Source organism: Staurois parvus, unplaced genomic scaffold (assembly GCF_062004578.1).
Source record: "Staurois parvus isolate SC_StPar_1 unplaced genomic scaffold, SC_StPar_1.0 ptg000454l, whole genome shotgun sequence".
In the NCBI taxonomy this organism is placed as follows: domain Eukaryota; kingdom Metazoa; phylum Chordata; class Amphibia; order Anura; family Ranidae; genus Staurois; species Staurois parvus.
Window position 1 is genome coordinate 1 of NW_028318250.1, and position 204,787 is coordinate 204,787.

Genomic DNA, 204,787 nt, shown 5'->3' on the forward strand with positions numbered 1-204,787 from the left:
TCATGCAATGCTGAACTCAAACAAAATTTATGTTTTTCACACAAATAAAGCTTTCTTTTGGTGGTATTTGATCACCTCTGGGTTTTTATTTTTTGCGCTATAAACAAAAAAGGACCGAAATGTTTTACAAAAAAGGATATTTTGTATATTTCTGGGATTTATTTATAAAAATAAATAAATAAAATTTCTGTTATAAAAAATATCTAATAAACTCAAATTTTGTCATACATTTCACAGTTTCGGAGACTCTGAAATGCCAGGATAGCACCAACTCCACCCCCCCCCCCCAAACGACCCCTTTTTGAAAAGTAGAAACCCCAAGGAATTTAATAAGAGGCATAAGTATTTTGCAGATCTCATTCTTTCTTACAAGGTTTTGAAAAAAAAAGGAAAGAAAAAATATGTTCTTTTTGTTTTCTTTCTTCATTTTCAAAAAATTTGTGGCAACAAACAAGATGTGCAAAAACTCACCATGCTTATTGGATTTTGGGGTCCTGCACGCGGCTAGACTAACAAAAAGTCTTTCACATGTGGTACCCCCATACTTGGGAGAAGTAGAAAAATGTATTTGGAGGAATAATTCCACATATACCCATGGCATGTGTGAGCAATATACCATTTAAGTGACAATTTTGTGTAAAAATGTTTTTTGGGTTTTTTTTGTCATTTTTAAAAAAAAAACTCTTCTGACTCAGCATACCTCTTGGCAAAAAGTTTGGGGTGTCCACTTTTCAAAAAGGAGTCATTTTGGGGGACGGGATATTTTATGCCCATCATTAGAAGTTTAGCCACACACAGGGGCGGACTGACAACTCATGGGACCCCCAGGCAATAGGAGATCATGGGGCCCCTGTGTCCTTGCCCAAACTCAAAAAAGCCTATGAAAAAGGTACCAGAGGCATCTCATGGGGCCCCCTACTGATCCCGGGCCCTCAGGCAGTGCCTGAGTTTCCAAATGGTCAGTCCGCCCCTGGCCACACATCACTCTCTCTTCTAACCACCTGAAGACCAAGTTTTTTCTGACATTTTTTGTTCAAATGAGAAAATCAGTATTTTTTGCTAGGAAATTACTTTAAACCCCCAGACATTATATATTTTGTTAAAGCAGACACCCAAGTGAATAAAATGGTGGGTGCTGCAATTTATTATGTCCCATACTACTCGCGCATCGATTTTTAAAACGCAATTTTTTTTTTTTAAAAACCCAATTTTAACTTTTAATGCATACAAACAGAATATAGGTTATCTGGCATTCGTGGATTTACAGGTGAAACTCAAAAAATTAGAATATTGTGCAAAAGTTCATTTATTTCAGTAATGCAACTTAAAAGGTGAAACTAATATATGAGATGGACTCATTACATGCAAAGCAAGATAGTTCAAGGCGTGATTTGTCATAATTGTGATGATTATGGCGTACAGCTCATGAAAACCCCAAATCCACAATCTCAGAAAATTAGAATATTGTGAAAAGGTGCAATATTTTAGGCTCAAAGTGCCCCACTCTAACCAGCTAATTAATCCATAACACCTGCAAAGGGTTCCTGAGCCTTTAAATGGTCTCTCAGTCTGGTTCAGTAGGAATCACAATCATGGGAAAGACTGCTGACCTGACAGTTGTGCAGAAAACCATCATTGACACCCTCCATAAGGAGGGAAAGCCTCAAAAGGTAATTGCAAAAGAAGTTGGATGTTCCCAAAGTGCTGTATAAAAGCACATTAATAGAAAGTTATGTGGAAGGGAAAAGTGTGGAAGAAAAAGGTGCACAAGCAGTAGGGATGACCCCAGCTTGGAGAGGATTGTCAGGAAAAGGCCATTCAAAAGTGTTGGGGACTTTCACAAGGAGTGGACTGAGGCTGGAGTCAGTGCATCAAGAGCCACCACACACATACGGATCCTGGACATGGACTTCAAATGTCAAGCCGCTCCTGAACAACAAACAAAGTCAGAAGTGTCTTACCTTGGCTAAAGAAAAACAGACCTGGTCTGTTTCTCAGTGGTCCAAAGTCCTCTTTTCTGATGAGAGCAACTTTTGCATCTCATTTGGAAACCAAAGACCCAGAGTATGGAGGAAGAATGGAGAGGCACACACTGCAAGATGCTTGAAGTCCAGTGTGAAGTTTCCACAGTCTGTGTTGATATGGGAAGCCATGTCATCTGCTGGTGTTGGTCCACTGTGCTTCATTAAGTCCAGGGTCAACGCAGACGTCTACCAGGAGATTTTGGAGCACTTCATGCTTCCTTCCGCAGACGATCTTTATGGGGATGCTGACTTCATTTTCCAGCAGGACTTGGCACCTGCCCACACTGCCAAAAGCACCAAAACCTGGTTCAATGACCGTGGGATTACTGTGCTTGATTGGCCAGCAAACTCGCCTGACCTTAACCCCATAGAGAATCTATGGGGCATTGCCAAGAGAAAGATGAGAGACATGAGACTGAACAATGCAGAAGAGCTGAAGGCTGCTATTGAAGCATCCTGGTCTTCCATAATACCACAGCAGTGCCACAGGCTGATAGCTTCCATGCCACACTGCATTGAGGCAGTAATTGCTGCAAAAGGGGCCCAAACCAAGTACTCAGTACATATGTATGCTTATACTTTTCAGAGGTCCGATATTGTTCTATGTGCAATCCTTGTTTTATTGATTGCATGTAATATTCTAATTTTCTGAGACTGTGGATTTGGGGTTTTCATGAGCTGTAAGCCATAATCATCACAATTATGACAAATCACGGCTTGAACTATCTTGCTTTGCATGTAATGACTCTATCTCATATATTAGTTTCACCTTTTAAGTTGCATTACTGAAATAAATGAACTTTTGCACGATATTCTAATTTTTTGAGTTTCACCTGTATATATGATTCTCTCTCTCTCCCTTTCTTTCTCTTCTCTCTCTCCCTTCTCTCTTTCTCCCCCTCTCTCTCTCTCCCCTCTCTCTCTCCCTCTCTTCTATCATGTACATGGTGATGGAGGCCAATGGAGAGAGGGCTTCCCTTGCGGCTAAGTTCCCGGACTCCCCTGAGAGTGGGACAGCGGGAGTCAGGCCCAAAGTTGCACAGGTCACCTGTAGGAGTGCTGGTTGTTGGTCCACTCAGAAGCACAGCTGGTGCACGGAGATAGGTCTGCAGACAGGAGGTGCCTGTGCGTGGTATGCAAGCCCTTCCGGGATTTAGATGTTTACTGGGTAGTCGGTTCAAGCCAAGATCAGGTATCAGGTGGGAATCAGAGCAGACGTAGTCAGATGGGATAGCCAAGGTCATACACAGAGGAGCGAGAGAGAGAGTATCCGTAAGGCAGGCTGAGGTCAAATCGGGTAAATCAGAGTATACAGGTCCAGGAGCAAGCCGAGTCGGTATCAGGAAATCACAGGTCACAATCACACAAAACAGGAACAGGGCACGGGGAGCTAGAGATCATCCAGCAACTTCAGGAAGTGATGAGCCTCCTTATAAAGGCCATCCATCTGGCACCAAACTGAGGCTAATGCGTGCTTCTGCAGCCATGCAGGGTACTGGCAGAAATGCCAGATCTTCCAGAACTTCTGCCGTGGACAGGACCCTGACATCTTCCCTCTTTCTCTCCCCCCTCTCTTCCCCCTCTCTCTCTTCTCCCTCTCTCTCTTCCCCCTCTCTCTCTTCTCCTTCTCTCTCTTCCCCCTCTCTCTCTCCCCCCTCTTCCCTCTTTCGTCCTCCTCTCTCTCTTCCCCCCTCTCTTTCTTCCCCCCTCTCTCTTTTTCCTCTCTCTCTTCCCCCCTCTCTTCCCTCTCCCTCTCTCTTCCCTATCTCTTCCCCCCCTCTCTCTTCCCCCTCTCTCCCTCCTCCCCTCTGTCATCCCTCTCCCCTCTCTCTCTTCCCTCTCTCCCCTCTCTCTCTCTTCCCTCTCTCCCCTCTCTCTCTTCCCTCTCTTCCTTTCTCAGATCATATGGGACTGTACCACACACACACCTCCTCCAAGGGCTGCTGATGTCCAGGCAGCAGGAGGCGGGGGGGAGGTGTGTGCAGTCCCATACAATCTGTCAGTGTAGGTAGGGAGGCAGGGAGATCCCACAGAACACAACAAAGCTCACCTCCTCTGGGCTCTTTCATCTCCGTCACTTCTCCTCTCCCTGCTCCAGGCTGTCCCCTGGTCCTGGCACATCAGCTGCTGGAGGGAGAGCCTTCCCCCACATCGATCCTCCTGCTGTCCGCGCCACTGCAAGAGTACAGAAGGTACCCCTCTGATGGCGGCCGCTGCTCAAAAGATCCCTTCTTCCGGGGGGCGGTGCCACCCCCCTAAAAATTGCCACCCTAGGCAAACGCCTTGTTTGCCTCACGGTAGATACATCCCTGGGTAGGGCAACACGCGCGCCCCCTACCCGGAAATGCAAATCACGTATATATGTGATTCTGCGCAGCCCTGCCGCCCCGTAGCAGCATTTCTGCTAAAGGGCGGTGGGGAAGTGGTTAAATATAAAAGACCTACTAGTCAGGGCTGGAATTACAGCTCAGGAGGCTATAGGCTCTCAAATGTAAAGGGGAACTCTGATGTAAGGGGGGGCACTGCGGACCATGATGTAAAGTGGTTTCTGGTCACCAAAGCCCTCCCCCCTACTTACATCACAGTCAGCAGCATTCCCCTTCAGGGTTCGTAGTGAGTCCTCTTACATCAGAGTTCCCCTTTACATCAGAGTCCACAGAGGTCCCCTTGCACTGTGGGGCACTAATGTGACATGGGCCTAATTCATCATGGGCAACAACCAGGGCATTGCACTGGGGCAAGGCACATACACTTTGCTGTGTATCTCTTTTACTGACTGTACTTTTTCTGAGAATTCTCTGCAGAATTGATGGATGGAGGATCTTTCACTCAGTGTACACATGTGCATGGGGGTTCACTTCACACTGACAGCTGCCTGCTGCACTGATGATGTGATGCCTGCCATATGCCACCTTCCAACCAGGCAGGCAGTGAAGAAGTAGATGTAAGTGATATCACTCTGCCAACAGGGAATGTGATCCGGAACTATAAATTATCAGCAAATGCGGCACTGGCAGCTTGTGCAAATCTGCCTGCGAGCCGATGTAGAAAAAAAAGTTCTTCCATGTTACAGGTCCTGGGCCCTTGTGAATATACTGAAGTGGCCATTCAGACCACCTGGGAGCCACCGAAACCAGTTGCAGTAGCATAACTAAACTGCCTGCTGCTGCTTGCACCCCCAACCTCTCTCCCCTCACAGGCCCCCCTCTAAGAAGGGCTCCTGCAGGCATGTGCCTACAGTGCCTATTGCGAAATCCAGGCCTACTACTAGGACCTAATGTGGAAGAAGAACATATAGGGCAAAACAAATTTACTTTAAGAGCCTTTTCAGACATTTGTGGTGCCTTTTGGTGAGTTACCACGTGCACATTACCAAGCCATATTTCTTGCATTAACATGCATTGCATAAGGCCCCTTTCACATGGGCCAGGTCCGGTTTTGCTCAGTAGGGGATCCATCCGCAGATCCCCTGCTGTGCTGCGCTGTTCTGAGCTGCTGGATGACAGCACACAGCCCGCTCTCTTCTATGGGCAGTCGGATGTAAATGAACTAGCTGTCTGTTTACACCCAACTGCCCTCCAATCCGGGCAGATGGAGGGGAATGGATCCCCTTTCCATTTGCTTTTGCTGGATCGAATCTGTAAATGGGCACAAGTCCGTTTACATCCGACTACCCATAGAGTAGAATGGAGGGTCCAGTCGGGTTAGTCTGAAAAACGGACAGGCGGACCCGACCATTCGTGTGAAAGGGGCCTAAAGCAAGCTGTTGATGTTAAATGGGTGAAAAGCTGAACATTGAACATTTTTTGAACAGCCTGCAACGCAAGGCATTTGTGTTGTAGAGTACTGCAACATGGGTTTGTTGGTGCTTACTGTACTTGTATGTGTTGGGGTGGCATTCTAAATGAATAATATTTTGAATCACATTGCAAAGCACAGTGCCATGTGATACTGAGCATTGCGGTGACCATTGTCCAATAGGGAGACTTGGGAGGCTGGGACGGCAAAGCCAAGCACTATATTTAACCTCTTCACAACCGCGTTCTAGCCGAAAGATAGCTACAGCACGGTTGTCCAGTTCTGGGAGGGCATCATATGACATCCTCCCAGAACACACCCTCAGCGGCACACACCCGGCGCTGTCCATGAACCCTTGTGTCCTACAGACACAATTGATCACATGATGAGGTAAAAGGCCAATCACAGCACCCTTTTGCCACACGATCAGCTGTGTCCAATGACACAGCAGATCACCAAGTAAATACAGTTGCCAGTTATGGGCAGCACTTTCCTCACACTGTCACAGTGTAAGGAAAGTACTGACGATAACTGGCAAATGTCACAGAGGACATCTTCACTGATCAGTGCCCCGCAGCCCAGCAGTGCAGATCATCAGTGCCCAGCAGTGTCACCCATCAGTGCTGCCCAGCAGTTGCACCAATCGGTGCCCATCAGTGCCGTCAGTTAGTGCCATTAGTGGCGCCAGTCAATGCTGTGAGTCAGTGCCGTCTATCATCGCTGCATCAGTGCCCATCATCGCTGCATATCAGTGCAGCATCATCAGTGCCTTCTCATGAATGCCCACCAGTGCCCCCTCTTCAGTGCCACTTCATCAGCGTAGTCTATCAGTGCCCATCAGTGCTGCCTATTAGTGCCCCCTCATCAGTGCCCATCATTGCTCCCTAGCAGAGCCCATCAGTGCTGTCTCTCAGTGCAGCCTCATCAACACACTTCAGTGAAGGAGAAAAATTACCTGTTTGCAAAATGTTATCAAAAAGAAAAACTTTTTTTTTTTAAATTTTTTGCTCTTTTTTTGTTTATATAAAAAATAAAAAACCCAGTGGCAATTAAATACCACCAAAAGAAAGTTCTATTTGTGTGAAAAAAATTATAAAAATTTCATATGGGTACAATGTTGCATGACTGCACAATTATCATTCAAAGTGCAACAGCGCTGAAAGCTGAAAATTGGCCTGGGCAGAAAGGGGGTAAAAGTGCCCAGTAGGCAAGTGGTTAAAGACAAAAAGAACTGAATACAACGTAAGCTGTCTATATATTTCTGCTTTTACTAATTGATTTAAAATTCACTTTTGTCCTCTGCTTTTTGCATCTTTATGTGTTTAGCTTGAATTGCTAAGGTTTTTGAATGTATACTAATTAGCCCCTGCTCTTTATATGCCTGTTTAAGTGCAATGCTTAAAAGACACAAAAAACAATCCAGGTGCCATTTGCATGACAAGATTGTGCGGAGGTCACTGATATCACAATAAGGAGCATGCAGGAACAATAAATATATGCTCACAGAGAACTTTGAGCTTGCGAGCAAATCTCTGAGCAACCAGCTAAGAGCTAAGATGAATCTCTTTACCAGTATAATTCTTTTGCTGCATTTAGGCTGAATAAACATATGTGAGATGAGATACTGTAGATATGTGGCAGTTGGTACAAACTGATACAGATCCCACCTCCCAAAGCGAATGACAAATCTGCTATGTTTAGCATATGATGATTTTATAGACCACATTATGATTACTTAATTTATTAATGGCTGTCCAGCAATGAAAGTGTAAAGCTCTCAGTTTCCATTCATGTCTGAAGTTGCCTTTATCCTACTCAGTAGTGCAACATGAGCGGAAAGGGTGTGAGCTGCCACAGGCCACAAAGTCAGCTATGGCATTGTCATATTCTTTAAAATAGAACATGATCAGGGTCTGGTTCATTGCAGCTGTCACTCAAAATTGGCATCTTACATTAAGCCTTTCAAGTGCATTTAAAGAGCAACAATGCAGAGCTCTTTGCCATCAACTGGAATGTAATATAATTCCTTAAAGGGCAGGGGCGGACTGACAACTCATGGGGCCCCCGGGCAATAGGGGATCATGGGGCCCCTGTTTCCTTGCCCACACTCAAAAAAAGCCTATAAAAAGGTACCAGTGGCATTTCATGGGGTCCCCTACTGACCCGGGCCCTCGGGCAGTGCCCGAGTGCTTGAATGGTCAGTCCGCCCCTGTTAAAGGGTTGTAACTGCATATAAAATGGAAGTAGAAGAAACACAGCAGTGTCCAATTTACTGTATGTCATCTAAACGTGCATCTATTGGAAATACATTTTTTTAGTTATGGATGGAGTGGGAAAGGGTAGAGTCCCATTAATGTTTTACTGCTGTCTGTGTCCATGCTGGGTAGATCTCCCTATTTACAGTATTTGTTCTGGAGACTATTGTCACCAAGACAAAGTGAATAGAAATCCAAATTCAAGCATTGTCATCAGAACAATGAGACCAGGGTAAATCTTCGAATGGGGACACGTGTTCTGGTTACAGATTTCTAAAAGAAGAATCCCTCTCACCTTTTAGATATTTCCCCTTACTTCATGTTATGTCCCTGTCCCAATGAATCATTGGCTGAATAGATAAAATAAACTTATATATAAATATATATATAAAATCGAGCGCAGTATGAGGATGTAGATAGGGTAGCTGCTGGCACAAAAGGCACCTCGTGAACCTCCAGAGTAATGGTAAAATATGAAAGTGCAGCGCTAACTTAAACAATGATTACACATAAGATAGATCCCATTTGAATGTGGATCGGCAAAAAAGACGGCGTCAGTTCATCAGATGTGCTAAATACGTATACAGTCTCCAACACTTGAAGAGCCAGGGATAGTAGATATCAGAAATGATAAAGAAAAGCCAAGTAATGCACTGACCAGATAGCGCAAGTTAAAGCGCATGGGACATTTAAGACCTGTCCCTGGTACTCAGCCACTGTATCACTGGAGCAAGGCGGTGTCATCTATAGGGTGACCACTAGATGTCATCTGTCCGGATGGAAGCTGTGTCCAGCCACTGTGTTGATGGATCAGGTGGGTGTTGTCTGTAGGGTGACCACTAGATGTCATCGGTTCCAGGAGAAACTGTATCACGGATCCAGGGACGTCACTGCAGATGTGTTCTTGTTAGGCACAATCCCAGGACCTACTGGATTTACAGGCTCCCCAGAAATAAAGAGCCCGTGGAAAAAGGCCTCAAATAGTGTGATAACGTTTATTTAAAATTGAACAATCAGAAAAGAACTTACTTAGCAAAGGTACAGCTGCTTATAAACGGCCAGACCGGAGGTACATGTACATAAGATAAACATAGCTTGGCACTTCCCTAACGCGTATCGTGTAAGTACACATCATCAGAGGGGACTGTGCCAGTGTTAAGTGTGGTGTTTTAAACCTAAAAAGGCGCCAAAAACACCGCAATGCGGCGGCACCGTTATTGCCGGTTCGCGCATGCGCAGTAGCGATCGGCCGTTCGCGCATGCGCAGTAGCGTCCGCGGCGGCCATTTTAAGGAAGACCGACATGAATGTATGGACATAAAGGTGTTGGTTCTGCAGTGATCTTACTGGGAATAAGATACTGCAATCCTAAAAACGCACGGGGCAAGTATAGTAATGCGTGGACCATACTGTGTGCCCCCTTGTAGCAAAAAACGGCCTGGTGAAAGGCAAGGTTATAAAAATATAAATGAGTGGGATCTCATATATGAAGTGATTCTGGCACTGAATAAAAACCAAATACATCAAATATGACAAACATGTGGATTAAAAAACATCTGGTTAAAAGCAATACCCATGAAATATACAATTATAAAACCAAATGTACTGAGATTATGGTGCATCGAATATGTTAAAGCGATCAAGAGATAAAGGTGCATCGACTTTTTTAAAAACGATCTAAACACTCAAATGGAAATACAGATAAAGGCAAAGTAAAAGTAATCTGATTAAGAAGTGAGATCATGAAAAATGCTTAAAGATCGATCAGCTGGTATCGATAAAACAATTGATATCTAATTCTACATTTAGTCCTTGTGGAGCTTGGGACTGTAGAAGATAAATCCACTTGGTCTCAAGCATAGAGACCGCGCGTTTTTTGTGGGTACCTCTCCAGTTACTTTTGATGATATCTATACCCGCAAATCGCAGGGAGTGTGGATTCTTATTGTGTCGCTGGCGGTAATGCATAGACAAGGAGTGCTCCTTGTAACCTTTCTTAATATTGACCAGGTGTTCCCTCAGCCTGTCTCGCAGTCTCCTTGTCGTTCTACCGACATATTGCTTCCCGCAACTACATTCCAGAAGGTAGACAACATAGGAGCTGTAGCACGTAATAGTAGACTGAATGTCAAATGATCTACCGGTAGCATTTGAACAAAAGCTTTTTATCGGGTTCTTGTGAATGCCATTACAAATGCATATCATACATCTGTTGCAAGGAAAAAACCCTTTTCTATTCAGAAAATCAAACGTCAATTGCTTAGGAGGATTGACAACGTTGGGGGCTAGTCTGTTTCTTAATGCTGGTGCTTTTTTATAGATGATTTCTGGGTGTTCCGGTAGGGCTTTACACATCACCGGATCGTTCTTAAGAATGTTCCAGTTCTTCCTAATGATAGTGGCAACTTCTTTATATTGCATCGAGAAGGCAGTTGTAAAAGGACAGAAAATCTCTTTATTGGTCTTATGTTGGGTAGTTAACAGATTGGCCCTGTCCAGACTAGCCACTCGGTCAATCTCCATATCCAATAGTTGGCTGTCATAGCCCTTTTCTATGAATCTAGTTCTAAGAATGTTGGATTGTGCAATGTAATCTTGCATAGCACCACAGTTCCGCCTTATCCGAAGGAATTGTCCCCTAGGAATGTTATCCAGCCACCTAGGCAAGTGGCAACTGTCTTTTGGGATGTACCCATTCCTGTCTGTACCTTTAAAAAAGGTTTTGGTGGTAATTCTAGTACCGTCATTAATGAGGGTGAGATCCAGAAAATCAATACTACTGTAACTATAATTGAAAGTGAGCTTAATATTTAGGTTGTTATAGTTTAGAGTGGTAAAAAAATTGAGTAGTGAAGAGTCATCGCCATCCCATAGCAACACTATATCGTCTATGTAGCGTCGGTAAAAACGCAAATGTGGCCACTCCATGGAATATATCACCTCCTCCTCCCATCTTGCCATAAAGATGTTTGCTAGGCTAGGAGCGAATTTCGCGCCCATTGCTACGCCTGTGGTCTGCAGGTAATACTTATTATCAAACCAAAAGTAATTGTGCTTCATTGCGAAGCTTAATAGTTCCAATAAATATTGCTTCTGAATGTGTGGTATGTCTATGGCCTCATTCAGATAATATTCTGCCGCTTCTAAACCATCTGCATGCTTGATATTACTGTAGAGAGAAGCAACGTCCGCCGTTACCAGAAAAGTAGGCTTCTCTATTTTAATGTCCATGATCTCAACCAGGATTTGTTTTGAATCCCTCAGGAAAGATGGTGTGTTGCGCACTATTGGCTGTAGGAAACAGTCAATATATTCACCAACCCGGGAGCACAAGGACCCTATGCCACTCACAATGGGGCGACCTGGAGGGTTAATTGGGTCCTTGTGGATCTTGGGCAGGCAGTACAAGACCGGAAGTCTGGGTACCGTAGGGCACAAAAAGTCACGCTCTTTTTTATTCAGGATTCCCGAATCGGATCCCCTTTTTATCAGAACCTTCAAAGCTTTTTTGTATGACAAAAGAGGGTTACTCGGAAGTTCTAAATAGGTGTCTTTATCCTGGAGGATATTCTGCACTTGCATTAAATAGTCTGATTTATTCATGACCACAACTCCTCCCCCTTTGTCCGCTGGTCTGATTACCAACTCCTTTTCCTTTAATAATACATTGGTCATCATGTTAATCTTGTCTTGGTTAAATGACTTATTGTACCGTTTTTTTACCCGTATATTATCAAGATCTTTAAGGACCATATTTTTAAATACATTGATATATGATTGTGCCCGGGGGTTAAACAAGGACGCATTCTTGAGATTGGTGTTCTTGAAATTAGGGTTACTCACATTGGATGTTACACTTGTGATAGGTTTATTTAGAAAATGTCTCTTCATCGCAAGTCTCCTTACAAACTTGTGGATGTCTATAAAAGTATTAAATTTGTTTAGTTTAGCCGGTGGAGCAAATTTTAGTCCTTTGTTCAGAAGATTTAGTTCTTCATTAGTGAGGATCTTATTGCTGAGGTTAAAAATGCCTGAGCTATTTAGGTTTTCCTTCTTTTGTCGGTTAACCCTTGCTCCTCCTCGGTGGTGAGGCGGGCATCAGAGAGGATCTTGGAGACTTCCTCGATGGTAGTAAGGTCAAAGGTGTGGAGTGTTGGGGGAGCTTCAGTATGAGGAATGTAGGGTGGGGTGGAAGAGGAGGTCAGAGCAGTGGTGGGGCTGTGGGAGAGGGGTGATGAGGGGGTAGCTGAGTGAGGGTGAAGGGGGTTGGAGAGAGTTTGAGCAGCGACGAAGTCCCTGCGGGTTATGTCGAGGGGGAGGGGGGATAAGGGGGTAGCTGTGTGAGAGGGGACGGGTTGAGAGGGTGTGTGAGTTGCGGCAATGTCCTTGCGAATTGTGTCAATTTTGTTTTTGAAGTGATTGGCAATCTCAAGGGCAGTGAGTGAGGTGCTGGGTGGAGGTGGGGGTGGAGAGAGTAGAGAGTTGAAGGCAGAGAAGAGTCGGCGAGGATTGGAGGAGAGGGCCTTGGTGAGGGTCAAGAAGTAGGCCTGTTTGGCAGCATGGAGGGAGGAGGTGTAGGTGTGGAAGGCAGATTTGTAGCGGGTGAAGGCTTGTTTGGATTTGGTTTTGCGCCATAGTCGCTCCAGGGCACGACTTTGTCGTTTGAGGGTTTTGGTGTGATCAGTCTGCCAGGGCTGGAGCGGTCGGGGTCTGATGTTGCGTGTGGTTAAAGGCGCTAGTGAGTCAAGGGCTGTTGAGAGCGCATTGTTGTAGGCGGTCAAAGCCAAGTCGGGGCAGGACAGGGGGAGGATGCGGTCGTGGAGTTGATCAGCTGCAGAGTGGAGGGAGGCAGGGTTAAGGTTGCGGAGGTTACGGCTGGTAGTAGTGTGACATTTGGAGGGGTAGGCGTTGGAGGACGAGGAGATAGAGAAGGTGATCAGGTTGTGGTCAGAGAGAGGGAAGGGGGTGTTAGTGAGGTTGTGGGGAGCGCAGCGGTTGGAGAAGACGAGGTCCAGGATATTTCCGTCGGAGTGGGTGGTGGATTGTATGCACTGTGCAAGTGCAAAGGAGGAGGTTAAGTGGAGGAGACGGGCTGTGTCCGGGTTGTCGAGGTTGACAGGGATGTTGAAATCCCCAAGAATTATGGTGGGTAGCTCAGAGGAGAGGAAGAAGGGTAGCCAGGAGGAGAAGTCATCCAGGAAGCGGGGTATGGATCCAGGAGGCCGGTATATCACAGCAATCTTCAGGGGGGTTGGGTAGAATAGTCGGAGGCAGTGGGCCTCGAAGGAGGAGAAGGATAGGGAGGGGGGGTTTGGGAGGACTCGGAAGGTGCTCTGCGGTGACAGGAGCAGACCAACCCCACCACCTTTACGACCTTTAGGCCTGGGTGAGTGGGTCCAGGTGAGACCTCCGTAGGAGAGTGCAGCAGGGGAGGTAGAATCAGTGGGCTGGATCCAGGTTTCCGTGATCGCTAGGAGGTTGAGGGAGCGGGAAACAAATAGGTCGTGGATGGCGGTAAGCTTGTTGCACACCGAACGGGCGTTCAGCCCTGCAACGTGCATGCCCTGAACCTGTTGCCAGCAGCCAACGCAGCTACAATTTGGGAAGGTGGTTTGCAAGAGGATAAAATATATATATATATAAGGAAGCTGTCCCAGTATGGAGTGAGGCTCGGAGGCCAGTAGCTATATCAGTAGAGAGGCACCCACCAACCAGCTGGATAAGTGCAGAAGCAGATCACCCTGGCAGATAACACAGGCTCACCAGTGTTCACCAGAGCTCCTGATGATGGAGAAATGATGGGTTATGCTTCATTTTAGTACCACGTCAAGGTCCTCAGGATTGCTCCACCAGGAGATGAGCAAGCCTGTAAGCAGGTGCTTAAAGGGTGTCTGTGTGCATTTTAATGAAGAAAATATAGATGCCGCGCTCTATCAATACCTATTACCTGTATATAGTATAAGTTAACCACTTGCCTACCAGGCACTTATACCCCCTTCCTTACCAGGCCAATTTTCAGCTTTCAGCGCTGCCGCACTTTGATAGACAATTGCGCGGTCATGCAACATTGTACCCATATGAAATTTTGATCATTTTTTTCTCACCAATAGAGATTTCTTTTGGTGGTATTTAATCGCCACTGGGCGCTTTACTTTTTGCGCTATAAATAAAAAAAGTTCAAAAAATTTGAAAAAAAAAAAGTTTATTTGTTTCTTTTATAAAATTTTTCAAACAGGTATTTTTTCTCCTTCACTGATGTGCGTTGATGAGGCAGCACTGATGGGCACTGATAGGCGGCACTGATGGGCACTGATAGGCGGCACTGATGGGCACTGATAGGCAGCACTAAAGGGCACTGAAGGCAGTACTAATGAGGTGGCACGGATAGGCGGCACTGATAGACAGCACTAATTAGGGGTCACGGATAGGCGGCACTGATATGCAGCACTGATAGGCGGCACTGATAGGTGACACTGATTATGGTACTGATAGACGGCACTGACTGGCATCACTGCTGGGCACTGACTGGCGGCACTGACTGGCACAACCCCTGGGCACTGACTGGTGGCACTGACTGGCAGCACTGCTGGGCTGCACTGGTGGGTGGCACTGGTGGGCAGCACTGGTGGGTGGGCACAGGTGGGTGGCACTGGTGGGCACAGGTGGGTGGCACTGGTGGGCACAGGTGGGTGGGCACAGGTGGGTGGCACTGCTGGGCACATGTAGGTGGCACTTCTGGGCACAGGTAGGTGGCACTGCAGAGTGGCACAGGTGGGTGCACTGCTGGGCACAGGTGGGGGCACTGCTGGGCACAGGTGGGTGCACGGGTGGGCGGAGCTAGTGGGCGCACTGCTGGGCGGAACTTGCGGGTGTCACTGCTGGGCACCGATCATCAGGGCACTGATCATCAGTGCCCTGATGATCGGTGCCGATCCCCGCTCTGACAACTGCCGGTTCTCGGCAGTACTTTCCTCACGATCTGACAGCGTGAGGAAAGTGCAGCCGAGAACCGGCACTTGCATTTCCCTGTGATCAGCGTGTCATTGGACACAGCGATCACGGAGATCGCCGGGTGCGCGCCCCCTGGGGCGCGCAGGAGAGCACGTTCTGGGAGGACGTCATATGACGTCCACTCAGAACTGGCTGGCCGCGGTGAAGCCGTCGGCAAGAGGTTAATGAGGTTACTCTTAATAATAGCTTTATATATATTTAGTTATTTTGGGTATTTTATAATATATTTTCATTGAATTTTTATTTTATGTTACAATAAATTTTCTGCATATGTATAATTTCATATAGCTATGAATGGTATATGATAACATCATCCATGGATTATTTACAATGGATTTGTAATTTTAATTATGTTTGTATTTTCATATGTATTTTATAGTGTTAATATAGACCATCTCGAGAGTGCATGCTACGTGCACTAGTAGGCTAGCCATAGGATACTGGGACATACACTGTATTTGATATATAATACACTCTGATAAATTTATATGTAATTGCTACAAAAGAGTTATATTGTCATTAATAGCTCTCAGGAGAGAGAAACACAGTTATGACCCCAAAAAGATGGTGGAACTAGTTAGAACTACAAGAAAATGGCGCCGTAACACTATATAAGGAGTTGGGTATTGTGATTGTCATACTACATCCCCCGGACGAAGCCACGAATCCCTGTGGAGATACGCGTTGGGGAGAGGCAGTGACATCACCACGCATCCTTACACGGTGAGCACTGGTAGTGTATGCAAGCACACCCGAGAGGCTGGTCTTCACCGCTTTAAGCGGCTATTATACAAAGTGCAGATTGTTTTTAATCAATGTGAGTGCATATTGAGCACAAATTAAAGTGTTTATTTTTATCAACGATAAAGCACTATGTACTTTTCTCTATTTACATGATCTGTATGAGGAATGTCTAAAGGGCTGGATCAAGGAAAGATCTGAGGAGGGAGAGATCCATATGACCATCCAGGCTTACATAGTAGCCCTCTATCTGCAACCTTCACCTGCATCACCTCAGGCTGATTGGAAGGAGAGCACACAGATATTTCATCCCTGCTGAACTCTGCACCAAGTTTGTTTTGTGTTTTTGCACAATATTTATGGAATCTCACCTTTTATTCATTTTTTATATATTTCAATTTATTAATTGGATTATTTATTTAATCATCGAAGGACACAAATTTGAATAATTTTGTACAGACTTTTATTATATTATATTTTTTTTTCTTTTATATCACCAATTTTGATATATATTTTCCTAATTCATTTATTCACTATTAACACGTTTGGGTATTGATTGGCATTACAATCATGTATGGTTGCACATAAGAGATCATGCAGCTATTAGAGATTTAATGTAAATACAGTTCTTATACTATATACAGGTAATAGGTATTGATAGAGCGCGGCATCTATATTTTCTTCATTTGTATGCACTGATAACTCACATTTATGAGGGTGAGCAAGATAACCTGCGATCTTATTGATAGAAGCTGTTTATTATACACCTTTTTGGCTCACAAGTAAATTTTTAATATTGTGTGTATTTTAAGCCCTGCTTGCACTGCAAAATTCCTGTTTTAATGTTACTACTGTGATTGCACTAAGCAGTTAGTTAGACTGCCCAGGTGGGAAGGGGTTAGGCCACATTCTGCATTCTCCCAGGCTTTCTGGCCTCTGCACTCCTCCCTGTGTTGCTAATAAAAAGGGGAAGGGCTCTGCTCAGATCCCTAAGCTGTGGTCTGCATACGAAAAAGAGGAGAGGCAGAGCAGAAAGATGTATCCATCAGCAACATTCTGAGCACCTTTTGGGGAGATACCCTGGAACTAGGACTCTTTCACACTATGGACTCTTACCCTAGAAGGTATGCAGTGGGCAGCCTGTGTTTAGTTAGTTAGTGGAAGACTGTTATTGCACTGTTGGACTGTACTATTGAGTAAAATTCGCCCCGTAATTAATTATTTTTCTAGAATGTTTTCTGACCTTTATGTCCCTGACCAAAATATCTGTGTGGACGAATCTCTTGTCCACTTTACTGGCCGGCTGGGATTCAAGCAATGTATTCCCAATAAAAGGGCCAGGTATGGACTGAAGTTCAACAAGCTGTGTGAAATTGCCACGGGTTATGTGCATGCCTTTCGCATGTATGAAGGCAAAGACTCCCACCTCCAGCCCCCTGGGTGCCCAACCTACATTGGCACAAGTGGCAAAATTGTCTGGGAGCTGGCCTTTCCACTCTTCCAAAAGGGGTATCACATCTACCTAGACAATTATTATACAAGCCTACCCCTTTTCCGCCACCTGTACCTTGAAAAAACGATGGCCTGCGCTACTGCACGAACAAACAGTAAGGGCTTCCCACTAAGTTTAGCTAGCACAATTCTACAAAGAGGGGAATCTGCAAGTCTTAGGAACGAGGAAGTGCTGGCCGTGAAATGGAGAGATGTTTACGTCCTGTCCACTATCCATAATGACATCATGGTGGAAATTCATAGAAGACGAGGGGACGTCCAAAAGCCAGAGTGTATCCACAATTATAATCAATTCATGGGGGGGGGTGGATTTAAACGATCGCATGCTGCAGCCATACTTCTCAACAATGAAGTCCCTCTACTGGTACAAAAAAGTTGCAATATACTTTTTCCACATGGCCATTTATAATTCATACATCAGCTATCAAAAATCAACTGAAAGACCTAGCCCCTTCCTCAAATTCATAGAAGATGTCATCACTGCCCTAATCTATCAGCAAGGATCTCCACCACAAACCATTTGCTCCGATTGTGTCAGCAGACTGCATGAACGCCATTTCCCTGAGAGAATTCCACCATTAGAAACAGGAAAAAAAATTAAGGTATACAGAAGTAGGGGAATTAGGAGAGACACCAGTGTTCATTGTCCCCAATGTCCCTCCCAACCAGGCCTATGCATCGGAGACTGCTTCAGACATTATCACACTTTAATAAGATATTAGTTCCCCGTATTTTCAACAGCCTGCAATTTCCCCATTTTTATTATCTGTGCTGATCTTTTGCCTACTGCCTTGATTTACCATGCCTCTGCCTTCCACCTTAACTGACCCTGGCCTGTTTACCGACAATGCCTCTGCTTGCCGTCTGAATCACTTCTAAACCACATTTCTGCCTTCCACCGAAACTGACCATGGCTTGTTTATTGACTATGCTTCTGCCTGCCGTCTGGATTATCAACCACGTTTATGCCTTCTTCCTGGACTGACCTTGGCCTGTTAAATCAACAATGTTTTTTGCCTGCTGTTTTGATTGATCTTTTGCTCTGCTACTGCAGTAGTGGGATTCAAGATAACACAGGTGTCTCGCATATGTGAGGGGCTTCAGAATAGAGAAAAAACAGTTTTTGGTTTTCTCCGGGTTTTGGAATTCCCGGAATAGGGTCTGTTTGTCCGGAGGCTTCGAAGAGATTGGGTGGGACGAAGCCTCTACCCTTGTGCCCCAGTCCTACCTGACCAAGGCCTTAAGCCTGATGTTCCTGTCTGCTGCCTGGTCCAATACTTTGGCTGTGCTGACCAAATCTCCTCTTGCTACCTGTACTGGCCCAAAACTTTTTCGGACCATGTTCCTGCCTGCTGCCTGGACCAATAGTTTGGCTGTGCTAATCATATCTCTGCTTGCTGCCTGTACGGACCTAGGACTTTTTATGGACCATGTTCCTGCCTGTTGCCTGGACCAATACTTTGGCTGTGCTGACCATATCTCTGCCTGCTGCCTGTACTGACCCAGGACTTTTTATGGACCATGTTTCTTCCTTCTGCCTGGATCTCAGCCTGGTGCCTGTTCTGACCCTGGCTTGTTTATCCACCATATTCCTGCCTGCTGCCTGGTCGAAACCTGTTGATGTTGCCTGTTCCTGGTCCAATGCTCTCCTAAAACCATAGGTAATCTTTTGCTTATCCTTTCTTTAGCTGTGAAAAAGTCTCACATGTGGTATTGTCATGTTCAGGAGGAGTAGTAAAATTTATTTTCGAGTATAGAAGAAATATCCTATAAATTGACAACTTTGTGGAAAAAAAACACTTTTTCATTTTCTTTCCACATTTTCTAAAAACTTGTGGAAAAAAATGACATGTTCAAAATGCCTTAAAGAATATATTTTTTCTTTGCAAAATGTGGTAATTTTGTTTGTTTTTCCATTGTCTTGGTGCCTGGGACCTTCAAAACTGTGATAGGTAGTCAGGAAATTAGATGTGTAATTTATGCCCCTTTTATGCTCCTAGAATGCATGAAGGTGCTACTTGGATGTTGGGTCTCTGTATGTGGCCAAGCTGCGGAAAAGTCTCACACATGTGGTATCACCATACTCAGAAGGAGTAGAAGAATGCATTTTGGGGCATAATTCTTGGTATGTACATGCTGTGTGTTAGAAATATCTCAGAAATTGACAACTTTGTGTGAAAAAAATTTTTTCATTTTTCTTTCCACATTTTCTAAAAACTTTTGGAAAAAAATAACATGTTCAAAAGACTCATTATGCCTGATAGAATATACCTTAGGATGTTTGCTTTCCAAAATTGGGTCATTTTGTGGGTGTTTCCACCGTCCTGATGCTCCAGGGCCTTCAAAGCTGTGATAGGTAGTCAGAAAATTAGATGTGTGATTTATGCCACTTCTATGCTCCTACAACATGTGAAGGTATTACTTGGATGTTGGGTCTCTGTATGTGGCCAGGTTGTGGAAATATCTCACACATGTGGTATCACAATACTCAGGAGGTGTGGCAGAATGTGTTTTGGGGTGCAATTGCAAGTATGTCTATGACAGGTGTGAGAAATAACTTGTTATTTTGACAATTGTGTGAAAAAAAAAATAATTTATTCATTTTCCAAAGAATTGAGGGAAAAAAATTACAACTTCAAATAACTCACCATGTCTTTTACTAAATACTTTGGACAGTCTATTTTCCAAATAGGCCATCCGTGCTTCATGTGTGATCAATTTGCAATGATTGGTGCCATAGCTTGTAGACTTTATAACTTTCACACAGACTAAATAATATACACTGATTTGGGTTTTTTTTTTACCAAAATTAGGTAGCAGTATAAATTTTTGCCTAAATTTATGAAAAAAATTACTTATTTGCAAAATTTTATAATTGAAACAAAGAAAACCTTATTTTTTTTCAATATTTTGGTCTTTTTTCATTTATAGTGCAAAAAATAAAAAACCAGGGGTGATTAATTGCCATCAAAAGAAAGCTCTATTTGTGGGGAAAAAATTATAAAAATTTCACATGGGTACAATGTTGCATGACCGCGCAATTGTCAAAGTGCGACAGCACTAAAAGCTGAAAATTGGCCTGGGCAGGAAGGGGGTAAAAGTGCCCTGTATGGAAATGGTTAATCAAGCCAAAAGGTCAGTAATGAGCGGTTGCAGGTTAGGATCAAGCAGAAGCGTATTCAGTATACAAGCCAAAGGTCGGTAAGGAGTGGTTGCAAGTTGGGATCAAGCAGAAGCATAGTCGAGGAACAAGAATGTAGATAACGACTGGTAGTGAAGGTACAGATGGCAGCAGAAGTGAAATATTGTCTGGAGAGAGCACAGTAATCTGGATAAGAGAAAGTGCAGAGACATGGCTAAAATAAGAAGTTCATGAGAGGAGGAGCAACAAGTTCATGGTTCAATAAAGACAAGGTTCAAGGCTAGATCATTCAAGGAATTCTCCAGGGAGCTGTCCAGCAAGCATAGACAATGCCAGACACAGCAGAGTTAGCAGGTTCAGACCCTGTCCTGCCAGAAGATGTTTTTGACAGATTTACACTGCATTCCTGTCTGGAAAGAGACAGTCAGGCAACTAGCACTTTTGTAAGGAGGTCAGAAATTGCAGCCTCTGTATTTCTAGCTCACTGGCTCTTTGTGACTTTATTACTTTTGATTCACAGGCCCATAAGCATAGTATGGGGAGCATTGGAAAACCTTTGAAATCCCTTATCCCTATACTGATTCTGGAATTAGGGAAACATTAAAGCCAATGCATCAGCATGACAGCAAGGGAACTAACATTCCTAAAAGAAGATGTCAACCTCTACAATTTAGATGTATAGCCAGGGGATAATGTCCTCTAACCACTCCTCTTGCACACCTCCATCTTTGGATATGTTGCATATGTGCAAATATGCTGCAAAGTGTCTTGAAGAACTGTCATAGACCTGCGGCACATGTGTGCACATGCAGGAGGTACTCCAGTGCATGCCCACGCTGCTGATTTATGGTATCGGACCTTGTACAGAGCTTCCGTGTGTGCGCATACACAGAAATAACCCCACATGTACACAGATGTACCACGGGCCCCAAAGATCTGTGGACTTCTTAGGTCTCTTACACAGCCTTTATACAATTTGGAATTGTATAAAGTCTGAGGAAGACACTTAAAGTATGGGCAAAAACATAATTGGATCATTGGCAGTAAGGTGCATCTAATGATATGTGCCCCACTGGTGACTATTTTTCCTTGAAAAATGTTACTTACATGCAGCATCTGACAGTGATGTCACGCTGAACTTCTGGCATTAAAGCTAACAGTCAGGACTAGAGCACAGCAATCACAGCAAGTCACTTGCTGTGCAGCTCCTCTATTTAAAAAACGTCTTGTATTCTTTTCAAAGCATACAAGGTGCTCTATGATTGGGCAAAGAACCTCTGTCCAACTGTTAAGCATGGGTTTGGATCAATCATGCTTTGGGGTTGTGTTGCAGCCAGTGGCACAGGGAACATCTCATGAGTAGAAGGAAAAATGGATTCAAAAAAATTTCAGCAAATTTTGGATGGTAACTTGATGCCATCTGTGAAAAAGCTGAAGTTAAAGAGAGGATGGCTTCTACAAATGGATAATGATCCTAAACACACCTCAAAATCCACGGGGGATTACATCAAGAGGCGTAAACTGAAGGTTTTGCCATGGCCTTCACAATCTCCTGACCTCAACATAATTGAAAATCTATGGATAGACCTTAAAAGAGCAGTGCGTGACAGACAGCCCAGAAATCTCAAAGAACTGGAAGACTTTTGTAAGGAAGAATGGGCAAAGATACCTCAAACAAGAATTGAAAGACTCTTGGCTGGCTACAAAAAGCGTTTACAAGCTGTGATAGTTGCCAAAGGGGGCAGTACAAGATATTAACTCTGCAGGGTGCCCAAACTTTTGCAGACGCCATTTTTTTGTTTTCTGTTATTTTGAAAATGTAAATGATGGAAATAAAATCTAAATTTTGTTGACATATTATAAGAATGTCTAATCTGTAATTTGATGCCTTTTGGAGATTTTTCCATCTTTCCTTGGCTTCTTTATGCACATTAATACAAATTTTTAGCTGGGGTGCCCAAACTTTCGATCCCCACTGTAAATGTCACAATATCCTTATGTCCAGTCAAAGAACACCTTGTGTTCATGGACATATTTAATTCATCTGGAGGATTTTGAATAAATACACAAAGCATATCAAGATTCAAGTAAAAAGACGCATGCCTGAGGGCAGGGCTAGCCATAAAGGACCTTCCCCAAACTCTGGGTCATCACAGGAATATAACTGGACTGGAAACACTAACTCTCCAGCGCCTCAAAGGGGTCAATGCCAGGAGGAAACCAGGGAATCAGAAGTATTGATAGCCTTGGAATAGAATCTTTGTGATGCAGCCCTCCTCAGACTGGGAGATCAAACCAAAACTGTAAAAGAAGCACACAGGTGCCACAAACACCTAGTGCATTATCCAAGGTTTATTCAAATTGTTAAAAACAGAAAACATTTTATTCAAATTGTTAAAAACAGAAAACATACTGACAAAATAAGATGCATAAAAAAAGCCTGTAAAGCCACAGGGATGTCCCAACATGATGGCAGAGTGTCCGACTGGTGGCGAGGTCGCCCCGCCGACGCATTTCGGGGACATGTCCCTTTCCTCAGAGCTGGAGCCTGAGGATACTCTGCCATCACGTTGGGCCGTCCCTGTGGCTTTACAGGGTTTTTATGCATCTTAGTTTGTGAGTATGTTTTCTGTTTTTAACAATTTTAATAAACATAATGTGCTAGGTGTTTGTGCACCTGTGTGCTTCTTTTCCATCACAGTTCCAGAGTACAGCTTTATATATTCTTGGGGGTTAAAGTGATTCTAAAGCCTGAAGGTTTTTAACCTTAATGCATTCTGCATAAAGGTAAAAAACCTTTGGTATGCTGCTCCCCCACAGCCCGCACTTATGCTTGCCTGAGCCTGATCTTGATCCAGCAATGAGCATGAGACCAGCGGCTCTACTGCTGTCAAACACAGCCAGTGAGGAGGGAGTCGGAAGCGGGGCTGATCCATGCTCTGTATGTAAATGGACACAGAACTGGCTCAGAAGTGAGCATGCACGAGTGCGCCCATAGCAAGCGGCTTGCTGTGCGGGCATTCAGCAGGGCGGAAGAGTGGACAGTGCCAGCGGGGGACCCGAGAAGAGTATAACAAGCTTGTCATTATGAAAAAAAAATAAAACCTATTCTATACAACCACTTTAAGAGCTAAAGCAGGAAAAAACAAGATTAGCATATATTTTCAGCTGAATGTATGTCTGGATCTATTGAGTTCTTTGACATATGGTTTCCACAGAAGGTAACATCTGCTTAAACTTTTTTTCATCACATAAAACCGATGTAATATCTTCGTGTCTACAGGTTTAATAGAAGGCAGCTTGGTATTGGTATCTCACATTTGACATTTTTATATCCATATTCTAAGAAAGATGCTTTGGTTTACCAATGATTTAATCATGAAATGAATATATCATGTTGGACAGACAAACATGCAAAAAAAAACAGAAACACTAAGAGGATAAGAAAGCAATGTATTGTGGCGCAAACCTTAGGTTATCTGAATAAACACTTCCATAGACCCCTACACATAGTCCAAGGTGAACTGTACTCGTAAATAGATGGCTTGCTGGAACTTAAAGTGTTACTAAACCCACAACAGTAAAATCAGTCTGTGTATGCAGTAAAGCATGCTTGTTATGCTCACTGTGGAACCCAAGGGGTTAATCCTCTGCATTCTGTAAACAGGCCATGTGATCCTGTCTTCTCTGCTCCTCCTTTTGTCCAAATGTACACGTCTTATCTCTTATATTGCTAGAGAGGTTTTTTTTTCTTGGGAGAGTGCATGTGATCAGCAAAGGGCCAGTCAGCACTGTCCAGACAGAGGTCAGGGGTTTTGTATCCTCCTAGAGCAGAAAGAAAACTTCTTCTACAAGCTTTAACCACTTGCTCTCCAGAGGATTCACCCCCCTTAATGACCAGGCCTCTTTTTGCTATTTCACGGCGATAATTGCGCGGTCATGCAATGTTGTCCTTTTTTTTCAAACAAATAGAGCTTTCTTTTGGTGGTATTTGATCACCTATGCGCTTTTTTATTTTTCAAGCTATAAAAAAAAAAGACCGAAAAGATTGAAGAAAAACTATATTTTTTACTTTCAGCTACAAAAAATATATAGTAAACTCATAGTTAGTCATAAATTTAGGCCAAAGTGTATTCTGCTACATGTTTTTGGTAAAAAAAAATCCCAATAGGTGCATATTGATTGCTTTGTGTGAAAGTTATAGCGTCTACAAACTATGGTATAGATACTGCAATTTACGCCATTTTTTGCTATGCAGCACTGCAGTAGTTTAACTGAGAATTGCACGGTCATGCAATATGGTACATAAATTAAATTTTTTCACACAAATAGAGCTTTCCTTTTGGTGGTATTTTATCACATGTGCGCTTTTTATTTTTGGCGCTATAAACAAAAACATTTAAAAAAAAAAAATATGAAAAAACAATATCTTCTCATTTCTGTCATAGAAAATATCCAAAAAACTCAAATTTTGTCAAATGTAGGCCAAAATGTATTCAGCTACATGTTTTTGGTTAAAAAAATCCGAGTAAGTGTATATTGATTGCTTTGTGTGAAAGTTATAGCATCTACAAACTATGGTATAGATAATGGAATTTACACAGCTTTTACTTTCTGACTGCCTATCACATTTCTTGAGGTGCTAATATACCAGGACAGTACAAACACCCCCAAATAATCCCTTTTCGGAAAGTAGACAACCTAAGCTATCTGCTGAGAGTCATGTTGAGTCCATGGAAGATTTATTTTTTTTCTACATGTTTTTGGAAAATGACTAAAACATTTTTATTTTTTTTTACACAAAGTTGTCATTTAAATTATATATTTCTCACACAAGTCATGGGTATATGTGTAATTACACTCCAAAATACATTCTGCTACTTCTACAGAGTATGGGGATACCACATGTGTGAGACTTTTTGGAAGCCTAGCCACATACAGGAGCCTGAAATCCAATGACCACTTTGAAAGCCTGAAGGAGCGTAACTTCCTCATTTCACTTCCTCACTACCTATCACAGTTTCGGAGGCCCTGAAATTCCAGGATAGCACCAAACTACCCCAAATGACCTTTTTTGGAAAATAGAAACCCCAAGGCATTTAAAAAGAGGCATGGCGAGTATTTTGCAGATCTATTTTTCTCTCACAAGGTTTTGAAATATAAAAAAATAAAAGAATAAATATGTTTTTGTTTTCTTTCTTCATTTTCCAAAAACTTGTGGCAACAAACGAAATCTGCAAAATACTCACCATGCTTCTTATCAAATTCCTTGGGGTGTCTACTTTCCAAAAAGGGGTCATTTGGGGGGGGGGGGGGGTTAGTGCTATCCTGGCATTTCAGGACCTCCGAAACTGTGACAGCTAGTCAAAAAGTGTAATGAGGAAATAAAGCACTTTAAAAGCCTAAAGGTGCTTATTGAATTTTGGGGTCCTGTACTTCGCTAAACTGCCAAAAAGTCTCTCACAAGCGGTACCCCCATACTCGAGAGAAGTAGCAGAATGTATTTTGGGGAGTAATTCCTCATTAACCCATGGCATGTGTGAGCAATAATTTATTTAAATGACAATTTTGTGTAAAAAAAAAATATTATTTTTCTGATGTCTTAGACTATAGCAATGTTTGGCACCATTCCGGTCTCCAATCAGCTCTATGGTAAGCTGGCAAAACACCGGCTGCATTCTCAGGTTCACCCGATTGCACGGGACTGCCTTAGAAGGCCGTGGAAGGCAGCGGGGAAGGGGGGTCATCGTCTCCTGCTGCTTGTAAAAGCAATCCTGCAGCTAATTAGCCACTAGGATTGCTTTTACATGAAAGCCGATGATCGGCTGAAAAAAATGATACCAGGATGATGCCTTCAGGTGTAGGCATCATCCTGGTATAACCAAAGTCCAGTGATGTACAAGTACATTTTTTTCAGTTTAACTCATGGATGGCATTGTGTGTCAGGGCTCTTTTGATCACTGAAAACAATCCCGGACACCTGTGATAATTAGATTGGCCGGTGAGCCCAATTTAAGGAAAAACTTCTAAAGGAGGGCGTTCCACATTATTAAGCAGAGCACCATTTTCAAGCAATATGGGGAAGAAAAAGGATCTCTCTGCTGCCGAAAAGAGTGAAATAGTTCAATGCTTTGGATGAGGTATGAAAACATTAGATATTTCACGAAAACTTAAGCGTGATCATTGCACTATTAAGAGATTTGTGGCTGATTCAGAGCACAGACGGGTTGGTGCAGATAAAGGCACATTGAGGAAGATTTCTGCCAGATCCATGCATCGGATCAAGAGAGCAGCTGCTAAAATACCATTACATAGCAGCAAACAGATATTTGAAGCTGCTGGTGCCTCTGGAGTCCCACGGAAATCAAGGTGTAGAGTCCTCCAGAGTCTTGCAACTGTGCATAAACCTTCTATTCGGCCACCAATAACCAATGCTCACAAGCAGAAACGGCTGCATTTGGCAGAAAAATACATGAAGACTAATTTTCAGACAGTCCTGTTCACTGATGAGTGCCGTGCAACCCTGGATGGTCCAGATGGATAGAGTAGTGGATGGTTGGTGGACAGCCACCCTGTTCCAACAAGGCTGCGAAGTCAGCAAGGCGGTGGTGGAGTCATGTTTTGGGCCGGAATCATGGGAACAGAGCTGGTCAGCCCCTTTAGGGGCCCTGAAGGTGTAAAGATGACCTCTGCAAAGTATGTGGAGTTTATGACTGACCACTTTCTTCCCTGGTACAGAAGGAAGAACTATGCTTTCCGTAATAAAATCATCTTCATGCATGACAATGCACCATCTCATGCTGCAAATAATACCTCTGCATCAATGGCTGTTATGGGGATAAAAGGAGAGAAAGTCATGGTGTGGCCTCCATCCTCCCCTGACCTCAATCCTATTGAGAAGCTTTGGAGCATCCTCAAGCAAAAGATCTATGAGGTTGGGAGGCAGTTTACATCCAAACAGCAGCTCTGGGAGGCTATTCTGACATCTTGCAAACAAATTCAAGCAGAAACTGTCTAAAAACTCACAAGTTCAATGGATACAAGACTTGTGAAGCTGCTATCAAATAAGGGGTCCTATGTTAAAATGTAACGTGACCTGTTAAAATGCTTAAAAAGTTACAATGTTGTTAAAAGTTTGATTGAAATAGCTTTTGATTTCAGTAAATATGCTGCAAACACAACAAATGCCAATTTTCAGTTCTTTACAACCTATGAAGTGTTTTGAAACTTACTGTGCGTAATAATTTGGAACAGTGCATTGTAAGTTTTTTATGTTTAACAAAAATACTGTTATCATTAGGAGGTTTGTTCAATAAAATGTGAATTGTACTCTTAATAGTTGATAACATGAGAATTATGCTGACTATTATTTACATCAATTATTTAGGTAAATGAGAAAAATATAATTTGCATAATAATTTGGAACACGGTGTAGATCATGGAAAGGTTGACATTATATCATGGTGAACAGTTTTCAATCATAAAAATAAAATAAAAAAAAATATAAAAACAAAAAATGTTCTGCATTCTCCACTTAGCTGCATGATTGAGCCAGATATGATAAGCAAAGACTACTTCTGTATTCATCAATGGAAAGTCCATGTAGAAAATCCAGGTATAAGTAAATCTTCCATCCTTTTCAATTCCTCTAATAAGGTAGTGAAGGCTTGTACAATAAAACTCCTGGAGAATAAATGAATAAACAATGAGTACATGAAGTCCCTGAAATGACTATATATCTGTCATAAACCTCCTGTTTCAAAATGATTCCTAAATAACAACAAAGTGGCTTCAAAAATACATAAATATATTTATCTGTTCAGACACTGTACTAGCAATAGAGGTTTATTGTGTATGAGCGTGTTCCTGACAATCAAGGGGTTAAATGTGATTACTGGTGTACTGACAGGCAATCTGACGCTATTTGGGAAGGGCGTGAAAACCAAGAGAGTACAAATCACATATATATATATATACACATGATATAGCTCACCCGTGCCACCCTGTAGCAGTATTTCTGCTATAGGGTGGTCAGGAAGCAGTTAAAGAAGCGGTTTGCGTTACGGCACTGCATTACTTTAACTGGCAATTGTGCGGTCATGCAACACCGCACCTAAATGCAATTTATGTCCTTTTTTCCCCATACATTGAGATTTATTTCGGTGGTATTTGATCGTCTGTGCGTTTTTTATTTTTTTTGCACTATAAAAAAAAAAGACCAACAATTATGAGAAAAAACAATATTATGGACTTTTTGCTAAACATGTCCAGTAAAAAAATTTAAAAATCTAATTTTGTCATAAATTTAGGCCAAAATGTATTCTGCAACATATCTTTGCTAAATAAAAATCCCAATACGTGTAAATTAATTGGTCTAAGTAAAAGTTATAGTGTTTACAAATGGCGCTATAGATACTGGAATTTTTTTTTTATATTAATAAAGGCGGCTATCAACGACTTATGGCGGGACTGCGGTGGGCTTTTTGACACTGGGGGGAATTGACTTGGTGTCCCTGACATCCCCAATGACATCAATACAGTGATCAGTCGTAAAAAAAAAATCACTGACACTGTACTAATGGCACTGGGCAGGAATGGGTTAACTTTGTGATGGGAGTGGTTTACTAGGGGGTGAGGGGTGTGTTCTCTACTGTAAGCACACTGTTCTGGATGGCTCTGCTCAGCCATCCAGAGCAGTGTGCCCAAACTGACAGGGAGGAGGACTGTTGGTAAACAAAGCAGCCCTCCTCCCTGTCGGTGATCGCCGGGTAATCACCAGCCGTGACCCAGTGATTGACACCCGCAGCCACAAATGGCGGTATTTCCTACCCAGAAATGCAAAATGACATTTATATATGTGATTTTGCGCACAGTGGCTGCCCTGTACCAGTATATGTGCTGTAGGGCGGTCCTTAACCAGTGCTCGGCTGGTTCGGCTGCTAGAAGTCACAAGACTGCTCTATATTTATATAATCCTCCCGCGCTCAGAATGTTAACCTCTAAATATAGCCACTAACACCCTACCACATGCCACAATGGAAAATATTGAAATATAGTAACTTGGTGCTGCACTAATAATTAATCCTTTGGAATAAAATAATCAGAAAAATATCACAAAAAGAGCATATAAATCTCAAAAATAAATATAGAATAGAATACATATGAAAATAATATATAACCGTAGAACCCCCAAAGTACTAGATCTAGAGTGTTACCTACATGCACATTAAATAGGTGACTAATGGATATAAAATTATATATATATAGAATAGAATACACATGAATGTGCAAAATCATATATGACGGTGAAACCCCCAAAATCTATCTAAGGTATAACCTAACTACACCCTAAATCGGTGATTTATAAGTGACAATCCTTAATAAGTGACAAATGAGTGATAAAATAAAATCCCACCACTACTGTGCTAAATTGCACAAATAGTGATGTAGAAAATATTATTATATTATTATACAGGACTTATATAGCGCCGACAGTTTGCTCAGCGCTTTACAATATGGAGGGAGACAGTACAGTAACAATACAGTTCAATGCAAGAGGGATTAGAGGGCCCTGCTTCTTGGAGTTTACAATCTAGGAGATACCTATAGGTATATTCCGTGCCAAACTGGTAATTGTCAATAAATCTACCTGAAAAAACACTTATAGTGCTCATAAGTGAAGAAAAAAGTGGTTAATCGTGAAAACAAAAAAATCGTGGTAAACAAGGTTTACCTTGATGAAGTCACGTGTTAGCGTGATGTAACGCGTGGGACGTGGTGAAGCAATTTCCTGTCATGCTGACGTAATTTCCGGCATGGACGCCATCTTGGGACTCCAATAGACATCAATGTAAAGTACACCCACAGAATGTGGTTACACACAGGGCCTATGTAAAGCCAGTTACATGTGAGTGGGACTTGTATTACCTTAGTATTTAATAATAAAACGTTATTACACTATGGGAGCATCTTCTTTTCTTTCTCTGGCTGTATGAGGATTGGCTATTTCCCGGATATCTCTGCGGAGGCTGCTTGCGGTGCCTTTTTCCACCAGTGAAGGGGATTGACTCTGCATTGGACCTTGTGCCTGTGGGAAGGACCCAGGTTCCAGAACGGTGCGGCACTATTTGAAAAAGCTCTTTGACCCTGTGGAGTCGTTTCAAGGAGGTGAGGGGACATTTCACTCAGTGCGGGATTTCCTATGTCTAACAGTTCATATACGTATATACAATAAGGACTACAAAACACCTCCACCATTTAGGTGGTTTTGGACTTTAAGTTTATTTTGGATGAGATTCACTACAAATTGGATATAATTTTAGTTTTTTTTATGTCACGGAATCACGTATATATCACTTATTTCCAATTTTTATCCCCTCATTTGGGGTCACATTAAGCAGTTTGTCTTTCCTGTTTTTTTATGTTTATAGGCTTCACTACGTACAAAGAATCTATTAGTGTCACTTAGCCACTCATTTTCACTTTATCCCCAATTAGGGGTCACTGCTATATAATTCTCATTTTTTCTTTTATTAGTCATTTATCTGCAGAATTTGGATGTTCCATTTTCAATTATGACAGAAAAAATCCTCTTGCGCTAAAATGGAGCCCTAACCCTCAAGCAGCTGACACTAACCTCTTACCAATAGAGTAAAGTGAATAAATATATATTAAACAGTGCAGCGCTATAAATGTGAATAAATAAATATACATAAATATATATATCTCCCAACCAATACAACAAACCAGTGTACAAAAGGGTTAAACTATTAAAAGTGCAACATGTATATTCCCATCGGGGAATATGTGAATGTGATCCGTGTCGTATCAACACTCAAAAATCAAAAACATCAAATGATCACTCTGCGGTGAATACATTTAGCACAATAATACAACACGTCAAATGTCCATAAAAGGTGCTCAAACGATAATATCCATGGAAGTGCTGCTAAGTGCTCACTCCGTGCAATTCCTCAAATAGCCGAAGTGCCCCCTCACCTCCTTAAATCGATAACACAGGGTCAGCTCGCTCTGAAAATCAGAACCCCTCTGAATGGCCACAGGATCCTGTTCACATCCACTCCCAGGTCCCCCGATATGCACAGCTTTGTCAGCAGCAACCCCTCCGGATCATATACAAACAAAAAACCTCCATAGTGTAAAACCGCATATTTTTTATTTGGTAAACAGTAAGGAATAATATGCCCACTCACATGCTGTTTCTCCTTTGACACAGCTCTTTACCTCATGCTATGGATGTATTGCATGGGTAATAATACAGGGATTTCAAATATGGCCCCCACGCCGGAAGTGACGTCACCGCGCTCCCGGAAATGCCTCCTCGTGTACCGACGCGTTGCGTCACACTGCCATGTGACTTCCTCAGGGTAAACGCCCACGGAGGCAGAGACTCAATAAATAGGTCCCTAACACCAATCACAAGCAGGAGGCAGACCCAAGTGGCCATTTTCTCGAAGTCCGCTCACATATTCCCCGGCTCTCAACCTAGAATACCATGGTGGTACTTATAAAATTACACTAAACGGATAAAACATGGAACTTACTCCCGGAATATATCCCTCTTGTATCCCCTAAATACCACACAATAGGCCATACCAAATACCTACTGTATATATTAGTGGAACCAAGTACTCAGTGTATATATATATAAATACATATATACACAGGTTGGGTCACTCAAATCTAAATATTAGGATATTAAAATCACATATACCCCCCTTTTTATATATAACAACTTTATTAACCCCCCTCAATAACAACCTCCCTCAATTCTTTAATAATACATAAAATGACAGCCCATCATAACAACTCGATAAAATATAATATAATAGAGGGAAATAAAATTAATATTAATATTGCAATTAATCACGGTGCAGAAACATACCCATAAAAACCTCCATAGCATGAGTTTACAATAAAATATAATAATACATAGATAATACAACCTAAACAGATCACTCCATAAAATCAATCTAAGATAGGGTGTGACCATCTAAGTGTACAATTTTTATTGCACTAAGAGTTAAAAGAGTAAAATACACTTGCATGTAACAGTATGGTTATGGGCAGATCATCCTAAGCATTGCCAGGGCAATCCAAGATTGTAATGCATAGCATGATGATCTGCCCATAACCATACTTTTAAACGTGAGTACATTTTATTCTTTTAACCCTTTGTGCAATAAACATTCTATACTTAGATGGTCCTGCCCTCTGTACTCTTCATTCAAAAACAAAAAATAATGTCAATGTGATACCTTTTAGCAAATAAAAATATTATTAATAAAATACAAGCTTTAGAACTTTTGATTTAATTGTTAATAACAATCTATTGTATTTGGTTCATGTCAATTTGTAAGTTAAAGTGATCCTGTCAAGTTTATAAAATGAATCTTGAGGCCAGTACCCTTCAACAGAAGAAGTATACAGTATATTATACTCATCTCTGCAATGTCCTATGTCTCCTTTTCTCAATTCCAGTGCTGCAACCTTTATCAAACTATTTGGCATTCAACACTTTGAGGTGTTGAATGCCTGTGCACTCTGTGGTTACATCCTCTGACCCCTATGTCACTGCTGTGTCTCCTAATGACATGAGGAAGATGGAAGTGTCAAGTGCCGAAGAGTGACAGAGAAACAAGCCACCGGTTAGGTGAATATAACTCTTCTTCTATTGCAGGAAACTGGCATTAGGGTTTTGTTTTATTTTTTTTGAGACATAACAGGTTCACTTTAATGCAGGGATCATACCATCCATGATTCTTATTATATATTATCTGTATTCAATGCATTTGTTCAGAGAGTGTACACATTTTGTACTCTACCACTCTGGTACCTGTCAATAGTCCTAAGTAGCAAACTCTACATGAGTTCCAGAAACCTGCACTTTTATTTTTTACAGGTACTTATATAGTGCTGTCAATTTACCAAGTGCTTTATATATATATATATATATATATATATATATATATATATATATTGTACATTCACCTAACCCTCAAGGGGTGTACAATCAAAGGTCCCTAACTCACATTCATACATACACATATTAGGGCCAATTTAGACAGGAGCCAATTAACCTACCAGCATGTCTTTGGAGTGTGGTAGGACACTGGGGCACGTGGAGGAAGCCCACGCAGGCACAGGGAGAACATGCACACTCCAGGCAGGTGGTGCCATGGTTGGGATTCGAACCAATGACCCTAGAGCTGCCAGGCGGAAGTGCTAACTATTTAGCCACTGTGCTGCCACACTTTAAATTTTAATTAGTACTAAAAGGTATTACGTTCACAATTTTCTGTTGCCTTTTCTACCAGAACATTAAACATTTTTCTATTTTTCTTTATCTTGGCTTCCTGGTTTGTTTGTTTTTTTTACCTTTCAGTTATCTTGTTTTGACACTTTCACTTGATTCTATTTATAATATTGTTTAAGCAAACAAGTTCTGGAGGAAGAGAACTGAACATGTTCTGGCTACACTCTCTGTTTTATGCAAACTGTATTGTCTGATATGATGTGTCCTCCTTTTTCATGTAAACACATGGTCTCACAATATCCTCACGAGGAAAAATAAATGATTGACAGCATTGGAGAGAGGGAGACAGGTGTAGGGTCAGTGACCTAAGCTTCTGTCCCCAGCTGAATAACAGGAAGCTCTGTTTCATTGATGATATGATGATCCCATGAGAGCTTAGCTAACGGATGTACACAGTAACTTGCTTTTTTATTAAAAAATTTGTTTATTATCAGCAATGCCTTGTGTGGACTCCTACAGGTTTCTTTCATACTTATAAGTTCTTATACAGCAGTAGATAAAATGTGTACTTCTGGCCATTTAGGTTCTTCCAAAAAATGCAACCTTGTCTGTTCCTATTTCAATACTGTTTTGTTTCTGAATTAAGGCTGACCTTCAGGGGTCTCCTGGTAGATTTGAAGACATACATGTGTCCTATGTGTCTTTAGCCAATAACATTGTTAAATTTCTACTACCAAATGATACTTTCTTTGCTAATGTCAGGAATATATCCCTGACAGTCAAACAAAGATGGCACAGTCAGTATGTGGTTCTAATATTGCTTATACATATACAGTTGTGGCCAAAATTATTCAACCCCCAATGCTGTAAAGGGGTTTAGGGACTATAGTGTACATTTGGAATTGTATTCAGAATCAAATCCTACAAGGACGTTGTAACTACCCAAATGCAACTAAAATGACATCAATTGTTTATGTAATACAGTAGTAAATGGTTCTTATGTGGTTTCTTCATTGCCACAATTATTCAACCCCTTAAAGACTACCACTCTGAAGAACAGAGGTTCATACAGGTGCTTTCCATCAGGTATTGAAAACACCTGTGGATGTCACCGAGCAGCAATCAAGCATAATAAGCACCAATTAGGCAGCTTTAAAATGACTGTGATACTCAGCTCCTTCTAGACATTTACTGGTGTGGTTACAAACATGGTGAAGGCAAGAGAATGGTCCAGGAAGACAAGAGAAGAGGTGATTTCTCTTCACAGGAAGGGCAATGGCTATAAGAAGATTGCAAAGATGTTAAACATACCAAGAGACACCTTAGGAAGCATCATTCGCAAATTCAAGGCAAAGGGCACTGTTGAAACGCTACCTGGTCGTGGCAGAAAGAAGATGCTGACTTCGACTGCTGTGCGCTACCTGAAGCGTAGAGTGGAGAGAAGTCCCCGTGTGACTGCTGAGGAACTGAGAAAAGATTTGTCAGATGTGGGTACAGAAGTTTCAGCCCAGACAATAAGACGCACACTGCGTAATGAAGGCCTCCGTGCCAGAACTCCCAGGCGTACCCCCTTGCTGTCTCCAAAGAATAAGAAGAGTCGACTGCAGTATGCCAAAAGCCATGTGGACAAACCACAAAAGTTGTGGGATAGTGTTCTGTGGACTGATGAAACAAAATTAGAACTGTTTGGGCCCATGGATCAACGCTATGTTTGGAGGAGGAAGAACAAGGCCTATGATGAAAAGAACACCTTGCCTACTGTGAAGCATGGTGGAGGGTCAATCATGCTTTGGGGCTGTTTTGCTTCTGCAGGTACAGGGAAGCTTCAGCGTGTGCAAGGTACCATGAATTCTCTTCAGTACCAGGAGATATTGGATGGAAACGTGATGCAGTCCGTCACACACCTGAGGCTTGGGAGACGTTGGACCTTTCAACAGGACAATGATCCCAAGCATACCTCCAAGTCCACTAGAGCATGGTTGCAGAGGAAAGGCTGGAACATTTTGGAGTGGCCATCGCAGTCACCAGACTTAAATCCGATTGAGAACCTCTGGTGGGACTTAAAGAAAGCAGTTGCAGTGCGCAAGCCTAAGAATGTGACTGAACTGGAGGCCTTTGCCCATGAAGAATGGGCGAAGATACCCGTAGATCGCTGCAAGACACTTGTGTCAAGCTATGCTTCACGTTTAAAAGCTGTTATAACTGTAAAAGGATGCTGTACTAAGTACTAAGATTGAATGTCACTTGGGGGTTGAATAAAACTGATAATGCTGTGAGCACAGAAAAGACATTTGTGGTTATTTCATTATAACTGTTATGTTATATTTGTCTGACCTACAAGTGCCTCTTTAATGTAAATGTAAGCAAGATGACTGAATGATCAAAAGCAATGTCAAACTGGCCAAAACACTCAATTTCAGTGGGGGTTGAATAATTTTGGCCACAACTGTAGTTCTCATTTTGTTGAGCTAGTCTCATGAATAGCATTCTTCATAAAGCATTCTTTCCATCCTTAAAATGTACGGCTATCTTTAGTAATATGTAATAACTGATTTCAGATGTTATTTTTTTTGGAATAGGATACATATTACTGTTTCTACTATTGTATTACTTTTAAGGACATATTCACTTATGGTCGCCCTACTCCAGATTCAGAACTGAGTAAAAATAAATGTAACGATCTAACGTGTATTTTGTGTAAATTGTCAATGCAATTTATAAAGGCACCCCAACAAATAGGCAGTTTTCCTTTTTGTTATTAAACAGGAAAATGTTCACTTTCAAGTATGTCTTGTGACCAGTTGTTCTCTATTTTTAGGCACTGTGCCTAAAATGTAGAGGTTGATTTGCTGACAGCCTAAAGATTTACTGCTGCTCAGAGGCTCTGGACTTCTGCAGAATGGCAGCCTCCAGCAAGAAAAAAACAGGAGCAATCGTGGAGGCAACTTACAGCACACACTAATTTTGGTAGCATGGTTATTAATGTGGAATGTACAGTATGTTCCTTGCTAAAGAACATTCATTTTTATCAGGTTGTTACGGGTAAAGTTCTGCTTTAACAATGTAAGCCAGAACAACAAAACAAAGCCTGGATATAAACTTGTAAACAAGTTATATTTTGAAACAGACCCAAACTTACTAGAATGGAATCTGCTATTCAATGCATGAAAACATGAAAATGAATAGCTCCCAAATGTTCCTCATTTGGAGGGACACTCTATTTTTGAACCAAATCCGTGTCTGACTTTCCTCATCATTTGTCTCTCTTGGCCTGATATATGGACCTCTATTAAAAAAAAACTACTGAAAGTGTTAAATTACACAAAACATTTTTATTCCAACATTTAAATGACTGCATTTGTTAATATAAAAAAGTTTGTATAAAGTAAAAATTGGGATGAAAAATAGCATTCGTGTTTTAAACCAATTATATTTTGCATACTAATTCTTCATGATCTATGTAATTAGGGCCATGGCAGGGGTGCATCCATTGCTTCCATACAAGGTGTCCCTCTTTGCCATCTCAGAAAATTGAGAAGTATGAAAATGTTTTTGACGTATCACAATACATATGGGATGATACTCTGTATAGGAATAAATAAATATATACCAATGGGAAACAGTACTAAAAATACAGTAATAATCTAATGGTTAATTTTGAAACATCACAAGAAAATGTTCCGGAAATTCTAGAGATAGTGAACGTTTTCCATGATAAAGTTATTTTATGTCTACAGAAAAAAAATGACAGATAACTCTAAATTAAAAAACCACATATGATGTCATTTTTTCATGGAAATGTAGAATCATATACTATCCACATTCAGCTGGATTATAATAGGTTACTTACATACCTTAACTGTGAAGACTAAAGCAAAGAAAGAATATTATGGGGTTCTATTGCACCACTTAATGCTAATTAAAATAAGTGTGTTACTAGGCTCTGGTATAAGCAAATGCATAGTATTAACATCTACTATAAGAAAGGACATAATGCCACACTATAAATAAAATAGGTGAAGGGTGAAGCCAATGTTTGACAAGAACTTGCTAGTTTTTGGTTCTAAGTTGACTGCTTTGGTCATCTTTCCTTTTTTATTGTTTTTATTTTTCTATAGATTGTGGAAGGTTTAAAACCTCCTTCTGTGTTTTACTGCTGCCTGTGTTCCACTGAGGAGAGTCACCCTGGTCCTGGTGACCATTGTTTCTGGTGCTTGAAGCACCTACTAAATAAAGTTTTAACTTTACATACATTTCAAGGAAATTTTTAAAAGAAGTATGGCCAAAGCTTTTTGGCCACACTTCTCCTGTGGGTCACAGAAGTGCACTTATTTGAGCTTTCCTGTGACCAGAATCAGCTGACAGTGGGCTAAAGTCCACCACCAGATGACATCACAGGGCCACTTTAGGCTCTGGAGGGATCCCAACCATATTGTCATCTACCCAGATGCCTGATTGACGGTCAGTCACAGACCGAGAACTGAACGATCAGCAGTTATGTCAGTGCTCAGTTTCTGGGGGACAACAGCAACAGTAGCATAAGACCAATTCTGCAGCATCGAGGCAAATATAAAGGTTTACTTTTTAACAACCTCAAACTTATCCTTTGATGAGTAAAATGTAAGCCACCATTACCGACATAAAATTCCAAAATTGTCAGTTATCTCACCTGCTAAAACAGAGGCTTCAAAGACACAAACCAGAAATGTGCACATTAACCAAACCACACTCTGCTTGCATTTTACATTTTATTTGTAAATCACAGGGAAATAATGTGGACCATGTGCTGTCTTTTGGTGTGTTTTCTGTATAATGTTGCAGAGGACAGGAGAAAGCCCTGTCACATGTGCTGTCAAAATTATGTGAAAGGTTTCCTCCTGCTCCTAATATATTTTTCTTTATTTCCCCTTCATTTTAAGATCCTGAATCAAATGAAGCAAAATTGCATTTGCTAAGTTTATCACTGTGCTTTATTAATGTAGTAGAGTGTTTTTTATATAATGCAGCAATGTTGCTTCAGTTAGGCTATACTGTTGATTTATAAAGGAGCCCCTAAGTACTGACTTTACTACAACTTTATTTGCAGACTACCTGTTTCAGTCAAAGACATCAGAAGCCTAAGGTGCTTTATAATGCAAATACTGATTTATACTGACGGCAATGAGGTTCAGTGAGTCCCAAATTGAGCTGTGATGAACCTTGTTATTCTAAAATTCTTCATTCAGTGACAAAAATCATCAGATTTTTTAACTCATCTTTAGACAAATCTCATATCACCCCTTCCTAACAACAACTTAGCTCAGCAGATTCAGTTGAATAAACAAGTGTTGAGGAAGGGGGTTGGAGTAAGCTACAAACTACTTCCAACTAGACCCCTCTTAAAACTACCATCTCATAAGTCCTCTATCAGAAAACACCACAAGCTATAATATACCCTGACTAGACCTGGGGGTCATTACATCTCCAGAGTCAATGCTTCTGAATAGTTATTGTTAAAGAAAGTTAAAAGATTCTTTGGTGTGGTATTTTTGTAAATGTAGTTGGCCAACGTAAAGCCATTAGAAGCAATCCACATTTGGAGACAGGCATCATCTGACCTGAAAATGCCCAGTTCATACAACTCAGCTTTCCAAAACCAGTTTTTTTTATAAATGCTGAACTTATGAAATGATATTAACAACAAGTGATTGCATAAATGTATAAAAAATACAGAACCATTTAATATCAAACATGACTACACCAGTCAATACAGGATGCTAATTAGTCAAAAATAAATGTCATAAGAGATCTGTACATTGGATGTTTATCAGTATTTAGTCTTTTCCAAATAATAATTTAATTCTGTTCAATGATTTGATGGTTGTTGGAATGAAAAACCTAGCCATTTGAAGATATAGAGGCATCTTAAAATCTGGCCAGGTGAAGGGTCTGCTGAAATTTTATATAGGCTTTAGTCCTCCCACCCCACACCCCTCACCTCTTTTGATTAGATGAGTTGGGGCTCAATGACACCCTCTAGAAGGTCCACCAAAAGCAGATGAATTGACAATTGGATATCTCAGTTTTTCACAAACGTCGAGGGGGAGATTTACTAAAACTGGAGAGCACAAAATCTTATTGTCAAAACTTAACTGAACAAGCTGAAGTTAGAAGCTGATTGGCTACCATGCACAGCTGCACCAGATTCTAAGTGTACCATTTTTAGTAAATATTCACCTGAGAGTCATTCCGAGGGCTAGATTGGACTCTGCTGGAACTAAAAACTAGGAAAACCTTTTGAAATACCGATACTACTTTTTGCTTTTATTCCCATTTATTTTACTTTAGCCTATTTATTTTTGTAATATCTTTTTTTGTAAATATTTTTATTGCACTGTTTTTGTCTTTTCATTAAATATTATCTAAAAATTGTTAAGCTTTATCCCCAAATGCTCTAAACCAAAACTTACCACTTGTCAGAATTCTTGCCACCTGAAAAAGCTACAATATGTTGAACTCTGTTTCATCCTTGGCCGGCTTGTCAGTAGATGTCGCAACATTTCTTAAAAGTCAGGAATGCTATAACAGGTACTGTAAATTGTGCATATATCCATTAAAACACATGGCGGTCACTATTTTTTATGTGTGTAAAAGGCAACTGTAGAGTTAGCCAACTCCAGTGAAAGGGGGGGGGGGGGCTTGGGAGAAAAAAAGCAGTTGGCTGTACACATGCTGCGGCCATGGAATTTTTTACCCGGGCTGCAGAATTTGGAAGGTGGCAATTTATATACTGTATATACAGGGCCACTGTTAGAAATCATGGGGCCCCATACAGCCTACCTGACAGGGCCACGGCTTGAGCCAGACCACCCCTCTCCCTAACCTGCAGGCAGCAAGCGGAGAAGGAGGAGATGACGTGGGCTGTGTGCCATGGAGTAATGTGGGTGTGGCAAACGTTTGCTAACAGTAGATGAATAGGCAACAGATGTATGTATATCATTTACAAAGTGCACGTCAACAACATGAAATGTACTGAGTGAAGGGGTCAGGACTATGTAACTTACACAGCATAGTTTCAGGAGTATGTACCATACAGTTTGCAGAAGTCAGGGATACCGTATGTACATAGTACAAGGGTCGCTAGTGTTTAATATACAGAGCACAAGAGTTGGGAGTGTTTGATATACAGTGTACAGGGGTCTGGAGTTGGTAATGTACATAGTTCAGTGGTCAGGATTGAGTCTAGAATTTATCCTGCAACCAGGATGAATAACCCCTCCAGTGGGTAGCCATCAGGGGTGCTGTTTAGGGAAGCCAAGCAACAAGCCCAATTGCAAAATTTCCAATGTACACCTTAGTTAAGATGGCTGTTCAGTGTTGGTGGGTTTTGCAGTAACCACTAGCTAGGAACCATAGACACTCAATATGAAGAAATGTCACCAGCACAGCAGCTCTCTAGACAATCACATTGAAGCCCGACCTCTTCCCGGTCAATACATCGGGGCAGACCGAGACTTAATTGTTGGGAGAAAATTAATGTACCTAAACCCAAAAGTGAATAAATAGTCCCCTTTCTTCCCCTGGCCCTCAGCTGCAGAGCAGGGATTACCACATTGGCATATTTGGGAGTGCCTGCTCTACCTTCGGGCCCCCCCTGCTGAGTTGGCAGAGCAGGGTCCAGTACAGGAGGGCTGGTGATACCCCCTTATCAGCAGCCATGTGTTTATACATATATATATACTGTGTATATACATATTGTAGATAACATGTTTGTATGGTTTGTTCCAGAATGGGAATATTTCTAGTTTTTAGGCTCTTACATGACCTCTTAACCTACAAACATAATGTTGTATAAATTTTCATTTTTGGAAAATATAACCCATGTTTGAGGCTAGGTGAAGTCATAATGAAATGTAACTATAGGTGGGGGCTGTAGTTAATCTAAGACAACACAAGATCTGTGAAAATGTTGTTGTATCCTCATTTCCCCTGCTTATGGCCTTAATGCAGATTGTAAACTTCACAGCTCTCCTGCCTACTGAGACATCTGGATACAATGTAAGCACCAGGGACCTCTACATTACAGTCTTTTCTTGTGATATATAAGGGGCTTGTGTTCCTGGGATGTATGAAATAAACTCACAAACATCACTGGTAACAGGAAAATGTCCAAACTGCATATATTGCTTCTTTATTGTATCATCAGAATTGGCTCTAAAGCAGTCCACGTTACTTTTAATCATATTTCATGTACTTATCTTCATTTCTTTCATGCCACTGCAAATAGTTTTTTTTTTTTGTGATGTAAATCATGTCAGTTTTCTAGCCTTCAATAAATATCCAAATGTCAATAAAGTGCCCAAAGGGGGGTCTATTTATAGGGTCTTTACCCCTTTTCAACTAATTTCTCACTTATTCACTAGGTCAATTATGATTTATTATCAAATCACACAAGATTCTTGCACTTGCCACTCTTTACTAGGTAAATCCTGTTATTTAAAACAGATACAATCATGTGAAAAAAGTAAGTATACCCCATGCAAATTGTTGATTTTTTTTTTTTATATCATATTTGAACAGGCAAACATTAGCTCTTCATTCATACAGTGCCTAAAGTTGATAGATGTGAAAAAAATGACAAATGACAAAAGTGGAGATTTGTCATGTGTAAAAAGGTTTTCCAGTTAGAATCTCTTTAGGGAGTATGCAGTTGAGTCCTGGCTTATTTAAGGAATAAGTTCACCTTTCGTAACATGTTACACCCATATTCAGAGTATAACATGAGTATAACTGTGTGAGCACTCTCCCCCCCCCCCAATCTCCCATTGAGACAGCTAGCAGGCTATCTTTTCCCTCTGCTAGCCAGCACAATTTTGTGAATCATTCCTTCATAGAGTTTTGGGAAACTACAAGTCCCAACAGCCTTTGCAGCTGTCGGCTTGTAGTTCTCAATGAATTACCACAGCGCTATTGATTGCTGTGGTAGATCATTGATTCTTCTTGCCAGTGTAAAACTGCCTGCTTGTATGAGGTATTTTCCACAAAAAAATAGTAAATGCACATTTTTTTTACCTGCAAATGTGCATTCATTATTTCTTTGTTAAAAGGTATCCTTTAAACCTCAGATATCTAGGGCCTAGTGTTCTCTTTGCTATTTACATTTGTGGTGTCATCATGCCAAGGTCAAAATGCTGTCTAAGGCCCTTAGAAAGAAGGTTGTGAATGCCTATGATTCTGGCAAGGGATTTAAAAATATTGCCAAATTCTTTGAAGTCAACCATTGCACTGTAAAGAAAATAATCTACAAATGGTGTAACTATAAAGAAAAAAAAAAAAACACTAATTTGTCCAATACTGGCTAGCCCATCAAATTCAGTCCAAGAGCTGACTGTCGAATGCTAAAAGGAGTCTCCAATATTCCCAAACTTTCATCATGGGATTTCCAGGTAATTCTTGCAAAGTTTCAAAGTGCATGGACCCAAAGTCAGAAAAAAAGACTGTTCTGATTTAACCTGCATTGGGGTTCTGCCAGGAAAAAATTATAATGATCTACAGTAAACCAGCAAATCCACCATGGATTGTCCCAAAAAAAGAAATGGAGTGCCCCGGTTAAAGCCCTATTTTGAATCCCATTGAAATGTGGAGTAGGATTTAAAAAAAGCAGTGCATGCAAGGAAACCCACAAATTGTAACTGAAGGAATTTTGCATTGAGGAGAATTAGTCCATGTCTGAAAATCTTGGGCAGGTATGAAAAAAACCTACAAGAAGCAATTTCTGCTAAAGGGTGCAATACCAGTATCTGGGGCCAAAAGGTACAGTACACTTACTTTTTCAATGTACATCATTACATCTATTGATATTTTTGTTGAAAAAATTATTATAAAAGCAGTATTTCCTTGTGTTTTTAAATATCACCTTTATCTGCAGGCACTGTTTGAGTAAAGATTTATTCTTTGCCTTTTCAAATATGTTAAAAAATTCAACAGTTTCTATGGTGGGTACTTACTTTTTCACTCACTTGTAACTGCCGCTTTGAAGCAATAGGGATTTATTCAACAAGATCCCATTGTCATTTTCATTGACAGCATTTCCGATTTGAATACTGAGAATGCTGTTCTCCTGTGGAGCTCCCTGGGCCGCCAATAACCCAAGTTTCTATGATATCAAAAAATATCCAGCTTCTGTTTGTGCTGGTTCTGTCCCACCCCTCCTACTTCTTGCCCTTTGCTTGTGTTTAGGGATAATAGCATCATGCTCATGGGCCACAATAAACGCATAAAAGGCTGAAGAGGAAAGACCTGAGTCTGTGACCACAGAACCTGGTCTAAATAAGACCATATTTCTAGGGTCCCTGGTGCACTGCACTTGGGATCCAAAACAAAAGTTTAGGTACCAGAAAAAGTGTCTCTTTAAAGTGGATTTTAAACTCTCTGAAAACAAAAAGAGCTGACAGGTAGGATTTTTATGACAGAAGAGACCCTATTGTCATATTACTACATTGTGGCATAAAATTTCCAGGGCCATTTTTTAATTTTTGTTTCAATCAGGTTTTACCTGCATTTAAAACTTATCAGCAAGAGTCACTATGCTCTTTGGCATGTGCCCACATGTATGCTTTAAATATTATTTCTAACAGTTAAATGGAAACACACTATGAAAACCCTATTCCAAGAATGTCATAATAGTGTTATGCTTTTTTTATGACTTTACCAAGACTCAACGTATTTGCCTTAAATGTGTTGTTAAAGGTAGATATACTGTATGCCCTTTTCTTATTATGGATTACTTTTAATATACAAAATAAAACAACTCTGAGCTTGAATAAAACTCTCATGGGTTACAAAATTACAGAGATTCTCAAATGGATTTTGTACATCAATTTGCTCAATTGCATTTGGATAGAGTCAGGAACATCCTTTTCCTGATAGTGAAGATGTCTCCAGAAGGTTGCCATTAAAAATCAGACAGTGTTTTGTCTATAATCTCCTGAGAGATAATTAATTCACGTACACATATACTAAGTATACTCTCTTATTCATACTACAATTAAACTTGTATTCTTAATACAGCGAAACAGCTCCAATCAGGAACACACTATTATGCTAATTCAGTTATTAACAGAGGGGTGCATCTGCAGGTTTTGGCAGAGAGGAACTGCCTCTTCCTCTCTGCCAATGTGTCCACAATATAAAAAAGCAACCCTTCTTTCCTTTTTTGATAGTCTGAAACAATATAAGGCACGTTAAATAAGTATAAAAGGCAAAAACACCATCAAATTCTATATTAAACGAGCAGTTTATTCGGGAAGCCACAGTCACAGCTTTTGCGGATGACCTGATCTTGTTTGTCACGAATCCTCTTACATCATTGCCAAACATTTTACAGGCGCTTTGGATGTATGGCCCCCTATTCAACTTCAAGGTCAGCTTGTTGAAGTCTTCCATTCTTAACACTATCCATGGCCTCAGACCATCCTTTCCCTTCAGATGGGCTTCAGAAGCTATTAGGTATCTTGGCAGGAACATCACCACTGATGCCTCTAAATTGTATCTGGTTGACTATGAACCACTTCTCCTCAAAATGAAGGAAGATCTCTTACATTAGCATTCGTTAACATTGACATGGTTTGGACGATGCACCACCCTCCAGATGACATTACTCCCTAGATTTCTCTATCTACTGCAAGTCCTTCCAATACGCCTTCCCTCAATGTCCTTTCCCTCTTCCGGAATTTTGTCTGGTCACATGGGAAGCCCCATCTAGCTCTACACCGCTTGACCCTACCCAAGATGTCTGGGGGCGTTGGCTATTCAGGCCTATTACAGGGCAACTCATCTTACCAGATTGGTGGACTGGCACTGTCATGGGGGGTGCCAAACACTGGGTTGACATTGGAGGACTCTGGGGGTACTATCATGAGTTGGCCGTGGATCTCCTCTCCGTTACCCAAGGAACTCTGTGCACATCCTACCCTTGTCAGCACTTTACTGGTTTCAAGGGAGATGTTTCATACCACCCCAGTCTCTCCCAGTCACCCCAGTCTCTCCCAGCCTTCCCCTATGATCCCCATCATAGGTAACCCAGAATTTAGCCCGGGCCTTCCCCACCCTCAATTTCTCCACCTTAAATCCTCTGGCCACATTCACCTGACTTATTTTCTGACCTCGGTGGGCACGCTCATTTCCATGGACCTTACTTGACTCGTTGACCCTCCCTTGGACTTTTGGGGCGGGTTTCTGCTGAGCTTTTTTCTCTGCCAACACTCTGTCACTCCGGGTATCTCCAGATCTCTTACAGGTTTTAAGTCCAAATGTCATAAGGGGTATGCCATTTCCTCTCCCAGATATATGCGTCCCTGTTCCACTCTGGAGCTGACTATGTACCACCTTTTCTGGCCAAATGGGAGGCAGACCTGGTCCTACACCTCACTGCACAGCACAGGAAGAAAATTCTCTACTGCTCCCACAAATCCTCTATTGCCTCGAGGGTTCAGCAAACTACAAAATACTCACCAGGTGGTATAAGGTCCCCACTATGCTCCAGCGCATTTCCCCTCAGATATCTGGCTCCTGCTGGTGCTGTGGGGTGGGTGAGGGATCCATGGTCTACATCTTGTGGCAATGCCCACTAATCCAGCCTTTCTGGCAGGCAGTGATCACTATCATTAAGCAACTCACTGCGGTTGACCTACACGATAACCCCGCGGCCTGCCTGCTGCACCTGACAGGGAGACCTACTAAAAAGTATAAGCACTCCCGTACTATACAACTCTTGAATGCTGCTAAACCTTGCATCACTCTCCACTGAGATGTCAACCCGCTGATGCATGCTCTATGGCTTACAAAAGTCAGTGAACTCCGGGACATGGAAGACTTTACGGCCACGCTGCACAATACAGAGGAAGTGTTTACTGAAACTTGGAGTCCTGGCACTCTCATGTACACAGATGCCTACCTCAGTGAATTAGCCACAACCCAGTGACTCTAATCCCATGTCTTCCAGCATTCAACCCAGGAGAGGGATGCCTCCCTCGTCTTTTTCTCCCTTACCAGGAGCCCCGGTCTGTTTCCTCCTCCCTCACTGTTCCCCCCTGCTCCTGGAAGCACCTCTCACACTGTTTTTACACTTAAAAATTTGGTAATTGCTTATTAACCTCCCTGGCGGTATTCCCGAGTGTAGCTCGGGGTAACATTTCAGTACCAAAAGCGGTAACCCCGAGCTACACTCGGGCTTACCCTGCGGCACTGCTCCGGCATGTGTTCTTCACTTACCTTACCCTGCGCTCCCACGATGTGTCCCCTGCAGAGTCCCCGGCCATCTCCTCCGGCCGATGCCGGCATCCGGCTTCTGTGTCCTGTCCCTGTGACGTCGGGACGTACGGGCGCCGCCGCCTCCGGCGGCGGGAAATTTAAAAATTTTAAAAAATTTCATTTTTTTTTTTTTACATTTTACATAGTAAAACATTGCTGTCTCAACCAATTTCACATACATATTGTCCCTAGTGCTTTGTCCTGCGCCCTGCCTGCATTTTGTCTGTTCTTTCTGCCTGGAAACTGAGAATTGTCCATGGCGTCCAAAAAGTGTCCCTTTAGGTCAAAAGCGGTTTAGATCAGCTAGAGAACAGCGATAGTAAATCAGAACCACTTGCAGAATTGAGTGATAATGATTCGTGGGGGAAATTCGTCATCAGACACTGAAAACGATTTTGCGACTGAGCTCAGCAATGTGCGAACTTGGCGCTCTATTTCACATTTCAGTGTTTTTGGTTTGATTATATTATTGAATTAAATTTTTTATTATTTTTATATTATTTTTATGATTATTTATTAAATTATAATTTATGATTTTGTGTTTCAAATTTTATCATACCCGGGATGTTTACTAGACTCTTGTTCGGACAGATTTCAGTGAGTTTTTCCTAAAAATTACAGCCTACAATAAAAAAAATACATATTTCCATGCAAAAAAATGGTACCGCTTTCAGCACCAAAAATCTGAAATAATCATACCGCCAGGGAGGTTAAATACCATATCTGGGATTAGACTATTGCAAGTGTCCATGTTTTCCCTAGACCCCCTTTCTGTGATCAGTGTAATATCTTTTATTGTATGCCTCCGGACTACGCTCCGGTATCATATTGTTCTTTGGAATTAAGTTTTCTCAGTGTTACTTTGACAATTAACGCCATTATCCATGACATGGCATTTTTCTAATGTACGACACTCTGTTGTGTTTCTTTTGAACCCATATCTGTAAACTGTTTAACGTTTGTTAAAATAAAGGAATTACAAAAAAAGTGAGCAGTTTACTAGCCAAGCCTCAAAGATTCTTAATGGGACATGGAAACATAATTTTGGAGTGGGGCTCAGTGACTTTTTATAATAAACATGAATGATTTTCTTCTGGGCCTTGTGACTTAGAGCAGACAACGCTCTAATTCCAATAAGGCAAAACATATGCCCAAGCAGGGGCTATCAATGGCACATAGGTTACAATAACATCAATAAGACTCTGACTATCGCAACTAAAGACAGTTGTCCACTGTCACATCAAAACAAACAGAAAAGGAGAGAAGAAGAGCAGATAAGAAAGGGAAAAAAAACAAAACAAAAACCAAAGAGCAGGGGTCCACGAGCGCCAATACCAAACTCCATTACCTCCCCACACTGGCCGGGGGGAGCGTGGGAAAGGCGTATTGCAACCACAGCTCCCATACTTTCAAAAATTTATGTTGACAGTCGTTGCATATACTCGACATCTGTTCGTTCAGCATCATAGTAGTCATACGATCCCGCACCCCTGGAAAAGTACAAATGGACTCTTCCAGGCCTGAGCAATTGTCCTAGTAGCCGATAAAAACAAATAGGAAGCCAACCGCTGCTGACGAGCCAAGAGTCCCGGTATGGGGCAATGAAGCAAAGCATACCGAGCATCCCGGCGTATGGAGAGATGGAACAAAGTGAAAAGGAGGCCAAACACACAAGACCAAAAACAAACCAACCTCGGGCATGACCACCAGATATGCAGTACATTGCCACGATGGCCACAACCCCGAAAACATCGATCACTACAGGCAGGGTTAGCCTGGGCCAGACGAGCCGGAACCCAGTACCAACGGAATAATACCTTGTAGGCTGCTTCCAGCGTGGTCGTATTAAATGAACATTTAGCTATGAGTGACCAGGCCCTACTCCAGTCCTCCGGATCCACAGCCACTCCCAGGTCGCGTTCCCACTGAACAACATATGAAAGAGAAGTGTGAGATGAGTGTCTGTTCAAAGCTGCGTAAAGAAGGGAGATAAGGCCCGGGGCGCCCGGGTGCTGCTGGTAAAGCCGTTCAAAGGCAGATTTCTGATATGGGAAAGCAGAAGTGGATATTAAGTATATATTTGAATGGGGAATATCATCCCGAACAAATCAAGGCCATACATGACTACGATAGCACATACGACAGACCCATCTGAATTACTTACTGCACTACCTTTTTAATGCCCCCATAATCTATCCTCCCCTAACAGATCTAAGAAAACAAAACAAATATATTTATCAAAGAGACATCACAATCCAACATAGGCATCCCCATATATTCAGCAAAGAAACATCCCCAAATATTCAGCAAAAAGGCATTGCAATCCAGCAAAGAGACAGCCCCATCCACCAAAGACATCCCCATATATTCAGCAGCGTGAGATCCCAATCTAGTAAATAGACATCCCTAAATAGCAGTCATCGCCATGCAACAAAGAGACAGTCACAGCACAGGCCCACATTCAGCAACATTGTCAATCAATTTACTATTGTGATGTCTTAACTTGTTTCCAAACCAGTCCACAGTGAGCAGTCCTGAAGGCTACATGCAGCGCAGCTCTTCCACACAGCTGAGTTGTAACTCGCATGGCGCCCAAACCCAGAAGCGGAGTGCAGATGATATCACTGCACTTTCCCCCTGTGAGCTGCATCGGCATCATGGCCACCCTGCTTTAACAATTGCTAGTTACAACAACAGCAACAACTCTGGTCTTTCAGCTCCCCTCACAACTGCCCTCAGTCTCCTCCTGTATGCACTCAGCCCCCCACATACTACTACTTGTAAAGATCTTCCTAGTGCACATGCAGGAAGTAGCCAGAGATATCAGTAATGAGCTCGATGTGTGAGCTCAAGGACACAGCAGGAGCAGCGGCTGCCAACATCTCTTTTGTAATGCATGTGGCTTCCCTGCCCCCACCCCTGCCATCTCCTTGCATGCCGGGCAGCTGGGCCCCCTACATTTGTATCTGCTGTCCACCCCTTTGATATGACAGAGGAAGTTTCAGATTCCTTTGACAGCTCTCTTAACATCAGCCAAGGAACACCTAACTGGACCTGAGAGCCAGGGCACTGTTTTGCTTGACCAATTGGACTCTGCTAAAACCATTTTATCTCCTTTTTTTATTTCTCTGTTGCTTTGTTTTTTTTTATTTCTTTGTAACACCTTTGTCTGTAAATATTTTATTTGCACCATGTTGACCTTTGTATCATTAAAGCAGAGTTTCAGCTGGAAAAAAAAAAAAGTTGGCAGGTTCAAAAACTAGCTGCTGACTTTTAAAATACAGCCACTTGTCCTCACCATCGTTGGTTTCACTGGCCGCCTTGTGTCCCTGGCGCCTGCACCTTTAGTGTGGGCACCCGGCTGTGACAGCTTGTGGCTTCACAGCCCGGTGCCCACTGCGCATTGGCGAGAAGCGTGCTTTGTGAATGGCCCCGTAGTCTTCTGGGACCTGTCACGTGTAGGTGATGGCAGCGGAAGTGGGAGCAGGTACCTGTCAACTTCGGGTACCCGCTCCCCAAAGGTACCAATCCTTAATGGGGAGCGGGGGACAAATCATTAAAGGGGAACTTCCCCTGTTGGGTGGCACTCTGCTTTAAACCCCATTTTGAAAGGTGTTAAACTGTGCCTAAGGCTTTTAATGCAAACTAAAGGATCCCTGTCTCTTGAAGAGTGCTACTGCACATGACAAATCCTCTGAATATACCTGTGTGTGGTGACAGTGTGTGTGTGCAGAAGTTTTTTCTATCAATATTGATAAGATGATGAGGATCCTCTTCAGTCAAAGGAAGGTGGTGGTAGCTTACAGAGTTGATTGCTTAGTAACTTAACCCCGTGACAATCACTTTCAGGCTGCGGCACATAGATTGTAGTTGAAATTACAACAATGAGTACAGCTATATAAAGAAGCATAAAATGGTATTAAACCCAAATTCAAACATTTATTATATTGTTTACCAATTCTTAGATGTGATGGCCGCATTATTTTTCTTTTAGGCTTTCTTTCTTTTATTTTTATCTGGTCATCAGCCAGTAAGTTTGTTTTTCAACAAAAGAGCTGTCCCCTAAATGTATCTGTTAAAGCGGAGTTCCACCTGAAAAAAAATAAAAATAAAAGTCAGCAGCTACAAAAACTGTATGTTGGACCACAGACTGGTAGAAGATATCTGTCTCTCAGCTCCATAAAAATTAGGGTAACCAATTCAGTGGAGCATTATAAACAATGCCACTAGCCTCAGTGTGGAAATAGAGTTTTAGGGAAAAGGATGGGCTACGTCTGCTTGTAGAGGGGGTTAAGAGGACGAGGAATGGTGTGAAAGTTTCCAATTCTTTTGGATCCTCTGCTGTTTACTATAGATCAATGTATTCATTAAGAATTGTGTTGGTTTCTATGTTTTTCAGTCCTGGGTATTTTCAGCACCAAGTCTTTTCCTTCTCATAGCCCAAAAGATTTATTATTATTATTAATATTATACAGTATTTATAAAGCGCCAATAGTTCGCTCAGCGCTGTACATTACAAAGGGGGACAGGACATGTGACAGAACAATACCAATACAATGTGATACACGAGGGGTTCGAGGGCCCTGCTCTTTCGAGTTTACAATCTAGGATGGAGGGGGTGGTGGCACAGGAGGAGATAGCTGTGGGGGATGGAGTGGTAGGAAGAGTGGAGGAGGTCGGCAAGTTAGCAGGGGGTGGGGTAGGCTTCCCTGAAGAGATTTGTTTTCAGGGTGCGCCTAAAGGAGAGGAGAGTAGGTGATAATCTGATGGGTTGGGGCAGGGAGTTCCAGAGGATGGGTGACACCCTGGAGAAGTCCTGGAGGCGGGCATGGGAGGAGGAGACCAGGGAACTAGAGAGAAGGAGGTCTTGTGAGGAGCGGAGTGTGCGTGCTGGGCGGTACTTGGATATTAGGTCAGTGATGTAGTTCGGGGCAGTATGGTGGACAGCTTTGTACGTCAGCGTTAGGATTTTGAATTTGATCCGTTGCGCAATCGGAAGCCAGTGGAGGGATTGGCAGAGGGGGGTGGCGGAGACAGAGCGGTTGGAAAGGTGAATGAGTCTGGCAGCCGTATTCAGGATCGACTGAAGCGGGGATAGCCAGCGGCGAGGCAGGCCAGTGAGGAGGGAGTTGCAGTAGTCGAGTCGTGATATGATGAGGGAGTGGATGAGCTGTTTAGTGGTTTCTGGGGTTAGGAACGTGCGGATTTTGGCGATGTTGCGGAGGTGGAGTCTGCACGAGTTTGTTAAAGATTGGAATTGGGGCTGGAAGGATAGGTTGGAGTCCAGAATGACACCCAGTACTTTGGCCTGCAGGGCGGGTTTGATGGTAGCGTTGTTGGATGTGACGGAGAAATCAATGGGGGGTGGGGTCCGGGCTGGGGGGAAGACAAGAAACTCGGTTTTGGAGAGGTTCAATTTAAGGAAGTGGAGCGACATCCAGTCTGATATGTCGCTCAGTAGGTGTGTGATTCGGGCTGAGACCAAGGGGGTGAGGTGGGGGGTTGAGAGATAGATTTGTGTGTCGTCGGCATAGAGGTGGTAGTTGAAGCCGTGAGAGTGTATGAGTTGGCCAAGGGAGGAGGTATAGATGGAGAAGAGAAGGGGCCCAAGGACAGAGCCTTGAGGGACCCCAACAGAGAGGGGGAGTGAGGGGGAGGTGGTAGCATTATAGGTAATGCTGAAGGAGCGTTGTGACAGGTAGGATGAGAGCCAGGAGAGAGCAGAATCTCTGAGGCCGAGGGAGTGTAGTTTTTTGAGGAGGAGGGGGTGGTCGACTGTGTCGAAGGCCGCAGAGAGGTCAAGGAGTAGGAGCACTGAATAGTGGCCATTAGCTTTGGCGGTTAGCAGGTCGTTGGAGAGTTTGAGTAAGGCAGTTTCGGTGGAGTGTAGGGGACGGAAGCCGGACTGTAGGGGATCGAGGAGGTTGTTGTCGTTGAGGTGAGAGCATAGGTGGGTGTAGACTAGGTGCTCGAGGAGTTTAGATGTAAATGGGAGCAGGGAGATGGGTCTGAGGTTGTTCGGGTCATTGGGGTCCAGGGAGGGCTTTTTAAGTATGGGGGTGATGTGTGCATGTTTCAGAGGGGAGGGGAAAGTGCCTGAGGAGAGGGAGAGATTGAAGATGTGGGTGAGGGAGCGTAGGATGGAGGAGGAGGAAGGTCGTAGGAGTTGTGAGGGGATAGGGTCGAGCGGGCAGGTGGTGAGGTGGGCATCAGAGAGGATCTTGGAGACTTCCTCGATGGTAGTAAGGTCAAAGGTGTGGAGTGTGGGGGGAGATTCCTGATGCCATAACATTTACTTTTTTTTGGGGGGGGGGATTTACAGTCCTTGTATATTCATGTATTAATTTCTGCATTGTATTTGAATTATTTATCTACACATTTTACTTCCTTGAATTCTGAGACATGTATTTACTATACCCCATCGATAGGTACTGCCGTGTCACAGATATCACAGAATCTGCCTTCTGAACAACAGAGATGCTAAGAGGGAGAGTTTCAGGAGGTGGAGTCAGTACAGGAATCACTGATTACAGGCAGCAAGGTACCATGGGATATGTAGTCCTCGGAAATTTAAAGTAAACAGCAGAGGAGAAGCTGCAAAGAATCCAGGAAGTTGTGGAAAGAGATGGCCAAGCAGACAGGCAACACTTGCAAAATTAAAGGAGATTTTTAAAATACGCTGATATTGAATTTTCAATCATATTTGTATTGTTATTACAAGCTGCTATTATCAAATGAAAGTGTATGCTGTGATTATAGAACTCCTTTAAAGATAACCATGCAGGAAACATCAATTATATTTGCAGCTTGCTAGCCCTTGATAATGGCTTGAGACACTTCTGACATCCTTCTCAGTCCACTGAAAAGTGTACCGGTATTTAACCTGCAGTCGATCTGCTTCTAAGCAGCATGAACCTGCTTGAAGCTGTTTTGCATTCCCATTGATGTGTAGAGGGAGAGAAGTAGTTGGGATGTGTAAAAAAGCCCACTGACACAAGCCCTAAGGCTAGGTTCATATTTGTGCATTGTGAGACTGCATGCAAAATTGTGCATCTTCTTGCAATGCACAAAAAACATGCATTCCGTTTGCAGGCTTGTGACTGTTCTATTAATTCTTATTGGCACACCAAAATGCATGGTAACGAAATACTATATGTTTTGGTGCTACATTGTTTAAAAAAAAAAAGTGTCATGCATAAGAGTGGACAGCTGATGGAAGGGGGACACTCTGATGGAGATACTTGATGGAAGGGGAGCTCTGATGGGGACACCTAATGTACAGTGCCTTGAAAAAGTATTCATATCCCTTTTCCACATTTTGTCATGTTACAACCAAAAATGTAAATGTATTTATTGGGATTTTATGTGATACACCAACACAAAGTTGCACATAATTGTGAAGTGGAAGGAAAATTATAAATGGTTTTCAAATTTTTTTTTACAAATATCTGAAAAGTGTGGCGTGCATTTGTATTCAGCGCCCCTGAGTCAATACTTTGTAGAACCACCTTTCTCTGCAATTACAGCAGCAAGTCTTTTTGGGTATGTCTACCAGCTTTGCACAGCTAGAGAGTGAAATTTTTGCCCATTCTTCTTTGAAAGTCCGTGTTGCCCAGCGACAGCCCCAAAATATCACTGCTCTAGAGGACATCTGCATGGAGGAATGGGCCAACATACCAGCAACAGTGTGTGCCAACCTTGTGAAGACTTACAGGAAACGTTTGACCTCTGTCATTGCCAACAAAGGATATATAACAAAGTATTGAGATGAACTTTTGATATTGACCAAATACTTCTTTTCCACCATAATTTGCAAATAAATTCTTTCCAAATCAACCAATGTGATTGTCTGGATTTTGTTTTCTCATTTTGTCTCTCATAGTTGGGGTTTACCTATGATGCCAATTACAGGCCTCTCTCATCTTTTTAAGTGGGAGAACTTGCACAATTGGTGGCTGACAATACTTTTTTGCCCCACTGTATAATTTTCCTTCCACTTCTTAATTATGTGCCACTTTCTGTTGGTCTATCGCTTAAAATTCCAATAACATACAGTTATGTTTTTGGTTGTAATATGACAAAATGAAGAAAATTTCATGGGGTATGAATACTTTTACATGGCACTGTAAGAGGGCAGTCTGATGGGGACACCTGATGTAAGGAACACTCTAATGGGGACACCTGATGGAAGGGAGCACTCTGATGGGGACACCTGATGGAAGGAGGAACTGTGATCCGGACACTTGATGGAAGGGGGCACTCTGATGGGGACACCTGATAAAAGGGGAAATTCTGATGGGGAAATCTGAGGGAAGGGGGAACTCTGATGGGGACACCTGTTGGAAGGGGGCACTCTGGTGGGTACACTTGATAAAAAGGGGAAACTCTGATGGGGAAATCTGAAGGAAGGGGGAACTCTGATGGGGACACTTGAAGTGACAGTCACTCAATACACTAAAATCACATAGTAAAACATTACTGTATCAAACCATTTCACATACATTTTGTCCCGAGTGCTTTCTCCTGTGCCCTGCCTGCATTTTTACCGTTTACTGAGAAATGTCCATGGCATCCAAAAAGCGTCCCTTTAGGTCAAAATCGGTTTTAGACCAGCTAGAGAACAGTGATAGTAAATTAGAACCACTTGCAGAATTGAGTGATAATGATTCGTGGGGAAATTCGTCATCAGACACTGAATACGATTCTATGACAGCTCAGTGATGTGCGAACTTGGTGCTCTATTTCAAATTTCAGTGTTTTTGGTTTGATTTCATTATTTAATACAATTTATTATTATTTTTACGATTATTTATTATATTTTATAATTTTGTGCTTCAAATCTTTTCATGCCCGGGATGTTTACTAGACTCTTGTTCGGACAGATTTCAGTGAGTTATTCCTAAAAATTACAGGCCTACAATAAAAAAACAACATATTTCCATTGAAAACAATGTACCGCTTTGAGCAGAAATCCTGACATAATGTCCCTGATTTACTATTGTGCCTAGGCGCATTTTCGTGGGCGAACGTCTAATTTTTACTAGCGACCGTCTACTTTTACCCCGCTAAGAGATTTACTAAAGAGAAGCGTCAAAAAGTAGACGCCAAATCGAATTTACTTATGAGACACAGATCAGGAATCAGATTCAAAAAGCAGACTTGCTAAGAGGCACGTCTGACATCATGAAAAATCACTGCAGAAACATGTTCACATCGAAATTTGCTTTGCCAAATATCAGGACTTCACTTTAAACAATATCTGACATTTACAAAAAATTTTTAAATGTGTTAAAAAGTTTTTTTTTTAAACAAGTCGACACAGTGAAGAACTAGACGCTCATGCAGCGTATTTGTCCGATATAAATGCGCATGTGCAGAACACATTTTAGACGTCCTCTGTGAGCGCTTGCTTTTTAGCCGCTGTTCACTAGTAAATCTCTGTGTGGAGTCCTCTGACAGCCGACACTCGGTCGCGTCTACTGTGTTTAACAAACAGCACTAGACATATCTTTATGTATTCTAATTTGATTTCCTTAGTTCTATTGATTCTATTTTTGTTTCTTATCCTTTATAATTATTTCTGTAATGATTTTACTTATTTTGAAGGTCTAGATAATATTTATTTTGACAGCTGAATGTAAAAATAAAGGTCTGCAATTAAAAAAAAAAAAAAAAAAAAAAAAACAGTGTGGGGTCCCCCCTCTCATCCATACCAAGCCCTTCAGGTCTGGTATGCATATTAAGGGGTAACTCCACGCCGAAATAAAGAAAAAACAGCGTGGGGTCCCCCCCAATATTCATACCAAACCCTTATCCGAGCATGCAGCCTGGCAGGTCAGGAAAGGGGGGGGGGGAGGAGCGAGCGCCCCCCTCCTAAACCATACCAGGCCACATGCCCTCAACATGGGGGGGTGCTTTGGGGCAGGGGGGCTCCCCCCCAAAGCACCTTGTCCCCCTGTTGATGGGGACAAGAGCCTCTTCCCCACAACCCTGGCCGGTGGTTGTGGGGGTCTGCGGGCCCGGCCCCCCCCCACGTGAATGAATATACGGTACATGGTTCCGCTACTAATTCACAAAAAAAGCAAAAGTGTAGTGTAAAAAAAAACACAGTACATGGTCTTTGACAAGTCCTTTAATAAAACAATGTCCCCCGAAGTAAATCCAACGTCAATCACGGCGACCCGAAAAAAGAAGAAAAAAAAAAGCTCCTCTCTAGACAGAGGCTACCAGCCTTATGCAGTGAGTCTCTCTCTGACAGTTCTTAAATAGGTAAGGGGCGGGGCCAGCCGGGGACATCAGCCGAGTGACCCCACCCCATGTCGCATGCTTGATGTCCCTGGCTGGCCCTGCCCCTTACCTATTTAAAAACTGTCAGCCTGTCTCCTGCATAAAGCTGGTTAGCCTCTGTGGAGAGACAGGGTGACAGTTCTTAAATAGGTAAGGGGCGGGGCCAGCCGGGGACATCATCCGAGTGACCCTGCCCCATGTGACATCATTGATGTCACATGGGGTGGGATCACATGCTTGATGTCCCCGGCTGGCCCCGCCCCTTACCTATTTAAGAACTGTCAGAGACAGACTCTGACACGGCGACCTTTCTTTTTTCGGGTCGCCGTGATTGACGTTGGATCTAATTCGGGAGACATTGTTTTATTAAAGGACTTGTCAAAGACCCTGTACTGTGTTTTTTTACACTACACTTTTGCTTTTTTTGTGAATTAGTAGCGGGACCATGTACCGCAGACTCATTCATGTGGGGGAGGGGTGGGATCTGGGGGCCCCCTTGTTAAAGGGGGCTTCCAGATTCTGATAAGCCCCCTGCCCACAGACTTCCACAACCACCGGCCAGGGTTGTGGGGAAGAGGCCCTTGTCCCCATCAGCATGGGGACAAGGTGCTTTGGGGGGGAGCCCCCCCTGCCTCAAAGCACCCCCCTTTGTTGAGGACATGTGGCCTGGTATGGTTCAGGAGGGGGGGGCGCTCGCTCGTCCCCCCCCTTTCCTGACCTGCCGGGCTGCATGCTCGGATAAGGGTCTGGTATGGATTTTAGGGGAAACCCCACGCAGTTTTTTCTTTAATTTCGGCGTGGAGTTAGCCCTTAATGTCCATACCAGACCCGAAGGGCTTGGTATGGATGGGAGGGGGGACCCCACGCAGTTTTTTAAAATATTTATTTAATTGACGGAAATTATTTAAAATTCAGCTGTCAGTGGGGAACCCCGCTGACAGCTGAAACATTAATGCAGGCCATAGACGAGTCAAAAACCGTCCGTTTAAAAAAAAAAAATGAAAAATCGGTCGTTCAATACGTTACCACCAACGGTAAAAATAATCGGTCAATTTTTGTCCTGTCTATGGCCTGCATTTTTCTTTTTTTTAATTCTTTTTCTTTTTGTACTATTTCTTCTTTTTCTTGCAGATCATGGCTCATGCACAGATTTTTTTATCGGTAAAAAGATTGGCCGATTTGACGATAATTGCTGCGAAAATCGGCCGATTTTTTCAAAATTTCCCGATAAATATAATGTGCCAAAATCCCGAAAAATGGCTAACCAATTAACCCACTAACAGCCTGAAAATCTTTTTTTCCCGGCTGAAAAATCGGCCGATTTTAGAACCATCTATGGCCTGCTTTAGATGGGTCTAAAATCAGCCAATTTTTTGGCCGAAAAAAAAGGCCGATTTTCGGGCCATTAGTGGGTTAATTGGTCGGCCGTTTTTCGGGATTTTGACCCTTTTTTTTTTATCAGTAAATTTGGAAAAAAATCGGCTGATTTTGCCGATCACTGCCGCGAAAATTGGCCGATCGGCAAAATTGGATGATTTTTTTCCAAATTTACTGATAAACAAAATGTGCCAAAATAACGAAAAACAGCCGACCAATTATCCCACTAACGGAAGAGGCCCTTGTCCCCATCCTTTTTTTTATTCTTTTTCATTTTCTTCTTCTTGCAGGTCATGGCTCATGTGCAACCAATTTGCCCATCATTCCCGCTAAAATCGGCCGATTTTTATCCAAATTTACCGATTAAAAAAAGTGGCAAAATGGCCGACCAATTAACCCACTAACGGCCTAAAAATCAGCCGATTTTGTTTTGTTTTTTTTTTTTTCTTTTTGGACGATTTTAGACCCATCTAAAGCAGGCCATAGATGGGTCTAAAATTGGACGATTTTTATGCAGAAAAAAAAATCGGACAACTTTCGGGCCGTTAGTGGGTTAATTGGTCAGCCATTTTTCGGGATTTTGGCAGATTTTTTTTTATCTGTAAATTTGGAAAAAAAAATTTCCAACTTTACTGATAAACAAAATGTGCCAAAATCCCGAAAAACGGCCGACCAATTATCCCACTAATGGAAGAGGCCCTTGTCCCCATTAACATGGGGACAAGGTGCTTTGGGGGGGAGCCCCCCTGCCCCAAAGCACCCCCCATGTTGAGGGCATGTGGCCTGGTATGGTTTAAGGGGGGGGCGCTCGCTCGCCCCCCCCCCCTTTTCTGACCTGCCAGGCTGCATGCTCGGATAAGGATCTGGTATGGATTTTGGGGGGGACCACATGCATTTTTTTTTAATTTCGGCATGGAGTTACCCCTTAATATCCATGCCAGACCCGAAGGGCTTGGTGTGGATGGGACCCCACGCTGTTTTTTTTTTTTACATTTTGGTGTGGAGTTACCCCTTAAGATACATACCAGACCCGAAGGGCTTAGTATGGATGGGAGAGGGGACCCCATGCCATTTTTTATTTATTATGGTGCTGGTTTTTAAATGTAATTCTCCCTTTTTTTTCCTTAACTATAGGTCAGAAATTCACCTGTCACTTCCCCCAGCTAAAAGAGAAAGTTTTCTTGGAATTTATATCCCTAAAGGAAACAATGTTTACTTTGAGTTTATTAAAAGATACAAAGTTTTCTGTAACTTCGGGGAAAGTGACTTCTAAGCTTGTGAACTATAGTGAAGAAAAAAAAAAGGCTGCCATTTGCATTTGAAAATCAGCGCCGACCAGCGGCGGACTGACAACTCATGGGGCCCTCGGGCAATAGAGGATCATGGGGCCCCTGTGTCCTTGCCCAAACTCAAAAAAGCCTATGAAAAAGGTACCAGGGGCATCTCATGGGGCCCCCTACTGACCCCGAGCCCTCGGGCAGTGCCCAAGTTTTCAAATGGTCAGTCCACCCCTGGCGCCGACATACACTTTGTGTTGCGAAAAAAAATTATTAACAATTGTGTAAACCGAGGCATTATTTTCAATGGATTTTCATTCATAAACCGAAAATTACCTTAACCGAGGCGTTGGGAAACCAAGGTACGCCTGTATTAGTATTGCAATTCTTTGTATTGGGATACATAGAACCAACATACATCTGAATTGGCAACATAGCACAACATTTGTGTCACATTTGAGATATCTGGCTAGTTACACTGACTTTGCCCAGGGACCTAGGATTGATTCACAACACAGAAATACAGGCAGGATTAGTGTTCAACAGCTCTGTGGATTAGTGGTTAGCAGTACTGCCTCACAACGCTAGGGTTGTTGATTTGAATCCCGACCACAGCAATGAATTTGCATGATCTCTGTGTGACTACCCTAACATGCATGTGCTGGTGGCAGCATCTTTGCTTTCTGTTTAAATGATCCCTAGAATGTGAATTATAATGAGGCCTTGTCTATTCAAACACCTTTAAAGTTGCACCTTATGTGAATGTCAAAGGATGGGATGAGATAAGGGCCTGGACTAATGATTGATTTGATAATGCTGGTTTGCACTCCACCTCCTTTTGGGAAGGTTTGTCAAACCATGAGAAGAGTGAGTGAGAGAGAAAAGGATTTAAAAAAAAATTAAATAATGGCATGGTGTCCCCCCCCCCCCCCCCCAAATCCATAACAGACCCTTATTCGGGCATGCAGATACTTTATTTCCTTTGTTGAATTGCCTGCTTGGTTCAGACTAGATGCGATTTAAAATTATGCTTTTTGTTGGCAATTTCACCGTATTTTCTGTAGATTTACCGATGAGTTATTGCGTTTTCAATTGTGTTTTAAACAGTGGTTTCTATTGTAGTCTATGTATGAAATGCTGAAAAAGTTAGACAAGAACGACTTTTGAAATTGTGCTGCAGCAAATCGCTTACGTTAGGACACTCACATCCACATTTATTAGATGTGATATCAGGTACAATTTCAATTCCCAAATCGCACCTGAAATCGTGCACCCTGGATGCGACTTGGCATGCGATTTCCATGACATGCGACTTGCAAATCGTATGCCAAGTCGCACCCTATTGTCTGCTATTAGAGCAGTCACATGGGTGAGTTTTCGACACTGATTTCTAAAGTAGTACATGTACTACTTTTGTGGCGATTTGCATAGATATCTGTGTCAGATATCTTGCAAATCGCAAGAAAATCAGCATCTTCACTGTACGTCGCACAATTTCTAAATCGGCTTTGATGTGACCGGGGTGTAAGACCTTTTTATGTTTGATTTCCTGAGTGTTTTTCTGATTTATGGGAAATGCCGCATACTAGCAAAAGTGAATTGACATTTTCAGTATTACATGCGAGATGTGGTCATGTGACTGCCTTAACTCTGTTCAATGTTCTGTTGTATGCTGCACAGGTACACTTCACTGTGGCTTTCTTTCTGACTCTGATTTGTGGGGCCTGTGTAGCAAGGGTTAACGCAGGTGGGAATAGAATTAATCAGGTGCAAACACTTTCTCTGACAAAATGAATGACAGTGGTGGGTGTGGCCTACCTTTATATAAAGAGATGCAGTAGTGGGTGATTTTGCCTTGTACAGGCACATTATTTTCTGCAAGTCCTTGTCTGTGGTGGTTTGGGGGAGGAAGAGATATTGTGGTGAATTGCCCCAGGCCACACTCATGCTGTGTTTTGATGTGGGCTGTAAATGTTTTGCATGTTCTTCCTTCTAAGGTGTGTTTGTGTGTTATTGCACAATGATTGTGTGTTTATTATCTTTGCATTGTAATCCTAACACATGTCAATTGCTCTGCTCTTCCAAGTTTGCTTTATTTAGAATTAAATGCAGTTTTCAGACAAACATGATGAGAAATGTATGTATGAAGGATTTGGGGAGGTGGGAGGTGTTTTATTTTGGCATGTATGTATTTTTATATTGATATTTTGATCTGCAACTTGTTTTGTGGATAAGCCTAAGTGATTCATATTAACCGTTTGTTTCCTGCTGTAACCTGTGAAAACACAGTTTATTAGAAGTATAGTCTTTTAGATTGTAAGCTCTTATGAGCAGGACCGTTCTATTTTAGCAACATCAATCCTGCTTTTTATTTTTTTTTTTATTTTCACCAAGATATTGAATATACCTACTTGTTGTTGTCCAAATAAATGTGGAATGTGTATTTGATCAATAAACATTTGGACTATTTATTTTTTGGGGGGATTATTTTATGTTCTAGTTGAATGTAGCACAGTGGCTAAATGGTTAGCACTTCCACCTGGCACTACTAGGGTTTTTGGTTTGAATCCCAACCATGGTACCTCCTGCCTGGAGTTTGCATGTTCTCCATGTGCCTGTTTTCTCCAGGTATTCCGGTTTCCTCCCACACTCTAAAGGCATGCTGGTAGGTTAATTGGATCCTGTCAAAATTGGCTCTAGTATATGAATGAATGTAAGTTAGGGAAATTAGATAGTATGCCCCTTGAGGGTTAGGGACTGATGTGAATTTACCACATATATATGTAAAGCACTGTGTAGATTGACAGCGCTATATAAGTATCTGAAATAAATAAATGTACTAGCACCCCTAACACTTACTTTTTTGCTAGCTATATAATATGCCCAAATCTTCCATGTTAGAGTGCACATATGCAAGTATTTCCAAACTAACAAACCAAAAGCCCCCTATTGCACCACAAGACCATGTTATGTACCAATGAATAGGTCGTGTTCAATGTGCAGCTAGCTATTCTTTTCTACAATCCTCATAACAGTAATAAATTGGGCCCCCCAATTTATATTGACTTTGGGCCTTTACCGGCAAATATATATTTGCCAATGTCATATACACAGTAGAGCTGCAAGCATATTTTCACCAATGCCAAATCCACAATAGAACTGCAAACATATATTTGTGAATGTTATATACACAATGGAGCCGCATGTAAAATTGGTGCACAAATAAATGCCAAGACGGCTGTTGGAGGAGGTGCTAGAGCAGCTGTCATACCGGAAATACACCATGATGTTTGCGGAAGGACGTTTGCACACACCCGGAAGTGGTAGTGGGGAGTGTTAGTGGATGGGAGTGTAGTTAGGAGAGTTTCGTGGTAATTTGCAAGTCTATTTTTTAGTTTTGTGAATTGTTCTTTTGTGGAATTCCAGACCACATCCTGGACATGGCGAGATCGCTGTTCTCCACTGAGGAGCTGATCCTCATTTGCCGGGGAAACCTTACTAATAATTGTATTTTCAGTTGAAAACATGTCCAATTCCTAGATCCATTGAGGTACATAGCAGAGGTTCAAGGTTCTTCCTAACTATACAGGTGGCACAGACACAAGCATACACCCAGGGCCACTGTTAGATATCACGGGGCCCCGTACAGCATACCTGATAGCCCCCCACCACCAGAGAAAATATCCAAATTATATTTATGGTTTAAATACACTAAAAACATTAATTGACATAATCCCAACCATATTCCTGTGAAATCTAAATGATAAAACTGTACTGAGTTCATAAAGCTGTGTGTGTAATTGAGGTCTTGGGGTTCATTCACATGGGTGCTGTGGCCTGTAGAGTGGGAATCAGTGGTTTGTTTTTGTGGCTGCCACCGTTTGCAGGCAACCTATGTTACACTATGGAAATGCTGCAGGTTACAATTTGACAAGCATATGGGTGCAGGTGTACAGCCCTGAACACTGACAGTGAGCATTCAGGGCCACTTCCCCACACCTTCACACCTGTCAGATGACAACCTGTGTTCATACAGCTGCTGTGTCCCCAAAGTGTAACAGGTGGCTCCAGCCACATGAACAACTCCCTCATTCATGCTGTACAGGACAGAGGACCTGTGTGAATGGGGCATTTTTTACCTTTTTTTCCTCAGCTCATTAATTTCAATGGGCTGCCTAATGTGTGGGAACATGCAAAAATACTGCAGGCATGTTATTGTAAGTGTGTTGCACCTAACCGCACAGTAGTAACGTGGTGCCATGCGTTTTGGTGGCTGTGAATGCATCTGTGTTTACGAGACATGTGGAGGTGCAATTAAATTTTCATCATGGTACGTGCGCACCTCTGCAGAGGGCATTGCATTTCTTTGCTGTGCTGGACAATGCGTGCTCTTGCATGCGTTTCTGTACCACAAATGGTGTGAACAAGTCCTAAGGGCCAGTTCACACTATAGAAACAGTCTAGATGTGTTCCACTTTTTTGATGCATGTTTAGCGTGTTCCAGAGCATTTTGGATGCGTTTTTGATGTGTTTCACTGCATTTTGGATGCTTTTTTTGTGTGTTCCAGTGCATTTTGGATGTATTTTTGGTGTGTTCCAGTGCAGTTTGGATGAGTTTTTGACGTGTTCCAGTGCATGTTTTAATGCATTCCAGTTAATTTTTTTCTCCTTTTTCTAAAATTTAATTAGGGACATGTGCATTTTAGTGTGTTCCAGGGCGTTTTACCACGTTCCAGTACAGTTCTATGCATAAACAATGCAGCCTGTTTGACTTTTTTGGCAGCACCTGCAACGCACTGGAACTGCAAGCGCTGATGTGAACTATGACATTGACAACCATATAACCTTCTTTCTGTGCATTTTGGATGCAAAAAAAGCAACTGAAACACATGTAGTGTGAACTGGCCCTAAAGGTTATTATAGGTCAGGGAACGGGACTGACCAGGAATTGTGAATTCAATCAGATTAGTGGTGAGATACAATCAGGGATCATATAATAATGTGAGATCTGAGCTGGAGGTGATAGGAAATTAGACACATTAACAAGATCAATAAATAGTTAAATAAAAAGAGTGGGGCAGGGATACATAGATTTGCAGATGGAACAGGTGATGACAGGGGAGGTGGGGGAGGGGGTCAAATTGTATAAGGAGAGAGGTTTAGGAGCTCATTCACACTTGACTTTATTTCTAATGCTTGCCAAACGCCCCTATAGTGTTTGACAGGCGTTTGGGAAGCGATTTTAACGCTCCTCAAATGCTCCCCAAACGCCCTATGCTCAGTTTTGAGGCATGTAATAAGCATTTACCAAGCATTAAAACTGCACCACAAATGCCTATAATGAAGTTAAATGGTATTGATGCTCTGAAAATGCCTCACAACCACACTGCAAACATCTGCCAGGCATTTGAGGAGCGGCACCATAGACTTGAATGGGAGTCTTCAACTCCTCCTTACTTGACAGGAGGCGCTAATTTTGCCGTGATGCAATGCTAACATGCTAATTTTCATAGGCGTTTGAGAAGCGTAAAAAAACGCTTCCCAAATGCCTGTCTGATGCCTGCTGACAAAGCTAGTGTGAACGCAGCCTTAGGGAAGATAAAGTTGTAATGAAATATAAACAGAAGGAAAATTGAAAATTTCAAACTTGTCAGAAGAACAGGACGCAAGTAAGATTCACTCTCTTTCCACTTTCTAGTCAGTAGCCAAAATCTTAATTAATTGATCTATATTCCTGACACTGACAGAACCCTGGAAATTGATCTCCATATTTTGGGCATTCACAAATGTCAAGTTGCTTACAATCTAATGCAGGCCATAGATGGGTCGAAAATCAGCCGAAAAAAAAATTGGCCAATTTTTGCACCGTTAGTGGGTTAATTGGTCGGCTGTTTTTCGGGGTTTTGGCACATTTTTTTTTTCTATTGGGAAGAAGAAGAAGAAGAGGAAGAGGAAGAAGAAGTTTTCATTGGAGTCAGTTAGATGATTGAAGAGATCCTTGATGGAATCTGGAATACTTGGCAAAAATATGCATGTTAGTGCATCCTCCACCCATAAAGCATGGCATAAAAGGACCGAAAATCGACTGGTTTAGCAGGATTTCTGAATTGCGCTGTGTACTGCGCTCTGTTAAACAGAGGTCAGTCTAATGACCAGCTTCTTTCAAAAGGTCCTGCTGGAAAACTAGCATTCAATGACCCACAGCCAATGGCTGCAGAGCTGATCTATGTATTCTGGGAGGGGGGAATCCCAGCTGTCAAAATACAATAGCACAGCAGGGTAAATTCCTGCATCCATATCACTGTGTGGATATGAAGATCTGTCAGTCTTTTTTCCTTCGACCAGCTGGTTGAATAAAAAAAAAAAAAAAAAAAGTCAAGGTGTATTACCTGCTTTTTTCTTGCTGTTGTCACCAAAGATTTTGGGAAGCAGAAAAAGAAGAAGGAAGAGGAGAAGAAGAAGAATTCCAGTCCACTATTATATTTTATAGTCAAAGTCTTGCGGTTGCATCAATGTATCTATTTGTATCCGAATAAAACCATCTGTGTCCGAAATGGATACAATGTTGCAGCCGCAATACTTTTCATGTAAAATATAATAGCGGAGCTCTCTGCAAGGAACAGAAGTAAAAATGCCGGCCGTAGACAGGACAAAAATTGGCCAATTTTTTTGCCGTTGGTGGTAACGTCGGCCGATTGAATGACCGATTTTTTAAAAAATGGCTCTTTTTTCACATATACTAGGCCCAATTAACCTAACAGCATGTCTTTGGAGTGTTGGCAGAAACACACCCGTACAGAGAAAGCATGCAAACTGAGATGCAGCCATGACTGGGATTAGAACTCATGACCCACATGCTATAAGTTCTGAGTTCTAACCACTAAGCCACTGTAGGAGACAGAGTTTGAGCTGCAATGTAGAATAGTTATATTGTTTAAAAATAATGATAAAGCGTGCGCTGTTAAAATTATATAGACTACTAAAATGGTATTACACAAGATAAATATAAATCTAGGTATAGATATGAAGGTAGCAGCTAGCACCCAGGGTATTGGCAACAGTCCCAGAATAGAAATATGTTAAAGTAATAGTGCAGCGCTATAAGTGCATGTTATCAACCATCAACGCATGTAAAATAAAAAAAGTGCAAATAATTGCAATAATGATGTAAACTGGTAAATGGTGCTAAAAAATGTTCATATAATAATTCCTGAATAATGGAATGTAATTTGTGTGAGAGTACCAACTCAGAGAGTGCCTATGAATGGCACGTGTGGTTTATCTGTGACGGACAGTAGTGCATAGACTCGTGAAAGGTAATCCACCCTTGGGACGGGTGTACACTCACAAGAACAAAAGTATTAATGCGCATGGGTTATACACATCACACATCTGGGGGTGCAGCGGTATGCTGGCAGCTGTGGGTTAGTCATGTAACTCCATCCATCAGGGTGGGTGCCAAAATGGTCCTGGGGAGGAATTAGCTCAGCCACTGGAGCCAGAAAGGTGCTTAATAGTGTTATCAATCATCTTTATTATAATGGTCACGAGTAACAATTTAAAATATCCATGTGGAGTAATAAAAATAACAGCAAAGTGAGTACCAAGATGGCAGATGCTCCTCAATGGTGGCGGCGTGGCGTCAACAATAGGGATCCACCCAATGCATTTCGTGTACCAATGTAGTGGATTGTGATAGACAGTCCACATTTCATTAGATGATCAGTAAAATGACAATTTTATAGTCTTGCTACTTTATGTTTCTTGCTCTTTAAAAATTCCTTACTCTTTTAAGTAAACAATCAGATATAGGTTGACAGAACAATGATGATAATTAAGATGGCGCCTTCATCCAGAGTCTCACCCTTGGTGACTCATTAGGAGAAAAGTATCTTTTAATGTAAACAACCCCCATAAAAGGGAATGAGTCTCTTTGGGGACAATGATTGGAAGATATCAACACGGATGGACGAACACGCAGAAACCCAGTGGACTTTTCACCCAATCAATGTATATGCTTTGCCTGCATCATATGCCCTATAAATGATACTGTTAGTTCCTCAATAAAACAGAATTTTAGGAAGTTGTCAAACTGCAAAGTGTCAGTGTCTTACTTCCATGTGCACGTATTCTCATATTAATTTGGCTCACTGGTAGATCACGGTAAATGGTCTGTAAGTGACCTGAGGGCGTGTTGGTACATGAAATGCATTGAGTGGAGCCCTATTGCTCACGCCCCCGCCATTGAGGAGCGTCCGCCATACTGTCCGTCACGGATAAACCGTCTGCACTACTGTCCGTCATGGATAAACCACACATGCCATTCATAGGCACTGTCTGAGTTGGTACTCTCACACGAATGACATTCCATTATTCAGGAATGATTATATGAACTTTTTTAAGCACCATTTACCAGTTTACATCATTATTGCAATTATTTGCACTTTTTTTTATTTTACATGCGTTTATGATTGATAACATGCATTCATAGCGCTGCACTATGACTTTAAGGCTACGTTCACACTAGCCTTGTGTGCAGGCAGCAGAGAGGCGTTTGGGAAGCGTTTTTACTGCTTCCCAAACGCCTCTGCCAATTCTGCACATTACAGCACATGGTGCTGTTCTAACGGGAGCGTTTGCGTCACGTTGCGGCAAAACGGACGCCTCTGGTTGAGTCAGGAGGCTTTGAAGCCTCCTATTCTCGTCTATGGTGCTGCTCCGCAAACGCCCGGCCGGCGTTTGCGGTGCGGTTGCGACGCGGTTGCGGGGCGTTTGCGGAGCGGTAACACCATTCAAACTGTATTATAGGCGTTTGTGGGGCGTTATTAACGCTCGACAAATGCCTAGCAACCGCCACTAAACCGCGCATGCGGCGTTTGCGGAGCGTTAATAACGCCCCACAAACGCCGGACCAACGCTTGCCAAACGCTATAGGGGCGTTTGGCAAGCGTTGGTAAAACAGCCAAGTGTGAACGAGCCCTAACATAGAATAGTTACATGATTAAAGAGAAGGAAAATATATCATTATATTGGGAAATTAGAACTAGACATTCCCAATTATTTGAGATATAAGTGTGAAAATGTTTGGCATTTGAAAATAGAACATATGACATTCATTAGGAAATGCATTAGTTGTCTGATCATTTTGGAGAAACAGCAACCCCCCCAAAAAATATATATAGGTGTACTTTTACTTTAAATTATAAGTATTCTCACATGCAAACACAAAAACGCCAGCTGGACAAAGCCCGTGGTTGTGCGCCACCTAACGAACATATCCGGTATTGCACCTAAAAATGTGCCAGACGTGATTCCACATTTACTAACAGGAAAGAGTCTACAAAGTAGACACTTTTCAATGAGATTGCTAGACGCCTCTCAGAAGACTGACAGGGCCAATCAGACCGCTAGGGAGGTTAAAGCAGAAGTTCCCCTTTTGGGTGGCGCTCCGCTTTAAGTCTTGATAGCACAACCACGCACCTTGATTTTACACTCATTGACCTGCGGTGAAACGTATGGTAACAAAATACCATGCATTTTCTTACATCTATTTGTATTACACTTTATCATTCGTTTTGTATACTAAAAAAAACCCTAAAAAATGCTGTACACTGCTAAACCATTTGGGTTGGGCTTGAAGAAAATGTGGCAACCCTTATTGCACTGCAGATTTTATGTGTCAGGCTGGCCATACATTATACAATTTTCTTGAGATTTTTTGCTTTAGATTTATCAAAAACCATATAATAGGAGGTCAAACCTAAACACTTTCAATTGTATCCAATTAGGCAGGCTCTTGCACTACATAGTTGAAGCTAAATCTAAAGAAAATTGGGCAGAAAATTGTATAGTGTATGGTAAGCAAAGCGTTTTCATTTTTTTCTGTAGCCCTAACAACTCATGGGGCCCCTGGGCAATAGGGGATCATGGGGCCCCTGTGTCCATGCCCAAACTCAAAAAAGCCTATGAAAAAAGGTACCAGGGGCATCTCATGGGGCCCCCTACTGACCCCGGGCCCTCGGGCAGTGTTAGAGTTTCCAGATGGTCAGTCCGCCCCTGGTAGCCCTTGACAGCCATGACAGGTCTTGGGAGTGGCTGTTCACCTTTAACTCAGGCAGCCATATACAGGCTTGTAGAAATGGCAGGGAGAAAATCCTAGTAAATAACCAAGTAATGATGTATAACGTGTACGACAGTAATAACGCCATGGCGAAGACAAAAGCTGTGCATTGTACACAGCGGGAAGGAAGAAGGGCGCCGCGTACAGTAGCGGAAATTACCCTAGCGGCGACCAAGGGCGGTGCAGCCACTGACAGGCCTATAGCTCCTCCCACCCATGTGGCCGGTCAACTGATCGTGACGTCAGCACAGGTCCTATAGCCCGCTCGGATCCGGCATCTACCGATGAAGCTGAAGAACAACCAGACCCGGACGTATGACCGGGATGGCTACAAGAAACGGGCGGCGTGCGTGTGCTTCCGGGACGGGGCCGAGGATGAAGTGTGTATATTGCAGTCTTTTGTCTGCGCATGTGGGCGGGCTGTTTATCAACATGGCACAGTGTAAACAATGGGAGCCCGCTAGGTGCGGAGGAGAATGCTGCTAGGCGGCTGTGTGGGCTTTGCAGGCCATTGTGTGTAGACGGTGCTCAGCACAGACCTGTCATAGGCTGACAGGAGCATGTTTGGCGGCAGGGGCCGAGGTGTTGGCTTTCTATGGAGTTGTGTGTGACATGTGTACAGATGTGCTGTGTACAATGGCAGGAGACGAGCGCCCTGCTGTGGAATGTCTGCATTCAGTGTGTCACTGGGAGCTGGCTGATTTCTCCCGATCTGCACACACTTCTCATGGGAGAGTACACTCCACATTACCACCAGATCTCAGGCGCTGGCTCAGCATGTCTTCACCAAAGCCATCAGTTTTGGCCTTGTTTTATAATTGTCAGGGGGGCTGCAGCAGCAAAAGCAGATTGTGCTGTGTTTTTACTGCCCCCCCCCCAAGCTGCAAGGGCAGCTTTACTTGTACACGTATACAAGAAATCATGGCAAAAATTTTCCCCGCTTTTGCGTTTGGCAGGTGGTACTGTGAATGGGGCCACAGTGGTGGTGCAGACTTTAACCACTTGCCCTCCAGAGGATTTGCCCCCCCCCCTTCCTGACCAGGCCATTTTTTGTGCGATATGTTATTTTAATTGAAAATTGCGCGGTCATGCAACGCTGTACATGAAATTTGTTCTTTTCTTTCCCACAAATGGAGCTTTCTTTCGGTGGTATTTGATCGCCTCTGCATTTTTGTTTTTGCGTTGTAAGCAAAAAAAGACCGACAATTTTGAAGAAGAAAAACATTTTTTGACTCCTTTTTTTTTTTTTTTTTTTTTTTTTATATATAAAACATCCAGTAAAAAAAAAAAATCAGATTTCGGCATACATTTAGGCCAAAATGTATTCTGCGACATGTCTTTGCTAAAAGGAAAAAAAAATCCCAATACGTGTAAATTTGTTTACGTGAAAGTTATAGCATTATATATATATATATATATATATATATATATATATATATATATAATTTTTGATACTAGTAATGGCAGCAATCAGCGACTTGTAGTAAGGTGGGAACTGACTAATTGCCAGTGACACTAATACAGTGATCAGTGTTAATAAAAAGCACTGACACTGTATTAATGGCACTGGGCAGGAAGGGGTTAACTTTTGGGCCGTGTTTTACTAAAGTTAACTGTGTGCCGTGTTTTACTAGGTAGACATGCTGTTTTGTATCTCTCTGCTATGCATGTCCATGCTGACAGTGGAGAGACCTGTGTTGTTTACACACTGGTCTCTCCCCTGTCAACTTTACGCAGTGATTGCCAGCCGGGACCCAGTGTTTGACATCCCTAGCCACCAATAGCAGTGCGGGTAGGGCGGTGCACGCGACCCATATCCGGAAATACAAATCACATATGTGATTTTGCGCAGCCCTGCTGTCCTGTGGCAGTACTTCTGTTATAGGGTGGCAGGAAAGCGGTTAAAGCTGGCCATACATGGGTCGAATTCCCTAAGAATTGTCTTTTGAAAAAAAATTTTTAAAGAATTTTCGTTCGAATTTCGCACCATTGGGGCTCATGTACATGGGGCGTTTGGAAAACACTTCTAAACAATAGAAACTGACTGCTGGAAAACATAGGTTAAAAAACGTCAGTTTATCCACGTTTGCATACCGCGTTTATGCACGTTTGCGTTTAGAAGCGTTTTTAAAAGATAACCTCAGGAGACCTTCCAAAATGCCCAGAATGCACTGAAAAATAGTAAATTCACTAAAAAAGGCTACTAAAATACTGTTATACACATGTAATGTCTTCTCTGCAATAAAACAGACCTACTTTCCTGCTTACAGCGGTCCCTGGACCGTAAGCTGAGCTGTGCATGCTCAGTTTACAGCAGCCAAGCTGACCCTGTGTGCTGGAATTACTAGCTCCTGCACATGCGTCAACCTGTGTGGGCCAATGAAGATGGCTGAAATCCATCACACACAGGAGAGGATGCTGGTGATGGAGCATTGAGAAGGTGAACATGTTCCCTTTAGTTCCACTTTAAAGTGGAACTTCACATAAAATCGGAAGTTCGGCTTTTCCTCCTCATTCTCCCCTTCTCTACTATATTTGGAAGTGTTGTTTTTTTGTTTTTAATTTCTTCCAGGGAGTGGGTACCTAGTTTTGACAGCAACCTGATCCCACTTTGATCCAGGTGGAAGTGCAGCCTCCCCCCTCCCTGCCTGCTGCCTCCCGGGGCGTGTCACACAACTCAGGCATGCTCAGTGGGGAACCGGCTGTGATCCAGTAGAAAGTCATGACCTGAGCACTGGTGAAGAACCGGCTTGGGTGATGACAGTGCTGGATTCCTGGACTGGTGAGTACCTGTTCATTAAAAGTCAGCAACTACAGGATTTGTAGTTGCTGACTTTTATCTTTTCTGCAAATTACTGGAGTTCTTTTTCCTTTTTTTTTTTTTTTTTTTTTCCCAGGAATGAGCTCCTAATCCAAACCTGCCTGAAAGAGACTGCTAGGAAGATGACAATGTACTGGGCCAATCATAAGCAGCAGAGGTAAACCTTGTATATGTGCAGCTTGGGGGTGAGGAATGCCCTGGCTGTAGATGATTGGCCTAGTAAAGGTGACCACTATCGGTCGGGCCTTTTCCTGTGGGTTTGAACTAGGACCTGAGCTCATTTCTACTCCTAAATGCATGTTTTTGTTTTTTGAAAGCCAAATGAGGATTTGGCTTGCAGTGCCACCTACGTGACCATATCCACTTGCTGACTGCAGATAGCCAAATGATGGCTTCACTGCGGCCGGCCAATTCTGCGCGGGCGTTTATATGACGTCCTCCCAGAACGCGCTCTCCTATGCGCCCTCGGCGATTTCCGTGATCGCTGTGTCCCATGGTATGGTAAAAGACCAATCACAGTGGCCTTTTACCACTTGATCAGCCGTGTCCAATGACACACTGATCACCGGGAAATGCAACTGCCGGTTATCGGCTGCACTTTCCTCATGCTGTCACAACATGAAGAAAGTACTGCTGAGAACCGGCAGTTGTCAGAGAGGGGATCGATACCGATCATCAGGGCACTGATGATCAGTGCCCAGCAGTGCCACCCATCAGTGCTGTCAGTGCCCATCAGTGCTACCACATGATCAGCCATGTCCAATGACACGCTGATCACTGAGAAATTCAATTGCCGGTTCTCAGCTGCACTTTCCTCACGCTGTCAGAGCAGGGATCAGCACCGATCATCAGGGCACTGATGATCAGTGTCCTGATGATCGGTGCCCAGCAGTGCCGCCCACCTGTGCCCTACAGTGCCGCCTTATCGGAGCAGCCTCATCAACGCACATCAGTGAAGGAGAAAAATTACCTGTTTGCAAAATTTTATAATAGAAACAAAGAAAAACTTTTTTTTTTTCAAATATTTTTGCTCTTTTTGTTTATAGCGCAAAAAATAAAACACCCAGCGGCGAGTAAATACCACCAAAAGAAGGCTCTATTTGTGTGAAAAAAAAATTATAAAAATTTCATATGGGTACAGTGTTGCATGACCACACAATTGTCATTCAAAGTGCGACAGTGCTGAGAGCTGAAAATTGGTCTGGGCAGGAAGGGAGTATAAGTGCCCTGTAGGCAAGTGGTCAAGTCTCGGACGGATCATTCAAACATGACGTGGGACAGAATTTTTCCTGCAAAACATCATGGCTGCGGCACAAATAAGACTCCAAATGGCTTCCTGTAATCCTTTAGGTGGGCAGTCTGCTGTGATAAAACCACCTGTGTTTTACCTTCCCTGGCCATCCATGTGAATGAGGCCTTAGCATTGACAGGAAGTGTGCACACCAAGACACACAATGTTCTTCTTTGTTCAGATAGCCAGAAGGTACAAATTGTGGTCTGATGTGTTTTGCACTAGGTACAGTGCTTTCTTAGAGTCCGTTTGTTGCTGCTGGCTAAGAAAGGAGGAACGCTGTACTTCTTGGTGTGCTGTGTTCCCAATCTGACTTGATCCAAGCAGCCAGGCATATTTTCTGAGTACAGATCTCCCTTTTATTCAGCTGTCGCCTATAATCACACCAATCAACTTTTTTTTTTTTCTTGTCCAGGGAGCACACAGGTGACATAGGAAGCTTCAATACAGCACAAGAACCACACTGCACAAAACTGTCTGAATAGAATCACAAATCTTTTGTCACATGAAGTTTGCATTGATGGATCACAACGGTGTATTTAGCTGTTTACCTGGATTTTTGATTTATAGGAATGGTTTTAATATTTGAATGTATTTCCTGATAGTAAAGTGTGCTGCTGTGTTAGATCTTGACAGTGGCCTTGGAGAGTACTGTTGCCAATTCCCTTTTGTTTCATCTTGGTTTTGTGCTGGTATGCACACTATCTTAGTGCTGTGTGTCACATAATCCATGCCCCCCCCATATCCCTAACTGCACAATCTTTTCATGTGGATCCCTTTCACATATATGGTGGAGTAAGAAATAGACTGACACTAGTAACAAAAATTGCATATTTACTCCTAAAATATTGGAATAATTGCTTTATATTTCAATATTTTTATTGAAAAAGTAATATACAAGAACACAGAAACATAGCCCACCTACATGGTGAGTTGAGGTAAATAAGCAGGTTCATAAATATATAGGCACGTAAAAAGTATCAATCAATAATATTGTAAAAAAGAATACAACCCCCATATGGTAGCAGCAAATGTTCCATTGGTCAGTAAACATGGGCAGTTTAATAGCAAAAAACAAAATAAACAAAAACATAACAGAAGGAAAAAAGAAAGAAAAGATGAAAGAAAGAAGAGGAAAAGAGAGGGTCAGCCACAGTTCCATTAAGTGATAGTTATACATATACCTAAGAAATAATTACTTTAATGTAAAACGTTCTTTCGTTGACCTCTTTCCGCCCATGTAATGCTTATAGAGGGTGGCCTCTAACACCCATGTGCTGAATATATGCATTCATTGGTAGCAAAGATACCTGCATTGACAGCGCATTAACTGTGCAGTGCTAGTAAGTGACCGAACTGTCAGACAGCATTCGTTTTGTACTAATGATTGGGAATTGGCAGGACCAGCTTCCCAATCAAGTGACCACTGTGACAGCCAATCACAGTGGTCACATTTATGGCTGATCTTTCCTGCACAGACCTTTATTAAAGGGGCGCTGGGCAAGAAGGGGTTAAAAAGGGTGGTCAAAACACCAAACAGCCACAATTGGAAGCTAGAATGTAACTAAGAAGCCCTTCCCCAGCACTGCCAGATCTCCCCAAAATACCCATAATTCCAGGGTATAGGAGAAGTAGGCTTATACACCACATGGCGTCTTTGTGAGCTCTTGCTATCCCTATCATAATCAGTTGAATGAAAGTGCCTTATGTAGGCCATAGATGGGTCGAAAACCTGCCATGTGTTTTTTAACAAAAAAAATGAAAAATCGGTCATTCGATAGGCTGACGTTACCACCAACGGTAAAAAAAATCGGCCGATTTTCGTCCCGTCTACTGCCGGTATTTAATTCTGTCCCTGCAGAGAGCTCCGCTATTATATTTGACATTATTATTATTATTACTATACAGTAATTATAAAGCGCCAATAGTTCGCTCAGCGCTCTACATTACAAAGGGGGACAGAACATGTGACAGAACAAAACCAATACAATGCAAAACATGAGGGGATTGAGGGCCCTGCTCTTTCGAGCTTACAATCTAGGAACATGAAAAAGTATTGCGGTTGCAACAATGTATCTATTTGTAGCCATTTCGGATACAGATGTTTTTATTCGGATACAAATAGATACATTGTTGCAACTGCAATACTTTTTCATGCCATATAATAGCCGACTGGAATTCTTTCTTCTCTTCTTCCTATCTTCTCTTCTTCCTATCTTCTCTTCTTCCTATCTTCTCTTCTTCCTATCTTCTCTTCTTCCCTTCCTATCTTCTCTTCTTCCCTTCCTATCTTCTCTTCTTCCCTTCCTATCTTCTCTTCTTCCCTTCCTATCTTCTCTTCTTCCCTTCCTATCTTCTCTTCTTCCCTTCCTATCTTCTCTTCTTCCCTTCCTATCTTCTCTTCTTCCCTTCCTATCTTCTCTTCTTCCCTTCCTATCTTCTCTTCTTCCCTTCCTATCTTCTCTTCTTCCCTTCCTATCTTCTCTTCTTCCCTTCCTATCTTCTCTTCTTCCTTTCCTTTCTTCTCTTCTTCCTTTCCTTTCTTCATTGCCGCGAAGATCGGCAAAATCGGCCGTTTTTTTTTTTTTTTTTAATCAACGTGAATAAGTTGCTTTAGTAGTTTCCGAGGTTAAAAACGGCCATATCTTGGAGATGTTGCGGAGGTGAAGTCTAGAGAAGGATGGCAGATATGGAACGGTTGGTAAGGTGGATAAGTATGGTAGTATCATTCATGATAGACTGAAGAGAAGATAGCCCTTGATTCGGTAGATCAATGAGGAGGGAGTTACAATAGTCAAAGCGAGATATAACAAGGGAGTGAATAAGTTGCTTAGTGGTTTCAGAGGTCAAAAATGGGTGTATCTTGGAGATGTTGCGGAGGGGAAGTCTACAAGATTTGGGGGTGAAAGGACAGATGGGAGTCTAAGATTACACCTAGTACCCTGGTTTGAGGGGAGGGACTGATGATTGTGTTATTGATCTTGATGGAGAAGTCGGGGGAGGGAGCACGGGCTGGGGGGGAACTCTGTTTTGGAAAGATTGAGTTTGAGGAAGTGGAGTGACATCCATGCCAATATGTCACTTAGTAGGTTAGTAATGCGAGAGGAGACTGAAGGGGTGAGGTGAGGAGCAGAAAGATAGATTTGTGTATCATCAGCATAGAGATGGTACTTAAAGCCATGGGAATTTATCAAGTGACCAAGGGAGGAGGTGTAGATGGAGAAGAGAAGGGGTCCAAGGACAGAAGCTTGAGGGACCCCTACAGAAAGGAGTGAAGAGGAGGAGGCAGCATTAGAGGTAATGCTGAAGGAGCCCTGCAATAGGTAGGAGGAGAACCAGGAGAGAGCAGAGTCTCGGAGGCCAAGAGAGTGGAGCATATGTTCACTTTCACCCACCACTGCAACCACCAAACAGCTCATGCAAATATATATTTATTTAAATCTTCCACGTAGTGTACCCTGGAGGTTTCCTGATCTTGGGCACACTGTCCACATAGGTCTCTGCTTTAGCTCTGACTTGGAGTTAGGACACCATATAGCATGTTCATAATTTGTTCTGTTGCTGAGTCTTGTACATATCCTGACAAAAATATAATTTCCATAGCAACCACAATGCAGTAAATTTGTTTACATCATAGCACACATTCCTGGGTTTCAATGCTTTCTAGTATGATCTGAAATCCAAAAATCTGCTTTCCAGTTTAGTGCTGGAGCATGTTTGTTAGTGACAACCCACAGCTTTGACTCCTATAACCTTATGTGATCACTGTACTTGCGTGTATCACGTGTATCCTGGCAGTCAATTTTACGTTCTACAGAACATTAAAGTGATACTAAAGGGTCAATTTTTTAAAATAACAAATATGTCATACTTACCTGCTCTGTGCAATGGTTTTGCACAGAGCATCCCTGATCCTCTTCTTCTAAGGGTTCCCTGCCTGCTCTCCTCCCTGCTGAGTGCTCCTAGAGCAAGCTGGTCACTCTGGGGGTATGCGTGTGTGCTCTCTTCACAGCTGCCTGTGTGTGTATAAGACACACACAGCATGATTCGGCCCCACCGCCCAATCACTCCTTACTGGCTGTACCTCAACCAATGAGAAAGGAGAGAGCTGCTGCTCTCGTGGACATCGTTGGATTGAGATTGGGCTCAGATAAGTTTTAGGGGGGGAGCACTGAGATGCACACTGAAGGGTTTTCACCGTCATCCATAGAATGTATGAAGGTAAAAAAAAACCTTAAAGTGTTACTAAACCCACAACAGTAAAATCAGTCTGTATATGTAGTAAAGCATGCTTGTTATACTCACTGTGGAACCTAAGGGGTTAATCCTCTGCATTGTGTAAAAAGGCTTTTTGATCCTTTCTTCTCTGCCCCTTCTCTTGTTGAAATGACCACCTGATACAGACTGAATCCGTAGTCACATTCACATGCTCAATTTGGTGTGTATTGCTAGAGAGGGTTTTTTTTTTTTTTTTACCTTTTGGAGAGTGCATGTGATCAGCACAGGGCCAATCAGCACTGTCCAGACAGAGGGTTAGGGGGTTTCACATCCTCCTAGAGCAGAAAGTAAACTCCTACAAGCTTTAACCAGTGCTCGGCTGAAGTCACAAGACTGCTCTAACCGCTGATGAGAAAAGGTATTTAGCAGTTTATATTTACTAAAATAATTGCATTCCCATGTTGTGTGTACTGTGGGAGACCAGATATAGTGAATGCAGGGTCCTGGGTTTAGTAACTCTTTAAGACTTTAGGACCACTTTAAATGTGCTGTGCTTGAGCTGGGTGCGGAAAACCTTACTCACCTTTGGGCATGACTGTGGCATACTGCATTTTCTTTAAAATCAGGTTTGTGATCTCACTGACTGAGGCTTTTTTTTTTTTTTTTAAAGGCATGTCGTGCACCCAACTGTGTCACCTGCACCCTACTGTATGCCTCATAGGAGTGTATGAAAAATTAGGAAGTGTAGAGCTAAAATAAAGCAGCTATGAGTGTAAGAAAGTACAGCCAAAGTTTTACCAAACCTTGTGGGTTTGCTACAGGGTGGATTTGATTTAAATCACTAGTGAAAAGGATCATTTTAAATCATAAGAGCAACTATTATCTCTGTCCTGCAGCAGCGCCTCCTCTGACCCGCTTTTGACTCACCGACAGTCCCATTCACTGTAATGGGATGGCTGGTGATGCGGCAGTGACATAACAAGGTGAGGGACGAGGCGGCAGCAGGTGAGTGGATGCCTGCTCACAGGCGCTGCCATGATGGATCTAAAATGACAGGTGCTCTTTAAATGTAAGGAATCTGACTCATGCTTGCTGGTAGTTAGAATCTGTAGTATTTGCAAATCAAATGAAGGTTTCCTTTTTAGAATAAACTGTGCGGTTAGTAAAACAGCGATATCAGAACTGATTTTAGGTTAATAGGTTAATCACACATAGTTGAAGTACTCAGATTCTTTCATTTCATGTTTTTTCTCATGGTTACTGTGAAATTGTGTGAATGCATCAATGCAGTGCATGTTATCTTGGCTTGCAGAGCTTGGATTCATTGGATGAGTTTACCAAAAATGTAAATATTGCAGAATATACAGCCTCATGCTTCATAACTAAGCTCCATTTCACGCTGAATAAACTAAATTACTAATGTATCTTAAATAGAAAACTATCTTTAGATAGATTTTTACTCCAAAACATTTTATTAAAATAAATTTGATTAAAATAGAAAAAACAGATTTAAACTAGAAAATCTACAATTTCTGGGGAAATTGTGTGAAGTGTTCTTGCCTCCAACACTAACCAAGTGATTGATGAAATGTAAACAGTGCACATGGCAAGCTTGAAGAAATGCATTTGAACTTTTATTTTGCAGCTCACACTGTAGCTTTGGTCACTCTGCTTCCTGGTGACTCCCCTTCGGTTGCTATGGCAACTCACTCAGTCAGAACAAGCTGAGAGGGGCTTTTATAAACAAACTGCTCCAACTTGCTCACTTCACTGGCGGTTGCCATCTTCAAACGGTTGTAGTTTTAAAAGTATAAATCCTACAGCAAAGAGCTTTATATTGTGAGACTCACAAGACCCAGACCTACATGTTGATGTATAGTATGTCTCTGAAATATTAAAAATGAAGGCACAGTCGTAGTTTAGAAATGGCCCTTCAAATTTCAGGTGGCTGCGAGTGAAGTTTCAATGAAAGTCAATGGGCGGCGTGAGTTGCAAACAAATGGTCATATTGTGAAAACTATCAAGAGTATGGCTTAGCCGTGAACATTTTTAGTGACAGCCGGGACAGCTGAACGTTTTGATATAAGATTTGTGTAGGTGGGCTTGAAAATGAGGGAGTGATGGCAGTTTAGAAATCATGTCCTGATTTTTCCTTCCACACTCTAGCTTTTGTCAGCTCCCACTCTAGTTGCGCCATTCATTTCTATGGGAAAATTTCACCACAAAAAACGCGATATTTCGTGAACCATTCGGCGAAACGTTCCACAAAGTAACAACGCACCAATCGGGAACAATCCGCACGTTTCCGTATATTACTGTCTATGTAGTGTAAGAACTGTGGGAGGAGTTAGGGTGGCTATAATAATAAGAACCTATATGGGAGATAACAGGGGAGGGGTCTGCAATGCAAAAACACCTAAAAAAGAGAGGCAGGGAACAACGCTCAACTTCCAAGTGTTCTGGAATGGGGCTCAGAGAAGTCTGTATTGCCCTCAGTGTCACTGAACTTCTCTGTGACATCCTCTTTGTCAGTATCATTGAACTTCCCCAGAGAGATCCTCATTGTCCGTATCACTGAACTCCCCCTGAGAGATCCTTATGTATCACTCCTGTCAGTAATCACTGAACTTCTTTCAGAGAGATCCTCACATCAGTATCAATGAACTTCCCCTCAGAGGAATCTTCACATCAGTGTCACTGATTCGGCCCCAGAGAGATCCTTCACTTGGTGTCCATTGAGCTTTCCCAACCTCTCCATCTGCTCAGTAAGCTTCGAGTCTTTTTAAACCGCCCGAACTACCAAAATATCAACCTATGGAGAGTCAAATTTGAATTTAACATTAAAATCTTTCTTTTGGCTTGTATGTTCACTTCCAAATATTTCTGGCTCTATAAACCATCTAAAAACACAAATAATTCAGATTTCATCAATCCTGAGGTGGCAAAACCCATTTCCCAGAATCCTTTGCAAAGATATGCAAATGAGCAGGTTCAGCCAGTAACATTCAAATCATACCTGTGCTGATAACTGTCACCAGTGTGCCTATGGGAGCTTTCAACTGACTTTTCATGCCATAGCTGGACACAGGAGCAGGACCACGGCAACTGCCTGTAAAATGACAGCTTTCTTACCTATAAAGGTTAGGGGGGGGGGGGGGTATTCTGCTGTAACAAAGCCTTCATTTTTCCTTCATGTAATCCTCCCAGCACTTTATGTGGCAATTTAAGTGTCTGCTGCAGCCTCTCCATGTATACAAGTGTAGAATCGAAATTCAAGAAACCTCAAGGTGGTAATGTTGTGTTATTAACCCCTCACCTACCGGGCACTTCTACCCCCTTCCTGCCCCCCGGGCACTTCTACCCCCTTCCTGCCCCCCGGGCACTTCTACCCCCTTCCTGTCCAGGCCAATTTCCAGCTTTCAGCGCTGTTGCACTTTGAATGACAATTGCGCAGTCATACAACACCGTACCCATATGAAATTTTTATCATTTTTTTGTGACAAATAGAGCTTTATTTTGGTGGTATTTAATCACCTCGGGGTTTTTTATTTTTTCTTAAACAAACCAAAAACCACTGAAAATGTTGAGAAAAAAATGTTTTTTCTTCGTTTTTGTTCTAAAATTTTGTAAATAAGTGATTTTTCTCCTTCACTGATGTGCACTAATGAGGCTGCACTGATAGGCTGCACTGATGGGCACTGATAGGCTGCACTGATGGGCACTGATAGGCTGCACTGATGGGCACTGATAGGCTGCACTGATGGGCACTGATAGGCTGCACTGATGGGCACTGATAGGCTGCACTGATGGGCACTGATAGGCTGCACTGATGGGCACTGATGGGCACTGATAGGCTGCACTGATGGGCACTGATAGGCTGCACTGATGGGCACTGATGAGGAGGCACTGGTAGGTGGCACTGATGGGCATTGACAGGCATCACTGATGGGCGCTGATAGGCAGCACTGATAGGCAGCGCTGTTAGGCGGCACTGACTGGCGCTGTTAGGCGGCACTGACTGGCACTGATTGGCATTGACTGGCACTGATGGGTGACACTGAAAGGCAGCTCAGATGGGCACTGATATGTGGCATTGATGTGCACTGGTAGGCACTATGTGGCACTGATGGGCACTGGCAGACACTGACAGGTGGCACTGCTGGGGCTACATTGATCATCAGTGCCCTGATGATCAGTGTACATGTCCCCTCCGAGGAATGCTGATTACCGGCTCTCCTCTCCTCTGTCAGCGTGACAGCTCGAGAGGAGAGAAATGCCGATAACCGGCATTTCCCTGTTTACATGTGATCAGCTGTGATTGGACACAGCTGATCACATGACCGAGCCGACATCTTCGGCTCTTTCCGTGATCGGTGATCCGCTGTGTCCGAAGAACACAGCGCACCGCCGATCGCCACGCTGCGCGCTCCCTGAGCCGCGCATGCGCAGTGAGAATGGGAGGACGTCATCCCAGAACGAGAGAACCACCTTGCACCCCTCATATTACTATATGGCGGGCGGTGGTTAATATGGATTTGGATTTTTCCAAATTCTAACCGTTATGCTGGTCATTCACAGTTTGAATTTTGGGAAATTCCTGCTTAATGGGTTGAACTTTGGGATAAGCACACATTTAGATTTACTAAAACTGGCGCACTTACAATCTGGTGGCGCTGTGCATGGCAGCCAATCAGCCAATCAGCTTGTTCAGTTAAGCTTTGACAATAAGGCTCCATGTAGATGGGGAATTTGGAAAACTCTTCTGAACGATGGAAACTGACTGCTGGAAAACGTAGGTTAAAAAACGTCTGTTAGCTGCGTTTGCATACCGCGTTTATGTGCGTTTTTTTAAGATAACTTCAGGAGACCTTCCAAAATGCCCAGAATGCACTGAAAAATAGTCAAAAATTAACTATTTCAAACATTTTAGGAGAAATAGAGAGAGCAGAAGCAGAGAGTGTGTATGTGTTGAGATGACCTGTCTTTTCTGGTTGTCTTCACTATGGATCCCATCATGAGCATAATGCAGCGCATTCTACCATTTTTTTTCCTTCACGCAAAACCTGGAACTGACTGCGCTGGTGTACCGAGTCCATTTGAATACATTGAACTGACTGCGCTGGTGTACCGAGTCCATTTGAATACATGGAACTGACTGCGCTGGTGTACCGGGTCCATTTGAATACATGGAAAACACTTTGCATGCATTTCTGATGATGAAAAAAGGCTCTGGGCAGCATCTGGTCATGGAACAGTTAAAAAAAAAACGCTTCTAAATGCAAACGCGGTTAAATGCGTTTACATACGTTTACAAGCATTTGGCATTTGAAATGCTGATAAAATCTACTCCTGAACACAAGTTTGGTGCATTCAAAAAAACAACTGTAAACTCAACTGCCTGTAAACAACATAGTGTACATGGACACATAGGAGAACATGAGGGAGAGTTCAGGGGCTGCTGAATAAAATGCAGAAAAGTTCCTAAACGTGAGTTTATCAGCCGCAGTGTACATGAACCCTAAAACCTGGAAGCTGATTGGTTACTATGCAGAGCTGCAGCAGATTTTGCACTTTCCAGTTTTAGTAAATAGCCCCATTGTCCACAGGAGCCATGCAATTTGTATTTGAATCTTGGTGTGCGAAGGCCTTTGGTGCGCTCAGAGTAGATTTACATCGTGTATGGCCAGGAATATATTTAAATGAGTTTTTGGTACTTGGAGTTCAGCTTTAGTCCTCCTGCACACGGGATGTTTTTACAGCGGCTGTTTTTGGCATTTGACATTTTTTTCTACAGCCAGTAAACCCCCCGGCATGTTATCCAATGTGTCCATCCCCGGCGTGTTATCCTGTGTGTCCATCCCCGGCGTGTTCTCCTGTGTGTCCATCCCCGGCGTGTTCTCCTGTGTGTCCATCCCCGGCGTGTTCTCCTATGTGTCCATCCCCGGCGTGTTCTCCTATGTGTCCATCCCCGGCGTGTTCTCCTATGTGTCCATCCCCGGCGTGTTCTCCTATGTGTCCATCCACACATACAGTTGTGACCAAAATTATTCAACCCCCACTGAAATTGAGTGTTTTGGCCAGTTTGACATTGCTTTTGATCATTCAGTCATCTTGCTTACATTTACATTAAAGAGGCACTTGTAGGTCAGACAAATATAACATAACAGTTATAATGAAATAACCACAAATGTCTTTTCTGTGCTCACAGCATTATCAGTTTTATTCAACCCCCAAGTGACATTCAATCTTAGTACTTAGTACAGCATCCTTTTACAGTTATAACAGCTTTTAAACGTGAAGCATAGCTTGACACAAGTGTCTTGCAGCGATCTACGGGTATCTTCGCCCATTCTTCATGGGCAAAGGCCTCCAGTTCAGTCACATTCTTAGGCTTGCGCACTGCAACTGCTTTCTTTAAGTCCCACCAGAGGTTCTCAATCGGATTTAAGTCTGGTGACTGCGATGGCCACTCCAAAATGTTCCAGCCTTTCCTCTGCAACCATGCTCTAGTGGACTTGGAGGTATGCTTGGGATCATTGTCCTGTTGAAAGGTCCAACGTCTCCCAAGCCTCAGGTGTGTGACGGACTGCATCACGTTTCCATCCAATATCTCCTGGTACTGAAGAGAATTCATGGTACCTTGCACACGCTGAAGCTTCCCTGTACCTGCAGAAGCAAAACAGCCCCAAAGCATGATTGACCCTCCACCATGCTTCACAGTAGGCAAGGTGTTCTTTTCATCATAGGCCTTGTTCTTCCTCCTCCAAACATAGCGTTGATCCATGGGCCCAAACAGTTCTAATTTTGTTTCATCAGTCCACAGAACACTATCCCACAACTTTTGTGGTTTGTCCACATGGCTTTTGGCATACTGCAGTCGACTCTTCTTATTCTTTGGAGACAGCAAGGGGGTACGCCTGGGAGTTCTGGCACGGAGGCCTTCATTACGCAGTGTGCGTCTTATTGTCTGGGCTGAAACTTCTGTACCCACATCTGACAAATCTTTTCTCAGTTCCTCAGCAGTCACACGGGGACTTCTCTCCACTCTACGCTTCAGGTAGCGCACAGCAGTCGAAGTCAGCATCTTCTTTCTGCCACGACCAGGTAGCGTTTCAACAGTGCCCTTTGCCTTGAATTTGCGAATGATGCTTCCTAAGGTGTCTCTTGGTATGTTTAACATCTTTGCAATCTTCTTATAGCCATTGCCCTTCCTGTGAAGAGAAATCACCTCTTCTCTTGTCTTCCTGGACCATTCTCTTGCCTTCACCATGTTTGTAACCACACCAGTAAATGTCTAGAAGGAGCTGAGTATCACAGTCATTTTAAAGCTGCCTAATTGGTGCTTATTATGCTTGATTGCTGCTCGGTGACATCCACAGGTGTTTTCAATACCTGATGGAAAGCACCTGTATGAACCTCTGTTCTTCAGAGTGGTAGTCTTTAAGGGGTTGAATAATTGTGGCAATGAAGAAACCACATAAGAACCATTTACTACTGTATTACATAAACAATTGATGTCATTTTAGTTGCATTTGGGTAGTTACAACGTCCTTGTAGGATTTGATTCTGAATACAATTCCAAATGTACACTATAGTCCCTAAACCCCTTTACAGCATTGGGGGTTGAATAATTTTGGTCACAACTGTAGACTGTAATAAACGTTTTGTTTTGGCTGGAAAAAAAACCCAGGACTAGTGGGTTTCTAGAGAAGATTTTTAGCTGTAAAAATGCTCTAAATGCTGAAAAATGTGGCAAAACGCGGTAAACTGCCGCAAACTGGTGTTTTTTGGACTTTTTTGACCCCCCCAAATTTTTTTTTTTTAAAATGCAAATGTGGCAAAACTCCGCTAAATGCTAATGCAAAAATGCTTAAAAAAGCTACAACTGGAGTGGGCGGAGTAACTGGGTGGAGTGGGCGGAGTAACTGGGTGGAGTGGGCGGAGTAACTGGGTGGAGTGGGCGGAGTAACTGGGTGGAGTGGGCGGAGTAACTGGGTGGAGTGGGCGGAGTGGCTGGAGTAACTGTTGTGTGGCTGGAGTAACTGTTGTGTGGCTGGAGTAACTGTTGTGTGGCTGGAGTAACTGTTGTGTGGCTGGAGTAACTGTTGTGTGGCTGGAGTAACTGTTGTGTGGCTGGAGTGGGCGGAGTAACTGTTGTGTGGTTGGAGTGGGCGGAGTAACTGTTGTGTGGTTGGAGTGGGCGGAGTAACTGTTGTGTGGTTGGAGTGGGCGGAGTAACTGTTGTGTGGTTGGAGTGGGCGGAGTAACTGTTGTGTGGTTGGAGTGGGCGGAGTAACTGTTGTGTGGTTGGAGTGGGCGGAGTAACTGTTGTGTGGTTGGAGTGGGCGGAGTAACTGGGTGGAGTGGGCGGAGTAACTGGGTGGAGTGGGCGGAGTAACTGGTTGGAGTGGGCGGAGTAACTGGAGTAACTGTTGTGTGGCTGGAGTAACTGTTGTGTGGCTGGAGTAACTGTTGTGTGGCTGGAGTAACTGTTGTGTGGCTGGAGTAACTGTTGTGTGGCTGGAGTGGGCGGAGTAACTGTTGTGTGGTTGGAGTGGGCGGAGTAACTGTTGTGTGGTTGGAGTGGGCGGAGTAACTGTTGTGTGGTTGGAGTGGGCGGAGTAACTGTTGTGTGGTTGGAGTGGGCGGAGTAACTGTTGTGTGGTTGGAGTGGGCGGAGTAACTGTTGTGTGGTTGGAGTGGGCGGAGTAACTGTTGTGTGGTTGGAGTAACTGTGGAAAGGTTGGACTGGGCAGAGTAACTTTATGAAGTGGGCGGAGTAACTGTGTGGAGTGGGCGGAGTGAGTAAAGATAGTGAACATTACACTAACCAATTGATCAAATTTAAAAAGTGCCCATGGCAAGCTTGATAGAGTGAGAAATGCATTTCAACTTTTATTTTTCAGCTCACACTCTCGCTTTTGTCACTCTGCTGCCTGATCACACACCTGGGTTCCTATGGCAACTCACTCTACAGCAAGGGCAGAGAAGAGCGGTTAAAAACAAACTGCTCCAACTTGCTCACTTCACTGGCGGTTGCCATCTTCAAACGGTTGTAGTTTAAAAAATATAAATCCTACACTGAAGAGCTTTAAATTGTGAGAATCACAAGACCCAGACCTACATTTTGATGTATGTGTGTATGTCTCTGAAATATTAAAAATGAAGGCACAGTCGCAGTTTAGAATTTGCCCTTCAAATTTGAGGTGGCTAGAGTGGAGTTTCAATGAATGTCAATGGGCGGCGTGAGCTGCAAACAAATGGTCATATTGTGAAAACTATCAGGACTTTGGCTTAGCCGTTTAGTGGCAGCAGGGATAGCTGAACGTTTTGATATACGATTTGTGTAGGTGGGCTTGGAAATGAGGGAGTGATGGCAGTTTACAAATCATGTCCTGATTTTTCAGCTCACACTCTAGTTTTGAACATTCCGCCATTCATTCCTATGGGACCAATTTCACCACAAAAACGCCGAAATTTCGTGAACCATTCGGCGAAACGTTCCACAAAGTAATAGCACACCAATCGGGAACAATCCACACGTTTCGGTATATTACTGTCTATGTAGTGTAAAATCTGTGGGAGGAGTTAGGGTGCTAAAATTGGCTATAATAATAAGAATAAGAATATATATGTGAGACTAGAAAATCTACAATTTCTGGGGAAATTGTGTAAAGTGTTCTTGCTGCAACCTTTACCAAATGATTGATGAAATGTAAGCAGTGCACATTGCAAGCCTGATAGTGAGAAATGCATTTCAGCTTGTATTTTGAAGCTCACAGTCCAGCCTGGTGAGTCATCTGCCTCTTGAGTGACCTTTGGTTGCTGCACCTGGAGAGGGCGGAGTAGGCTCACTGTGCTGAGACAGCTGGGTTGCTATGACAACTCACTCTGAGAGGAATGTCAGCATGTCTGTTCTAAACAGGCTTTTCAAACTTGCCAAGTTCACTGGCGATTGCCATCTTCAAACGCTTGTAGTTTTAAAAGTATAAATGCTACCGTGAAAAGGTTTATATTGTGACAATCACAAGAAACAGACCTACATTTTGATGTATAGTATGTCTCTGAAAGATAAAAAATGAAGGCACAGTCGCAGTTTAAAAACGTCCCTTAAAATTTCTGGTGTCTAGAGTGGAGTTTCAATGAAAGTCAATGGGAGGGGTGAGGTGCAAACAAATGGTCATATTGTGAAAACTATCAGGAGTATGTCCTAGCCGTGAACATTTTTAGTGACAGCAGGGTTAGCTGAACGTTTTGATATAAGATATGTGTAGGTGGGCTTGAAAATGACAGAGTGATGGCAGTTTACAAATCATGTTCTGATTTTTCTGATTTTTTCCTTTGCACACTCTAGCTGTGTTCTGCTGCTCAATGCATTCCTATGGGAAAATTTTGCCACAAAAACCGCGATATTTCGTGAACGATTTGGCGAAACGTTCCACAAAGTAATAGCACACCAATCGGGAACAATCCGCACGTTTTGATATATTACTTGTCTTTGTAGTGTAAAAACTGTGGGAGAAGTTAGGGTGGTAAATATGGCTATAAGAATAAGAATATATATGTGAGATAACAATAAGTGTTCCTTGCTATGCAAGAACACTTAATAACAAAAATGTGTTTATGCTGTTTCTGTGATGCTTCAATGATGGTGTTTTTTTTTTTTGTTTTTTTTTTTTGAAGCTTGGCAAATGCCCTGTGTATGTTGATTTTCTGTTTGTTTTAAAGGGACTCTGTAGTACCACCCCACAAATCCCCAACTCATTCGTACTCCTTTTCAGCAGATCCCCAGCTCACTGGTACCCTTGTTCAGCAGATCCTCAGGTTATTAGTACCCTCATTCAGCAGTGCCCCCAGCTCTGCTGATGCCCCACTTAGTAGTAACCCCTGGTTCTGCTGATCCTCCACTCAATAATACGTCCCAGCTCTGCTGATCCTCCTCTCTCTCTTGTCCCCGCTCTCCTCCTGCTGTATTGCTGTTATGCTGTGCACCACGTGTGAGACTAGTTTTTCATGTTCCACTCTCTCTGCTGCTCCTCCACTGCTTGGTCCTCTCTCTTGTCCCATGGTGCACATTATGTGTGCTGTTTGCTAGTTGCTCTGCTCCAGTGTAGACCTTGCCTTTGCAGAAGTTTGGTAGGGAATAGTGGTTGAGAACTTGAGTTCTGAGCATTCCCCTCCACGCTTCATGCTTTAAAATGTTTCTTTGAGTTAGTAAAAACAATTGGTTGTCCTAAAGGCTGTGAATCATCTACTATTGAAAAATATAACAGATACAATCTTTAAAAACATTGTAAAAAGGACATCAGTAAATTGTATGAACAGTTACTCAAAATGTAGAGTCCCTAGAGACTAATAATTTCAGGTCGATGCATTTTGCGGGAAAACTGCTTTCTCAGGACCTCGAATCTCCACTAATCGATAAGTTACTTTAAAGGTGCATTGTGTTCTATACAGCCAAATTCCTCTGTTGTTATTCCAGAGGGAAACAAATTATTCATCTCATATGGTGAGAGGAGAAACACAAGAAAAACAATCCCAGGAAGTCTCTGCCTACCCGTTGGAGACCACCAATCAAGGGGACACCTGGTTTTGTGTGTATGTACATATATTTATTTATATATATATATGTGTGTGTGTGTGTGTGTGTGTGTGTATATATATATACATACATACATACATACATACATACATACATACATACGTGGGCAGCACAGTGGCTAAATGGTTAGCACTTCCGCCTGGCAGTACTAGGGTTGTTGGTTCGAATCCCAGCCACGGCACCTCCTGCCTGGAGTTTGCATCTTCTCCCTGTGCGGCTTTCCTCTGGGTACTCCAGTTTCCTGTGACACTCCAAAGACATGCTGGTAGGTTAATTGGCCCTAGTATGTGTATGTATGAAAGGAAGTTGGGGATCTTAGATTGTACGCCCCTTGAGGGTTAGGGACAGATGTCAATGTACAATATATATGTAAAGCACTGCGTAAATTGACGGCGCTATATAAGTACTTGCAAAAAAAAAAAAGAATATATATAGATAGAACACATCACCATTTTTCTCAGTAAATATATTTCTAAAGGTGCTATTGACATGCAATTTGCCCACATGTTGGTAACAGCCCATGCAAGCCATACATACTAAGAAACCAAAACAAGTAAGTTAAGAAATTAAGTAATGTGTAATAAAATGGAATAACACAGGGAAAAAGGTATTGAACACATGAAGAAAGGGAGGTACAAAAAGGCACGGAAAGCCAAGACACCAGCTAAAATCAGTAATTAGCCATCCTGCCCCTTGTCAGTGGAAATATCAGCTGATTCAGTCTCAACTGATGACCTATAAAAAGGTGTCTCATTACCAAGATGTCAAACAAGAAACATCTCATGATGGGTAAAAGCAAAGCGCTCTCAAGACCTTCGCAACCTTATTGTTGCAAAACATACTGATGGCATTGGTTATAGAAGGATTTCTAAATTTTATGAAGGTTCTAGTGAGCACTGTTGGGACCATAATCTGGAAGTGGAAAGAAAATCATTTCACCATAAACCAGCCGCGACCAGGTGTTCCTTGCAAGATTCCTGACAGAAGAGAGAAAATAATTATCAGAAGAGTTGTCCAAGAGCCAAGGACCACTTGTGGAGAGCTTCAGAAAGACCTGGTTTAGCAGGTACAATTGTTTCAAAGAAAGCCTTAAGTAATGCACTCAAACACCATGGCCTGTATGCACGTTCACCATGCAAGACTCCATTGCTGAAGAAAAAACATGTTGAAGCTCGTTTACAAAACCAAAAATAGGTGTTGCAAACTAACATGCAACTTCCCCTAGATCACTCAACACACTAGATCACTTTTGGATGCCATTTTGGAGTGGTGGTTCCTGTTTTTCTTATGGTCAGAGTAGAGGAAAATACATGAGATGGATACTTTGTTTCTCTCTGGAATAACAGGGGAATATGGCTGTACAGAACACAATTCACCTTTTTAAAGCTGGGGTTGGCAACCTCTGGCACTTGACACCATCATGAACGGCACCCAAGGCCAGTCTTGGGAGACCCACCTCCCAAAAAAATAAAGCTGGCCAGCAGCTGAATACTGAAAAAGCAGTGTGGCTGGTGCCTGCCCACCTCTATTCCCACTGTTGTCTTTTCCTGTGTTGCTCTCTTCACACTGAAGCTGTATCCAGTCGGTTTCCCCAGGTTGCTTGTTTTTGCTTTGTAAGGGTAATTAAATTCAGTATGTTTCCTCCTCTGTGGTACAGCACTCCTTTAGCCTGTGCCCGCTCGTTGCCAGGCTTTTACTATCGGTGTACCTGCCCTCCCTCTGAACTTTTCTCTAGCTCAGCTTGGAGGGGATATAGCCTTAGAGGTTTATATTCAAATGGCTATTTAATCCCTTCCACAGCAAAATTTTATGAGTAACTCAGCGCAAAGAGAAATTTAATGTGGAGGGTGAAGGGTTTTAAAGGCTTATCTAACATAACCGCTATTGGGAATTACTAACTTAGGCTTCATTCACATGGGCATTTAGCCACGGTGCGAATGGCAGTGACAGGATTCTGCTGATTTCTGGTGCTATTTTTGACACCAGTGAGCAGTTAGCTGTAGCAGCCAAGCCCATACAGTACACTACAATGACAGGTTACTGGATGCTGCAGCTATTCGTGACTGTTCACACAGTTAGTGATTACCTGCACTGATGGCTGCTGAACACACACTTTGTGCGCATTTAGCAGCGTTCACCACAAGTAATCGCCAGTTGTCATATACAGTTGTGTTCAAAATAATAGCAGTGTGTAGAAAAAAGTGAATAAAGCTCAAAATCCTTCTAATAGCTTTTATTTCCATACACACAAATGCATTGGGAACACTACACATTCTATTCCAATTCAAAACATGAAGAAAAATATATCAAATTTGTGTTGTTCCTCTAAAAAATATTGAAGAAAAGTGAATATTAGACTGTTCAAAAAAAATAGCAGTGGTTGTATTCTTCTTTACAAACTCAAACATTCACTATATAAACTGAAAAATGTTTGAAGATTTTGCTTTCCTTTGAATCACTTAATTAATATTTAGTTGTATAAGCACTGTTTCTGAGAACTGCTGTACATCTGTGTTGCATGGAGTCAACCAACGTCTGGCACCTGTGAACAGGTATTCCAGCCCAGGATGATTGGACTACATTCCACAGTTCTTCTCCATTTCTTGGTTTTGCCTCAGAAACTGCATTTTTGATGTCACCCCACAAGTTTTCTATTGGATTAAGATCCGGGGATTGGGCTGGCCACTCCATAACATCAATCTTGTTGGTCTGGAACCAAGATGTTGCAATTTTACTGGTGTGTTTGGGGCATTGTCTTGTTGGAACACCATTTCAAGGGCATTTCCTCTTCAGCATATGGCAGCATGACCTCTTCAAGTATTCTGATGTATTCAAACTGATCCATGATCCCTGGTATGTGATAAATAGGCCCAACACCGTAGTATGAGAAACATCCCCATATCATGATGCTTGCACAACCATGCTTCACTGTCTTCACAGTGTACTGTGGCTTGAATTCAGTGTTTGGGGGTCGTCTGACAAACTGTCTCCGGCCATTAGACCCAAAAAGAACAATCTTACTTTCATCAGTCCACAAAATGTTGCGCCATTTCTCTTTAGGCCAGTCAATGTGCTCTTTGGCAAATTGTAACCTCTTCAGCACACGTCTTTTTTTCAACAGTGGGACTTTGCGGGGGCTTCTTGCAGATAGCTTGGCTTCACATAGGCGTCTTCTGATTGTAACAGTACTCACAGGTAACTTTAGACCTTCTTTGATGTTCCTGGAGCTGATTGTTGGCTGAGTCCTTGCCATTTTGGCTATTCTTCTATCCATTCGAATGGTAGTTTTTCGCTTTCTTCCACGTCTTTCAGGTTTTGGTTGCCAATTTAAAGCATTTGCGATCATTTTAGCTGAGCAGCCTATCATTTTCTGCACTTCTTTATATGTTTTCCCCTCTCCAATCAACTTTTTAATCAAGGTACGCTGTTCTTCTGAACAATGTCTGGAACGACCCATTTTCCTCAGATTTCAGAGAGAAATGCACTGTAACCAGCATGTACAGCATTTGCTGCCTTCCTTCCTTAAATAAGGGCAATAATTGCCACCTGTTTTTCAAAGAATTAATGACCTCACTAATAGAACTCCACGCAGCTATTATTTTGAACGTGCCCCTTTCAATTAGTGATTCAATTACACAGAATCAGCAGCATGCATGTCATGACTGTTGAGTCTGTTGGATTTCTATTACTCTACTACACCTGCTAGTAAATTATTTGTCATGTAGAAATATTATTTCTACCAAAAACAGTGATTGATCAGGTTAGTGATGTCTGACTGCTATTATTTTGAACACAACTGTAGGTGTTCTGTACAAACTCGGTGGCTGCAGCTAGCAGTTAACAGGTGTCAGAAACAGAAGCAGAAATCAGCAGATTCCTGCTGCTGCTATTCACCATGGTGTCCAAATAGATGGAGCTACTACTTTAAAACAAGGTTAGGGGACTACTACTTTAGAACTTCTATTGGGAACTACAGCTTCAGAAAAGATATTGGTAACTACAGCCTTCGAAAAAGGAATTAGATTAGAATGCTCTAATTCTACTGCATAGTACAGGCGGTGCTTTCTTCACTGGAGCATTGACTGGTGTTGATTTCTGGGGCATCTGTCTGGAAACAGCTTGGTCCATTTATGCCAGAAGGTGCAGGATTTGGGGCTGATCTGAGGTCTTAAGGAGCAGAAATTGGGGCTGATCTGGGGTGTGAAAGTGAAGGAATTGGGGTGATCTGAGGTGTAAACGTGAATGAATTAGGTGATCAGAGGTATGGAGGTGATCTGAGGTGTGAAAGTGCAGGATTTGCAGTGAGCTGAAGTGTGAAGATGCAGTAATTGGGGTGATATGAGCTGTAAGGGTGCAGGAATGGGAAGTGTAAAGGTACAGATATTTGGGTAATCTGAGGTGGGAAACTGCAGAAATTGGGACCAATTTGAGGCCTGAAGGAACAAGAATTGGGGTGGACTAAGGTCTGGAGTAGAGATGAGCGAATCGAACATGACGAAGTGGAATTCGTTCCGAAGATTTGGAAAAATTCTATTCGCGACGAATCCGAAGATTAGCAAACTTCGGATGCACGAATCGAATTTTCCCAAAAATGGCGGCGACATGTGTGGCGACGGAGCGGGGATCTCTGGGAAAGCGCGCAGACAAGGCGCGCTGACCCGTAATGCATTCATTCATGACATGTGATCGCATTAGCCAATCAGCAGCCAGCCAGCCAGCACTGTGTAATGGTGGAGCTATAAATCGCGGCCATCTTAGAATTCTCCATTAGCCTCTGGTCATTCAAGAGAGACAGACCTGTGTGTATTAAGGGACAGAGTTAGGGCCACAGAGACTTTAGGGACACAGAATCGTTACTCGGGGACACAGAATCGTTACTCGGGGACACAGAATCGTTACTCGGGGACACCGCTATCAAAGAATCGAAAATTTAAAGTGACATACACCCTTTTTTTTTTTTTGGTGGCCCTTCGTGCACAGTTGGTGCTGCAGTTTGCCGATTGTGCAAAATAAACTGACTTTCTGCTTCGCAACCACTATTGTACGTTCAAAGAGTTAAATCCATTTACACGCCGGCTGGCGGTAATATTTTTTGGGTGATTAGTGCATTCCAGTGACACAAACGTACAGTTTCCAGCCAACGGCAAGCTGCAATTGGCCGATTGTGCAAAATAAACTGACTTTCTGCTTCACAACCACTATTGTACGTTCAAAGAGTTAAATCCGGTTTTATTTTTGGGGTGCTTATTGAATTAAAGAGTATGTCAGACAACACGCAGAGGAGTGGCAGAGGAGGCAATGTTTCAGGAGCGAGCAGACGTGGCAGCAGACGAAGGGGTCGAGGCAGCACTAGTCGCAGCCAGAGGCCAGTGCTCCCGGTGTCATCCAGCGGTCGTGTCTCCACCGACAACCCTGCCGTCATCGATTGGTTGACTCTGTCGTCTTCCTCTTCCCAGGTCACCTCTGACACCTACAGCCAACGGTCGGTGGGTACGTCAGACACAACCGTTAGTTGGCATGGCCCGGGAGCAAGCCCACTGAAACCACGTGTCCTCGACCTGCCCCTGTCCTTTGGTGTTCCCTCACCAAGCGAAGTATCGCATGCTGTGGGCTCAGCCCCACTGTACAGTGAGGAAGAGCTAACAGAGGGCGGTCAGGAACGGGGGGAGACATCCGCCTCTTCAGCAGCCAGGCGAAGAAGTACTGGCGAGGAGAGTGGCTCGGTAGCCGGTCTAGAGACAGGTCTGTCTCCTGACCCACACGCAGCCGAGGGGGCTAGTAGTGACGCGGAGACCCTAATTGATGATGATGAGGCTGATCGCACTTGGCAGCCTTGTCGTCATCAGGCTATTGCTTCCGCATCATCAGGAGAAGAGGGTGCCAGCTTGGCAGCGAGCAAAACAGTCGGTGGGTTGCCCAGGAGGCAGCAGGGTCGCAGCAGTGTCAGTGGAGCCAAACGGCCATGGAGTAGAGCACCAGCTCCACTGCAGCCTACCACCACGGCCAGTAGTGGTGCCGGTGTGCACGGAGGAAGTAGCAGTCAGCCAGTGAGGAGTAGCGGGGGCAAAGTTTCCTACTCGGCGGTGTGGCAATTTTTCGTCAAGCCGCCCGAGGAAGTAAACGTAGCCGTATGTCGACTATGTGGCCAGAAAGTCAAGCGTGGCCAGGGGGCCAATCTTGGGACTACAGCGTTGCGTCAGCATATGCAGCGTCGCCATTCGGTGGCCTGGGAAAACCGTGATAAAGATACGGCGGTTCTGCCTGCCCCAGCCCCCGCTCCATCACCCGCTCCGTTACTTGCTCCGTCACCCGACGTCAATCGCCCTCTATCAGCCAGTCAAGGCTCCAACACCTCTGCTGAGGGGAGTTGTCGCTCGTTGGCATCTTCCGCTCGTTCAGATGCTCCTTCTCCTGCTACTCCTCTTCACGGATTCCGTCAGCAGTCTTTCTTGGAATCCGTTTCCAAGAGACAACAGTTTGCGAGTACGCACCCGACGGTGCAGAAGCTGAACGTCCTCCTGTCCAAGTTGCTGGTGCTGCAGTCCCTCCCTTTCCAAATGGTGGACTCAGCACCTTTCCGAGAAATGATGGCTTGTGCTGCGCCGCGGTGGAGAGTGCCAAGCCGGCATTTCTTCGCCAAAAAGGCAGTGCCAGCCCTGCATTCACATGTAGAAGAGATGGTGGGCCAGTCTTTGAGCATGTCGGTCTCTGCCAAAGTGCACGGCAGCGCCGACGTGTGGAGCTGTAACTACGGTCAGGGACAGTACATGTCATTTACGGCCCACTGGGTGAACGTGGTGCCGGCACAGCCGCACCAGCAACTTGGACAGGTCACGCCGCTTTTGCCTCCACGTTTGCACGTCCTTTGTCCAGCAAAGATGTCCGCCTCTACCACCTCTTCTTCCGCCGTGTCCTCAGCCGCCACCCCCGTGCCAAGTCCCATTACCCGACCGGCATATCACATGTGCAGGGCGCAACGGTGTCACACTGTGCTGCACCTGGTATGCCTTGGCGAACGTAGTCACACAGGGGAGGAACTTCTGAGTGTAATGAACAGAGAAATCGACAGATGGCTGTCTCCGCGCAAACTAAAAATCGGAACCATGTTGACCGACAACGGAAAGAACATGGTGTCTGCTCTGCGTCAAGGAAGGTTGTGCCATGCGCCATGCATGGCTCACGTGTTCAATCTGGTTGTCAAGCGGTTCCTAAAATCCACCATCCCACTGCAAGACATCCTTAAAATGTCACGTAAACTTTGCATGCATTTCAGCCATTCCTACACCGCAAAGCACCTCCTCCTTGAGCTGCAGCGGCAGAACGGAATTCCACAGCATCGCCTGATCTGCGACGTTGCAACAAGGTGGAATTCAACCCTACATATGTTAGACCGCCTTTACGAACAGCGAAAGGCCATCACCGATTTCCTGATGTTACAAGCGGATAAAGGTACTCCCCTGTGTAACTTAGATGTCAGCCATTGGCAGCTCATGCGTGACACCTGCCGCTTGCTCAGGCCCTTTGAGGAGGCCACGCTATTCGTGAGTCGGCAGGACTATGGGATGAACGACGTCATTCCTCTGTTGCACGTCCTGGAACAAATGCTGTTAACAATGGCTGGTCAGGGTGTGGTAGACGTGGCGCACAGATCTCAACGCCACATGACCCCTGTGGGGGCAGGACAGGAAGAAGAGGAGGAGGTAGAGGAGGACATTGGTGCTCAGGAATTATTGAGTGAAATGGGTGGTTTTTCCACTCAGTGGACAGGAGTGGAGGAGCAGGAGCATCTGGTAGAGGAGGAGGAGGAGGAGACAGAGGACCCAGACGCACCGTGGCAGTATGCTGTGGAGATGGAGGCAGGGAGTCCCTCGCATTCCTTGGCACAAATGGCCCATAGCATGCTCGGTTGCTTGCGTAGCGACAGCCGAATAATAACCATCAGACAGAGGGATGACTTTTGGCTGTCCACCTTGTTGGACCCTCGCTACCGTTCAAAAATGGTGGCCTTTTTCACACCTGCTGAGAGGGAGGCCAAAATAAAGTACTATAAAAACCACCTATGTAGTCAGTTGGTCTCTGCCTTTCTGCGCCAACGTCCATCCTCAGACACTGTGGGCCCTGTGCGCTCGCGTTCCGCTGCCATGGCAGCAGGGGAGGGGTGGGGTGGTAGGAGCAGTGGCAGCTCCACCAGCAGCGGCTGCCTCAGTCTGCAGTCGATGATGAGTAGCTTTCTTCACCAGCGCAGTGAGGAAACTACTAACCAGCCGCAGCAGCAGCAGCATCAGGTGGACCTGGAGCAGGACCTCAAACAACAGGCTTGGGCCTACTTGGACAGCACCCTGCCAACCGAGGTAGACAATCCCCTTGACTACTGGGCAACGAAACTTGACCTTTGGCCCCAACTAGCTGAATTTGCCCTTGAAAGGCTGTCATGCCCGGCCAGTAGCGTGGCATCGGAGCGCGTGTTTAGTGCGGCAGGAGGTATTGTAACTCCGCGGAGGACACGACTGTCCACCCAAAGTGTGGAGAGACTCACGTTTGTGAAAATGAATCGGGCGTGGATTAGTCTGGATTTCAAACCACCAGTTCCTGACACAACTGACTAAATCCGCCATGAATCATGCCCCAAACATGTTATTAGGGACAAATAGGCCGCTGTCTTTACAACTTTATAATTCCATGCAGTATATAGCCCTATCGGCCACTTTCTGGCATCCAGTTGCTCTAGCCCCCATCACCACACTGTGCCACGGGCCCCTGTACCGCCTTCTCATACTGCTGCCAGATCCATCCTCTGGCATGTGCGTCTTTGTCGTCTGCTCACGCTGCTGGGTTCCAGTTTTAAACCTAGGCCTGTGTATGGCTTCCGAATACTGCTGCCTCCACCGCCACCCTGCGCCATGTGCCTCTGTCGTCTGCTCACGCTGCTGACGGCTTCCGCTTTTTAAACTAGTCCTGTGTATGTCTTCCGAATACTGCTGCCTCCACCGCCACCCTGCGCCATGTGCCACTTTCGGGTCTCCTCACACTGCTGCCAGGTCCATACTGATTCATGGCCCCCTGTACCGGCTCCTCATGAACGTGGTTCAGCGGGTTTGCATCACTTAACGGCAAATCGTTGACAAACGCTGGGACGTTCAGTGTTGTGCGCATTAAGCCAGACACCAAAGGGCAGCACAGACCTGTTATTACTCGCTCAAGCATGGCTGAACAAAACCAGTCTCTACCACAAATTGGACCCAGACCTGCCCAGGGTCTCGTAAGTAGATTGCACGGAGGAGTAGAGTTCGTTATTGGAATTAACTGTGAGGGACTTTTAAACCTAGGCCTGTGTATGGCCTTCAATTGAAGCTGCTTCTGCTCCGCCACTCTGCCATTGGACTCTTGATAGTCGTCTCCCCACGCTGCTGCTGGGGGGACTTTTTAACCTAGGCCTCTGTATGGCCTTCAATTTTAGCTGCTTACGCTCCGCCACTCTGCCATGGGCCCCTGTACCGCCTCCTCATGCTGCTGCCAGGCCCGTAATCTGCCATGGGCCCCCGTACCGACTCCTCATGCTGCTGCCAGGCCCGTAATCTGTCATGGGCCCCTGTACCGCCTCCTCATGCTGCTGCCAGGTCCAGAGTGTGTCATGGGTCCCTGTACGCCCTCCCATTGCTGCTGTCTCCATCGCCACACTCTGCCATGTGCCACTTTCAGGTCTCCTCACACTGCTGGTGGGTTCCATTTTGTCATAGGGTGCTGTATGGCCTCCCATTGCTGCTGCCTCCACCGCCACACTGTGGCTCCACACTCTGGTTTTGGCCCCGTGACTGCCCAAATGAGTGAAGTGTGCGGTGATTCTAAGATCGACGGCACTCATCTGCATGTCATACTGACTGACAGTATTATTTCTCTTCCCCAGCAGACTCCAAGGGCATTTAAATTAAAGGTACAGTGTTCTGCACTAATATAAAGGCTCTCTGAAGCCTAGAAACACCCTTTTTATAAGTTAAAGTCACAGCGAATATATTCGGCTCGAAACGAATTTAATCGGCGAATCAGCCGAACCGAATTTTTGAATAATTCGCTCATCTCTAGTCTGGAGGTACAGGGCCTGTGGCTGATATGAGGTGTGAAGGTGCAGGAACTGGGGTTAACTGAGGTGTGAAGGTGCAAGGATTGGGGCTGATCTGAGGTGTGAAGGTACAGGAATTGGGAGGGATCTGAGGTGTGAAGGTGCAGGAACTGGGATTATTTGAGGTGTGAAGGTGCAAGGATTGGGGCTGATCTGAGGTGTGAAGGTGCAGGAATTGGAGATGATAGGTGTAAAGATGCAGGTAATTTGTGTGATCTGAGGTGAAAACTGCAGGAATTGGGACTAATCTGAGGCCTGAAGGAACAGGAATAAGGGCTGATCTGGGTTGTAAAGATGCAGGTGAACTGAGGTCCGGAGGTACATAAATTGGGGTAACCTGAGGTGTGATGGTGCAGAAATTGGGACTGATCTGAGGTGTGAGTGCAGGAATTGAGGTGATCTGAGGTGTAAAGTTACAGGAATTGGGGCTGATCTGAGGCCCGGAGATGCAGGAATTGGAGTTGAGCTGAGATCTGGAGGTGCAGGAATTGGGGTGATCTGAGGTGTGAAAGTGCAGGAATTGAAACTAATCTATAGTATAAAGGTGAGGGAATTGGGGTTGATCTGAGGCCTGAAGAAAAAGGAATTGGGGTATCCTGGTGTGTGAAGGTGAAGAATCTGGAGCTGATCTGATGCCTGAGGAAACGTGAATTGGGCCTTGTAGCAATTGTGCATACAGAGATGGATGTGGTCAACCATCTTGTTAAGAATCTTCCATTCTGTATCATTTTTCTCTCCCAAATCAGATTCCTCCTACATCCCCCCCCCCCCCTCTGTTAAGTGACATGTGGTGTGTTTGTTGCAGAGATCACGGGCAGCAAACTCATTGGGAGGGCGTCATGGCTATAAAACCCCCAACCGAGCTGGGGCCTAGATGTCTGTTTAACTTCTCAATCTGGGATATCATAAAGCCATAAACCAAGTCCTTCACTGAGCTCAAAGGCATTCCAGGTAGTCGTAAAAACAGACTTACATTTAAAATTCCATGTAATTTTATATCTTCAAATAGGACATAATTCTAAAAATATAGCACATATTCGGACGGCTCACTTTAAGACAAGTCGCCTGATATATTACACCCCCTAGCTGGCATATACAGGAGAGCTGAAAATTATATCTCCTGAACCATTCAAGCAGATATGTCATATTTCATATCTAACCGTTCAGCAAATGCGTCTGCATATTAATCTACTAGCGGCAAGGCTGCTAAATGCACCGAGAATAAGTTATGAACCATGACATCAACTGGGAGAGTTTTGGTCATAGCCTGAGCTCCCCGCCTACACAACCCCCTCCCCAAATGAGGCGATTGGTTCTCTGCTTCAGATAGACACCCTGCGGAGTTCTTAGAAAAAGCTGAGCTGAGTTGAGCAAAGTTGAAGAATCTCCCCTTTTTACATTGGAGCTAACTTTGGGAGATAAGACCCTTTTGGCTCTGAAACCTGATCTGCTTACCCAAGGCTGACGGCAAGTACTTTAACCCTCTAAACTTCTTTCTGTTATCTCTTTCCTGTGCTATTGTTTTCTGTGTGTGTGTGTGTGTGTGTGTGTGTGTGTGTGTGTGTGTGTGTGTGTGTGTGTGTGTGTGTATATATATATATATATATATATATATATATATATATATGTGTGTGTGTATATATATATATATATATATATATATATATATATATGCGCTACATCTTTTTCTGTAAAAAATTTATTTATTGCATCCTTTTGACCTTTTAGTAATCTTACTTTGTGAAAGTGTTGAACTGTTTCTAAAGCTCTTTAATGCGAACTAAGAATCCCTGCCTCTGAAAAGCGCTACTGTGTTTGTGTGTGTGTGTGTGTGTGTGTGTGTGTGTGTGTATATATATATATAAAATAAAATTAAATTGTGCAGTATTTTATTTTATTTGTTCTCATTTATGGTGTTATTGGTTACCCATTTATGTGCATAGTCGCTCGTTCATACTCACTCCAGGCGCTCACTTTTCTTTCCAGCTACTGTATGTGTGTTTTAAACTTCGGTATATCTCTGCCTGCGGTGACAGTGGTATACCGACGATTATTCAAACATCATAGTGTTATTGCTCATATTGCCGAGTTTCCTCTTTCTCTGTACAAAAAGGAGGTGGTGGCAGTGTGAAGGGTTAATTGCGCAATTAACCTGACGCAGTAACAATCGCTCCCAGGCTGCTGGCACACAGATTGTGGTCCATTTAGCTGGAAAATCTTTGTGCAGTTGGGCGTGGCATTGTTATGGCATTATCGTGACAGCTCGGTTTTAGATTGGCTAGTCCTTCGGTCACGAGTTTGGTGAGAAGGGCTGGGCTCTGACACCGCGATCATCACAGGCCTCATCTGGGGTGTAAAAGTGCAGGTTTTGGGGTGATCGGAGGTGTGAAGGTGCAGAAATTGGGAAAAGGGTTAAGTTACCATTTACCATCCCTGATAGATCAATGTTTTCTTACTATTATTTAAATAGTTTACAGCTTTTTCGTGATTGAGTGTGTAAATTGACATTTCTTTTTTTATAACTGGCACTCTCAATTTCTTCTAAAACAATTTTCGGCACACCATTCTCAAAAGGTTGCCTACCCCTGTTTTAAAATGACTTTTCTATTAGTGGAGATTTGATGTCCAGAGGAAGCGGTTTTCCCGCGAAATGCATTGACCCTCATGTCATTTGCTTTGGGGCTTCCTTAATGTAAGGATTCTTAAAGTTGCTCTGTCTCGTGAAGTAGTCCAAAAATTGGATTTTACAGGTAAGACAAAAATCCAATTTTTCAAGGCCAATTGGCTTGTTCGAAAAGAGGTCATTTACTTTCTAGTCAAGACAGTGCTTGGGGAAGTTGGTGGGCTTCTGTGTCATCTCCCTAAATTCCTGCAGATAGAACAATCTAAAGGGTTTTGGTCAACACTTGGCTCTTTTTTATTCCCAGGTCTTTTTCCCTTTTAGTTTTTCCTAGTGATGCTGTCAATGACACACTTCCTGTCTTAAGGTGACAATGGTTATTAACCACTTTGTATACAAAGAAAATCACCATCTCCCTGAGACAGGACTATGGAGCCCCCTACCTCTTCAATCTGGCTGTGCTGATGCACACACATTCTGTAATGCAATCTGATGTTTGTGTTTCGGTAGGAACAGGGATTGGTGTAGAAAGTTACATAGTACAGATAGATGCTAGTGTTTTATATGTTATAATCCACACAATTGTAGTTTGGACAAGTAAAGTGGTCAGCAGCCATTATTTATTTATTTATTTCAGGTACTTGTATAGCGCCGTCAATTTACGCAGCGCTTTACATATATTATACATTCACATCAGTCCCTAACCTTCAAAGGGTGTACAATCTAAGGTCCCTAACTCACATTCATACATACTAGGGCCAATTTAGACAGGAGCCAATTTACCTGGCAGCATGTCTTTGGAGTGTGGGAGGAAACCGGAGTACCCGGAGGAAACATACGCAGGCACAGGGAGAACATGCAAACTCCAGGCAGGTGGTGCCGTGGTTGGGATTTGAACCAACGACCCTAGTACTGCCAGGTGGAAGTGCTAACCATTTAGCCACTGTGCTGCCCATGGGCTTTAACAGAATAGTATTCAGTGGGCTTAAAGCTAACCTGTGGCTTATGTGTGTAGCAGGGCTCTCTCCAACCCCAGAAAGTAGGGCACTAGTAGGACAAAGTAATGGCCACCATATTTTGTGATTGCTGTCCCTGGACCCCCTAGAGATGTGGAATGGAGCAAAATAGTCAGCCATGTGAGGTACTTATTTTCCTCTCTAGAGTGCCCTGTTTTTATCTTGAGCCTGGTGGTGTGTTATCCAAACTAAAGAAGAAATTTACTATATAGGCACTTTAAAGTGCCATTCTTTCAGAATCTGTGTTTGGCAAGTATGATAAATGTGGTAAGGCGAGAAACGGCTATAACTACCACCATGTTTTTGTCTGCAATATGCCAGTCTATTATGATTCAGAGTTTTCGTATCTAATCATGTAAAAAAGTATTACTGTAGAAATGGACTTTTTCAACATATTTGAACAGGCCTCGCTCACACCATGTGCAGAGACGTGTGTTTTCCTGCAAGGGTTCTGCAAGGACACAAAAAACATTTTTTCTCTATGTGCCCTGTTCACACCACCACGCTGGTATTGCGTGCAGATTTTTTCTGTGCAGGAATTGTGAACATTTATAAAACTGATGTGTATGCAAGTGAAATCTGCACATCCGTTTTTCTGCACATATGGTATGAATGAGGCCTTAATAATTTATTCAACCATTAATATCAGTAGATGTAGTGGCTTGCTTGGATTTTAGTCTAAAATTGTCTGACCTATGCAGCCAGGAAGCTATGACATTCCTTGCCCTGCATATACATGCTCCTTGTAAACTGAGATTCGAGCATGCCTGGTCAGTAGGAAAGAACACCAGACCCTAGATAGCTGAGGTTCTATCTGCATACCTACCTAAATGAGATTCTAATCATTGGCACCTAATCTGGAATACCTGATTGTGACTTCATGGACTTGAATGGGTGGTAAATTTAGGGGTTTACTTTTTTCCCCACGTCACAAATCCTGCATTTAAGATTGAGAGAGGCTACACCTTGTTCATTTTATGTGCCATTTGTTTAAGTGTGTTAACTTTTTGTAGGCACTGTTTGAAGATCTAATGTTTGTCTGTTCAGATATGTAGAGAAAGTCAACAATATCCATGGGGTGTACATATTTTTTTGGCATGAATATAATGTGTAAATCTGGAAAAGTTTCAGTAGCTAAAAAACAGAAATGGTCCTTGCTTACATGTGTTCATGCAATGTATAAAAACTGACTTCCATAGCAAATTGGTCAGAAAAACAGGACGTAAGTAACCTGATGCTTAATGGGTGATCTTGTTGAGAGAACTGTAGAAAATGCCTTCATTATGTCAACAGAACAGCTGAAGGAGTACATAGAAAATCATATGTGTGGAATAATAACAGTTGCAAAGCAAACCATGCAGACAATTCTGCATTAAGATCCAGACAGACTCGCTGTTGCAGTCTGCATGTTAATTTGCTGTTCTTGAGTTGTCTCACCCTGACTCTTTTAGAAAAGGCTGTATCAATTAGATTGTCATTTATAATTTGCCTTCAGTGATGAATCATATTTCTGTTGGAGACATTGGGTACCTAGAATCTCTGCAGAGATGTTAGTCATAGTGTGTAAGGACAGAGTGCAACTGATTATTCATAGCAACTTCTCTTCAGAAGAACCCAAAAGGATAAAAACAATTCATGACTGGTTGAATATTGCTTTTTCACAATTCTACAGCTCCATTAAAGATTATCACTGGGAACTCTGTTCAGAAATACTGAATGAGTATTGAAGATTTACTTGTTAATTGCAATCAAACATGTGGGTATCATGTTGAAAAATGCATGAACGTTAGGCCATCACTGGACCCAATCAATGGCTTAGCTATTCAGGAGCGCTGAACATGACTGAAAATTATATCCCACGAGCAATAATCCAAACTTGAATTGACTGCCACATAAGCATACCATATACAGTAGATACTAACAAACATTACTGTTTGAATGTATTTCCCAATAAAGCTTTGAAACTTTTCCTAAACATTCTTGTAAAAATGTATCTTTTATTTTTGTTTTGTTTTTTAAAAGCAGTTTGGCTTCATCCCTTTGGGCAGTTACAAAAAGTTATGCCTTTTGGTTCATTTCTCCCATAACTGTCTTTTAAGTTTTTGGTAGCGTAGATAATCTGTAACCGTGTCCATGTCCATTTTATTCTCAGAATTTACCAGTTTACCCACTGATTAATTATACCTGGTTTCCTTCTTAGTATTGCCCATCCTGTTCAATTCTCTGTATACTAGCTACTACTTTTAAGTTTTAGCTCATTGCTCTTGGTCCTGTGTGTCCCCTTGAGAAGAATTAAGAAATAAAAAGAATATATCATTTTACTGGGGCCTGAAAACACCAAGCATGTGTTGGTTTGTAATGATGCCCATTATATCTGATAAGTATGGTGGTCAATTTTTTGAACATTGTTGAGACGTGTGGTACATTGTTAAACAAGTACACCACTAAACGCTATCTACATAAAAGTGATCATGGGGAATTCATGCTTTTAATGGTTATATACTTGAAGGAATGCATGCGGTCAATTATTTGTCAGCATGCTAATATGTTGTAGTTGGTAACAGTAATATTGACACACCTCATGGTTGCCTATGGCTCCTAATTATTATTTTAAAGATTTAAGTTCATCAGAAAAAAATTCTCCACTGTGCTTGCAGGTACAGAGGTTATACCAAAACTAGGGGAGCTTGTTAATTTGCAGCTTGTTAAGAAATCATGTCAATACATGATTGTCCGTAGCCTGCCCATAGTTGTGCGATAAGGCTTTGTATATCCTCAAAATATGATCCTGAAATTGGGTCCAGGCATAGAACGCATGAAAGCTTGAAGGACAACTTCAATTTTAATATACGGTAGTTATCCCGCTAGACCCTGACATTCTCCTTCTGTACGCCATCTAAGTCTCATACTTCTCAGATTATGCCAAAAGATTTTCTCTGCATCACACTTGGCACCACACAACGTCTTATTCAAATTTCTCCAGGCCAGGCAATGGTCCTGGGCAATTATATTGGTATTGCGTATATCTTTGGTCTACCATTGTTATTGCAAAGCCCCATAATACTAATGTGAAACACTAACAGAACTTTAAACTGAGAAGAACATGGAGAAGAAAAGATCTAAAACCTAACTGGATGACATTTGGTTTACTAAATCAGTGTGTTGCAACAAGACAATTTTTTTTCCCCCCATAAATTGTACCAATCTTTGTTCATCTTTGTTTTGCATCTCAGTGCTGCTGATGTTCTCCAACCTCTTTTAGTCACTGCCGGTCTACAGGCATTTGCTCCAGCATAGGCTTCCTGAGTAGCAATGGTGAACCATATTTTTGCAGTTTGTGTCAGCATAGCAACTTATAGTCTTCAACAGGGGCACATATGAAAGGGTGACAATGTAGGAACACAATTGGAGGTTGTTCTCAACTCTGTAAAGGGTACCTGGCTGAAAACGTTCATGGCATGATCATGGGTATTAAGGCAAATTCAAAAATAATTTATTAATGTGCATCTTTCAATATGTTAACCTCCCTGGCGGTATTCCTGAGTGTAGCTCGGGGTACAGTTTCAGTACCAGAAATGGTAACCCCGAGCTACACTCAGGAATACCCTGCAGCGCTGCTTCGGGATCTGTTCTTCACTTACCTTGTCCTGCGCTCCCACGATGTCCCTCCTGCAGTGTCCCCTGTAATGTCCTTCGGCGGATGCCGGCATCTGTCTTCTGGGTTCCGTCCCCTGCGACGTCGGAACGTACGGGAGACGGAACTGGCGGGAAATTTGAAAGCTGTAAAAGTGACATTCACTAAATTTGCTAAAATCACATAGTAAAACATTATTGTATCAAAGCATTTCATATACATTTTGTCCCTAGTGCTTTGTCCTGTGCCCTGCCTGCATTTTTACTGTTCTTTCTGCCTGGAAACTTAGAAAAGTCCATGGCGTCCAAAAAGCGTCCCTTTAGGTCAAAAGTGGTTTTAGCCCAGCTAGAGAACAGCGATAGTAAATTAGAACTACTTGCAGAATTGAGTGATAATGATTCGTGGGGAAATTCGTCATCAGACACTGAAAACGATTTTGCGACTTTGCTCAGTGATGTGCAAACTTGGCACTATATTTCAAATTTCAGTGTTTTTTGTTTGATTATATTATTGAATTAAATGTATTATTATATTGTTTTTTATGATTATTAAATTATAATTTATGATGTCATGTTTCAAATTTTCACATACCCGGGATGTTTACTAGACTCTTGTTCGGACAGATTTTAGTGAGTTATTCCTAAAAATTACAGGTCTACAATAAAAAAAATACATATTTCCATGCAAAAAAAGTACCGCTTTGAGCACAGAAATATGGACATAATCAGACTGCTAGGGAGGTTAAGACTATATGAACATTTAATTATCATACAGTATTTATAAAGCGCCAATAGTTCGCTCAGCGCTGTACATTACAAAGGGGGACAGAACATGTGACTGAACAATACCAATACAATGCAAAACATGAGGGGATTGAGGGCCCTGCTCTTTCGAGCTTACAATCTAGGAGGGAGGGGATGGTGGCACGGGAGGAGATAGCTGTGGGGGATGGAGTGGTAGGAAGAGTGGAGGAGGTCGACAAGTTAGCAGGGGGTGGGGTAGGCTTCCCTGAAGAGATGGGTTTTCAGGGTGCGCTTAAAGGAGAGGAGAGTAGGTGATAATCTGATGGGTTGGGGCAGGGAGTTCCAGAGGATGGGTGACACCCTGGAGAAGTCCTGGAGGCGGGCATGGGAGGAGGAGACCAGGGAACTAGAGAGAAGGAGGTCTTGTGAGGAGCGGAGTGTGCGTGCTGGGCGGTACTTGGATATGTTTCCATATACTTTAAATCATAGAGCCCTTTTCAATTGGAAACAAGAGGCAGGAATTAAAAATACATTTTCAAGTCTTTTTTTTTTTTTCCAGCTCCTGAATAGCATAGTTGTTTACCATCAAGATATAATCAACCTTTTCCGGTCTTTCAACTGTATTCCCCTTAATGAGAAGAGCAATTTTTTACATTTCTACTATGAGTTTGTTTATTCAGCGATCACATTGCTATTATTTAAGATAACGAAGTAATACATATACTGCTTTTTTTTTTTTTTTGGGGGGGTGGCACGAGCTGCTTTCTCTTAGCGATATTGTGTTTACAAAAATTATTTTATTTTCTATGCAATCTATACATAAAGAGGTAAAAAAAAAACTAAAAAACACTGTCTTGCTTTGATCAGTGCTAGTTTAGAAAAAAACATTTTTGCCCTATAACAACTCAAACCCAGCCCTGCTCTTCTCTTAACCCCACCTCCACCCATAGCTTTTAACTCCTCTCCACGATCACCATAGCCCACACCCCACCCTCAGCACAGCCCCACTCCACCTGCACACTCTTCCATGACTTCCTACTTTTATTGCACTATGGGAAGTGTAGTTCTTTAACCCCCCACAGATGTGATGTGTGGCAATGCAGAAAGTCCTCTCAGAGAGTGGAAGCAGGGATTTTTTTTAAATAGCAAGATGACATCACAGGGTCCTGAAAATCAAGGATTACAAAAAAGTAAGCTATATTAATTTAACTCTTATAAGTGTTCTTATAGCTGCTGGGGAGAGGATCTGAAAATGATAAACATGTAGTGTTCTGAAGTTCAGCTTTAAAATCAGCATTCTGTACAAAATGTTACCTAGTTATTTACAAATAAATGTGCTTTTTTTTTTTTTTTTTAATGTGACAAGAGGAAACAAATCAGTATTAAAAGTATTAATGGTTTAAAAATAAAAAAAAAAGACTAAGGGGATAAGGAGTTTATTAGGAAGTACAAGCTTGTTGGGGTTCATTAAAGTAAAAAAGGGATTTAATATAAACACATTTTTATTTTAAAATTGTATTGGCATCCTATGTACTCTAAAGGTTCCCCCTTTTTGATCTGCATATGAATGAAATGGTTTGAGGGCTGAAAGTAGTTTCTGGCCCCCACTAAACATCTAAAAATATCACTGTTAAGCTTTTGATGTAACCAGCAGTGGTTCAGTTGCATAGTCCTTGGGCTAGAATGCTCATATATTCACCATGGTCTTTATCTCGACAAATTCCTTTTTAAAGGGAGCCAGTTAGGACAGAAATATTGTAGCTGCCACTGCTAATCGGTCTTGGAAGTTACATGCTACAAGTAATATTCTGCCTCTGCAGTCTAAGCACTGAATGTGTGAGCTCTATAGATGATCCACTTGTGGTGTGAGAGCTTTAATTTACAGTCTCAGTCGCTTGGCAAACAGTGACTCAATCCAAATAACATCTTGCAGATCCTAGAAACCATTCAAAACATGTGCAGATCATAACAGATGAACATCAGATCAAAAAATCATAGTGTGCACCAGAATACAGTGCTAAATGGAGGCTAAAGCATGAATAGGAAGGGTGGGACTAACTACATCCCCTAGCTATGGAATGAGGTAGGGACAAAATCATTTAAAGGCAAACAGTAATGCATGTGTAACAAAATAAGATATTTTGCTTTTATGCAGTTCTTGTTTTGCCTGAAATAGAATGCTTTCAGTTAAGGCATATGACTACCATTTCTGACTATATAATAGATTTCTAACCCCTGGAATAAAAAAAGGTGCCACAGGACTTAATCCCTGCACAGAATGTTATAGTCTCCAATTGCTAAGCTGCAATAGTTACGTAAGATGTGTTTATTTTCTAGCATGAGATATTTTTCATTAGAATAGTAAACTGACAAATTAATCATTGCATGGTTGTGTAATAGTTCTTCTGCATAAAACAGATATTTATATATTGGAAGATTGTAGTTCATAATCATGCATTATGAGGTAAAAGGAGTAGTATTCAGGTACATAGGGTTATGCTGCTGCCTTAAGGAGATAGGACTCTTTAGGGGAAACTGGATTGTCTGTCATTCAGCTCCTGTTTGTCTTTTTTCCTGACACCTAGGGGTAGATTTATTAAAACTGGTGCACTCAGAATCTGGTGCAGCTGTGCATAGTAATCGATCAGCTTCTAACTTCAGCTTATTCAATTACGCTTCGGCAATAAAACCTGTATGCTGATTGGTTTCTATGCAGAGCTGCATTAGATATTATAATCTCCAGTTTTAGTAAATTACTCTCCCGCTCTCCCCAGCTTTAGTCCTCTGAGGCCTCCCTTTCAGGGGTTCCCCCTTCCTTTTGGTTTATCTGGTTATTTTAAATGCAGTGTTTGAATTTATGGGGAAGCATTTGGTTTTGTTGAAAACTTAATGCACATTCATGATGTCAATCTCCCGTTTTACCACATCCCAAGGGTGCTTTATTGGACTGAGATCTGGTGACTGTGGAGGCCATTGGAGTACAGTGAGCTCATTGTCATGTTCAAGAAAGCAGTTTGAGATAATCTGAGCTTTGTGACATGGTGCATTATCCTGATGAAGATAGTCATCAGAAGATGGGTCCACTGTCGTCATAAAGGGATGAACATGGTCAGCAACAATGTTCAGGTAGGCCGTGGCATTTAAATGATGCTCAGTTGGTACTACTGGGCCTAAAGCATGCAAACAAAATATATCTCCCACAACCGTTGACACGAGGCAGGATGGATCCATGTTGTTATGTTGTTTAAGCCACATTCTGACCCTACTATCTGAATGTCACAGCTAAAATTGAGACTTCTCAGACCAGTCAACATTTTTCCTGTCTTCTATTGTCCAATTTTGGTTTGTCTGTGCAAATTGTAGCTTCTGTTTCCTGTTCTTAGCTGACAGGAGTGGCACCCTTGTGGTCTTCTGCTGCTGTAGCCCATCTGCTTCAAGGTTCAACGTGTTGTGCGTTCAGAGGTGATATTCTGCATACCTTGGTTGTAACGAGCGGTTATTTGAGGTACTGTTGCCTTTCTATCATCTCAAACCAGTTTGCTCATTCTCCTCTGACCTCTGACATCAGCAAGGCATTTTTTGTCCACTCAACTGCTGCTCACTGGATATTTATTTTTTGGCACTGTAACGGAAGCGTAGGCAGGACAGAACACAACACACAAAGAACATGGGGAACACACAAAGCTTTATTGAACTACGAAAGACACTCAATCAGGACAGTTCATGACACTCCGCAACATGCGGCTTGTAGGGACACCCACGGTAAGCGGGCTCACAGGGACTCAACGGGGCCTTGGCGATGAGGTCTGACATCCGCACAACCCCCACACAGCTTTCTAGGGGCAACATCGGCTCACGGGGACTCAGCAGGACTTTTGGCTGTGGAGTCTGGCCTCAACACAGCTCCGACACAGCGTACTAGGGACAACATCGGGCTCACGGGTACTCAGCAGGACCTTGACTAGGGGGGCTGACCTCAGCACAACTCCCACCCAGCTTTCTAGGGACATCAGGCTCACGGGGACTCAGCAGGTAGCGATGGATCAAGCACTCAGGGGCATCCCAGGTAGCTATACTCCGGGCATGCCATGGGGCGGTTCAAGTAAGGGTAGTCTGGGCGTGCAATAGGGACAGCTCATGACAAGGGTGCTCTGTGCGCACAATAGGGACAGTTCAGGACAACCGCGGTCTGGGCACACAATAGGGGCAGTTCATGGCTTCTAGAGACACTCACGATAGGCATCTTGCAGATGCTCAGCGGTAGGCGACTTGCGGGTGCTCAGCAGCAGGCGGCTTCCAGGGGGGTAGGTGGCTTGCGGGCGCTCGGCAGCAGGCGGCTTCCAGGGAGGTAGGCAACTTGCTGACACTCACGGCTCCGGCAGGTAGGTTCTGGCTCACAGCAGGCGACAGGAGCAAAGAAGATGGGGGGCGAACCGCCTCAGCACACAGCAGAGTGGACATCCCGGGCCCCAGAGTATTAGGTAGGGTATCATGGGCCCCACGGCAAAGCAGTCTAGCGCACAGCAGGTAATCTGAACCCCAGAGGGTTAGGCAGGGTATCATGGGGCCCATAGCAAAACCGTTCAAGCCCACAGCCCAGCGGGTAATCCGGGCCCCAGAGTATGAGGGAGATGGCAGTGGATCCTCCCACCTTGGGGTATTTAGCAGAGGACAGAGGGTACTCCCAACCCTGAGGTATTGCAGAGGGCTCAGCGGGGATGGCTGCGGATACCCCCACCGTGGGGTATTGCAGCGTGGCAGCGGATTAGTACTGACTTTGAGTGCTCAGCAGGGATGGCTGCAGAGGCCCAGTCTGGGCGTGCAATAGGGGCAGCTCATGACAAGGGTGCTCTGTGCGCACAATAGGGATTGCAACGGCCGGCCCAGCGCCACGTTGCTGGGGCAAGGAGGCACGCCTCCTTGACTCGGGCCGCGCTTCTTGCAAGTGCGGCCTTTGTCACTGGTGGGCGCAGAGCGTGGGAAGCCCTCCCAGCAGCCCGGGAATCTTCCGGCTGAATTGCCGGGGAAGCTCTGACCCTTGCCGCAGCGGTCCCCTCCCCCCCTCCCACACAGCCTGCTTCAAGGCTGTGAGCGGGGGGGGGGGGGGGGGGAGTGAGCAGGCGGCACACGTGACAGGCACCATTCTCTGTAAACCATAGAGGTGGTTGTGTGTGAAAGTCCAAGTATATCAGCAGTTTATGAAATACTCAGACCAGCCTGTCTGGCAAGAACAACCATGACACGTTCAAAGTCACTTAAATCCCCTTTCTTCCCCATTCTGATGCTTGGTTTGAACTTCAGCAAGTTGTCTTCACTAAATCTAGATACCTAAATGCATTGAGTTGCTGCCATGTGATTGGCTGATTAGTAATGTGTGTTATCAAGCAATTGAACAGGTGTACTTAATAAAGAGTCCAGTGAGTGTATATTCCAACCTATAGAATCCTGCTTTTGAACATTCCTATGTACCTGAATACCTAAGTGTCTTGTACTGTACGATTTAAGAAAATACAATTTTGACTTTCTGTAAAATATTTGGCTTGTGGTACATTACAGGACACCATTCCCTCCCCTCTGTTCTTATGATACTCTTCTATTGCTTGTTACAAGACTGAAGCTTGCTGGGAGTATGAGGGATTATATTGGGCTATCCTTACAGCACTTGTTTGCTAGTATCCAATCTCTTCAAGTCAGCAGCATATCCCTTTTGTACCTGAATATGTCTCCTTTTGTCCCGTAATGTTCTCAAAGAAAAGGATTTGACGGTAAGTCCATCCTATTTTTTCATTTATCTACTGCCGCCTATAGGTAAAACAGACACTGGACACACAAAGTGAAGGCCAGCTCCTTTATGACTATAACCCTTCCCACCTTACACTGACCCAGTTACACTTTGTAATCCCAGGAGAATGGATGTCTCTTTCCTCTTTGCTATAGGTTTTTGCTTGAATTGGAAGATATTGCTGCTTTTGGTTGATTAATGCCAGATATAATAATTCCTGGGCATATGTCCAGTTTGCCAAGGAGTGCAGTTAATTATACTGGTGTTCCATCTGTGACAGTCCTGTGGTCAGTGGTCACTTCTGATCTGTGTTCCACACAGGACAGTTTTCTAGGGATTCCTTACATAGTTATTAGGAGCAGAGCTGTGGCATTTCACTGTCCCTGTCTCTGTCTCTATGACGGCTCCTTGTTAGTTTCAAAAAGGCTATGCTCCTGGTTGGGCCTTTTGTGTGGTGTGACTGGTTTTTTTTTTCTGACAAACCGCTTATCTTGGACATGTGTGTTCTTTATGGACATGCCTTTCTCTTCCTGAGACAGTTGCAAATGAGAGAGCTCCTCTTTCTTTTTTTTTTTTTTTTTTTTTTTTTTTTTTTTTATATAGTTTGGCCTATGTGCTCCTAAAATGGCCAGGCTTTCAGCACACACTGTCTGGATTCCCTGCAGCCTCTCTCTTGTGGCCCGGTACCTGATATTGCACTTCCTTCTTCTGCCATAGTAAACTTTTTTTTGTTTTCCCTGTGGGCCACTTGCAGTACCAGTGGTCATGGGTGGTTATCTCCCGATGCACCAGTTGCTGTACAGGCAAAGATTGTTGCATTTTTGTCACGGTCAGAACCTTCTGCATCAGTGAATGTATCCAAAGAAAAATAAAAATTCTTACACCAGTTCTGGGTCTTCTTTGTTTTAGAGGTATTCAAGTCATCAGGTATCTGAATCATCTGCCACTGCTGTGTGAACAGACTCCTCTGACCTTGGAATCCAGTGTATCAATCTTGACGCATACTTTGGATGAATACTGAACACTGAGGAGTTCTTTCTGACCTGGTCACATAGTTTTGGAGTATTTAGGCCTTCTAGTTATCCTTCAAGCCAAGGTCTTCCTGCCCTGGGAGAAGTTTACTCTCCACAACGTCAATCATGAGGTATGCCTTCCCTGTAAGCAAGTGTTAAGACTGATGATATCACCTTCAAAGCAGTTCTGTTTGCTCAATTTCACTCCAGCACATTGCAGTAGAACATTCTAATGGCATGGATAAGTCCAGCCTTTTCTCTGAATAAGCTGATTCGATTATATTCCCCATCCAAGATCTCTGTCATGGTGGCTCCTATCCCCTGCATTGTTATAGGGCAAGTTGTGTGCGTGTGTTTTTTTTTTTTTTTTTTGTTCCCATACATTGGGTGATTGTCAAGACAGCTGATAGTCTTCTGCTTTGGGGCAGAGTTCTGGACCATTGGTCTGTTCACAGTAGTTGGTCTCTGGAGGAATCAAAACTTCCAATCCAACATTTGAGCGATTTATCTGTCTGTTGTTACATCAACAGATCCCCTCTTCGCCGGTCATCTGATGTGGGTCATTCAGACAATGACAGGCCTGTGGCTTGCATAAATCATCAAGTGAGCACCAGGAGTGTTGGAGTGGCAACAGAGACCCAATCTGTCTTGTCCTGGGTGGAGTTCTATGATCTCTGCAGTTCACATTCCTAGAGTGGAGAACTGACAGGTTTTTTGAGTGAACAATATCTGGAGCTTAAGGAATGATATTTCCATCTGGAGGTGTTTTAGGACATATGTCTATGCAATACTTTTTATTTTAATATATATTGGATTTACTACACTGTGGAGCTATTTGTATGCCTTTTTATGAGGAGCATATATATATTCATGTTTTGGAGAAGATGCCTCTGTGGAGTGTGGGATAGATGAGTATGTGAAGCCCCAGAGATTAATTTAAAGGAGCAGTTTGACAACTCAAAATTCTGAGGGTCAATATGATTTGGTTAGCAATTTTGGCTTTCTCTTTTTGGGACTTCCTCTACGTTTTTACAAGTTAAATTTTTTTTTCTGTACTTTCTTCGGGACTATTTTGAATGAACACAGTTTTTCCATTCACTGATTTTATGTTCATTTTGTATGCGCTTTTATGGATTCCTAAAATAGATCTGCTAGTTTCCAGATCCACTATTTCGAAGTAGACTGGACAGGTTTTTGTGCAGGCCTAAGAATTACAAGATAAAGTGCCTGCTTTCCCCTTTTTAAAGCCCACTACACTAAAGCAGTGAGTACTCCTTGATCTGTAAGGCCTTCTGTTGACATGTTTTACAAGGACACTGTATTTGCCTCCGAAATTTCTAAGTTTGGTTGAATTGTTTTCCAATTACTGGTTTAATGCCCTTGCTTTTCCCTTGTTTTGGGTTTGTTCTTGTTAGGCTGGTTGCCCACTTTTCTGTTAAGACTGCTTTTGGATGTCCATTGATTGCTTATTACCTAAAAGCTGTGTCCCTCAAAGGACTCTATAGAAAATGCTGTGAAAACAATTAAATCCTTTTCTTGAATCCATAGTGTTATACTGCTGTTTACAGAAGAATTACGGTAGATGCTAGGCCAGTCCCTATAGGTTATAACCCCTCCCATCTGCTCAGTTGTAATAAGCAGGTAGCAATATACTAACAAAAGGATTTTACAGTGATTACAAAAATCTTATTTTTTGGTTTCATCCATAGACACTTCCTATGACATTAATGTTTATTGGCAGAAAGAAGGTAGCAGTATTAAAAAAAAAAAAAAAAAAATTAAACCTGTACCATAACATTTGTGAATATACAGAATGTTGCAGAAAATGTATTGTGCAAGTTTTATCTGTGCAGTCAGATATTTAGTGAAGCAAAAAAGAAAAGCATTGCTAAAATTATTATTCTTATACAGGATTTATAGAACGTCAACAGTTTATGTAGCGCTTTACCACATAAGGGCAGACAGTACAATTACAATACAAATTAATACAGGAGGATTCAGAGGGCCCTGCTTGTTTAGAGCTTACAATCTAAGAAATTAAAGTAGATGTAAAGCCAAAACTTTTCTGGTGTCAACGGTCTAAGATGCTTGCTTTGTAAAGTGAGGCTTCCTCAAACACTGGAAAGCAGAAAAGAGAAAAATCTCTACAAAGTGCCAGGTTGTACTCTACTCTCCAGTCCCGTTCCTATTGTCTATTCAAGTGAAAAAGACTGTCCGCAGTCTGTATATGAAAAAACTCCAAATAAAGTCAATACAAGAAATAGTGTAGCTTGCCAGCACTAAAAAAATGATTCATACTCCTATCAAAGTAATAAAAAAATACTAGTGCAGTGCTACCACAAAAACTGTAAGATATACACTATATTGCGAAAGTATTGGGACACCTGCCTTTACATGCACAGGAACTTTAATGGCATCCCAGTCTTAGTCTGTAGGGTTCAACATTGAGTTGACCCACCCTTTGCAGCTATAACCGCTTCAACTCTTCTGGGAAGGCTGTCCACAAGGTTTAGGAGTGTCTATGGGAATGTTTGACCATTCTTCCAGTAGCGCATTTTGTGAGGCCAGGCATTGATGATGGACGAGAAGGCCTGGCTCGCAGTCTCCGCTCAAATTCATCCCAAAGGTGTTCTATCGGGTTGATGTCAGGACTCTGTGCAGGCCAGTCAAGTTCCTCCACCCCAAACTCTCTCATCCATGTCTTTATGGACCTTGCTTTGTGGGTGCGCAGTCAAATTGGAACAGGAAGGGGCGATCCCACAATGTTGTGAGCATGAAATTGTCCAAAATGTCTTGGTATGCTGATGCCATAAGAGTTCCCTTCACTGGAACGAAGGGGCCAAGCCCAACCCGTGAAAAACACTCCACACCATAAAACCCCCTCCACCAAACTTTACACTTGGCACAAGGCAATCGGGCACGTACTGTTCTCCTTGAAACCACCAAACCCAGATATGTCCATCAGATTGCCAGACAGAGAACCGTGGAATATTTATTAGCAAGGAAATTTCACAGTTGGCCTTTTTGCACAGGTGGCAACCTATCACAGTAAAGTGCAGTCCCAGCCATGACAGAAAATACACTACTCAAAAAAATTAAAGTAACACTTTGGAAACACATCAGATCTCAACAGAGAAAAATATCATGCTGGATATCTATACTGATTTGGACTGGATAATGTTTTCGGAATGTAAGGATGCTCCATCGTTTGGTGGAAATTAAAATTGTGGTATCAATTCCTTCATCCTCCAAGAACTTCCTGCATACTCTGTCCATATGAGGTCAGGCATTGTCATGCACCAGGAGGAACCCAGGACCCATTGCACCAGCTTAGGGTTTGACAATGGGTCCAAGGATTTCATTCCGATACCTAATGGCAGTCGGGTGCTATTGTCTAGCTTGTAGAGGTCTGTGTGTCTCTCTATGGATATGCCTCCCCAAACCATCACTGACCCACTACCAAAATGGTCATGCTGAACGATGTTATGGGCAGCATAACGTTGTCCATGGCTGCTCCAGACCCTTTCACGTCTGTCACATGTGCATCTGGGTGAACCTGCTCTCATCTGTGAAAAGCACAGGGCACCAGTGATGGACCTGCCAATTCTAGCATTCATTACGAAATGCCAATCGAGCTCTGTGGTGCCGGGCAGTGAGCACAAGGCCCACTAGAGGATGTCGGGACCTCGGGCCACCCTCCATGAAGTCTGTTTCCGATTGTTTGCTCAGAGACATTTACACCAGTGGCTTGCTGGAGGTCATTTTGTAGGGCTCTGGCAGTGCTCATCCTGTTCCTACTTGCTCAAAGGAGCAGATACCGGTCCTGTTGATGCGTTAAGGACCTTCTGCGGCCCTGTCCAGCTCTCCTAGAGTAACTGCCTGTCTCCTGGAATCTTCTCCATGCTCTTGAGACTATGCTGGGAGACACAGCAAACCTTCTGGCAATGGCACGTATTGATGTGCCATCCTGGTGGAGTTGGACTGCCTGTGCAACCTCTGTAGGGTTCAGGTGTCGCCTCGTGCTACCAGTAGTGACACTGACCCTAGCCAAATACCAAACTAATGAAAAACAGTCAGAAAAGATGAGTAGGGAAAAAAAATGTCAGTGGCCTCCACCTGTAAAACCATTCCTGTTTTGGGGGTCGTGTCATTGTTGTCCATTTAGTGCACCTCCTTGTTAATTTCATTAACACCAAAGCAGCTGAAATTAACAACCCCCTGCTTAACTGACCAGATCAATATCCTAGGAGTTTAATTGACTTGATGCTATACTCCGATTAAAAAGTGTTCTTTTAATTCTTTTGAGCAGTGTATAACACCAGTGCCACTCTGCACACAATTCTAGATGCGCCATGTATCTCAAAGGAAGAACCATCTCCATCCACCATGCTCACCTTCAATAGAGACCTTTTTACGTTAGAAGAGGTCTAACAATTCTTTATGGCTAATTGGTGGTTAAAATCCTCTACTTCTATGTTCAGGCATCAGAATGGACCATGCCACAAAGGGTTAACTCTAAACTTCTTTTTGAAAATCAGCTTCTCACAAAGAACCTCTTTGCACCCCCGCTTAGATGTTCTCATCCATCCTGTATTCTGAAGCAGATTCTCATTAACTGCAGAGTTTGCCAGCCAGAAGGTGCTGGTGTAATGTAGAGATCGTCGGCCAAAGAGTTCCGGTAATAATGTAGAGATCATCAGTCAGAAGGTGCCTGGGGAATGCTAGTGTCAGCGAAACGCCACTCCTTTACACGTTACATCGGCTAAAGACATCTTCAGAGCAGGTTTGATTATACATATTTCATCCTATTGAGAAGCCTTCAGCATGTGTGTGTGGGTTTTTTTTTTTTTTTTTTAAACCTTGCAGGCTCTTGGGTACCTTGCCCTTCAAGCATTCAGGTGCAGAAAGTGCCTCTTTGTTAACAAAAGAATCCCTTGTCTCTTGCACTCTCATCTACTTACCCTCTACCTTCAAATTAATAATCCTACATGTGCTGCCTTGAAGTCTGCTGGACCCAGAGATTTTTACTGTAGCCCCTATGCCAGTCCTATCCTATCTGGCCCACCATCCTCATTCCCTCAGTAATCATTCTCCCTTGGGACATCTGAGGCCATTAATTGGGCTGGATATCTGTCAGATTGACCTCCCTATCCCTTCCCAGAGGAGACCCTCTAACCTGTACCCCCTACTGTTCTTCAGGGTGTGGGCTCCAGCATCTAATGGTGTTCCTATATTGGACAATCAGATTTCCTCCTAGGGAGTACCTTTCTGATGGGTTTATGCCTCCAAGATTTGTCTGGACCTTGCTTTATCAGGAATTGGTGCTGGAAATTGCACTTAATTTAATTTCTCCCTGTCTTGGTCACTGAGTTACCTGTTTCTCAACGGTGGTCATGTCATTAGAGAACTCTCATCTCCTGGTCTACACTCTGTATTTCCAAGTAGTTCTGCATCGTGAGATCAATCCCTGGTTGGTGTCTGGAGAAAGAAAGAAGCTTTTGTTGTGCTAAGAGTTTATTTTGTTCCTTATCTGGACAAAACACCTTGTTCAACACATGTCCACCCTGCATCCATCAAGCACGGTTATTTGAAGGCCATTTTATTCCAACTGTTTTTCTAGACATGAGGGTGTGATTCATGCACCAAGGATTGTTTTCAGATCCTGTACAGATAGATGTTGAATGATGGCTCCATGATATCCTGGCCATATGCATACTTCACAAGCTAGATTCCTAATGAAGGGATTCTGATGGTAACTGGAGTGCCTAATTGCCCTGCTAGTGCACTTCCCTGTGTTGGTTTTACCAAGATGAATACTTTGTCATCCTGATAAGACTCCTGTCTGCTGCTCCATGAATTCTGACACTTTGCCTGGGGAGATGGGAGCTCCCCTGGTCTTAAGACTTTGAGGGCAGCAGGGTAGGCAGGTTATTTCAGGCGCGTTCTTAATTATGTTTATCTCAAGAATACCTGGCTAGTACTAGGCTGAATCTGAGCATAATCTTTGCTCTATCAGACCTATTTTCTTAATTCATTGAGGAGATGTACCTGGTATTCCCCTGCCTACACCTTGTATAGTAAGCTGTAATGTACCCTTCCTTTTAGTCATGCTGCCTTCACGGTATGAAACTTGGATCTCTGAGAGGGTGCTGAGACCACTGTGCACACCTTGGAGTTGCCTCTAAATCTGTCATTCTCAGATTTCTTCCTGCATAATCATCACTCTGCCAGGTGGGTGTCTGTCCTGGCAGTTCTTCATTCGTGCACCCCTAGTCTTCTCTGACCATGGTGTCTTGTGAGATAAGGGTTAGAGCCTTCTTTAGCTTAGAGACTCTAGGTCTTCCCTTACTAGGAAATTTTACAGCTCCTTTGTCTGATAACAGTCCTTGGAGAGGTGTTCCCTCCCCATGTTAGTCATGCTTAAGCGGTTAGTCTAACTCTGTTTGAAATGGTTTCTTCTTTTCCATGTTCTGGTTTGATCAGAATTACTAGTTTGATATGGTTCATTTATAGGGTGTCCCCATATGTTGTGCCTTCCTCAATGGTGTAAGTATTCTTGTCTTTTGGCATTTAGGTTTAGGTCCATGTTATTACTAGCTGGTCTTGTCCTCTTCTACCGGGCGAAGGGTTCAGCCTCATCCATTGTCGCTTTCAGGTATTAACCCTTTTGTGTGACTTGCTGTTGGACGTCTGACAGTCTATGACTTCGTGTCCTTTAACAGGCGAGAAAGAAATGGTGTTTTTGTACTTCTCATAAACTTTTCATTAGTGTAGAATTCAGATAATGACGTCACTCCTCAAATGTTTAATCCACAAATTGAGGTCTGTTGGCATTGACTATAGTATAGATACCTGGATAGAAAACTGGTTACAGAGGTACATCTAAAGGGTGGTGATAAATAGCGTATCTTCTGAATGGTCTGCAGTTATAAGTGGGGTATCAGAGGGCTCTGTCGCTGTCACCGATGTAGAAGCTTCCATCTTCACCTGTCTTCCTGCAAGCAAGTCCTGGGCCATGGCACACAGCTCTGGAGGAACAGCATGGGTATGCCATTCCTTCAGAGCGCATGCACCGGATTACATGAAGAGAGAATATCTCGTAAAACTGTGCATGTTTAGGAGATATTCATTTTACCTACAGGTAAGCTTTATTATAAAGATAGAGTTTACAACTACTTTGAAGATGAGAAGCTGTTTAATTTCTATCTGCGTAAGGAAGGGTGTGTTGTTTTTTGTTTTTTTGTTTTTTTGTTTTTTTTAATGTTAGAGCAGTAATGATGTTGACAACTCCCTTCCACAATTGGTGGTTTCGGCGAGAAGTGTTGCTAATTTAAAAAAAAACAAAAACAAAAAAACTCTTAGATGGGCATCTTGTTGAAAACAATATACAGAGATATGGAAGTGGTAGAGACATAAAAATATACACTCACACATGTTGAACTAGATAGACTGGTGTCTTTATTCAACTTTAACAACTGTGTAATTACTCCTCCATTGTGGATCAGGTACCCACCCAGTAACTCATCTCTGCTCAGCAATCATGCCACTGTGCTTAATACCAATTTATTCAGGTCACACAAATCCACAATATCACATCCTGACTGTCATACCATTCCACTCCAAAGATCTTGTCCTTATGGGCTTAATTCTAGGGACTAAGGCTGTCCATACATTATACAATTTTCTTGCACTTTTTTTTTTTTTTACCTTTTTAGATGTACCAAAACCATATACCATGAGGTGTGACAGTATGGTTGGGAATGGTGTATGTTGTCATGGTGTATGTTGCCCAGGATTCTCAACTAGGCAGGTTGAGGGGCTCCAGAATACTTATCTGATTTGTAGAAAACTGTGTGTTCAGTTTTCTCTGTGTTTGGTAAAATTTGGTTTGGAGCATGGAGATTTCACAGTTATCTGGGTGGGAGGAAATCCCCAATCCTGGGACCAGAGTTTAGGAATAGCCTAGACACTGATTGTACAGGTGAGGTCTGGGCTTTTTGAAGAGACAGGATCTGGGCTCCACCCTCCCGAGGAGTCCATGTGGGTGCAAGGGAGCAGCCACGAGCGTGCATGTCGGCACAGTGTAGTCTGACAGCAGACAGAGGGCCCAAGCCTGTGGGCCTGAGGTACAGTGTTTGTACGTGAATACAGGGGGACTGTGATATGGTCAAGTGGACCAAGACATAAAGACTAAGCAGTAGTGCTGCTAAAGAGAGCCAGGAGGCTGAATCTTCTTTTTTTCTTTTTTTTTTTTTTTCTTTTCTATGGATGGTGGATACCCCTGCATGGACAAACTTTTATTTTCTATTGAACTTTTCCTTTACTCTTTTTATTAAAGGTGGGCCAACAAGCCCTTAAACGACAATTTCTGGAGTGGACTCTATTCACTGGTGAGAGCTATCTTGAGCTAAACAACCTCCAAATATCACAGAAACAAACCTAAACACTTTCAATTTGTATACAATTAGGTCAGCCCTTGCACTACATAGTTGAAGGTAAGTCTAAAGGAAATTTAATAAGTAAATTGTATAATGTATGGCCAGCTTAAGGGTGACCCCAGGGTGGAGTACTCTTTTATTCATAGGATCAAGTAAACATAATTAATCCAACATGTAATGGCTTTTTTTTTTGTATTTTTTTAAGCATCAGTATGGCCATACCTTTGTTGTTTAAATAGATTCCTCAGTATCTGAAGAAAAGGGCCAGGCAGAAACGTATCCGTACAGGAGTATATTCTCTGGGCTTCCAACTCCTACATCATGGATGAAGCTGCACAGATCACCAAGCACAGTGACATGTTTTGGGTCACAGTGTGAATTACACTTAAAGCCTAAATCAACCCAAAACATTATTCGTTATATTAATGTATTTATTTTATCATTTGATAGGGAAGGCTAGAATTTTTGAACTAAGGTTAAAGTGGAAAAAATGCCTAGCAATTTACAGTTTTCCAAAACTCATGCTTGTGCTCTCAAACAGTCAAACCATCAGATGGCTAGTGTCATAACTAGAGATGAGCGAATTATTCAAAAATTCGATTCGGCTGATTCGCCGAATTTGCGGGAGAAATTTGATTCGATGCAAATTTATTCGCCGCGAATTTAACTTATTTAAAGGGTTTCTAGGCTTCAGAGAGCCTTTATATTAGTGCAGAACACTGTACCTTTAATTTAAATGCCCTTGGAGTCTGCTGGGGAAGAGAAATAATACTGTCAGTCAGTATGACATGCAGATGAGTGCCGTCGATCTTAGAATCACCGCACACTTCACTCATTTGGGCAGTCACGGGGCACGACGAAGAAGAAGAATGAAAAGAAGAAGAATGAAAAGAAGAAGAAGAAGAATGAAAAGAAGAAGAAGAATGAAAAGAAGAAGAAGAAGAATGAAAAGAAGAAGAAGAAGAATGAAAAGAAGAATGAGAAGAATGAAAAGAAGAATGAGAAGAATGAAAAGAAGAATGAGAAGAATGAAAAGAAGAATGAAAAGAAGAATGAGAAGAATGAAAAGAAGAAGAAGAATGAAAAGAAGAAGAAGAAGAATGAAAAGAAGAAGAATTAAAGTACAGCAAAAAGTGTATCTGCAGAGAGCTCCGCTATTTCTGACAGTTCTCTGACAGTTCCTTCACATTTACAGCGGTTGAAACATTGTATCTATTTATTTCCGAATAAAAACATTTGTATCCTAAATGGAAACAAATAGATACAATGTTTCAACCGCTGTAAATGAACTGTCAGAACTATCAGAAATAGCGGAGCTCTCTGCAGTGACACTTTTGCCGGCTGATCGGGAAAAATTCGATTCGTGCACCCGAAGTTTGCTAAAATTCGGATTCGATGCGAATCGAATTTTTCCTGATATTCGAAACTAATTCCACTTCGCCAGGTTCGATTCGCTCATCTCTAGTCATAACTAATCACATGTGCAGTACAATGATGACTGCAGTTCAGAAACTAAAATGGCAGCTTTCTTGGTTGTATGGATAGGAGGGTTTAGTTCCACTTTAAAAAGGTTCTTCACCCTAGGAAGAAAAAGTTAGAGGTCAGCAGCTACAAATCCTGTAGCTGCTGACTTTAAATAAAAGGACACTTGCCTGTCCAAGGATACAGTGCCATCCTCACGCAGGTTGGTTCTTTGCCGGTCTCCAGGTCCCTACCACCGTCATATTTAGTGTGGGAAGCCGGCAGTGACTCCTTGTGGCCTTTGTGCATGTGCAAGCTGAGCTGCACTTTGTGAATGGTCCCGCAACCTTCTGGAACGTGTGACATGCTCCAGAAAGCTGTGGGTAAGAGGGAGAGTCTAACTTCCACTCAGATTGCCTAGGACAGGGGTGTCCAAACTTTTTTGGAAGAGTGCCAGATTTGATGAAGTGAACATGTGCGAGGGCTGACCATTTTGCCCGACATTCTGATGAACCATTAAAATTAAATGCAAATGAACTATTTTATGCAAACGTTTATTGAAAACGGCATACTTTTCATTTTGTGACTTGGATGACAAATCTAAACAGGTGTTAAATCACTCTGCCAGCACAGGGAGAAGGAAAGCCCAAATCTCGCGAGATCTCAGAGGTCGCGAGATTTGAGCTTTGTTTCTCCTTGCACTGTCTGATGACGTCAAGCGATCCTGAGCACCAATCTATTATAGCCCAAATTGATACCGTATTTTTCGCTCCATAAGACGCACCTGACCATAAGACGCACCTAGGTTTTAGAGGCGAAAAACAGGAAAAAAAAATTCTGAACCAATGGACTGCAGACATAGTACAGGAGATGACCAGAGACTGCAGACACAGTACAGGAGATGACCAGAGACTGCGGACACAGTACAGGAGATGACCAGAGACTGCGGATATAGTACAGGAGATGGCCAGAGACTGCGGACATAGTACAGGAGATGACCAGAGACTGAGGACACAATACAGGGGATGACCAGAGACTGCGGATATAGTACAGGAGATGGCCAGAGACTGCGGACATAGTACAGGAGATGGTCAGAGACTGCGGACATAGTACAGGAGATGGCCAGAGACTGCGGACATAGTACAGGAGATGGCCAGAGACTGCGGACATAGTACAGGAGATGGCCAGAGACTGCGGACATAGTACAGGAGATGGCCAGAGACTGCGGACATAGTACAGGAGATGGCCAGAGACTGCGGACATAGTACAGGAGATGGCCAGAGACTGCGGACATAGTACAGGAGATGGCCAGAGACTGCGGACATAGTACAGGAGATGGCCAGAGACTGCGGACATAGTACAGGAGATGGCCAGAGACTGCGGACATAGTACAGGAGATGGCCAGAGACTGCGGACATAGTACAGGAGATGGCCAGAGACTGCGGACATAGTACAGGAGATGGCCAGAGACTGCGGACATAGTACAGGAGATGGCCAGAGACTGCGGACACAGTACAGGAGATGGCCAGAGACTGCGGACACAGTACAGGAGATGGCCAGAGACTGCGGACACAGTACAGGAGATGGCCAGAGACTGCGGACACAGTACAGGAGATGGCCAGAGACTGCGGACACAGTACAGGAGATGACCAGAGACTGCGATGACCATTCACAAAGCGAAGCGCATGCGCAGTGGGCACCCGGCTGTCACAGAAGCCAGCGCGGGAAGACTGCGCAGCGCTGGAGCGAGGAACAGGTAAGGCCCTGCAGGAGACAACAGCTGAGCGGCCGGCACGGTATTCTGACATGGTGGCGGCAGAAATACCGGACCGGCCGCTTTATATTCGCTCCATAAGACGCACTGACATTTCCCCCCCTTTTTTTGGGGGAAAAAAGTGTGTCTTATGGAGCGAAAAATACGGTAAATGGTAGCCCCAGTAGTAATTCCCTGCGCACCACCGGGGATCCCTCGGCCCACGTTCCGGACCCCACAGATGAGCTGCCCAATATATAACTTACGGCCCTCCACTAGTGATTCTGCGAACGCCACTGAGGACTCCAGGGATCTGTCGAGCGGGAATTGACGTCATCAGCCGGCACACAGAGAAGGAAAGCCCAAATCTCACGAGATCTCGGACGTCGCGAGATTTGGGCTCTCCTTCCTGCGCCAGCTGATGATGTCAAGAGATAGCTGGGAGTCCTCAGTAGCTTTCAGGGAATCACTACCGGGGGCCGTAAGTTATATATTTGGGTAGCTCACCTGTGGGGCCGTTTCAGTCCGGAACGCGGGCCGCAATTGGCCCGCGGGCTGGACTTTGGACATGCCTGGCCTAGGAAGTGGGAACGATTACCTATTAAAAGTAGGTACTTGCTCCCCCCCAAAAAAAAGTATTATGTGCCAAATGCGGAAGGGGAGGGTGGGATTACATACAGTAAAACTTCCCATTTAGGATGAAGGTCTGCTTTTAAGTTTTTATTACTTGCTCTTCTTTTGGAGGTCTTCCCTAGGTTCCTGTAACATTGACACCAGGCCAAGAAATGGAGAAGTGCAGCTGTCACCGAGATGGGAAAGCACAAAGAAATAAAAACATGCCAGAGGTTTTAACTGAGGGCAGAGCCGAATAAATGCACAACAGAGACTTCAACCGTTTTCCATGCTATAGAAAACAGAACATCAAATTTAGGCATGAGTTGAACTTTAACCATTTGTGTCAAACTTGGCCTCCTACATGACTGCAATAGTGCTGGTCGTACAGCTGCTGCATCTCCCTGGTTAGTTCCTTTTAACAGACATCTGTTGGGTAATGAGAAATAGGATAATATGTAATCAGAAGCCTCGTGCCAAATTCATAAAAACCTTGCAAAATTTTTATTGTTTGGGACCCATGCATGGGTACAACAAATCAAAGCATTTCCATATGGTGCTAGTATTGCAAAAAACTCATAAATGAATACTGCTATTTCAGTGATCAACTAAAAAGATAACGGAATAAATTTTGGCCAAGATTTATGATAAAATATTATTTATTCCTCCCTCCTAGATTGTAAGCTCGAAAGAGCAGGGCCCTCGATCCCCTCATGTTTTGCATTGTATTGGTATTGTTCTGTCACATGTTCTGTCCCCCTTTGTAATGTACAGCGCTGAGCGAACTATTGGCGCTTTATAAATACTGTATAATAATAATAATAATAATAATATTAGCAAAATTTTATAAGAAAAACACTTTTTTTGTGGTGAATAAATACCACCAAAATAAAGCTTTATCTGTCTCAAAAAAATGCTTAAAAATTCATATGGGTACAGTGTTGCATGACCGCGCAATTGTCATTCAAAGTGTGATAGTACTGAAAGCTGAAAATTGGCCTGGACAGGAAGGGGGTAAAAGTGTCCGGACTGGAAGTGGTTAACAAATCCATATCGTTTTCTCTAAAAAGCTTTTGACCAGTTTTTTAATATCTGGCTGTTGGGTGTTACTGATATTTAGAAGCATACGGAAGACAAAAGCATATATTTTCAGATTTTTTTTGACCATTCTAGAGAAAGGGGATAGGTGGTGTATTTACTGTATACTTTTGGAAGTAATTGGCAGAAATCTTGAATGCCACATATAGTACTTGTCCAGTACTTATATAGGAGGATCTGTTTCATTCCTGTGTATCGCTTGAGGCTAGTCCCTTCACTGGGTATATGTAACTATTTACAGCTGCTTAAAGTTTTTCTGCTTTAAAGTGAACGTGAACTTTGCCCATAGTTTGTCCCTGATGCCTTCCCAAGCTTTCCTCACAATCGACATACCTGTCCTGCTCCTGATAATTTTACTGTGCAGCCTGCTCAGTATGCACACGCTTTCCTTTAAAATACTTGCTGTCGGTTCCTGCTCCTCCCGTACATTTGTAGCTCTGTTCATTCAAGTGGATAGTCTTTACTCCACTCATTCTACCTTGATGCAGCAGGATAGCACTTGGTCACCTGTACTTATCATTTTTACAATGCACATCCGAGATAGGTGACAAATGTATTTTCTAGTTCAGTAATTCAGTATCCTTTTGTCAACTCTTGTTCACGTAACAATGAGTTTGCATCACCACCTTTTTGTCCAGTTAACAGGGAAGAGATCAAGGAATCAAAGTGTTATGGTTCACACATGCACAGTAGTGGTTGCAATTATGGGGTCTGTGGTCTTGAGAAGGGGAATCGGGTACCTTTCTGTGTAATTGTAAGAGTGCTCTTGCCAACCAGAAGTTCAGGAAAGCAGCACAGAACAAACTGGAGGCCAGTAGTTTCAAATTTGGCTATTAATGTTTCAGACATTTTTATAAAGTAAACATTTTGTTGTCTTGTGCTTAACTGGTTATTACAAATGTAATGTAATTAAAGAGTAAAACTTCAGACTGAGGCATAAAATAATGGATTTTAACGCCTGTGATTCAATCAGATTTGTGTACATTTCAGCTTGAGCTATTAGGCTTTGCAAACAGGCTTTTGATGACACCATAGTATACAGAAACTGGAAAGCATGTGAAAAGAAGCCTACATAATATTTTCATGTAGTGTTTTATTATAACACATTTTTTAAGGTATTTACAGAACCTCTATATACACTCCCTCCTATGTTGAATTAGAATAGGTAAAGTGGTCTTCCTGGATGTGCAATGTAGAAGAGTATCACAAAATTGTATGACTTACAATTTCTTTAGCATGTAAAGGAGAAAACATTTGACATTTTTTTTTTTTTTAAATAGGATGTTTGCCTGAAGTGGTATATTTATTCATAAGTAAAATGTTGATATAGGACAAAGAAATGATGATTGACCTGATTATATATAAATACAAACTACTCTTTCCTCAGGTACTGTTGGTAAGCAGCAGTCGCTATCCAGATCGTTGGATTGTCCCAGGTGGAGGTCTGGAGCCAGAGGAGGAGCCCAGTGCAACAGCTGTTCGAGAAGTTTTTGAAGAGGTAGTTGCTCTTTTTTACGTTTACTAACTTTAAAAAAAAAAGTTGTGAATTTGAAAGTCTTAAATGCCTGCATAATACTCAATTCTGCTATTACAACTTTTGTGAAAGATGTTGAAATCTGAGGCTGGAACCTTGTGTGCATTTTGGTAAGATGTCTTTTGTCTTTCCATTGAAAAGAAGTAACAAAAGCCAGCTCATATCTTACGAATTGAGCAACGCAAGCTTTTGTGTTTTTATTTGGCACTCCCACCGCCCGCAGCTCCTAATGGTGCGGCTGTACCGCCGTAGGCTGGTGGGTGGACCTGCGGTCCCTAGCATTAAACACTACTATATGGCTGCTCAATTGGCTTCAGTTGCCTGTTTCTACGCAATGCCTTTCTGAGTCTACCTGGCTATCTTTGAATGCTCTCCCTTTCCCATGTAAAACCTCCTCTGGACACCACCTTCATACCTTGGATTCGGGACACTTCCTTACTTCACATTCTGCATCTTTGGGAAATTTTCTCGTAATCTCATATCTCCTTATTTGCACTTGTCTGGTGTCCTCAATACTCCCCAATTTCCCCCAGCCTTCGATAATCTGCTGACATTTCGCTGATGGCAAATGAAAGGAGCCAAATATGTTTATGAACTTCTGTCGTTGGATGGAATGAAATCCTTCAGTTACTTGAAAGAACACTTGCAATCTTCTGACCTCGAAAGATTTCTGTCATCTGCAAATCTTGCAATATGTCCATAGCCTCCTCACCAGTTGACCTCTTTTGAAAACCATTGCCAGAAGGACCCACATTTGAAGGGTCTTGTTTCTGATCTCTATTCCTTTCTTGTAAACGTCACAAGCAGTTGCAAACTCTCGTATGTGGCGAAATGGGAAACGTTTTGGGTAAGTCCCTGGGTCCAGGCTACCTGGAATGGTCTTTGGCTCATCTCTTCTAAATACTCTCAGAATATTCTTGCCCATGTAAATGAATTTAAACTGCTTTCCTGGTGGTACTTGACCTCTGATTGCATCTCTCAGTTCACTCCCAGCACATCTCCAGTATACACAATGATTAGAAATGTACTAATTGTACACTTGACCCATCATCTGTGGAAGGCTTTGCATCACAAATACATTATGGCTCTGTCCAGAAATCCGAGGAAGTTTGTAAGCTTTGTTTGTTTTACTAGCAACTTGCTAGACACTGGCCACTCCCACCCCTAGGTTGTGGATTGCATTTTTTCGATAGGTGGAACTGACCCTGTACAGTAGGGCTCTCTCCTACTCGTACATTCCCACAGCTGGATGCGATTTATTATATTTGTCAATATGATGGCGATGAGTCTTGTATTCTATTTTGATTTGCTCTTGTTGCTTGTGGCCCACTTATACGCTTGCTTTTGCACTTTCACATACACTGGGTATTTTTTGCATTCTTCTCCTGTGCTGTGTTGTAAAAGAAATAAGTAAAAAAGCACCAAAAACATGAGTGGCAATGTAATGTGCATTGTAGATAAGCGTGCATTGATGAGCATTAGCCTCATGTTCTAAAGTGTGTTTACATGTGTTTATATATACATTTTTCAAATTGATTTTAAGGGAAAACACGCTTTTATATGAATTGCGACGTGCTCCAAAGCTTGTTGAGTTGGCTCGTGATTAAGGCCTTCTTTGACTGAGACACGTTTACTGTATTTTATGGCTTCGCAAATCCTTTTTGAAATACATAGTTATAATTTCAATCCCTGATTGAGTGCCAGCTTTTTTTCACACAGTAATATCAAAGGCAAATGCATTTTGCCAAAAGTGTGGTTTTAGCCTTAAAATGTATGCTACCCCAACATTTCATATTTTTGATATCCTGTGTCTGTTATACCATTTATTTGTATTAAAAAAAAACCTTTTTTTTTTTCTTTGCATTGCTTCCTTTCCTATTTCAAACTGACAATGTGGGAGCATGGAAGTAGATCCAACCCAGCGTGGTCAGTTTTTTATTTTATACATGCAACAGCATGCCTGTCAATCAATGGTCAGAGTTTTGCACACACCCCCATCCTGTACAGTTCATCGCTGGGAATATCAGTGTCCTGCTGATATGCCCCTCTGCAGTCTCTCTGCACACTTCTTGTGAACAAAGAATAGAAGTCTTGTGCTCAAAAAACAAAACAGAAAAATGTATTTATAATTAATATCCTATTAAAAAAAACATCTATCAGAATGCAATGATCTGTAAACCTCATAAACCCATATTTTGTTCCTAATAGAAAACATCAAATGTTTACACTGAGAAAATGTACTATTTTAAGAAAAAATGGTGGCAGCAACACACCAAAAAAAAAAAAGTTGTGACAGGACCATGTTTACCATGCTGTCTCCATCCCCTCTTTTTAACTCTCCTGTAAAGGCCTGGGGACTGGGGAGACCATTTGCTGGAGTTTCAGGAGAGGAATATTGTCTCATTCTTTCCTGATGTAGGATGCTAACAGCTCAACCGTTCTGGGTCGTCTTTGACTTATGTACATGCTGCCTGGATATATCTTTCAGCATTGATGGGGCCTTTCCAGATATGCCAGCTGCCCATTCCATACACACTAATGCACCCCCCATATCATCAGAGATGCAGGCTTTTGAATTGGGCACTGATAATAAGCTCCTCTTTAGTCCAGAGGACAGGGCACCCATTGTTGACAAAAATTTTCAAATTTTGATCCTTCTGACCACAGAACAGGTTTCCACTTTGCAACAGATCATTTTAAATGAGCTTTGACCAGAGAAGATGAAGGCGTTTCTGTATCAGATACGGCTTCTGTTCATACAGTGGTTTTTAGACGTATTCCTGATCCCATGCATTGATGTCCTTCACAGAATTATGCCTGTTTTTAATGCAGTGCCATCTGAGGGCCTAAAGATCATGGGCATCCAATTTTTGCATTTGCCCTTGTCCTTTTGCACATATAGATTTCTCCAGATTCTCTGAATCGTTTGATATTATGTACTGTAGATGATCTATTTAAAGTCTTTGCTATTTTATGTTAATGACAAAGTAAAACCTAATATTAAAAATATTTGCAAATGTATGAAAAAGCAAAAACTGAAATATCAAATTGGCATAAGTGAAATATCACATTTGGTATAGTGCAACACCACTTGAAATTGAATTCAGATGCCTCCTATTTCTCTTAACCATCGCAGAGATGTTTCTACCTGTGGTAAATTAAATTGTTCAGACATGATTTGGAATGGCACACACCTCTCTAAAAGGCCTCACAGCTTGTAGTGCATACTATATCCGAGCAAAAGCCATGATGTCAAAGGAACTGCCTGCAGAGCTCAGAGACCAGATTATTGCAAGGCACCAATCTGGGGAAGGCTATGAAAAAATTTCTGCTGTACTGAAGTTTCCCAATAGCACAGTGGCCTGCATAATTCTCAAATGGAAGATGTTTGGCACAAGGACTCTTCCAAGAGCTGGTCACCCAGCCAAACTGACCAATCTGGGGAGAAGGGCCTTCGTAAGAGAGGTGACCATGAACCCGATAGTCAATCTGACTGTTCTTCAGAGATGGGAGATGAGATGAAGATGGGATGGAGTTACAGAAGGACAACCATTGCAGCAGCCCTCCACTGATCTGACGTTTTGTCAGAGTGGCTAGATAGAAGCCTCTTCTCAGTGCAAAATACATGAGTCTGCTTTGAGTTTGCAAAAAAAGTCCCAGAAGGACACTGACTGTCAGGAACAGCATTTTCTGGTCTGATAAATCAAAGATTGAACTGTTTGGTCTGAATTCTAAACGTTATGTCTGCAGGAAACCAGGCACCGCTCATCACCTGCCCAGTACTATCCAAACAGTGAAGCATGGTGGTGGCAGCATCATGAGTTTTTCAGTACTAGGGACTGGGGGGCTAGCCAAGGTTGAGGGAAAGCTGAATGGAGCAAAGTACAGAGATATCCTCCATGAAAATTTGCTCCACAGTGTTTAGAACCTCAGACTAGGCCGAAGGTTCACCTTCCAACAAGATAACAATTCTACTCACATAGCCAAGACAACACAGGAGGAATGTCCCAGGGTGGCCCAGCAAGAGCCCTGACTTGAACCCTATTAAACATCTCTGGAGAGACCTGAAAATGTCTGTCCACAGGCAATTCCCATCCAACCTGACTGAGCTTGTGAAGATTTGCAAAGAAAATTGGCAGAAAATCCCCCAATCTGGGTGTGCAAAGCTTATCGCTTCATACCAAAAAGACTCGAAGCTGTAATTGCTGCTAAAGGTACTTCAACAAAGGTTCAAGTAAAAGGTCTGTACCAAGTACAATTGGCCTCTGTTATTATAAATTATGCTTGAGATCCCTGAACCTGTGCCATGGAAAGTCATCAATGGTTGAACCCATGCAGTGGGTAAATCGCCATGATTACCGTGATGTCAATCAATGAACTCCGCTATCAATTGGCCTCTGTTATTATAAATTATGCTTGAGATCCCTGAACCTGTGCCATGGAAAGTCATCAATGGTTGAACCCATGCAGTGGGTAAATCGCCATGATTACCGTGATGTCAATCAATGAACTCCGCTATCATTGCTGGCTCTGGGGAGCATCGTGATGTCATCCAAAGCCCTGTCCTGATGCGTTTCATCACTTGTCACGTGACTTTCTCAAGGGGAATGTAATATGACCACACAACGCTACGCTCTGTTAAAAAGACCCTCCCAAGCCATCTTGTTGTGGATATAAATATTATAATCAAACCCTGCCATTTTACTGTAGCTCATGAGTGAAAACCAATCAGTCTGAACCTAAAAACTAGGAAAGATATTCTAATCAGGATGAGCCATCACGCTGCTGCTCAGGACATAAGATTTCCGGCACTGACACTAGCCAAATGCAAAACTAGTGAAAAACAATCAGAAAAGATGAGTAGGGAAAAAAATGTCAGTGGCTTCCACCTGTAAAACCATTCCTGTTTTGAGGGTCATCTCATTGTTGCTCATCTAGTGTACCTGTTAATTTCATTAACATCAAAGCAGCTGAAACTGATTAACAACCTCCTCTGCTACATAACTGACCAGATCAATATCCCAGGAGTTTAATTGACTTGATGCTAAAAAGTGTTCCTTTTAATTTGAGCAGTGTATATGTTTTTCTGGAGATCTGATGTCCTGTGCAGCGGTGTGACTAATTGTTTTTCACTCATGAGCTACAGTAAAATGGTGTCGTTTGATTATAATATTTATATCCACAACAAGATGGCGTGGGGTGGGGGGGGGGGGTCTAACAGAGTGTAGCATTGAATGGTCCAATTACATTTCCCTTGAGAGAGTCATGTGACAAATGATGAAGCGGGGCTTTGGATGATGTCACAATGCTCCATGGAGCCGACGATGGTAGCCGTGTTAATTGATTTTGACCATTGCTGACTTTCCACGACACAGGTCCACGGATCTGGGGCATATTTATAATAACAGGCTGATTGGTGCGATTTGGACACCTTTCACATGTGAGTGTGCAATTTATTTACTTTGAGATGTTAAAATGTTTTACAATTTACACATGTGGAGTCTTTTATTTATGAGGTGATGTGATGGCTGGAGCTAAATTCCGGATGAGTTGTGAATGATAGCTGGGGTCCATCAAGTTGGTCTACAGTTTCCATACTGGGACCATAAGCACAGGTAGACCAAACATAGTGTTATCTGAGATCATTTTTCCAGAGGTGAGCAGACATTGGAGATAAATTGGAGCATTCCAATGGAGATAAATTAATTTATTCATACACATCTTTGTGATGTTCATATTGTAAATTATTATATTGTAGCATTGCACTGAATACTAGAGTACGTGCATGTGGGTTTTTTTTTGTTGTTAATTCGGACATTTGTAAGATTCTGTTTTCACTTTGTAATTATGGGCTACTGGGTGTAGATTAATGAGAAAAAAAAATGAATTTAAACTATAGTATCACGCTGCAACATAACAAAATTGAAAAACATGAAGGGGGTCTGAATACTTTATGAATGCACTGCACCAAATACTTGATCATTTCTGAAAGTGGGAGGAAAAATAAATAGGATTCCCAATAAAAGACTGATATGGTGGTTAGGGAAATATTCGATTTAAAGGGTATTTAGTTATGGTCCAGATTTGTACTAGAAGACTGCAATCAATGGAGTTTGGAGAAAGAGAGATCAGTGATCATGATAATGAATGATCAAGATCACAAGTAAGATAATATAACTAAACATTAGGTAAGACAAGACTTCCAGAATTTCCTAATTTCAAGTCCTTTCAGCTCATATAGATTGTTAATTAGGAACTTCAATTCTTGAATAAATGGGAAAAAATTGGTATAGAAGTTTGTGCTCTATCCAATTTTCATTGTGACTATCTGGGCTATCCAGGATTAGAATTTAAAATGGTTAGTTCTCATGTGAGAAAAATATTGAAGTAGTCATTTATGGCTTTCTTCTAAAGATGCTGTATCTGTCTTCAGTCAACTTTTTTTTTTTTTTTTCTTGGTCAGACAGGCAACATGTTTATTGCCTCATGTAGAAAGGAAATTACACAATAATAATTGGCATAGTTTTAAATCTATTGACTTTTTTATTCCTTTGATCCCTTGAAATATATATATATATTTTTTTCATTTGTGTGATTGTAACTGCTATTGACAATGGCCCCACTGCCAATACAAACAAAACCAGAAAGGGGGGGGTTCCTATGGTGGGACCGGAGCTAGACACCTTTATTTTAACTTGTAGAAATTTCATTAAACGTTTCTATTAAGACACAGATGAGGTTGACATTTTTGGTCTCGCTGGAAAATACTATGTTCTGGGCTGTCATGCTGACCCTTTGACTTCATTAATTTTTGAAGTGCTGACCCAAAAATAAGGATGTAGATAAGGACTGACTTTCTCTTTCCTGATCTGCAATCTTGCTCCTGGTATTAAAACCAGGTGGCTAGTCTATTCAGAAGAAAATTAGTAATGGCAGCCCCTTCAGTCTGTAATAACACCTTCATGTAATATACTAGAATATTAATTACAGTTTTTGAGATGTGAGCACTACTAAACATTCCTTGTATTGGCAGATTTTTGTTAAATTTTTTTTTTTAAACAAAGATTTTCTCTTAATACTTATTCTTTCCAATAGGCTGGAGTTAAAGGCACGTTGGGTCGAATGCTGGGTGTGTTTGAAGTAAGTAACTCTTGTCAATGTTGAAATAACGTTTGAGAAAGATAACACATTAACGATTTTAATATATACAAAAATGCTTGGAATTATAAAAATGTTAAGTATATAAATATATTTTTCTGTAAAACTGTCACTTGACATGCTTTACAATTTCTCTGAGCCTAGTGTTACAGTAACTCTTTGCCTCTGCCAGGTATGTATGTTCTGTAGCTGAATGTTTTGTTCTGCGTAGAAGCGTGCTTAGCTATTACATGGGCGGTGGACTTTAACACTGCTCTGAAAAGTATGAATCAAAGGAAGAAGTGAGCGCTTTGGGTGGACAAGCAGCTGAAACACATAGGACAACCAAAAAAATTCCTCACATGAATATAAATATAAAGTGCAGCGCTATAATAGTGACAAACATGGAATGAATAAAAAAATAATAAATAAAATTTATAAGTACGTCAAAAAGGGGAAAAAAACCCCAAGCCAAAAAAAGTCCCAGTAAAGATGACTTCAGGTGCCCATACACACTGACCAGAGGTGCATGCACTGTGGCAGAGATGGAGTTCAGGATGTAGTCAGGGAACAGAGGTAGATGCAATCCCCGGATCAGTGAAGATCCCCAGACCAAAGTAGCACACGTTCCACTAGACAGCAAAGAAGCAATCACAGCTCCACCGGAGAAAACCACCACTCCTCCACTTCACATCAGCGATATCTAGGAGGAGATACTCCCCACAGAGGAATCAAAAGAAATGCCCATGGTAAGGTACAAAATAATACGTTTATTAATGTAAAACAGGATGCATCCAGAAGTGATAAAATAAGCACACGGCTAGCAGACCATGAAAGCTAGCAGTAAACCGAACAAGACTAACCGTCCTGTCAGATGTAGTGGCCGCCGGAGCTCCCCAATGCTCCGACGGCATGGCGTCAAGGCGTGCGCAGGTTCCTCCTTACGCGTTACGTGCCAAGCACATCCTCAGAGAAAAGAACCGGTTCTTCTTTCATGGTCTGCTAGCCGTGTGCTTATTTTATCACTTCTGGATGCATCCTGTTTTACATTAATAAACGTATTATTTTGTACCTTACCATGGGCATTTCTTTTGATTCCTCTGTGGGGAGTATCTCCTCCTAGATACCGCTGATGTGAAGTGGAGGAGTGGTGGTTTTCTCCGGTGGAGCTGTGATTGCTTCTTTGCTGTCTAGTGGAACGTGTGCTACTTTGGTCTGGGGATCTTCACTGATCCGGGGATTGCATCTACCTCTGTTCCCTCACTACATCCTGAACTCCATCTCTGCCACAGTGCATGCACCTCTGGTCAGTGTGTATGGGCACCTGAAGTCATCTTTACTGGGACTTTTTTTGGCTTGGGGTTTTTTTCCCCTTTTTGACGTACTTATAAATTTTATTTATTATTTTTTTATTCATTCCATGTTTGTCACTATTATAGCGCTGCACTTTATATTTATATTTTATGCTCTGAAAAGTGATTCTAATGGCAGTTTTTTTCCCTTTTTTGTTCCAAATGGGCATCTCACATTGAAATACCATGCCACAACCTTGTACTAAGTGTTTGGCACACAGTTGTGGCATGGTTTCATTGACTGTGTAATAGCTGAATATGGCAAAGGGAATACCGGGCCGTAGATGGTCCTTAACCCAGCAGCAGGACTGGTATCTGCTCCATTGTGCAAGGAAGAACAGGATGAGCACTGCCAGAGCCCTAAAAAATGACCTCCAGATCTGGGAGGAAATACCCCAGGACACCATCCGTCGTATTCTCCTGCCCATTCTCAGAATGTGATGCATTGTGTGATAGTGAGGTTGGGGAAGAGGCACAACTTTTGTGAGTGACAGCAGCTTCTGTATATGTGTATATATATATATATATATATATATATATATATATATATATATATATATATATATATGTGTGTGTGTGTGTATATGTATGTATGTATGTATGTATGTATATATATCAGTATACACTATGTACTACAATAATGAAAGGGATATCATAAAGGTTGTAATAAACACCAACTGTGTGATAGTAGAAAATACATATATACACATATACACACACCACCAAGGAGAGTGAGATATACACACAAGCCCACAGAGGGGCAATACAAATATATTATATCCCATTCTAAGCCAAAAGCTGGTAATGGCATATATGACGTTTACCCTTTAAAGTACTACTGCGTGTAGAGAATACTTTAGTATGCTGTTATACCATTGTATTTCTGTTAATTTTTATAGCGCTGGGAGACAGCTATTCAGGGCTGTGAGCGATCTAATGCAGGACGATATTTGGCAGAACAAGCCAACTATAGGTAATGGGATACACAGCAATTCACATAACTAAAGTTTGGTGCTGTGTTCTTAAAAAAAAAAAAAAAAAAAAAAAAAAGAAACCCAAAAAACTTTAAAGCTAAAAACAGTAGATGTTCAATAAACAAATGATAATTGTAGCTGTGAAATGCCTAGCCCAGGGGTAGGCAACCTGCGGCTGCCTACCCCTGGCCTAGCCTAAACAGTTTTGTAGAAATGATGCTTAGGCAGAGCTGGCCCTTTGGCACAGACCACAACCTGACCTGAGAGCATTGCTTTCTGCAGGACTGTTATTCCTCTTTGAAGTTAACCTCTATTTGTGTAAGTGTTAATTACTGTGACTTATATTTTGAGAAAAGCATTGTCCTATTTTACATGAAAAATAAATTAGACTTGTTCTTACAGAGAAAATGTGTTTTGTCCACGCCAACATACTTTTTTTTTTTTTTTTCCTTCAAACTTATTTCTCTACAGAACTTTGAGAGGAAACACAGAACATTTGTTTATGTCCTGACTGTGACTGAGGTCCTGGACGATTGGGAGGACTCTGTTAGCATCGGTATGTTGGCTAACTTGATCTTCAGATAGTTGTATATATTATCTGAAAATGTATGCTTGACAAACCTTTTCTTAGAAGTTTGCAATTATCTTAATAAACTAACATTGACTTTAAAACTGGATGATGAAGTGCCTTGTAATTATAATGTAAGTTAATTCAAGTCACGTCTTTATAGGGCGGAAGCGCTGCTGGTTCAGCATTGAGGAAGCTGTTCATGCTTTGCAGGGACACAAACCAGTGCAGGCATCCTACTTCCAGAGTCTGAGGCAGAACTGCCACCCTAACAATGGAGCCATCCCCCTGCCTAGTCAGAGTTCCCTTCCGGATGTCAGATGACCTATTCACCCTATGGACTCCATCTTTTCTCCTAATCTACTTTCTTCTCCCATCCTGAGAAGCATCCAGCAGAAAGAGCGTCACTGAAAGTGATGAACTCCACTGGGCCTCTGATATTTTGTTGTTCAGCGATGGATTGTGTATGCTGTGATTTTTTTTATTTTTTCCCCTTTTGTGTGACATGGACACATATTCATGGTTCAGTACTGTTTTCCCTTTTCCTACGTATTTGTGCCATTATCATCTTTACTTTCATGTTCTGACTAATCCAGTTTCCGTTTCTCTCCTAAGTGATATGATAGAATTGTTTGCCTGTTAAACCTTCACAGACAGCTGTTTAGTGTTCATATTCATCTCTCATATGTACTAAAACATTGACTTCCTCATTTCTTAAGCTGCAGCTAAACTAACTGGATGTACCCTGGAGAGGATTCTCCAGAGTTTTCAAATTGAAAAAAAAAAATCTATCAAACCATTAATAGTGCTGTTAAAATATAACCTCTAATTTTGTTTTAGGCTTTTTGTGTCCAACTATTCTTTAAATAATGATAAAAATTTAACAAAAGATTTTTAGAAATAATTTCATGTTGTACAGTTAGCCAAAACTTTAATTAGATATATTTTTTAATTTGAAACGTAGTGCTGTGGTCGGTCAGATGGTAAAATGACTGGCGTGTCTCAATAAGTCAGCCAATATTAACCTTTGTGTTCTGGTATTTTTACTGTAACGTAAAGCAAAAGTATCAGGAAGCAAATTTACACCGTAAATATTTTTCAGAATTGTAAAAGGTGTCACTTTTTTTTCAGTTAGAACTTCAAATACAGTATTTAATATTTTTCTGTTAAGCAGCTTTTAATACCAATGTGTAACTATGTCATCTTTGACATACTTTCACACTTTTCTATGCTCATAATGCTTTTTTGCTTGTGTCCTGTCATTGATGCACTGTTGACCTGACTCCTTTTCGACCATGTGGTTTATGAAATGGACTTACAAACTGTGACCATGGAATATGTGAACTTTTTTTTTTTTTTTTAAATATGATTACACCTTACCCAATGATATGTTTTACTAAATGTTCACAGTTTACTCACAGGGCACTCTACCCAACTTCTTAGTTATTAAAAACCTGCTATCTCTTGGAATGTAGGCTCAGTGTAAAAACATTTGGGTTGCATGTATTCGAGGGCAAGTATTGGCTAAAAAGGAACAAAAAGAATAGATGCGTTTTATAGAATGGAACATATTTTCTTGCATTTTAATAGATGTTTCCCTTTGTGTGTGGGAGGGTAAAGTGTGATACTTGAGGTCTGAAAAAAACATTTTTGAACGAATTATGTGAATACGCCTTAATTATTCTGAACATATGTTCATTTTTACATTTATTAAAATCTGGGCTACTTTCAGCATACCAACAGTAGTAGAGGACACAGATTTTGTGCATTTTTAAGTTTTTTTTTTTTTAATGTGCCATATAGAGTAAAAATAACAAAAATGTTTAAATCCTTACTCCAGACTAGTATCATTGTTCACTCTAGATTTGCTGTGCTCTTCAATACTCTTGAGTGGCTTGCCTAGTTCAGAGTATTAGAATTTCTTGCTCATGCCACCTCACATTTTATACTGACCCTCCTCCAGAAGGGATGCCTTTGTACCTACTATTTGGAAATTAGTAGTGCTGGGTTAAAAAAAAAAAAAAAAAAAGTAAACATTATTCATTGGTAGTTTGACACAGTATGATGCAAAGCATGTACTTTTCATGGTTAAAATGTACAACCTAAGTGGAAATACCACATACCCAGTTATTTGGATTATATATATTGTAAATGCTGCCATCGTGTGTCATTAATTAAATTCTATGCCATAATATATGTAAAAACTATATGCTGTTATTCTATATGCTGGCACAATGTCTTTTTTAGTTAAAAATCCTAATTATGTAGCATACCTGATCTCTTTTTGAATATATACGCTTAGAGATAATTAACCCATGTGTAGGAAAACCTTACTAAGTCTAATCTAAATGTGTTAATTGTAGTTTCTCCTGATCATGTTTGCAAACCTGTCCTGCATATAAAGTGTTAATGTGGAGCCTATGAGCTCAAAGCCAGGCACAAAGAGGTACCTGTACATGCTGCCTTTTGTGCTTCTGATGACATATACACATGACAGGGTTGCTTTAGGTAAATTCACAGACAGTGCATGTTGCTGTACATTAATGGTGTTGGTGTAAATCTCTGTGTATGGAAAACATAGATATGCTTGACTTACTAGATTCACTGGCATTTACCCATCAGATTTATGTTATGATTTTAATTCAAAATTCTAATTTTCAGGATAGTGACTGTATTTAGTAGGTGAAAGTACAGGAGCAATCAAGGTGGGTCCTCTAAAAATCAATGGAAAATTATTGATAAAGTCAATGATTGATCCACAGTCTGCAAAACAACAAATGTTTGAAAAGATTACAGCTGGCAGCTTTAACATTTGACTTACTATAAATATAGTTAATGTTACAGAGGCCTAGATTACCAATTGAAGAATGGTAAATCTACAGTAGATGTGTTGAATGTAGATCAATCAGGTCAAAAAGCAGCAGATAATGGGATGAAAGATGTGATGGGTGTTCTGTGACTAAATCGGTTCATGTGAATCGTGATCAATAAATGGATGACTACTTCTGAATGGTAGGAAAGTGACCATTTTAGCCTCATTAATGAGGCTTTGTGCATTTTCTGACAAATATGCAGGGAAAAACCTTGAAATTGTCAAATTTGGTTACAGGTTGATTGTAAATATTGACTAAATGGCATTATTCTCTGGTTCCATTGGAAAGGGTACAAAACGTGTTATTTGACAGGCTGAAGCTTCAGGTATAATATAACACAGGGCAAATGCTTTCCTAATATTTCACCTTCTAATGAGACGTTGCTAGTTCTATGAGGGCAATTTTGTAGAAACTTGAAGCATGTGTTTGCAGTTCTCTTTTGCTAAAATGCATAGTGGTTAAGGGGGAGGCAGTGGATGCCAGTCTGTACAAGTTAACATGTCTTAGGCCATTATGATATAGATTTTTTTAATTGCCCTGGAGGAATGATCAGACTGATGGCAAATGGGTGTTTTTCCCAAATACAGTACAGTGCATGCTGTGTAAATTCTACATATGCTGAATCATATGCTTTCTGCATATAACTAGAAATCTGATCCTTTTCTAGACTTTCCAGTTAAGCCTTGGACAGGTGATTACTAGCAATACGTTTCACCCCAAACACTAGTTAAGTTGTTGTACAACTTTGGTGCAACAGCTTGACTTTGTGTACAGGTATCAGCACAGCGGATTTATTCAGATATGACAAGTTGCAGGGAGTAATACAAACAATCAGTTTTAGAGTGCATACTAAAAAGAAAATGCAATTACCAGTTTAGGCTGAGAAATGGTAAGCACTTACTGTTAGGATGTCAGGAGTCACATGCAGCTTCTGTGTCTTTGAATGCGAATCAGGAGGTTACAGTATTTTAATTATCAGAAAGGTGACATTCATCTTTTTAGGGGAAAAAAAGTATTATTCCACTGCCAACCCATTCATAAAATTTGGGAATGCAAGCACAGACTTGGAATGAAGAGAAGTACTTTTATGTTGTATTTTGTCGTAAGCATTTTCTGAAACCTTCATTCATGAACCAGGCCCAAAAATTGGAAGTAATGAATATATCTGTCTTTAGCTTGGTGCATGTGCGAAGAATAGGCATTATGATATAAAACCAGTATAGTACACGCATTGATATCAGGGGACACTGAAAAATGGTGATGGCAGGCAGCACAATGAAACACTGGATTTGTCTGCGTATGATCATTAGGCTGCTTGTGAGCATTATGTTGCTTGCATACAAAATGTAACTGGGGATGTCAGTGCAGTTCCTCTTGCAGTGCCTAATCTTGGATTGTTATGTACAGTTTATCATTGGCATTTAGATGGTAAAGGTGCATAGGGAACACAGGAAGTTATTGTGACACTATCTAAACAACATGCTTCATATTGTATTGTCTTTATTTTTTTTTTCTTTATTACCGAGCCATGAGAGAGAAAAATAAAGGTTATGAACCCTAAGCTTAGATTAGTTTTTTTTTGTCTAGTAATATTGTGTATTTTATTTTGTGTTTTTTCCCTGCAATGTGAAATTATAATATGGATACATTTTAAAACTGAAAGTCCTGTATACACAGTTAATTCCACATTTCTGACTCGATAATAGTGGAGTAATACATAAACAGTCTTTAGCATTCACTGTTCTAAAATAAAACACTATGTGTTAATTTGCATTTTATGATTGATTAGCAATGCGTTGTACTGTCAAAAATGAAAAAATGTAAAATTTAGTATGGTGTGTTTTTTTTAATGTAATATTAACGGAAGTAATAAAAACAAACTCTACTAGTCATTGTGTGTTCATCATTCACTTTCATTTCTTCACCATCATGACTTACATTTTTCAGGTGACCATAAAATGGAGTTGCAAACATCATAGAAGTGCATACACCACAGCATTTACTATATGGAAACGCTATTTATTAGCTATGTGGTAACTTGAAGTTGCACATTTATTGTGCCTGCAGTAATAATGAAATATAATGTAAAATAGACTTTTTAGTAATTGCCAATCTACATAAATAACTGACAAGCTACAACATACAGTAAAAATTTAAAAAAATCTCTAGCTGTTATCTTAACCACTTCCAGACCGGACACTTTTACCCCCTTCCTGACCAGGGCAATTTTCAGCTTTTAGCGCTATCACACTTTGAATGACAATTGCGCGGTCATGCAACACTGTACTCAAATGAATTTTTTACCATTTTTTTGAGATAAAGCTTTATTTTGGTGGTATTTATTCACCACTGGGATTTGTATTTTTTTTTGCTATGTAAATGAAATATCCAGAACTTTTGAAAAAAAGTGTTTTTTTTTAAATAAAATTTTGCAAATAAATAATATTTCATCATAAATCTTAGCCAAAATTGATTCCGTTATCTTTTTAGTAAAAAAAAAAATCCAAATTAGTTTATAAGCAAAAATTATAATTTTTAAACATTTTTTTTTACATTTTTATTTTATTTTTTTATATATTTTTTTTTTTTTACATACTGTCACCCTAGCAGTACAGTGTCACCATGGTGACACTGTACTACTTGTGAGGGGTGATGAAGATTTTTTTTTTTTACACTGATTGCTTTTACACCCATATAGGATGTAAAAGCAATCATTTCTCTTTCTCTCTGTGTGCATTCATGCACTCATTGAGAAGAACTGAGTGAGCTGTGATTGGTCACAGCTTGTCACATGGTACAAGGCTTTTGTGAATAGCCTTGTACCATGTGACCTCTGTGATCATTCACAGATTTCACACATAGTAAGCAATGATGTCAGAAGTGACATCTTGCTTACTACTTTGCATGTGATCACTGATTGGCCAATCAGTGATCACATGATCGGGACCTCGTACAGAGGTCCCGTCCGACGATCGGTGTTTCACTGTGTCCGGAGGACACAGCGGGCACCGGATCGCGGTGCTGCGCGTTCCCAGGGAGCGCGCACAAGCAGGGTGCGGGGAGGCCGTTTATAGACGGCCACCCGACCCTGCAGTGCCACCGTCCGGCCGTTTATATACAACGGCCGGTCGGGAAGTGGTTAAAAGAGAAAAAAAACTAGCAATACCTGATCTTCTCTCAAGACTTTCCCTTGGCAAAGATAGGATGTTCAGTCTGCTGTGGACAAGCGCAAGAGAGCATTTCTCTTCACCCCCAGTGATGACAGTGCAGTGTCTCCATCCTGTATGAAGATGTCAACCCTGCATAATGCCTGAACACAAGCCTATCCTTTTGATGATATCCTTTTCCTTGAAGAAATAATGCCTACTAAATAAAAAGTGAAGCGTTTCAAGCTCTCTGTTGCGGGGAGGGGGTGCCAAAAGTCAACCTCCTAGCTTCCAGGTTCATGAGGCTGAAAAGATTTGGTGTGAGGATCAGGCATTCTGACTTTTGCAGTAGATGCTCTGGTAACTCCATGAGATCAGTTTAGCCTGATCTATACCTTTTCCCCTCTGAGACTCCTTCCACAACTCCTCTGCTAGGTCCAAAGCTGGGAAGTTCCATCCCTGAAAGTACACATGATTGGATGATGGAAGTCCGCAGAGCTTCTGCTTTACTAAGCTCTGGAGCAACTGCTCTTGCAGAGTGCATTTGCACTTTGCAAAGTGCACAGTCTGTTTTACCTTTAGTAAATCAACCCCATTGCTCGCTGTTGCCCACCCCTCAGTTGGACTGCTGTGAGGCATCCTATTGGTGACTGAATTACCAAGACAAAAGAACTTAAGTCTTTACCTGTAAAATACTTTTCTTAAAGTACAATGCAGGACACAGCCCCCTCCTTTCTGTATTTGTGATCCACGCTTATGTATGTTTGCTGTAAAACTGATGATACAGTATGCTGGTCTGTCCTTACAGCTGTGCTTCACCAGTGCCCAGTTACCCTTTTGTGACTGAATTACCAGCCTGTGTCCTGTGATGTACGCCTAGAAAAGTTTCACAAGAAAGAAAAATCCTATTTTAAAGCCCTTGCTTTTATGTTATGTTCAGTTGTGGAATTCAAAAAAAGTGTAGAAAGCACAATAATGGTCAACAGTATTTGCAGGCATTAGGAAATTTTGACAGCATAACTAATTTTAAACAGACAGCTAAAGATAGGCTGTCATACCAGACATAAACAACAAGCCTGGGACAGCATAACCTTTAACCACTTCCTGGGCAGCGGCCATGTGTCTGTATACACATTGAATGTATGTAATAAAAACCGTACAAATAAGGTGGAACTTTGATGTGGTAACTGCTGTACTCCAGTCAGGGTGGTATCCCCAATATTACATAAACCCTCCCCCCCCAAAAAAAATCTAAAATTCCTGAACTTGATATGTGTAGCAAGTAAAGGAAGCCACATTTCCGGGATTTTCGTTGCATATTTATGTATAAGTTAAATGCTGTGCTTCGAGTTGACCTTGTGTGCTCAGAAAACGAAACCAAAATAAATCCAGTTCTGAACATTTCCTGCACTAATGGATTAGGATTTAAATGTTGTGTTTAATTCTGAGAACACAGTTTCTGAGCGATTGTTTTTGGCTTTTTACCCTCCTTACTCTTAAGAGGAAGAATCCCAACCTAAGTAGATCTTAGCCCAAAGGGATTGCGCCTGCAAAGGGGATCTCCTGAATTACGACTGATTTCAGGGTGTTTAAACCGGCTAACTGCCACGATGATTATATATATTAGATTGTGTACTTTATTTAATTACCCTAGAGTTTTGGAAATATGTTTCCTGCTGTCACTTGTACAACACTTACAATCTGCCTTTCTTTGTGCATTCTGTTACTTGACACCTGCTATGTACAGTTGTGTTCAAAATAATAGCAGTGTGTTGAAAAAAGTGAATAAAGCTCAAAATCCTTCTAATAGCTTTTATTTCCATACACACAAATGCATTGGGAACACTACACATTCTATTCCAAATCAAAACATGAAGAAAAATAGATCAAATTTGTGGTGTTCCTCTAAAAGAATTTAAGAAAAGTGAATATTAGACTGTTCAAAAAAATAGCAGTGTTTGTATTCTTCTTTACAAACTCAAACATTCACTATAGAAACTGAAAAATGTTTGAACATTTTGCTTTCCTTTGAATCACTTAATTAATATTTAGTTGTATAAGCACTGTTTCTGAGAACTGCTGTACATCTGTGTTGCATGGAGTCAACCAACTTCTGGCACCTGTGAACAGGTATTCCAGCCCAGGATGACTGGACTGCATTCCACAGTTCTTCTCTATTTTTTGGTTTTGCCTCAGAAACTGCGTTTTTGATGTCACCCCACAAGTTTTCTATTGGAATAAGCTGGCCACTCCATAACATCAATCTTGTTGGTCTGGAACCAAGATGTTGCACATTTACTGGTGTGTTTGGGGTCGTTGTCTTGTTGGAACACCCATTTCAAGGGCACTTCCTCTTCAGCATAAGGCAGCATGACCTCTTCAAGTATTCTGATGTATTCAAACTGATCCATGATCCCTGGTATGTGATAAATAGGCCCAACACCGTAGTATGAGAAACATCCCCATATCATGATGCTTGCGCAACCATGCTTCACTGTCTTCACAGTATACTGTGGCTTGAATTCAGTGTTTGGGGGTCGTCTGACAAACTGTCTCCGGCCACTAGACCCAAAAAGAACAATCTTACTTTCATCAGTCCACAAAATGTTGCGCCATTTCTCTTTAGGCCAGTCAATGTGCTCTTTGGCAAATTGTAACCTCTTCAGCACATGTCTTTTTTTCAACCGTGGGACTTTGCGGGGGCTTCTTGCAGATAGCTTGGCTTCACATAGGCGTCTTCTAATTGTAACAGTACTCACAGGTAACGTTAGACCTTCTTTGATCTTCCTGGAGCTGATTGTTGGCTGAGTCCTTGCCATTTTGGCTATTCTTCTATCCATTCGAATGGTAGTTTTTCGCTTTCTTCCACGTCTTTCAGGTTTTGGTTGCCATTTTAAAGCATTTGTGATCATTTTAGCTTAGCAGCCTATCATTTTCTGCACGTCTTTATATGTTTTCCCCTCTCCAATCAACTTTTTAATCAAGGTACGCTGTTCTTCTGAACAATGTCTGGAACTACCCATTTTCCTCAGAATTTCAGAGAGAAATGTACTGTAACCAGCATGTACAACATTTGCTGCCTTCCTTCCTTAAATAAGGGCAATAATTGCCACCTGTTTTTCAAAGAATGAATGATCTCACTAATCGAACTCCACACTGCTATTATTTTGTACATGCCCCTTTCAATTAGTGATTCAATTACACAGAATCCGCAGCATGCATGTCATGATTGTTGGGTCTGTTGGATTTCTATTACTCTACTACACCTGCTGGTAAATTATTTGCCATGTAGAAATATCATTTCTACCAAAAACAGTGATTGATCAGGTTAGTGATGTCTGACTGCTATTATTTTGAACTCAACTGTATATGTAATATTCCTTGTAATAGCATGGGCAGTGTTAGTGAATGCAAATATTGGTGCTGCGCTACATTATTACTGGGGTAAAAATATAAACACAGCAAGCAATAAACAATAAAATATGAATGAAGTGAACATGGGATGATAAATAAATCATATGATACATGGAAACTAATCATGATCCAATCTGTAAAAAAATATAAATATATATACTAGTAAATCGATAATAGATATGGATCACTCAAACAACAAAACATCCAGTTTGAACAAAGTGGCAGTATTGATATGTGAGCAACAATGCGTGAATGGGTACCATAAAACACATATGGAATATATGAATAATTGTGAAAATTGCCACACAAACTGTACATAGTCTCAAATGAATCTGTATCTTCTATAGAAAATGTGGAGCCTCCAGTGACTACAGAAAAACAAATCCTCCACCAGCTAGCTTGCGTGCTCACCTCCAGGTTACAATGCATTCATCCGATGATATCCCTGTATATCCCTTTGGTAATGATCAGGGCAATCCTCTATAGTGGCGATGGTAAGCCCTCATCAGCGTACCAGCAGTGAAAACTCAGAAGTCCCCTCACAAATATGGCCAGAAACTCTCCTCTCCAATAGCCCACACATGGAAATTACATTTAAACTCCCATAGTGTAGTACGTAAACATTTATTGAAAACAGCAGAGTGACTACTCGCATTCAGAAACGTGTCCACAGACCCATACAGGCATGGAAAACTGCAACAGCAGAGGTGTACAACACTAAGGTGTACCAAGATGGCGGCTGACATCCGTACCAGAAATGACATCACCACGCTTCCGCCCTATGCGTTACGTCACAAATCACGTGACTTCCTCAGGGACAATGAGTATTTGCTCATATGCATTGTAATGCAATGTGGAGATTTTGGCGTGAGGTTGTTTCTTAGAGGTTGGGCTTTAGCCCCTTAGTTCCAGTGAAGGGAACTCCTAAGATGTCAGCATACCAAGACATTTTGGACAATTTTATGCTCCCAACTTTGTGGGAAGAGTTTGGGGATGGCCCCTTCCTGATCCAACATGGCCATGCACCAGTGCACAAAGCAAGGTCCATAAAGACATGGATGAGCGAGTTTGGGCTGGAAGAACTTGACTGGCCTGCACAGAGTCCTGACCTCAATCAGATAGATCACCTTTGGGATGAATTAGAGCGGAGACTGCGAGCCAGGCCTTCTCATCTGACATCAGTGCCTGATCTTACAAATGCACTTCTGGTAGAATGGTCAAACATTCCCATAGACACACTCCTTAACCTTGTGGACAGCCTTCCCAGAAGAGTTGAAGCTGTTATAGCTGCAAAGGGTGGGCCAACTCAATACTGAACCCTACAGACTAAGACTGGGATGCCATTAAAGTTCATGTATAAAGAAAGGGTTCCCAATACTTTTGGCAATACAGGCGTACCTCAGTTTACGAACGCCTTGGTTAACGTAGTTTTTCGGTTTACGAATGAAAATCCATTGAAAATAATGACTTGGTTTACAAATTTTTTTTTCACAATATGAATCATTTATAGCACCAGCCCCATGCCTTTAAAGTGCATTTTATAAAGAGTTTTGAACATAAAAATTTTTTTTAACTTTTTTCTGACCTCTGGAACGGATTAATTGGTTTTCAGTGCATTTACAATTTTTTATTTATCATGTCCCTGCACAGTATTTATGCCTTTAACCACCTCCTGCCCGCCATATAGTAATATGACGGGCGCAAGGTGGTTCTCTCGTTCTGGTCCTCCCATTCTCACTGCGCATGCGTGGCTCAGGGAGCGCGCAGCGTGGCGATCAGCTGTGCGCTGTGTCCCTTGGACACAGCGGATCACCGATCACGGAAAGAGCCGAAGATGTCAGCTCGGTCATGTGATCATCTGTGTCAAATCACAGCTGATCACATGTAAACAGGGAAATGCCGGTTATTGGCATTTCTCTCCTCTCAAGCTGTCGCGCTGACAGCTCGAGAGGAGAGGCGGTAATTGGCTTTCCGCGGAGGGGACATGTACACTGATCATCAGGGCACTGATGATCAGTGTGCCCTAATGATCAGTGTAGCCCCAGCAGTGCCACCTGTCAGTGTCCATCAATGCCTTATGTCAGTGCCACATCAGTGCTACATATCAGTGCACATCAATGCCACATATCAGTGCCCATCTGAGCTGCCTTTCAGTGTCACCCATCAGTGCCAGTCAGTGCCACCTATCAATGCCACCTATCAGTGCGCATCAGTGCCACCTAACAGTGCCAGTCAGTGCCGCCTATCAGTGCCATGTATTAGTGCTGCCTTTCAGTGCCCATCAGTGATGCCTGTCAATGCCCATCAGTGCCACCTACCAGTGCCTCCTCATCAGTGCCCATCAGTGATGCCTGTCAGTGTCCATCAGTGTAGCCTATCAGTGCAGCCTCATTAGCGCACATCAGTGAAGGAGAAAAATCACTTATTTACAAAATTTTATAACAAAAACTAAGAAAAAACATTTTTTTTTCTAAATTTTCAGTGGTTTTTGGTTTAAGAAAAAACCCAGAGGTGATTAAATACCACCAAAATAAAGCTCTGTCACAAAAAAATGATAAAAATTTCATATGGGTACAGTGTTGTTTGACCGCACAATTGTCATTCAAAGTGCGACAGTGCTGAGAGCTGGAAATTGGCCTGGGCAGGAAGGGGGTATAAGTGCCCTGTAGGCAAGTGGTTAAAGTGCACTTTATAAAGAGTTTTGAACAGATAAGACTTTTTTCTGATCTCTGGAACGGATTAATTGGTTTTCAATGCATTTTTAATCATATCCCTGTACAGTATTTATGCCTTTAAAGTGCACTTTATAAGGAGTTTTGAACAGATAAAGACTTTTTTTTACTTTTTTCTGACCTCTGGAATGGATTAATTGGTTTTCAAAGCATTTAGGAATTACCGTATTTTTCGCTCCATAAGACGCACTTTTTTCCCCCCAAAAAAAGGGGGGAAAATGTCAGTGCGTCTTATGGAGCGAATATAAAGCGGCCGGTCCAGTATTTCTGCCGCCACCATGTCAGAATACCGGGCCGGCCGCTCAGCTGTTCTCTCCTGCAGGGCTTTACCTGTTCCTCGCTCCAGCGCTGTACAGTCTTCACGCGCTGGCTTCTGACAGCCGGGTGCCCACTGCGCATGCGCTTTGCTTTGTGAATGGTCCGGTGTCTTCTGGGACACATGACAGGTCCCAGAAGGCGCCGGGCCATTCACAAAGCGCAGCGCTTCTCGCACATGCGCAGTGGGCACCCGGCTGTCACAGAAGCCAGCGCAGGAAGAAGAGAGAGGGACAACTCCGTGGAAGTGGGAGCGGGTACCTGTCAAATTCAGGTACCCGCTCCCCCTCCCTCTCCAAAGGTCAGCAGTCTCTGGTCATCTCCTTTACTGTCTGCAGTCTCTGGTCATCCCCTGCACTGTCTGCAGTCTCTGGTTATTCCCTGCACTGTCTGCAGTCTCTGGTCATCTGTACTGTGTCCCTGGTATTTTCCCTGTACTGTGTCCGCAGTCTCTGGTCATCTCCTGTAGTATGTCTGCAGTCTCTGGTCATCTCCTGTACTGTGTCCGCAGTCTCTGGTCATCTCCTGTACTGTGTCCGCAGTCTCTGGTCATCTCCTGTAGTTTGTCCGCAGTCTCTGGTCATCTCCTGTACTGTGTCCGCAGTCTCTGGTCATCTCCTGTAGTATGTCCGCAGTCTCTGGTCATGTCCTGTACTGTGTCCGCAGTCTCTGGTCATCTCCTGTACTGTGTCCTCAGTCTCTGGTCATCTCCTGTACTGTGTCCTCAGTCTCTGGTCATCTCCTGTACTGTGTCCGCAGTCTCTGGTCATCCCCTGTACAGTGTGCGCAGTCTCTGGTCATCTCCTGTACTATGTCTGCAGTCCATTGGTTCAGAATTTTTTTTTTCTTGTTTTTCTCCTCTAAAACCTAGGTGCGTCTTATGGTCAGGTGCGTCTTATGGAGCGAAAAATACAGTAAGTTTTAATCATATCCCTGTACAGTATTTATGCCTTTAAAGTGCACTTTATAAAGAGTTTTGAACAGATAAAATACTTTTTCTTCTACTTTTTTCTGACCTCCGGAACGGATTTATTCATTTTCAATGCATTCCTATGGGAAACCGCGTTTCGGTTTACGGATTTTTTGCAATACGAAACGTCCCGCAGAACGCATTAAATTCGTAAACTGAAGTACACCTGTATAGTAGTGTATTCTGATATCCTGGGCTCTCTTACTTGCTCTCCCCTCATCTTTCTCATTTTTCCATCTCCCCCCTCCACTTCCCTTTTTCTCTTGCCATTGTCTTCGCTCTAAATTCCCCTGAAGTGCTGCTATAATTCAATTTTCTGGGGAAGCTTTTAACGAGCTGTAATGCAGCATGAGAAGCCAATATTAAGTAATGTACATAGAGAAGAGAATACAATGAAGGGAGTTAGAGAGACGGTGCATTCTGCCTATCCTCGTTCTGTACAGGGAGATGACAGAACACCATAGTGCCGCCAACCGTCCCCGACACAACACACGCGCCCATTGACCGAGAGAGCCTCAAGATACGCCCCGCCCTCTAGCCGCTTATTGGCTGGAGCTGGTGGCTATTCTCTTCCGGGTACGGAGAGTGAGGGGAGCGCTCCAGCTGGGTAAGAGAGCTCAGAACGCCGGTGTGTGTTGTGGTATTATTACAGGGTGTCAGTCCGCCGCCCTGTGCCTTCTCCTCGGACCGGAAGTCAGGGCTCGGGCAGTGTTTATGTCCTTTTTGCTGTATGAAATTGTTTTGTAGGTTTCTGAGGCTGACCTCTGTCCTTTGTGTGCTAGACTGCTCTATACATGGGGAGGGGAAGTCAGTGTCTTGTAGCTCAGCTGTCAGTCAGTGTATATAAAGGTATTCAGTTCATTCTAGAGCTCTGGGTGCATGCTTCATAATGAAAACAACATTTGTCTGTCAAAGACTGGCCACACACTGTACAATCTTTATAGATCTACCATCAACTATGTGTCTGCCTGATTGCACACAGATCCAGAGGGTAGATTAGGTAAATCCTCTAGATTACATCCTTTTGGTAAAGTTGATATGGTTGTAACGTGTATGGTGCATCTATGGACAATACTATCATATGAAATTGTTCCATGTGTGTCCACCATTAGGCTTTTCCATACACTGTCTGATTGTACAATCTCCTTTTAGATCTATCATCAACTAAGTTGCATAAGAGCCTGTGAGATTGGATAGAATTTAATTGTATAGGTTTGTCCTCATTACATCATTTTGGTAAATGAGATTGTACAACCAGATTGTAGTTGTGTATAGCAGCCCTAACAATTTATAGGGTAAAGTTGATCCAGGGAATATCCAATTGCCTCTCGAGGGGATCAGGAAGGAATTTTTTTTTCCCTTGCAGGCAGGGGCAGACTGACCATTTGGAGACTCGGGCACTTCCCGTGGCACATGGTGGGTATAGGACAGGGGTGTACAAACTATGGCCCTCCAGGTGTTGAGGAACTGCAAGTCCCATGAAGCCTTGCAAGACCCAGATATCCACAGGCAAGACTCCTAGAGGCAGAAGCATGATGGGACTTGTAGTACTTCAACAGCTGGAGGGCCATAGCTTGGCCACCCCTGGTATAGGAGTATAACTTTTTTTTTTTTAATTGGATGGACTGTTGTCTTTTTTTTCTGCCACACTATGTCATTGGCCTTTGCGGACTCTGTTTCCATCCTCTCTTTTCCACTAGTGCTGGGTTAGTCCTTTATTTGCTAAAAATAATTCTCTCCCTGACTCTGCATAGATAGTACAAGGTATCTTGTAATCACAAAATATATTGCAATAGCCAAGATCCATTTCTGACATACAAGCACTGTGCAAACTGTTGGCGCTATATAAATCCTGTATAATCTGAGTTTTATTGCATGATTTGCCTCTTTACTACCAACAAGGAACAGTGAAAAATTGTTAAAGAGGAACTTTAGCCCCTCCCCCTTTTTATTGTCTTCAGCATAGTAAACATACGTAGCCAGCAGATCCAGCATTGAGCTGCTGGGATCCTCCTCTCTTCCTGGTGCAGGTGCTGCTAGGCCCCCCTCAATACTCAATGGGACTGCACATCATGCATCCCAGGAAGCACGGGGGGCTCCACGTCATTCACGTAAGCGAACTCTAGAAGTTGGGGTGTGATGAGCCTTTTAAAGTTAAAAAAAAAGTAAATCGATGTCGGTGCTGCAAAGGGGGTGGGGGTGGAGGTGAGGAAAGTGCTGCGGGAGGTTGAAGGTCCGCTTTCAGGTAGAACTAAAGGCCCAATTTTTTTTAGATTTCCCTTCACTTTCTGTCCTATAGCCAACACAGGCAGTGAGAGGGAATCCTTTAAAAGTGAAGGGATCCCTAATTGTCACCAGAACCTTGTTGGAAGATTTATTTTCTATTATCTGGTGACAACTTAAACATTTACTTTCCCTTTTGATGGTAAAAATGGGGGCATAGACAGTGATAAAAAAAACCTGATAGGTGCTCTCCACTCTATCCAAAACTAAAAAAAAAGATTCCAATCCAGTTTTATTCTATGTAATAGATTGAGATTGCTGGATGACAGGCATCTCATACCCAAAGAACAGTTACATATTCAAATCAATGTCTGCTGTAATGGAACACATGGTCACACATGTTTACTATAGTCAAGGGAACACATAAATATAATCTGTGCCCAGGGGCGGACTGACCATTTGGAAACTTGGGCACTGCCCGAGGGCCTGGGGTCAGTAGGGGGCCACATGAGATGCCCCTGGTACCTTTTTCATAGGCTTTTTTGAGTTTGGGCAAGGACACACGGGCCCCATGATCCTCTATTGCCCGGGGGCCCCATGAGTTGTCAGTCCGCCCCTGTCTGTGCCAGTTCAGTCACAGGACAAATAAACCACCACTGTATTTTTGGCTGTAGAAGGGAACACCTGAAACAAAGCCACACAGAAGTATGACCGCATGTTTCAGTTCCTCTTACAATCAAGGATTTAAAGGCCAACTCCGGGGAAATGAAAAAATGCTCCCTTGCAGTGAGGCTGCCCTGTTCTAAAAAGCTCTTTTGCCTGATTCTCTGCTCTCCCAGCAGAAGGCACTCTTACACTCATGCAATGGACTTTTCCTTGGTATCCTAATGCCCAACGTAGGGCTATGGGTTCTGCATTAGTCTTGATGTCAAGGGCATCCACCCACTGGGGCATAGGGGAAAAGAGGCTAAAGGGACCAGTTTTATAGGGCAGAGGATCAGGTAAACAAGCATGTAACCCAGTGCAGGTGCAGTCCCACTGCAAGGGAGGATTCTTACTTTTCTGGAGTTTGTCTTTAAAGTAACCTTGTTATGAGACGTAATAGGGGCTACTATTGCTGACCTCTCCTTTTGAGAATGTGTTCCTTCTCTGGCTAATCTGCAAATGCTTTGAGTCTGTTATCTGTAAAAAAAAAAAAAATATATATATAGAGGAAAAAAAAATTCACACACTTTTCATGCTTATGCCAGATTTGGAAGTATTGATGCTAGGCAGAGCCAAGGTGGGGTTAATGGTTATTTGTGCGTCTATGTGAATAATAAATATATATAAATTTAATCTATTCTGTAATGTAACCTATAAATCTGTTTTAAATGGATGAATCATTTTGGTTTATAGTGCTGACATTCGATGCACCAAGATGTTTCATTCTGAAGCTGCCTGGGCAAGGTCTGGCTATGTCTTGCTATAGGGATGGTTCAACAGAGGTGCAGCGTTTCCTATGGGTAAAGCAGAATGCCAATGAAAAATATAGTCCTTTTTTTAAAAATTTTTTTTTGTTTTTTTTTTTTTGGGGGGGGGGGGGGGGTGTATGCAATGATTAAAGTTAAAAAAAAAACCCACATCGCATGTGTTAATCGCTTGTTTTGTCTAGGGGAGAGAAGAAGCAGTTTTACTTACCTGTTCTACTTCCCTGGCAAGTGGTGCTCCTGCCCGATCCGGCAGTGGTTTGTCCCTTGGCGTCCTCATGTCCAGAGCAGGGCTGTGGACCCTGCTTAGGTATTGATGATGTCAGGACCTTGGACCTCTGGATCATAGCTGTGCAGAAGGGTCCGGTCTAGCTGCAGGGAGATGTGGAGGATTGGGCAAGTAAATCTCCTTTTATTGTTCCCCTAGGCATAAAAAGGAAATTGTAATAATGCTAACATCTAAAATCTCATAGCCTCCCGGCCCCTAAGAGGATCTAAATGTGAGAAGGCGGAGGCAGACATTGCTATGATGTGACTGCTGTGATTGGCTGTTACAGCGTTCACCTGATTGTAAAGCTCTCGATTGCAAGTATGCATCGGGAGCTTTCCAGTACATATTCGTTACTGTGCCAGGGGCGCTCTCCCAGCACAGTAGGCGTTTACATAGGGCCACATATATTCAGCCACTGTGCTTTAAAGTCCACCCGACGAGAGTCCACATATATGCACATGGCAAGTAGGAAGAGGTTCAATAACAGAGGTCATACTTACCTGCTCTGTGCAACAATATTGCACAAAGCACCATCATTTGGCAATCTCCCACTGACACTGTTGCTTTCTCCCTGCTTTGTGTGCCTCCTTAACAAGCCGGGTGCTAAGGAGGCACCCATGCTTGTGCTCCAGATCTGGGCATGTGTGCGTCCATTGACACACACACACAGGGCTGATAAGCCATGCCCCCACTTACTTCTCACAGAAGTTTGACAACATCAGGAGCTTATGGCTTCGCTGCCCTCCTGTGAAGGCTGTAAGTGAGTGGAGCCATGACATGGAGCAGGTAATTGTTTAGGGATAGAGAGGGATAGGAAAGATAGTGGAGTGTTTTTTTTTGTTTTTTTTTAACCTTCATGCAGAAAATGCATGAAGGCAAAAACAAATTTAAACCTTGCAAATCACTTTAACCCTTGAAGTGCAGGCATAGGTCTAATTGCAAGGGATATTTTTTTTTAATTTTGGAGTTCGGGATTCATATAAATCTAGAGCTGTTCCCTACAGTACCTTTTTTCTACCACTAGATGTCATCAGTTTTAGATGTTGAATGTTGATCAGCAGCCTTCAACCCACCTCCCCTGAGCCCAGGTTGTATGAATTACTGAACTGGGCTGTAAAATGGACCTAACCAGAAAAATATCCATTACAGCATTCTACTCCTCCCCCTCCACAAAGCATACAGCTTTTAAAGGGGTTGTATTTACTGTTTTTTCACATCCAATTCGCCTCCTACCTTGATTCACATCTAGGCGTGAATGATTTGTCGGCCTGCAACCTCCTGGGATACCAACGTCATAGATCCCAGGAGGCATCAGCTTCCCAACAGCACAGGAAGATGGATCAGGTGCCATGTCTTCAGGGAGCTGGCTGCAAGAACCAGGAAGAGACGGCCAGCTTCCATGATGAAGAAAACAAAGATGGCAAGGTGGGGGAGGGCGAGCTGCAGGGTTTAGAGCCGTCCTCCTGTGGGCTGTGCCCATTGACTAGCCGGTGCTAGTGAAAGGGTTAATCATGCACTTCCAACTGGGATCACAACCCCTCCTCAATTTGTCCAATCACCAGGGATCTTCTAACAATAAAATTTCAATTGCTCTGGTGACTGTACACGACTGGGGGAACTGACTGGGGGAACTACCAGAGTCTCAAAGGTCACACTTGCGACAGGGCCCTGGCACTCCGCCACCATAGGAGGGCCACAGGATGACAGGAAAAGGGGCCCACTATGGGACCATAATAAAGGTCCTTGGGATCAGTGGTAAGGGTCCCGGGACTGATGGAAAGGGCTCCAGGGGCCCTTCATGGTTTCTTGCTATGGGGCCGTGAAGGTTCTAGTTACACCTCTGAGAGTCAAAGACTGGAACCACTCTGTCCACCTCTATGATATAGGAAACGGGAAGCGCCAGTTTTAAAAATGGAAAGCATTTGATCACACAGATCTTGGTGTGATCAAATGCTTTTAAGGGTAGAGGAGGAATCTGGGTATTATTGACCCCAGATTTCTCCATAAAGAGTACCTGTCACTGCCTATTGCTGTCATAAGGAATGTTTACATTCCTTGTAACAGCAATATAAGTGATAAAAAAAAATATTAAAGCAACAGTGTAAAAATAAATGTATTTATTTTTTAAAGCATCCCTGTCCCCCTGTGCTCGTGCGCAAATGCGAATGCACGCATCATGAATAATAGGGCAAATTTTTAAACGGTGACATGTTTGGTATCTATTTACTCATCCTAACATCATCTTAACCAGAAAATTGGGTTACTTATTGTGTTTTTTTTTTTTTTCTTCATTCAAATTTGAAAAAAAAGTGTATTTAAAAAAAAAAAAAAAAAATTGTGTTTTAAAAAAACTGATACACAAATACCGTGTGACATAAAAAATTGCAACACTCACTAATATATCCTCTAGGGCCTCTGTTTTAAAAAAATATATAATGTTTGGGGATTCTAAGAATTTTTCTAGCAAAAAATAAAAAATATTAAAAGTTTAATTCACCATAAAGCCCCTTTTTGTTTTTAAAAGCACCTCTTCCTATTAAACAGCAGCCCGTCATAGTTTCCATGCTGCAAAAAATTTTTTTTATCAGGCCAAGTAGATTGGGACCCCAATTTAGTTCTTGGACAAGTAGTTTTAAAAGAAAAAAAAAATTCCACACCTCCTGAGTATGGAATATTATGGCATATACAGTTTCTGGGAAACGTCATCTGATCAGCATAAGTGCAGTCAACATAGTCAACTGACTGAAAGAGACAAAAGGACATTGTGCAGGATTGTGACCTGGAATGACAAAACAAATGCTGTAAAAGTGACTAAATAGCTCAATCTCATTCTTCACTGGACCATGACCATGTCACTCTCGCTTATGCTCATCAGATGACGGTTTCCCGGAAACTGTATATGCCATCATAACCTTTAATATTGTACTTGGTGGCACGGCAAATAAATTGGCAACTTCAGACACAGCGGCACCAGCTTAGCGGGCACCAACAATTTGCCCCTTTGAAACTCCGTAAGATGTGACGTGACTCTGTATCACTAGCAGCGCACGCAGTGAATGATGAAAGTGAGGCTTCCCACCTGATAGCTAGGTGTCTCATCACACAGCAGCAGCAAAAGAGTGTTGCATCACTTCTGCTTTGAACGGGAAACGTCTTCACTTTCACATCTGCAAATTCTGTAGTGTTCCTTTCATTTGTTTTGTCTAACACCTGTATTTTCATTGGCATGGGCAAATTCCTATCTGCATTTTTTTTTTTCCTTTTTATTTTTATGTGCCTTATATAGGATGTTGAAATATGCAGTTAAACCAATAGAGGGAGCAGTCACTCAATTTTCAGTTGCTTTGACTCATTATTTAACAACTGTTTTCTGCCACCTAGGGATTGTATTGTGTTTAGTGAGTTGTCCCGCTCAACTTCCATTGTGAAATAGATAAGTAACTAATGCAGGCTATAGATGAGATGAAAAACGACCGAAAATCGACTGAAGAAAAAAAAATTGGCTGATTTTCGGATCGTTGTTAGTGCAGTAATCGGTCGGCCGTTTTTTATGATTTTTGACCTTTTAGATTATCGGTCTTGCTGGAAAATAATCGGCCAAATTTGTCGTTCTGCCGATTTTCGCAGCATTGATGGATGAATTTGACGATCTTTTTCCGATATTTAAAAATGCGCATGGGCAGTGACATGAAAGAAGAAGGAAAAGAAGAAAAGGAAAAAAATAGAATATGAATGAGAAGAAGAAATAGAATATGAAGAAGAATAAAGATTTTCAGTCCGATATTATATTTGACATTTAAAAGTATAGCAACATTGTATCTATATGTATCCGACTAGAAACATCTGTATCTGAAATGGATACAAATAGATACAATGTTGCAACTTTTTCTTCTTCTGCATATTCTATTTCATCTTTTTATTCGTATTCTATTTGTTCTTCTTCTGCATATATTCTATATAATTGTCGGCTGTAGATGGGACAAAATCAGCCGACCTTTTTTTTTACCAATAGTGGTAAGGTCGGCTGATTTAAAAAAAAAAAAAAACGGCCGGTTTTCCCCCCGTCTATGGCCTGCATAACACAACCAATGTCTAGCACCATAGAACGGGAAGAAACATCTGTGTATGTAATGACAAGTATGACTGACTCCATGTGCATACAAATATATATGTCTCTGTATTGCTGGGAAAATGTGGACAATTTGGAGGTCTTTCAGAATTCATTGCAGGCACAGTTGACCTGCATTTGGCCAGCTTCAGCTGCTTAAGCATTTCCATGGACTTGTATTCCCATTTTTATAAGATAATATACATCAGGATGATCTGTTTAGCAGTAACGTTGAACTCCAGGTTTCTATAACTCAGAAATAGTTTGTTTAGGCCAAGCTGGTCCATATGGAGTATTTTTTTTTGACTAACAATTGATTGGGAAAGTTGTATAAACTGTATGTAGCATGAACTGCATACAGTATGCAGCAATGTGTTCATGACCATGGTTATTAGTTACACATAGCTACTGTATGGTTTACACAAACATTCAGCATTTTTGCCTGGCATTCCTCTTTAAGTCATTGTAGTTCAGAGAAAATTTTTTCCCATAACTCACTTGAAGCACATTATCAGGAAACATATTTGAGAGCAAATAACAGGAACATATGAGCAATCAGCTGTATAACGTGACAATGCAGTGACCATCTGAGTAATGTACCCAGTCAGTGGTTTGTCATTCTGTCTCTTTCAAGCTAGTAATCATTTCAGCTCCTTTGGCAGTAAAGTCTTTCTTCTTCAACCCCTTATTGTCAATGGGACGGAAGATATACAACACTGTATAGTATCCGAACACTTTGTAGATAGCTGAGAAAAAGAAGGCTTCTATTGTTTGACTAGAATTGCTCAGATCCCAAATAACACAATGCTACCAATTATTAAAGCAGTATTAAACCCGAAGCCATAAATGTAGTATATTGCAGCTTACCCACCATTAGATGTGGTGGCTGCATTAGTTTTCTTAGGTTTTCAACTCTGTTTTCACCTAGTGATATGGCCAGTAACATACCCTCCTGTATTAGTGAGACACAACACTAGAGGAATGAGATAGGAGGCCTAGCAGCATTGTCAGTCTGGGGGGGAAGATAAGTAGTATACATGTATTAGCAAATTTAGATACAGTAACAAATTGAAGCCAAACTCCAGCTCACACTTTATAATCTGTTACAGAAAACAGTTTTTCTTTATTGTACATCATGGGACACAGAGCAGGCTATGCATGACTGTGTGGCCACCTATAGGTGAATGGACACTGGCCAACCAATCAGAGAGGAGGTCATCCCCTATATAACCCCTCCTATACAGGAAGTTTTTTCACCAATGACTGTAAGGTGGATGGTCACTGAAAGTGTTGCGCTGGACCCTGCACAGCTGGAACCCTGTGCAGTTTTAAATCTGACCAAGGTGCTTCCAGCGGGGTGCTATATGGGTCTTCAAGGACTCAGCATGAGTCCTTGAAGGTCTGTATGACCATGCCCGCTATGATGGGTGAAGGTTGGTGCCTGACAGAAGTCAGGGACCTGTGGCAGGACTGGTAAGTTATCTCCTTTTTTTTTTTTTTTCTTTTTTTCCCTCTGTAAAGAGAAACAAACAAATCTCTAAATTTGGAGGCAAAAGGAGAGGTGGTGTGACTGTGAATTTCCACCAGTGGAGTGTTCACTGTTCTTCTTTTTTGGGCCACGGAATTCAGCCATATTTTGTTTATCTGGAGGCTAGGAGGATACTTGGGCTGCTGCTGAGAAATCTCTTGTGGCTGGGACATGGAGCAGGCTATTCAGAAGGGGCACGTGAGTACTCCCCTGAGGGGGAAGTGTGGACCAGTCAGTCAGGAGTCACCCTAGGTGGCTCATAAGGCAGCGTTTGCATTGAGTGTTTTTACGTCAGCACACTACTTGCATAGCTGTATCATTGAGATCTGTGTTACTAGTGGAGGTGCACAGGTTTGCTCTATCTGAAGTAATGTCTTCCAGAAAGTGGAGTGGGGGAGGTGCAGCAGAAAAGGATACTAATGTACCACCGCGAGGTCCTGAGTAACCTAGCCGAAGGTCCGCTGTAGTATCCTCTCCTGACAAGCCAGAAGCAGCTGGGCAGCCTGAGCCACTGTGTCTATCTGGCATTGTGGCTTCTACTGGAGCAAATGTAACCAAAGATGATCTTGCATTAGCTGGTTTAGAAGATAAGATCGCCAGGAAGATTGTATCAGTTTCTCAGGGGACTAAGAAGTGGGATAGATCCCCGTCCCCAGAACCACCAATCCTGGTGCAAGAATAGGTGGAGGATGAGGAAGAGTTGGAGGAAGGTTAGGCAGTAGAATTTCTGTCTGAGGAGTCACAGCCTGAGTAGAAACAGGAGGTCTCTGCCTCCCAGTCTCAGAGATTTTTAGTCCAAAACCTCACTGATAAGGTATGGTCCGGATTCAGGCTACCTCTGATAGAAGCCTCTGAGGTTAATTATTCTTCCCTGGGCTCCTTGATGCCTTCACAGAGTACTCCGTTTCATCCCTGAATAAATCTTTAACGTCCTGTGGATAATGTACAGGTTTTCATGGACCCAGCAGATAAGAAGCTGGAGTTTCTCCTTAAGGCCTCTTTCCCCATAGCAGGTTCTGCTGCCCAGTTAGCTGTGGCAACTATTGGCATTTGCAAGAGTCTTTCTGACCATGTCAAGCAACAGATTGGAAGACCATTTGTGCAGGGGGAATGCTTGGCCAAGGATTTGGAGGATGTTCCATGTGCTTTGTGTTTCGCGGTTGATGCTCTTAAGGATTCAATTCAGCAAAGTTCTTGCTTGGCCCTCTTATCAGTGCACATACGCAGGGTTTTGTGGCTGAAGAGTTGGTCAGCAGAACTGCCATGCAAAAAATTGTTGTTAGGTTTTCCCTTTCATGGAGAACGGCTATTTGGGGAAGATTTGGACAAATATATCCAAAAGTACTTCTAGCCTCTAAGAGGAAATCCAAATGCTCTTTTGTTTAGGTGTCAGGGGCTTCAGTTGCTGGGCCCTCATCTATCAGGCAGTCGTTTTGCCACACACATGTCCCAGGCTCCAGGGGTAGATCTCAGAATCAAAACCCAAGGAGGGCCTGGGTGCAAAAGTCATTTAAGACAGATCCAAAGTCTTCATGCTTATGAAGGGGCGAAGGCTTTTGAATTTTGTGGCAGCATGGAGGGCTCTAATCTAAGACAAATGGGTCATTTCCACGATTTCTCTGGGGTACAGACTAGAATTTCGGGTATTTCCCTCTCCCCAGTTTCTAAGATCAAATGTACCAATTAATCCAGAGAAAATAAGAGCTCTATTTCAGACACTGGATTGCCTGTTGGCTCAATGAGTAATCATGGAGGTTCCAGCGGGCGAAAGTTTTCAGGGGTTTTATTCAAATTTGTTTACAGTCCCAAAACCAAATGGGGATGTAAGGCCCATTTTGGGCCTAAAGGGGCTAAATCAGTTCCTATGTGTCCGATCCTTTCGTATGGAATCGGTTCGGTCAGTAGTTGCCTCCCTACAGGAGGGAGATTTTTCGGCATCAAGGACACATACCTGCATGTACCGATATTTATTCCTCACCAAAGATTTCTGTGGTTTGCAGTAGGGTTCAGCATTTCCAGTTCACTACCGCTGGGCTGGCCACGGCTCCCAGAGTTTTCACAAAAAGTCTTGCTCCGGTGTTGGGGCTACTCAGGAGAATATCGGTAACAGGTTATCTAGACAATCTCTTGCTCAGAAATCGGTCGGTGCCAGATTTGAAGCAGGATGTGGTCCTTACAATGCAGATCCTGGCTGGGTGCTCAACCTCAAGTCAGCCATGGAACCAGTACAGAGCCTGGAGTATTTGGGGATGGTCCTAGACACAGTTCAGGCAAAGGTATTTGTGCCTCCAGCGAAACGTTGGGCCCTAAACAATGAGGATTGCAGTTTGAGGGCCAAGAGAGATCCTTCAATTTGCCTTTGTATGAGGTTGCTGGGGAAGATGGTGTCCTCATTCGAGGCTATTCCCTATGCTCCATTCCACTCCAGACCGCTACAAAGGTTCATTCTGTCTGGATCAAAGAGATTCCAGCCCTGGATTACTGCATATCCAGAGCCTGAATTTGTGGTTGATAACTCACAATTTGGAGAAGGGAAGATCCCTTCGGCCAGTGGTGTGGAAGTTGGTAACCACTGATGCAAGCCTTTCAGATTGGGGGGGTCATTCTGGTAGAGGCCACAGTTCAGGGAACATGGCTTCCACGGGAAAGGGTTCTTCCCATCAGTGTCCTGGAACTTCAAGCAGTGAGGCTGGCTCTGAGATATTGGACATCCAGGCTTCAAGGCTTCAAGGTTGGCCTGTAAGGATTCAATCCGACAATGCCACAGCAATCTCCTACATTAACCACCAGGGCAGTACCAGGAGTTGAGGTGCTCAGAAGGCTAACTATATTCTGACCTGGACAGGGAGATGTGTTCCAAGTCTGTCAGCAGTGTTCATTCCAGGTGTGGAAAATTGGCAGGCAGATTATCTCAGTCGCTGGCAGATGATTCCAGGGGAATGGGCTTCGCATTCCGATGTTTTCAAGGAAGTCTGCCAGCGATGGGATTGCCTAGATGTAGATCTATTGACATCCAGGTTCAACAACAAGGGCGGTCTTTTTGTGTCCAGGGTAAGGGACCCTTGCGTGGCAGGTGTAGATGCCTTAGTGATTCCTTTGAACCAGTTCTCACTGATTTATGTTTTTCCTCTGATCCAGCTACTGCCACGTCTCTTACGCAGGATTCGGGAGCAGTCTATTCCAGTGATACTGATTGCTCCGGCCTGGCCCGGGAGGGCCTGGTACGCGCACATAGTGAAGATGGCAGTAGACGGGCCGTGGGCCCTGCCCTGTCTCAAGGTCCGATATTGCACCCAGCTTTACGGTCGCTAAATTTTATGGCGTGGCTGTTGAAACCCAGATCCTGAAGGATCATGTCATCTCCATCTTGTTGTGTGCTAGAAAGGACGTTTCTAGAAACATTTATTACAGAACCTGGAAGGCATTGGTGTGAGGTTCACAAATGGCACCCACAAAAGTATGTGATTGGCAGGATTCTGTCATTTCTTCAAGCAGAAACATTTGGCTGTTGGTACCACTAAGGGCCAGGTTTCAGCATTAGCTATTTTTTTTTCCAGAGGCCCATTGCTTCTTACTCTTTGGTCCGCACTTTTTTACAAGGAGAAATGCGTATGACTCCTTCTGTCAGGTTGCCTTTGTGTCCTTTGGGACCTGAACTTGCTTTTGGTGGTTTTGCAAAAGCCACCATTTGAACCTATTGGAGAGACTCCATTGGTCCTGTTGACTCATAAGGTGGTGTTTCTAGTGGCAATCACTTCTGCGAGAAGGGTGTGGGAGCTGGCAGCTCTATCTTGCAGAAAAACATTTCTGGTTTTGCACCATGATAGGGTGCTGTAGCGACCTCGTCTGAGATGAAAACCAGAAACCACTTTTTGGTAAAAAACACAATCAGGACATAGTTCTGCCTTCATTCTTGGTCTCAGTCAGCAAGAGAGAGTTCTGCCAGAGGGGCCTAGGAAGAGCTAGGCAGCATCCAAGGTGACTATTTCTCATTGGATCCACCAAATGATCATTCAAGACTATGGTTTGAAAGGTAAAGTCCCACCCTTTAGGGTGAAGGCACACTCCACCAGGAGTGTGGGGGCATCTTGGGCAATCCACCATCAGGTGTCAGTGGTTCAGGTTTGCAAGGCTGCTATTTGGTCTTCGGTCCACACATTCACAAGATTCTATGAGATGGATGTCAGAGCCACAGAGGATTCTGCCTTTGGCCGCAGTTTTTTACGAATGGCTGAGTAGGTCCTGAGGGATTGACTGTGGCTATCGTGGTGTCACCCTCCCCTCAAATTTCTTATTGCTTTGGGACATACCACATAGTCATGAATAGCCTGCCCTGTGTCCCATGATGTATGATAAAGAAAATTGGTTTTTGTTCTACATACCTGTAAAATCCATTTCTTGGAGTACATCATGGAACACGGAGTTCCCACCCCTCTTTCTGGAATGTCATTGCTTGCTACAAAAACTGAGGTAATTCCTGTATAGGGGAGGACCTCCTCTCTGGTCGGCAAGTGTCCATTCACCTATACAGGGATGTGGAATTTATATCGCCTGATACCCAGGACATGCTGTTCCGGGCAGGTAGTTTTTTTCCAACCTTTAGCTCTGCTGGGGGCAAGCAGAGCTCCCCTTTCAGGTGGTTGCATTCGGGCCAATTTGCTTCCACACAGTTCCAGCCTCTTCACAAATGTGCACTGCATTACATTCAGTGGAGCACAGGGGAAACATCCAGGTTCTTTTAGATCTTGGATGTCTCCAAAAATTATCACATAGGGGACCTTGTCCCCTATGTGATGAAAGGAAAAATGTACGTTTAAAAACTTTTTGTTTTTAATTGTAAAATTTGAGTTACACCCAAGCACACGACTCCCCCCCCCCCCCCCCCCCCCCCTACCAGATATACGCACGTACAAACTTCAAACACATTGGGGTGCCTACGCATGAAAAAGTCGATTGCAATACACGTGTTACATATCGCCGCACACGCTAGAATGAGAGCAATAATTCTAGCACTTCCTCCGTAACACTATACTGATGGCCTATCAGTGCTCTGCTCATCACACTGCAAGGTCTCTCCCCTCCCTGCTAGTCCCCGAGTGCGGTGCTGGAGACAGGCAGGGAGGGGAGGAGGAGATAAACAGCACAATGTTAAAATTACTACTTGCTTAAGTCGCCATAAAGCCTCTTTTTGTTTTTAAAAGCTCCAGACATTCTTAAAATCTCCTCCGATTTAAATACGGTTTTGGTTTAAAATAAAATTTTTTTTTTTTTTTATCAGGACAAGTAGATTGGGACACCAATTTAGTTCCTGGACAAGTAGTTTTTTTCAAAAATTTCCACACCCCTGCTACAGGTGGCCTATAACCCACATACTCCTGAATAGCCTGCTCTGTGTCACGTGATATACTCCAAAAAAATGGATTTTACAGGTAAGTATGTAGAAAAAAAATCCCTTTTTTTTTTTTTTTTCTTTTTTTTTTTTTTCTTTTTGGGATAAAGCTTTTTGCATGAATACATATGATGATCATTCCAAGCACCCCTGCCAGTGTTAACTGGTTTGTCTCATCCTTGTAAACTTATACATTCTGCTGGAGAGCTTGTGCTTTAGAAAAACAACAGACTTGCTGGCTGGATCACCAGATGAAAAAAAGGAAACCAATGCAGCCATCACATCTAAGAATTAGTAAGCTGCAGTATAATACGTTTTGCTTTTGTATTTAATACTTCTTTTAACCACTTTCCCTCTGCTCTATAGCAGATATACTGCTACAGGGTGGCAGGGGTGCACAAAATCACGTAAATATACGTGATTTTGCATTTCCGATTAGGTGGCACGCGCGGCTGTCAACCACGGGGTCCTGGCCAGTGAATACACAGGAGGAGGACTGTTTCATTTACGAACAGTCCTCCTCCCTGTCAGCTTGGACTCACTGCTCTGGATGGCTGTTCACAGCACAGCCATCCAGAGCAATGTGATGACAGTGAAGCACACAGATGCTGCCCCGCAGTAAAACACTCCCTTCTCACAGTTAACCCTTTGCCCCTCATGTTAACCCCTTCCTTCCCAGTGCCATTAGTACAGTGTCAGTGTATTTTTTTTTTTTTTTTTTTTTTTTTTTAGCAGCCCTATAAATTACTGATTGTTCATGGGTTATTGTCCCTTTGCTTTCAAATAGTTCCCTGGCAATGTCCTCCAAGTGCATTAAGGACAAAAAACAAGTGCTGCAAATCATTTATTAGCCCTACTTATCTGAATAATGACCCATATTCACTTAAGGTCCCATCTCTAAAAGTTCATACTTGACATCTGGCCTAATGCTCATACCCTTATAACTTGAAAGAAATATTCTCAATTTTGCAAACCAAAACGTATACATTTTCTTCTCACATAATTATTTTCAATTCTTTTCTAGACCATTTTGTTGATCAAGCGAAGTGCAGACAGTTTTTTTAACACCATCAGCCTTTCCTTCCACACTGTAATGTACTTTCTCTGACAGCATGTTATAATGGAAACCTGAGTACCACTTTATTGGCAAGGTAAGCAAAAATAATGGAAACAAAATGTCACACGATCATAAGTAGGCTGAATATTGTATTAAGTTAATTGGTAACGATACATAGAGTTAAAAATTTGAACCTTGAAGTCCATAGAGGGAAACAGAGAAAACAGCCTACCTCCTTAGTACATTTTTATCCAGGCATAGCTGCAGTATATCAATTTACCTTTTTCCAACTGTTCATAATCTGGTGATCTATGAACCCTTGCTTGTGATGTAGATGAACATTTCCCAAACACACCCACTGGAGGCTCCTTGCTATCTCTTGTATTTGGAGGATCATTTTTTACATAGAGCCAAGCACAAAATGGGGAAAAATGCTCCGCTGGTGCTAATGGCGAGATAATTTTACTTGCCTGGTTTAGTGCTCATATTTCCAATCACCTTTTAAACCATTCTTTCATGACTGAACCCCAAGCCTTTCTGACAAGCAGAAACGTTGGCACTTCATGACAGTGCTGAAGCTTGCCTCCTGCATGTGTTCGCGTGGGATGCTTGGCAAGAACTACATGCATGTGTCAGAGCTTTGTCTTTCAGGGTGGCACTCAGCTGTGAGAATGTTTAGGGAGTTTACAGGGGGCAGTATGGGGATTACCTAATCCGTGTGCTGCTAAAATGTAATTGTCCAGCCAGTAGGATGCTATTGGGGAAGTGAGAAAACTGTAAAGCATATCTGTAATATGCAAAAGTGAGGCCAGTGCATGGCAGTGGTGTGAACCACTCAAGTGGTGGGATAGCATTACAAATCGTGTGTAAGGTATAACAACTCCTGTGCATGAATTTTAACACTATATTTAGCATAACATGTTCAGTGTTATATTTTATAGTCTTCTCCTTGATTCTGTAATTTTACAAAACAGCATGGTCTTTGCTGTTAGGTGAGTGAAGATTCTGCAGTGAATTATAGCTACCAAAAACAACCTGAACTTGGTGTTTTATTTATTTAAAGCAAGACTACAGCTCCCACTATATTTGAATACAAGGTAAATACAGATTAAAAAACAAAAAAATGGTGTGCTGTCTCATTTAACAAGTGCCACACATACTCTATATTCATAGCACAAATGGTAAATATCAGTTATAAAGTGCAGTAGAACAAAGTGCTACATGCAGTAAACTCAGAAATCATTGCGTCCATCATTTCATATGACATAATACATAAAATCATGAGTATCAATAAACTACCAAAGCGTTATAGTGAATAAAGGCAATAAAGTGCATTTGTGTCCAGTATTTCATAAAGTTTGGTGCAAAAATCAAAAGTTCCGAGCAGGGGCAGACTGACCATTTGAAAACTCGGGCACTGCCCGAGGGCCCGGGGTCAGTAAGGGGCCCCATGAGATGCCCCTGGTAACCTTTTCACAGGCTTTTTTGAGTTTTGCCAAGGACACAGGTGCCCCATGATCCCCTGTTGCCCGGGGCCCCATGAGTTGTCAGTCCGCCCCTGGTTCCGAGCAGATATGGCATAAGGTCCATCCACTAACGTGCCACCGATGCTATGATGGTGTCCTAAAGGACCGCACCTCAGAGTGAGAGACCACCACCATCCAAAAAGGCTGCATACAGTGGGGAAAATAATTATTTGATCTCCTTCAGATTTTATAAGTTTGCCCACCTACAAAGAAATGAAGGGTGTATAATTTTTTTCATAGGTGCATTTTAAATGATAGAGACAGGATATCAACCAAAATCCAGAAAAAACATATGATACAAATGTTATAAATTGAGTTGCAATTCAGTGAGTAAAATTTAAGTATTTTGATCCTTAAGCAAAACATGATTTAGTACTTAGTGGAGAAACCCTTGTTGGCAAGCACAGAGGTAAGCTGTTTCTTGTAGTTGGTAACTGAGTTTGCACGCATATCAGGAGGGATTTTGGTCCACTCTTCATTACAGATCTTCTCTAAATCCCTAAGGTTTCTTGGCTGTCGCTTGGAAATTCGAAGTTTCAGCTCCCTTCATAAATTTTCTATAGGATTAAGGTCTGGAGACTGGCTAGGCCACTCCATGACCTTAATGTGCTTCCTCTTGAGCCACTCCTTTGTTACCTTGCCGGTATGTTTTGGGTTATTTTCATACTATAAGGTTACCCACAACCACAACCCATCTTCAGTGTTCTGGCTGAGGGAAGAAGGTTCTCATCCAAGATTTTACAATATGTGGCCTCGTCTATTGGCCCCTCAAAGTTGGCCTGTACCTTTTAGGAGAGAAATAGCTCCAAAGCATAATGTTTCCACCTCCGTGCTTAACTGTAGGGATGGCTTTCTTAGGGTCATAGTCAGCATTTTTTCTTCCTCCAAGCACGGTAAGTCGAGTTAATGCCAAAGACCTCAATTTTGGTCTCCTCTGACTACAGCACTTTCTCCCTATTCTTCCCAAATCATTTTCTATGTTAATTGGCAAACTTCAGATTTGTCTGTACATGTGCCTTCTTGAGGAAAGGGACCTTGCTGGCGCTGCAGTATTTCAATCCATGGCGGCATATTTTACCAATAACTTGTTTTGTGATTGTGGTCCCAACTGCCTTGAGATCATTCACAAGCTCCTTCCGTGTAGTTTTGGGCTGATTCCTTACTTTTCTCATGATCATCCTTATCCCATGAGGCAGACTCTTGCATGGAGCTCCAGACCGAGAGTGATTGATGGTTATTTTTGTATTTCTTCCATTTGCATATAATCGCTTCAACAGTTGTCTCTTTCTTACCAAGCTTCTTGCTGATGGTCTTGTAGCCCATTCCAGCCTTGTGCAGGACTACAATCTTGTCCCTGATGTCCTTTGACAGCTCTTTGGTCTTGTCCATAATGGTGAGGTTTGAATGTAAGAGATTTTGTGGACAGGTGTCTTTTATACACATAACGAGTTGTCATTAGGAGCGCCTTCTTAAATTGACAGGACTAATCTGTGTACCACATGAGCACATAGCCAGTCTGTGGGAGCCAGAATTATTGTTGGTCAGTAGGGGATCAAATACTCATGGAACTCCAACTCACTGCATAATAATTGTATTCTGTTTTTCCTGGATTTTTTGTTAATATTCTGTCTGTAAAATTTAAAATATACCTATGATAAAAATTATAGACCCTTCATTTCTTTGTAAGGGGGTAAACCTACAAAATCTGCTGGGGATGAAATAATTATTTTCTCCACTGCACAAAAAGACTAACCTCCACATTATAAGAGGCTAAAACATTATAGTTCTCTGATCCTCCCAAACACAGCCATTCAGCATCAGTGGATCTCCTATGGTTGGCACTACAGATCACCTCTGCTGCTCAGTCTCAGTCACGAGAACAGCGCCGGTGTCGCTCAAAAATAAAAGAACCAAAACCATGGCCTAATATCTTCCACAAATTATATTTATTAAACTATGTGGTACTCACAAGCATACCAGTAGACAGACATGTTAAATGGCAACACCCACCGGATGACAGTAAGCACAATGATGTCATGAAATAGGCTCTGCCCTACATGTTTGGTGGCAACCCATGCCCACTGTGCCAGTCCTATGCAATAGAAAAATACCTGCTTGCACGTCTACTGAGCATTGATGCATGTATATCTAAACAATGTCTCTTCTGGTGAGGGCATATGGCTGTCCACCTGCGGTCTATCGCTCAATAACTTTACTGCTACATCTACTCAACCAGTGATGTTTCAAAAACCAAAATTAGCTTTCTAGTCTTCTGTTGGTGCAAACAATAAATTAATATTTGAGGACAGAACAGTGTGCTCGCCAAAAATGAACAAGTAAAACTAATATGAATCATATATCTGCATACATTACAGACTATATGGATAACACATTTTTGTTTCTGTCTATGCCAGATTCTTGTCGGCATCACATTCAGGTTATCACACCAATGCCCACCTCGGTGACACCATGAGTAATTCCACAGACTCTGTACCAAGTAATATCAATGCTGACTCTATGGGAGGGATTGTGCTGGTGCCTTTCTTCCTGATCACTTTGCTTGGTGTAGTTGTTGCAGTGGTAAGTTTTCAAAACTTCTGAGTGCTTTTACCATATAGAAGATAATTCGCGAGTGACTGCTTCATATTTGCTACAACTCCTGCATGCTGTCTAAATTGGGATTATTTATGTTGTCATTCTATGTTAGTATTTTTACATTGTGCATTGCTTTTACGTTGTCGGTATTGTTAACAACAGGTTTTCATTTTGTGCTTTTTTTATTTATAGATCATGTATGTAAAGAAGAGGAAAAGGTATCTGTGGTGAACAATATTTTTTAAAAAAATGCATAATTTTCTTATCTGTTAGTCTTCTTTTGTTTATCATTTTTAGCTACAGTATAGTAACGCTTGCTTGAAACCACCTCGAGCAGCAGCTATTTGTTAACATTCATTGAACAACATTCATTATTTTAATGTAATATTTATTCTTGCAATTTGGACAGAATCTCCTATTTCTAAAGTGTAGATATCAGCAGACCTGGACCCTGAGTAATTTTTGACAGCGCAAGCCATTCAAAATAGGAAGGTCCTAATTATGGCACTGGGATGCATTTATATCTATAACATGATGCTTCATTGTGCATCTTTTTCTTTACTTGTGCCCAAAGGATATTTTTTTCCTTTTGCAAGCAGAGATGTTTGGCCAGCTTCAGTGCTGTCCCAATAAAGATTATGCAGTAATCATTAGTTAACACTAACACATGTAGCATGTGTTAGCCCTGATCACAAGTTTCAGCAGAGCTTTGTCTTCTGCTGTGCCATAACACATTGCTGCCATCATCACTTTCCAACTGGATTAAAGGATAACTGTTCCTTTTGCGCATTAAAGAAATCAGCATAAAGTAAGTTTCAAAGTTTGTTTACATAGAGTTGGAAATGGTCAGAGACACTGTCACTAGCACCATGCAGGGAAAGCTAACCGCATCCCTGGAAAGACCCCCACCTCTTTGACCACCTTACCTGCGCTTTCTTGCAGTTCCCTACTGCTCCTCAAGAATGCCTGTCACTTTTGAGCATAGAGGAGCATATGACCTGCACTCCTGTAACAGTACCTTTGCCTAGCAGCCAGTTGCAAAGCCTACTGTCACATGACTGGGAGAGTGATGTCCTAACTTACCATGGTTACTGAGACCGCCTATCTCAGCACTAGCTTTAGAAGAGCAAGGATCTGCGAGAGAGAGCAGGTAAGATGAATATAAGTAGGTTGGGAGTTTTCTGATTTCAGAAACATTGCCTCCATGTCCTGCTTGTCAGGTTTTCCCTGCCATTTTTGTACCATTGTAGATATTTCTCTTCCCTTTCTGTCCTGTAGACACAACAGGAAGTGAAAGGAAATCTCTCAAAACTTAGGGAAATTCCTTCTTAAACCATTATCACAGGAACAGGTAACCCCATTATAAGACGTCCACTCTGTTCCTTTTCTGATGGCATCTCAAAATTCTGGATTCTCATTCACTTTTGGTCCTAGTGTTCACCGAGACAAAGAGTTAATTGCCCTAAAGTGCACCATGCACATTACTGTCTGACCATATAGTCTTTGTACAATTGCCTCACATTTTACCAAAACTGTAAAAGGACCTACTTAACGATCTAGTCAAGCAAAACAAAATTGGGCTTTGGGATTCACTTTAAAGGATAAGTTCACCTTTTGGACAAAAATAACATACACTTTTTTTTTTTTTGCAGGTAAAATGTGCATTTATTATTTATGTCCAAAGGAGCATGGAAAGCATTGCACCAGCGACCAGTAGATCACTGATGCCATGTAGGTCTCCTGCAGACCTGTCAAAATATATGCTTGCCATACAGGATGTACGGCCAAGCAGATATTCTGAAAGGAAGCTTCAATGAACTACCACAGCACCGTGGACAGGCCAAGCCCATGACCGCTAAGGCTGTTGGGTCTTTCAGTTCATTCATTCACGGAAGTCTGTGAATAAATGACATGGGCGGAGCCCCGCACGGCCATGCTGTTTTCAAATCTGACATAGTACGGGGAGACTTTTCCCCGTATTATCTGTGAGAGGAAGGGTGGGCAGTGGGGGTGGCTGCAGCTATGGGAACATGTTACATGTTGCACCCTAAAAACGGGTGGAACGTGTAACATGTCCCCAAAGGTGAACTTATCCTTTAAAGTAGTGTAATCAACTTGTGTTAAGACCTGTTTACACATAAACCGTGCATTAAAATGAATGTAAATGCTGGAAAAAAAGCATATGCAATCCCTTCCATTGACATGCATTTTTACGTGTGGGCAGCACAGTGGCTAAATAGTTAGCACTTCCGCCTGGCAGTACTTGGGTCATTGGTTTGAATCCCAACTATGGCACCACCTGCCTGGAGTTTGCAAGTTCTCCCTGTGCCTGCGTGGGTTTTCTCCAGGTACTCCGGTTTCCTGCCACACTCCAAAGACATGCTGGTAGGTGAATTGGATCCTGTCTAAATTGGCCCTAGTATGTGTATGTATGAATGTGAGTTAGGGACCTTAGATTGTACGCCCCTTGAGGGTTAGGGACTGATGTGAATGTACAATATATATAAGCGCTGCGTAAATTGACGGCTCTATATAAGTACCTGAAATAAATAAGTGTGTTGACATGTGTTTTTGTGCACGTTAAAGCGGAACTTCACCCAAAAGAGGTGAAGGATACATCCTTCCGAAACTGGCATGTACATTATGTTAAAATGCGCACATGTAGCGTTGTGGTGTGAACAGGATACGTAGAAAACAATTGTATGTATCCTTCCAGTGCAGTAAAACACAGGTCACTGCAGTATGTGTGAACAGGGCTTTGCTGATCCTCTTATTGTACTGAAGTTTTCCAAACAGGGTCTGTCTGACTAAACAGTGGACAGTTTGTGAAGGTTCTCGTGTATCCAAATCATGGTCCCTGGAATTTTATAAAGACTGGTGCAAACAGGTTTTGTGAAAGTGTCTTGCATGTGTTCTAAAAGTGGTGCAGTGTGAATCAAATTCATGTAATTTTCTAGAACTTGTACTTGAATTTGAAGAAAACTGCGCCAATTTTAGAACACTTATGAAAGCTTTTTGCAAAGTGTAAAAGTGACACATTTTCGAACTACCTGAATTTGGTGCACAAGTGGCTGTTAGAACCAAAAATGATGCTTTTAGGATTAACGCCAGCGGCACAGCAGCTTTATTGAATTCTCGTAGTAGTAGTAGCAGTACTAGTAGTAGTTGTTCATGCAACTAGACTTGTTCTGTATATCATGATGTAACTTATCTAAGCCACTCTTCAGTTCGTTCCAATGAGTGTCTTGAACGGTAACATCTGCCTTTCCATGATGTTTGGTTAAGGTGTGTCTGCTACCTATGTAGTTATAAATGTTGGGGTATTTTCCTGACACGTGAATTGGATAAGCTACAAAACAAACACACATCTTCAGCGCTCAAAGGACTGATATAAGAAAAACAATGGATGTGATAACAAGAATTGCCATCATCCCTATTAAAGCATGTTTGGAAATCCCTCTTTTTTTGGGGATTTTAAAGTAACAGACAAAACCAATAGAATTTTTACACTCCATATTTTATTTGTACAAAATATTACAATGAACACACAAGAAATGGTGGTAAGACATTACATAGCTGTTGCAAAAAATGCATGGGTGAGAGAAACCGAGAAGAATTCATGCAAGCACTTGACACGTTTCGAGATGAAAAATAATCTCTTCTTCAGAAGTGCCTAAACAAGCATGATATCTGTAATGGATATATAATTATAACCACATCTTCATATATCTCCAATAGGAGTTACAATCACAAGTATATGTGGAGAGGCTTGGTTGTCCTCCTTCCAGCCGCGCATTTCTCCCGATCTTTTTGTGTGTCGATGTGATATACCTTACCATACCTTAGTGGCATGTTAATATGCTATTTTTTTTTTTTAATGAATTATTTGTGATTTGATTTTTTATAGACTCAGCAATGTCAGAGAACCATCCTATTTCATTAGGACTTTGACAACATACAATTATTATATAACTCTGAGACACATGATTTGTCACAAATTCACTCTAAATAAGCATCTTTTTTGTTCCTATAAGAATGACTTGTGTTTTGTTCATTTTTAAGTGCACCATTACTTTTTGTCCTATCTTTCTTATTGCTCATTTATATATTTTCATAGAAATCACCATTTTGAATGGGGTATTCCTATCTATTGCCCAGGTGGGGCCATGAAGTGGTTTCTCTTGGAGGCAAGTGGGGCAATGCCCTTTCCTAATTTTCCCTTCTTCCCCGCTTTTTCTGTTTGGGAGGATCTTGGAAATACTGGCCACATCTGTGTTCTCTGGTTTTAGCCTACTGGCGGTTTTCTATTGTTCTCTGCTGATATGTTGGGCTATGTAAGTGATATCCATATACATGTGATTGCAACTCCTATTGGAGATATATGGAGATGCGATTATAATTACATATCCATTACAGCTTGTTTAGGCATTTCTGAAGAAGATATTATTTTTAGTCTCGAAACGCGTCAAGTGCTTCCATTAATTGTTCTGTTTCTCTTACCTATGCATTTATTGCAACAGCTACGTAATGTATTTCTTGTGTGTTCATGTTCATTTTAATATTTTGTATAAATAAAGTATGGTCTGTAAAAGTTTTTACTTATCTAATGATTCTATTGGTTTTGTCTGTTCCTATTTAAAATCCCACAAAAAAGAGAGTTTTCCATACAAAGGACTGCTATAAAGTCAAATCACTGTGTGGATAATGTGATGTGATCAACGTCTAGGTATTCCAGCTGTACAGGGCTTAAACAAAGGACTAGAAGTCCATGCTGTCATATAAAATCTCTTGTAATGGGTATTCGACCATTGCAGTTTGTGAGCCCTTTTGGTCTGCAATGTATATTTTACTAACTCATTTTTTTTAACAATATACATTTATTTCTTTTTGGTGTGTTCATTGGGCACACCTCCATTGGCACATTCTATGAAATTGATGATTTTGGTTCTTGTCCTCATAATGGCATATTTTATGGAGATATACAGTGGATATAAAAAGTCTACACACCCCTGTTACAATGTTAGGTTTCTGTGATGTAAAAAAATTAGATAAAGATAAATCATTTCAGGACTTTTTCCACCTTTTAATGTAACCTATAAACTGTACAACTCAGTTGAACAAACTGAAATCTTTTAGGTGGAGGGAAGTAAAAATAAACTAAAATAATGCGGTTACATAAGTGTGCACACCCTTAAACTAATACTTTTGTTGAAGCATCTTTTGATTTTATTACAGCACTCAGTCTTTTTGCGTATGAAAATGGCACATCTTGACTTGGCAATATTTGCTCACTCTTCCTTGCAAAAAATCCAAATCTGTCAGATTGTGAGGGCATCTCCTGTGCACAGCCCTCTTCAGATCACTCCACAGATTTTCGATCGGATACAGGTCTGGGCTCTGGCTGAGCCATTCCAAAACTTTTGGAACTGTTCATAATTCCCTCTACCTTGACTAAGGCCCCAGTTCCAGCTGAACAAAAACAGCCCCAAAGCATGATGCTGCCACCATTATGCTTCACTTTGGATATGGTGTTCTTTTAGTGATGTGCAGCGTTGTTTTTTGCTCCAACATATCTTTTGGAATTGGGGCGAAAACGTTCAACCTTGGTTTCATCAGACCATAACACATTTTCTCACGTGCTTTTGGGAGACTTCAGATGTGTTTTTGCAATATTGAGCCGGGCTTATATGTTTTTCTTCATAAGAAAAGGCTTCCATCTTGCCACTCTACCCCATAGCCCAGACATATGAAGAATATGGGAGATTGTTGTCACGTGTACTGCACAGCCAGTACTTTCCACATATTCCTGCAGCTCCTTTAATGTTGCTATAGGCCTCTTGGCAGCCTCCCAGACCAGTTTTCTTCTCGTCCTTTCATAAATTTTGGAGTGACGTCTAGTTCTTGGTAATGTCACTGTTGCGCCATATTTTCTCCACTTGATGATGACAGTCTTCACTGTGTTCCATGGTATATCTAATGCCTTGGAAATTCTTTTGTACCCTTCTCCTGACTGATACCTTTTAACAATGAGATCCCTCTGATGCTTTGGAAGCTCTCTGTGGACCATGGCTTTTGCCATGGCTATACATTAATGTCTTATATATTTTATATTTCTGCTCATGGCACCAATGTTATTTTATATATTTTTTTTTTTATTACTATTACAACTACTACTACTGTGTGTGTGTGTGTGTGTGTGTGTGTGTGTGTGTGTGTGTGTGTGTGTGTGTGTATGTATGTATGTATGCATTCCATTAGCTGCTTGTGGTAATATCTTTCCAATATATTATATTATAAATGATAAAATATGTACATTTTGCTAAACTCATTATATTCCTGGAATGGTTCTATACAGCCCATCCTTATACCTCGGTTGGCTGAGATATTGTTCCATGTTTATAAGTAAGTTACACTACTGAAAAGCTATCTGATTTTATTGGTGGAATTTTCTGATGTAGCCTTAGACTTGGTCTGTCCCTGTGACAACCCTCCCATGTGGGGGTTTCCTTTCCTGTTTGTGTGTGTGTGTGTGTGAATATAATATACAGCGCTCAGCATAAATGAGTACACCCCAACAGATTTGTCAGAAAATCTTTCCTTTCCTTTCAGAATCAACATTTTCTATGAGACACTATACTACAAAATACTCCTACAAATGTGGGCCATTGATTTCAAACAAGATTTGGTAATTTACACACACAAAAAAGTATTTTTCCTAACAAATTCATTCAAGACCATGTTGCAAAAATGAATACACCTCAGTGAAAGTCTTAGGAGCAAAGCTACATTTTAGACAACAAAATTCTTCTGAGGAGAAGAGTTGAATAAAATCGCCGTGCAAGTTCACTGCAGTTGGCTAAAGAAGTAGCCAAACTAGGGTGATTGTTTCCAGTTACACAGTACAGCATACACTGCAGAGGAATGGCATGTATGGGTGTCGTCCATGAAGGAAACCTTTTCTAAAGCCCATGCACAAAAAAACCAGTCAATTTTCCAGGGCCCATGCTGAAAAAGAAGACTACTGGGACTTGGTACTCTGGATTGATGAGACTAAGAAATGTTTTTTGGACCGATGGCTTCAAAACTGTATGGCGTGATAAAGGTGAGGAGCACAAAGAAAAATACATGGTGCCTACAGTGAAACATGGTAGTAGCAGTGTCCTTCAGTGGGGCTGCATGAGTGCTGCTGGTGTCGGGGAGCTGCATTTCTCTGATGGTATCATGAATTCACAGATGTACTGCTCTATATTGAAAGAGAAGATGCTACCATCAGTCTGTGCCCTTAGTCATCATGCACTTTTCCAACATGACAATGATCCAAAACACACATCTAAGGTCATTGTTGCATTTCTGAAGAAGAACAGGGTAAAATTGATTCAGTGGCCAAGTATGACTCCTGATCTGAACTCAATCAAATGCCTATGGGGAATTCTGAAGAGACAAGTTGAGCATCACTCTCCATCCACCAACCAGGCTCTAAAAGAGGTCGTTCTTGAAGGATGGAAAAAGATAGATGTTGCAATATGTCGCCAACTTGTTTATTCCATGCCTAGAAGACTTGGTGCTATCCTTATAAGTCATGGAGGTCATACAAAATACTAGATGTAGTAGTTTTCGTTGTGGCGTGTATTAATTTTTGCACCAACTAATTCAAATAAAACTGAAGATTTTGTAATCTAAGTTACATTATTAACCTTACTTTAATATTATTATACAAGATTTATATAGCGCCAACAGTTTGCTCAGCGCTTTACAATATAAAGGGAGACCATACAGCAACAATACAGTTCAATACAAGAGGAACAGGAGGGCCCTGCTCCTTGGAGCTTACAATCTAGGAGGGAGGGGTAAGTGGTACAAAAGGTAATAACTGTGGGGGATGGACTTGTAGGAAGAGTAGAAGATTCCATTATTAGCTGAGGGCAGGATAGGCTTCCCTGAAGAGAGAGGTTTTCAGAGATCGCCTAAAAGTGAGCAGAGTAGGCGATAGTCTGATAAATTGGGGTAGAGAGTTCCAGAGGATAGGGGAAGCTCTGGAGAAGTCCTGTTAACGAGCATGGGAGGAGGAGACAAGGGAGCTACAGAGCAGGAGGTCTTGTGAGGAGCGGAGAGTACGGTCTGGGGGATATTTGGAGACAAGATCGCTGATGTAATTTGGGGCAGAGTTATAAATGGCTTTATATGTTATTGTTAATGTTTTGAATTTTATCCGTTGGACAATGGGAAGCCAATGGAGGGATTGGCAGAGGGGGTGGCTGATACAGAACGGTAAGTAAGGTGGATGAGTCTGGCAGCAGCATTCATGATAGACTGAAGAGGGGATAGCCTGTGATGAGGTAGGCCAATGAGGAGGGAGTTACAATAGTCGAGATATAACCAGGGAGTGAATAAGTTGCTTAGTGGTTTCCAAGGTTAACAACGGCCATATCTTGGAGATGTTGCCGAGGTGAAGTCTACAAGATTTGGACAGTGATTGGATTTGGGGCTGAAAGGACAGAGGGGAGTCTAGGGTTACACCTAGCACCCTGGCATGAGGGGAGGGACTGATGTTTGTGTTATTGATTTTGATGGAGAAGTTAGGGGATTGGGCACGGGCTGGAGGGAATACGAAGAGCTCAGTTTGGAAAGATTGAGTTTGAGGAAGTGGAGTAACATCCATGGCGATATGTCGCTTAGTAGGTTAGTAATGCGAGTGGAGACTGAAGGGGTGAGGTGAGGGGTGGAAAGATAGATTTGTGTGTCATCAGCATAGAGATGGTACTTAAAGCCATGGGAGTTTATCAAGTGACCAAGGGAGGTGGAGATGGAGAAGAGTAGGGGCTCATGGATGGAACCTTGAGGGACCCTTACAGAAATAGGGAGTGTAGAGGAGGAACCAGAGTTATAGGCAACACTGAGCGCTGCGATAGGTAGGAGGAGAACCAGAAGAGAGCAGAGTCTCGGAGGCCAAGAGAGTGGAGTTTTTTGAGGAGGAGGGGATGGTCGAGCAGTAAGAGTACGGAGTAGTGGCCATTGGTTTTAGCAGTTAGTAGTAGATCGTTAGTGAGTTATAGTAGGACAGTTTCAGTGGAGTGTAGTGAGTGAAAGCCAGACTGTAAAGGATCAAGAAGGTTGTTGTCAGTGAGGTAGGAGCCCAGGCGATTGTAGACTAGACGTTCTTAGAGTTTAGAGGTAAATGGGAGATGGGTCTTAAGTTGTTCAGGTTGGTGGGGTCCAGGGAGGGCTTTTTAGGTATGGGAGTAATGTGTGCTTTTAGAGGGGAGGGGAAGGCACTGTTAGAGAGGGAGAGATTGAAGATGCGAGGGAGCATAGGACGGAAGAAGAGGGTGACCATAGTAGTTGTGAGGGGACAGGATCCAGGGGGCAGGTAGTGAGACGGGCTTCTGAGAACACCTTAGTGACCTCTTCAGGAGTAGCAAGGTCAAAAGAGGAAAGTGTTGGAGGTTTAGTATAAGGTATGCTAAGTGGGATGGATGTCTGGGCATTGGCGATGCCCCTACGAATTACATCAATCTTGCTTTTGAAATGATTTGCAGTCTCGTGAGCAGTGAGTGATGTGCTGGGTGGAGGTGAAGGTGGAGAAAGTAGAGAGTTAAAAGTAGAGAAGAGATGATGAGGACTGGATGATAAGCTGTTGATGAGAATGACAAAGTAGGCTTGTTTGGCAACATGGTGGGAGGAATTGTATGTTAAGAAAGCAGATTTATATAGGGTGAATGCTTGGTGAGATTTGGTTTTATGGCACAATCGCTCCAGCGCATGACTATTTCATTTACGATTTCTGGTGTCATCAGTCTGCAAAGGTTGTAATGGTCGGGGCCTGATGCTTCGTGTTGTTAGAGGAGCAAGTGAGTCTAGTGTGGATGAAAGCAAACTGTTGTAGACAGTAGTGGCCAGGTGAGGGCAGGACAGGGGAGAGATTCTGTCATAGAGTTGATCAGTTGCAGGGTTCAAGTTGTGAAGGTTTCTGCAGGTAATTGTTTGCTGCTGGGAGGGATAAGTGTTTGAAGATGAGGACACTGTGAAGGTGATGAGATTGTGTTTAGAGAGAGGAAAGGGAGTGTTTGTGAGGTTGTAGGGAATGTAAAGACGGGAGAAAACAAGGTCTAATGTATTCCCATCAGAGTGAGTGGAGGACTGTATACATTGTGCTAATGCAAAAGATGAGGTTAGGTTGAAGAGTTGGGATGTAGCCGGGTTGTTGACATTAATGGGGATGTTAAAATCTCCAAGAATGATAGTGGGTAGTATAGAGGAGAGAAAGTAGGGTAGCCAGGCAGAGAAATCATCAAGAAAGCGTGACACCAGTCCAGGAGGCTGATAGATCACTGCAATCCTCAGAGAAATGGGAGAAAACAGCTGGATGCAGTGAGTCTCGAAAGAAGAGAAGCATAGAGAGGGAGGGTTAGGGAGGACTTGAAAAGTGCTCAGTGGGGAAAGAAGCAAACCAACCCCTCCTCCTTTCTGACCACTGGGTCTGGGTGAGTGGGTCCAGAGAAGGCCTCCATAGGAAAGTGCTGCGGGAGAAGCAGAATCTGCTGCTTGAAGCCAGGTTTCTGTAATTGCTAGTAGGTTAAGCGAGCGGGAGACAAAAAGGTCATGGGCAGAGGTGAGCTTATTGTAGACAGAGTGGGCATTCCAGAGTGCACATGAAAAAGGGAAGGTGGTTTTTTGGAGCATGGGGATTGATATTAAATTGAGGGGGATTGCGGCTATTCCTGGAGGAAAGAGGGTGGCTGGTGTGGGGGTGAGATACTGGAGGACCAGGGATTGGGGCGATATCCCCAGAGGTTAGGAGAAGAAGGGTGAGGAAAGTAATATGGGGGCGGGATGTACAAGAGTGTAAATGCTTTCCAGTCCTGTTTGGGACAGCAGGTGAGTAAAGTATCAGCAGGAGGTGACGAGAGCAGTAGTAGGAAGATGGTAGCAGTGAGGGTGAGATGTGTAATCTTTGGGGTGGAGCAGAGGGGTAAGGAAAGGAGATTTTGAGAACGCAGGATAGTAATATGAAAAGGAGGAGTAGAGACGGCATATTTAAAGATGGGTGGAGTGGGAATCAGACTTGTAGGAGATGTTTCCCAGGGTGTTTGCTTGCAGTCCATCCAGAGTGCAGTAGAGTTTTTTGCTGTATCTTCCTGCTGCTCGAGTTATCCTGCTTTAGTTCAACTGCTGTGTTCAACTGCTGCTGATTCGCACTCCTGCAAAAACTGCACTCCATCTGTGACTGTACCCCCCTATCTGTGACCTCCCCCCATGAGCTGATCTAAATTTATAGGGAGATGGTCAAATGAGCAACTCTTCTCCGCCCCAATTAAGAATTGATAAGGATCACATGAATTGGGGGGATGTTTCTCAAACACAGACCAGACACAGGCCAGAGTAATAAAAGAAGTGCAGCAAGAGGTGAGAATCTATCAACAAACAGACCAAAATATTTACACTTTTTGTTCAGAGATAGCAGAAGTCTATGCGTTGTTGAAGTTAGTGTAGAGTGGAAGTAATGAGCTAAACAAATGTTTTATAAGACTGTCACAATTTTGGAAATTGCTCTTATGTTCATTGAGATATTGATTTAAATCTTTCTTTTCAAAAGGGATGTACTCATTTATGCTGAGAGATATATATATATATATATATATATATATATATATATATATATATATATATATATATACACATTCTTGTAAATAATTATATCTTTTCATGGGACAACACTGAAGAAATTGCTCTTTGCTACAATGTAAAGTAGTGGGTGTACAGCTTGTATAACAGTGTAAATTTGCTGTCCCCTCAAAATAACTCAACACACAGCCATTAATGTCTAAACCGCTGGCAACAATAGTGAATACACCCCAAAATGAAAATGTCCTAATTGGGCCCAAAGTGTCAATATTTTGTGTGGCCACCATTATTTTCCAGCACTGCCTTAACCCTCTTGGGCATGGAGTCCACCAGAGCTTCACAGGTTGCTACTGTGTTCCACTCTTCCATGACGACATCACGGAGCTGGTGGATATTAGAGACCTTGTGCTCCTCCACCTTCTGTTTTGAGGATGCCCCACAGATGCTCAATAGGGTTTATTTCTGGAGACATGCTTGGCCAGTCCATCACCTGTTCCCTCAGCTTCTTTAGCAAGGCAGTGGTTGTTTTGGAGGTGTGTTTGGGGTCGTTAACATGTTGGAATACTGCCCTGCAGCCCAGTCTCTGAAGGGAGGGGATCATGCCGGCACACATGCTTGACACCATCTGAACCAAATCGGATTATCTTGGTCTCATCAGACCACAGGACAGGGTTCCAGTAATCCATATCATTAGTCTGCTTGTCTTCAGCAAATTGTTTTTGGGCTTTCTTGTGCATTATCTTTAGAAGAGGCTTCCTTTCGGGATGACAGCCATGCAGACCAATTTGATGCAGTGTGCAGCGTATGGTCTGAGCACGGACAGGCTGACCCCCCCCCCCCCACCCACACCCCTTAAACCTTTGCAGAAATGCTGGCAGCACTCATACGTCTATTTCCCAAAGACAACCAATGGATATGATGCTGAGCACGTGCACTCAACTTCTTTACTCGGCCATGGTGAGGCCTGTTCTGAGTTGAACCTGCCTTGTTAAACCGCTGTATGGTCTTGGCCACCGTGCTGCAGCTCAGTTTCAGGGTCTTGTCAAAATTATCATAGCCTAGTCCATCTTTATGTAGAGCAACAATTCTTTTTTTCCGATCCTCAGAGTTCTTTGCCATGAGGTGCCATGCTGAACTTTCAGTGACCAGTATGAGAGAGTGAGAACGATAACACCAAATTTAACACACCTGCTCCCAATTCACCCTTGCCATCTTGTAACTAACGAGTCACATGACTAGTGGCTAATTGGGCCCAATTTGGACATTTTCACTTAGAGGTGTACTCACTTTTGTTGCCAGTGGTTTAGACATTAATGGCTGTGTGTTGACTTATCTTGAGGGGACAGCAAATTTACACCGTTTATACAAGCTGTACACTCACTACTTTACATTGTAGCAAAGTGTCAAGCTCTAATACCACTATTTTTTTTTTTATACCAAAAAGGTGTAGATAGTTTTATGGTTCTGTAGCATCCCCTATGAAACCTTTTTGTATACACAATGGTCACAATCACTGGCAAGGTTAACACAGCATAGTAGCCCACAGTATGTTTACCTGCAAAATAACCATGAGAGGGAGGCAGGCGTCTGCGTTGATTCATCTGTTCCCAGGTCTGTTTATTGCAGGAAAAGTAGGATGAGTTTGTTTCACAATCCTCTCCTACACTGAGCGAGATGTAAAATGATGGAGAAGGAGCCTGCTGTGAAAACACACTGCAGCCCCGGAAAGTAGATCCCGGCTGCTGTATTTGCAATTGTAGTTTTTAATTGCTAGTAGGGAGGCAAGCAAAGTTTATGGACAGAGTTCACGAGAAGCATAAAATTCTGCAGTTTTTCAAACTGCCTTGTGTGCATTTCTGTACCTATAGTCACAAGTCCATCTGGAATAACCCAGCCCTGTAACTCCATTTCTTTGTCTTTCACCTATCTCTGTCACAGATGCCACAGGTTATTGGCATCCATAGGCTGTGACACTGCTGCCAACAATCTTAGCAGACCTCCCCTTCCCCACCCAACAGCTGATGAGCTGAAGTAATATCCTATAATTGAAGTGGAGTCTAACCTGTCTGTGAGCTATAGTACAGCTGCAGTAGACAGTCTTCTGCTGGGCTCAGAAGTGTGCAGAGCAGGCTGTATCAGGGAAGACCTGTGGATCCCTGTGTGGCAATGTGGGGAGGAGCAGTGTTTCTCAACCTTTTCTCAGTCAAGACACCCTTTAAAATTATGGAGAGTTCCGAGGCACCCTTTAAAATTATGGAGAGTCTTGAGGCACCCCATTCTAAAGTGTGAAAAACTATTCTAATAGTTTTATATAACGCAGCAACATCCGCACATGTAGGACACCCAACATTAGAGGTGATTTTTCTACCAAAGCAGATACACTTTTGCACACTGACTAGTATTCCAATTTTTCTCTTCTTCCTCATGTGGCCTAATGTGACCTCAGCACTGATGGAGAGGGGCAGGGGAGGTTCAAACTAGGATGCTGTGCAGGCAGCTGATATCCTCCTTATCAACTGATGATGTCATTGGTTGTCAGGATGCTGGTGGCTAGAAGGTCGTAACGGTGCACAATGAAAACCGGTGGCCTTTGTGTAACTAAAAGGCAGACTTGTTCCACGTGCTGGCTTGTATACAAGTTTTGGGCAATTTTTGGACATTTTGCCAAGACACCCCTGAAGAAACCTCAAGGCACCCCAGAGTGCCTGGGCACCTTGGTTGAGAGAGGCTGGTGTAGAGCATCAAGCAAAGTATCAATAGCAGCCTGGGGAGGGGCATAGCCCACCTCAGCATCCCCCTAGGTCTGTTCAGGGGTGTGGATATTTTTGAAAAAACTGCTTGTCCAGGGACTAACTCAGGTCTTCAATCTACTTGTCCCTCATGATAATCTACTTGTCCAGATAAAAAAAAAATATAAATTTTAACCAAAACCGTATTTAAATCTGAGGTGCTTTTAGGTAAGTCTGGAGCTTTTAAAATCAAAAGGGGTTTTATGGCGACTTAACCATGTAATAATTTTAACACTGCGCTGTTAATCTCCTCCTCCCCTGTCTCCAGCAGCAAACCCGGGGACTAGCAGTTAGGAGAGAGACCTTGCAGTGTAATAAGTACCGACTGGGTGCTTGTCAGTAAAGGGGAGTGTCCGGCTTATCCTATATCCCTTTTGCTCCCAGAGCCTTTTTTGCATTTTTTTTTTTCACACGTTCAAAAATCATTTTGAGTCTGAAGATTACACAAAACCCCCTAACATATATTTTCTGAAAGCAGAGACCCTGGATAATAAAACAGTGGTAGTTTAATTTTTTTATGTCGCATATTACCTCAAAATTACAGTAAAATATACTATTAAGTTAATTTTGGGGCACAAAAAAGCAATAAATCGCCCTATTTTTTTGTAAAATATAAAAGACGAGGTTGCACCGAGTAAATAGATATTCAACAAAACTTAAATTTGCATGTCTTTGTGAAATGGCGACGAACTTCAGTACCCTGTATTTTCTATAGGCGGCACTTTTAAACCCTTTTTATAGGTCATCAGTTTAGCGTGACGAAGGCGGTCTGGTGCTAGAATTATTGGTGTGTGCAGCGATATGTAATGTGTATCACAATCAATGTTTTCATGCGTAGTCACCCTGGCTTGTGCTTTTACGTTTGTACGTGTGTATATGTGGGGAGGCACTGAATCCTGTTTTGGGGGGGGGGGGGGGGGTGTTGTGTGCTTGGGTGTAACTTTGATGTTTTACAATTAAAAAAAAAAAAAAAAAAAAAAAATTTTTCATTACATAGGGGACAAAGTCCCCAATGTGATGATTTTTGATGACAGGTTCTCTTTATTGAGAAATCCAGGGTCTAAAACACCCTGGATGCCTCCCCTGAATGTAATGCAGTGCACATCGAACTGCATTACATTTCTTTCCCGGCTTCAATGGCCGCAAAATCTTTGAATGGGGAGCCGGAAGTAACATAACATCACTTCTGGGTCAGGACAAGAAGGGGAGGGGAGGGGAGCAGATGTGTCCATCTCCTCCCTCCCATCTAGCCGACGGCAGTGAGCCGGTCCTAAGCCTGCAGTTAGGCAAGCGGAGCCTGTGAAACAGTGGGCAGTTCACGTGGGTGGAGCGGAGGCTTTCACTGCGTGGAAGCAATCGGCGGCAGCACAAAACATGACTTAGTACTTTGTGGCAAATCCCTTGTTGGCAATCACAGAGGTCAGATGTTTCCTGTAGTTGGCCACCAGGTTTGCACACATCTCGGGGGGTTTTGGCCCACTCACCTTGGCAGATCCTCTGCAAGTCATTAAGGTTTGGTGGCTGACGTTTGATTTTCAAGTCTGACAGATTTTCAATCGGATTAAGGTCTGGAGATTGGCTAGGCCACTCCAGGACCTTAATATGCTTCTTCTTGAGCCATTCCTTTGTTGCCTTGGCCATGTGTTTTGGGTTATTGTCCTGCTGGAACACCCATCCACGACCCATTTTCAATGCCCTGGCTTAGGGAAGAAGGTTCTCACCCAAGATTTAACTGTACATTGCCCCGTCCATCGTCCCTTTGATGTCGTGCAGTTGTCCTGTCCCCTTGGCAGAAAAACACCCCCAAAGCAGAATGTTTCCACCACCATGTTTGACAGTTGGGATGGTGTTCTTGGGGTCATAGGCAGCATTCCTCCTCCTCCAAACACGGCGAGTTGAGTTGATGCCAAAGAGCTCGATTTTGGTCTCATCTGATCACAACACTTTCAACCAGTCCTCCTCTGCATCATTCAGATGTTCAGTGGCATACTTCAGACGGGCCTGGACATGTGCTTTCTTGAGCAGAGGGACTTTGCGGGCACTGCAGGATTTCAATCCTTGTCGGCATAGTGTGTTACCAATTGTTTTCTTGGTGACTGTAGTCCCTGCTGCCTGGAGATCATTGACAAGATCCTCACGTGTAGTTCTGGGATGACTCTTCACTGTTCTCATGATCATTGACACTCCACGAGGTGAGATCTTGCATGGTGCACCAGACCTAGGGAGACTGATAGTTGTTTTGTGTTTCTTCCATTTGAGAATGATTGCACCAACTGTTGTCACCTTCTCACCAAGCTGCTTGGTGATAGTTTGGTAGCCTAGTACAGCCTTGTGTAGGTCTACAATCTTGTCCCTGACATCCTTGGACAGCTCTTTTGTCTTTGCCATGGTGGAGAGTTTAGAATCTGATTGTTTGATTGCTCCTGTGGACAGGTGTCTTTTTTTATACAGGTAACAAAATGAGATTAGCAGCACTCCCTTTAAGAGACTGCTTCTAATTTTAGCTTGTTACCTGTATGAAAGACACCTGGTAGCCAGAAATCTTGCTGAATGATAAGGGATCAAATACTCATTTCCCTCATGCACATGCTAATCAGTGCATAATTTGTTAGACATGCATTTCTTTTGAATTTTTTTGTTGCTATTCTGTCTCTGTGTTACAATACACCTACCATTCGATTTTTAGACTGATCATTTCTTTGTGAGTGGGCAAACATTCAAAATCAGCAGGAGGACAAATACTTATTTCCTTTTACTGTATTTAACAATTAGTTTAATTTTGAGTACTTCAGGTTGGAGTCATCGTATAATATTGTTTTGGCTTTTACTAGTGGTTATCTTCAGAAGTCAAGGTTGTGTTTTTAATCAAATATCCTCATGTATTTCTCCATCTTAGAGTGGACCGGCTTAGACATCATCTGCTTCCTCTATACAGCTATGATCCAGCAGAAGAAATACATGAAGCTGAACAGGAACTATTAGGCCAAGATACTAAGGTCAGTGTTTTTTTTTTTTTTTTTGTCTTCATATAAAATGTGTAGGTATCTTATGTAAATCACTTGAAAAACAGACGTGAGGGTAGGACAAGTGCATCAAAGCTCAAGAGAGCCAACTTTACTAAACTGCATTCCATACTTCATGACAATAAATGGGAAGATATTCTAAAAACAAAAAATATGGAGGAAAAGGGGGAGTGTTTTAGGAACATTTTACTTAAAGTGATTGTAAACCCTCACCTTGTAAAAGGTTCCCAATGGCTCCCGCTGCTGTGTCTCTGCCAATGAGGAGGCAGAGACCCGGGAGAGACACAGCCTTTAGAACTACTTTTAAGAAGAGATATGATCATAGTATTTGAATAATATCTAAATAGTGATTCTAGCATAGGGAGGAAACTGTTCATTCTCAGGTCGCTCAAGAGGACATGTGGTCACTCAATGACGTTGGACAAGAAATGGCTTAATCTTAAACTGTGTAGGGGGTTCTTCACTGGTAGAATGGTAAGAATGTGGAACGTTCTTCCACAATAATTGGTGTCAGCTGGAAGTATTGATAATTTTTTTTAGATGGGCATCTTATAATATACATACAGGAATATGGGAAGTGATAAATGCATACACACACCTACACAGGTTGAACTGGGGTCTTTATTCAACCTTACTAACTATGTAACTGCAGTGGGTATAGAAAATAATCACCCTCCTTTAAAATAAGTTTTGTTGCTTTGCAGCCTGAAATTAAGACACACAGTTTTTGTTTTATCCAGCTGTATTTACTCAGTGCAACATATAACACCAACATGTCAGAAAAAAAAAAATTAAAAAACAGAATCACTGAGTTGGAAAAAGGATCACCCCTTGTGTCAGTATTTTGTTGAACCACCTTTTGCTTTAATTACAGCCTTTGATCTGTTGGGATATGTCTCTACCAACTTTGCACATCTAGACTTTACAATATTTGCCTACTGTTCTTTGCAGAACTGCTCAGGTTCAGTTAAATTTGATGGTGACCATTTGCGGACTGCAGTCTTCAAGTCATTCCACAGATTTTCAATGTGACTTATGCCTGGGCTCCAACTAAGCCATGCAAGGACATTCACCCTTTTCTCCTACAACCACTGTGTGGTTGTTTTTGCTGTGTGCTTTGGGTCATTGTCATGTTGGAAGGTAAATCTTCTTCCCATTGACAGCTTTCTGGCAGAAGGCAGCAGATTTTCCTCAAGAATTTGATGGAATTTTGCCCCATTGCATTTTTTTCCTTCTATCATGACAAGTGCTCCAGTCCCTGCTGCAGAGAAACCCCACCGCAACAAGATATTACCACCATGCTTTACTGTGGGAATGGTGTTGTTTTGATGTTGAGCTGTATTGGATTATTGCAAGCATATCTGTGACGGGTGCGGCGTCAGACCCCCAGCCCTTCTCACCAACTTGTGACCGAAGGACTAGCTAATCTAAAACCGCGCTGTCACGTGTGTAACAATGCCACGCTCAGCTGCACCCTGCACAAAGATTTTCCAGCTCACTGGACCACAATCTGTGTGCCACAGCCTGAGAGCGATTGTTACTGGGTCAGGTTAGTTACGCAAATAACCCTTTATACTGCCACCACAGCCTTTTTGTACGGAGAAGGAGGAAACTCGCCAATCTTAGCAGTAACACTATGATGTTTGAATAAGCCTCTGTATACACACTGTCACCGCAGGCATATGTATGCAGAAGTTTAAAACCCACAGTAGCGCTCTTCAGAGACAGGGATTCTTAGTTTGCATTAAAGAGCTTTAGAAACAGTTCAACAATTCAGAAAATAGGATTTATTACTAAAAAGGTCAAAATGGTGCAAGAAAAAAATGTAGTATATATATATATATATATATATATATATATATATATATATATATATATATATATATATACACACACATACAGAGAGCAGTAACACAACAGAGAGATAACAGAAGTTTAGGGAGGTAGAGTAGTTGCCAGAAGTCCTAGTTTAAGCAGCGTTCAAGTGTCCGAACAAAAGGGTGCCTTTTCTCCCAAAGTTGGTTCCTGGTGTTAAAAGGGAGAGTGTCTTCATCTTTTTCTCTCTCAGGCCTGACAGCCTCTTTTCTAGTCCACCAGCAGGGGGTGTCTACTGAAGCAAAGGGCCAATCGCCTCATTTGGGGAGGGGGGTTTAGGCAGAGACTCCGGCTGTGACCCAAATCCCTCACAAGTCCACACCATGGTCAATAACCTTTCATAGGTACATGTAGCATCCTATCCACTGGTAGGATAATAAGCAGAATGATATTCTGAACGTCCAGACACCAGATATAACATATCTGCTTGGGACAGTTAAGGAGATATTGCTTTCTGCTCTCGGGTAGACGTAATCTAAGGTATCAGGTGACTCGTATTAAACTGACCTGTCTGAATATATGTTTTGTTTTATTGTATGTATTTCCTGCGGGAAATTATGAAAGTGTATGAAAAAGTGGTTTCAAATGGGATGTAAGGTTTTACTGCTATTCCGGATTGCTTTCAAGTCTAGTGACTGATGGGTTTATAGCTTTATGACCAGCTCAGAGCAAGAGTCTGCCAGACACACTGGAATCAGCTAATTGGGTTTACAACCATGAAGTGTATCCAGCTGTGCCCGATGCTCTCCTGAACTCAGCTACACCAGACCACATGCCATTCAACAAGAAGGGAGGGGGGGACTGATTTGGAGTGAGAATGACACAAGATGGAGGATCTTTAGCAACATGGACATCCGCATCCATATTTGTGCGCACGATTGCTACAATATTGTTTAGTGCTGAGCCCAAATAATTTTTGTCTCAACTGACCATAACACCTATTTCCATGTGACCAGAATCTTCAAGGTGCATTTGGCAAAGCTCAGTTGTGACTACATGTGGCCCTTCCTGAGGAGTGGATTTTTTTTCTTGCAACCCTCCCATATAAGCCACATTTGTGGAGAATTTGTGATATTGTAGTCACATGCACACAATGACCACTCTTTGTCATAAATTCCTACAACTGCTTCAGAGTTGCTGTAGGCCTCTTGGTAGCTTCTCTGACCAGTTTACTCCTGGCTCTTTCATACAGTTTGGAGTGACATCCTGATCCAGGAAGAGAATCTGTGTTTTACCATATACCTTCCAGGTCTTGGTAATAGACTTCACTGTCCTTCTACGCATTGGTAAAGCCTTTGAAATTTTTTTTGTACCCATCTCCTGACTTGTGCCTGTTCATAGCTTTATCCCAGAGATCATTTCACAGTGTCTTGGGACCAGGAACTGAAATGCTCCTGGAAAGCTCTTTTTTTCATGCTCAGCTAATCAAAATGACCACAGCTGATCACAGTTGAAAGTCATATGGCTTTTTGTGCTATTGAGAAGGTGATTAGCTACACCTGATTGAGTTTACAAGTCATTTTTAGGAGGGGGTGATCCTTTTTCCAACTCAGTGATTCTGTTTTTGATTTTTTTTTTTTCCCTGACATGTTGGTGTTTATATCTTTCTCTTGGATTTTATAAGTTGCACTGTGTAAATACAGCTGGATAAAACAGAAACAGTGTCTGTCTTCATTTTAGGCTGCAAAGTAGCAAAATGTGAACCACTTGCCTACCGGGCACTTTTACCCCTTTCCTGCCCAGGCCAATTTTCAGCTTTCAGTGCTGTCGCACTTTGAATGACAATTGCGCGGTCATGCAACACTGTACCCAAACAAAATTTTTATCATTTTTTTGAGATAGAGCTTTCTTTTGGTGGTATTTAAACACCACTGTTTTTTGTTTTTTTTGCTAAACAAACTAAAACAAAAAGACTGAAAATGTTGATTAAAAAAAACGTTTTTCTCAGTTTCTGTTATTAAATTTTGTAAATAAGTAATTTTTCTATTTCACTGATGTGCGCTAATGAGGCTGCAGTGATGGGCACTGATAGGTGACTCTAATGAGACACTAGTGGGCATTGACAGACATCGCTGATGGGCACTAAAAGGCAGCACTCATATATTGCACTGATAGGCAGCACTGACTGGCACTGAAAGGCAGCTCTAATGGGCACTGATATGTGGCATTGATGGGCACTGACAGGTGGCACTGAAGGGGCTACACTCCCCTCTAAAGAATTCCGCTCACTGTCTCTCATCTCACGTGCTGCCAGCATGTGGAGAGGACGGCCGATAACCGGCATTTCCTATTTACATGTGATCAGACACAGCTGATCACATGATAGAGCCTACGTCATCGGCTCTTTACTGTTATCGGTGATCTGCTGTGTCCCAGGGACATAGCGTACTACTGATCGCTGTGCGCCCCCGGGGGCGCACATGCGCAGCTGGAGTGGGAGGACATCATATGACGTCCTCCTATATCGAGAGAACCGCTGCCCTCCCTTCATTTCCTTATATGACGGGTGAGAGGCGGTTAAGGGGGGTTATTCTTTTCTATACCCACTCTATATGTAAATACTCAGCTTTACAGCAATCAGAACATGTAAATGTGAATTTGTTTGCAGGAAGGCCACAGTCAAGACCGTTGTAAGCTACTCAGTGAAGGAATAAAGTAGATACAGTACCCTTCTAATCTCTGTAAAAGAAGTGCTATTTTATGGAAGCAAATCCTTTGTGATTCAGACATCATGTTGTTTATATTTCATTACCGCAAAATAATTATAGTATTCTTTGATCTCACAGTGGAAAGTGTGATATACTGTACAGTTTCCACAAGTAGTCCTATATTTCCCTTAATATCTAGGTGCATGTGTTCAGAAATGACTGATAACATTGCTGAGCTTGGTTGTGAGACAAACTTACTTAATAAGTCACAACAAAAAGCAATTTTGGGCAAAGGGAAGTAATCCAAGTCAACTGATAAAATCTTTTGCAAAATCATGTTTTACATGATGAGAACGAAATGGCTACTATTTTATGCATTTCTACCTAGGGCAGATATATCAAATGAAATCGGACAGGGGTGCCAACCAACTCTGAAATTTTGGTTCAGAAGAGTTTTCTTGGCCCCTCATCAGGGATATCAGAGTTGTGACCAAAAATACACCATTTTGCTGTCAGACCAGTTTCTGTTTTTCACATGTAGAATAAAATGCACATTGGCTGAAGAACTATAGTGATGAATTCCATTGCTGATCTCTCCATACTACTTCCAGGCTGTCATGGTAATCCAATGTTTTTTGTTTTGTTTTTTTTACTTATTTTCTTTAATTCCTGATTAAGAATTCTGAGTTCACTCCAACTTTCTTGATCTGCATAGATACAGCCAGGTGACTAACATTTTCAGAAGACTGTCAAAGGCGGCCCCTTGAATTAATTCACGACAGGTTTGTTTTGCCGACCCTTGTCACAGTAAAAGCATTTCATGTAACTTCAGAATCCAATAGTCAAAAAGCTGTCACAGTTAATTCACATATGCAATGGGGTTGATTTACTAAAACTAGGGGTGCAAAATCTCGTGCAGTTATGCATAGAAACCAATCCTCTTCCAGGTTTTTTTTTTCTCAATGCTTAATTGAACAAGCTGAAGGTAGAAGCTGATTGGCTACCATGCACAGCTGCACCAGATTTTGCACACTCTGGTTTTAGTAAATCTCCCCCAGTATGTGTTTGCTTGCAGCATTGCCTGCGCTTGCTTTGTAGTGGTGCAAAAAAATGTTGCTGCCCTTTTAATTCTGAAATACAGGAGCCTATAAGATTATAAGTCAGCAAAAAAATGAATGTACCATATGTGCAATGGTTTATTTAACTTTTATTATCAAAGTGAATAATCTCTAAACTCAACATTTTATATTCCTGATGTGTTTGCTGTACCATGTACTTGTATGAAAAAGTATCTTGTTCTCTTTGTATTGCTCCTTTGTGTGAAATCCCTGGTGTTCCTGCCAGTCCCTCTGCTTTCCTATTAAAAACTGACCACACTAGGCATGAGAACACACTGTGGTCAGTTCTTTAGCTGTCCTGAGTAAAGTCAGTGTGCTCTGCTCCAATGGTCAGACTTCTGCTAACCCTCCCCCTGGCACAGTCATTCACTGGGAGGATCAGTGTACTGCTGTCTGTCCTCCCCCAGCTCGTATGCAGCTGAGAACAGAGGGAATACAATCCCTTATTAAAAAAAAAAAAGGGGGGGGGGGTATTTATATATTTTTCTATATCTACACACAAATGTTTTGCCTTTCATTTCTGTTTTACACTGAATGTGTTTTCGTTTTACAAGGTGAGGTTTACAATCCCTTTTTTAATGTTTTATTGCATGGAGCAGTTGAACTTCCTGGATACTGTTGATCTTTTTTTTTTTCCCTCTTTAGTTTATGTATCCAAAGTCCATTTACAGAGAAAAAATATCGCTAGCTTCTGGATGTTGATGATTGTGATGTGTCTAAGAGATAGAAAGTTGATTTTTCAGAAATAAAGACTTTCAGTCTTTAAACAACTACTTCATGTGAGGAGAGATTATTTATACTTCTGAAGTTTTGATGACAAAATTATCATGATATATATTGTGTGTAGTTGTACAGCTTAGTGAACTGACCCGAATGATAGAACCCAGCATTTTAAAATGCAGGCTACTGGTATTGTCTGCTCCAGCAGGGAGTGGTGATGATCAGCACATTACTACACTGCATGTTCTTTCTTTTCAACTTTATTTGAAGTGTCACATAGTGACTTTTCATTTATGTCTCTGCACAGCAGTGTGGTGCATTCACCATTGTGCAGAAATATACAGACCTACCTAATTTTTCCTCACCGCACTGCACATCACACTTCCTCTTGTTGCACATCAACACCCTGCCTCATGTGGTGAGAGTATGCAGGCAGTTCCTGGAGGATGAAGGAATTGATGCCATTGAATGCCCCCATGCTTGCCTGACCTAAATGCAATAGAACACCTCTGGGATGTCCTGTTTTGGTCCATCTGATGCCGCCAGGTTGCACCTCAGACTGTACAGGAACTCAGTGATGCCCTGGTCCAGATCTGGGAGGATCTGTCAGGCATGCATACAAGCACATGGGGGCCATACAAACTACTGAGTACCATTTTGAGTTGCTGCAATGAAATTTCAGCAAAATGGACTAGCCTGCTGCATCATTTTTTCACTTTGCTTTTCGAGGTGTCTTTGAATTCAGTCCTCTGTACAAAATTGATCTTTTTCAGTCCATCAAACGAAGGGGCATCCTTACGTTCCTAACACATTACCCAGTCTGTATCAGTATAGATATCCATCATGATATTTTTCCCCTTTGAGTTCTGATGTGTTTTCAAAGTGTTCCTTTAATTTCTTTGAGCAGTGTAGTTTTTGGAGCTGTATGAAATGAAGATCTTCTGGAACCTCTGGCTGCCTATATTTACTTTTTGGTGCCACTTTAGTGTATTACAGATATACTGAAGGACAACACCGATATGAAAAACATTAAAGCCTCTTAAATAGCAACACAATATAGATTCAGTAGTAAAAGTAGAACATAACAGTTTGATAACTATTTATATTCTTTAACAAAAGAATAAACATTCCACATTAATAATTATGCTACCAAAATTAGTGTGCGCTGTAAATTGCCTCCATGCCCATTCACATGTATGCGGATTGGATGCAGTTTGAACCACATCCAATCCGCATGGCATGTGAAATAACATTTTTTCCTATGGTGCCTGTTCACATATGTCTGGTGCACTGCTGATGCGGATTTAGTGCGGTCTAAAAAAAAAAAAAGAGTCCTGTACGATTTCTAAGCAGTGCGGTCCGGTTCCCGTGTGGTTTACAGGCTATTGACTTCTATGGAAACCGTTTCTAAACCTGATGTGTGAACAGGAAAAAATCATGAGCGGATCCTGTCCTGAACATGTGTGAATTGGCACTCCAGCATAGATTCTCTTTCTTCTTGCTGGAGGCTGCCATTTTGTTGGAGCCCAGAGCAGTCACTTCCTTATTGTTTGAGACCAATGAGATTAAATTATGTAAATTTCCAGCCTTGATTATATGTCCTGGCTTAGTTTTAAGCCAGCCATGCATGGATCAAAATTCAGCTGGATCAGCAGGGGCCGGATGAATTTTGATCCGTGTATGAGCACCCTGGATGTACACAAGTCGATCTACCTTTGTACAAACGGCCTGTGGAGTTTTTCCTGATCAATCAGCGCTGCCAGGTATAGCTGGCAGCTATCATCTTTCTATATTGATGGTGGGGAAGTCTTGCAGCAGGAAGATTTGGATGATTTTTGTCTTTTCAATCTGCTGGTTAATGAATGTATACGCTGCCTTAGAGGGGAAAGTTGACAGGAGCTTTGCAGTGAGGAAGTTCACAGTTCTATGGATGAGGTAGATAGGAGAGAATATCAGGGAGATCAGATAAGACACCGTCCTTGCAAATTTAACTCTTTTTGTGTCTCTCTAGCAGCAGAGTTTGTCCTGTCACCTCTCATGCTTTTACTTTCTCCCTTCTTAATCTGTGTTCCCTCTGCGCCTGTGTTATTTTTGTTTTCTTTCAGCTTATGCAACCGTAAATCTTAAACCTGTCAGCTGATCGGCCTCTAGTGGCTCTGATTCAGACACAGTGCCTAGAACTGAACATGTGTAGAGCAGGGTGAGACCGTGCATTACTGGATTTTAACCAGTATAGGCACTTCATTTTAATGTTTAACATGTTATACCTGCAAAAGGGACCAGCCTGAAGTGATCTAGCAGTACTTAATTTTCTGACTAAAGTTCTACTTTAAAAGATAACTTCACCTTAAAAACGGGTAGAACATGTTCCCACTGCTGCAGAGGTCAGGAATTCTTTATTCTCCTAGAGCAGAAAGGAAACTCCTCTTACAAGCTTTAACCAGTGCTCTGCTGGAAACTGATAGAAGTCACAAGACTGCTCTAACTGCTGATGAGAAAAGGTATTTAGCAGTTTATATTTACCAGAATAATTGCACTTCCATGTTCTTTGTACTGTGGGAGACCAGATATAGTGAATGCAGGGTCCTGGATTTAGTAATGCTTTAAGTGGTTTTGCATTATTACTTAATTGAATGAAGGGAAAGTATAAAAGTTGTAAGGGTTGATGATTACATAATAAAATATATTGTTCTTTTAGAATCACTTTTAATTTTTTTTTTTTCTACCATATCCTCCAGATTAGGCCAAAAACATGGCACTTTGTATGAAATTTTCCACCCAGTGCAGAACTAAACAAGTACTGAAATTTCATGACAAGAAAATTAACTGCATAAAATTTTTTTTGCATTTTTTTTATTGAATTAGTACTGTTCAGAAAAAACAAAATCATTAATAAAAGTGGTCATATGATAGTCAGCTGTTGACTAAAATTCAGACTTTCTGATATTCCTCCACCCAGAAACAGATGATGTCGGATATATTGATGCTAGTATGAAAATTCAGGAAGTATAAAGCTGCTCTGTACAATATTGACATGCTAGCCTGTCAAGAAGAGCAATATTCAAGTTTTTACTTGAAATGGTAAATAGTTTTAAGGCTCAAAGAGCCTTTAAGTCAGTACAGAATTCTACATGGCCAGGCTTTTGTGCTGATTAGTTGACTGTTGTCCCTACAACTTGTGACATATCCCTGCAGAAGGCAATAAAGCATCATTACCCAGTCTGTCACAGTTTTTTATGGTATGGTGGTTTGGAGAAATAGAGGATGCATGTATTGTACTTTTCTCTAACCATTTTTTTTTTTTTTTTTGTAGGTTGTACATGGTTGGACAAGTGGGTATCATCAGTATAAGAGAGCATCTTTAAGGGATGTAACGGCCTAAGTCTTTCCCCCTTGAGAAGTCTGCACATGGACTGGAACAAACTTCCATACCCTCCTTTTAATTATTTACCATGGGTGTAATTATTTAAATTGACAGGGATTGTTTGTTTAAATTAATACTCTGCATTTACAAGTATTGAAAAGCCTGGTGTATGATTGCATGTGAATATATAAATTGTGGTATATTTGGCTATATACACAATTTTTTTTATGTTCATATGTTATACATACTTTAATGGCTCTTTAGTACGTAAAAGAAAAAAAAAACAATTTCAGTTTGGGAGGATGGCGATTAAAAATCCTTAAGTGTAGGATGTATGTAGACCTCAAGTGTCCCACAGTTAGGGTCTCCAGAATGTCCCCTCTACTTTCTGCATTTGATGTTTCTGCCTGTCAGAAATGAGAAGTTTAAGTCTCTTATTTGAAAGTTAATTCTCATTTCTGAGTAAGTTAATAGGAAACGCTCAGACACACTGCCAGAAATGCCATAGAAAGTGAGAAGAGGAATTACTGGGGATCTTCAGGGTGGATCTTGTATCAAGGAAGCATGAAGAATGCCATTGCTGACTTACCCTTTTAAAAACATGGATTTCCCTAGCTGCAATACTGATCTAAGGGCTTCAGTACTTTCTAAGTAATTGACATGGAACTCAGGAGGAGTTCTGAGTTCATTCTGACTTTCCCAATCCTCATGGAGATACCCAGTCAACTAGCAGTTTCAAAAGGAGGTGAGCAATGACCGCTTCCTCACGTCCCTTCATACAGGTTTCATTGAACATCTTGGCTCATGTATAAGAATATTGTCTGTAATTGTTTAAATTGTATGTTTTGAGACTGATGTATATACCTTATGCAGAATTATTTGAAGTTTATAACAATTTGGGGGGAATAATAAAAACTGTCTGAGAGACGTTCTTTCATTTGATGCTGTTGCCCATAACAATCAATCAGCTTCTAATGTTTTTTTTTTCTATAAAACTTAGGAAATGGAAATGTAAAAGCTGATGAGGTGCACTTCACTTGAAACAAAGTTTTTCTCAGACACTTTTAGGAATTCCCGCCTCCTTAGTCATATAATTTTTAGAATCTTTGACAATACCTTTTGCAGAAGGTAATACACACTGGAAGAGTCTCATAGGAAAATGTCTAAGCTTTTTTTCAAAGTTAGACATCCAGTGCTGCTTGTTATGCCTAATTTGTATCAATACTTTGCTGCTATAGCAAATGAGAAAGGAGGTTCTCCAATCATTATCTATATAATTACGTCTAGGCAAGCTTTCATTTAACACTTTCATGTGCCTCAGATGGATCATTCACTAAAGCCAAATAGTCATCAAAAGTAGATTCAAAAGAAGAGCCAAATACAGTAGAAATGTGTCCGATAACTAAATGTTTCTACATGGCTGCTTAATTTTGAGCCATTTATTTATTTTTTAACAATAAAAAGGCTTTTCATCATTTCTAACTTTCACTTTCAAAAATGCCGTTCACTTTCCAAGGGGATTTTAGTCTTTGCTTAGTCAATGGGATGAACCTCTGCTAACTTCCATCATGTGCAAGTAAAAATACAATTTTGTTCTTTTTTTCTTTGTACATTGCTGGATATTAAAGTGAATAAGCAAAGGGAACATTTCCTTGCAAGATAAGCAGCCTGTTCCCCTTTAGTTACTCAATCTCATAAACTGTTTCCAGTTTGCAATATTTTGCAGAAAACATGGAGAGGATGGTCCACGTTGGCTATATATGTATATGTAGAGGAGCAGATTAGAATTTGAAAAAGCAGTAGTATGTACTTACCTCACCTCACTGGGAAAACCAATTTTAGATTATTAGGTTATGCTTTCTAACTGGTTATGTAGATCCGTGTTTTTCAACCTCTTTTTATTTTTTTCAGTCAAGACTCCCTTCACAATTATTTTCAATCTCAAGGCACACAAGCGGCCAGGGTCATACACATGTTGTGGCCGCAACATCAATTATACCCCCACTGAACATGACCCATCTAGGTGAATGGTGCTGTGCTCTAATAAAAAAAATATATATATATATTTATATTACACTTCCATATACAGCTCATACATTGCTGGGTGAAAGGTTGGTTTAATTTGTTGCCTGTAGGGGGAGGCAGAGAGATCATAAAGATGCCTTCCCCTTCCACTGATCTGCCTGTTCCCCTGTTTAAGCTCCAAGTGTCTGAATGTAACATTTGAAGCTCTACTTGTTTATCTATATTTGGCTAAGACCAGCAGAGCTGGCACACTGTACATTGTCACACTGAGCTTGATCCACACCCTTTTCTAGGGTGATCTAGATGCAGTCTAATTATGTTTACTTGAAAGGCAGGTCACTATGTTATCCAGGAGAAAATAAATTCAAAGTAAAGTGGTTTTAAAGCTTTGGGGTTTTTGTTTCTTTTTTATTAAAATGACAAACATGTCATACCTGCTGTGTCCAATGGTTTAGCACCGAGCAGCCCCGATCCTCCTCTGCTTGGGTTCCCCCCAGCCCCACTGCCGAGTGCCCCAGAACAAGCTGCTTTTTCTGAGGGCACTCGTGTGTTCGCTCCTAAGTTGGCTCTGTATGTCCATAAGACACAGCATGGCTCAGCCCTGCTCCCAGCTCCATCCTCACTGGCTGTGATTGACAGCAGCAGGAGGCAATAGTGCCAATGAGGAGAGGGAGAAACGAGCCTCTCGTGCACAGCGCTGGATCAAGATTAGGCTCAGGTAAATAATAAGTGGAGCTGCACACTGAAGGTTTTTTACCTTCATGCATAGACTGCATTGAAGGTAAAAACCTTTGGCCTCTAGAATAAAAATGATTATGGTATGAGGCATTGCTTCTTGGGTTAGCTTTTCCAACTGCTTTTGCTTGTGTGAGCTGGTTCTAGTAGATTGATTGTTCTAATTTATGACTTTGGTATTAAAGTATTGCCAATTATAACATAACATAGTGGTTTAAAGAAGACATTTACCCAGATCTACTGTTTTCTAAGTTTTCAGTGCAGCCTTTCTGTAAGATTGTACTCCTCTTTGCAACAGCTCTGTGAAGGACTATTTTACTATTATACTATTTTATTTTCAAAAGATTTACAATTCTGCTTTGCAAGTTTTGTGATTTACACACTGATGATGCATGAACAAGACCAGATGAACAGAATAGTCAGTCTTTTTGCAACTAACACAGTTCACAGATTTGTATTTCTGTGTATTTAACTGTTTGTCTGAGGTTTTACTTTTAATTATGTAGCCATAACATTTGCAGGTTGTATGGAAAATTACTGGAGGAACAATGACTGCATCTCAATGCAGTGACTGTTTGGCAGTGCCATTGTATTCAGGCAGCCGCTGAACAACAGCCAGCAGTGTATATTCCTCCATCCCCAAGATTCTCTTGTGGCCTGAGCAAGAAAGGTGTCTCAGCGTATTGTAGCCTTTACTCTCCACTCACAGATATCATTACAGATCCTCCACTCTGTTTGCTTTTGCTTCAGTTTAAAGATAATCTAAGAGGTACCTGTGTCTGAGAACCAAGTCTGCTTCTCAGTAAGGGTGGAGGTGTCCATACTATATACATGCTATTAGGGTATAATGTTGTATTGTTTTTTTCCTGCCATATGTTGCTGTGTGAGATTAATATTTTGTAATTAAGAAATGTAAGTTATTTTATAAACTGTATGAATGATGCTGAAGGTTTGCCTTTTGTGGTATGGATGTAAAATGTTAAAAAGAAAAAAAAAAAAAAGAAAAACTCTATTGTTAACATGTAAACGTTGAAGTAAACGTTCTTGTTCAAAACCTTTTTCTTTCTTTGATTAATACAAACACTGATTCAAAGGTACAACATTTTTATGAAACCGAGTATTGATGCACAATTAAAATTTGTTTCCGGTCTGTTTTTTAACATGCTTGGAGGCAGGGCTGGGTAAACACAAAATGGCAAAAAGCAACAGGTTCACTTTAATTTAGATCTCCATAAACACATACTTTTTTGTTTTCTTTCTTTCATCCGCTGCTCCATTCAGCCACAGGGTGTTAAAGGAAAGTCCCGTGTAAGCAGCTGGTCGCTTGTAACTTACACAAGGTTAATAACTCCTTTGTGG

The 204,787-nt window shown here is 42.2% G+C and overlaps 2 protein-coding genes across 3 annotated transcripts; both read left to right on the forward strand.

Moving 5' to 3' along the window:
- The first annotated feature begins 70,339 nt into the window (after nucleotides 1-70,339).
- Nucleotides 70,340-144,658, forward strand: LOC149452917 (diphosphoinositol polyphosphate phosphohydrolase 1-like). Its single transcript, XM_089688769.1, has 5 exons — nucleotides 70,340-70,489; nucleotides 129,716-129,826; nucleotides 136,958-137,002; nucleotides 139,797-139,881; nucleotides 140,057-144,658. The coding sequence occupies exons 1-5, from the start codon at nucleotides 70,394-70,396 to the stop codon at nucleotides 140,215-140,217; spliced, it is 498 nt and encodes a 165-aa protein (XP_089544895.1). The 5' UTR covers nucleotides 70,340-70,393; the 3' UTR covers nucleotides 140,218-144,658.
- Nucleotides 144,659-153,895: 9,237 nt separating this feature from the next.
- SMIM29 (small integral membrane protein 29) lies at nucleotides 153,896-204,482 on the forward strand. Of its 2 annotated transcripts, XM_089688771.1 has the most exons (7): nucleotides 153,896-153,950; nucleotides 169,356-169,482; nucleotides 173,329-173,494; nucleotides 173,702-173,727; nucleotides 190,817-190,916; nucleotides 196,182-196,248; nucleotides 200,618-204,482. In XM_089688771.1, the coding sequence occupies exons 3-6, from the start codon at nucleotides 173,384-173,386 to the stop codon at nucleotides 196,197-196,199; spliced, it is 255 nt and encodes an 84-aa protein (XP_089544897.1). In that variant the 5' UTR covers nucleotides 153,896-153,950; nucleotides 169,356-169,482; nucleotides 173,329-173,383; the 3' UTR covers nucleotides 196,200-196,248; nucleotides 200,618-204,482. The 2 variants fall into 2 exon arrangements, with proteins under 2 accessions (XP_089544897.1, XP_089544896.1); XM_089688770.1 differs by lacking the exon at nucleotides 196,182-196,248.
- The last annotated feature ends 305 nt before the right edge of the window (nucleotides 204,483-204,787 follow it).

Coding starts and splice junctions, on each gene's coding strand:
- LOC149452917 (XM_089688769.1), top strand. CDS start 70,394: ATGAAGCTGAAGAACAACCAGACCCGGACGTATGACCGGGATGGCTAC. Junction 137,003..139,796: donor GAATGCTGGGTGTGTTTGAA/GTAAGTAACTCT, acceptor ATTTCTCTACAG/AACTTTGAGAGGAAACACAG. Junction 139,882..140,056: donor GGAGGACTCTGTTAGCATCG/GTATGTTGGCTA, acceptor ACGTCTTTATAG/GGCGGAAGCGCTGCTGGTTC.
- SMIM29 (XM_089688770.1), top strand. CDS start 173,384: ATGAGTAATTCCACAGACTCTGTACCAAGTAATATCAATGCTGACTCT. Junction 173,728..190,816: donor TATGTAAAGAAGAGGAAAAG/GTATCTGTGGTG, acceptor TCTCCATCTTAG/AGTGGACCGGCTTAGACATC. Junction 190,917..200,617: donor TATTAGGCCAAGATACTAAG/GTCAGTGTTTTT, acceptor TTTTTTTTGTAG/GTTGTACATGGTTGGACAAG.